Source organism: Talpa occidentalis, unplaced genomic scaffold, assembly GCF_014898055.3.
Source record: "Talpa occidentalis isolate TD23 unplaced genomic scaffold, MPIMG_talOcc4v2.1 talOcc4.15, whole genome shotgun sequence".
Classification (NCBI taxonomy): domain Eukaryota; kingdom Metazoa; phylum Chordata; class Mammalia; order Eulipotyphla; family Talpidae; genus Talpa; species Talpa occidentalis.
In genome coordinates, this window is record NW_023601543.1 from 8102317 (window position 1) to 8319224 (window position 216908).

The following is a 216908-nucleotide window of genomic DNA, read 5'->3' on the forward strand; positions in this document are numbered from 1 at the left end:
ATAATTTTGTCATTACATCATTAACTATAGTTAATTACTATTTCTATTCATCATTTGTATGTCACCTCAATTAGACTGTTGAGAGCCTGTGTCTCAGGGAGTGTCATGTTTTAATGCATATTATAGCTGCTCCATGAATGCTTCTTAAATGAATGGACAATGGAGAGAGAAATGTGGACGTCTGAGGCAAAACAACGAAAGAGTTAGATGAAAAACAGAAAAAGAAGCCCAGAAACACAATGATCAAGACAGGAGATGTGTGTGGGGCCCACGTAGAAAGAGAAACACCTAACAACCACTCAGGAGAGCTAGGAAAGGAAGCTCGCTATGTAGAACCCTGTTTCGGTGAGCTAAAATGCATTATCAAAGGGAAGTGTCTCAGGCAAGAAATGAGATTTTTAAGATATGGTACTTTAAAATTTTCAAATAGAAAAATTGTTCCGAAGTACCTATGAGAGGGGGAGTACTAAAATTGCTTTTCTGGCAAAGCCTGTCCCTTCATCCAACAATTATCCTAAGATACTTGAAATCTCATCTCCATAAATTCAATAGGCAATTGGGGCCACTTTCTCTTTTGAGGCCAGATGCAGAAACAGAAATTACAGTCATTTCCTATATTGCAGAAATTAGCTGGCCAGTTGAAAGCCACCTGCACACATTAATTCACATCATCAGAGGTTGGCATCTAGAAGGCTCAGGCCCTGTCCTCCCTGACACATGCTTCACCCCTGTGGAGGCCAAGTTCAGATAACCAAAGGTGAACTGCAAGTTCATAGCTGATCCGCATTATGAAGCAGTGATCTCCTTGTGGGTCCCGCTCTCTTGAGGGTTAAAGAACAGGATTTTTTTCATAATGATACACACAGACAGTTAAACATAAATACTGAGGCATGGATGATAGCAAATAGCAGCAGTTCCCGTTCTGCCACGCCCCATCATCCTCACAAGCAGCAACAGTTTTCAGTGGTTTGAGCTGTTTCTAATGGTGTTCACACTGTGCCTTTTAAATAATGTGACTAAACAGCTTTTCAGGTCACAATGTTAGATGTTATCTGTTTGCAGTACTTTCTTTCCCATTTAGCTTTCTGATACATCCCCCACGCCACCCCAGAGCCTTCTCTCCCCTCGATCCCTCTGTCACAATGTTTGGTTGAGTCAGTAGCCAAGTTCACATGATCATGACTACAATTATTGTTCACTTCCAAGCAAAGTAGTATATTATCGCTAGCCTTTTAGTCTTAGCACATCATGGTTAGTCTTTCCTTTTTTTTCTAAAGTTAATAACTACTTCGGTATTTCATTTTTTTAAGATTTCCATATTTCTAATGTTATTTTTTTTACCAAATATACTAATAATTACATAAAATACCTAACAAAGATTTGTCCACAAACTCCAACCCATCTAAGAGCTGCTGGTTCCATATTCCCCCTAAATACTGCCCTGTCGCAGCTCTCTACTCTGCTACAAACTAGGCCAGTTACATCAAGGCCTGGGACATGACTAGCCTCTGGGGACTTCTCCTCACCACACCCTAGTGTGAAAGTCTTTGTTTCCAAGGCTTTAGCTTGTATTTATCATACTCCCTCCTTTTCTAGATTACAGCCACAAACAGCTTCCAGAGAAAGAGCTCATCAGAATTTTGAGGCCTTGAATATTTGCCTCTAATATTTAACATGATTAGATTGCTATCATTATTACCTACAGTTTACTGATTTTTTTTTGTTGGGGCACAGAAAAGCTAAGCAACTTATCCAAGACAACACAGCTAGAAGTGGTAAATGTAGGACCTGAAACCTAGGCGGCCTGGCTTCAAAATCACTGCACTTAAATATTAATCATTCTGCCTCCCCAAGAAGTTGCCCAAACAGAGGATTCTGGCAAGATGGCAGAAGAGTAAAGCCGGCAGGCTCACTTCCACATATTTACAACTGAATTATATGTAAACAAAGTCAACAGTCCCTGGAGGATAAGGAGATGAGCACTGGGTGCATGAAGAGGGACCACACAGCAGAAAGAGCAGGAAAAACCTAAGTGGCGCTGTGTTTGGAGCGCTGGAGGGGCAGCTGCAACCCAAGAGAGGGAGGGACAGCTGCGATGGGAGCCTCTCTTTTGTTGACCGAGGGACACAGACCATGTAGGCACGACCGAACCCAGGGACTGCCCTGGAAAGTGGGGGTACGTAGGCAGGGTGCAGGACAGAGGAAAATTATAGGAGCAGGGAGCAGACACTCAAGATGGAACACTAGAGGAGCAGACGGATGCCCGCAAAGGACAGCAACCATGTGACCAGAGCTGGAGAGAGCGCCCTCAACAGAGGAGGTTGAGGACAGTGGTCTTGGCAACTGGCGATGGAGGTCTGTGTGAGGTGCAGTGTGTGGGTTGGAGTTTGGGGCTCCTGGATGTGAATAACAGAAGCCTGAACCCAGCAGGGAAGGCTAGAAAGGTGAGCCTCTATACAAAAGAGGGTCTTGTCTACAGCTTGCAAGTGTGTTATGCAACACACCTGTCACGCACCCCCAGCACCCCACCCCCACCTAAGGCCAAAGCATATTGCCACTAACCAGAGTTTAAAGCACCAGGGCCCTGGCAACAGGAGCCAGTGCTTCAGAAAAAGGCTGTATTCTTAACGGGCTCAGGGAACAAGCCCATTGTGATTCTATCCCAATCATTGTCCCTTCGTGGCGTTACACTACAGAGAGCATACTGAGAGATCTGTACAGAACACAGTCTTGTGGAAGGCGTGTGCAAACCTTGAGAAACACACACCCCTCATTCGCATCTGTTAGAACTGAGACAGTAGCTTGTCCGCTGTGTAAACGTGCAGCTCTCAGATCATTCTGTTCCAGCCCACCCTCGGGGGAAAGAAACCACTGGCCACAGAACCTGTACACCAGAGCTGAACCACAGTTGAGAGGCTGATGCTAGTCTGAGATTATTAGCAACACTTTGAGGAATTTGCTTAAGGGGGAAGGTCTTTGTAGGTCTCTCCCCCAACTCACATATCCAAAGCATCTTAGGGAGATTGAATTCTTGGTACTCACTAGCAGCAACACCTGGTACACTGCTGCCCACCCCAATTCCTGTCTCTTACCTCCTGCTGGAACCAGAGCTTCAGTTATCCACACAGGTGCAGGCGTTTGAGTCTATGAAGCAATAAACAGCGAAGGATCCTGGGTAAATAACACAGGATTGTATCCTGCAACCTGTAAACATAATATAAAGCCAAGTCACAAGACAAAGAAAGAAAGCATTTACCCCAACTTACTTAACACTAAAAACAAGGAGATAGGAACATACCGTAAAAATGATACAACATAAAAACTCCAAGAGAACTCCGAATCTACCAGAACTAACTTGCCTAATGAGGGGTATAAGGTAACAGTTATAACTATGGTTTTCAAAATAGTAAGAAAAAAATGGATAAACGACGGCATAGATACAATGAGGATAGAGAAAATAGGAGAATGTTCCAAACAGAAATAATGGACTTTAAAAATACTATAACTGAACTAAAAAAAAAAATAGAAAAATGGAATGATCATATGTAGAAATACATTTGATAGAATTCAACATCCATTTATGATGTTAGAAAAAAATTCTTAGGAAATTACATATAAAGAGGAACTTTTTCAATCTGATAAGGAACCTCTACAAATATCCTGTAGCTATCATGGTATTTGATAACAGAAGATTGAGTGCTTTCTCCTTAAGATCAGGAGCAAAGCAAGATGTCTTTCTCCAGTCTTATCATAGTAGTGGAAATCCTAACCAGTTCAATAAGGCAAGAAAAGGAAATAAAAGGCATATATATTGGAAAGAAATAAATAAAACTTTCTATTTTTAGATTACGTGATTAGCTGTCTATATAGAAAAGAAATCTAAAGAAAGTTTATAGAATTAATAAATGAGTTCAGCAACGTTGCAATATACAAGATCAACAAATCTAAGTCAATTGTAATCCTATGTACTAGCTAAGAAAGAATATGTGGAAGCAAAAATTAAAAATACAATATCACTCATATGCACTTCACAAAATTAGGGTACTTAGATATAAATCCAATAGAACAATCATAGGATCTGTAAGCCATATACTGAACATCTCAACACATAAATGAAAGAAATCAATGAATTAAATAAATGAAGAAACATAATGTACTCATGATTGGAGCATTCCACATAGTAAATATGTTATTATTAAATTGATCTAGATGTATAATGCAATTCCTATCAAAATATCAACAATTTTTTGTGGATATAATCACACTTATTCTAAAAAAAACATGGAAAGAAAAATGACCTAGAATGGCTAAAAAAACTAAAGTGGGAGTAATCACTATTCCTATCTTTAAGACTGAGTATAGATACAGCAAACAAGGCAGTGTGGGGTGGGTGAGAAATAGACACATAGATCAATGGAACAGAATACAGAATCCCAGAAATAGTCCATCACAAACACCCCCGATAGATTTTTAAATTTCATTTAAAATGTTTAGTGTAAAATTCAGTCCGTTTTAGTATAGTCGCAAAGTTATGCAACCATTACTATGATAAGACTGGAGAAGAGAAGACTCTTGCTTTGCTCCTGATCTTAAGGAGAAAGAACTCAATCTTCTGTTATCAAGTACCATGACAGCTACAGGATATTTGTAGAGGTTCCTTATCAGATTGAAAAAGTTCCTCTTTATATGTAATTTCCTAAGAATTTTTTTCTAACATCATAAGTGGGTATTGAATTCTGTCAAATGTATCTGTACCTATGATCATTCTAAATTTCTCCTTCAGTCTGTTGATGTAGGGAGTTACATTGATTTTATTTTGATCCAGTCTTGTATTTCTAGCATAAACCCACTCAATCATGACATATAATTCTCTTTTATATATTGCTTGATTGCATTTATAGGCATTTTGTTGAGATATTTTGCATCTAATGTCATGAGAGATACTGGTCTATGTTTTTCCCTTTTCTGTTCTGCCTTTATCTGGATTTGTTACTAGAGTGAGATTAGCTTAGTATAAAGAGTTGGCAGGGATACTGTCCTCTTCTATTTTCTGGAAAAGACTGTGGAAAATTGGTGGTAATTTCCCTCAAATGATTGGTCGAATTCTCCAGTGAAATGATTAGGACAGGGAAATTTCTTTATGAAAGTTTTTAAATTATGGCTCTTCAATGTCTTCAAGAATTATTCAAATTGGGCCTCCCTGGTGGTGCAACGGGTTGAGCGCAGCACTATGAAGCTGTCTGCAGCCTCTGCAGCATGGGTTCAATCCCCGGCTGGGCAGGGAGCTACCCACATGGCGCAGCAGACCTCTTCTGTCGCACCCGCTGCTCCCCTCAGCAGGGTACTTTGGTCACCCTGCCTGTTCTGTTCCCCACTCTGTCTCTGGTGAATCCTTTCACCCCCTGCACCTCTAGCCTGTACCCCAGTTCTTGTATAAATAAAGAATTATTTAAATTATCTATTTTGTATTGCATAAATTTGGGTTTTTAAGGAATTAATCCATTTCAGCTATGTTTTTGAATTTGTCAGCAGAGTTGTTCATGTCTTTCTACTCTTTAATGGCTGAAGGATCTGTAGTAATATCCCGTTTCATTCCTGATGCTGGTAATTTGTATCTTCTCCCTTTTTATCTTTTTCAGTCTTGCTAGATGTTTATGAACTTTACTGATAATTTCAAAGGATAACTTTATGTTTCATTGATTTGCTCTATTGCTTTCTTACTTTCAATTTTATTTATTTCTGCTCTTTATTGTTTCCTTTATTTTATTTGCCTTGGGTTTATTTTACTGTTCTTTCTCTAGGTTTTTGGTTTTGTTTATTTTTTTTTTTTTGAGGTGATCACTTAGATTGTCAATTTGAGGTCCTTCCCCTTTCTCATTTTAAGTACTTGGTGCTATAAATTTCCCTCTCAGCAACAACTCTGTATAGATCTGTTAATGTTTTTGTTGTTCATTTTGTTTTATGTGTTTGTGTTTGTTTGTTTGTTTGTTTTTCACTAGATTCTTACTTTAATGGCGCCCTCTTCTGTCAGCATAGCAAAGTCCAGATATTCAGTAAATGTGTATTTCTGGTTTCTGTGATAGGAAGTGTTTGTGGTTCATTTTTGCTCTAAAATTTGCCCCTTTCTTCCTTTCCCCTTCACCACTCAAATGCCAAAGAATTTTCGGTTGCTTATAACATTTTTGTCTTTCCTGAAGCTGTGTGTTTGAAAGACTCCCCCTTTAAATCACACATGCTTTTTAGTCTCTTACCTGTAGTTTATCCTCTGTTTCACTTAGGTACATGTTTTTTCACTTATGGTGAACGTGGTCTCTATGCTGATGGTTCTATAGACTTCTAAGCATTTTAACTATCTTCCTTCTGCTTTCCCTCAGGTTTTCTCAGTTGACCTTGCTCCCCACAAAGCCTTGAAGGAAGGCAGATGGAAGGGACAGGGATTATGAGATATAGCACATTGTAGTTTGATGTTATCCCTCCTTTTACTTAGATTTGCTTTGAAATTTTGATATTCTTTCTCCTCAAATTATGGTGAGGATTTATTGAAACATATCCCAATTGAGTGACAATTACAGTGATTCTACTTTGAAATTTCATTTTATATTTTGCCATTACAAAGAATACTGAAGAAAATACTCTTGTAGGTGTTTGTTTGTGCCCATTTCTAAGAGTTTCACTAGGAGGGTGCTTAGGAATTTCAATTGCTGAGTCTTAGGGCCTATCCATTTTCAAATTTACTAGATTTTGCCAAATTGCTCCCTCAAGTCCTTACTCTGTTTTAAGCACTTTATATGTATTAATTCATCATATCCTCACACCAATCATAGGAAGCAAATACTATTTTATTCCTTTTTACAGATGAGGACGCTGAAGCTAAGCTAAATGACTCACCCAAGGTCACACAGCTAGCAAGCAACAGAGCTTGTATGTGAATATAGGCAGTCTAGTTTCAAGTCCCATGCATTAACCAACCACAATGTTCTGGCTCCTGTTCCAACTCACTACTGTTTAATTTGCTTTTTATCCATTACTAAAAAGCTTGAACATCTTTTATTCCTCTTTTTAGGAACACTAAGAATTATGGAAGCCCCATATGATCCAGCAATTCCACTCCTAGGTATTTACCCAAAGGACACAGAAACATCCATTCCAAAGAGCACCTGCACCCCTATGTTTATAGCAGCACTGTTTACAATAGCTAAGCTTTGGAAACAACCCAAATGCCCAAAAATAGATGACTGGATCAAGAAGATGTGGTACATATACACCATGGAATATTACTCAGCATTCAAAAAAGATAAACACATGCAATTGCAGCAACATGGATGGCGCTGGAAGGGATCATGCTCAGCGAAATAAGCCAAAAAGAAAAAGAAAAATACCGGATGGTCTCACTCATAGCAGGAATCTAGAAAACTTAAATAAGGGACCAGGAAAATGAATATAAGAAAGTGAAAATCAAAATCAACAAAAAACTATGAACCAGAGACACTTTTTGGGGGGTGGGGGGGCGGAGGGGAAGGATTGGGGTCAGAATGGGGCGTTTGCAATTGTATGGGGGAATATAAAAATAAAATTTAATATTTAAAAAAAAAAAAAAGAATTATGGAAGCAGTAAGTGGTTAAAAAAATAAGCCATGGCCCATCCTCAAAGGCAATGAGCTCTCACAGAAGTCAGGCCTGGCCATGGGCTTCATGACAAAATGAGGTTTGGAAAAGTACTGCAATTGACAGACTGATTTGGAGGGGGAATATCTTTTTAAAATTAATTTTACTTTTTTATTAAGAAAAAAATATATATACACACACACACACATTGTTGAGACAACTAGATATATAAGACTTGTTAAGAAAAGCAACAATCCTTTTCCCTTCTCTATTCCACAACTACTTTTGGTTCTTTTAGCTGATCCTTTTGCTATTTACTTCTCTATCTCCAAATAATGTAACATGCTTACCTGAATAGGACTTGGGTTTACAGCTTTAAGCACTTTTAAAATTGACATTATACTATGGAAAATTGGATTTTGTCGTTGTACAACTCTCTCTCTTTCACACACACATACGCACAAACACATGGTATGTCCGATCCAACACATTCTTTCCCAGAATCACGCTACTCCACATCCAGTGTGGAACTGTGCCCCCTCCTCTTCAGGTTGGGGAGTCCGCTGGGAATACCGTGACTAACAGAGCAGGATAGAACGAACACACACACATGCCCAAACACAAACACATCAACACCCTCCTATACAGTTATATTTTTGGAGTAATATTCAATATCTACATTATTATGATTATATAAATACTATATTCAACTGAGTCAGAAAGTATATTAGGAAAACTTTTTGTCTCATGAACATTTTGTTTCCCTGACATTTTGTTTTTACTTGCCACTATGCAATTGCCACTGCATCAACCTCAAACTCCCGGCAATTTCATCTGTTTGAAGAAATCTCCCCAGAGTCTTCAGGGCGGCTCCAACTAGAATGAGCGCACTAGGCCTCCTGAACAGCTGTGATGTTGGGGTCTCTTTTCACCATCAGCCAAGGGATTCCCTTTGTGTCTGTCCTGTGCTAGATTCCCATTTGCTTGGATCTCACATCTCCCATTTTTTGGCTTATGTCCCCCATTTGGGTATAGCCCACCTTCTGAGAGCTTCCTAAGAAAGGACAGTACTATATTGTGTTTCCCAAGAATGACTACAGGATATGGCCGATCCAACACATTCTTTCCCAGAATCGCGCTACTCTACATCCAGTGTGGAACTGTGCCCCCTCCTCTTCAGGTTGGGGAGCCCACTGGGAATACCGTGACTAACAGAGCAGGATGGAAATAGATGCCATGTGATTTCCAAGTCTAGGTCACAAAGCCACATAGCTCCCACTTGGCTCTTTCTTGGGAGGCATATCCTTTGAACCCAGCCACCACCATGCAGTACAGATCCCAGATCACGTGGAAAGGCCTATGGGGAGAGAAAGCAAAGACCCCAGCTCTCAATCCTGTCTAAGATCCCAGCCAACAGGCAACACCAACTGCCAAACATGCGATTGTGTCATCTTGAAAGCAAATCTTCCAAGCTTCAGCTGAACCATCCCAGCTGACACAACTTGTAACAAGATCCAAGCATCTCATCTAAGCCTACTCAAATTTTCAGTCATGAACAAAATAAATGTTTTTTTTTTTAATTTGTTTTAAACCTCCATGCTTTAGAGTGGTTTTCATATAGCAACAGATAACCAGAACAGAGTGAACTGGAGGTAAATATTTTGAAACTTCACATATCTAAAGATGTATTTATTCTACCATACCACTTAAAACATTGTTTGACGCAGCATAAAATTCTAAGATAAAATTCATTTTCCATTAAGAAAATATTAAAGCTCCAGTGTCTCGTAGCCTCCAGCAATGTTATAGAAAAATACAGTGTAATTCTTATTCCCATTCCTTCACATGTGAGCTCTCATTTTTTCCTGAGGAAACATTTAGGATGATCCTATTTACCATAATTCTGAAATTTCAGATGATGTGAATACACACACATTCCTTATATAAATTCCTTATGGTGGACACTCACTGGGTCTTCTTAATCTAAATGGAGTCTCAAATCCATCAATTTTGGGGAAACTTCATATATTACTTATTTAATCATTTTATCCCCTTTATTTTCTTTGTAGTTTCTCTCTGGAGTCCATATTATTTAGATGTTAGATCTTATGGATTGATCCTATAAACTTATAATTTTCCTCCTAATTTTTCTCCCTTTGTTCTACTTTATATGTGATATCTTCACTTCATATTTCAACATTACAACCCAATTTTTAATGGAGTATGCACAAATTTGTATATATGGCTTGATGAACTTTTATGTATGTATATACCCAACCATGTGAACCACTACACACACTAAGACAGAGTAATTCCATCACTCCAGAGTGTTCTGTCATGTCCGTTCTCCAGTCAATACCTAACTCAGAGGTAAACACTACTCTGATATATATTGCTGCACATTATCTTTTTACTCTTCTTAAACTTCATAAAAATGGAATTATACACTATGTTTCCTATACTAAAAACAGTGGTTTGGAATTTAATTTAACCCATGTGGTTGTATGAGTTTCCTATTGATATTTAATTCCAGTCATCATATCTTTAGTTTTCAAGAGCTAGATTTTGTCATTACATTGTCACACTATCTCATTTTTGTTTGTAAGTGTCATTATCTATCCTTCTTTCTCTAGTATAATAAAGAATATTTTATTGAAGTATAGCTGATATAAAATAAAATGCACATATTTAGGGTTCACCAAAGTTTTGACATAAGTAATCACCTATGAAATTATCTCCACAATCAGGATAAATAACACGCTCACCACCCCCAGAAGTTTCTTTATGGTCCTTTGCAATCTCTCCTTCCCACCCATCTTTTCTTTAGCTCACATTTGTCTCCTGGCAACTAATGATCTTCTTTATCACTGTCAATTAGTTTGCAATTTCAAATTTTTTATATAAATGGAATCACACAGTAAACTCTGTTTTATCTGGTTTCTTCCTCAGCATAATTATTCTGAGGCTCATTAATGTTCTTGTGTATATTCAGAGTGTATTGCTTTTTATGGCCAAGTAGTGTTCCAGTGTATAAATGCACATCAATTTGTTTATACTGTTGTGTCAATGGACGTCTGTATTGTTTCCAGTTTTGAGTATTTGCATATTTGGAGCTACTCTTTCATTTCCTATGAGTAAATACCTAATAATATAATGATTAAATCATGTGGTAAGGCTATGTTTAAGTTTTTAAAAAACTTCCAAAGTATTTTCCAAAGTGATTATGTATTTTGTATTACCACCAAGAGTATCTGAAAGGTCCAGTTGGTTCATATCCTCACCAATATTTGGTATGGTTAATGTTGTTCATTTTAGATGCTCTGATAGGTACATAGTTATATCTCATTGTGGTTTTATTTTATTTATGCATACAAGAGCTGGGGTATAGGCCAGAGCTGCGGGGATGGGGGGTGAGAGGATTCACCAGAGCCAGAGCGGGGAACAGAACAGGCAGACTGACTGAAACACACTGCTGAGGGGAGCAGCGGGCGAGACAGGAAAGGTCTGCTTTGCCTTGTGGGTTTCTCTCTGGCCGGCCGGGGATTGAACTCGTGCTGCAGAGGCTATGGATTACTTCATGGTGCGGTGCTTAACCCCTTGCGCCACCAGGGAGGCTCCTCATTGTGGTTTTAATCTGCATTTCCTGACTGATTAATTATGGTAAACATCTTCTCATGTGTTTATTTACATCCTACATCTTCCTTAGTGAAGTATCTGCTCATTTCCTTTGCTCAAATTAATATTGGATTTTTTTGTTTCCTATTAATGAATTTTGAGAATTCTCCATATATCTTGATAGAAATCTTTAATCAGATATGTGATTTGCAAATATTTTCTCACAATCTGTGTACTGCATTTAAATTCCTTGACAGGGATTTTCAACTGGTAAAAGTTCTTAATGTTGATAAAGTCCATTGTATCATGTTCTTTGCTTTGTAGATTGTATGTTTGATGTCATACCTAATAACTTTGCTAATCCAAGGATACAAAGATTTTCCCTGATGTTTTCTCCTAGAAGGTGTGAGACGCCCCTCCTTTCAGGATATTTACATGTATCTCTGCAAGTTTTTTGATGGCATGGATGGAGGAAGGGAGAGGCAGGTACGTGAGAAGGGAGGAAGTAAGGTCCTGCAGATCATCAGGTCCACAGTAGCCAAATACTGAGGATAATGAGTTGATCATGAGTAAACACTGAAGACAAAATTCCCTTGACTTTCCTTCTCACTGTCAAGGGGAGGGAGGGAAGGACAGGAAGGTGGGGGGTGGGTGGGAGATACACATCTGGATCTAGACTGCCAGAACTGGGATGGGAAGAGGGCTAAAGGGTGTGTCCCCACCTCCAGAAAAGGCAAAGTAACTATCTCCAGGCCACCTACTTAAAAGTGGCGTTTGTTGTACTCTATCATATGCTGCAGGCACCTAAAGGCCCTCAGAAGAACCAAAACCTCACGCTATCAGAAGTTACTGACAGCGCCTCCCAGGTCTGATGTAACTGCAGTTGAAAGGCACAAACCCAACACCGATTACATTCTTGCTGAAAGTCCAGGGGCAGAACACTGACCTACCAAGTGCCCAGCAATGGGCGTGGTGTGGCCAATAAAGGGGAGAATTGTCTGCAGAGAATGTTTTAAACAAGAATAAAACCAAGTAAAAGCCAGTCTTTTCTTTAAATCACCACCATAAATAGTGCCAGTGAAAAAGACAATCTTCTCAAGAAATCTTTCACATTTTCTCTTTTCTAAAGTTTTTTTTCTTATAGAGACTATCATTTTTTTTAAAAAAAAAAACAACTTTATGGGGTAAACTGACATAAAATAAAGTGCACATACTTATAAGTACACAGTTTGGTTTGTTCTGACGTATGTATGATGTACATATACATCAACATCATCAAGACAGTGCACCTATCACATACAGAAGCTTCTTTGTACTCTTTGGTCATACCTCCACCATGTTCCTCTCTGTTCCCCGACCCCCAAGCATCTCTGATCTACTTTATTTCACTATGTTGGGTTGCAGAAGGTGAGAGGAGGAGCCACCATCCTGGCAAGGGTGACGGTTCGTGGCGTCCCTGAGGAAGCCAGGCTGCTTTTACAAAATGGCACAGGGAGGGATTAAGTATGGAAGCAGGTGATCCACGCAGCTACCTCCTGGTCCTCCCTGCCCGATTGTAATGTGAATGGAAAAGTTCCAGACACAGATGTTCTCACACCATTCAAAATGAAAGTTTAACTTCTGCCACCAGGTGAGGACCAAGACTTGCTGAGGGGATAGCTGAGAGTGAGATGAATTCTGAATGGATAGTGGAGGAGAGAGAAGGTGAGAGCCAGTTGTGGCCCCAAGACCAAGTGCAGTGACTGGGGTTGTAACCCACCCCATTTAACCACCTGCTGAGCTCAGAAGAAATGTCCACAGAAACTACACAGTTCTCCACAAAAATATGTGGAAAAGGAGAGCTGTATGGCCCAAAGGGTGGCAGCCAGAAGAATGCACATCGGAGACCTCCTACTACAGGCAGCACAGCTGAGCTGAGCGAGCTGCTCTACTCTGAAGTCTGTGGGACTCTACCGTGCTTGACAGTGACCGAGTGGGAAAAGCAGGCCTCTTGTCAATTGAATTTGGCTCAAAGACTCCCTGAAGGCAGGGAACTTATTAGACCAGAGAGCAAGCCAGGACGCTTTCACCCAATCTTTTCTCCCTGTCTGCTTCACCCAGCGTCGGAAGGGCCTTGCTGTCTGACAGCGCTCTCAGACTCCTAGCTCCCTCCTTATTTTCTGCCATCCAGGCATTCACTCTAATAAAATTCTTGCACATGAAATACTTTATGAGCATCTGCTTTTCAGAGGATTTGGGGTAACAGAGGGGACATGTAGACAACTGGTGAAGCTTAGAGAACGGTACATGGAAATTCTTTTACAATTATTGCAACCCTTCTTTAAGTTGGCAATTATGCCAAAAATTTAAATTTTAAAACAAATGACTCCCATGTGTTTAAAGGCACTTATACAAAGTGTCAATCAAATATAGACCCTTTCTTGGTCCACAGAGGAGAAAGTTCAAACATGTCTACAATACTCATAACAGAGCACATTTTGTCCCCCTATCCACCTGAGTTATAGGACTTGACTTCAGAGTAGCAACCTTAATGTTACCATGCTTACATGAAAAAGTTTTTGTCTTCCTCCAGATAATACTCTTTCACGTCATTGACAAAGATGGCAGTTTTTCCATGCAATTTATCTAGTCATCTGCCCAGAACCAAGTTTCTCTTCTTATTTCTTTCTATGAGCTAATGTCTTGCTTTGAGGACTCAGGAAGCAATTGAAGACCTTTGAGATATGTCATTCAGGTGGGAGTGCAATTATTAAAATATATGTGTTTGGAAATATTTAGATAACTATCACTTTAAGAAAAGTCAGAAAAAAAATGGAACTTGGAGAACAGTATCTTGAACAGTTTGAGCTGCACACACATCTTTGTTTCCACCAAACCGGCAAGAACCTGGACAGACCACCTAGTGAAGCCACCTGCCCTTCACAGTGATTGCACCCTCCTGGTCCCCTCACCCAGGCTCCCAAAACTAATCCCCACTAAGACCTCTTTAGCCATATGGCTCTGGTATATAATGAAAGAATTTCAAGCACTTGACATGTGATGGGAAAGAGCTTTTTGGACAAGAAAGGCCCTTACCCCACACCGCTCTAGTCCTTCCCACATTCTTCATTATTGTCCATAATGTATTTCTGGGCCTGATCTTCAGCACTTGCTAAACATTGTCAGAATTTGAAAAGGCATTTTGAAATGTTTGACGTTACAGGCTACCTGAAATCATTTACAGGCCACTCAAAATGATTTCAAAATAACTATCTCAATAAGGCTTATGTAAAGCTTTAAGGTTATCTCAAATCGCATTAGACCCAGCTTAGGAAACCAGGCAGGCAGCAGTCAATTTGGAGTGTTTTGCGATGCCTGACAATCACCGTTGGTTCGTTGTTTATTGATTTGCATGTAGGGTGACTGGCCTTTGTTGAACATTAAATTAAAGACATGTTATAAAGTAATTAGGCCTATTTCACTCACCTGCTCTATATCTGACCTGCCAATCCAATTTTCTAATAATAATATAAAACAGGTTGGACCCCCTCCCCCAAAAGTCTAACTAACCAGGTTGTCAAAAGCTGGTTATTGGATGAATGGAGATATTAGGGTTTAGTTAAGCAATGTGTTTACCAAGTTACTTCTCCCCCTATTCCCTAGCCAATTTCTCAGAAGCATACATCGCAGGAAAAGGGAAGACTATTTCAAAAAAAAAAGATACTCAACTAAAAGCCTGAAATTAGCAGACCCCCAGTGATGGGGTGCCGGGGGAGTCTGCAGTGTCATCCGTGGTTCTACCCTTCCCAATCATTTCCAGTCTTGGGACCTCAGCTTTCTTTTCCCAAACCCTTTCAACTTCAAAAGTCTATGTGCTGACTGATGTTAAAAGGAAAGCTAGTCTTGAAGACTCAAACTTCTAGAATATCACTTGTATTAATATACATGATATGGATAAGTGACCTTTAAAACCAAGAGGGGTATACACCTTAATGTTAATTTGACTATCTCTAGGTGGTGTGTTTCTGAGTCCTATTTTTTGTGTGTTTCCCATTTTTCAAATCGTAAACACACATTCTTTTTTTTCTAAAAAAATAAACAATTTTTAAAAGTTCCAGCCTGATCATGATGAAACAGAAACTCAGCATTACCCTAGAGTACATCAAAGAATGCTTCTTATGAGAGTTTAAGACTTTATTTTAATAATCCTCACAGCATCCCTGTGAGGTGGGTGGATGGTGTCTTATTTCTGTAATCAGCATTTTTTCATCTGGGTCTCTACAAGGAAATTAAGCCCATAAGGCATCCACACTAGGTAATGAATCAACTTTTCTTCTATGCATCTAGAGTGTATTTGGGTGAAAATGAGAAAATAGTCATGCAAATACATTTTGTGTTTACCACTTGAAGTCATAGGTTAGTAAAATGTGGTGAATGAATTTTAATAACTGCTCTAGGTTCCAGGAAACTTACACAGGCTGTTCTAAAGATGATTTTTCCCTGGGTACTGTAAGTGGTTGAAATTGCCAGTTATTTATTTATTTTTTAAAAGATTTATTTATTTATGCATATAAAAGCTGAGGTACAGGCCAGAGATGCGGGGCATGAGAGGACTCACCAGAGACAGAGTGGGGAACAGAAAAGGCAGACTGACTTAAATACACTGCTGAGGGGAGCAGCAGGCGAGTCAGGAGAGGTCTGCTGCGCCATGTGGGTTGCTCCCTGGCCGGCCGGGGATCGAACTCGTGCTGCAGAGGCTGTGGATTGCTTCATAAGTGTTGTACTTAACCCCCTGCACCACCAGGAAGGCCCTTGCCAGTTATTTAAATGAGAAATCTTTTTATCAGCACAATTTATTGACAGTGATTAGGCAGGCTTTTATTGCCCAACACACAAGTACATACTCTCTAGTGGGTACTTCAGAGATCAATAACAAAATATAACCTTGAAATCCTCCATATATTTGGGAACTAAATAACACAGAATTTTTAAAAGAAAAGATTAAGCAAGATCAGAGTCCAGTAAAAGTGGCTTATCTAATGAACCAGCATGTACAGCAGCTGCTCATGGGTCAGAACCTCTTCTCAGCCCCATCCAGTCCTCACTCACCATGCATGTCTGAATTTTGGTAATTCTGCTGAAGACAGTAGCTACGATCTTCATGTGCATCTACTCGTCACAACCCTGTCATTTTGTAGACAAACCAAGGCTGTCACTTTTGTTAACTTTTTGAAGGTTTCAATAGAACAATTGGTGGAGTTTTGGTCATTTGTGTCTAAGTTGTCAAGTTTATGGACACACATTTATTTATAATTTTTCTTCATTAACCTCTTAGTATCTGTGCAATTTGTAATGATATAGCTTTTCTCATTTCTTTTTTTAAAGATTTATTTATTTATGCATACAAGAACTAGGAACAACAGTGAAATACTATTTTTCACTCACCAATTTGGCCAAAATGTAAAGCTCTGACAACTTCGAGTGACAGCGGCGATACAGCAATGGAAACTCTGATCTACCCTGGTGAGAATATAAACTGATACAACTACTTTATGGAAGAAGAGTAGATTATCACGTAAATGTTGAACACTTGCATTCTCCATAATACAGTAATTCTGTCCCAGGCATATTCCCTAGAGAATCTCTTACACATGTGCACCAAGAATCAGGTATGGACATTTATAGTACCAGTGGATGTAATGGTGGAAAAGTAGAAAAAAGCCAAATATCAGTTAATGGGAAAATGGATGAGTACATTCTGGAGTACTAGTCTAACAGAGCCCTACCTAGGTGAATAAAGAACTGAACAACATGGGTGGGAGTCACAAGCAATGTTGAGTGAATAGAAGAAGTCACAGAATACATGTAAAATATCGTTCTATTTTTAATATATTTCAGAGTTAAAACTATGGTCTTCTGGGATAAAACATTTCATGAAAATCAAGGGACTGAAAAAAAGTCAGGATCTAAGAACAGAGAGGGAGAAGTATAGGGGGCACTGAAACTCAGCCATGTTGATGGTGTTCTTTTGGCAGGGGCCAGGGGGAAGGAATGGGTCCATCATATTTTGTTTGTCTTGTATTTCATTATTCTTATTTCTGACATCTTTGATTTTGTTATTCATTAACTTCCAAAAAGGATGTTTTCCCATCGATTTTCAGCTTCCTTTCCACTTTAATAAATGCATCTGAAGACTCAAAATTTTCCTCTATGTATCTTTTAAAATCTCCAGTTCCAATAGTAAGTTTGAATCTTTTTCTTCATGGTTCTGTCATTTTATGCTTTATAAAAATATGATCTGAAGTTATTTGTTTCTGGTAACTTGAAACTTTTGCCATAATGAAATGTCCCACTATATGTCCTATAATGTGTTTTTCTTACATTTCAGTTGATCAAATATGAATACCACAAATTTTAAAGTTATGGAAATAACACGAAGATCCCTTTCTCTATATAGGATTTTCAGGCACTTCTACAAGGGCCATCAAAAAGGCAGGGATGCAGATGGCTTCAGTGACAACAAAGCTTGTGACCCTCCTTGGAAAGCTCTCTCCATATTTCACATTTATGTTTCTCTATATGTTGGTTTTATTCTCCCAAATTCGCTTACTCATGCCAATAAAGGCCACGGCACAGGCAACTTGAAATTCCCTGTCCTTGCCAGGTGTACTGCCCATGGTGATAAAGGAACTTCTTAGCCGGAACTGCTTAGAAAAACTTGATGAAGACTTCTGGTTGGCCTATCCTGAGTCATCATCTGACTATAAACCAATCACTATGACCTGAGATAGGAGACTATCAGGACCAACTGATTGAAGAAGGGACAAGGGGTTTTCCAAAATAATAAATTTCCCGTTTCAAGCAGATAAAGCAAGTTATGTTCATAAGGGGAAAAAAAAATCCTTACATGTCTATATACATGATCAACTGTCTTGATTGCTGTTTTATGTCTTCTATCTTCTTGATAGTTTTGTGTCATTTGATTTGTCTTGCAGTGAGAGTACTATATTAATGTGTCCTTTATTACTGTGCTTCTTTCTGTTTCCCTGTATCATATCTACATTTTTTGTTCCATAAAGGTAGGTCCTATATATGACTGACTTTCTGCTTTCTGCTTTTAACACCACGGGTGTTATCCACTTTTCTATGTTGCTGACACTCCAAAGATGGCCACTGTATTCAACAGCAATTGCTATCAGTTGCTGACCACTTTTTTGTGCTAGCCAGACACTATGCTAGGTGCTGTACATAGATTTTTAAAAATTTAATCCTCACTGTAGTCCCATTCAGAAGCTTCCATTTTTATTCCCCTTTTACAGATAAGGAACCTACAATAGGGAAACATTAACTTGCCCGAAGGTCACCCAAGTGGTAAACAGTGGAGCCAGGATTCTGACCCAGCCTGGCTGCTGATCTATGCTCTATGATGTATAAAACTGCACAGAACAGGAACTCAGAGAACACACACTAGACTGTGTGAAAGCCTTTACCTTGAGGGTGCAGAACGGAATGGATGGGGCTGGTCACTGTATACTGCAAATGTTTACATTTGACTCTTTGACAAGGAAATCAGAGGGCTTATGTAATTTTTTATGACATTGAAATAGACATACAGGGCCTCCCCAGGTGACACAGCGGTTGAGCGCTGGGCTACGAAGCTGCCCACAGCCTTTGCAGTGCCGGGTTGATCCCCGGCCACCGGCAAGGGTCCCACATGGCGTGCAGACCTCTCCTGCCATGCCCGCCGCTCCCCTCAGCAGTGTACTTCGTCACTCTGCCTGTTTTGTTCTCCGCTCTGGCTCTGGTGAATTCTCTCACCCTCCTGAGCTTCTGACTGTACCCAGTGCTTGTATAAATAAATAAAGAAATCTTTAAAAAAAAAAAGAAAGAAATAGACATACAATTTACCATCTTCACCCTTATTGGGTGTATGATTCAATGGTGTTAAGTACATTCACATTGCTATGTAACAATCACCACCATTCATTACACCTTTGGGACTGTTCATTCATTCCAAACTGAAACTGTACCCGTCTAACAATAACTTTGCATTCTCCCTTCTGCCCAAGTAAGCACCATTCTACTTTGTCTCTATGAATTTGACTGTTCTAGCTACATGTCTGTAAGTGGAATGACGCAGCATGTGTCCCTTGTGAATGGCTGATTTCTCAGCAGATGTCCTCAAGCTTCATCCATGTTATAACATGTCTCACAAATTTACAGAAATTTAATTTCTTTTTAGCGTGAATCCTAGTTAATTCCTTTTTAGAGTGAATCCTATTTCAGTGTCTGTATATAACATGTTTTGTTTATTCACCTGTTGATGGCCATTTGGGTTCTTTCCAACTTTTGGCCATTGTGAATAATGCTGCTATAAACATTGCTGTATGCGCAGTTGTATAATTTTTTAAACACTGAAAAATAATTCTTATGGAATGATCCCATTAGTATTTGGTATGTGTGTGCATCATGTCCATGATATATTTGTAAGTGTGTAGAAAACAATCTGAGAGATGCCCCTCAAACTTTTCAGTCATTATCTCTAGAATGGGACTGCAGGGGGATAATGAGGAAAGGGACTATATGATGTTTTCCTTTTTTTCTTTTTTTGCAAGGAGACTAAATCAATATATTCCTTATGCATTCTAAAATGCGATTAAAAATAAAGATGAAGATTTCAGACATCTTGGCAAGACCATGGGTAAGAAATAGATTGATTTTCAAGGACTCAGGAGAGCTAAAGGGATAAAGGAAAGCTGATGTGTCACGGTGTGATTTGAAATTTTTATAAGGAGCATTTTTTTTTATTAAAAAATCTAAGTGAGAAAAACATTACAGGCCCGAGGTAAGACTGCACTGGCATTTGAGGTCCAGAGGAGGGCAGTCGAGGGCCATGAGGCAGAAACCCCAGAACTGTTCCAGCCTCACCAAGAAAAGGGCCGGGGCCTTGGATTCAAAGTCACAGTGTGAGAAAGCACCCTGGGTACTGGGACCCTGCAGATTCTGATGGGATCAGTGCTGGCCAGACCTTGGGAGCAACACTACCAGACAAAGGGGCGGAAATCAGTCGATGGTTCAGCTCTGGGGAGCCAAGAGAAGAGAACGCAGGAGGAGGCATTCTTCACAGAAAACCATGAAATCAGCAAGAAGAGCCCGGGGCAGATGAGCCAAGGAGCCTTCCAGAGATCTTGGCGACAGAGCCCTGTTGAAATCCCCTTTGAATCTTTGGACCTCATCCCTCAAAGATAAGGGTGGCCCTGCAGGGTGAAGTCACAGAGAGCAGGATGAGCATGAGGCAAGATCTTGTCTTATTTAAAATGCTGGATTTTTTGCATTCATTTTGATTTTAAGATTCCTTCAAAGTATTATTTATAGTGACTACTGAGTGTTTGGGCACCCCTTAAATATTATGCCAGAGGCAAAAGTGTCTTCTGGGTCTCAGCCTAGCTCCGACAATACAAACAATAAATGGAAGCTCCGAAATGGAATTTAAAGTAAACCTATTATGAACAATTTTATCGAAATTCTACCTCAGAATTTTTTTGAGTGAAATGAATTTCTAACATGCTAGTGTTGAACCTACAAACAAAACAGTCACCTAAATGTTTGTTAAAGCATAAAAAGTATGTCTATATGTTAAGATGAAGTTAATATTGAAATGAAGTTGGGAGCGATTTCTGAAATATTGGCTTGAAGATAGTCTATTAACCATCCATCATAGGAAAATGAAACTGATTTTAAAAGCAGCTGACAGATACATTCTGTCACATTATAAGCGCCACTCAAATGAGGGTCATTTTATTCAAAAAGCAATACATTTTCCCTTTTTTGAAGGTTTTTTTCCCCCAGCTTTATTGAGATATAATTCCATATAATATGGAATTAGTATGTTCAGATCTTTATACAGTGAAAAGGTATTTGAAGAATGGGAATAAGAGCTTCAGGTTAAAAGTGAGTTGTATTTTCCAAAGCGTATCTCATTTTCTTCTATTCCAATGTTCCCAAAAGCATGATTTCAGAGTCTGCTACCCTCACAGGACATGGTTTCTCATCCCTTTTCTAGTCATCGTAGACATGGGGAAATAGACTGAAAGGAAGGCCCCTAGCACATAACCCTCTTATAAAGGTCACCCGCTTACCTACTCCAGCTTATTTTTACCTATCCCCTCCACACATTGTTCATTTTGGCCGTAAGGAAATGAAGTTGCCTCAACTTTTTTGGGGTGCCAGGGATGCCACCTCATATTAAAATAGCAAAGTAAAAACCTGAGCTCAAGATTCATCTAATGATTGGTTATTTACACATGTGTCTCCCCCATTAGATTTCAAAGTCCTTGAAGGCAAAGACTGTCTATTTGACAGCTCAGTGCCTAAGGCTAAGTTTGTGCTCACATAATAGATGACACATTTCTGTTGAGTGAAGAAATCATCCTTGCGACTTCTCTCCCACACAGATTCAATGGCCTATCCATCATCAAGTCCTGACTGCCATCAGGAAGTTCCTCAAATTCACTGCCTTTTCTCCAGCTTCATCACCACCATCACTCCGCTTCAAGTCACCATCTTCTGTCACATGGACCACTGGAATAGCCTCCTAATTGTCTTACTACTTTCTTCCATTTGTGCCCCTGCAATCTACTCCCCATACAACAGCCACAGTGGATTTCTAAATTGAAAATGTTACCATGTCACTCTCTAGCCTGAAATGCTACAGTCGTACCCCATTACTCTTACAATAAAGTCCAATGGACTTAATATGGCTTATAAGGTCCAAACTTCTCTAGTCTCAACTCACTCCCTTCTTTTGGTGTCTCTAATCTGCTCTCCCTTCCACCACAGGGCCTTTGCACTGTGTCTCCTCCACCTAGGACACTCTCTTACTTCCCCCGTAATTGAGTCCTCATCTTTCAGAGCTCAGCCCAGTGAATAAATCTTTAAAAAAAAAAAAAACTCAATAAATATTTGAGAATTTCAAATAAATATTTGAGATTTACCAGTAGTGCAGAAGAGAATCGAAAGAGTTGGCCCATTTGGAGAAATGCGCTGTGCTTTCGCCATTGTTCCAGCACCCTATAACCACAACGTCTCTTCAGGGACGATTTCTTGCAAGTAGCATACCCTTGTTCATACGTGATATGAAACTAGGGCAGGTGGAGGATGGGCTGAGCAAAGGGAGACCAGAGCGTCTATAAGCAAAGGTCCATAAGACAGTGCCCAGGTAGAGGACAGGCCACTGTGCATGGGTCCTAACCCACGTGCACAATCACAAGGCCACTCAGGTTCAGGGAACAACACTGGGGTTTATGTAACAAACAGGGGCAACAAAAAGTGCCTGAGGCCCCAGGGGCCGGCCAGCTCACCCCAGGCAGCGTCCACGGTGTCCAGAAGGTCCGGAAGAAAGGCTGCTCTCCTTTCCCAGATGGTGCCACCCGCCCGCAGGGCCTGGGGCGCCGAGGCCAGAGCCACGCGCTGGGTCGCGCCGCTGGAGGCGCCCCCCGGGCGGCCGCAGACACGACGCTCCTCTCATGCTGGTGCTGTGGCCGGGGGGGGGGGCCCCCCAAGCTCGTGGCTCCTGTCTTGGGGGGGGCGGCCGAAGCGCAGCCCGAGGGCGTCTGGGCGTCCCGACCGGCTCCTCTCCGCCTGCCTTGGCCTCTTGCCCGCCCCCACGCGCCTTGGCACCTGCCCGACGGGGCCTCTTCCATTCCCAGTGTCCAGGGTGGACCCGTCGGCCCGTCTGGGCCGAATACTTTGCTGATGAGCTGGGGACGCGATGGGTCCACTGAGCTCGCCCCGCGTGGGTCCTGCCCACCCGCCAGGTGCCAAATACAAACAGGCCGGGCCGCGCCTCTGGGCAGCGTCCGGGAGGCGGCCGGACCCGGGCCTGGGTGCTGCCCGGAGGCCACCAGCGGGAAAGCCCCTCGGGCTCTGCTCAGACCCCTGGCGCCCGGGTAGGGGCTGCCCACAGGCACCAAAGTCTGGCCCAGACCGTGCTTTTCCAAGGGCTGCGGCTGCTTAGCCCATGGTGGGAAAATTCCAGTCTTGCTCCGCAGTGCATGCTGTGGGCCCGAGTTTCAGGGACACGTACCCTCTCTTCCTTCTCCACTCTAATGGGCGCCAAGTCACTTCTGCTTTTTGTTTCTGACTTGGGAACGTGAATGACTTTCAGGCAATTTGTGAGTTTAAATGGATAAAAAGACTTATTTTCATCAATCTCTAATGAAAATTTATTAATTTTTTTCTAATGAAAATTTACTATTTTTCACAATTATCACTGGAGGTACAGGCCTGGAGAGCCAAAGTGTCACTGTTGGTGGATTCTCAACCATGCACTTACTACTTCAGCTGCAAGACACGACTCAGGTTCAGGGTTCAACAACAACAGGGCTAAGGGGAGAGAGGAGAGAGAATCAGTAGCCAAGGTTCCAAAGTCAAAGGTTACAAAGGTCTTTAAGGTCACAGAGTTCACCAATATCTTAAACACCTCAGGTCACGTTTATCTCAAAGTTCACAAAGGTCTCAGCAACAGCAATCGAAAGGCCAGGCTGGGCAGCACTGGACACAGGATCAGACCAGACCAGACTGGATGGCACCAAAGGCAAAAGCAACAGGACATGGTGCTGGACGTGTCAGGGCAGGGACCAGTGTTACAGCTCTCAGAGATGCTGGGCACAAAGCCAACAGAAAACAGCTCTGCTACGGACACCTAACACAGGGCAATGGTGTCATTCAGCAGTTGATATTAGAGGCAGACTCCAAGGGCAAGTCTGTGAAGGCATGGTGCCAGAAAACAGGGTTTATGTCACAACTCAGTGAAGATCTTCTACATGAATCTGACTTCAGGTTCAGTGTTACTGTCAATGAAGGTCTTCAAGAAGAATCTGATTACCTCTCCAATTGCCTCATCAAGTCCTTCCAAACTCCCCCACCAAGATCTCCTCTACAAGCTGGTTGGAGCCTGGCTTAAATACTCTCCTCTTCTTTCAAACCTGATTGGTCCTTTTAATTGACTGGCACCAATGGGTGCTCCAATCAGACTGGAAAGTTTACAAGTGTATATTTGCATAACTGCTATGGACAGTCCAATCAGATTGAGAGGTTCACAGCATATATTTGCATAACTGCCATGGCAGTTCCAATCACACTAGAAGGTTTACAAGCCTGTATTTGCATAACTTCCATGAGAGGTCCAATCAGATTGGAAGGTTCACAAGCCTATATTTGCATAACTGCCATGGGCAGTCCAATCAGATTGAGAGGCTCACAAGCCTATATTTGCATAACTGCCATGAGAGGTCCAATCACACTGGAGGGTTTACAAGTCTGTATTGGCATACTGTAATGGGTGCTCCAATCAGACTGGAAGGTTTACAAGCCTATATTTGCATAACTGCCATGGGAGTTCCAATCAGATTGGAGGGATTATGAGCCTATATTTGCATAACTGCCAATGGTGTGGGGTTGGTACTGTACCAGTTGGGAAAACTGGAAGGGTGGGGGAGGGGGGTTCCAATCCCAGCTGTTTGATTGGTGCTGCTCAAGCTCCACTCAAATTGGTCCAGTCTCAAGTATAGCCTACAGCCTACTATAAAAGGATAAAACCTGGACCCTGCCCACACTGGACCTGCACTGAGGTCAGGGCAGGCTCCTGGGCTGGAGGGCTCCAAGGAACTCAGTAGTGCCAGAGGGAAACTGCACCAAATGTCCCTCAACAGGGTTGGGTTTAATAATTCAGGGTGTTGTGCTTCAAAACCACAGTAGTATAACTAGGTGTCTGTGACTTCATTATTAATAGAAATCATATACATTTTCATATATTATAGTTGTTGCAGATATCTCAAAACATTGCTCATGCTTACCAACATTTCACTTTGTAGTAGTTACAAGCAACACCACTAGGTCCCTTTAATGAGTCAATAATTACAAATATTATTACATCACATTTTTATGTTTGCTAACTCTATCTCAGTATAATGTGTTTCCTTTCTAATCCTACATATTTCATTTTGTGTGTTTAAAAATATTATTCTGAGATGGGGTCCACAGACTTCAGACTTCAATGGCGGGAAAAGCATTAAACCCCTTTCTGCAGACTAATGACTCCAGCCTGAATCCATCTTCAGAACTCCAAGGCCATGGCTTCTGGATACGTGTATTTGGATTTATCAAGAGAACCTTAAGCTCAACATCCCTGAAACTGAACTCATCAAGTTCCACTACCCTCTGCTACCCTCAACGCTGCAACTTCTCATGTGTCCTCTGTCTCAATGGATAGCCAGCCACTCAATTGTCAAGCTAGAATTTTGAGCTACCCTTAATACTACCCTTTCTTCCACTCAAACAATCAAGGACCAACTCATGTCAATTTAACCTCCTTAGTAATATATTTCTTAAGCCATTCATTCACCTCTATTCTCAACACCTCAATTTTGGTAACCATCCTCTCCTCCCTAAGGAATTTCCTCACCAACAGACTGAGCTCCCTTCTAATTCATTCTTTCCAGTCATGTTAGGGTGCTCTTTCCCCCAAACACTGTGCTTATTCTTAACATAGCCCAGGTCACACTGTTTTGTAATTACTTGAGTATAAATACTAGGAGTGTTCGGATTTTAATCTTGCTTATTTTGGGATCTATAACATTAATCATGCTATCTGGCATATGTACTGTTCTCTAAATGTTTGATGAGTAGATGAATAATTTGAGCTTCTGATGATTAGCAGCAGCTTGATAAAAACATTGAGGGACTATTCAGAATCTTAATTGTATTAAGAAAAATTCATACAGACTTACACCTTGGAATACTTTCATCCCTGTAACACTAAAGACCACACTACAAGGCTACAAAGTGTCTCCTTACCATTTAATAAGGAAAAATTGTTCTTCAATATCTAGAGCTACCCCATTTTTCCCTACCTCCTCTAAATACTTCCTTCTGAGCTTAATGATGTCCCAGTATTTTTTATTTGAATTTGATAGAGTAGTTAATATAAAATAAATTAAAGATTAAAAGCCACTTAGTAATGCTCGTACATAAAAGCCCATACGTCTCCATGGTGAGATTATGTTGTCAGAAAAATGATGTCATAAACCCCCAGCCTGAACCATATAAAACACAGTGTTTCCTTGGTAGAGGAGACATTTGAATAGAGCCCTGGACATGACTCTTTCTATTTATGTCCTATTTTTGTCCATTTGGACATACAGCTGTTTGACTACAAACCAAACTGATGAGCCTCCAACTATAGGTAGGTGCCTAACCTTAGAACTATAACTTATGATCTATTATAATGTATATTCAAACATTTAGCCAAGTTAACTGAGGTTAAGAAATCTATTGTTTCTTGGATGTTACCATTAGTACATCTTCAAGAATGTCTAGAACAACACCTGAGATATTATAGTATGTATTCAAATATTTAGCCAAGCTAACTGGGTTTAAGAAATCTGCTGTTACTGGGATGATATCATTAGTGGGTCCTCAAGAATTTCTAGAGTATCTGAGAGTTTCAGTTTTGTGTGAAAAATCCAAGCATTGTAGAAGCATAAAGAGTACAGATTTATTGTCCCCCTTCCATCTCCTTTTCTACCCAATCCACCAATATCTGCTCCCTATCATATTAGATAATACTGTGTGAGTGAATGGGACTTACTACTGAGGAGATTTCAACAGGGGTTTCTTCTTGTCCTATCTCCTTTCTCACAATATATGTTCAACCAGACACATTAATATTCACATGCTTTCATAGAGAAACATTCAAAACCTAGGTAATGGGGTAAGCAGACCATGATGTGGAGGTAACCCAGGTATCTGTACTGATGTGTCAGAGATACCTACTAGATTTAGCTGCTAGATGGAGTGTCTGGGGATGTGATCAAAGAAAGAGAATGACAGTGGAATCGTTGTCATGGTTTTTAAAAATTCATTAATGAGGAGATTTGATTTTGATCTATAAAGGCAAACCACTATGAAAATGGAAGAATATTTGGTTGCCTGACAAGTTTTCTGATGATACAATCTCTTTGGCAGCAACAAGGCATACCGAATCCATGGAAATGAAAATGGACAGTTTCAGAAAACGCCTGCTGGTTATCGTAATTGGTATTATGATTATTGCTTTTGTCTTTACCTGTTCCTGTTTCTTCCATTATAACTGTACAAGCGAAGGAGAAACGTACGTTTTAAATCAAGTTTACTTAACTTAAATTAATTTAAGTTTTAAATTAAACCTTTATATTAAGAATATAAGGTGTGTGTGTATGTGTGTGTCATAAATAGTGGAGATTTTACTGTTGTGGTTACTTAATGTTAACTTTAGATTTCTAAAGAGCTACCAACTTCTTTCATTTAACTATTATCAGCTCTTAATATTCTCAAGTGCATTATCAACTTTAGCCAAAGCTGTCTCCTATCCAGGGTTCAGTTATGGTCTAGGCTATTAGTTTTGTTGTAAGTTGAGTCTAGGGAAAGAACCACATGACTATCTGAATAAGAGAATGAAGGAGGGGTGGGGGAGTGGGAGTTGGATTTCTGATTCCAAAGACAAAACATTTTGAATAATCTCCCATTTTAAGATTGTAACAGCGTGAAAAATAACTTGAGGAGTTTTCCTACTAGAACCCCCAAAAGACAAAGTCTATGCTTTCTGATAGTAGCAATAGTATAATCAGTTAGCATTGTGCTATCTAGTATTATTACTGTTTTCAATTATCCTAATCCCAATTCTCTATATTTCCAGGGGCAAGAAGGAAAATGTAACAGCCAATCCAATGAAAATACCACTCACTGAGTCCAAGGCAATCAGTCCAGTCAATGCAGAAAAACCACTTATGCTATTAGGTATGGACAAGTTACCTGTGCCCTCTATTGCAGAAAAGTCATCCATGCACTCCAGTGTAGAAAAGACAAACAGGCCCGCGAGCCCCGAAAAGTCATCCATCCCCTCCAGTGCAGAAAAGCTAATCAGACACTCAAGTTCAGAAAAATCATCTATACCATCTAGTGGACAAAAGCTAATCAAGCCATCAAGTAGAGCTAAGTCCTTTAAGTCACCAAACCACAAAAAATCATACAGAGGACCCCAGCTAGACAAGAAATATAGAAAACACAATGTAGACAAGTTCTATAAGAAATCCCACACATATAAGCCAGTCAGTCCTTGCTATCCAGATAAGATAACCAGACCACTTTCTCCAGCGAAGCCAACAAAGCCACTTGGTCTACCCTCTCCTCAAGATCAAACCTCACCGCTAAAGATATCTAATTTCCAGAAATTGACCAAGCGTCCCAGAAATCGTAATCTAAAACGACCGGGTAGTACACATAGAACAGACACACTGTTTAGGCCTGAATTAGCTGTGTCTTGTCAATGCTACAAGGAAAACTGCCTTATTTGTAGCACTCTTTGTGAGCCCTTGATCAATGATACTTCTGAGGCAGTGAAGAAAGATTCTCAAAACCTGTCTTTTTCAAGTAAAGTGAAGTCTTTTTCCAGACCTTTTCACAAAGTAGAGTTTAGTGATAATGCACACATGAGTGACAGTGATAGTAATGATGACAGTGAGAGAGAGATAACCATCATTTGCAACATACCACATAAAGAAATCATCTTTAAAAGCACTCGAAATAATTAAAAACCATCAATGAAGAAGCAAGCTTATACCAAACTTATGCTTATCATCCTTTAAGAAACTGATAATGAAGAAAATCTACTTGTGATCACTGTTGAAATTAGTCCTATCCATCTTAAAGACAATCTACTTGATAAACAATAATAAAATGCATGACATCACAAATGACTTTATGTAATTATTGCATTTTAGAGGCACAAGGTTCTTTTGATGCATTTTACTTAGATATGTTCACGCCAATGGGAACCATAAGCATAGAGACTTAGAACGGAATTCTAAGGTGGGATCCTGGGCTGCTTCTTCCCTTGGATTGCTCTCAATTGAAGTATCAACCCAATTAATTTTGTTTTTTAATGTTTACATACAATCGCAGTTTAAGAATGTCTTTCTGTGGTGCCCAGTGGTTGGTGGAAATTGCTCTGTGTTTTGGGTTCCTGGACCCAATTTCAATGTGTTTGGGTGGGGGTGAGAAGGAAAGGGGCTTTGCCACACCAGTAAGTAGTTCTCAGATAAGAATCCAACTCAATTCAACTCCACGATCTACCTGGAGATAGCATTAAATCCCACAGGTTAAGGACTCAGTCCTACAAGACTTTTGCATGTCACCCCCCCACCCCCGCCCCAACTTCAGACACCATTTTAAGTCCAACCTGGGCTTCTGACACAAAGGTTATGGGTTGGAGGGACCAATGACCCTGCCCCTTGGGCTCCAGATGCCAGTCCCAAGTCCAGGTTGTTACCTGTATTTCTAACCAACTGGCTATAAATCAGAGATTCCCATGACCTCTTCCCTCTTTTAGTTTGACTAATTTGCTGGAGCAGCTCATGGAACTCAGAGAAACCTTTTGCTTAGTAAATCCACTTTTATTATGAAGGGACATAGCCCAGGGACAAAGAGATGGAAGAGATGCCTAGAGCAAGGTATGGGGAAGTAGGCAGAGCTCCCATAATCTCTCCACTCTCCCTAAATCTCTGCATGTTTACCAAATAGGAAGCTTTTCCAAACCCAATCCTTTCTGGGCTTTTAAGCAGGTTTCATTACATTGGCAGGATCAATTAGCCCATTGGCCATTGGTCACTGAAGTCAAACTCTAGGCCATTTGCCCTGAAGGCATTGCCCTCCCCAGAGGGCAGTGACTGAAAGGATCAATCCCTCTAATTACAGGGTTGCCTCCACTGGCAACTAGTCCCCTTCCTTAGTTGCTTTCCAAAATTCATCTCATTAACATAACAAAAGTTAACTTTCTCTCAACACTTAAGAAGCAAGCTTTTGGGAACTGTGTTCCAGGAACTGTGGATGAAGACCAAGTAAATATGAAAACTGGTTATCTGGATCACCGAATAAGTATTTTTTTTTTATAAATCACAGTATCACAGCCTCTGTCCTTGGTTCTAAGTTGCTGAAATTCCTGAAAGTCATTTATAACACCACTGCCTCCTGTGACTTCTATGGGAAGTCGGGTCTACCCTGTAGTGCGAACACCTGAAACAGCATTAGCCTATGTGTTCTAGTCCTCATTACTTTCAACAGGACTTTTTATTGCCACCCTCAACATGGTCATAAAATTTGCCTATTAAGAGGATAAAGACAAAACTTGCAAGCAAGCCATAGATCTGAGGCATACAGCAAGGTGGGGGGCAGGAGGCAGAGGTCTCAAAACAGGGCAGGGAAGAGCACAAGGACTATGGTGATGGTTTATGGGTACCATGATGGTGGGAGAATTACGGGGACTACACCTGAGGTGAGAAATCAAATACTGTACAAAAATGAACAATGATGTTAAGAAAAATTTTAAAATAATTAATTAAAAAAAAACAGTTTGCCTATTATGCATTCTTAGAAGGTCCCCATTGGGGATCTGCCCATCTTCCTATTTTTCCCAAATGGCACCACCACATGCTGAATCAGCACAGCTGGGAGGACAGGAGGACTTTGGAGTTTTATTCTCTAACTTCCCCACTGATGAGATGTTATCCTTGTTTCTTCCAAGGCATGGCTAAGAAACACAGACAGTCTGGGCCTCCCAGGTGGCGCAGCAGTTGCAAAGCTGCCCACAGCCGGTTCGATCCCCAGCCACCAGGTGAGGGTCCCACATGGAACGCAGACCTCTCCTGCCGCCCGCTGCTCCCCTCAGCAGTGTACTTTGTCACTCTGCCTGTTCTGCTCTCCGCTCTGGCTCTGGTGAATTCTCTCACCCTCCCGCACCTCTGACTGTACCCAGTGCTTGTATAAATAAATAAATAAATAAATAAATAAATAAATAAATAAATAAATAAATAAATAAATAAATCTTAAAAAAAAAAAGAAACACAGACAGTCCTGGATTCCCAACCTATGCTGTAACAGAGTGAGGTTAGTCCATATAGCATCAATCAGTTAAATGCTGGTAGCTAGCATGGACTGAATGATGTGACTCTTTGTCAGGCACCATACCAGTCCCTTAATGTCTTGTGAGTCCAAAGGCTGCCATCAAGTTCGCTGATTTAATGAAAGGACTCCTAAGACTCAAGAACAGGTTATTCTCATAACTAAGGTTTATTACAGCAAAAAATAGACAAGCCAAAGTAACAGAAAGCACCAGGAAAGGAGAACCTTATATTTCCAAAACACCGATCAATAATGTAAATCAACATCACCTCAAAAAAAATAAACAAAACACAGATATTTTCCAGAAAAAAATATTAAAAAGAATTCATGTAAGGAGAGCTTGTTTTAGAAAATATTTGTTAATTGGGAGAAGAAACTACAAGTCAATAGTATTATTTTCTTTAAGTATGCAAGTTCATTAAATACATATCAACTTCTAAAACAAAGATAGATAGATAGATAGATAGATAGATAGATAGATAGATAGATAGATGGATAGATAGACAGGCCAAGAGCAACAAGAAAAATACATGTGTCAGGAGGAATCCTGAGAAATAAGGAATAAGGTTTTGAGTCCTGGCTACCCAGGACCTGCTTTTTCTCTAGCAACAGCTACAGAGACATGTGCAGAATGTCTCTGCTCGGGGAAGCCATTCAAGAGTCTGAGGCTTTTATGGAGGACTGGTCACTGAGGTATATTATGCTACATGACCAGCCATGACAAGAAAAACTCAGGACCCCAGGCATGAAGCCAGCGCCTATCGTCAATGATGATGTTTGTGTAAAGATCTGACAAGCATGGTCCATTGCTTTGGATGTACAAAACACAGTCATCAATCACTAATAAATGAACATTCTGAGGGCTACGTTCCCTGCGCTTGGCCAAAGGTTGTTCGTCTTCCCAAGTTGCCTTGAAGACATAAGAGGACTAAATAACCAGACCTGCCAATTAACACTTCCCATTCTTCACGTATTTTATTCAGTCCCCAAGAGAGCTTTGTTATGTGGGAGATTCATGAGTTAACTGAGACTCTGTAACAAGTAGTAAAATCACTTCTAGTAATTGGTTGAAGTAATATTTGAATCTATGACTGTATCATGCTCAAACTTTCATTATGCTGTACTTTCTTTTTATATCTATATATATTTTACACCATTGTTCATTTTTTTTACAATGCTTACTTTCTTTTCTCAGGTGTAGTCCCCATAGAATTTCCACCACCAATTCACCCTTGCACCATCACCACAGTCCCTTGCGCTCTTCCCGCCCTCGTCTTGATCCTCTTCCTCCCTCTCCCCTGCAGAATATCTCTTTCTCACTCAGCTTCTACAGTGCTTGTTTAAGCACAGATCACTGGACCCTTGTGAGCAAAATCCCTATTTGGCTTCCAAGCAGTCCAAGCCATTCTCCCAGCCTACCAGGGACACCTTTAAATGTATATCTTCCTTCATTCAGGTCTCAATTCCCCATGGCCTTTGCCTTTACTGGTAGATCCCTCACGGGATCTGAACTCACGATGTCCTCATAAAATTCACAGACAATGCTAAATAGTTGCCTATGTATAAAAACTTTAAGGGATAGCATATGCACTTAAAAAGAAAAAAATTAAAAGCATCTTGGGAGCTATAGACTTGGTTACCTACTGCTTTACCCTTTAAAAAAAGACAAACTGCAAAGGGCTACAATTGTTCTGAGTTAGAAAAACCTGGTCTTTTTTAAATTCACAGTAGATGCAAAAAAGATCTGATCAAATTATTAAACTATTTACTGTGAAAAACACTTCAAACATATACAAAAGTAGAACAGGTAATACAATGAATGCCTGTAGAAGCACTGGCCAGATTCAGCAATTATGACTAAATGGCCAAGCTTATTTCATTTATAGTTCTAATTCATTCCCCTTCCCATTCGTATTTCTAAAAGATAATTACTCAATAACATCATCCCACCTAAAAGCCCAATGTAATTCCTTAATATTGATTATCCAGGCAATATTCAAATTTCCACATCCGACTCCTAATGTTTTTAGCTGCTTTATTCAGATGGCATCGTTTAGCGTTTTACAGCATCTATGACAGTTTCCTAAAATCAAAATTACAATTTCATTGGCTAATCTGGCTTCAAAGTACAGGAAGATTTTGGAGCTACTTTGAGCTGTCAGTAGACTAGAAAATAGCACAAGAAAAAAAAAAAAAAAAGAAAATAGCACAAGTCGCAACTCTGGGGCTTTCAGACAAAGCCAACTAACCTAAGCTCTATTCTCTTTCCCATTTTTGAAGCGAGAGACTTGTAATACTTTGAAAGCTGTGAATATTAATATCTAATAAAATGACTAACTGCCAGTGACAACCAATGATAATGACATCTTAAGAACAAGTTATCTGCATGAGTATGTATGTTCCTTTTTAAACCACACTTAATTATAGAGTAGGAGTCTACAGAATATTTGAAGCTCATTCAATATGCAAAATTCTAAGTGCACTAATGGGGCTTCACACGTAAAACCAGTATAGAATATGCAGTAAAAAATATGTACCATGAGTCAGAGAAGAATTTTAACCAAAAAAAAAAAAAGGAATACTAATTTACCAGTGAAAACTCTCTCAGGGTAATAATTAAAACAAGCTCTATCACTCTAATAGTCTTTGGTACTTGGCAATGTCCTGATTTCAGTAAGAGATTCCCATATTTCTACTGCTAGCAGTATTGTCTCATTTCTTTTTTTAAAAAAATATTTATTTATTTATGCATACAAGAGCTGGGGTAAAGGCCAGAAGTGTGATGGGGGGAGGGCGGGATGAGAGGACTCACCAGAGACAGAGTGGGGAACAGAACAGGCAGACTGACTGAAATACACTGCTGAGGGGAGCAGCGGGTGAGACAGGAGAGGTCTGCTGTGCCATGGGGGTCGCTCCCTGGTCGGGAATCAAACTCGTGCTGCAGCGGCTGCGGACAGCTTCATAGTGCTGTGCTTAACCCCTTGAGCCACCAGGGATGCCCCGTATTGTCTCATTTCTCCCAGTACCGTACTCCTGCCTCTTCTATTCAGCAACAGTTGAGGCCATAGGCTCAGTCAACCTACATTTCCATTTTCCAGAAGTTACTGTGAAGCCACATTCAAGCATGGCACTTGCCTATCTGACCATCCCTTCTCTCTGGTAATCCATCTTCCTCACGCCTATCTCCAAAACAGACATTGCTCCTGACTTTGGGACTGAAATGAATTATATTGTGCTCCTTTGACTCAGTACAGCTCGTTCTAAAATCCCATCACTTCAAAAAATGTTAAAAGGTTAGATTTCAAACATTTCTGACATTTTCTAGATGAAATTATATAAGCACAGAGCTAAAAGGATGCTTGGAGATCCTGTTCCGCTCTTCTGTGGGGAGGAGTTGCTGCAGGGAGCGGAAGGCGGCTTATTCCGCGAGAAGACCTCATTTGACAAGGTTGTGGAGGCGAGTTGGCTGGGGCTTAGTGCTGGGGATCACAGAGCTCTAACAGATCACAAAGAAGTGACACAGTAGAGGTGGGAAGTTTGTGGTGGTGTCTAACAGGGATTTATTCAAAGCCTTCAGCTTTATCAGTGCCCAAAGCCAAGAGTCCCTGCCACCTTGTTTGTGATCCCCAGGCATTAGCAGCAGCAAAGGAAAGGGAAACAGAAGCAGGAAATCAATAATAAAGGGGGCAGAAGAGATAAAGAGACACTTCTCCAAAGATGATGTAGAGACGGGCAACAGGCACATGAAAATAGATTCAACAACACTGATAGTCAGGGAAATGCAAAATAAGCCAAAATGAGATACCACCTCACCCCTGTGAGAACAGCCCCTATCAAAAAGACCACAAATGAGTGTTGGGGAGGGTGTGGAGAAAAAGGAACCCTCATACACTATTGGTGGGAATTCAGACTGGTCCAGCCCCTGTGGAAAACAGCATGGAGGTTGCTCAAAATATTAAAAACAGATCTACCATATTAGTCAGCAATTTCACTCCTAGGTATCTCCCTGAAGAATGCGAAGACACTAATTTGAAGGGATATGGGCACTCCTATGTTCACTGCAACCCTATTTACAATTGCCCACTTATGGAAGCAGCTTAAGTCCCCAAAGACAGAGGAGTGGATTAGGAAGATGTGGTCTATATACACAATGGAATATTACTCAGTGATAATAAAAAACAAACAAACAGATGAACTCTTGCCATTTGTGATAACATGGATAGAACTGGAAGTCAGAAGGAGAAAGACAAATACCAGATTGATTTCACTCATATGTAGAGTACACAGATACGAAATAAAAGAACACACAAAACTAAATCTAAACAAACCCTGGAAATCTAACTGCTGAATTGAAGCTACCAGAGGGAAACAGTATGAGGTAGGGAACAAATAGAAGGGGCCCAAAGGACTGTGGTGAAGGACTGTGGGTGCCATGGTAGCAGGTGTGGTGTGCTGGTATACTCCTGAAGGATGTGATGCTATGCCTCTAAGTCATATACATTATGCAAACCAATGTTACCTGAATAAAAAAAAAAATAGTAAGGGAGGGCCTCCCTGGTAGCACAAGGGTTAAGAAGCAACCTATGGAGTAATCTGCAGCCACTGCAGCACGAGTTCAATTTCCGGCCAGCCAGGGAGAAACCCACATGGCGCAGCTGCTCTCCTGAATCGCCTGCTGCTCCCCTCAGCGTGTACTTTGGTCAGTCTGCCTGTTCTGTTCCCCACTCTGTCTCTGGTGAATCCTCTCACCCCCCACACCTCTGGCCTGTACCCCAGCTCTTGTATGCATAAATAAATAAATCTTTTTTTTTAAAAAAAGTAAGGAAAAAAAAAGAGTAGGGGAAAATCTGTGTAGGAGTTTCAGGCAATACCTCCTTAATTGTAACTCATACACAACCCTCAACTATTCCTGTGCTGCTGTGACTTTAGAAAACAAGGCTTAAGCATGATTAGTTTTGGAATTATTTATATAATGCATAAAAAGGCCCATCATTAAAATAAACAAAGGCTAATTACAGCTTACATAAAAGAACCTTTGGATAATTCTATGTTTTTAGAATTATCCCTTTATGTTCCTGAATCAAAATAACACATTGAAAAGATTGTTGAAGGAGATGAGAAATAAGTTGCCATAAATCTGACATATGCAACCATTTTATTCTAAAAAAATAGGAACAATATATCCATTTCCTCTGAATAGCAGAAATTGGCTAATAATGAAAAAATTCGGCAAGTGTTTTTGCCTTCTGTAAGAAGTAAAATTTTATTTTAAAAAATAGATCCTCTATCACCAATCTCTTCCCTTACTCACCAAATATTTACCTAACAAAATGAGCTATTTTTTAATATGGTACTGAAATGACCAAAAAGCAAGGTAACTGCAAAAAAGGAACAAAAGCAACAAAGACCATTGTAATGAAAGAATGAAATAATTACTCCTGGAAATAGTGAGTGGTGACTGTATCTACCATATAGACTTTCACTGCCATTTTGTAAAATAAGAAAATCAGTGTCAAATTGCAAGGATACAAATTGGACCAAGAAAGTGACTGAGCTTCTTACCTTTAATTTTCACAGGCTCACCTAGATAAATAATTATGAAAGTATTCACGATAAAATTAAATAAATGCCTAAAGTACTGCAGGACTAACAGCAGATATTAGAGTTTACTATCTATCAAGGCAGCTAATATCTGAAAGTGATATTTGCACTGAAAGGGGATATATCAATGTGATGTAAGCAAATCTTTTTTACAAACCTTAGTTCTGTTGAGAGAAGAGTTACGACACAGCATGGAATAATTGAAAAGAAACTTGTCTACGCTGATCTCTTGAAGTTACTGTAGGAAACAATAAGAACATATTACATAGCCATTAAAAATTAAATTGATTGGGGGAGGTAAAGCTATTTCAGGACCCATATGTCCATGGCCAGAGTAGTCCTTCCCCTCACCTCCAAATTTATGTGCTGAAGTCCCGACACCCAGTTCTTAACAAAATGACCATGCACCAAACTCTGAAAGTCTGAACTAGAGATTTAGGGTGACCTAGAGATTTTCAACCATTTTTAGGTTGTAGCCAGTCTACTAAAGAACAGCTCCCCCTATTCATCAGCTCACTATTGAATGCTGGACTGGAGGGGAAAATTTTTGTGTGACTGACATCCCTTGAATCATAGATCGATGCCACATTTTGTTGTTTAGTTTCTTTTTCTATAGTTCACATTTTGTCACCTCTGCTATACCCCAGGAACTGATGGATCACGTTTTATTCAAGCTAGAAGGGAAGACCTCAGAAGGCCTGCCATCCAAACATCCACTCCGACAACACTTTTGTGAGTACTCAAATAAGCACACAGAAAGAAGCAGTGGAGAGATGGAAATTATGCTGCCTCAAGCCAAATAACTACCGGAGAGCTAAGAGATAGGCCTGGAACAGATCCTTCCCTAGGGCCACAGTGAGGACCTCAACTTACTGACATTGCGATCTGGAACTTCTAGCCTCCATGGCTGTGAGACAACGAACTTCTGTTGTTTCCAGCACCCAAGTCTGTGATACCTTATTATGGAGATCCCAGGAAATTAACACATTCATTGAAGTTTGCCATTGCCTTAAAAGTAGTGAAGATGAGGTCTTTGCAGCCTCAGTGGCTCTCTGAGGCCAGTGCCTCCTAGCTCACCAAGCTTCAACAGAAGGAAAAAGGGTTACAAGGGGGGGTCTTTGAGTTAGGCTCCTACAAAGACTACTGCCCACAAATGAAATTGGCAGGTAAGGTTAAGCACCAAGAAGAAAGGGTCTACGATAACTGGTGGCAGAGTCCTCCCTCTACTGAAGGGGTGAAGAAACCTCATTGTTATAGGCCTGGCACTGTGGCACTATGTGAAATTACACGTTATCAGAAACCCACCGAGCTTCTGATTTGCAAACTTCCCTTCCCGTGACTGGTGTGAGAAATTGCTCAGGATTTCAAAAACAAGCATGCGCTTTTAGAGCGCAGCTATTGGTGCTGTGTGGGAGGCAAGGGAGGCCTATCCGGTTGGCCTTTTCGAAGTCACTCCCTGTGTGCTCTCCACGCCAAATGTGTAACAATTTCGCCAAAACACATCCAACCCTCAGGTCACATATATCGAGAACATGCTTAAAAATCCTCTCCGGGGCCTCCCTGGTGGGCAGGGGATAAGTCTCAGCACTATGAAGCTATCAACAGCCACTGCAGCAGTTCAACTTTATAGCAAGCATAAATAAACCTGTTAAATTTTTCTGGACAATGGATTTTTTAAGAACAAGTAAATTTCTTACTGACTGCAGCTAAGTAACATTGATAGCATTTTTATCATACATTATCTAACTATACTTTTCTAACTAAGTTGTCCTACATGCAAGTACATGTTTTTATTTTATTTTATTTTTTTGAGAGAAATAAGGGGGATTTACTGAAGTATACTGCATGGAGTATAAAGCTCGTCAGCTGGTGACCGGAGAGGACTTCTGCTTCAAATACATATTTTTAATGTCTGTCTTCTGTGGTGTTCCTTATATGTTTGCTATTAAAATACATTAAACTATTAAAAAATTATTAAGATCAATAAAAGAAAAATAAGTGGGGAGTGCTAAGGAGGAAGTGTCTTTCATACCCTGTGCCTTGCCCAGAATTGTCCCCACAGAAAAATGAGTGATCTGATTGGACAGAGTCTAATGTTCATTACATCATACATCATTAATGGGGAAAATCCTTGATTGAAGGTCAATGCTTTGAGTTCATGCTTGCCTCGTGACTGGGTAGGTGAGGCAGCCTGGGGTCCTCATCCATTTTGCAGGTTGAGCTCCAGCTTCCTTTCTCTATCTTTCTCCCCACACACTTGAATATCTAGGCTGCTCCTGAGACTACAATCTGACTGGAAATTTAGAGGCCCTTTCCTTAAGACAAAAGTGTCAGCTGCATCCACAACGTCCCTCCTGATAGCACTCTGTGTTGCATTCTTGGATCTTGTCTAGCTATCAATCAATCAAGCCAATGTAATCAGCACTTTGTTTTGGATTCAGTTATTGAAAAAGCATGTGTGATCCTAAAAACCTGAATAAATCCTACCCAAGACAGAAAGTGTCAGGAGGCACAAACCAGCGGAGGGGATATGGAAATTAAGGGCCATTATAGAGTATCACAGCCCTCAAAAACCAACCTAGCCACATCCTAGAGGTAATTAATCTAATAATAGATAACGATTCCCCAAAGGAATGAAACAAACCTAACCTTTTGGGATGTAATCAAACATCTTTGTCTCTGTGACAAACTCTCTGTGCTGCTGAAAGGGGAAACTCAGCTGAAACTTTTCTCAGAGGGAACCCAAGAACCCAACATCGTGAACCCAATATCTCATCCAAATGACAACACTCTTGGAGCTCCAAACACTATGGGGCAGCGCACACTAGCACCTCACTTAACATCATGATAGTTTCTTGGAAACTGAGACTTGAAACAAAACACTGTGGGACAAAACCAGTCTGACCAGAGACTAACTGCTATCAACAAGAGTTCAGTTCCCACGGCATATTTCTGACCACAAACACATCACCAGACTTCCTAAAGAAAGACCCCCTCAAACACTTCTGATATTAAACAATCTTTTGGATTCATTGATTCATTCGTTTTCCAACCTACTTCGGGCAGGTAGCTCAGAGTCAGGGGTGGCCAGAGGCTGTTATGGCAGCTCAGGGCACAAGGCGGACACCCATCCTAGACAGGGCACCCTTCCAGTGCAGGGAAAACTCACATCCCCACCCACTCTGACTGAGACAATTCAGACATGCCAGTAAACCTCACGTGCACAGCTCTGGGCTGTGGGAGAAAACTGGAGAACCCATATTGACAGTGGCCTTGGCCAGGCATCACTTTTTTATTCTCATCAACGGTGTAATGAAACATTATTTGAGGACCTGCTGTACATAGAATTGACATTAGTCAGACTCTGCCCCCGAACAGCTTCTATTCTGTAGAAAAGACATTTCACATGAAAGAAAAAAAATCCCTACTGAAATGAGTATGGAAGGAAAAAAATCAAGTCTTCAAAAATAGTAACAGCAAAACATGCAACCATCTAACCTTGAACTATTGCTGGAGCATCACAGAATCTCTGCTAGTCAGAGATATTTTAATTAAGGGTTTTACCCACACTCTAAACTATTGACTTTCTAGAAAAAAATTCATTGTACCACCTCAAAGAGAGAGGACTCAGGGACAGGGTTGCTAGATTTAGCAAATAAAAATTACGGGTTGCCCAGTTAAGTTTCAATTTCACATAAACAATGAATATTATTGGTGTATTTATGCCAAAGGATATTTGTAGTTTAGCTGAAATTCAGATTTAATTGTGTCTCCTGTATTTTATCAGGCTACCTACTCAGGGAGAAGAAGATGAACTTATCAATGACTTATCAATGACCCAACTTCAGGTTTAACCTGGTATGTTCATAGAACTAGAAGGGTTATATCTTTTCCTAGAAGGTGATTCTGTTAGCAGGCAGACTGTGGGGGTACCCTGGGACCCCAAACCTGCACGCTCTAAAAACAAATCATACTATTAGTACATGAGACCTTCAATAGGAAAGAACTTTAGCAGAATTAGTGTGCAATAGATAGAACAGAAGAAAGGATAATCAAACACTTCTACTGAAACACCCAAAGTTACCCACCCCTTCATGGGTAAATGTCCAGCCAAACAGGGTTGATTCCAATTGGAGCCACTGAGGCCAGAAATCTTGCCACAAGTCTAAGGCACTTTCTGGGAGGGGGGAACCATAGCAAAGGGCTAGAAGGGGCCAGGCAAGTCTGGAAGGAAAGGAGCAAAGTAAAAATCCAAGTCAACATAAAGGGTGCCATTGCCAGCCTCCCCACGGGTCTCCCGCCCAAGTCTCTTTCCAAATGTCTGCTTCCAAGACCCTGGTAAAAGTCCAAGGCTGAGGAGGCTTCTTTTTCACATGACTCTGCTCCCGGTGCCTCCTCCAAGCCTTCTCCCGTCTGTCTTCCCTTCCTATCCTTTCTAGCTTCCCCTGGCTGCTCAGCTCCACCCTTCTTTAGGTGGGGCAGGGAACATGGAACCTCCCTTTTTAGATTACACTGTGACAATTCTACTCCCCACGGCTGTTGAACCACAAGAAGACAACTGCCTCCTACTGGACCACACATCAGTTAGCCATCAGATTTGCTTTCTTGAGAATTTTTGATAAAAGACACATACTCTCAAGAGAGAACTATGTGGATGCTTGACCGAAATAAAAGGTAAAAGATGAAAATCAGAAGAGAGAGGAGACAGAAGCACAGAAGAGAGATATTATGTGGCTTTTGAAAGAAAGAACAAGCAACCTCAGTTTCTTCTTGAGAGTTCTAGTTTCAGTCACTGTGTCACCTGGCTGTACTTCATAGCCCAGACATCTATATTAGCTGCTGTTTTCATTTAATAAAGTTCTGTTTCTTTTTTTTAAGATTCATTTTTATTTATGCAAGAGCTGGGGTACAGGCCAGAGGTGCGGGAGGGTGAGAGGATTCACCAGACAGAACCGGGGAGCAAAACAGGCAGATGGACCGAAAGCACTGCTGAAGGGAGCAGCGGGCGAGGAAGAGGCTGCGGACAGCTTCACAGCTCTATGCTAAACCAGCTACGCCACCGGGGAGGCCCTAAAGTTCTCTTTCTTAAACTAGTCTGAATGAGCTTTTAACTCCTTGCCACTACTGATCCTTGATTAAGACATAGTGTCACCTCTTAAGGTTAGAAAGGGAATGACAAATCACCTTCACTTCAGGTGATCAGAGATGAATTTACACAGTCATGTAGAGGGTTAGAGGGCAGAAGGTTTTGGTATTCCCTCTCAATTTAGGGACTGAGTGCTGCCATAGACTAGCACTGTCTGCGATGAATGTGGGAGTGGGGAGTGGCAATATATGTGTCATATATTTGCCATCTCTGCACTTGAGGAAGACATTGAAATAAGCATAAGTCTGCTGCTAAAGATGCCAGAGGTCACTGTGTAACCACATTATGGAAACATGAGATACACAGGAAAATCCCCCAATATACACAATTTCATTACTTACGATCATAGCAGTTTGCTGAATTTTTGCCTTTTCTGGTCTGTTCTTTATACTTATGCAACCTTAGTTTCTTTCTATGGAAGGTCACCAGTAAAAATGACTATGAATCAATTATTTTCCTGGCAGGCTTTGCTTGGGCTATGTTGACATTTAAACAGTTCATGGTAAAATATGTCAAGGCTATAAATAAATTCTCTTTATATTTGAAATCCAGAATATTGTTTATGATCTGGGCCAAGAACAAAAGCCGATTAGGAAAATTACCATATATTCCTGAGGCAACTGTGGCTTAAATTTAAAAAGATATTGATTTCCCCTTAAATAATAATAATTAATAATAACAACTAATATTAATATGGCACTGTACAGTCAGGAAGTGAAGCAGTCTCACATTCCTCCACTAAACACAAAGTTGCTGATATCAGGAATACAGATTACAAATATGTGCACCATTCAAGAAGCAGCATCCCTCAAGTGGAGTGAATCAGGGCAATTAGCAAGAGTCCTGTGCCTTACAGAACACCAAGTTGCTCATAGATTGCAAACGAACTCACCAAGGCAACCTGGAGGACGTAAGGAGAACAGTGGCTCCACTTGCGCTTAGAAAGAAAAAGAACAGATGCCTGGCAGACATACCCAGGATTGGCCCATAAACTCTATTCCATCCTTTTGGGACTTCTCTATTCCTTTAACCTAACTCCATCTGGATAGCCATGTTGGGATGGAGGGAAGAGGGTCTCCTGGAGACTCACAGTGATTAGACCTGGCTGCAACTTCCTGTGGGAGATTGAGGACCAATGGAAAAAGACATTTGCCCCCCCCCCACCACCAGGTAACACTCAAGAATGATGGGAGGTTGCCAGGTAGTCATGAGATGACAGTTCCCAGAGAAAGTATGACTTAGCGCAGAGCAGGAGTTGAGACATTACCCATCATAGCAGCGTTCTGCGGGAGAGGAGCTAATTAGCTTTTGATGAACAACAAGACCATGGAGTCGTTAGAGTCCATGTTCTATTTGGTTGCCTGGGTGATGTTGGACAACCTATATGTATCCATGTGAGAAGGAAACAGCTTTACTCTGTTAATGAAATGTGTATGTAAGCATCTCATTTACTTGATGGCTTTATTTATTTATTTTTCATTGTCGGGTGTCCTCTGTTCAACTCAGGATTGGTTAGGAAGATTCTCATACCCTCGGGGATGGTGGTATGGTATAGGAGGGTGCAGTAAGGAGGAGGTGCTGAAGAGGGAGAATTAGGCCGGTTGAGGCCAGCAAGGAAGCAAGGTTGTCCCAAGGTTGTCTGCTTCTGTAAAAAGCAGAAGGTACTGAGAGAGTCGCTGGTCATCACAGGGGTGGGTGAAGAAGAAGGGGGTGAGTGAAATCTCCTTGCACACCCAGCTAGTTTCCTTGTTGATGCTGACATCCATCATAGACTCACTACTTTGGCTCAGCATTGCCCATTCCCTGTGGTTCTTTATTGACATATAAACATTTTGAGAAGCCCCCAAATTCATAGGTTGAAGAAGTTTATCAGAACTTACTCCTTTGCGTATAAGAGAGGATTGCGGAAGAGCCCTGAGCCCTGGAGGCAGGGTTGAGAAAAGGCAGTGGGGAATGAGGGGATAGGAGTTGACAAGCTCTAGTAGACAGGTATAAGGAAAGCGGCTGTGCTCACCTCAGTGGCTTTTGTGTTTTGCTGGGAGCTCTAGTTTTGAGAAGAATCTTCTGGATAGATGGGATCAGGCGGAGACTGAATGCCCAGTCAAGTGAGGATAAAAGCACAGACTGCCAGTCACAAGCAAGGTTATCTAATCTGCCTAGCCATCGAGTTTGGTGTGCACAGAAGTATTCCATTATCCTCTGAACGTGCAGATGTGTGATGCAACCTGAAGGCATAATCAGTGAGTTTAGGGAGCAGTGGCCCAGACTCCCAAGGTACCTCCTCCTGTCATGCTGCTGCCCCTCCTTCCATGCATACCTGTAGCTTCAGGGTGATTTACCTTTGACCAAATGGCTTCAAATGAAAAGGAAATTCACCAGCCTGGTTTATACCCAACTTGGCATAAATCAGTTTTCACCATCTGAAAGCACATGACTACAGCACTAGGAGCCCATGGTGGAGTACCCCAAAAAGACATGGGGGAAAGGAAATCTTCCCAGCAGACTGAACATTGAGGAGCACATCAGGTTGTATAGGGTGACCAGGAGAGGTGACCTGAAGTTCAGATCTATTCCAATTCATGGGTTGGCCAGGGATTTAGAACAAGTTTTTCAGCTTTGCTACTTGGACAGGAAAAATAATTCTTAGACTGGAAAACATACTGGTTACCAGAGGGAAGAGGGGGCAGGGAGGAGGGCATGGGGAAAGGCAGGGGGTGGGTCCCTGGCACGGGACTATTGGTGAGAGCAAGTGAAGCATGTACACCTGTGGAAGGGTGAGAATGTGCTCAAAATTGTGCAGACATGCAAATGGTGGACTAATTAATAGCAAAAATGTAAATAAATAAATGTTACTGTTAGGAACCGGAGATTTCCTCTTAAAAATGGCATATAAAATTCAAGAGTCTATTTATTGAATCATCTACACCCCTCATCTTCCCATGAGAAAAATAAGGGGCAGAAGTGTAAGTTATTAGTCCCAGGGGAACTCGAGTTAAGAGTCAGAATCGACATCTCCCAGATCTCAGTTTAGGACTCTCCCCTTACAGCACACAGAAAACCGTTCATTCATTTGCAAACATTTATTGAGCTTCAGCCATGTAATCATGCTCTTCTCTGGAAACAGGACTAAAGCTAGGTAAGGTGTGGTCCCTACCCTGAAGAAGTTCTTGTCTTGCTTCTGTGTTTTGTGCATGTTGGTCTATTATAGTCATATCCTCTAACAAGAAATAAGTGAAATCAAAAGGGTAAATACTTTTTAAAGTAATACATACTAAATACTTGCTGAAGAGCACCAAATGGAATTTCAAATGTTAGAAAGAGAGCCAGTAAGAACGATATGACTTAAAATAAAACAGACACCAACTGAGATATTAATTAATTCAAGGTTGGATTTGATGGTTAAGGGGAGTTTGCATCACTCTCAGTGCTGGGAAAAGAGCCATTTTTAATGGATTTTGATGGCATCATGCCTGAATCTTAGTACCTAAATGTTGGCCTGGGTGAAATAAAATTTGAATTAATTGATCAGGAAGACTGGAAGACAGGAAGACGACAATCTGCTATTATTTTAAACAGTAGAAAATGGTGGAAATAGGGCTGCTGAGTATCCAAAAGGTTTGTTCATTTTCAGATTTGAACTTCAGATTCTATTCTTTGAGGGCTGATTAAGTCCCATCCTCTCCTCCAACTGCCCATTCTCAGGAAAACTAAGCTCCACTCAAAAGATGGACTACCCTTTCCTGTGCCCCCTCTTCAGCTAAGACTCTTGGCTCACTCTCTCCCCTTGCAGCACTCTCTGTTTTAGAGAAGGGAGGATCTCACCTCCCCTCTCAAACTTGAGCCTCATATTCTCCAGTCCATCCCCTTCTACCTGTTTCATATCCCAGCTTCCTCAATTACCTTCTCTTTCTACAATATTTAGCTTCTCCCTTCTACAGAATCCTTCCCTCTCTGCCTTTAAATGTGTATGGGTCTCTTTTAGTTGGGGGGAAAGAGGTTTCCCTATCCTGATTGTCCTCCTTGCTATTGTGCATTTCCCCCCTCCTTCCACAGTCAGGTGTTGAAAATGAATGGTTTACACTTATACACTCCTGCACTCTGGCTTCCAGCCCAACTGCCACAGAAGCTGCACTCTTAACAGCTTGTGCAAGATTTCTGAAGCATTAAATGAAATAGCATTTCTCAATTCTGATTTCCATTGACCAGGAATATATTTTTGAAGTTTAGAGCATCTTATACCAAACTCTAATACCACATTTTCCATGCATATTGGGCATTTTTATTTGAACATTCTGTTGTTACTCCAAAACAGTTAAAATTGAACTCACATTTTTTTTCACTCCTCTTCCCCCTGAATGATTTTTCTGTGAATATGGAATATAAGCTGTATAAGAGTAGGAATCATAAGTCTCACATTCATTATTATAGCTTGGTCAAACTACTTGGATGTAGTTAATATTCAATAGAATTGTCGAAATAACTAGATGAAAACTCATCAATCCCCCACTCACTGAGGCTAATTTCTTAAAGTCATTTCACATACAACTCTCTCCTTTGTCCCATAAATTAAATCCGTGATCAAACCTTGTGAATTATGTCTTCAAAATGTGGTGGTTAAGGGTATGGATTTGGAGTGTCACATGGACCTGTTTGACTCTCTGCTCAGCTATTTTTCTAGCTGTGGCTTTGGGCAAGTTTCCATAAGCTCTCAGTCTCTTCATCAATAAAATGAGGATAATAGTATTATCTTATGGGGTTAGTGAGCATAAATGAGAAAATATGTGTAAAGAGCTTAGCACAGTGCTTAACACCTAGCAAGTACTCAATAAATGATAGCTTTGAAAATTATCTTTCACACTACTCCCAGTGTGAACTCGGATCTACTTAATACTTTGCTGTTTCTCTTGGCTGGAGTGCCCTCCTGTCTTTCTACCCTTTCAAAATGCTATTTATTCTTTTTATTAATTTTTTAATTTTTGAAAGCATTTATTTTTATTTTTGAAAGTAATTCATAGTTTAAAAAGTTAAACAGATTGATGAGACTTACTAAAAAAAAAAAAAAAAAAAAGGCCATCCCCTACTCTGTCTCTCCCAACTTGTGACCTGTACTAATAAAGCAACCACGTTTAATAATTTTAGATGTTTCTTTTAGTATTCACTTCTGTATGTCGATATAATGTTTCTTGATCTTTCAATTTGTACTTAGAGGTGTCTTAGTATGGAAGATTAAGATATAGATCTTTTTTTTTTTAAAGATTTATTTATTTATACAAGTACTGGGTACAGTCAGAAGCGCGGGAGGGTGAGAGAATTCACCAGAGCCAGAGCGGGGAGCAGAGCAGGCAGAAGGACCGAAGCACACTGCTGAGGGGAGCAGCGGGCACGGCAGGAGAGGTCTGCATGCTATGTGGGACACTTGCTGGTGGCCGGGGATAGAACCGGCGCTGCAGAGGCTGCGGGCAGCTTCGCAGCCCGCTGTGCCATCGGGGAGGCCAAAGATATAGATCTTTTATAACACTGTCTTTCCCAGCTGTTCTTTCATCCTACATAAGAGTAAGGTAGTGTTTCATTTTTATGGCTTTCATTTGGAACCAAGTCATATTATTTCATGACTCATTTACTTTTTTGAGCAACTTTCTGTTTTTCCTGAAGTTAAAAACTGCCTTGGTTTTTGTTAATTTGCTTTGCATGTATTAATTGCTAATTTTATTTTTTATATTGAGATAACATTGGTTTACATCTTTATTTGTGTTTTAGAGGTATAGAATCTCCCCTTTCAGTTGTTGTTCACACCACCACACCCACTATCAAAGCACCCTCTCTAATCACTAATTCTTCACCAATTTATCCAAACAACTTTTCTGAATGCCAATCTCCATATGGAAAACACATCAGGTAATGTATCAGTTAAATAAACAAAAATCTTTTTCTCTAGAAGCCTCCCTTTTATGCCCCTTCATCTTCCTACTCTTCTGGCCTGGTGTGCATACAGCTATTTACCTTAAATTTTGCCACTATCATCCAGGGAATTCCCTTCACCTCTCTTTTATGTTCACCCCTTGTTTTCTGGGATATCTTCCTCTTTCTTGGTTTACTCTCTCATATGATGGAATGGATATTCCAGTGGCTTTCTGAGAAATGAGGTTTAAATTTTATATTACTTACTACTTCTCAACATGTGCCAATTACTCTGTAGGCATATTTGTTTATCAATCACTGGAATAGTTTCACCTCCACATCTTCGCCATCTCTTGGTTAGAATGTTATTCTACTTCCTGTCTGTGTGTCCAAATAGTATTTATATTTTCAAACCAAATTTTATTTTTATGAAAATAATGCATGTACATAGTTTAAGATAGTTGTAAGACTTACAAAGGGAAAAAGAAGTCCTTATCCCATCCTTTCCTATTGTCAATATATGCTCCAGGAGGCAAGAACTTTTTATTATTTTAGCTGTTTCTTCTGGTATTTACCTCTCTATTTCTAAACAATAAAATGATATTCATTGATATAGTTTGACTTAATGACTTCTTATTATGGATAATATTTAGTCTTCTACTATATCTTCTCCAGCCTCTCCTGTGTCTAGCCTCCTGATATAATTTGGGAGGAAGTAGAATTCAGATCTAGAAATCATTTTCTCAGAATGTGAAAGACAAACTATATCTCAGTGAACTCAATGTGGTTCCTAGTGATTGTCTCTTCCTTTCCACTGTGAGAAAAAAACCCTATCCTTTTAATAATGGGTTCTAGAACCTTGCACACCTTGATATCAGGAATACCAGGTTATTAGAATATACCTTCATGCCCTTTTCTCTCTCTTTTTTTTTAATTTATACAATAGCTGGGGTACAGGCCAGAGGCGCCGGAGGGTGAGAGGATTCACCAGAGACAGAGCGGGAAACAGAACAGGCAGACTGATGAAATACACTGCTGAGGGGAGCAGCGGGCACGACAGGAGAGGTCTGCTTCGCCATGTGGGACCCTCACTAGCCGGCGGGGATCGAACTCGCACTGCAGATGCTGCGGACAGCTTCCCAGCGCTGCGCTCAACTGCCTGCGCCACTAGGGGAGGCCCTACATGGCCTTTTTGAAAAGCATAACAGTATGAGATCATCCACAGTCCCTTTTGAGTTCTGCTGTTCTTCATGATTACTAACCTCAATTATTAGCATGTGGATACGACTAACATGGCTCTTTGGAGCACTGTAACAGGGACCCATGAAGTCATTTGAGAAAGTGACGTTTCGGCTGAGACCTGAAGTCCAGAAAAACATTCCATCAGGGATGGTTGCCTGTGATGTCAGGGGAGGATCTTTGGGAACTCAAGGGTTGAAGAGTGGAGACTAGGCTGAAGCTTGGTGAGTGAGAGGGAGAGTTGTTCCACCCATGACTGGAGAAGAAGGCAGGGCCTTGTAGATGATGTTAAGTCAAGATATAGGACATTCCCTACGAGCAATAAGAAGCTACTGAAAAGTCATAAGGAGGGGAGTGATAGGATCTGACTTGTCTTCCAAAGATTTCTGTGGCTTCAGTGTGGAGAGTGAAATGGAGTGAGCCAACAGTTCGGAAGATATGGGTAAAGTGGGTCTTAAATATACATGAAGGCCAGTCTTGGAAGGAAGAAATTTCAACTGGGCAAAAAACAGTCTTCAGAGGTGTGTTTGAAAGCTCAGCAGAGACAGCTGAATTTCTTCAACTTGCTGATGGCAGTGATTTAGATGCTGATATAACAGCTTCAATTGTTCTTCTTTTTCTTTTTCTTTTTTTAGTAATTAAATGGAGGAAGTGACTCCTTTTCACCATTCCCTTCCTGTTGGATCCTGAATAGCTGACCAGTTGACAGATTCCAGAACACTTTGCTCTTCTTCCCAAGTGGGTACTGCATCCAGGGTCCTTGCAGCCCTGTCTATCTGCCATGGTGAGATGTCTGAGGGGCTGAGGGGGAAAGTTGGAAAGAGCGAGGGGACAATGGAGAAGGGCTTCTAGTTGCTGGCACAGAAATAGGGGCAGTGGAACTGACACACTTAAGAAAAGAACACTTTCCCTTCCCTCTCTGTGATATTAAGCATTACATCTAGTCCAGATAGGAATCTGGACATCTGAATTCCTGCCTGCAGGAGAAGGGGCCTCCGAAGCAGTCAGCTGATACACCACAAGAGTTGGTGTTATATACCACGGGTTCTGACAATTAGACAGGAGGAAGTTCGTTGTTTGCAGTTCTGTTTATGGAGTTGGCCAAATGAAAATTCCGGCTGATCGTCTGCTTTTCATAGTCATTGGCAACAGCTTTTCTACAACACCTGAGTTTTCTTTGGAAACTGTGAAGAGGCACTGAAAAGAACAAAAATAATTTCTTTTTGACTTAAAAAAAAACTCACAAAGGAAAGTAACTCTAGGGGATATGTGTGAGTGGCTGTAATTTCAGGTTGCATTTGGAGATGGGGAAAAAAAATCACCTTGCATATATTGCATTGTTTTGCTTGAGCATAGTTTGATTTATGTGGAATTGCATTGCTATAGCCAAGCAAATGAGTCTGGGCCCATGAAGATAGGGGTTGTGATGAAATAAATTAAGAGGACATGGGGATAGTGGGATTATAATAACAAACATTAACAGGACCAACAATACTGCTCTACCTCGGAGGATCCTAAACTCCCTGCTTTTAAGCTGGGCAACATGGGGATCACATGGGAGTTAATACACAACAACATGTAAGAGAACACTGCAAAATAATTTCCAGGTCTCTCATTTTCTGAAGTTGATCTATTTGAATCCATAAGCAAAGTACTTCCCCCTCCATTTGTTTCATAAAGATATTATTTCCTAGCAAACACTTGTATCCCCAAAGGTGTAAATTCATTTTCTGTTACCAGTATCTAGGATAGTGCTGCTACTTAGTGCATGTTGAATAAATGATTAGTGAATGATAGTAAAATCGTTGCTGTGGTCAATGAAAGTAAAGCCAGAAAAGAAACTCTGAAAATAAATCTTTGAAATCGTAGAGAGCAAATCGTTAGATCCATTTTGCCAATGAAATCATATACCATATCTGATTAACATACATTTAACATAAATCTTAAGAATCCTTAGATGTATGGGGGGAGGGAAATTAAAAAAAAAAAAAAACAAAACAAAAACCGAATCCTTGGAACAGAAAGAACCACAATAAGGCAAGTGTTGGAACGGATGCCTGGTTGGTTTCACTTCTTGGCAATTAGTACAGCTTGGGCTGCTCTTTGCTCACAGAATCCAGTTCACATTTCATTGGGTGTTTCTGAAGAGCCTTTTGGGTTTTAGGGTTCATTCGGACCGCCCCCACCTGGGGCAGCTGCCAAAAATAGGGTGGTGTGTTCTTTTTCTTAGCTTGTCTTGCCCTTTCTCACCGACCTTTCCCTCCACCCTGGACTTTGCTGGCTGGTCTTCTTCGGTGCCTAGTGTAACTTCCCATATTTTAGGGTCCAATTTAATCTCCAGTGCTTCCAGGAAAGCATCCCAGACTCCCCTTTCAGGGGCACCGTAACTCTCTCCCATGTCCATCAACACCACATCTCTTCTCTGTCAATGTCTTTCGACGTGTTGTTTTAGCTGGTGTGTGCCCCCCAATTCGATGGCGACTACCCTGTTGGGGAGGGATTTAAAGAAGTCGCCTTGTGCAGCTCCCAGCACAATGTTGGCCCAATGAAAACGCCCAGTGAACGGGTGTTGGTATCAATGTAGATCCTGGAGGAGAAAAGAACCTTCTCTACCTTCACCGCCCAGCGGAGGCCCGTGGTGCAGCTGCACCCGGTGCTCAGCTCTGGACTGGCAGGAGAATGTGGCTCAAGGCTCCTGCAAGTGCTCCTGTCTGCCTTTTACTTAGGTCGTCTTGATTTGTATAGAAGGTTCGGAAAGTTCTTCTCCAACAGCCTGGGGATCCAGCGGGAAAGGGCAGTGTGAACGGGCTGAGGTGGGATTGGGATGCCCGGTGTCGTGACCACTCGAGACTCGGACTGCATTTTTAATTTGCCAAGTTCCGCAAACCCCTGTTCTGAACTAGGCGCCGAGGGTGTCCAGGGTTTCTCCGGGCACAGCGCAGGTCTCACGCCCTGGGGCAGGTTGCTGGCTTTCGGGGCTTTGCCTCAGGTCTGTTTCTCCCGTTTCCCACGGCGGGGAAGCTACCCAGCGCTGCGGGCCTCCCCTGCCCGCAGCGGCTGAGAACCGCGCTTGGGCCCAGCGATCTGAGCCGCTTCCTCCTTCTACCCGCCGGGCAAACTCCGTCTGGGCGAGTGGGGGAGCTCCCAGCCCGCGGTAGCAAGCGGCGCAGGGGCCCGGCCGGACTACAATTCCCAGGCTGCCCCGGAGGGGCGGGGCGGGGCGGGGCTCCGGGAGGGGGTGCAGGGAAATCCCGCCCCGCTGCGCAGCAGCCACACAAAGCCCGACTTTACAACCTCCTAGAGAAAGTGGAAGTGAGACGGCTGAGGTGGGGAGGCAGGACGCGAGGCAGCGGCAGCAGGGGCCGCGTAGGTGGGAGCGCGGCGAGAGCAGGGTGGCGGGAGACCCGCGCCTCTGCGGGGGAGCAGGGGGCGGCTTTCAGAGCGAGCCCCCCGGCCCGCGCTGGGGTCTCCGCTGCCCCCGCTCGTCCTCGCTCCGAGCCCGCCCGGCGCTTCCCGCCGGGAAGCGGGGAGCCGGGCTACCTGGCGGGCTCGGGGCGGGCCAGCGGGCGGCACCGTGGCTCCCCAGCCCGGGTGCGGGACGAAGGCGCGGGGCGGCGGCGCTTAGAGTTGGGGCCGGGGCCGCGGGGGTTCCCGACCGAGCCCGGGCAGTGGAGTCGGGCGGAGGAGAGGGCAGGCGCGGGGTGCCCCGAGCGGGGCGGAAGCACGCGGGGCGCCCGAGGCGGCGGCACCACGCCGGGGCAGATCGCAGATAGCGGGCTTCCCAGCCCGGCGCGGGCGGGGAGCGTGGGGCGCCCCCCCGCGGGCGGGGCCTCACGTTCCCTCGCGCGCCCGCTTGCCCCTGCGGGCGGCGGGCTGGGGTCAGATAAGGGAGAGCGGCGGGTCGCCGCCCCCGGGGCCGGCGGGGCGGGGCGGGGCGGGGCGGGGCGAGGCGGGGGCGGGGCGAGGCGGGGGGGGGGCGGGGCCGCGGCGGAGCGCCGGCGAGGGCAGGCCGGCAGGCGGCGGGCGGCGGCGGGCTGGGGCAGGCAGCCTGCCGCGCCGTCCGCTTCGCGCCGCCGGCCCACGCCGCAGTGTGCTTTGTGGACGGCTCCTTCGCAGACGGCCCGGTCGAGCCCGCTCGGCGCCTCGGACGCGATGTTCCGCCGGAGCTTGAACCGTTTTGTAAGTACCCTCTGCGGCTCCACGCGCGCCGCGGGGCTGCCTCGCCGGCCGCTTCGCCCGCTCCCTCACAATTTTCTGAGGGGATAATGGCACCTCGGTGAGACCCCCGCCACCCCGTTTGAATTTTCCCTGAAACCCGTGGCCGAGGCGGACGGGGGTGAGGGGCAGGTCGGGCTCCGGGGCGACCGAAGCAGCCCGCCGCCCCCCGGACAATTGAAGCGGAGCTGCCGGGGGCCGTTGGCCACTCCGCCTCGGACGAGGGCGCCCCTCGGGCTGACGGCGGGGGTCCGACCCGGGGGTCCCAGGCTTGGCCAATTAAGTCGAAGATGGCGTGTTATCTGCCGGGAGGCGGCTTTCTTTTGTTTCCTCCGCCACGAGCACATGGAGGTGAACCCAGACCTGTCCCTGGGGCCCAGAACACCTCCCGGGGGCGCGGGGCGGGGGACCCGAGGCTCGGGGGACTCCGCCTGCGCGGGCGCCGGCAGCTGCGGAGTGACGCCGGCCAAAGTTGGGAGCCCCCGCCGGACAAGCTCACCTTCGGGGGCTGAGGCCGGCCCGGCGATCGTCAGGGTGGGCTGGGTGGCGGGGCAGACGCGAGGTGGCGGCGCGGCCGCGGCGCGCCGGCTCCGAAGCCTGGGCGAGAACGCTGCGCCCCAGACCTTGAAGCCCGGAGGAAGGCGGGCTGCGGCGGCCCCTTTGGCCGGTTTACCCCCATGCCACCCCGCAGAAAGGGCATTTTGATCTCCGTGGGAGGAAAAGGCGATCTGTGGCCACCGACTCTTGTCCAGTAACCTGTTTACTCCTAAGACCCTCCGTTGAGAAGGGCGCCTAGATGGGACCCGGCACTTCATGCGGGTATTTGTGGCAACTTCCTTAATTGCAAGATGGGCTGGCGGGAATAGGATTTTATTTCTGCCCGCGATGTGAAGGAAGGGGTTCGTCTGTAAATTTTGATTGTTCCAGCGTTAGGAAGAATGAGGTTGAGTGCTGTGCGCCTCCCCCTCCCCCCTTAGAATCCGAGCAAGAACTTGGCGATTCGATTCTTTTCGTGCAGTTGTTGCTAATCAAGCATTGCTAACATGTCTGGTACGTCCGATGAATTGGCTCTCATTCCCCCCGCCCCCCGCGCTGGAAACTTTCGCCGGTGTTCTCGGGCTAAAAGAAATAATTGGACATCCCTTTTCAAGATACCATCACAACAACGCTATGTCAGTGTTTCTCAAAATGAAACATGTCTTAAGAAATCGGAGCAGATTACCTGTGGCACAGAGCAGTGGAGGTTGTACATATCAAGTATCTTGAAATCTGTAGGAATTGGCTTGTACTGGAGGCTTTAATGAAGCGAGTGACTTCAGATTGCTTTCTCACATTTAACCCGGGAAGGTAAAAGACTATTGTACTTAATAGTTCTGTGTCACATAGATTCCTGTGATCTTTGAGTGTTGTCTGGGAGTGACAAAAAGGGAAAGATGACAAAGAGCCAATTTGTGCTACTTCGAGAAAAGGTAATCTTTTCACATGTCACTCTTACGGTGGAAAACAACTGGGCTCTGCTTCATAATAAATTCAACCCCATTTTTTAAAGGGTTTTAACGTTTCAAATCAAACTATTCAAGTATTGGTCCAAAACCTCCCTTCACTTTTCCTTTGCTAAGAGTGATCTGCATTGTACCAGAGGCCAGTCATGAAGCAGCCCTGGCCCAGGCAGCCTGGGCATGCAGTAGAATTTGCAGCAGTTGTTGAGGTGCCAGCCTGCAGGTTTGAAGCTAGTCTTCTTAGCTTCCCCAACCAAGCTCTCTGCAGAGAATCACTTTAGCTCACATTGAAATGAGCTTCGACCTCATTGTTTCGGCTGGAATGCCCAACTGCTTACATTTTCCTGCGCCATCATGACTATGGTAAGTCTGGGGAATTTGGACCAGTGCAGTAAGCTGGAAGGTTCTCTGGAGTTGTATCTGAGCCTTAGGCCTAAGGCTATCGAATACATTGCTAAAGAATGACTTCAGAATCTTTGGGGGGTGGGGACAGCCAAATTTTATCTGCTGTAGAGGAGTGAGTCTCCACGCTCTCCTCATCTTTTACTTGGCAGAGATTGAGGGGTACTCCTATTTAAATCACTAGATGGCTATACACAGATTTGGTTGGACTTGAGACTGGCCCAACAATATAGATGTATGTAGTCCAACTTTTGTAGTCCAAGCTCTCTTTTGATTACTTTCATATTAGAAATGGGGTTATGAATTTTTTTCAATTAACTGTGCTTTGAAATTGGTTTTGTTTTTTTTCATAGGTTTTTTTTTTCAAAGATTTATTTTTATTTATACAAGAGCTGGGGTACAGTCCAGAGTTGTGGGAGCGTGAGAGGATTCACCAGAGACAGAGCAGGGAGCAGAACAGGCAGACGGACCGAAGCAGCGGGCGAGACAGGAGAGGTCTGCCTCGCCATGTGGGATTCTCCCTGGCTGGCCGGGAATCGAACCTGTGCTGTGGAGGCTGCAGACAGCTTCACAGCGCTGTGCTCAACCCGCTGTGCCACCGGGGAGGCCCTTGAAATTGGTTTTGAATGTGAAATAAATTACAGTGGTATTTATTATAGTTGTTGGTCACCAAAAAATGGAGCCTACATGTTAGGAGGGTTTTACATTTAAAACCTGGACGGGGGAGTATCTTTTAGGAGTAGCAGCTTCTTCTGTGGCTCAGTTGGTGTTTGCTGAATCTCTTTTAGAAAAGAACACCATTTCCCCCCACCCCCCGCAGGTTCTCCAATTTCAAGCTAAAAGAAATAGTGACTCATTGTATTTTTTAAAGACATGGCCTTGACGTCTTTGCCATTAATAATTGTCGTCTTTACGTTTTGATGAATTATGACTTTACTTTTGACAGTTTCAAGGTAGAAAGAAATTGGTGGATTTGGTGCAGGATTTTAGGATCTAGGTATGAAGGAGGTGTCTTAAAAGATTCGAGTTGGATGTCTTTGGGTGGAATAACAGCACTGCCTGTTCTCAGCGAGTATCTCCATTTTCTATAAATACAATAAATAAATAATAGTGGCTTCATCTATACAATTCATTTCCTTCAGAAGTACATGTAATTGGAAATCGGGGTGATTGGAGCGTAAGGGTCAGGGACTTTTATGTTAACCGGTATTTTATTTTTTACTCTTAAAATTTGTAGTCATTACAGCTGTAGTTTCACATGGGTTTAGAGTTTTAATGAGTCTCTAAATGAGAAACCCCCCCCTTTTTTTTTTTTTTTACTTATTTCATGCTTAATGATTCAAAGTGAGAAACTCCTTGATCAGGTAGATCAGGGATTTGGCCATGTGAATGTTGTAAATTTAGCTTGTCAGATAGCGATATTAAATGGTATGAATTTCTAGGTGTATACCTGAAAGCTTAGATTGTGAGTGTGAAATACTGAGGGAAAGTTAGATCTCTGATTCCAAGAGTTCTTAAACTGCTTTGGTCCCATAAAGCATGCAACATACAGTAATAATAGCACATAGAAAAAAAACAAAGATATTATACTGCATAAAGTAGAATGAAAATTCAAAATATTCAAGACAATATTTTGTCTTGAAGACAAAAGTGAACAAAATAGTAGCTAATTTATTACTTTAAGGCCAAGTCAAGGCCAGTCTAGTGAAGCAATATATTGAAGCAATTAATAAAGTAACTTAGGTAAATTTTTTTTTCCCAGGAGCAAGAAGGTTTTTGGTTTCTTCCTTGAATTACCAGGGTAAACTGTTTTTTCTTTTTCACTGTACTAAAAACCTTGGGCTGACATTGCTGAGCATGGAAACTATTTATGAATTTATTTCATTATGTGTAGAAATTTATCTAAATACGTGCATTGTAATTACTATTTTTTCATTTAGACAAACCTTAGAAATAAATGGTCTGTGCATCTTGGTTTAACAGATGAACTTCACCCTACTAAAAAGCAATTTTTTTAAAAAAAATCATATTATAATTTACTTTTAACTTGTGTGTCACACTAGGTCAGTCTATCTCAATTGGGAGAGATTTAAGCCCTAATGCCCCAGCGCATCCATTGTATGTAATAAATTAATCTCTTTTCAAGGAAGACTGGAGCTCCCAGCGAGAAAGGCTGCCCTTGACTGGAAAGCTGTTGGGGGTAGGAAGTAGGAAGAGTTGGCTTAGTGCCTGGTACTTAGTAGGTGACTGATAAGTATTTTTCAATGAAGAGCTTTTATGTTTCACATAAATAGTAACTTTTACTTATAGACAATGATATTTATAGTAAATTCTTCTTTATGAAGAATGTTTAAAGAATGAGGAGTTCTAGGTAATTGGGTATGATACTGTGATTTTTAAAGCAAGACATACTTATATTTGATCTTCTGGCACAGAGCTCCTAAAACCCTTGAAATTCCTTATTAATGAGTGTCTTGTTAATGAGATGATATTTGGAAACCAGGGTGATGAGAGAGTTGGAACTTTTAGTCGACCTCCCGATTTCCAGGGAGGGGAGAGAGCCCAGAGGTTGAGTTCATTGACCAATGGCCAGTGGCCAATCAGTCATGCTAGTGTAATGAGACCTCCTTAAAAACCCCAAAAAGATTGGGTTTGAAAAAGCTTCTTGGTTGGTAAACATGTGGAGATTTGGGGAGAGTGGAAAGGGAGTGGGAGCTCTGCCTCCTTCCCCATACCTTGCTCTGTGCCTCTCTTCACCTCTTTGGACCTGAGTTGTATGCTTTTATAAGAAACCAGACGTCTACTAAGCAAAATGATTCTCTGAGTTCTATGAGCTGCTCTAGTATATTAATGGAAGTGAAAGGGGGAAGGTTGTCTTGAGAACTTCTGTTACTTACCAGGAGGACAGGTAACAACCTGGAACCCTCCCCCCAACACACATACATTGGAATTGGGTAGTCAGAAACTAAACGTTGGGATTTACCATGTACTGATTACCAGTTTTCTAAGTATTAGAATAAATGCATTTAATGCCAAAGCTGTACAGGCCATACTATCATCTTAAAAGGATTACCTCATTTTATGGTCTTGCAGAGGATTATTTCATTCAGCAAATATTCACTGAGCATCTATCCTATGTGCTGGCCACTGTGCTAGACCCAGGGGTGAGCAAGACTGACAAAGTCCCTGTCTTCAGAATCTTTGCCAATTGCATACATGACTGTAGATATAGAGGACATGGCACTGTGCTGTATTTAACATATTTGTGACCTACTTCAATATTTGCTTTTTATGAATGATATTGTTGTATACTTACCTGTTATTTGTAATTCTGCCAGATACAGAGTATATAATTTCAGTTATATTCAGGTTGTTTGGGTTTCAGATAAAAAGGAATTTGTTGCATTTGACACCTTCAATACGATTTGTACATGGGAAACTTCTTTTACAAATAGATGGTAGGGGCTCCCTGGTGGTGCAAGGGGTTAAGACGCAACCTATGAAGAAGCTATCCGCAGCCACAGCAGCATGAGTTCAATCCCCAGCCAGGGAGTACCCACATGGCGCAGCAGACCTCTCCTGACTTGCCCGCTGCTCTCCTCAGCAGCGTATTTCAGTCAATCTGCCTGTTCTGCTCCCCACTCTGACTCTGGTGAATCCTCTCACCCCTCACGCCTCTGGCCTGTACCCCAGTTCTTGTATGCACAAGTAAATAAATCTTATTTAAAAAAAAACAAATAGATGGTAGTCTGATCCTGTATAGGGTGGAAAATCTATTTATGAATGAAATAAATATTTATTACCAAATTATTTATTCGATGACCTGAAAACAAGTTTTGTCTTTTCCCTGATCTGCCTTTCAGTGATTAAGCAATAACTCTGAATATCTTCTAAATATCTTCTATAAGGGTTTCCTTTTTGCTCATTCTGTTTACTGTTGCTCATAATTCAAACCTTTTGTTGGTATTATCAAGTGCTTACAAGTCAGGTAATTTTCAGTGTTCTGACTGAACTTTTAACAGATGAGATTTGGGGAAGTAAATCTGGCCATTAGCATATTGATAGCAATTGTCCACGTGAAAGCTTTTTCTCTCCTAGGCTCTCAGTTGGCCACCCACTGGGTAATGGGTTTTGGGAGGTAAAGGATGCCCAGTGGCCCCTGATAGAACCTTAATTACTCTCCTCGTGTCTGGATGGTATGCACAGAACTAGCCCATGAATGGATGCAAATACTGGTTTGTTGAGTGATGGTAAAAAAATCAAGCTTGACTGCTTGTCTAATATGACTGATCAGTTCTCCCAAAGAGAGTGAACACATGGGAAATAGAATATAAGTACAATTTTTTTCCATCAAGGTGATGAAGTTTCCTGTACATCTGTAGTGTTTCATAGAAATTAAATCTTTTGTTTCTGGAACCTTTGAGATTGGGGGAGGATTTTCTGATTAGGTGGAAGAGGAGGTTCTAGGCCTTCATAAATGAATCAGGTACTGTTTTCAAGTTTATTTCTTTTCACTTTATGCTTACCTTCTTTGCCTAGCATAAGAGTAGATCAGTGGTGATTGTAAAACAAACATACTAGCACAACTGCAGCATATGTTAACACTACTGCAGCTTAGTGATGAATGAGCTCTCAGCACTGCAGATATGGGCGCAAGATGCCCTATGCCAGCACATTGGCAGACAGCCCCTCAATTACTGCAGCATGTGGACGGGTTGCTAGTTTGGCTGACTTCTTAACTGTGGTTTATAGATAATGTTGGACCATGGATATCCAGATTTGGATGGTTAATCTGTATGTCATCAATTTTTTTCCTTTTACTCCTTTTTTATTTGAATTTGGGGAGGATTGGGGACACCTACCCTATTCAAGCAGATCAAGCAAATCATTTTTTTTTAAGGTTCCGCCATTACACGTTGTCTTTAAGTATTAAGGTGTCTGTACCTTCCTACTCTTGCTCTTTACCTTGGTATTCTTGGAAAAATACTACAGTTTTATTGATAATAATTTTGGAGCTAGCATAGCATCAAGTAAATAGTCATTGCTCAAATACTTGCTTAGTTGATGTGAATTGAGTTGATAACACTGTTTAAGTTAGTTAATAATAGTGAAAAATGATCACTTGAGTAAGCAGCTACCAAGAAGCTTAATGCATTTCAAACTGGGCTAATAACAAGTACGTAGCACTGAAAATAATGTACTATCAGTGGGCAAAGTACTATACTAATTCTAAATGAGAAAAAATAGTCATGTGCACCTAAAAAGTAATCAGAAAAAGTTTGGCATTTACTTGAGGCTGTTTTTTCACTTAACCAGAAAGATTATCTTTAGCGCTCTCCCCTTTCTTGGGCATTCATAGAAAACTATAGCTAACATACTGCCCTCAACTTATAAAATTGTAAGCAAATTCATATTTTGTTTGTTAAATACCATTCCTGGGTTCATATTTTCTGTTGCCACCAGCACATCAAATTTCTTTTGAAAACCAAAACTGCAGTATTGACTCTCTAAGAGCTGTGTATCTTTTGACTTAGTGTGGTAATTGTATCGTATTTGGATTCAGGATACCACTTAGTATTTGGTGCTGGAAATGCCAGGTACTTTCCATCTGTTTGCATCCAGCTGCCTGGATACCTATAGCAGGAAGGTAGAGCACACCAGAGGAACTGTAGTCTGAGGGATTTGCAAAGTTTGTTGTAAACAGAGGCTCAACCTTGTTAAAAGGGTTAGCACAAGTAAGTCCTCATTCTGCCATTTACTACCCAGATTGGGAAACCGGGCACTGTAGTTCATCTACATCAAAGTGTTTCTCAGAATTGGGTCCTGGAACTGCTTGCATAAGAATTATTTGGGGTACTTATTATGAATATAGATTCCTGGGCTTCAAACCTACTCAACCCAGTCTCAGGTGATAGGTCCCAGGAAACTCTTTTTAGCAGGTACTCCAGATGGTTCTTAGCTTCACTATCATTTGAGAACACTCATATATAATAAACTCTGAAATATTTATTTTCTGTGACAACTCTGCTCACCTTTTTGAACTTCATCTCTGAAAGGAACATAATACATATTTGGGGAAATGTTAGACTCTTAAACCTATACTAATTGTGTCAGCAGTTCCCCAAACCACTCCCAGATTTGGTGATTTACTGGCAAAACTAACAGGACTCAGCATACAGTTGTACTCGTAGCTGTGATTTGTTATAGCAAAAGGATACAAAGCAAAGTCAGCAAAGGGAAAAGGCACATGGGGCCAAGTCTGGAGGAGACTGGGCGCAGCATCCAGCCATCCTCCCCCACCGGAGTCTACACAGTCGTGCTTAATTTCTCCAGCCAGGAGTTGTGACAACTTGTGTGAAATGCTGTCTCCCAAGGAAGCTCAAGGATTTTATTGGGGTCTGGTCACACAGACACCCTCTGTCTGGTTCATGCCAAAATTCCAGACTCCCAGAAGGAAAGCAGGTATTTAGCATAAATTGTATTGTTTATAACTACACTTTAGGCACAGTGAACTACTCTTATCAGTTAGGGAGGTGGAAACCTTCCCAAAATCCAAGTCCCCAGATACCAGCTGGGGAGCGAGCAGGCCTTTTCAAGAAAAGCAGTATCAGGCCTGCTATGTTAACCTCTTTCCTACACACTAATGTAGACACTGGCATGTTTCAATGAAGGGAAGTAACTAATCAGCTGAGAGCTAAGACTCCTAGCAGTCACCACCTTCTTTTCTTTGCTGCACACGGCCATGCTTCTGGATTATGAGCCCTTCCTTTTCATATTGTTGAACACATTCACTATTTGTCACTTGCAGCAGAGGAGCAGCCTGCCGGTGGTAAATTGATGCACCCAGTGGGGGAGCCAGGAAGTATTGATGTTTCTGCCAGTTTAGCGTCAACACTTGCTGGTTTCCTCTCTGGAGCATCACCAAATCCGTGGATTTTCATTTTTCTTGACATTTGGACTTTTGTTACTGCCCCTACCTCCCCAGGTTCCCTCCATTTACCCATATTCCCAACACTCATTTGCATCATTACCTCATCCCATTTGTTAGCTCATAGGCAGCTGATAAAAAAAATCCTTTTGGGTAAGAATTCCAAAGAGCAGGCACACTGAAGAGTATTTTGTCAAAGAAGACTGTACAAGGAAGACTGCCAGGAAAAAAAAAAATCATTAGGCTAATAAATGAATATTACAGCAATAGTTATAAATATTGTTTTAACTCAGGATTGTTTTTTTAGTTTTAAGTCACAGAAAACCCCAGGAATATCTGTCTGTTTTTTCTTGAGTTTCTGCCTTTTTTACTATTAAAAAGGGAATTCTTTTATGATTTGGGCAAGGAATAAATAAGGAAATCATACTAGAAGATGTGGTAGTCTTAGAGATTGACAGGGAGAAGAAGCTAGGAGGAACTGTCTCAAATAAGTAATAGCTGGGTAGAGCAGATTATGTAAGCTACACCTGTTGTGTAAGCAGTGGGGATGTTCTTTAAGCTTCACAATTAATGTAGTTTGCAGTAATGTGGATTAAGGGGTCTATAGTATCTTTTCCAAAAGCATTCAAATGAAATATGGGCTTGCTTTGAACTCGCGTGCCCTGCTTGGTGCTGGGAGGTATGTGAGGCACAGCCCTGCTCTTTAAGAGCTTGCAGTCTATTGGAGACAGAAGACAGCACATAGGACCAGTCTCACAAGGCAGTAGGTGTTACCCTTTTGAGCGACACACACAGTAAGTGCAGCAGACATTCAGAAGAGGACTCTGAGTTTCACTCTGGACACAGTGGAGAGGGATTTACAGAGGAGGTTGCAAAAATACTGGGTGGTAGGAGACCCAAAGTATTGAAGTTCATGGCATTTTGGGACAGGCAACCTCATTGCAGGAGGAGGCAATTACTTGAACAGTTGTGCAGTCATTGCTTATGACACTTAGAGCGGTGGAACCAGTCAATTAAGAAGGCATAGGTTTCAACTCTAAATGTTGCAGAAAGACTAAAAACCTGATCTTCAATACCTGATGTTTGCTGTGGTGAAATGACTTTTAAAAAGGGTGCACTTAAAATGAACATGAGGCAGCTTTTGGTCTCTACAACAGTAGCTGTTGGAATCTTCCCATACACATGGTCCTGAAATCTCTGACCGTGGGAATAGTCCTCAATCTTTTTTTTTTTTTAAATTTTGGGGTTACATTTTTGCTCCTCCATATGTGCACATATTCACATGTTCTACTCCCCAGTCTTCTGTTTTGGTGCAGGAACAATAAAGCAGCAACTAGAATGGAATAAGCACTTGAGGTAATATTTCATGACAAGCTTCGCATCTTATATGGCTGGTTATTTAGTTGTCCTGCTTATAATGAGTGCATTCTTTCAGAAACTTTTACTACATGGAGACAGTGTGTTAGTTTATTATCCTGAGTATTGGTGGACATTTATTTGAAAATAAATGATCCTTGATCAGGCCTTTCTTTGTTCAGGAGCACATTCCCTACAGTAAGACTTCTATTTCACTGCCATTAGACAACATGCTCTTAACAGACATTCAGACCTGACCATATCATTGTGATTTACCAGAATGTGAGTTGCATCTTATTCTTACACAACCAGTTCATCATCACATGTTGGCGTTGGTGTCACTTTTCTTCATCATCTCATCTGTCACTCTAGTTCAAAGTCATCATCTTTTCTCTTTCAAATTTGTCACCGTCCCCTACCCAGTACCTCAAGCTGGAAACCTAGCAGTCCTCCTTAATACCTCATTTTCCTTTATCACCAACACCTAATTGCTCAGCAAATTCAATAGGTTCTGTTTCTTAAAAAGCCCTCAGATCTATCCACTTCTTTGTATGCCTACTTATACCACCATCCAAGTACAAGCCACCACTGTCATTTACCTGGATTATTGCAATAAATGATCTCATCCACCCCTGATCGCTTCAGTCCTCCACACAGCATCAAAGGGAACTTTTGCCTTTGTATTGCCTAAAAGCCTTCAGTGACTGATCTCTGGATAAAGACCTGACCACTATCAGCTCTCACTATTCCTCATTATTTTGTTTTTTAAAATGATAGATAATTCGAATTACATATCAAAAATTCATCATTTTAAAGTGTACACTTAAGTGATTTTTAATATATTCACTATGTTGTGCAACCATCAACACTATCTAATTACAGAATATTTCCATTGCTCAAAAAAAAAAAACCCACAAACCCTCTACCCATTAACCGTTAGTCCCTCCTGCGCCCTAACCCCTGGCGACCACATCTTTTTTCTCATCTCTATGGATTTGCCTATTCTGGGCATTTCATGTCATGTGTCCTCTTTTGTGATTGACTTTTCACTTAGCATACTGTTTTCAAGGTTCATCTGTGTTGTCACATGTATCACTAGTTCATTCCTTTATTATGTCCAAATAATATTCCATTGAATTGATATACCACCTTATGTTTATTCATTCATACACTGATGTTTAAGTTCTTTACACTTTTTTCGCTGTTATGAAGACTGCTGTTGCCTTGAACATCGTGTCCTTATTTTTATGTGGACTTGTATTCAGTTCTCTTGAGTGTATACGTAGGTGTGTAATTACTAGTTTTTTTTGTAATTCTGTGTTTAATTTTTTGCGGAATTGCCAAACTGCTTTCCATAGCTCTTCCTGGTTTCTTAACATTTTAAAATTATGGTTAAAAAACCCCCACATAACAAAGTTACTATTTGTGGCCTAGGGGTTAAGTCTCAGCGCTACCACCCCAACGGCCCACTGTGATGGCCTAAGTTTGATCCCCGACCAGGTTGCTGACCCACATGGCACAGCAGACCTCTCCTGTTTTGTCCACTGCTCCCCTTTGCAGTGTAGTTCAGTAGATTTGCCTGTTCTGCTTCCCACTTTGCCTGTGGTGAATCCTCTCGCCTCACACACACCTCTGGCCTGCACCCCAGTTCTTCTATGCAAAAATAAATGAATACAATGTTTTAAAAAGTTTACTATTTTAAACTTTTAAAAATGCATAGCTCAGTAGTACTTATTTAAGTCCTTTGTTTTTATTGGGTTGTTTTTGTTATTCACTTGTAGGTGTCTATTAATCTCTAATCAGATACATGATTTACAAATATTTTCTTTCCTTTTCCTATGGGTTGCTTTTTCACCCTATTGAGTGTTTCCTTGATGTATAGAAGTTTTTAATTTGATATAGTTTCATTTGTCTGTTTTTGTTTTTGTTCCCTGTACTTTGGTGTCATATCCATGAAATCATTGCCAAATCCAGCATCATTAAAACTTTCCCCTGTTACCTTCTAGGGTTTGAGATTGGATGTGGAATTTAAAATAGGTTTTTCTATTTCTGCAAAGTCTTACTCACTTTTTGTGTTCAGTTTGCCTAAGGACCTTTGTATATGCCATTTCCCCTGTTTGGTACACTTCTCTACTGTAGTCATTTGCCTCAACTCTTACTCATCTCTCAGAGATCAACTTAATCACCACTTCCCTGTTCTTCAAGAAAACACCGGAGTCCTACAAAGTTTCTCAAAACTTTGTGAACCCTTCCTGTATACTCTAACACATTGTATTTATGTTTGCAAATTGTAGTGTTTGCTAATATACAATAGGAAGCTTCCCTCTGTATTAAATTCTGTGAAGGTAGAAACTGTGACCATTTTTGCTTATTGCAATATCTCTTATGCCTCAGTGCCTATAATACAGTGTATGATCAGTAAATGTTTGCTGAATGAAATAGGATTCCTATCTATACATCTAATCTTATTTTCCATTTATAATCATAGACCTAGCGCTTCACTGAGAAATCACATTGTCCAGCCTTTAGACAGCCCTGTTCTTCTATTCACCTAAAAACAGTTCTTTATTTATACTTTAGAAATGAAGCCATTTTCTCTAGGCTTGCATGCTATGCTTTATAATCTATGGATCACCATATGTCTTTTTCATTATGTTTTTAGGTGTTTAATATTCTCTGATGTAGTTAATGAGTAACTTTTTATATTTATGAACATCACCTTGGTTGTACACATTAACAACATTGATTTTCTTGAGAAGTTTGCTATTATACTTTAAAAGTACTCCATTATAAGTAACATGATTGAAATTTTCATTTTTAAAGTTCTTTTGATAACTCTTGTCTAGATGTTTTGCAAATACTTGTTTTCTAATTTTTAAGAAGCAGCTGTATTGAGGTATAAGAACTTTTAATATTATTTTGTGAATTGATTGCAGTGTTACTGAGTACCAGATATTCAGAAATGATAGTGTGTCTCATTTAAGTCCTTGAAATATGGGCCTGGAAATAATCTTATTTCATATATGGATCAATTTTTGAAATGGGTTCACTTTTTGGCTTTTTTTCCCCCCCAAAGTTGAAAAACCAATCTTTTATTTTTTCTAAATGTTAGACAAATTAATTTTGAGCCTCATTTTTCAGATCTTTAGAATGCAGGGGTTGAGCCTTGGTGTTCTCTCACACCTTTAACTCTGACATTACCTGAGGTAGATTGAAAAGTAATTAGTTGAATTCTGCAGCACCCTAGAGTTTCTATGTTGGAGCAGCATTTTTAATTGAAATTTGTATTGAGATAAAGTGTAGTTGTGCATCAGTTGTAAGAAATAATAGAGGGGGCCTCCCCGGTGGCACAGCGGTTGAGCGCTGGGCTGCGAAGCTGCCCGCAGCCTCCACAGCGCCAGTTCGATCCCCGGCCGCCGGGCGAGGGTCCCACATGGTGTGCAGACCTCTCCTGCCGCCCGCTGCTCCCCTCAGCAGGTCCCTCTGCCTGCTCTGCTCCCCTCTCTGGCTCTGGTGAATTCTATCACGCTCCCGTGCTTCTGACTGTACCCAGTGCTTGTATAAATAAATAAATAAATCTTTAAAAAAAAAAAAATAGAGAAATCCCCTGTTCCCTTTACCCAATTTCTCCCAATGGTAACATCTTGCAAAACTGTAGTTTAATGTCACAGCCAGGATATTAACATTGATAACATCCTCCTCTCTTATTCAGATTTCTCCAGTTATATTGTACTCATTTGTGTGTAGTTCAGTGCAATTTATCCCATGTGTAGATTTGTGTCTCTACCAACACAGACAAGACACAGAAGGAAACAGCATTTAAAAAAAAAAACAAAACTGGTGTTTTTTTTTTTTTTTTTAAGTCCTTTTCATTGAGTAAACCTCTAGACTATTTCAGTGTCGAGTTTGGCTGGTGCCCACACACTTCTAGAGGGCTATCTCAGGTTTCATGCTTAAGAAGCACATTGATTAACTGAAACCTTGACCTGAGAGGCAAGAGGAACTTAGTTACTTGGGTCTTAGGCCCTTGGAGGATAGTTGACTTACCCCCCCAACATTCTAATCACTTACTTTGAAAGGTATATGCCCCAAATTGTGGTAAAAACTGCTCTCGGTACGTTATGCCAGTAGGAGTGATTGAGTCCTCCAGTTTCATAGCCACTAAAAACTAGCAGCGGAAAGGAGGTCTGATAATCTTCTGAGAAAAACAGTTAAAAGCATGCTAGAAAATAAATATGTATTGGTTTGTATACCCATAAATAGAAACTTACATTATTGTCAGGCTGGTAGTGAAGGACACTTGAAGACTGCTTTTATGTTGAACGACATAATGCTTTAATTCATATTTGCCCCACAGTCCTTTAAAAACAGACACTCAGCATTTTAATGCAGTTCATTCATATACCACTTTATTAACTTCTTGTGACTGACTAGGCATTGTGCTAGGCATTGAGGACTGAGTGGTAAATAAAGAGAAGTGGTTGGTGTCCTCATGAAGCTTATAATCTAATTTACATTAAGAAACCAATAAATATAATAATCACTCATATTCATAAATTATGAATAAAAATCACAATCAGGGTCTGTTTTTGGTAGGGTGACCAGCAGGTCCCATTTAAGGAGATGGCATCTGCAGACCCTGAAGGAAGGGGGACTGCTTCTGTAAAGGGGATTGGGAGTAGATACTAGAATTAGTTGAAAGGCTGTGAGCTGGGCAGGAGCCAGGCATGTTGAGAAATTGAAAGGACACTAATAGGGTTGAAGGGGTTGAGGAGGGGTAAGATGGCAGTGAGTGGATTGTAGGAACTTCTGGCACACTTATGAACAATTTGGATCTTGGAATCAGAGCTTCTTGAAGCTATGATAGTCATTTGGAGATGTGGAAGGGCGATGATAATAAAGCTGTCTGTTTAAACAATTAGCAAATATTTATTTAGTACCCTACCATGTGCTAGGGTGAACAAAAACCTCTGCCTCCATTAGACCTTACGTGTTAATGTGTTGTGAGTGTCAAGGATAAGCTAATGTAACTAAGAACTCCAAAATAACAGTGGCCAGAGAAGGGTAGATGTTTGTTTATCTGGCATTAATGGCCAGGGCAAGGAGGCAGCCTGTATTCCATGAGGTCATCTGGGATACTAGGGTAGTGGGGGCAGTTCTGCGATTTTTTTTTAAGATTTATTTATTTATGCACAAGAGCTGGGGCATAGGCCAGAGATGGGGGGGGGATGAGAGGATCCACCAGAGACAGAGTGGGGAACAGAACAGGCAGACTGACTGAAATACACTGCTGAGGGGAGCAGCAGGCAAGGCAGGAGAGGTCTGCTGCGCCATGTGGGTAGCTCCCTGGCTGGGGATTGAACTTGTGCTGCAGTGGCTGTGGGATAGCTTCATAGGTTGCGTCTTAACCCCTTGCACCACCAGGGAGGCCCGAGTTCTGCGTTCTTTAGCATTTGGTTCTTTAGGAAAAGGACCGGGAAGTTTCACACATCATTGTTGCACATGTGCCATTGGATATGTCTTACTTAGTCACATGGTCCTCCCCGGACACAAGGAAGACAGAGAAATATAGTCTCTGGCTGAAAAGCCAGGTGCTCAGGAAGAAAGGTAGAATAGAGTTGGGAGGACAGCTAGTAGGGAGACAGTAATCAAGATAAGTAGTTGTAATGTCTTGTATATTGGTGAGGAGTGATGGAAGGAAAAGAGAGCAGGGAAAGAAGGTAGGAAGTGCCAGGTGGTGGAGGTTGCAGTTTTTCCTAGGGTGACAAAGGACAGCTAGCTTTACTGAGAAGATGCCATTTGAATAAAGCCCTGAGTGAAGTATAGAAGCAAGAATTTCCATTCTGAGTTGTTATAATTACCCAACCCTGCCATAGGTTGAAATTCGACCAAGGCATTTGAGAGATTTGTCTTGACTATTTGATAAATGGTGCACTTAGCGCCTTAGGAAAGGAAGAACTAAGATCCCTCTGCAGTTTTATATACTTTTTTTTTTTGGGCGGGGGGAAGGGTGGGAATTTTTTCTCCCTAAAGGGTAGGAATTATTTATGGACACTGATTAATTTGAGTCAGCCATTGTCAATACAGTTTTAAAGATGTTGTGACATAAAAAGAATGAAAATATTTTCATGTTTACTGAGATCATTCAAATCTTGCTTAGTAATCTTTCAAGTTACAGAAAGTCGGTTCTTTCTAACTCTTCATGGTTTTCATTATATCTGAGTACTACTTTAAGTACATTTCAGCATCAAGCACAAAAGCACATTTTTCTACTCCTACATCACTTTTTTTTTAAGGACAACCCAGTTGTTTAATATTTAATTAATGTTTAATAGAATTTTCTGCCATTTTTTCCTAATGCCCTTCCTACGTCCAACACCCCTAGATATGTCTTACTAGGGGTGTCATTGTCTTGCTAGGGGTGTCATATGTCTTACTAGGGGTGTCTTACTAGGAATGTCATTGTCTCTGGGAATTCTTATTGCTGTAGTTATCTTTCACTAGAGGACTCACAGTTTAGAAAGTGAGGTAAGATACACAAGTAATCTATGAAAATACAAGGAAGAGAGTGATAGATGCTATGAGATAGATATAAATAAAATTCTGTGGTTCAAAGAGTCTGAAGGCAGTCATACTTGCCTTCCCTGAGGGTTCCAGGCTCCTACTGCAATCTGCTTCCTCTGTAGGACTCCTTCCTACTGTCCCTGTTTCTACTTCACAACTGAGTTCAAACATCACTGAAGGAAGCCTCCCTGACCCCTGCTGAGGTCAGACCACCCAGTCTCACAGGATCTCATAGCACCTTGTATTTCTGTTAGGCCAGTCTTTCTGCAGTTGTAATTGATAATGAATCTTGGAACTAGTTATTACCTGTCTCTCTCTTTACAAGATCTAATAGTGTTGTTTTACTTAATCGCTGTTCTATACTGAGAGCCACTGTGTAGTGTAGTGGTAGGCACTGGAATAAGTGCTCAAAAATATGTGTTGCTAAAGTAAAAGAGCAGAAAATTTTGAAATTTTGAAATTTTATTTAGGTGCTCACAGTTGATCATAGATTTTCTAATAATTATACATAGGATATAAAAAAAAAGAATCAACATCCCCTGGGAGCTGCTAGAAATGCAGTTTTCTGGCCTCTGATTCAGGCCCTCTACATCAGAAACTCTGGCGGTGGGGCTGGCCCTCTCTTAACAAACCCTTGATACTAAGACATAAAAGTGTTTGCGAGCCAGTTTTCTATAAGAATATCAATTAAGGATCTACTCTGGCTAAATGAAATATAAGGAACAATTTAGACCTCTGTGTGACAAGTGCTGCTGAGGATGTGGAGAAAGGAGAACCCTACTACACTGTTGATGGGAATGCATACTGGGCCACCCCTTATGGAAAGCAGTATGGAGGTGTCTCAAAAGATATTAAAAATGGATCTTCTGGGACTTTCCTGGTGGCACAGTGGGTTGAGTGCATTGCTGTGAAGCTGTCCACAGCCTCTGCAGCGCAGGTTCGATCCCCTGCCGGCCAGCGAGATACCCACATGGCATGTCAGACCTCTCCTGTCTCTCCCACTGATCCCCTCAGCAGTGTCTTCGGTCCGCCTGCCTGTTCTGTTCCCCGCTCTGTCTCTGGTAAATCCTCTCACCCTCCCGCACATCTGGTCCGTACCCTGGTTCTTGTATGCATGAATCAATAAATCTTTTAAAAAATGGATCTTCCATATACTCCAGTAGCTGCACTCCTAAGCATCTACCCCCAAAATTTAAAGACCACTATTTCACTAGGGAGCTTGCACTACAGTGTTTACTGCAGCTCTGTTTACAGTAGGCGGACTGAAACTGGAGCCCGCAGCACAGGCAGTGGGGTAAGACCGGCCCTTTCCGTCACCACTTAGGCAGTGGGTGCCACATTGGCAGCTGTTGGAAGCCTTTGGAGAAGCTGTGTTGAGTTCCTGCCAGCCGCCCAGAGCATGCTGCCTGCAGGCAGCCCCTCCCCTGGTGTCAGCCAGAGCTTGAGTCCCAGAGTCCCCGAGGCTCTGGTGGTAGTGGTGGTGGTGGTGGCTGACAGAGCCAGCAGAGGCTGCAGGACAGCTACTCTGAGGCCTGGTCTCTGTGAAGGTCTTCGTCTTACTTCTTTGAAGGTCGGCTGCTGGATGCTGCTTCTTTGTTCTTCAGAGGCCAGGAACAGTGTCTTAGGCTGGCTCCTGCCCTGCCTTATATCCTCTTTCAGAGTCCCCCCCACACACACCATTTTAGGACCAATCACCCCATTCTTGATTTTGAAGCTGAATAATTAGCTAATGAGCTGATTGATTGGTTCATTTAGCACTCACCCGACCCATTTTTCTATCCAGGCACCAGGTATAAAGGGAAAACTTAGTGTCTGCACATACCTGACATGCCCTGACCTCATGGCAGGCTCATGGGCTGGTGGGCTCTAAGGCATCACAGCCAGAGATGGGTTCAGTGGGGCCGGAGGCTCTCTAAACTGGCTAGCCCTTCGATGGGGTTGGGGTGGTGGTGGCTGCAGCAGCACTGCAGGGTGGGCTCTGCTGGAGCCTGCCTTGTTGGCCTGGGATTTCACGGGCCTCAGGGAGCCACAGTGCTGGAACTGGCCCAGTGGGTCTCTGTGCTTCTCCCTGCAGCGCTAGCTGTTGCCCCGTATGCTGAGCAAAGCCCAAGGAGGGGTGGTAATCTGGTGTTCAAGTCAGGCTAGCGCTGGGCCTCAGCCATCCTGCAGCCTTGGGCTGCCCAGAGACAGCGCTCTGGGCAGTCACCATCACCACCAGAGCCTCAGGGACTCGCTGACACCGGTGGAGGGGTTGCCCGCAGGCAACATGCTCTGGGCAGCTGGCAGGAACTTGCCACCTCTTCTCCAGAGGCTTTCAATGGCTCCTGCCACCTAAGTGGTGGTGGAAAAGAGCTTATGCTGTGGGGCTCAAGTTTCAAAACTGTGGAAACAACCAGTGTCCAAAACAGGTAAGTGGATCAAAGAAGATGAGGTATAATATGCACAATGTAATATTATGGACCATCAGTAAAGAAAAACTCCTGCCATCTGTGGCAGCATGGATGGAAGAGATAATACTAAGAGAAATAAGTCAGGAGAAAGATAAATTCCCGGATTGGGGGGGCCTCCCTGGCGGTGCAGGGGTTAAAGTCTCAGCACTATGACGCTGTCACCGGCCTCTGCAGCATGAGTTAGACCCCCAGCCAAGGAGCAGCCCACATGGCGCAACAGACCTCTTCTGTCTCCCCACTGCTCCCCTCAGCAGTGTATTTCAGTAGATCTGCCTGTTCGGCTCCCCGCTCTGTCTCTGGTGAATACTCTCACCCCCCACACCTCTGGCCTGTACCCTGGTTCTTGTATGCATAAATAAATAAGTCTTTTTAAAAAATTAAAATAAATTACTGGATAGTGTCACTAATATGTAGAATGTAGAGAAACCAAGCTAAGGGTCAGCTAAAGAGAAGCTTAAAAATGAACTCTTGTGAACTGATGATAGAAATGAAGTATCCAGACGGGGGAGGCTTGGGGCAGGGGTGAGAACAAACAGGGAAGGGATCACAGTGGAGTATGGCGGTTGACTGTGGGTGATTCGGTGGCAGGTGCTCTGTGATGGGGAGGGAAGCGAGGAACCCTGCACTTCCAAAATACCAACAGTGATGTAGATCAGCGTTGCCTCAATTAAAAAAAAAATTAAAAGCCTTATGCCTATCAATAAATAAATGGACCTCTGTTTGAAATTAAGTAGTTTTCCCTTGAATCACTCAGGGGTTAGGGATGTAGATACCCACTCAGTTGAAAATCTGGGTGTACTTTTGATTCACCTAAAACTTAACTACTTATAGTCTGTTTTTGACTGGAAGCTTTACTGATAACATAAGCAATTCTATTAACACATCTTTTTTATGTTTATATGTATTAATATTATACTTTAATCTTAGAACAAATAAGTTATAGAAAAGGAATTTTTTTTTAAAGATTTATTTATATAAGAACTGGGGTACAGGCCAGAGGCATGGGAGGGTGAGAGGTTTCACCAGAGACAGAGCCGGGAGCAGAACAGGCAGATGGACCGAAGCACTGCTGAGGGGAGCAGCGGGCGAGGCAGGAGAGGTCTGCTGTGCCAAGTGGGTATCTCCCTGGCCAGCTGGGAATCGAACCCACACTGCAGAAACTGTGGACAGCTACACAGTGCTGCGCTCAACTCGCTGCGCCACCAGGGAGGACCAGAAAAGGAAATGTTTTTAAGAAAATCATAATGAAGAGAAAATAGGTTTACAGTACTGGACTGCATTTATAGATGACTCAAGTTTAGGTTTTCCATTTAGAAGAAAATCTTGAGTATGAAGTGGACCCAGGCATTTCAGACTTGTGTTGCTAAAGGTCAACTGTATATTGTTTCTGACCAACAGTGTGTAATAATATACTTTTCAGCCCAGGTCTACTTGATCAGTGAACCCAAACCTGGACTTTAAAAATTGCACAGTGTTTTCTAACCTTCACCCCTTTAAATCTAAACTTTTCTCTAATACCATCCAAATCCAGGAAATGATTATAAAACTGATAATGCCCATGGTTCTAGCATTGGAGCACTTTGTTTTTAAATTTTATAAGTGCTTATTATACAGGGGCATCACGATTTTTGCTAACGCTCAGGTTGTCCTACTTTCAAGATTTCTATCTACAGCATTTTGAAGCATTAGCAAGGTTTGGATGTGCATATTCTTGGCTATGTTTAGACTCCAGGATTGCGCTACACCATCACACTGTTATTGCTGAGGGAATGACTGCATTGTTAAAGGTCACTTGTCCCTGATTTTCCCATTGACTTTTTTTTTTTTCCAAAAGATTTATTTATTTATTTATACAAGCAGTGGGTACAGTCAGAAGCGTGGGAGGTTGAGAGAATTCACCAGAGCCAGAGCAGGGAGCAGAACAGGCAGAAGGACCGAAGTACACTGCTGAGGGGAGCAGCGGGCGCGGCAGGAGAGGTCTGCGTGCCATGTGGGACCCTTGCCGGTGGCCGGGGAGCAGCCGGGGATTGAACCTGCGCTGCAGAGGCTGCGGGCAGCTTTGCAGCCCAGTGCTCAACCTCTGAGCCACCCGGGAGGCCCAATTTTCCCATTGACTTTACATTTGCTCCATGTTTGACTCAAGGGCACTATTTTGACAAAACCATTCCTATCTGGTGATTATTAGGTGAGCCGTAGGAAATTTATTGCAAGTGTCTTTCTCATACAACAGGTGCCCAAAACTCATTGATTCTATCTGTGATGCTTGGTTAGAAGGACAGGATTTGAATGGTTGAGGAAAATATCAAGAAAATATTTTCAAAATGTTTTTGAAAACCTTTTATTTTAAAATAATTTTAGATTACACAAAAGTTGCATAGATACTACAGAGTTTTCATATACCCCATGTGCAGTTAATCATATTATTAAAAGCTTGTACTAATAATGCACATTTGTCAAAATCAGTGAATTGTTATTAAAGTATTGTTATTAAAGTCCACACGATATTTAGATTTCCTCAGTTTTCCATTAATGTCATTTTCCTGTTCCAGGATCCTACCCAGGATACCATGTCACATTTAGTTATCATATCTTAGACTTCTTTTGGCTGTGACAGTTTCTCAGACTTTTTTTGGTTTAGATGATGTTAACAGCTTGAGGAAAACTGGCCAGGTATTTTGTAGAATGTGCCTCTGTTGGGATTGTTCTGTTTTTCTCATGATTACACTAGAGCTATTGTGTTTTGGGAGGAAAACCAGAGAGGTGAAGTGCCATTTTCATCACATAAGAAAGAGTAAATGTTATCAACATGACTCATCATTATTAGTGTTGACCTTAATCATCTGGCTATAGCAGTATTTGCCAGATTCCTGCACTGTAAACGTGCTCTTTTCATTCCTTTCCAGACTCTACTCTTTGGAAACAAGTCACTAAGTGTAGCCCCAGAGATTGATTGTTTAATGCAAGATTACAAATAACATCTTTCTTGATAAATGGGACCGTCTCCATTCATTTTTGGTATTTTTTTTTTTGAAGTTTTACTTCAATTAGGAGACAGGTATATGCAGTTGACATGTTTTAAATGTTTAAAATATTGCATGGTTTCACTTACAGGAGGAATATAGGGGAACCAAATAAGGGATCTGGAAAAAAATAGTAGTAACAATAATAATAAATTTTAAAAACCAAAATTAGTAGGGAACTATAAATTAGAGACATTCTGCAAGGGCAGCAGAGGGATCAAAACAAAGCAGGAAGAAAACATGGGACTATGGTGATGGTACACAGGTGAGCTGGTGGTGGTAATTTTTTTAAAGATTTATTTATTTATGCATACAAGAACTGGGGTACAGGCCGGAGGTGCAGGGGGGTGAGAGGATTCACCAGAGGCAGAGTAGGGAACAGAACAGGTGGATCTACTGACATACACTGCTGACATCCCTCCCTGGCCAGCCAGCTAGGGATGGAACACGTGCTGCAGAGGCTATGGGTCGCTTCACAGTGCTGTGCTTAACCCCTGCGCCACCAGGGAGGGAATTTTACCAAGGGAACTACACCAGGGAGGAGAAAGTATACATTGTACAAAAATGAACAGTGGGGCCTCCCTGGTGTCGCAGGTGGTTGAGTGCATTGCTGTGAGGCTGTCCCCCGCCTCTGCAGTGCCGGTTTTGATTCCAGCTGGTTTTGATTCTAGCCAGCCAGTGAGAATCCCACATGGCGCGGCAGACCTCTCCTGTCTCACCCGCTGCTCCCCTCAGCAGTGTGTTTCATCAGTCTGCCTGTTCTGTTCCCCACTCTGTCTCTGGTGAATCCTCTCACCCTCCCGCGCATCTGGCCTGTACCCCAGCACTTGCATAAGTAAAAAATCAAAAATCTTTTAAAAAAATTTAACAAAACGAACAGTGATGTAATATATATATATATATATATATAAATTTAAAATGAAGAAATTGTGACATGTATTCAGCTGATGAGATTGGAAATCAGAATAAATATTTTTGTGAATATTTGTTCTGGGGCAGTTAGGGGAACTTAATATATTTTTGCAACTCTTCCTGTGTTTAGTTGTTGCCCACATCCACTCTCATTCCTCAGCCTCCAAGCCTCTGTTTGCCTGTAGCTGGTCTTAGAATTTAATTGCCTGCTAGTTAAAAACTGAAAACTTTTGGGTAGATCGAGTGGCCCAGGAATGTTTTGCTTAAGAACTCACTTGCTAAAATAGTTTTTAAGATGTTTGTACTTCTCTGTGGGGCTTTTTTTTTTTTTCTGGAATAGATGCAGCCCTAAAGATTTGCCTGTCTTCCAAACTCCTTACTTACTATCTCATAGCAGTGAGAGAGCTATAGATCTGAAGGGATAACAACCCTGTGTGTGTTTTTTGCAGGTTCTGTTTTTTTAAGAACTAATTGAGAGCTTTGAAAAGGAACATTGTTTCACTTCACTTGAGACTCCCTTAAACCAAATAATATACAGCATGTGTCACAAAGAAGTTTCATTCCTAAAAATCACCAGATTTAATGGAAGCAAAAGATGAGGGCAAAGAAATTAAAGAAAGTGATGGTACTTGTCAAAGGCAGATGACCAGGGTCAGTGCCACAGGAACGTTGTGTCCAGCAGCCTCATTCATTCTTGACCCGCCCCGTCCCTAATTCATGCCCCTGGTTCCTAAACATTCAACACACTTCTCCGAAAGTCTTCCAGAAGGAAAGGCAAACAGAAAGCCAACAACACATTTTTTGCTGAAGTTAATGTTTAATAACATTACTAATAATTTTGGATTCTAGTTTGACTCCTCAGAGATAATATCAAAAAACGTGCCTTATGATTTAGGTGTATTTCAAATAACTAAATACATTTTGCTATCAGGCAAACAGGAAAAAATTATTGTTTTGTTTTTTTTTTTTTTTGTGGGACCCTCGCCGGTGGCCGGGGAACGAACCGGTGCTGCAGAGGCTGCGGGCAGCTTTGCAGCCCAGCGCTCAACCTCTGTGCCACCAGGGGAGGCCCTGGTGCAGATATTTATTAATCTAGGTTCTGGCTAATAATATCTCTGAGGACTCCCTGAATTTGAGTGATATGCCAAAAAAGGACAGCTAAAGAATATTTAGATTTATACTTTTAACTTTTCAATGTCACTGTTTATTATCTTGTATAATATCTGTTCATTACATGAAATAATCCAGTCTTCTTTTTAAATTTGTTTTTAAAATCTCTTCTTAGTAAACTTTTTGTTTTAGAATAGTGTTAGATTTACAGGAAATTGGCAAAGATGATACAGAGTTCTTACATACATGCTTTGGCCCTAGTTCCCTTATTAACATCTTATTAGTGTGATACATATGTCACAATGCACCAATATTGATATGTCACTATTACCTAAAGTTCATGCATTATTGACATTTTGTAAATTTGTTCCTAATAACTTTGTCTGTTACAGGGTTCCATCTAAGGTACTTCATCATATTTAGTCATGTCTACTTAGGCTCCTCTTGACTGTGACAGTTTCTCAGACTTTCCTTGGTTGTGATGATGTTGACAGCTTTAGGAGTACTCGTTAGGGATTTTGTTTCTCTCAAGGTTAGATGTGGATTACGACTTTTTAGGAGGAAGATTACAGAATTGAAGGGCTATTGTCATCACATCATATGTGCTGTGCATTGTAGCAATATGTTATAACTGATGATGTTAACTTGCTTACCTGGTTAAGGTAATGTTTGTGAGGTTCCTTCGCTGTAAAGTTACTCTTAAAATAGAGATTTTATTGGTTTTCCTGCCTGTTTCTGGAGAAGAGGATGGCTCATTAATTTATTCAACAAAATTTATTGTGAATTAGAGGAAATGTGGTTTTAGGTAAAATTTAGGGTTTTGTCTTCATAGTTCACACTTACTAATTGGAGAAATAAACCATATTTAAGGAACAGCTTATACTTTATAGATAGCAAAATGTTGATCAAGGTCAAGTTGCTAGTGTACACTGTGTATTTGTTTAGCTTTCCTGAATATACTGAATTTATCCACAAAATTTTATTACATATGAATGTTATTAGTTTCAGTCAGTCTTCATTTACAAACTCAATTATTACCAATTTACTAGTTATTAGACTTTATCTTTTCACTTATTTTATACTCAGAAGTAACAGTGAAATGTATTTCCCTAAATGAGACCCTGTCACAAAGGATTATATAGGTATTGGGGATCAAGCAGCCTCTTGCTTATTTACCTTCTTTCAAATGCGAGTCATCGTAACAGATGAAGATCAGAAAGTACTAGGAAAAGAAGTCACCAGCACATCTTGTGTTGAAATTTGCTAGGGAGTGTGGATATCAAGGAATGAGTGTGTCACGCAGCAGATGAGCCTCTAGGATGAATTTGATAATTCTTTGCAGCAGCAAAATCTTATAATCAGATGGTGTTGCTTGTGGTGTTCTCTTGCTTTGGAGCTGGTTAATAGAAATTGTGTAACCTCTAGTGGATCCACTCTGTTGTGTTTCAAGGAACATCAGTGTGGACAGAAATTCTGTGTTGGTTTGCATGTGAGCTCAGTGGGAAGGGTTAAAAATTAGTAATGAATGCATTTAAACTGCATTTTGCTTCCTAATGACAGGCATCTCTACCAGACTTGGTAACACTGCAAACATCAAAGGAACAGAATTAACTGGATTTCATTGCTGGTCCTGCCACTAGTTCGTTGCATCATATTTTGGGTAGTTTTTAATGTAACTTACCTCAGTGGTCCTCAGATTTTCATATGTCCAATGAAAGTGGATAGGCCAGAATGTAGATTAAACCCCTCAGAACAGAAAGTTGTGGTTCAGAATGTGAAATAGGCCAGCCTTCCAGTTAGAGGTTGTGATCATGATACAGCGCATTAGGAAAAAATGTCACAGAAATCTGATGTCCTCACAAAATACTTTTTTTAATAGTGCTTTATTATTTTTCACCTAAAAAATAACCTAGAATTAAGATACACACACACATCTCAGATTTACCCATAATAAGATTTTGAATATACAGTTTCTACAGAAATAGGTAGTGTATGAAAATCTGCATAAATGAAATTTATAAAACGTGTAGAAAGGCATAGTGATATTATCAACTTACAAAGCTGCCTACAGTGGAAAATAGTCATAAAAATAGAGAATCATTTTCATAGAGTAGCTTAACTAACTGCATGAGATGCCATTTAAGATTCACATGCATGGGCCACCTTTCTTAGTGCTATGCCTGGTTGTGTTATGAAGATGTCATGATCTGTTCAGTAAGGAAATCAGAGCATATTGCAGACACACACGTAAATAATAAAGGTACCAATTCTCTTAGTTTCTTTTTCTACCCACAAGATCTCTTGTATGTAGTTGGGGGTGTGGGTCTTAACCAAGAATGGTGCTAATTTATTGATTTTTTAAAAGATTTATTTATTTATACAAGCACTGGGTACAGTCAAGTGTGGGAGGGTGAGAGAACTCACCAGAGCCAGAGCGGGAATCAGATCAGGCAGACCAACGAAATACACTGCTGAGGGGAGCAGTGGGCACAGCAGGAGAGGTCTGTGCACCATGTGGGACCCTCGCTGGTGGCCAGGGAACGAACTGGCGCTGCAGAGGCTGTGGGCAGTTTCACAGCCCAGAGCTCAACTGCTGTGCCACCAGAGGAGGCCCTAATTTATTAATTTTTATTGAAATGGCCACAGATGCAAAGAATGAATAGATTTCCAGGTAATAGACATAGGCCGTAGAACTTTTAAAGATATCTGTTCCTATTCTGGATTAGGGGAGTGGCGGTGAATGGAGAAAGTGGGCAGAGATCACTCTCCACTGAATTCCGTATTCCTCTTGCCTGGTCCTTCCCGTGTGACACTCTTTCCTTGGTATTTGTTGAGCAGCTCTTGTGTGCTTACGGTGTTGACTCATGCTCTCTGATATTGGGGGGTTGTGAGGGCCTACTGGCTTCCATGTCTTTACAGCTCTTATTTAAGTGACTGAGTTGGGATAGGTTGGCTGTGAAATAGACTTTGGACCCCAGCTTGTCCTGAGTTGGGTAGCCTCAGGCTATCAGTGTATTCTGACTTTGTGTGCTAGGGTTTTTATATGGCTGCTCTTGCTTGTTTGTTCCTTGTGATTAAGGCTTTGTACTTCATGTCAGAAACCGGGCCCTGGTCTGTTTCTCCACTGGGGCAGTGATTGATACTCCAGTTCCTCCAAGGGCAAGAATATGATTTCTCTTTTTAGTCAGGCCTCTCGGAACTTGAACTCTGCCTGGACCCATGCCTGTGTTTGGGACTTTGCTGTCTTTTGTTGATGCTGATTGATTGTTTTTTTTTGTTTGTTTGTTTTGTTTTGTTTTGTTTTTACCAGATTTCCCTGTTAGCATGCTCTGTTTGCTTTCTTTTTTGCCTAGTACCCTAATGCTTACTGCTTACCTGACTGGACCTCTGCTTGTTGCTTCTCACTCTCCTTTTCCAATTATGAACTCTTTCCTGCTTGGATTTCTTCCTAGACCTTGCTTCTGACTCTGCTTTCAAGCATCTGACATTCCATCCCTCCAATTTGGAGGGGTCTGTGTATACTACAGGGCCTGATCTTACCGCATTGCCTGATGTCAGCAGCTTAGTTTTGACAGAGTTCTCCTTTCTCTGGGCCTTTATAAAAAATCTGCTGTCAACTTTTAGCTGCCTTAGTTACTGACATTTTTTATTGGACAAATATTTTCTCTTTGTTTAAAACAAGTTTCACTTGTATTTTTTTCAGCTACCTCATTTTGCAACAACTCTCAATTGATTTCCTGAGCCCAAACTATCAATTCATTCATATATTTATTTGTTCATTTATTCAGTGAACACATTTACCAAATGTCTAGTATTAATCAAGGTGTGTGTCTGTGTGTCCATTCCTGTCCTTAGAGAGCTGCTGATACTGTAGAGGGGAGAAAAACAATCACAACTGCTAGCTAGAGACATGCAATGGGCAGGAGAATGGTCATTTCTTCTGTAATGACTGAATTAGTTCATGGAGAAGCTCTTTCTGCTGCTCTAGTTAATACCAGTCCACCACCAGTCTTTTCACTACCCCCAAAAGAGAGAGAGCAATTTCCTCATCTGCTTTCTGCCTCACTCTGATGTTTAGAATTATCTTTTCCCAATGCAAATCTTGATTTGTTCCTCACCTGTTACTAGGCCTCCCATTGTCTACCCCCAAAACTCACATCTAACTCTTTGGCACAACTTAACAAAGCCCTCAACGTTTTGGTTTCAGGCCTACCTCTCCAGTCTCACTACATACCATTTCCATCAGGCTGTCTGCGTCCAGAACCTCATGCATTTTCCTGGTTACATCATGCTTACTCACACTGGTACCTGGAATGACTGGTGAACTGCTGGGAATTGAGAGCTGGATGGAAAATGGAATAACAGGAGGAGTAAATCACAACTCTTACTTTCATTTCTGCACTCTGGCCTGTTGGCTGCTCACCAGAACATTATAAAGTATTCTAGACCAGAAGTTAATCTCTGTGTGTCCTTGGCCTTAAAACAGAACCTGACCCAGAAGGTACAGTTAAGAAATATTTGAATGAATGGATTAATGAATGAATGAAGACAGGTCTTCTATAGTTTTTTTCAACTTAGATCTCTTTTGGGACTCTGGGAATGCTACTTCAAAGACTCCTGCCACCTCTTTTGACCATACCTGCCTTCTTAGCTAGGACCATGTACACTGGCTTATCCATAATAGATACACTTGCCTGTAACTATCACTGAATATCCTTCATACAGGGAGAAAGATCCTTGGGGGATAGTGGGCAGCTCTTCACCTTCTCCCATCCTGTAGCCTCTGATGTCAAGATAAGCTTCTACTCTGTCTCTTCAGAACTCTAATCAAGAAAAAGAAAATGCGTAGAATGAAAATGCTTTTTTCCCTGCTCTTATAAATCAGAACACTTGTAAAATGTGGAGAATTAGTACTTGAACAGACTCTTGTCTCATTAGGCAACTCTTTGAATGAGTCACCGACAAACCCAAGCAATTGGTAAGGACAGTTAGTGGCCATTTATCATTTTAATTTGATCTGCTTCAAATAAGTAGATGTTTTATTTTGGTCCTATATTATACATTTGTCATCTTCTTCGCAGAACCAATTTTTATACAATTAATACAACGAGAAGTGAAAGACAAACAAAAATTTCATGAACTTTGTCTTCCCTGTATTCCTGTCCTGTAATTGGATCTTAACCTTAAATCAAAACTCAGCAATTTAAGTTTTCATTTATTATAAATCTCTACTTGAAATAGTTTGCCATCTCTAAAGTATGCATTTTTTTCAGGTTTACTGAGGTATAATTTATCTAAACTGTGATTCATCCTTTTTAGATGTATACAAGTCTATGAATTTTGACAAAATTATATAATGTGTAGCCCCCATTGAAATAAAGATAGTAGAATTTTCTGTTACCAAAAATGTTCCTTTGTAATCAATTCCTAGCAACCAGTGGTCTCTGATTTGTCTCTGTAGTTTTTGCTATTTCCAGAATTTCATATAAAGATGATGAAAATATGCAACTTTTTGAATCTGGCTTGTTTCACTTAGCACAATGCATCTGAATAGATCTATGTCATTGCAGTTATTCATAGTTTGCTGCCTTGAATTCCACTCTATGAATGTACTACAGTTGATGGGCATTTGCATAGTTTCAAGTTCTTGGTGCTTATGAATAAAGTTGCTCTAAACCATTGCAGTCAGGTTTTTGTGTGGACATATGTCTTTATTTATCTCAGGTAGATACCAAGGAATAAAATGGCTGGTTTTTATGGTAAGTGTGTGTTTAACTTTTTAAGAACTTGTCATACTGTTTATAAAAGTGACTTATACTACTTTTGATTCCTACCAAGCAATATATAAGGCTTCGGTTGCCCCATGTCCCTGCCAACATTGTCTGTCTTTGTAAATCTTAGCCATTTTAGTAAGTTGTTAATGATATCTCATCATCATTTTGTTCGGTATTTTTTTGATGACTAATAATTTTGAGCAAGTGTCAATGATTTTTGATTGGGCAGTTAAAAAAAACAGTTTTGGGTTCTCTTCATATGTTGTAATTAACAGCCCTTTATCACATATGTGCTTTGCAAATGTGTTTTCCAGTTTGTGGTTTGCCTTTTTCTTTCCTATTTTCATTTCTTTCTTTCAAAGAATAAAAGTTTAAAGTTTTCATGAAATACATTTCCTCAATTTTAATTTTTGTATTTCATGCTGCTTCCATCCTATATAAGAAATAATTACTAGACCTAAGACCATGCAGATTTACTTCTTATTTTTATCTAGTTTAGCTATAAAGCTTTTAGGTTTACATTTCCATTAATGATATATTTTAAGTTATATGTATGTAAAGAGTGAGGTTTGGGTTGACGTTCATTTTTTTTGTTTTCTTAAATGTAAGTAGGTCCCATTGTTCTAGTATTACATGTTGAAAGACTAAAAGACTAGCCTTTGTCTATCAAATTAACCTGGCATCTTTGTCAGAAATCAGTTTACACACACATACACACACACACACATCTATTTCTGAACTGTCTATTCGGTTCCATTGATCCTTTTGCTAACATCACACTATATTGAATAGTGTAACTATATATGAGTTTTGAAATCACTGGTTTGAGTCCTCCAGATTTTTGATTTTCAAAATTATTTTGGTTATCCTAGATTATTTTTCCATTTACCTTTTATAGTTACCTTGTGAATTTCTCATTTGCAACAACATGGATGAAACTGGAGGGGGATGATGCTAAAAGAAATGTCAGAAGGAGAAAGACAACTACCAGATGGTGTTGCTTATATGTGGAATTTAGAGAAAACAAAGGGTCAGCTAAAGCCAAACTAACAACAAACCCTAGAAATCTGACTGTACAACCGAGTCTAACAGTGGGAGAGGGGAGAGAAGAGGGGAAGAACAAAGTGGGGAGGGAGTGTGGTAGACTATGGGATGGCCTGTGGCTGCTTTGGTGGTGGGTGTGGTGTAGTAACAACACCTGAAAGGGGGGGAGAGCCTATACCTCTTTAAAAACACAAACAATAATGTAAAGAAATAGTATTTCAATAAAAAAATTAAAAAAGAAACTTGATTGCATTGAATTGAATCTGTAGATTAATTTGGGTGAGAACTGCAGTACTGATGATATTGAGTCCTCTGATTCATGAATACAGTATATCTCTCTAGTTAAAGTTTTCTTTGATTTTCTGTCATCAGAGTTTCTCATAATTTTCAACATATAAATCACAATTTTTTGGATTGGTGCCTGAGTATTGCATATTTACTGGTGCTGTTGCAAATAGCACATTTAAAAATTTCCGGTTGTTCATTGCTGTATATAAAGACAATTGATTTTTATATCATGAGCTTATATTTTCCAACCTGCTGATATCATTTATTAGATGTAATATATTTTTTGGTATGTCTTCTTGGGTCTTCTATTTAGATGTTTATATTCTCTTGTGAATAAACAAAATTTTATTTCTCCTCTCCAGTTTTATCTCTATTTTAATTCTTTTTTGTACCTTATTGTATTAGTAGGACTTCCATTAGCTTAGGAGAAATCATTCAGTCTTTCACCATGAAGTATGAGTTAGGTGTAAGTTTTTTTTTTTTCTGCCATAGATTCTTTTTATCAGAGTGAGGAAGTTTCCTTCTATTTTCAGTTAACAGGGCATTTTAAAAATTGTGAATGACTGTTGAATGAACATCACACTTACTTGGCATCTATATAAATTATATGGATCTTCTTCCTCATGCTGTTGGTATTGTGAGTGATATTGTTTGACTTATGAATGAATGTTAAATCAATCTTGCCTTCCTAGGCTAAATCCCATGTGATCATTATATACTATTCTCTTACATTTTATGGATAAAAATCACAAAGTTAGTGACATTTCCTTAGCCGATGTTCATGACTTTTGTAAGTCACTAGAACCAATTCCATCCTTATTAAGGGAAGTGCTAACTTTGCCTATCATTCAGTACAGGTAGATTGCTTTTCTTCATCTTTAGTTGGTCTTTAGATTATCAAAAGAGAGTGCGGGAAAGGACACTATAGTGTCTGTGTGTTAAGCAGTGTGTCCATTGATTTAATCTTATTTAATGGGAAACTGAGGTCCATTGAGTAATTTGTTTACTGAAGCCTGGCAGCTAGTAAATGGCAGGGTCAGAACTTAGGTGCACTGTATTTCGTTTCTCTGCAAATGGGGTGGGGGCGAAGGGGGTGGGTGTAGAGGCGCAGGCACGTAGGGGAGGGAGAGGTTTTAAAATATCTTGGTTTGACTCGCAGCTCTGCCATTAAAGTTATTTGAAGGCACATTTGTCTCTGAGATCATTTCTTTTAAATTGAGATGTAGGATTTAAACACGGTTGTTAGGTGAAATACAGATAATATATTTGAAGTGCCTCGCATATAAAATATGTTCAAACTCATGGTATCCATTACTATCATCATTGATTTCCTGCCATTGAATGCACTTCATAACTGGAAATAATTAGTTTGGATTTGGAAACTGCCAAGTGAGACAATGATATCTATAGTTGGTTTAATTTTTTTTTCCAAAATAATCCTAAAGCAACACCAATAACTATTTTTTATAAAAAATAGTTACTTATACTTTTTTTTTTTAAAAAAAAAGATTTATTTATACAAGAACCAGGGTACAGGCCAGATGTGTGGGAGGGTGAGAGGATTTACCAGAGACAGAGCAGGGAACAGAACAGGCAGACTGACGAAATACACTGCTGAGGGGAGCAGCGGGCAAGACAGGAGAGGTCTGCCACGCCATGTGGGTTTCTCCCCTGCTGGCCGGGATCGAACCCGCACTGCGGAGGCTGCGGACAGCTTCACAGTGTGGCGCTTAACTGCCTGCAGCACCAGGGAGGCCCGTTTCTTATACTTTTTACCCCTTTCCTTTCGAAGGCAAAGCAGCCAATTTACTAAATCAGTGTGCAATTTGGGAAGATTTAAAAGAGTACTGCTGAATGCTTTGGGCTCTGGAATGAGTATGCATACCTGTGAATGGCACCTATGGAAGTAGTTGTCTCAGCCTGGAGAACTAGGGCCAGTTGACATTGACCCTAGGCTTTATTCCCTCAACTCTTGCACATCTGGCAGTTTCCAAGTCATTGAGACTCTCCCTAATGGACACAGACCACTTCTGGCTGTTGGGAGGCAATGATTGCTTATTTCTGTAAAGTTATTTTGGTTGTCACGAGTAGGGCCCAAGTGCTTCTGTGTTTCTTCAGTCAAGTCAGGGAGATAGCAATGAGAAAGAAATTTTGGTCTGAGAAAGGACATCAGACCATCATCAAAGAACCTCAGAATGGCTGTTGGCTTGAGCTCGAGCAATCCGTGGCCTTCTGGGAATTGATTCTCATTATTATTTCACAATAGTACCCTTCCAACTAAAAGTACCATTTGACAGATGAAAGTAAAGGGAAATCAATTGTATTTTGAGAATTTTTGGATATTACACCATTCATTGGTGGTGTTGCTCATTGGAAATGTTAGTCACTAGTCTTTGTAAAATTAAACTATTTTTTATTGATATAACTTTGGGTTCAAACCAGTAGCATAGTCTTTTTTAAAAACATTTTTATTTAGGTCTGATTGTTATACCAAATATTGCACATATTTATTGTATACAATCTGATGGGTTTGAATGTATGCGTACCTCCTTGAAAGTCATCACCACAGCAGGGTAACACACATGCGTCACTTCCTAAAGTTCCCTCCCACCTTCATGTTTGTGTGTGTGTGTGTATGTGTGTGTGTGTTTGAGATCTACCCTCTTAACAGATTTTTTATGATAGTATTAGTGTTTTGCATCTTAATGTTTTCAGAGCACATTGACCATATCTCATTTAACTTTTACCTTATCAATTGGGTAGATCTTATTTCCACTCTCTGATGAAAAAAAAAAAAATAGGCCTTAGGAATATGTTTTACCAAAGATCATCATTGGATATTGTACCAGCATCCAGAACCCAATTTTGATTTTTGTTAACTCTGCATAATAAGGCGTCTGGACCTTGAGCCTGTTCTGGCTCTCTAAAAGTCTACTGACCTTGTAAACATTAAAAAACTAAATGACTAATGACTACCTTTGTCCCCACAGTTAGGAAAAACAAATGTGATGAGATGTCCAAGCCTCAAAGAGAGCTGTAATAACTAGTTTGTGGGAGTAACTTCTACTTAACTAGTTTTTGGGAGTAACATCTACCTTTCGTACATGTAACTTGCCCTTTCTAGATTGGCTACACAGAGAGTTTTTTAATGTCATTAAACTTTTGGGGGGCTTTAATTAAAATGTTGGGCAGTGAGGTGAGGCCCAGCTTGGTAGAGTTGATGTCATCTTTTGAGTAGATATTTTGTGTTAAACACTGTTCTAAGCATTATAGGGCCATACAGATTAAAATGAAACAAAAACTGATTCCATTCTGTAGGACCTCAGAACCTAGCAGAGAAGACGGAAGCAGACAGAGTTGCTGCCACTTACTGCTTCCTCCAGTCTGTCCTCCATTCTGCCAGCAGAACAGTCTTTTGAAAACACATGCCCTTTCCCTGCTTAACACTTTCTGGTGCTTTCTTGTTTCTCAGAGGATCGGGTCCAAGTATTTTTTTTTTTTATCAGATTATATAAGACCTCTGATTTGGCCCAGTTTCTCTCTCTCTATCCACACCTCCACAGTGATCTCCAGGCACATACCACTCCATGGGATGCTGAGAGCAACTCATGATTTTTCATGACTCATGCTGGGTCCTCTGTCTAGAATGCTGTATTTGTCCGTGTCCTCTGAGAAACAGAAATGATTATACTGGTAAGAATTTTATTAATGGGAAGCACCTATGTGAGACAGTAGGGTTGGAGATGGGGAAGGTGAGCATGCCATTAGTCCATGCTACAAGTGTGACCCCCTGCTGAAAAGAGTGAATAGCTTGGGCAAAAGCTTTTTCTAGACTGCTCTGCAATCTAAGGAAGGTTCAGAAAAACCTTTGGGTTGTCCATAGTCAGCCATCAATAGAGACCTGTCCTTGCTGTCCTGAGTTACTGGTTAGCTGCAGCCTTTGGAAGCATAACTTCAACACGGATACTAGGATGAGTTTCTGAGACAGCGGCTCAGTTGTGCCCCCTCAAATTGAGACATTCCTCTTAGCCTCATAACTTAAAGAATATAAAAACACAAATAAGCCTGTGTTCGGTGCAGCACTGTTTACAATAGCTAAGTTATGGAAACATCCTATTATGTTCAATTCCTCCTACTCATCCTTAAAGGGTCACCTTTAAATGTTTCCTCTTCTGGAGGTGTGAACCTGTACTCCTAAAACTATATAGTGTTGTAAACCAATGTTACCTCAATAAATAAACAAGTTAAATTAAAATTTTTTAAATAGGTAAATATTTTCTCTCCTGGGAAACTTCCTTGAAGGAAATTCTCAGCATGCCACTTAATGGTCCACCTGCCTACAATTATAATCCCCTAATCTCTGCTTGGTTAATACCTAATACACTTATTTCAACTCTTACTACCTATTACAGGACCAGAAATCTAGTAGGTGCGTAGGAAATACTTGTTGAATGAAGGGATAAGTTGATAGGACTTGAATAAACAGCTCTAAGGGGAGAAGATAGTCGAGGCAGAGTGAATTGCTTGAGGAAAGCCATTGATGGGGGAGAACGAAGGATTTACTCTTTCTGTTTTTCAAATAAGTATGTCTTGCCCAAAAACTGTCATTTTAGGGAAAGTATATTATGATACAAAACAGTGGGGGAAGGAGTGTCTTCCTGGCAGTTGAAAATGATTCATATTGGAGAACTTTGTGGAGAACAATGTTTTGAGTATTTCCTGAGAGACTTCTTTCCTGAGAGGAAACAGTTGATGGAAATGGAATTTTACTGCTGCCAGGAAGTGTGATAAAGATCAAATCTCATGCAACTACCACCAGAATAGAAATTTCCACAGATTAAAGATATTTCAAAGTCCAGCTAATGGCTAATATATATTTAGTATTCAGTGTAGCTGAACTGTAATTCTGTAATGGAATCTGACCAATTTTGACAATCCAGTTTGTAACATAAATTGGTGGAGACCCGTTCATCTTGACGTTTGCTGATTCTGCCAGATGTTGGCCATATTTTTGATGGAAAGAAACAAGAGTGCTGGCCAGGATCCCAACCTCAATATCACTATTGACCATCTACCACTGCCACATGTTGCCAGAGGAGACAGACACACCGAGGATAAAGCTGGACAAAATCATCCTTTATCATCATTTAGAGATTTCGCACCTGACCCCTAGGTAATGTTCAACCCTGGCGACTCGGCTGGGTCCTGTACAAGGCAGATGCTCCTTTTTGCCCAAACGCAGGTCTGTCCTGTGCACTCTCCCTCCTGTCCTGTATATCCAGAGTTGCTACTTGAAGTGATCTCAGTTTCTTCATTTGTAATATGGAGATGAATAATGGCACCTACTGCATGGGCTTGCTGTGAGGATCCCATCCAGTGATGCATTCTGAGGCTTGGATTATGCCTGACAAAGAGTGGTTAGTAAATGGAAGCTAGGTTTTATTATTGCTGAGCAGAAGAGGGGTTTGAGGGTAAAATCTTAATATTTCTACTTGAGTGTTATCAACATTGGTTGTTCATGGATTGGTTGAATAACTGTTGTGTGATAAAGCAGCATAGGACTCTGGGAACTTGAGCTGTATGGCCTATATTTTGGTAATTAATCTAACATACTTAGTTGCTGATACCATCTCTTCTCTCAAGTAAGGAGAATTTGTTTTGGCTTGTATTGTAAGCAAAATCACTTGCTCCTCCACATTGTGTTCTGACCTGGTGGAATACCTTTCTTTTCTCCTCTGTTTCAGTGACCCATCTCTCTTACCTTCAATTTTCCACTATAATCTATCTTTAGGTTGCATATACGTATCTTAAGAAAGTCCCAGACATGTGAAAATAAGATGAGTGCATGATGTATTCCCTTTCCCTTGATTTTTGTTGACCAGTCTGGGAAACTCTTTGACCCAATAGCTTTTGCTTTCCATATCTTTACTTCCATTTTAGTGGAATAGTTTGACGGGGATAGTATCCATTTACTTCTGTCTTCCGCTACTAACAGGGTCATCACTTTCACTGAAGGGCTTCTCCTTTACGTATGTTTACACATCTCTTTTCCAGTCTTGCCATTTCATCAAGAACTACGCCTTTCTCACTTCTTAATCCTTTTTGAAAGTCAAAAACATGAAATAAATGAAGACCGATAGAGAATATAGTATTAGTATTGAGAGATGTGTACCGAGCCAAAGGACAAGGGAAGGTAGCAATTTGAAGTCCCAGAGTCATCTCATACTCACTGTGTCCAAATCTGAGCTCTCCCTTTGTCTCCTCTTAGCCTCTGTCAGTCAACTCTCAAGATGTTTCTCCATTGGCTTTATTTCCTCCTCACTCTCACTGTCTTGGCTCTGGACCTAGTCCTCATCATCTTGTATCTAGAGCCTGACTTTTTTCCTTACCTTCTTCATTCTAGTTCTCTCTCTGTCCCAGTCTGGCTACACAGTGTCACAAAAGGGTGCTTTTAGAAGTATTTTTACCTTTTTTTTTAAATTGTAAGATGAGTCAGGGATTCAAAGTACCAGTCAAATGTGTAGTGTAATACAGTATTACAAGGCAAACATACTTGAAATTCCATCCAGATCAAGAAATAGAATTTTGTCAGCGACCCCAGAAGTTCCTCAAAGTGTCCTATCTCAAAATTACTTCCCAAATAACAATTACTAGTTAAAACACACCTATCTTGCCATACCCATCTTATCATACTGATTACCTCTGTGCTACCACCCTGGGGTGCTGAAATCCCCTTACAGGTTTTCTCAGGACACCTCTTTTCTATGACTTCTCTCGCCACCATATTTTCTGGCCATTCTGAGTTATTCACAGATTCCCAGATACTTCTAGATATTTACAAGATACTCCAGACATTTATCCCTGTTGTTCCCTCTTTCTGAAGTTGCCTCTTCCCATTCTCTGATGAAGTACTAGATCCAATTCAAATGTCATTTCTTTTATGAAACTGTCCTGGATTTCTCCTCCCTGACATACCTGGGACAGAATAAATTTTTCCCATCCCTAAACTCTGCGTTCATTATAGCGTTTTGTACATGCTTCTATAATTAGCATTTACCATTTTCTCTGACACATAACAGGTTGCTTAATGCTCATGGATGCTCAGTTGATGATGTAGGTGCATAGTATATGTTTGTTGAATGAATGAATCCACTCATTCGATTTTTAAAGTTCTTTCAGGGTGACAAATTTTCTTCAGAAATCACATCCTTGAACATATGATCAATCTTGCTTTTCCTTAAGTAATCCTGTTTAACACAAAATAAACAAGAAAAAGTTAATTTTATTTTCTAACAAAAACAGTTTCTAGTATTTGGTGTCACTTTTTTTTTTTTTTTTTTTGCCTTTGTAAACATTTGCCAATTTGACCACATTGTTGGTAAAGGAGACCTTTTGTGCACTTTTCTGGCTATATACAACATTTTTATTGTTTCCATTATAACAACTAGCAATTATTTAATGCCATCTATGTGCCAGGCACTGTGCTAAGCTCTGCCTGTGCATTATTTACAGACTCCTCACCATATTTTCATTTTACAGGTCAGGAAACTGACAGAGAAGTTAAGCAAGTTAAGGCCCTAAAGCCTAAAAGCATTTCAACCCAGGCAGTGTATCAATGTGAAATCCACGCTCTTTTTACCATTCTGTGTTACTCTGAGCAAGAAGATAATATGCTGTCAGTTCCAAACAGTGGGTTTTTGCAGGGCATCTGGAACCACCGCCCATTTGTGTGTCTTGTTACCTGGTGCCTTACTGGACTCTGATAGCTCTTTAACTTCTTCATTCCTCCTTCCTCAGATTGCTGCTATTCAGAGCTCCATCCAGCTCTACTGATATTAGGTGTGTGAATCTTGTGGCTAATGGATGGCAGCTTGGTAAATGACTCTCTGTGAGCCACAAATAAGGAGATTGCGCCTGTTTGGTGCATCTCTTCTCAGCCACATGTATTATTTAGCTTATGCCTCTTGTCTTAAGGGTTGCTGTCACCGTAATTGATGTGCCTTGTGCCTGACAATGTGATAAATTGTGTCTTTTAAAATGGCATTGGTCATTAATGTTAATTGCTGTTTCTTAATTTTCTGTTAAGGTACTGAAAGGAAATCCAAGTATAAAACAATTAAAGTAATTAAGTGGAATAGCACCAGTATAGGAATGGTCCGGTAGTTGGTACCACACACACAGACCTTGGTGCTTACAGAAACCCGTATCAGGGATCCTGGAGGAATTAGGTCTGAGACAGCAGCATTTGAACTTCAGCCATTTGAGGAACCTCTGCTGGTTGCTGGTAGGTCAGCAGAGAGGAACACAGATGCGTGGCGTGTGGTCACAAGTGGTGTATGTGGCGATGTCACTTAATCTTGTTTCCCATTATTAGTGTGTCAACTTCTCCAGAACAGATATTGTACTTTTTCTGTGACTGAACCTCTTTCTCCTTAATGGTGCCCCGTTCTGCATATAGCATTGATAGGGCATTGCTCATCTGCTAGCATTTCTTGTCTATTTTAAAGAACTCTTCATTGTATTTTGGTTTTTAAAGTCACCTTTCCATTTTAGTACATTACTAAGGTTCATCTAGAATGAATGGTTGTGTAAAACTTAATTTCTTTAAACCAGCAATACCAAAAGCTAACAGTTTTAGTTTGCCTGGTATACCCTAGGTGCTATTGAAAATGCTTTATACAGTTACCTCCTGGAGTCCTGACCAATCCTCTGAGGTAGGTACTGTTATTATCCTTGCTTTAAAGCTCACAATGGAAATGAGCTATCATTTGCAACTTTGAATATTTTTTGTTATAAAGAATTCATTGTATTAGGAATTTAGGCTGCACCTTCTGTCTCAGGTACGGCTTTGTTTGGAAAGAACATCTGAAAAAACATCCGTGTGTCTGGGAGGGTGCTGCTGCAGATACTGGTTTTCTCCAGGATCACTTACATGTAATCATTTGGGGTGGGAGGATGCGACCTTTTTTGTTGCTGTTCTTTTTGTTAGAAAAGTGGCTGTGGCATTTTCTTCCAGTCAATACTTCACATAACTTCTAGTAAGTGGGTGGTTTTTTCCTTTTTTTTTTCTTTCAGGGAGGGGTGTGTGATTCAAGACTGTGTGTTGTTGCTGTTGTTTCTCTGCCCAGACTACCCTACTTCCTCTTATGCAGTCTAAGCACTATAGAAGGATTTAGTGGCTGATGGTTGGCAGTTTGGCTCTTTTGTTAGTTCCTGATACTGCAGATGAAGTACTGTGTTTTCTTGTCAGGTAAAATGCATATGCCTGCTGCTCAAATTGACAGGAAGAATGAGCTAGACTTTTTTTGCTTTTCAAAGAAAAGCATTTCAGAGACAATTTGTGACTTTCCCTTTCTCATTTCCCAACCTTGTCCTCCTGTGTCCTGAGAAAATGCCACATCTCCCCAATGGCTACGGAGCTCTCCAGCTTAATAATGTTCCGGGATTATTGTTAACTGTTGTCAAAAGAATTCCCAGTTTGTTATCCTGCTTGCCCGAGGAAGGTTCTTCCAAGATGTTTTCTTGGCTATAGAGCATGAGAACACCAATACCAAGACTTTAGTGGCCAGATGAGAAACTAGGTAGATCCTAAAAATAGGTATTAAAATAACCATTCTGCAATTTTATTCTGAGAATGTAGCACTTGGTTTCATCTTCTTTATCCGCAATGGAAGAAAATGAACATGTAATAAAAGTGGTATGATGACAAGAGGATTGAGTCTTAAATTATTCTGGTAAGCTTTTCCATTAAAAAACTAGATTTGGAAGTAGGTGGTAGGAAAGGGAAGGAAAGTTAAGGAAAGGGAAGGAAAGTTAAATTAGAGAAGGTATTGGGCTGGTTATGGAAATAGATGTCAAGATCCATGTTTCATCTGCTGCTAAAGTTAATCAAAGGGAGAGAAATCAGAAAGCCTTACTGTAGAGCCAGATCTCCTTCCATTTCCGTATTCCCACCTCCTACCCTCTCTTATTTGATTGCAGCCAGGTGTGTGTGTGGTTCCCAAACCTCACCTCTAGAGATTTAGTTTCATTAGGTTTGGCTTGGGACAGAGAGCTCTGGGTATGGAATAAGTTCCCCAGGGATTATCCTGCACTTTTCTCAGAGCATCCTTTAAGAAAGCCTGATTCAAACCACATGTCCCCATAATTTGTCAGTCATTGGGGAGAACACCTGGTGTGAGCACTGAATATTGGGACACAACCACATGTATCTGCTTGTCCTCTTAGGAAAATCAACTTGGTATATTCATATGGTTGCCAGTTATAGCTAAGGTTTACTGTTTTTTCTGTTCCTGTCCCTGCAATATGCATTGTATACAGGTATTCTCAGTGAATCTCAAAGAGACCTGGTGAAATAGCTATTGATATTTTCATATTTTACAAATAAGGAAACGGAGGCTTAGAGACTTTAAATGACTTGTCCAAATCACATAGCTAGTTAGGACCAGAGCAGGAGCTTTATTCAGACAAGTTGTTCCTGTCTGCACTCTATTGCTGTTCTTAATGGACCTCTAGGTGCAAGGAATTGGAATCATAGGAGGCTTTGGTTCAAGACATATTGGCTGCATTCTGTTATTGCTCTCTCTTTGGAGCCCATCAACTTAAAAAAATTGTTTTGAGGTAACCTTGGTTTATAAAATCCTATGAGTCTTAGGTGTGTAACATCCTAGTTGGTCATCTACGTATGCCACATCATGATCACTATGGAAAGTCTAGTTTTCGCCCCCTCCTATTCAGTTGACTCACCCAACATTTTTTAATGTTTCAGAAATAAGCCAATTATTCTTAATTGTTGTAAAATGCACATAGCATAAATTTTGTCTTCTTGACTACTTTAGGGAAGGATTCTGTGGCATTAAGTACATTTATATATCACCATCCATCTCCAGAGCTCTTTTCATCTTATAAAACTGTAACTGTACCCATTGAGAAATATTAATTTCCATTCTCCCTTTGCCCTAATTTCTGTCAGTCACCACTCTTTTTGTCTTTGTGATGGAGCCAGTCAACTTTTGTGTAAAGAGTATACCATTAATCCCCACAACCACCAGTTTTGCTGTTGATTTTTTCAGATGAAAAATTGCAAGTAAAATCAGGATTTACAAATACACAATCAGTGTTGAAACAAGAAGCTATAGACATTTTAAATAGAATTTAGCAAGCCTTAATAAGTGTGACATATCTCTGAAAGCACTTGAGGTCTGCCCAACTAAAGAAAACAACTAAATCTTTATTTGGCAACTTGGAGATAAAAATACTTGTAGATAAAGCTGCACACAAAGGAAAACAAGCCCTATACCTGGGTGGTTCCTTTACCCTTGGGAGGGCATGTCTGAAAAATAAACACACTTCGGATAACATGAATTCATATAAATTTTACCATAGGTAGGACTAAAAATCCACTCTGCTTAGTAATTTTAAATGATGAGATTGTATAGTTTGGGGGAAGTTAGGGCATTATATACTAAAAATGATGATTATGGAAGTTGAAGCCCCACTTCACTTTTTCCTCCCATCAAGTGTGATTGGCCACAGGTTACTGTTGCTTAGGAAACATGAATTGTGGCTCTACAGGTGGAATACTTTCATTTCAAACTTTTGAAAATGTAGTTTCCCTTCCTCACCTTTTTTCTTGTCTTTCTGGGAAAGTTCTGAAAGTAGATATTTCTTTTATATTCATTGTTCTAGAGCAAATTAGGTGACAATATGATAGAACCATAGGAGTCCCTCAGAAGGGGAAATATTTGGTAGGTTATAGGAACTTATATAAGATTGGATTTTCATCTGATAACTTGGTGAGTCTGATCAAAGGTAAGCTTAATGTAGACTTTCTGATGCTGTCATCCTGAAAGATACTGGGGTCAAAACCTTCAGGTTTTAGGTATTTAAAGATAGCACTCCTCTGTAAAATAGAGTTGTCTTAAAATATTCAAGTTGTGTAAACCAAACAGGGACTAAAGTGGTACTTTATAATAACTTAAAATTTAAATCAATTTTTATCAAATTCTATAATCAATAGAAGTGATTTATTTTAATTCAGGGTCTGTCTCATTTGCATTTTATGTAACTAGGATAGATATGATTGAGGAAAAAGTTCACTGATAATCAGCAATCAGGATTTATTATATTTCATTTTATTTTTTTAAAGATTTATTTATGCATACAAGAGCTGGGGTACAGGCCAGAAGTGTGGGGAGTGAGAGGATTCACCAGAGACAGAGTGGGGAACAGAATAGGCAGACTGACTGAAATACACTGCTGAGGGGAGCAGCGGGCAAGTCAGGAGAGGTCTGCTGTGCCATGTGGGTAGCTCCAAGGCTGGCCAGGGATTTCTCGTGCTGCAGAGGCTGCGGGATAGCTTCACAGTGCTGTGCTTAACCCTTGAGCCACCAGGGAGGCCCAGGATTTATTTTAGATTGATAAGTATTATATGTGGTTAAAATTTGTTAAGACTACAGAAGGTATAAAAATGTTTTTGTCCCCTCTTCATTCACAACCCTATTCTGCTGGGGTAATGTTCATTTCTCATGTAGGTATTCAGATTGTTTTTATGTCTGTGGAAGCATATACATATGTGAAATGCATATATTTATATATATTTGTACTCAGGTAATGCATAACGTCCTAATATTCTTCCTTTTGCCTTTTCCTTAATAAATTTTAAAAGTGATTTCATACTGATATATATTGAGCTACTCATTTAAGAGTTGCACAGTAGTCCATTGTTCAGATATTCCTAAGTTAATTTATAAACTGTCCCTTTCTGATGATAATTTAATTTTTTTACTATCATAAGCAGTGCTATTAACAGACATCCTTCTGCATTTTTTACTCTTATTTGTAGAATCTAGTTTAAAATAAAAATTGTAATAATGATATTATTGAAAGTATTCTGTTTTGATAGTCCAGTTGATTGTTCATAATTTTTTAAAGATTTGTTTGTGTAGAAGAACTGGGGTATAGGCCAGAGGTGCAGGAGGTGAGGGGATTCACCAGATACAGAGTGGGAGCAGAACTGGCAGATTTACTGAAATACACTAAGGGGAGCAGTGGGCGAAGCAGAAGAGATCTGCTGTGCCATATGTGAGCTCCCTGGCCAGGGATCGAACTCAGGCCCTAATAGTGATAGCCCTGAGACCAACTCCTATGCCACCAGGGAGGTCTGATTGTTTATAATTTTAAAATAACCTGTGTAAAAGGTACTTTTGGAACAAAAAGATTGAAAATCACATAGATTTTATGTATACATATCTAAAAATGTGTGAATATTATTTCAAACAATAATAGTTACCATTAATGATCACCATTATTTTATTTATCATTATTTTATTTAATCCTCTCAACACTATAGAATAGTTATTATTGTTGCAACTTATAGATAAGGCAACTAACTAGAGAAAAGTTAAATGACTTGTCCAAGTTTCCACAGATAGTAAGCATCACAGTGAGAACTCCAAAACAGTATTTATTCAATAATAAAAATACAACCTAATCGAGAAAAAGACAAAGGATTTTATTTATTTTACATTTTATTTTAATTTATTTTTGTTTTACATTTTAGGGGTTTATTAGGAAAGAGAGAAAGAAAAAAGAGAGGCATCTGCATAGTCACTGGCAGGCAGGAGAGCTACCTCTCCAGTGCCAGGCAAAGGATTTTCATAAACATTTCTCCAGTGAATATAAATAACCGATCAATAGTCACCGGAATAGCTGATCGCTATCATTAGTTGTTTAGGAAATGTAAGCCAAAACTATAACGAAATATCAATTCATATCCAGTAGGATGATCCTTTTTTTTATTTTTTTAAGATTTATTTACTTATGCATACAAGAGCTGGGGTACATGCCAGAATGTGGGGGTGTGTGTGAGAGGATTCACCAGACACAGAGTGGGGAACAGGACATGACTGAAGTACACTGCTGAGGGGAGCAGCAAGCGAGTGAGGAGAGGTCTGCCGCACCATGTGGGTAGCTCCCTGGCTGGCCAGGGATCAAACTCGTGCTGCAGAGGTTGCGGATTGCTTCACAGTGCAGTGCTTAACCCCTTGCACCACCGGGGAGGCCCGATCATTTTTTTTTTTTAAAGGAAAATAGTGTTTGTGAAGATGTGGAGAAACTGAAACCCTTATACATTGTAATGGGAATCTAAAATTTTGTAACTGTTATGGAGAACAGTTTGCAGGTTCCACTAAAACTTAATCATGAAAATTACCACATGAGCCAGCAGTTCCACTCCTAGGTATATAAAGAGAAATGAAAATATATGTCCACACAAAATCTTGTGCCAAATGTTCATAGATTATTCATAATAGCCAAGGGTTAAAACAACCCAAATGCCCACCAATTGATGAGTGTATAAACAAAATTTGGTATATCCAGGCAACAGAATATTACATAGTTATGCCCTGCAACACAGATGAACCTTGAAAACGTGCTAAATAAAAGAAACCAGACTCAAAAGACCACATAGTGTATGATTTCATTTATAGAAAAGGCTCAAAATAGGCCAAAAGTAAATTAGTGATTACTAGGGCCTGGAGGGAGGGAAGGAAATGGGGAGATGGAGACTGATACTAGTTGCACTATATTTTGTTTATCTTGTCCATTGTCTGCTTTCTCCCTGAAAAATATAAGCTCCGGGTAGGAGGGGATTTTTGTTTCCTTGGCTAACTATTGTTTTCATACTGCCTAAACCCGTTCTAGGCACACAGTAAACATTAAGTGAATATATGTTGAAATATTGAAAGACTATTTGCCATAACTGCCGAAGAGAGTATGTGTTAAGAGTGTGGAGCCACACTGCCTGACTTCAGATCCTACATCTGGCTTTCTGTGTGACCATGGATGGATCACATAATTTCTCTGTGTCTCATTCCCCTGTTCTGTAAATGGGGCTAATATTCATATTTATTACAGAGCTGTCATGAGTATTAAATGAGATTGGTCTATATAACATATCACAAGAGTACCTGATATAAATGTTTAATAAGTAGTAACTATTACTATTCCCCTCTTAGGCAATTGGCTTTAGAGACACCTTGTATAGCATGTTTAATCTCTGTATTTCCAAGGTCTAGTCTGGTATTGCACACTTGAAAGTATTAAATAATTTTTTATGAAATAAATGTTTAAACAGAATTTAAACAGATTTTCAAAACCATTATTTTTTATTTTTATATTAGTGTTTTGGGTTTTTTAATAATTAGTACAGCAGTTTGTGCTTGAATTAGATCTGTGAATACCTAAAGGAAAACTGTAAATATTTTAGGCAAAAATGGGAATTTTTGAACTTTGACCTTTATTAGAGTAATAAGTGCACTCCAAGTCTGAGCTCAGCAGCCCCTGCAGTTTTGTTACAGAATTCCAGGTTGTGTTTGGGCTAGTGGCTCTTGTCTCACTGTGAGACTTGCTTTGTTTGTACCAGCTTCAGAGGTTGCTGTTTTTTGTAGCCAGAGAAAAGTTGTTGGTCCAGGCTTATAAAGCCTAGTAAGGATAGGCAAAAATTCCTTTCCCCAAAATCTGATACAGAAAACTACTCATCCTCGTATTTTGGAAAGTGAAACTGTATGTGCACTAAACTCCATCTGGCCAAAGTAGTATGTAATGTTTGTTCCTTATGGTCTTTTCAAAAAATGGGAGGTATTAAGTGGTGGTGATTGAAATTGACATTGTCAATTATGGTTCAGACACTATATGTACATTATTTTGTTTAATTCTTATAGGAATATAGTATGACTCCTATTTACATATAGGAAAACAGGCACAAAGTGGTTAAGTAATTTGCCGAAGATGGCATAGGTTACTATTGATAGTAAGTGGCAAGTCCAGGGCTTTGATTCAAAAGACTGTAAGGAATAAACATTAAACACTACTTTGACACCCATTCCCTGTATCTACTACACATTTGGATAGAAAAACATACTATTTTTCTTCATCTTGAACATTGGTAATTTGTCTTATTGGCAAATTTTCTCTACTTTTCAAAAATTTGCACAAAGATAAAACAACCTTGGATTACGTAAAGTCAAGCAGTTTGTAGTTCCACTTGTAAGAAGTTAAATTCTAAAAATATTTTGTAAAGCATATTCAGTGAGCAAATTAAAAATTAATAATGGGCCTCCCCGGTGGCACAGTGGGTTGAGCACAGCACTGTGAAGCTGTCCGCAGGCTCTGCAGTACGGGTTTGATTCCAGGCCGGCCACGTAGATCCCCACATGGCATGGCAGACCTCTCCTGTCTTACCCACTGCTCCCCTCAGTGGTGTATTTCAGTCCGCTGCCTGTTCTGCTCCCCGCTTTGTCTCTGGTGAATCCTCTCACCCTCCTACGTCTCTGGCCTGTGCCTCAGCACTTGTATAAAAATAAATAAATCTTAAAAAAATAATAGCTGTAAAGCTGTACTTTAATACTTATAGCATGCATACACTTTCATTATGTATGTAAAGCCCAAATTTATTTTAGAGATATAAATAATTCTTAACATGATTACATGTTTCAGTTACACTAAAATACTTATTTTACTAATACTTTTTCTTAAAAAATACATTAAGATAAAATTTTTTATGGCTTCAACATTCTTGAAAAGTTGCATTTTCCATTAATAAAGTTTTTCAAATTTTTCCTCTAACTCTGAATTATTATTTGTATGTGTCATTAGTTGTTTACATTTGAATAAAGCATCTTGTAATTGCATACTGCTTGGGCTGCTGTGTCACCCTGATGAGTGTTCTTTTATATGCTTCTCAGGAATGATGAAAATGAATGTTTTCCTAAGTGCTAGAATTAATATATAAAATCATTTTGAAATTGAAGTCCACAAGTGACATAGATTTCTTTTCCCTGAACAAATTGCTCTGCAGCACAGTATAATCACAGCAGATCCATCTATACTACCAGCAAACTGAAATGTCAATCCTATGTCCTGTTTGTCTTTTCCCAGGGTGGGGGTGGGGCATTCTGTTACTATCAAAACCAATCAAAATGTAGTGGGTATTACTGGTCCTCAAGAATTACTAGTTTCTGTAGTAACTGTTCAGTGTAGATACACATGCTGCAGCACTTACTCTCCAAGGTACCACATGTGCCTAAGGCATTAAAAAAAAAACAAACTAGTATGTGTTCAGTATGATACTGCTATTCTGGAAGAACTGTATACATAGTGGTTTACTTTTCCAGTGTGGATAGAGCTGACAGTTCTAATATATAAAGAGAACTGTGATCAATATGGATTTATACTCTGGCTCTGCTACTTAGCTGGAAGACTGAGTGATTTATTTATCCTTTCTATGCCTCTCATTTTTCTCCTCTCTAATGGGGTGGGGCAGGGATGGCACAACTTTCTTCATAGCTTTGCTATGAGAATGATTATCCAGGATTACATAAACTTGACTTATACATTTATTTAAGACAATGTAATATTGCAGTTAAGGATAGAGGCATGAGGGTCAATCTGTCCACATTCAAATCTTGTCGCTGCTTTTTTCTGGTCACCTGATCTGGGATGTCACATAACCTTTTGGTGCCTCAGTTTCCCCATCTGAAAAATTGGGAAACTAATAACAACCTACTTCATAGAGTTTATTATGAAGATAAAATGAGTTTTAGTATACATGAAGTGCTTTGAATGATACTTGGCATATTGTAAATCTTCAATATATGTTAACCATTATTATCATTATTGTTATCTCCACTTGACAACATCCAGTATCACTGTTTGTTTACTATGCTCACAAAACTGAGAACTCCTTGGGAGTGTAGACAGAATCTTACTCTAATTTATAACTTCTGAGCCTGGCCTATAGTAGGAATTTAATTTAAAATGTAGACTGCATGCAATACCTTCATTCTTCTCAAACTACCCCTTCCCTCCTTACCATTTTCTTTTCAACTATTATCTTTCTGCCATGACTAACCTGGTTTTTGCAACTGAACTAACCATATTTTCTAGCACAAGAATGTGAAATACTTGGCCTAAAACAGAACAATCTTGTTAAATCCTGGCCAGTATAGCTTGCCATAGTCTCTAATTCTTCCTCATTAGATGTGTGTTTGCTCCCCTACGGAACTGTGAGGAAAGGAATCATTTCGTCATCTTCTCTGGTCCCCAGCACCCAACATAGTCTGGGGTGTAGCAGGTGCTTGATAAATGATTATTGAATTGAACAGTCTGCTGGGTTCCAGGAGTTGGGTTCGTTCTTCAATGACCTTCATTCCAAATGGAGAAAGAACTGCCCCTTTTACACTAGTAATGGTTTCAAGGTTAATGAGAGCTGTGAGATCTGAATCTGACTTATTTTGAAATAACACATTTAGAACCTCAAATTAGGTGCAGTATATATGAGAGGGGAGAGCCAGAAACAAGACGGTAAAGGCATTCTGTTTCATAAAATTGGCTACTGACGCTTTTCTTCAGTGGTTCTTTTCTCCTATCACTTGTAACCCATTTGGTTATTTTATTTCTTTTTCTTTCCGGGTCTATCCCAGTCCTCCAACTGCAAATTAGATTGGAAATAACTCATTAGTGCTTCGCAGTCACTGGGCAAAGAAAGCTGGCGTCAGTGGTGCAGTTTTATTCTTGCTGTATCTCTCCACCTGGAGCAGCTTGGAAATACCTTCTCTAATTATAGTCATTAAAAGTCTAATGAATTCTTCTGTTTTAAAAAAGCCTTTTACATTTGCTTTTGTTAGGCCTTTCTTTTTCATTTGTGCCATATATGTTGCTGATAATTGCCATTTACATACTCTTCTCGCTTTGTCCATTTGGTTTCATTTTAATGTAACTACACATGTATTGTGTTTAGTTGTGTGTGTAAGAGAGGTCATTTATTCAGTTTCCTAAAGAAAAATTCTCTGTTTTACTGTTCATGAAAGGATTGAGTGTGTCTGCCTTCTGCTGTCACATTAAGGCTGCAGTGTTTGTCTAGTTGTAGAAATATTCAGCTCTTGCTTATATGGATTTGTTGTAACATGAGTAATTGTAACCCCGGTAGAGAACTCCCTTTTTATACAAAAAATAATCTTTTATAATGTAAAAATGAATATGTGTACACTTAAAAATGATTTTGTCTAACTCTTTAACCTACTATATCAGTTTCATTTTTTTTAATGTACAGTTGACCCTCGAATAACCTGTTGGTATTAAAGGCACTGACCCCTGCCGAGTTGAAAGTCCATGTGTTAATTTTGACTCCCCAAGAATTTAACTAGAGTCATCCTTTGTTATCCTCAGGGGATTGGCTTCATTCAGGACACCCTCTTACCCTACCCCCCATTCCCAGCTGATAGCAAAATCTGTGGATGCGTAATCCCTTATAGTCAGCCTTCCATGAACCTGTGGTTTCCCAGCCATGAATCCAGCCAGCCAGCATCTTGGGTTAGTTAAATCCATGAATGCAAAACCTACGGATGGGGAAAAAAATGCATATAAGTGGACTCTTGCATTCCAAACCTGTATTGTTCAAGGGTCGACTGTAATTATCTTGAAGTTTAAGTTTCTAAAATCAAAGTTAAAAGGTACTCCTATTAGTGACTGACTGCTAATAGGTTTATTTTATGGGGTGATGAAAATATAATTCTAAAATTAGATTGTGGTGGTGATGGTTAGGCAACAGCTAACATACTTAAAACTATCACACTATTAAGTGAGTGAATTCTATAATATTTGAATTATGCATCAATAAAACAATAAAAAAGAAGGTACTCATATCACTGTTCACCAGCTTTATCATGTACTAACTGACTGTGTAGGCTTGGGCAAGTTACTTTCCTTTCTGTGCTTTGATTCCTCCTCTGTTCACAGTGATAATACTAAAGCTTCTCTAACAGGCTGGTTGTGAGGACTAAGTAAGTAAATCTGTATGAAGAGCCTAGAATTGTGCTTTGGAGTAAAAGCTCTCAAAATGTCTGCGGTTGTCATTGTTTTCCCTTGGTGTGTGGAGCTCCGAAGCGATGTCTAAGACATATTTTTAGTGCCATCTGCATATAAATGGTAATTTAAGCCACGCATTTGGATTAGGTTACCCAGGGCAGAGCTGAATCTAGGAAAATACCAGCAGTTAGTAATTTAGTATGGGAGCAGGACAAACAGATTTTGCAAAGAGGCTCAAAAGGGAATATCCAGAGAGGTAACAGTAGTTGTGGTTTCATGAAAGCAAAGGAGAAAGCTGTTTCCTAAGGAGATGGTTTGGCAAGTTAGAGCTATGTGAGTGGGATTATGACCCAGTTTAAGTAGGGATGGCTTCAAGAGGAAAGAGGTAAAAGGATGTAGATATAGTACATGTATTCTTTTGAGGAAGTTACTCACTTTTTATGGAGCTCTCACCGTGTACCAGAGCCTGTTGTAGGTTAGCAGTATACTAGTGAGCAAGACAAAAAACAAAGCAAAAAATCCCTGCCCTAAAGGAAGCTGAACTTATGGTGGGCCTGTGGAAGGAAAGAGAGTGATAAGGAAGAGGCTATTTTGTCAAGGAAGAAGTGTGCACATGTGCATGTGTGAGAGTGCACACATGTGTGTTTAGTAAGGACTTAAATATATTTAAGCTAAGGAACCATGGTAGATAAGACAGTAGAGATGAAGTGGTTGACAGTATAGGGAAGATGGGATAATTATTGGTGCAAAAAGATGGAAAGGTTTGTAAGTCTTGAATACAAGAAGACATCCCCACTTCTGAAACTCTGGGAAAGAGCTGATGTACACGCACAGGGAAGTGTGAAGAAATGACACCTCTTTACTAAGGGACGTAGGAACAAGGTCATCCATTTAGGAAGGAATGTGCTGAGGGACTTTAGAGTCATAAAGTGTTGAAAATGGGTGCTTGAGGTAAATAGAGAGTGAGATGAACATGTATAAGTAGGAGACTTGTAGAGTGGCACTGAGGAATTTTAGTGGCATTAATATTAATGTTAACATGAATGTGGGTTCCACAACTTCTTTCACGCACTCAACTTCTTTCACGCAGTAGTAGAGGAAGCAGTTTCTGAGACTGGGCCTGAATGTAGGACTTTGTAGGACAATTAAGATAGAGCCATATAGGGAGGAAATTGAGATGGCTGATGAGAGAATAGATTCCAAGAATAAACATGGTGTTCAGACTTTCTAGGGAATATGAAGGCAATGACTTTGAGAAGCTGAAGGTGGGAGCAAAGACACTAGAGGTTTTAAAGATGTTTTGTAGTGGGAGTGAAAGAGCTAAAAAGCTAAGAGAGGGAGAGCTATTGTTGTTTAAGGTGTCAGAGATGAAGTAGTGGGTGATAACAAACCCTAGTCTGTCACCATAGAGTAGTTAGCTAAAATAGAGCAGAGGTGAAAATCCTTGGAGCAAAAGAGTTCTGGGACTTGACAATCTAGATTTCTGATGGGTTGTCCACATGGATGATGGAATTTCCAAATGCTGTGGCAAGAGTTGGCATGGAGAACAAAACAGAAAGCTGTATTTCAAAGTCTTAAGTTCACTGTCAATAGGCGACCAGAGACCTGTTTGATAGAGATAATAAAGGGTAATAAAGGTCACTCACTGGAGGAGATAAGGAAGTCCAAGAACTATGAAATGAGTGTGGAGTGGGTTGTCCAGGACATTAAAATTTCGTAAGATAATGGTACGAGATGGGGTGGAAAGGCAGCCAGTGATCCAAATGAATGAAGGGAAATCCCCAACAAACATGATGTGCTTAATGAAGGGGGGTAAAAGCTTGTATCTCCACATCTGTGTCAACAAAAGGGAGAAGGAACTGTTCTGTGAAAGGTTGGATTAATGGACTGCACAAGCAATGGGGAGCTAAGAAGAGGTTGACTACTACCTTTCCAGAGGATACTTCAGAAGAGAGCCAAGTTTCAGGGAAGGCAAGTATTAATAGGAGGGTTTTCTGATGTGAACGATGTAGAGAGTTTGATTAACAAGGATGACAGATTTTGCAGGGCACAGTTTCAATAGTGGGTTAGAAGAGGGAGCGAAGGGGGAACAATACTAAAAGGAAAGTGGGTGAAGGAAGGAAGCACAAAGTAGGATGAGGATGGGCAGTTGGATGAGTCATTAGTTGAAGTAATTGGTTTCTGGGTTACCCAGCTTTTTTTTTTTGGTAAAGTCATGAGCAGTAAGTGGCATGTGAATAGTCCAAAGTGCCGCAAGAGTACCTGGCAATTGCTCCCTCCAGTCTTAGGGTGAGAGAATTCACCAGAGCCAGAGCGGGAAGCAGAACAGGCAGGAGGACCAAAGTACACTGCTGAGGGGAGCAGTGGGCGCAGCAGGAGAGGTGTGGGCGCCATGTGGGACCCTCGCCCGGCGGCCAGCCGGGGGATCGAACCGGTGCTGCAGAGGCTGCGGGCAGCTCCGCAGCCCAGTGCTCAACCGCTGCGCCACTGGGGAGGCCCGCTCCTTCCAGTCTTTACCCTCTGCAGATGCTGTTTGGGTCTGACCCTGACAAGAGTTCTAGGTTATATGCTTCCTACCTCAAACCCTGTTGATTTTAACTGTGAGTCTACTTAGTACAAAATACAATCCATAACATTGATCATGCTCTTATAGAAGTGCAGCCCAAATCCTTCGTTATGGTATAGTTATTTATGTTACTTTTAAATTTGAAGTTTTGTGGGTTTTTTTGTTTTGTTTTGTTTTTAGCTATGGAGATAAAACTAACATGACCTTGTACAGCTCTAAGGTGTACAATGTAATGATTTGAACTAAGTGTATATTGAAAAATGATTACTACAGTAAGGTCAGTTAACACATAGATCACCTGACACTGTTACCATTTTTTAATACAAACTTTAAACATTTATTTTCAGGAGTGAATGAAGGCATTTCTTTATAGTATTTTATGACCATGATCAGATTCCAAATCTTGCTTTTGCCATGGCAACTAGGTGGTTGGGTGTTTATTTATATAAATAAATTTATATACTTATTTCTTTATAAAGAGAAGAAAAAAGAATTGTGGCCAAAGTAAACTGTAGGAGTTACATGCTGGATCGCATTCTGCCACGGACAGTTGCTCAACCCAACTTTTCTTAAACATGTATACAAAGTCAGTTTTGATTAGATCTTGGATCCTGGTTATCAGATAGATTGCAAACTACTAAACCAAATCCAGAGGTCATTGTTACTAAGATTTATAACTACTAACACCATAGAATCTAACGATTTAGCTATTTGGGAGTTCTTTTGGGGAGAAAATTATTTAAGAAGGAAATCCACTTGGTTGGACACAATGATATTAGTAAAACTGAAACCTCTTAGCAAATTTTATTCTAGTTTACACATACACACACATGTATGTATATGTGTATATCTCTACACCCTTTCATGCACCAGTTATCTGGGTTCATGCAAGAGGTACTATTTCTTAAGCTCAAGCAATGTGTGCTCCTTAACTGTAAATCTTTAAATTTAAATGTATAGGGCAAACATGCCTTTTGAAGATCACATTAAACTCAGGAGATTTATAATAAAAATTTTATAATAGAGATTATCACACAACAGTCTGAGCAATCTCTATAGTGTTCTATAACTTTTTTCTTGCTGTGGAGGTTTCTTTCATAAACTTAATTATTCCCTAAGCAAATCCATTCAGACTTACCAAAATGAATGGGATAGACTATTTGGCAAGCGTAAGCATGTCTTAAAAGTGATTCCAAAGATTTTAGATATTATAGCAATGAAAACTTAGAAAAACAGAATTAGTCATTATTCTCTTGCCAGGTATAGTTATATGGAAAGGCTTACTCTCTTGGCCTTCAATAAAGGCAATTATGGATGAAAATAGTAGTTCCTGAAAGGTGACTACAACACAGTGATAAAAATGTCATGTTTAGTGTATTTTATATAAATATGATTGAGTACTTCAGTGGTTACAACCTCTAATTAATGCAGTTTGTATTTAATGTTAGGTCCATCATGGTCTCATTTTCTCTACTCACCGGAATATGTGAGCTACAACCAGATCCCAGATCCCCCACTGCTCTACCCTGCTCCATTCATACTCACACTTTTCTCTCAGAAATCCCTGATCCCGCCTGTTATTAAAAATAAACTACTTTAAACATTTACTATTAAGAAACACATTAGTAAAAAGGCAGAAACATTTATGGTGATTTCTGTAAATATCTTAAAAGCAGGTCTGGAGGGCTCTCTGATTTCATTCTGTCCCACATGTCTCCTCTTCCCCCCATCGCTGAAATGAAATGGGGCCACTGTGGCTTAGCAGACAGCAAGACTTGATGCTGGGGTTCCAGCCATGGGCCACATTTTAAAAAGGGAATACTAAGAAAGGGGGCACTGGACTCAGAATTGGCTTTCTGCTGGAATAAGCCTCCAAATGCAGCATAGGAATGGTGTTTTTTACTGTGCCTCACTGATCTGATGCTCTTTAATTATTTGCTTCAAGTGGGAAAAAAAAGGAATGGTGGGCCTTTGGTTTAGGGGATTTTGCAAAAATACAAGCCCTTATGTACATAATCGGTTTGATTTGAAAAGAATGGTAGGAGAAGGTGAACATCTGAGTCCAGCTATCTTCAGATCCAAACCTGTGGCCTTCTTTGTCAGGAACCACTTGCTTCTCTGAACACCTTGTCCCCTGACAGGGTGCTGACAGGGCAGGAGGGGAGGGTCCCTCAATTATTTCTGCCTATATACGTGGTTTCTTCTCACTTTGAGTGCCCAACCTGTCCCTCATGGCAGGTGTTGCAGAGCCACGTTTTGCAGCATAACTGTTCACATTGATTACCCATGCTGCTTGTTTCCGCTTCCTACCTAGGGTCTAAACATTCACTGAGACACCCCAAATTCAACCCTACACCGAGTCATTTATCATAACCTGTGAGGAACCTTTTGAAGTTGGCCTAGTTCCACTTGACAAGTATTTTGAATGAGTATGTCTTCTAGTCCCACTGAAGTCCTGAGTAAAGTCACAGTGCTCCAGCCTGTCTTATGTTCACATGCTTATGAAGAAGCATTATTTGATCAATGTGGGAATAAGCTGAGCTACTTGGAGAGAAATGAGGGAGACTAGTTTGGTGAGACCAGAGCCTTTTTGCTGTCTACTGCAAGTAGAAAATGCCGTGAAATTGGCTAGGGAAGTCAAGTTGGATTATAGAAGCCCTGAGACCCAGCACAGTATATGACTATAAAACTCTTTTGTCATTGTATCCAGAGCTTTGGAGTATGGCACATATAAAGTAAAATATATGAACTAATAATAAATAATAAAATAAATGACTAAATTACCTAAGTAATAAAATAATAAAACTATATAATGAATAATAAAAATAAGTAAATGAACTTGATCATGCTCTGGATTAGTCACCAGAATTACCTACAACCTGGATATTAAGAAATTTCCCTAGACTAACTCTCCCTGTCTCAAGTCATCTTCTGCATCTCATCAACCCTTAGTTTTCATTCCTACTTCGGTGTTTTCCTTGCAGTGTGCTATTGGGTTTTCAGAAAAGTCGTGATGTAGGCAGAAAAAAATGCGTCATGACTTTTCCGACAACCCAATATAAATATACATACATGCTTATTTCACTTATCTCCTTCTTGTGTTCTCTCTGTCAACCTCATACAATCATAAACTCATCCTTTGCAGCAACTGGTGCAGTCGTAGCTCAGAAGTTAGTGAGAAGTATAGGAAAAAGGGACTTTACTCCAGTCTGCCCCTGCTTGCTGACTAATAACCTACCATCATGGCAAACGGTGAAAGAAAGGGGAAGTTGGGCTAGCTACATGTGTGCAAGGGGAAGTTTGGTAACCTTGGGAGGGGCGTTGGAGGGTCTGGAATTTAAAAGCTTCTCATCGCCCTGGGCAAGGTAAGATATGTGGGGACTAGGGAGCCATGGACTTACCTTCTTTGAGTTATATCCTGAGATTTCCTAGTTCCAGACATAGCTAGAATTAGCTAAGAGAGAGAAAATTCACTTTAGCTTTGGCAATGTAGTCAATTCTATTATTTTCTTTAGGAGGTAGTTTCTTTCTTTTTTTTTTTTTTTGTTTTGTTACTAGAGAGTTTTTATTTACAAAGTTTCAAAGTAATCTATCCTGTGGGTGTAAGCTCTAGTCAGCCAATCAATTCTTTTTTTTTTTTTTAAATAATAAATTTTATTTTTATATTGCCCCATACAACTGCACATGCCCCATTCTGACCCCAATCCCTCCCCTCCCAGCCCCCCCCCCCCCAAAAGTGTCTCTGGTTCATAGTTTTTTTGTTGATTTTTCACTTCTTATAGTTATTCATTTCCTGATCCCTTATTTAAGTTTTCTAGATTCCTGCTATGAGTGAGACCATCCGGTATTTTTCTTTTTCTTTTTGGCTTATTTCGCTGAGCATGATCCCTTCCAGCGCCATCCATGTTGATGCAAATTGCATGTGTATCTTTTGAATGCTGAGTATATCCATGGTATATATGTACCACATTTCTTGACCAGTCATCTATTTTGGGCATTTGCTGTTCCAAAGCTTAGCTATTGTAAATAGTGCTGCTATAAACATAGGGGTGCAGGTGTTCTTTGGAATTGATGTTTCTGTGTCCTTGGGTAAATACCTAGGAGTGGAATGCTGGATCATATGGAAGCTCTATGTTTAGTAGGTCCAGAAATCTCCACACAGCTCTCCATAGTGGTTGGACCAGTTTGCACTCCCACCAACAGTGCAGAAGAGTTCCTTTTTCTCCACAACCTCGCCAACATTTGTTGTTGCTAGTTTTTTTAATATGTGCCATTCTAGGAGGTAGTTTCTTAGGAGGAGGTATTTGCTGTGACCAAGTGGATACAAATATTTGATCTTGGTAGGTTTCAGATATGTCATGAACCAGCATTTTGTACTTATTAATAAACATTCAGGGATGCAAATGAAAAGTACTGAAGCAGGGAAACACACACACACACTCACACACACACATCTTGTGTTGATTTCCCAGTAGTGTTCTTTAAGATAAGAAACTGTGACCCCAGAAATAGTGGTACTGATTTTATGCTTTTGTTTACCCATTTATTAGTAAATCCTTTCTTCATGTTTCATTGCTAATTGTTGTGTCAAATATGTGCACAAATAACTGTTAATCATTTAGATGTTGTTTTTAAAAAATGTAATGTGTTTTCACTAAGAAGCACGTGGATAAGGTCATATTGTGTAAATGTCCTTTCACTCTTTTGCAGATTCTTGTTTGCGTGTGGGACTTCCCATAGGTCAGTGACATTTCTATCTGCTCTGCTTGCAGATAAAACAATACTGCAAAAAACACCATGCCCCAGTTTATGGTTATTGAATGAAGCAGACTTGAAAAGAGAGTGGCACGTGGCTCACTGATTTGAATCGTGTTTGCCTTGTTCGTTGCTGTTCTGTAATTAACACTAGGCGAGTTGATGAACTGTCCTGAATGAAAACATTTTACATCTTGTCCCTGTGCCTTATGACTTTATGGTAGGTTATGTTCATGGACTTCAAACTAATACAAGAATAATCTGATTTTATAAACAAACAATATTACATTAAGGATTATATTTCTATATATCCTCAATATATACATTAAGGATTATATTACATTGAAGATACATGTTTCCTGATGCCTGACTTTTTAAAGAAATAATTGTTTTTCATCAACAGTTTAATCAACTGGAAATGATGACTCTGAATATTGCCCAGAATAACATTTCTGGAGTATATGTAAATCAGTTAGCAAGGCATCACAATAACCATCTCATTCAATTATGTTTCATGAACTAAAGTGTCAGTGAACTGTACAAAATTCTTATTGTCACATTTGTTGCCTTGTTTATACTGCAACTACTCTAAAGGTTTTTGAAAAAGCAGTTTCTACAAAGAAAATCACAAAGGATTTCTTTGCTAACTGTTGAGAATGAGGAGAATTTCAGGGGAGACTTGAAGTTACAGCTCTTTGAGATGCTGAATTGAAATTGTCTTCTTGCTTTTTGTTCATAAATTCCCTGTAGCAAACATCCCTCTTGGGGGAGCTAGTCCTTGGTCTCTCTTCATTTGAATTCTCATAGGGAAGACTTTAGTAAAAAAAAAAAAAAAAGACAGTTGAGATGTGAAGTGCGATTGCACATTCTATAGTGGAAGAGGAGAGCGTGCCCTGCGGAGGGAGACAGGGGAGACGCCCCGGGATAGGAAGGGACCTGGAGCGCAGCTGGATGGAAAGAACCCGGATGGACGTGGGCAAGATGAGGTCTGAAAAGTAGCGGGGAAGAGACCTGAGTTTGCAAGACCTTGCAAGTCAGAGTAAAGATTTCAGTTCATACTTCTAAAATCAGTGGGAGCCATTAAAACAGGGATTGGAAGAGCAACGTAATCGGGCTTCTGTTTATATGGTTATATAGGTATTTCATTGACGTTTGGTCTCCCCCACTATATGCTAAGCTCCTTGAAGGCAGCAGCAGTTTACTCAGTGCCCTTTTTTTTAGTATATATAACTTTGGGGTTACATTTTCACTTCTCCAGAGTACACATGCTTCATCCACTGTCATTATTCTGTCTCCATTGACTTAACACACAGTGGGGATCCAGTAAATATTGGTTGAAGGAATTCATCAGCCCTGTTAACAACTTTGCCTTGTGGCCTGCTGTTAGGCAAAGGTGTTACTTTTTTGGGGAGGGAGGGTAAAAATTCACATAACAAAATTAACCATCTTACAGGAATGATTCAGTGGCGTTTAATTTTAATATATTCACAAGGTGTGAAACCACTACTCTGTCACTTTCCATAGCATTCTCGTCACCCCAGAAGGAAACTCCACACCCATTAAGTACTCACTCCCCGTCTTCCCCTCCCCCTAACTCCTGGCTGCTTTCTGCTTTTATATATTTGCTTTTTCTGAATATTTCCTATAGATGGAATAATACAATACATGACCTTTCAGCTGGCTTCTTGCAGCATAATGTTCTCGAGATTCATTTGTGCCAATACTTCATTCCTTTCTATGTGTGAATAATATTCCATTGTATGGATATACTATATTTTGTTTATTCACCAGTCAATGGCAATTCGGGTTGCTCTACCTTTTGACTATTGTATATAGTGCTACTGTCAACATAAATGCACAAGTTTTTGTTTGAACATCTGTTTTCAGTTCTTTGGGATCTATACCTGGGAGTGAAATTGCTGGCTTCTATGGTAATTAAGTTTAGCTTTTTGATGAACCAGCAAACTCTTTTCCACAGAGGCTGCATTGTGCAAGGGTTCCAGTTTCTTCACATTCTCCTGAGACTTTTTACTTTCCTTTTTTTTTTTAATTCTAGCTGTGATAGAAGGTGTTATCTTTAAAATGCATGCTCGAACTTCCCCTTATTTGTGGTGAATATTTTATTCTTTGATACCTCCGGGCATTGTTGCTCAACAGTCTGAAAAATTGTGACGATCAAAGGCACATTGCACTGAATTGGATTCTGAAGCCATAGGATGTAGGTCTAACAGCATTTTAAGAAAGGCTTGTAATTATTAGGCCAACCCCACCATTCTCTCTTTTCCATTACTTTAAGATTGAAGATGAGATCTAAAGGACTTTCATACCTAAAGAAGTTTTTTTCCTTGGCTTATATCATAAAGACAAGAAACAAGAGTTGGTGAGCATGGAACAAGAGGGAAACCTGTGCACTGTAGATGGAATTGCCCATAGGAAACAGTACGGAGAGCCTGAAAAATAAATTTAGAGTGGAAATATCATATAATCTAGTTATACCACTTTTGGGTATTTATCCCAAGAATACAAAAACAGTATTGTTTTTTTGGAGAAACATCTTAACTCCATTTTGGAGAGCTATCTTAACCTTCATTTTCATTGCAGCATTATTCACAATAGCCAAGATACAGAAACAACCTAAGTGCTAACTAACTGACAGTGTATGGATAAAAGGAAATATGGTATCTGTACACGAGAATGTTCCTCCAAAAAATGAAATTTTGCTATTTGCAACAACATGAATGAACCTAGAAGGTACTGTGCAAAGTGAAGTCAGAGAAAGACAAACACTGTGTGATCTCACTCATGTGGATGATAAAACAAACGCAAACTTGTAGCTATGCATAAGAACAGATGGTGGTTACCAGCGGAGAAGGGATGGAAGGATGGGTAAGTCGTGTGGCGAAGGGGGTCAACACTATGGCGGTGGGTGAAAACTTAGACGTTTGGTGGCAATTATACCGTATATACTGATGTTGAATTATAATGCCGTACATCTGAAACCCATACATTTTAAACCAATATTACTTCAAGAAAAAGTTAAAAATAAAAACGGAAGTTTCTTCTGATTATGTGTTTTGCTTATAAACTTCTTGTGGTGTGGTGTCTTTGAGAGTTGCACTGAGAATGAGGAAGCCCCATGCAGTCTCATAGCAGAATGTTCCTATTTTTCCTTCACATTGGCACATTTGTATTTCCACTCTTTTCATTCTGTGTCTCTGTATTTCCTCATCTTTTTTTTTTTTTTTTTAAAGCTTAAGCTTAGCTATGCTGTATTGTAGGTCCCAAAACCCAGGGAGTTATACCTGCTTGCCTTTCGGGTAGGGCAGAGACTGTAGCAAATACCTGGGAAACAAACAGGAATTTAAGCAGGACCTGTATTCAAGTACACTAAGATTATTCCTGCCCATCCACAGTCTTCAGTCCATCATAATTGGCCCTCATTAATAATGCTAAAAATGCAAATGCACTTTAATTTCCAGCCTTTGAAGACAGTTTGTATTCTGTTGGGTTCTGCCATTTTGCTATCCTTAACTAATAATGCTGTAAATATTTTGTTTATGAACGTTTAGAAGATTTTTATGTCATGTCTGAGTTTACAAAGTAGAGAAAAATGGACTTGGAAATGTATTAACACATTGGCATAAACACATGCCTTTTATAATAATGTAAAGTGAAATGCATTGCAATCAGGAGAATTGAGTTTTCGAACATTTAATTATCGAGCACTGGTCATGACTAATCTGCTTGTGTTCCACAGAGCAACATTTGCTTAATGCTACAACCACTGTGCTGTTTCATGATTTAGCTGAAAGCATTTTTTCCTGTTCAAACATTGCCAGGTATTTTTAATGTTGGCTGTAAATTCTTATAATTGTTCTAGATGCCCCCTCTATGTGCTTTGGAAATAGCCACCATTACTATTTTACAATCATGTACTTGAATAGACCCTCAAACTACTGTTTGTCCTATTTGGTAAAAAGCAGAAAATTGTTTTGGGGGTGGTAGGACCTTTCGTGTACATAGTGTTTATTTTTGAAAAGTTACACATTTTGAATGTGTGTAATGAAAATTCTTTCAAGTGGTTCTATATCTGTGAGTATGTGTTTCATATTACAGCAGAAACCTTTGTACAAGTAAAATTTGTAATTCTAAGTGACCCATTACTTTTTTTAAATTGCCCACATGGCAATTAATTGTAGCCTGTTTTGACTTGAAGTTGTTTGTTCCATAGGTGCACGGGACATGAATTTCATTCTATTTTATCAGAGGAATAAACTGTTTCCCTTGGGTAACATGCACATTTGAGAAGGCATTCATTTTTTCTTTGACACTATAGTGCTTTAAATGAGCATCCTTAGTGCCTGAAAGAGCCACTGTACCTTGTAGTATACCAGAATAAGTACCCTAAAGGCACATGAGCCTTTCCCTGGTTCCTGTGACTGTTCATGATCTTTCCTTTATTTCTTCTTCCTTTTCTACTTTAAAGCCTACAAGTAAATTTCCTCCTGGATACGTTATCTTCTCATGTATTGATTTATAAATTATGCTTTGTCCTCAAATAGGTAATCTCCTCCCCATTGTTGAACTGTATTTTGTTTGTTTTGGTCCAGGCTGAAAAAGGTGACAAAGATACAATATCCAACACTACATTTCACGTTTCATTGCTAAAAGATCTGGCTCCAGTTCCTATGCATCCTTTTATATCAGATTATTTATTCAAACTCTCCTCACGTTACCTATGGTGAAGCCAATGCCAAGTGGCCTCCCCAGAACGTACAACAGACCAATTGGTAGAAGGTGATTAGAAACAAAATCTTCTTTCTTACCTCTCATAATTAAGCCTAGCAGCTAACACACCCATCTGGGATCATGGCCAAAAACTTAATTTTTCTTATCTATTTTTGGCTCACAGGGAGAGAAATTGTCACAAATTTAACAGTTATCTCACCTCATATTCAGTACTTTGCCTGTATAGCTGATGGTGATGAGCTAAGAAGTGTATTTGAGTAGCATTGCCCAAATTGTGTTTCGCAGGGCATGATGCCACTGGATCTTCCTGGGGTGGGGGGGTAGAATTCTAGGAGAAGTGCCAACGTTATACATAGATAAAGGTTTCTTTACTTTGGGAGTAAAGGATTTCCAGGAGGAGGGGTTACAGGAGCAGCCTTCACCTTCTCTAAGAAACTTCTCTGTTAGCATGTTCCATGTAATACAGTTTGGGAAACCGAGTGATGTATTCTGATATTCTTGCCAATTCATCCTAGTGTGGCATTCTTTCTTGGCAGTACTGAAAGTCATATTAAACTTTCGCAAATCAGGGCCTCCCCGGTGGCACAGCGGTTGAGCACTGGGTTGCGAAGCTGCCCGCAGCCTCTGCAGCACCCGTTCGATCCCCCGCCGCCGGGCGAGGGTCCCACATGGCGCGCAGACCTCTCCTGCCACCCACTGCTCCCCTCAGCAGTGTACTTCATCAGTCTGCCTGCTCTGTTCCCCCCTCTGGCTCTGGTGAATTCTCTCACCCTCCCACACTTCTGACTGTACCCAGTGCTTGTGTAAATAAATAAATCTTAAAAAAAAAAAATTCACAAACCAAAAAAAAGTTTTTGAGGTAACATTAGTTTATACAATATTGTATAGGTTTCAGGTGTCCACAAACAATTTTTATTTCACACAAATCACTATTTAATATTGATTTGATTTATTCTTTCTATGCCTCAACATACTAAAACTTACGCATTACACCTCAAACATATTGCTAATTTTAGTGTCTCTTTTAAGCATGTTTTAGGAAGAATTAAAAAACAGATCACCTGTTCAATTTAAAGCAATGCCCAATGGTTATAGTACATAGCAGCTTTGAATTGAGAACTTTGGGGGGAGAGAAGAGGAATGTCAATTCCAGTACAGTTCCCAAATGCTCCCAGTATAGTTCTCCAAGGGAGAAGAGAATTCCTGGTTTTACTGTAGATGTCAGGTCAACAGTTCCAAAGGACTAGTGGTGTGTGCATGGGCAGCAACCTAGGGCGCACTTTGAGTGGCCTTTACTTGTGGTCAAATGTGCCACTTTTCAGCTTTCCTGTCCAACACTAGTCCTTCACTCACACTAAGGAATGGTGTTTTCAACACCAAGCTCTCTGTCACGGTGCCCTTTTTGGGCAGAGTGGCATCAGGATTGCGTATGCCCCTTCTGTGGCGCCAGAAACTCTGTTGCTTTAAATATGTACACCTGAGTTGGGTTGAGACCATTGCCTACTTCTGTGCTGGCCCAGTTCCTGAAATTTTATTATTCACATCATTGGTTAATGTCTACAAGCCTTGTTTTTTTCCATGTGTGAATAGCCTTTAGAGTTCTTAAAAGTAATCTCTGGGTATTTTGTTAATCCTTCTGTAAGTAGACTTCTAAATTCTGTGACCTTATTTTACTGTTAAGGAAATTGAGGCTCAACTCAGCCCAGATCTCACATTGAAGAAAATGGTTAGGTATATCCCTGTTTCCCAAGGTCAGGTCTTTGTTGCTTCCTCTGTTCCCGCCAAACCTTGCCCAGCCCGCCTTTACCTACAGGAAGGATGCTTTTTTCCAAGAACAGAGTTTTCTTTAAGACACTGTATGTTGAGCTAAGGGATTGATCCAGTATATCATGGTTGAGTGAAGAGCTGAATGCTCTTTCCCAAAGTGGTTCCCTTTTGGGAGGTTCGAGTCACAACTCGTCTTTGTGACTAGGGATGGTCTTAGCCCCTTCGTTTCCTTTGCTTTTCAACTAAGCCATGTTCTATGATGGGACTTGTTAGCTGCCTCTTTTGTTGGGGATGTTAAAGAATAGATAGAGCCTGGATGTGCTATTTAAACTAATTTACAACTCAGGCATTTTTTCTAACTAGTTTGCTTTCCATATATATTTTTTAAATATTTATTTACTTATGCATACAATAACTGGGGTGTAAGCCAGAGGTGCGGGGTGGTGAGAGGATTCATCAGAGAGAGTGGGGAACAGAACAGGCAGATCTACTGAAATACACTGCTGAGGGGAGCAGTGGGCGAGGCAGGAGAGGTCTGCTGCACCATGTGGGTTTCTCCCTGGCTGGCCGAGGATCGAACTTGTGCTGCAGTGGCTGGTGATAGCTCGATGGCCCTGTCTTTAACCCCTGCACCACCAGGGAGGCCCTGCTTTCCATATATTTAACAAAAGCAGGGAAAAAAAATTCATTGGTTTTACCAAACTTGCTCCAGCATTTATTTAAACTGCTGTATCTTTCTAGGAAATTTTTTATCACTTCTATAATAATGATATTATCACTGAAATGGGAGATAAAGCCCTATTCAGTCCACAGATACCTTTCTTACAGTATATTTTTTGCTCGAGTCAGAGTTTATCTCTTCTTCCACTGGAATAAAAATTATCCTCTGGTGACATAGAAAGTGATTTTGGAATGAGAATTTTTCTCTTCTAGGCCAGGATATTTGTAAAGGTATTTTTTACCCTTAATATCCAGTGGTTCTTTTACTTGCCTTTGTTAAGCATTATTGTTTGCTGTGAGGATAAAAGTTTCTTACCTATAATATCTCTAAAAGGTGAGGAAAGTCTTCCAGCCCTCTGGGACTTATACATGAAAACCATCTGCTTAGACTGTACACACACACACACACACAAACACACACACACACACACTGGGACTCTGGGACTTATACATGAAAACCATCTGCTTAGACTGTACACACACACACACACACACACACACACACACAGAGAGAGAGAGAGAGAAAGAGAGAGAGAGAGAGAGAGAGAGAGAGAAAGAGAGACAGACAGACATATTTTAATCTCTAATATACAGTATTATAATCACTTCCTTGGGGTGGAGTGTAGTATAGCCAATGCCTAGATCAGATCTCTTCCTCTTACACTATTTTATCTGTCTACAACCAAAAGTTCAACTTCCCTCAGCAGTTCAATTTTTAACCCCTTCTCATATTATGATTCACTTATAGGCATGAGTTAGAAAAGAACTTTATAAGATAAGGGGGGGGAGGTGGTGCAATGAAAGGCTAGTATTTTTAAATATACTTAAAAATCAAAAGCTAGGGCCTCCCCAGTGGTGCAGCGGGTTGAGTGCAGTGCTGTGAATCTGTCCACAGCCTCTGCAACGCTGGTTCAATTCCCAGCTGGCCAGGGAGCAACCCACATGGCACAGCAGACCTCTCCTGTCTCACTCCCTGCTCTGTCTCTGGTGAATTCTCTCACCTTCCTGTGCCTGTGGCCTGTACCCCAGTTCTTGTATAAATAAATAAATCTTAAAATTTTTTTTTTTAAAAAATCGAAAGTTAGAATGGCAGATAAGGTCTCAGTAGAAGAGTAATGAAAGAGACGTCAAATACTGTAAATAATGGAGGCCAGGCCACCAGCGAGCTGCTTCCAAGTCTTAAGGAACAGCCTGAGTACCAGTGCAACAGTGTGAAGAGCTCACAAGATAAACCCAAGTGTATGAGGTCAATTAATATTTGATGAGGCAACCAAGGATACTCACTGGAGAAGACAGTCTTTTCAAAAGTGCTGCTGGGATGATTGGGTATTCACATGTAAAAGAATGGAACTGGACCCATGTACATATTACACCACTCACTCAAATTAACTTAAATGGACTAAAGCCTCATTAAATGTTAGGACCTGAGCACCTTGAAACTCCCAGAAGAAAATAGAATAAAGTTCCTTGACATGAGTCTTGGTAATGATTTTTTGGATATCACAAAGCACAAGTGACAGCAAAAATAAAGAAGTGGTAGTCATCAAACTAAAAAGTTCTGCACAAGCAAACCACAATAAAGTGAAAAGAAAATCTATAGAATGGGGAAATTATTTGCAAACAATATAAAGAACTAATACACCTCAATAGCAAAGAATCAACCCAATTTAAAAGAGAAAAGTACCCAAACAGGCATTTTCCAAAAGGAACAGACCAAGTCTATTGCGTCCTTGCTGCCTTCCTGGCAAAGACATAAATTAAAAAGGCACAATTAATTGGTTGTCTTCCCAAACTGCAACCTTACAGGGATCATCATGGGGTGGTGCAAGTTGCTTTATAATCTGCAGCAGAATTCTCTGTGATTTAACTGCCATTATGTTAGCAAAGTTTGTGCATATCCGTATGCAGGTAGTCCCATCTTTGCCTCCTGCCTCTCAAGTTTTTGTAGGTAATAAAAATGGAAAATTGCTTCTGAGTTTTTGTAGACATGTGTGATCAGTTCTCTCTAGTTAGTTTGAGTGTATTGTCAGGCTCTTGGTTAGAGATAATGTTAACAAGGAAAGTTCAGTTGCTAAGCCTCAGCCTGAACTATAAAAGTCTCAAGTTACTTTCTGAAAGTGGAAGAATCTCTGAACCATTAAAAACATTATTCCTGTTAGACTCTACTTACTAAATACAGCATTTTTTTCTTAAAGTATTTTTAAATTAAAATTTTGTATTGAAGTATTATTGCTTTATAACAGTATATAAGTGTAAGGTGTGCATCATCAAAACTCACCATATGTATATACTACATTAAGTTTACCAGTAAAAATTCAAATGCTTACTTCATTTTTGATCTATAAATTCTCTAGCAGCCATCTTGTAAGAAAGCTGCTCTTCATCTTTAGAGTCATGTTTCTGTAACCTTGAGATTGTTGGGGTGAGGGAATGGTAGGGAGGGAGATCAGATTGGGAACACTATGACTATCCCTGGTGAAATCCCTGGTGTCCCTCATGTCCCTGGTGGATCACATTTAGATAATGAAGTCTGACTCTGAACTTGCCAACAAGTCCTCACAGCCACTGCTTCTCCCCTAAACATTATGCTTGCTGATTTGGGTGTTGTGGTTCTTTTTTTCTTTTTTAATTTTATTTTTATATTCCCCATACAATTGCAACCCCCTTATTTTGAACCCAATCCCTCCTTTCCCCGCCCCCACCCCCCCATAGAGTGTCTCTGGTTCATAGTTGTTTGTTGATTTTGATATTTTCTTTCTTACAGTCATTCTTTTTCCTGGTCCCTTATTTAAGTTTTCTAGATTCCTGCTATGAGTGAGACCTGTTGTGGTTCTTAATATCCATTTCTTGTAGCAGTTTCTATTCAGTTAAATGTGCTGCCATTGGGTAATGCCTACTTAGAGACAATCTTTGTATCTGGGGGATAGTCTTTGTATATTCAATTGTCTTTTGATCAGGTATTTGAGGGTTTTGGTTAATATAGCCACAATTAAGCTTTAAAGGTAAGAAGACACAAAATATCCTTTCTCTGTATTGTTTCACTACCTCTGGCAGAGGCCGGAGAGAGAGCTTTAATCACTTCAGAAGATGCAGTAAAAGCAAAATCTGAAAAGTGTGATTTTAAGGTTTGTTTTAGAGTTAAGACTGTAAATTACACATCAAGATGATTCTTCTTGGCTTGTTAAAATGAAGTGAGCTTGGAAACCTCAGCAATTTGACCACTGAATACATTGTAGCAATTTAACCACTAAGCCTAATACACTGGCAATGTTCCCTGGCACTCCAATGCTCTTCTTGCACCTACCCCTCCAGCCCTAATATAGAAACCCTGGCTTCTGGGAGCATTTTAATGAAAGTCTGAAATTTTGATGAAATACTCTATCTTTATTTCAATTTTGAGTTCACTTGACCTTTTAAAGACTGATTATGCTGTTAAAAATAATTGTGCTTCAGAGAAGAAAATAGCTTTGTGGCTGGGGTGCCGAGGACAGTTTTAACCATTGCCAAGCTTTCAGATTTTTAATAAGAACTTTTTGTTTATTTTTGAATACATTAATTTGCTTTAGTAACTCACAAAGAGCAGTCTGATGACCAATAAAAATACTGCTTTGGTTGCCAGGGATGACGACATTGGTTACTTGTTGGTAACTCTAGTAGTTTTGCCTATGTCAGGGTCTGTAATTTTCATTATCAATGATCTGAATAATTGATGGGAGACTAACCACTTGCAAAAATAATAAGAATTGAAGGAAACTAATTTTCTGAGCAAATTAAAATGGTTGGAGGGAGATAATATTTGAGGTTTATTTGTATTTTTATCTTCTCAAAAGCAAATTGTTTAAATTATTTAATTAGAGAAATATAAGATTAATTATGGCTGGTATACTAAAAACTTGTGGGATGCTAGTTAAGGACAATTACAAATTCAGAGCGATTCTGTAGCTGTAATCCTTAGCCCTCACTGCAAATTAGAATTGTCACCTGGGGAGCTTCTAGAAAAATTAAATTAAACATCAGATATTAAATAAAAGACCCTGGCATTGGTATTATGTTTAAAACCAATGTGTGAACAGAATTAAAAATCACTGGTCTATGACTAAGTGATAAATTTAAGTCTACCTGGAAAGGATGGAGAGGTGAGCGCTGTTTCGGATCCTGCGCCAACTTTTGTAGTGACGGTCTTGTACTGAAGTCTCTATTTTCCCTCACTTTTATTGAATCAGCGGTGTGGAGACAATCAAGAATATGTTATACTTCCCATTGCTCTCTGTGTTTTATGACCAGCGAAGGCATAGTATTTTAAGATGATATTATGTGTCTAACAGTGCCATTTTACTCTGGTTTTTATTGAGAAACTATCTTGGTATAAATTATTTTCTTTTTAAAAAACAATATTTGGTTTATATGATAGAGGTATAAATCAAGAATACAACAGGGTGATATTTATCTTGAAGAAAAAAATGAAATTGCTTTCTCTCTTAATGCATATATTATAAATATACCTTAAATATTTTCCCACACTTTTTATTGTAGTGTTTGATGTGTCATTAAAATAGAATTGGTGCCAGCATATTAGAATTCTTTTAATGCTGTTCCTAAGGCTGTTTAGATGGGAAACAATTCAATACAGAATGGAGTCTTAATGAATTAAAAGTCATTATGAGGTGGCAGAAATCATACCCTCCCACTCCATACTACTTTGCGTGCCATCCAAATGGGAAATATTTTTATGATTCCCACTTGGAGTTTCTTTGCTTTGGCAAAGGCACCTACATTATTTGCAATCACAGGAGCTAAAACCACTATTTTATCACTCTACATTGGCAGCAAGTGGAAAATTACAGTGAATTTACACATGAGTTCAGCACTGCCATTTTTACATGAACCAAACAATATTATACAGTGGCAGCAAATTCCACTAGAAATTGCAGGTTCATCAGATTCGAGGATGAGACAGGCATATGAAAGTCATCTATTTCACCCAGCCCCACCCCCAGTCCTCTGGGACCTCCAAACCCATACCCACCAGTTCTCAGGAGACTTTGCTCTTTTTAAAAAAATGCTCAGGAGCAGACAGTCTGTCTATGCCTTCTCTCTCTCTCTGGCCCCTGTTTCTTCCTCTAACAGTGATCACTGCTAGGATGTGCCCTCTTCACCCCAACCTGCACTGCAATTTCAATCCATTTTCTCCAATTTGATGGAGATAGAGGTCTTAGGCCTTATTCAAAAGAGATCAGAGATGATGTATGGGGAAAGCTCTTAATAAATCTTTAAGGGCCTCCCTGGTGGTGCAAGGGGTTAAGATGCAACCTATGAAGCAATCCGCAGCTGCTGCAGCATGAGTTCAATCCCCCGGCCGGTCAGGGAGCAACCCACATGGTGCAGCAGACCTCTCCTGTCTTGGCCCGCTGCTCCCCTCAGCAGTATACTTAAGTCAATCTGCCTGTTCTCTTCTCCACACTCTCTGGTGAATCCTTTCACTCCCCCACACCTCTGGCCTGTGCCCCAGCCCTTGTATGCATTAATAAATAAATGTTATTTAAAAATAAACCTTTAAATGCTACCCAAATGTGGGGGATTCATAAAAACATCAGATGACTGAAGAATTGCCTTATGCTTATTCCTTCCCTTTGTTTTCTGAAACATTGTTACTGCCAGAGAAGTTACAGACAATTCAGGATTGGGGAAGCACTAATTCATTTTCATTTTAAGTTATTAATCAGTGTCCACTGTAATTGAGGGGAAGAATCTACCCTGGAGAGCAGGAAACATCCTGCCTCACTGACCCTCTGCCTCCCTATCTTGTCTCTTCCCCTTCCATATGTAAAAATGACCTGAGACCTGGCATACAAGATAGAGCTCTTCCTTATTTACTCTGTAGTCATTTCTTGCTTGTGTGAAAAACTAAACCACCACATTAATATTAAAGATTGTAAAATTATAATGCATATATGGACTTGAAATTTTTATAATCCAAATTGGTATGTTATAAGGTTCCGGTCTGTTGTAGGGACTACAATGACACCATTAACTTGGCAACAGAAGATGAGGCTAGGGGTGAAACAGAATAAACTATACTTTTGGCAGGTATATTCATTTTTAGTTTATGTCTCACAAAATGACTATAATGGCAAATTTGGTGTTTTTATCAGCAAGCTGTATGTTTTGGTTTCAAACAGAGAAATCAGACCCTTAATCATAGTACATGCAGCTACCACACTTGTAAAGGTATTGTTTACTAACTTCCAGAACTGTTGGAAAATTTACATGCTGATCAGATGACAAAGGAACTTGTACAATCAGTTGTTCTAATGCCCTGGTTTTGTGTAGGGAGGTAAATATCTGCGCTTTCCAGGAGTGATACTTAATGACTTTTTACAGTTTGCAATGGATAGAGGATTTACAGCCTCCCTTAGCCATAGTACATTTTCAAGAGTTTCTTTATATATAACTTAAATCTCTCCTACTTCAACTTATTACAATTACTTTTCAAGCGATTTCCCAACAGATTTTGAAGACAATACCCCTACTAAATACTTAATAAGCTTAAATGAAATTTGTAAGGCAAGAGGCCTTATCTATACTTTGGGGTGATTATTTTTCTAACAAAATCATTTTCCCTGTATTAATCTATATAAGGAAGCAAAAATTCAGATTGAAATGCATCCAAACATAGCAGACATTTGGAGAACTTTGCTTAAAGTAATTATTTGCTTAAAGCAACTATTTGGGAGATAGATTCATATCTTTGACCTCTAAATAGATCATAAAAAGGGAGGGAAGTCTTTGTGACTGTATACTTTAGATGTTTTAGGTTGGTGTATTCTTTTAAAAAAAATAATAATGAAACTATAAAGTGGGTATTTGTTGCTCTCATGCTTCCTTTGACTTAAATATATGGTCGCCTAAAACATGATAACATTATCATCAAAGGAGATATTCCTGAATTTATGTAAATGCATTAGCCCTCATTTAAGATTAAAGAACAGTGAACCCTCAGTGAAATAAATAAAAGGGTGAGGCAAAATGGAGCTCAACCGTGGGACTTCTAGAATCAGCAAATTTACCTTTTAAAACTGTAAAGGTAAATACTCCTAGGTATTTACCCAAAGGACACAGAAACATCAATTCCAAAGAGCACCTGCACTCCTATGTTTATAGCAGCACTGTTTACAATAGCTAAGCTTTGGAAACAACCCAAATGCCCAAAAATAGATGACTGGATCAAGAAGATGTGGTACATATATACCATGGAATATTACTCAGCATTCAAAAAAGATAAACACATGCAATTTGCAGCAACATGGATGGCACTGGAAGGGATCATGCTCAGCGAAATAAGCCAAAAAGAAAAAGAAAAATACCGGATGGTCTCACTCATAGCAGGAATCTAGAAAACTTAAATAAGGTACCAGGAAAATGAATATAAGAAAGTGAAAATCAAAATCAACAAAAAACTATGAACCAGAGACACTTTTTGGGGGGTGGGGGGCGGGAGGGGAAGGATTGGGGTCAGAATGGGGCATTTGCAATTGTATGGGGGAATATAAAAATAAAATTTAATATTAAAAAAAAAACTGTAAAGGAGTGTTAAAGATTATATTGGCTAGAGTAGACCTTTTTGACAATAGGCCTAGGGGATTGCAAAAGAGTGTTTTTCTTGTAAGGCCAAAGAATTAACATTCTTTGCAGAAATAGTTGGTCCTTCCGTCAGTAGAAATAGGAAAGTCATTCTATTTGTGATCTGAATAATACTTATTTTGTATTTAGAAATAATTTGCAGTCTTTCTGTGGATTAGTAAGGTAATCGACAAGTTTGCCTTCAATAGTCGTTATGTAGTAAATTAAGTATTCTCAGCTGACCTTTCCTAAGTTAGTGTGTTGCTGTGATGGCTGAGATTTAGTGGGTGAAAGAAAAATGACTGGCATGAAAAAGTTGTTTCTCTAGGATACTTTCTTTTCTTTTTCTTGCTCCATTAAAAGTTTTTTTTATTTCTGGATATAGTATATGCACACTGTTGAATAATCATGATTTATAAAGGATAAATAAAAAGCCAAAATCCCCCACCAGTCTGTCACGTTCCTTTCTCCTTACAAGGATAGAATTCTAAAGTCATTATGCTCTCTGATATTCCCTTAATGTTGTATCTTCTCTGTAATTCAGCAACAATATTAAATAGATGACAGCTGTAGAAAATGGAAAGCAGGTGGGTTGTTGACCATCAGAGTAGATAGCCCTGGCAGGACAACTGGTTGGTTGACAACAGCTCCTGTCACATAACTTCCAGGTGATGCTGTATCCCTTCCTTGCACCTGGATGGTGCAAGGAAGGGGCAAATAGAAGGAAGCCTCTTGTTTCTAGGATATTTTAGAATTGCCACCTTGGCCTCACTCAGAACAGTTGGCTCAAGCATCACTTTTACTAGTCTTCAGTAAGTCAGCAGCTAAACGGTTTTAGTGGAGTTTGAAAGTCCTAACAAGGTTTTCTCTTCTACCTACTTATCTGTTTCTAGGCTATAGCCAAATGTGCTCAGACAGGAATTCTGAGCTCAAGAGAAGCATGGAGAAATGTGATGAAAAAATTGACTTTTTCCTTCTTTCTCTTGGTCAGTGTGCTGGAGAAGAGAAACGAGTTGGCACACGCACAGTGTTTGTTGGCAATCACCCAGTATCAGAAACAGAAGCCTACATTGCACAAAGATTTTGTGATAATAGAATAGTCTCATCTAAGGTAAGTTGTTTATTTTAACTCAATAGATGTTCATATATAGTAAGTCAGAGAATGCACTTATTTTTACTTAGGCTTCTGGGGAAGCTGGTGCATTTATATATGTGTACATGGATATGAACTTGTATCAGTCATATACCCACTGTAGTAATTATTCCATTGAGAGGCAGCCGTTTGTTTTGTTCTGTTTTATGCTGAAAGGCAGGTGTTTTGTTTTGGGGTTTTTTGTGTGTTTGTTTTTTGAGTAAACTTTGTTTTGTTATAGCTGAAAGAGCGTTCATTCCATTGCCTTCCGTTATGATTTCACAGTACCTGTTGATTATACATATTACTTTCAGGGAATAACTTACTTGCTCAAAGCTTCCTGAACTGCCCTAAGTAAATGGACAAGGTTGTGAATAATTTGCATTCTTCTAGATGGTGCTACCCTAGAATGACATTCGTTGCTGTTTCTATTCAACGTGGCGCTTCTCATGTACACTCCTGGGTCTGAAAGGGTGCATTCTGCTCAGTACACTGCTGGAGTTACTAAGAGTTCAGTCACTGCAACAGTGTCCCATTTAAATAATCATTTTACTTCCGCATAAGGTAGTGAGTGCTGAGAGCCATGGCCTGAAAGTCTGAAGGACTATGTTTAAATCCTGTCCCCACTCCCCACTTACCGTGTGACCTTGCCCAAATTAATGTCTGAGTCTGAATGATCTCATCAGGGAAATTGAGTTAATATCCCATATGTGAAAGCACTCTGTTTAGTTCCTAGTACTCAGTAATCATCATTCTACAAGCATTAGTTTGCTGATCTATATGTCTGCCCGATAAAGTTAGGTGCTAGGTGCTAGGTGCTAGATGACTGGCCCACTGCCATATCTTGTAGCTTGGCAGAGATCTTGATCATTTTCCTCCTTTCCTTACATACACCCTGGCAAGGAAGATCAAAAATGTGGGTAATGATTGTTTCACTTCATGTTTGCAAACACTTAGGATGTGAAATGCAAAATTACATCCTTCCTTAAAAAATTTAGCATTCTGGTTTTCAAACATACATATGATTTCTCCTTTGGATAGTAATGTATAGTGGAAATTATACTTAGCTAGATTTACATGTAAAATATGGACAGATTGAGTGAGTGCCTGATGAGCAGATCTGTAGAGCAATCTATAGAATACTTGAGCAAATTTACAAAAAATACCTGTTTCCTATCAGTCTTTAACCTTACAGCAGAAATTTTATCCTCAGCCAAAAGTTTCTATACTTGTGCCCAAGATATAAATCGTCCTTTCACTGAAAATTGTGATTCACCCTGTGATATCAAAGAAAGCAATCAATTACTTGCCCTTTGATTCAGAACATAGACTTGTGGAGTTGAAAGATCCTAAGAGAGGGCCTCCCTGGTGGTGCAAGGGGTTAAGCACCACACTATGAGGCAGTCCACAGCCTCTGTAGCATGAGTTTGATCCCCGGCTGGCCAGGGAGCAACCCACATGGCGAAGCGGACCTCTCCTGTCTTTCCCGCTGCTCCCCTCAGCAGTGTATTTCGGTCAGTTTGCCTGTTCTGTTTCCCACTCTGTCTCTGGTGAATTCTCTCATCCCCCGCACCTCTGGCCTGTACCTAGCTCTTGTATGCATAAATAAATCTTTTTATTTTTTAAAGATTTTTATTTATTTATTTATTTATACAAGAACCGGGGTACAGGCCAGATTCGTGGGAGGGTGAGAGGATTCACCAGAGACAGAGCGGGGAACAGAACAGGCAGACTGACGAAATACACTGCTGAGGGGAGCAGCGGGCGTGACAGGAGAAGTCTGCTGCGCCATGTGGGACCCTCGCCGGTTGGCCCGGATCGAACAGGCACTGCAGAGGCTGCGGACAGCTTCACAGTGCTGCGCTCAACTGCCTGCACCACCAGGGGAGGCCCTGCATAAATCAGTATTATCCACTCCTAGGTATTTACCCTAAGGACACAGAAACATCAATTCCAAAGAGCACCTGCACCCCTATGTTTATAGCAGCGCTGTTTACAATAGCTAAGCTTTGGAAACAACCCAAATGCCCAAAAATAGATGACTGGATCAAGAAGATGTGGTACATATACACCATGGAATACATGGTGTATATGTAATACAGCAATCGAAAAAGATAAACACATGCAATTTGCAGCAACATGGATGGCGCTGGAAGGGATCATGTTCAGCGAAATAAGCCAGAAAGAAAAAGAAAAATACCGGATGGTCTCACTCATGGCAGGAATCTAGAAAACTTAAATAAGGGACCAGGAAAAAGAATAACTATAAGAAAGAAAATATCAAAATCAACCAACAACTATGAACCAGAGACACTCTATGGGGGGTGGGGGGCGGGGAGGGGAGGGATTGGGGTCAAAATAAGGGGGTTGCAATTGTATGGGGAATATAAAAATAAAAAAAAATTGTATACAAAGAAATGTATATAAAAAGAAAAGAAAAGAAAAGGTAAACACAGAAAACTCCAAAAAAAAAAAAATCCTAAGAGGTCATCTTGTTCAACTCACTAACTTGACTACAAGTAAAGAGCCCCTTTTATATCATTGTGCTGTTTGGATACCTTTCTCAGTTTTCTCTCTCCTTTTACATCAAATAAAGTATAAAATATTTTGTAAGGAATTGTTTTCCATAGTGTTTTATATGGAAAATGGTGAAGTCACACACTTGATTATAAAGTGACTTTTTATTGAACTAGTCATCATTTTGTTGTGATATACTTTGTGTTTTCACATTTTAAAAGAATGTGGAAGACTCAGTTTAATTCACAATTCTTTTTGCATTTAATAAAATATCTTTCGTCAATAAAATAGAATGCTTTCAAAAATAATCAGAAGCCCATGGGGCAAATAAAAATTGCTTTTCAATGGAGTTGCCTATCTCTGTCTGTCTATCTATCTATCTATCTATCTATCTATCTATCTATCTATCTATCTATCTATCTATCTATCTATCTATCTACATGTGCATTGGAAACCAGAATAAAGAAGTGAAGACTCCTACATTGGTACACTAAAACATCTTTTCTCTCTGTAACTATGTTTTTCTAGTTACACTAACTGATCTGCTTTTTTTGGTAAAAGCTCTAGAGTAGAAAAAGGAATTAACAATATACTTTAGAAAAAACCGAAATCTTCATACAATGGATAATTATAAGGGGTTAGTATACAGTATAATGGTAAAGACCTTCATCCGTGTAGGTCTAAGACCTGAGTTTGAATTTAAAGATACCATTTAACCTCTGTTTCTAAAGTTTTTTGCCTGTAAAAAGTGGAGTTAAGATTGTAGTGAGGATGAAAGAAGCCACAAAAAGCATTTAAGCACTGTGCTTCACATGCAGTGACACTCAATAAATGGTAGCTGCTGTTGTTACTTATGTTTCTGTGATAATGCTGATAATTATTATTACAGCCCTGAGCAGTACTACTGATTTTCCTCAGTCTTGGGTGTTTTGAACGTGTGGTGTGATCTCTCTTAAAAAGAGCCTCTAGGTCCATTCTGGAGAGAACATCAATTTCATAATTTGACATTTCCCCCCTCCTTTTGTCTTTTGACTATATTTGTACCCATATCTTTTAATTAAAGAAATGTGCAGTTTATAGAATATGTTAACTGCCTTCCTTTCATGTTCATGGCACATGTTGATTTTCTTTCTCAAACGTTCAATAATAAAAAGTCACCTTCTCTTAACTTGGTGCTTTTTGTTATACTGTTTACAAATATCAGTAATGTCTGTAACAATGAGAGTAGGTTTTGTTAATGCAGATACTGCTATGAATGAACATTTTGACATACTTTAAATTTTACTTATAAATTTAGTTTTCTTTTTCCCTTTTAAAACATATGCTTCCTGGGGCCTCCCTGGTGGCACAAGGGGTTAATAAGCACCACACTATGAAGCAATCCAAATCCTCTGCAGCACAAGATCCATCCCCAGTAGGCCAGAGAGCAGCCCTCATGGCGCAGCAGACCTCTCCTGTCTAGCCCGCAGCTCCCCTCAGCAGTGTATTTCAGAGGATCAGCCTGTTCTGTTCCCCACTCTGTCTCTGGTGAATCCTTTCACCCCGGCATCTCTGGCCTGTACCCCAGCTCTTATATGCATGAATAAATAAATCTTTAAAAAAAAAAAGAATAAAACATATGCTTCCTTTAGGAAATGTTTTCTGCAACCTTACTGCTTTCATGCACCCTGCAGGGACCTTTGGGAATGAGCAAAATTTTGTAGCTGTAGGAAATTCTGAAAATCCCTTTGGTAGCAGAAGGAGCATTTTATTGCATCCTGTACTGCATCCTGCTAGGATCTTTCGATTCCATTCTATTTCTCTGTTCTACTTTTTTTTTTTTTTTCATTTAAAAAAAAAAACCCTGAACCTCATCTTGAAGGCCCTTCAGCATGATAAGAATCAGTGATCTCCACCCAACTTTGTGAAGGTATGCCCAAGGTCACACAGTAATCCTGTATGAAAGAATGTCTTGGATTAAAGTTTCAAACATAAAATTACTCTAACGTTTTCCTCATTTTAGCAATCAGAATGAGAATTTACTAGACATCTCTTTGCCTGAGTCTTATAGAGCTCACTTAAGATACCTTTTTAACTTGTTTCTAAAGCTTAATTCAGTGATGTCCTGGTAATTCCTTTGGTTCTTCTGAATTTGTGGTGGAAAGAGTGATACTTAAAAAAAAGAAACTTCTGCTTGACATTGGTAATGAAAATGAGAGCATACTGCTATGATGTTTAAAACTGGATTTAATACCTACACCAACGAGACTTAATAAATTGGATACAGCAAAGTGAACAGTTACTGAAGTTAGGGCTCTGCTTATTTACAACAATCTTAAAGTATAGTTATTTTGTTCCATGGCCTCCAAATTCTCCTCGTAGAAAAGTCAGTAGAAAAGTCAGCATTCCTTAAAGGCCAGTCACAATTGACTGTTAACTTTATTCGCTACTTTAGTTCATTTTTTATTTACTTCCCTTTTTCTTGTTGATACAAAGACATAGTAGAACAAGTTGTTTGTCACTTTCACTTCTCTTTCAGAATTTTTAATGCTAAATTGGAAAAAATTTTCGACATTGAATAAAAACAATTTAAAGTCCACTTTTGCTTAAAATGAAAACAGACTCTCAACACTGAGGTTCATTTCAGTCTCCCGCCTTTGAATTAGGAAAGTTATTTAGCAAAATTAGAACATTGTTGGTTTTAAATCATAGGTGATAGATACTTGAAAGGGTAAACCACAATTTTTTCACATAATTATATCTTTAGAGGCCACATTTGTGTACGAGTTATTTAATTCACCACAGAGCAGATGTAAAATGCATTGTTTATGCTTGGGGAGCTGACATTTTTCTGTAGAAACCTTTTTAAACATGTTGTAAATGTGTAAGTTTAAAGTGTTTTTAAGTTTATAGTTGCATATTAAGATTATATAAAAGATCAATTTACTGACTTCTAAGCAGAAACTTAACTTATGAAAGAAAAAAATCTTGTCATCATTGTCTCCGAAACAACTGCTATAAACATTTTCTTCCTGTATATTAACATTGTTTTGGGCTTGTAGCAACTGACTAAGCCTGAGTCCACATTTTACATGAACAAGTCAGGTTTGTTTGTTTGTTTTTGTTTTTTGTTTTTTGTTTTTAAGAATTATTTATTTATTTATTTATGCATACAAGAACTGGGATATAGTCCAGAGGTGGGGGGTGGTGAGAGGATTCACCAGAGAGAGAGTGGGGAACAGAATAGGCAGATCTACTGAAAAACACTGCCGAGGGGAGCAGCGGGTGAGACAGGAGAGGCCTAATATGCTTTATGGGTTAGCTCCCAGGCTGGGGATCGAACTCATGCCACAGTGGCTGGTGATAATTTGACAGTGCTGAGACTTTAACCCCTGCGCCACCAGGGAGCCGCCCCACACAAGTGTTTTGTTTTGTTTTTTTTTGTTTTTGGATTTTTTTCCTCATATCTGTAGAACACACAAGTTTTAATCGAAATTTCTTCTATGCCTCTATGTGGCAAATACCATGCTGTGGAGAAGGGGCTTATGATATGCCCCCTGACATCTTAATAGTTCATGACCTGATACAGGAGAGAAGAGGGGACACAGAGCAATAGTTTTCTATAAAGGGAATTAACCAGACTTCTTTAGTAAGTTAAAACAGTGGTAAAGGAACAGTGGGCTCCTAGAAACAAAAACAAAAGGGTTTCCTTTTGATGTGTTAACTCCCCATGGAGGCTCCTAATGTTTGTTTATTTAATTTAAAATCCTTTAGTTAGAGAACAGAAGGTCAGCAAGCCAGAAGCTCAGCAGTTCCTCTGTTGAAGTTTAGCTTATTGTTTTAGAAGAGTGATCTTAAGTAATTGGGACAGTTAAGTGTGTCAGCTTCAAAGTGACCTGCTCAGTGGTTTTGAGCCCTCTTATTTTTGATCACAACCTGCCTTGGACCTGATGAAAAGTGTGGACAGTGTTCTTCCAAATAATGAATATTCACAAACAATTCTTTTCATTTTGAATGGACTTCCTTGAGGCATTTCCACAAATCCTGGGGGAAGAACCTTCTAGGTTGGCTGTTGTTGGTAACTTAGCTCCTCCACTCATTCTTTTGAGATTCCCTGAACCTTGAGCAGCTCATAAGCCTTAAGAGAGAAGTTAGCAGTAAATTCCCACATACTGTGTTATGCTCTACAACTTTGGCTTTTCAGTCACCTTACCTAATTTAATGGATATGCCCTCAAAATTATGCAGATACTTGGGATGGAGACCCTTCAAGTGTACATTTAGACCTTTAGGTTAAGAAGCATTCCTTTCTGGTTTCTGGTCTTCTTTATTAAGATATTTAGAAAATCCAGCATCTCCTCGTGATATTTAAATCATAAGTCCTTGAACTTAAGATATCATTGAGAAAATCTGTGCAGTATGTTAGTTGGCCCAAGAGTTATCTCCTGTCCGCTTATAACTTAGCGTTGAGGGTTTTATCCATTAGCAATTACCAAGCCCAGGGTGATATATTGTGGATTAAAGTGAACACTCTATAACAGAGGTCTGTGTGTGTACCTCAGCTGTCACAGAGGTGGAGTTACTGGTAGGAATAGAGTTATATCTGTAATAATGACCAAGAGCCTAGAGTTTAGCTGGAAATCAGAGGAATTACTCATTCATTCATCCAATTTATTGACTGTGTTATGTCAGACACTGTACTCATTGGAGAAAAAGTAATAGGAAAGAAAATGAACAACCAACCCTTACAGAATCATTGCCAATTAATGGAGAATTTTTAATAAAAAATATACACTCGTGTAATTATTACTGCAGCGAGTGCTGTCTGGAACAATCTGAGGTGCACATTACAAGGACTTAATTTAGATCTGGTCAAGGAAAGCAAAGGTATTTGACTAAATGGCCCAGTTGTAATGCTCAAAGTGAAAATTTCATTCCTGTCAAAAGTGTTTATACACTATACTTCTAAGTATATGCTTATTTGTGTGTGTGAAGTTTGGGTTTTAACATATTTTCAAAGTATTGTGATAATCTGGACCCATATAAGTCATTATTAGGATTTTTCAAGTTTCCTTTCTAATAATATTGTGTTTTCTTTCTTCTTCCCTTACAGTATACACTTTGGAATTTCCTCCCAAAGAATCTGTTTGAACAGTTTAGAAGAATTGCAAATTTTTATTTTCTCATCATTTTCCTTGTACAGGTAAGAGTTCCATAAACAGCCACTCAACTTTTAGAAACTTAATTACCGCAAACACATTTTCAGTCCATTTCTAACCTTAAAAATGCCTGATGATAAAAAGATGTTTCAGGGCTTACTGTAATACCTTTTAAAGTATTAATATTATATTTTAATATTTATGTGGTTTTTGTATTTCTAAAGTAGCTTTTTCACTTGAAAACTTTGTTACTTTTTAAGAGACTTTCATGGATTTTGTATTTTTGTCCTAGAAGAACATATATTGTATACCATTAAATCTAATAGTAAATATCAAAATTGGAAATACAGTTGACCCTTGAACAACCTGGGGGTTAGGAGCCAGTATATTTACTGAAAAAAATCTGCATATAAATGGATCCACGCAATTCATACTGACTAGTTCAAGGGCCAACTACAGTCCAAATTAGTAGTTTTACTTTGTTAAATTATACTTTTAGCTTAATTGAAAATTCATCACAGCTTCCTAATTGCACATTTTGTTCTTCCTCATTTGCTCTGTAGGTCCACTTCTTGTGTTCCTGCTACTGTTTTGTGTTTTAAAATTTTAGGCATATTGAAGAAGGGAAAAAATAAATATCAGCTGGTTTCACTTATGTGTGGAATATAGAAAAAGCAAAGGGTCAAAGACAAACCTTGAAAGCTGACCATAGTATCTATGAGGCATCCCGGAGGGGAGGAAGCGGGAGGCAGAGAGAAAAACACAAGAGAATATGATTATGGACTTTGGGTGCTTTGGTGATTGGAGAACTACGGCGACCACAACTGAGGGGAGAAATCCTATATTGTCCAAAAATTAGCAATGATATAAGAAAAAAGTACTATATTCAAACATTATTTTAATTATTGAATATAAAATTTTAGACATTAAATTGTATCTTCAATGTTTAAGTCTATAAGCTATTAAAAATCTTTCCTTCACCAAACTTACCCCCTGAAAATTTTACTACATTAAGGGTAGAAACATCCTAGTGAAATTGCTCAAATGCTTTGTTGATGTTAAGTGCTTCTATTTATCCACTTTAAGACTTTGAGTAAATGGTCCTCTAATTGAATTTAGGCCTGCTACTTAACGCCAATCTGGTTTGTTATATGAGAAAGAGCCAGTTTCTATCATGAATGATGGAACATATGAAAAGGAACTCTCCATCCACGGTCAGATGCATTGCAAACCAGCATAAAATAAACTACAAGGTTTATGCTTACAAGAGTTGTTCTTCTTGGTGTTCAGTGCATTTCAGTTTAGTTCAGCAAACATATACCCAGTGCCTACTGTGTGCCATGCTGTAGTTCAGAGAACAAGGATGGTAGCAGTTGCAGTGAAGATCAAGATATTTTTTTCTACCCTTAAGAAGAAATCTATAACCAAAAGGACAGCCACATATTCACGTAATTTAATATAGTAAACGTCATAAAAAATGTGTGAACAAAGTACTAATGGGGTATAGCACCCAAGAGGAACTTGAGAAGACTTCAGAGAGTAGGTGATATCTGAACTTTGAAGGATTAGAGGGAATGCCAGACTAGTATCTTAATATGTGCACAAAGACACTGCCATATAAAAACTTGTGTCTGTAATACAGGATGTGGAGCAAGGACAGGTCTGGGGTGGTTTCAAGATAGGAGTCAATAAGTTGTGAGGAGAGGTTGAACTCATGATCCTATGTCCATCAAATCTAGTTCTCCTTTCACTATATCCTATTTTAAGTGAGTGACAACATCCACCCAGCCATGTTAACCGGATGCTTGGAAGACATCTTTAACCATCCCATACAAGAAAAAAAAATTTTTTACCAGTTCTGGCATTTTTGCCTCCTAAATGTCTATGAAACTTCTTTACATGTCTGCTCTTCCACCCTCATCCAAACCTTCATCTCACCCAGATTACAGCAGTAGCCTCCTCAAGGATTCCCTGTCTCCTCTTATTCAGCAACAGTCCATCTTCCACAAAGCAATGAGGATGATCTTTTGAAAATATAGTTCTCTTGATATGACTTCCTCCCGCCTAAAAGCTTCAGTGACTATAGTCCTAAAGGACCCTGCTTGCTCTAACTCCTGTCTGCCTCTCCAGGCCTACCACACTGTCTTGCCACTGACTTCATTCCCTCACTATGCTGCACCCCATCCTATCATTGAGACTTTGTATGAATTCTTGGCTGTGCCTGGAAAACCTCCCTTCGTGTAGTTAACTTCTACTTATCCTTCAGATCCTCAGCATCTCACTTGTTTTAATGTCTGTTTTTTCCTGTCAGCAGCCAGCTATATGAGGGCAAGGACTTGTTTCCATCTTTTTTAAAGCAGTATCTCTAGAGCCTGGCTGATAGTAAATAGCACAGGTGTTAACAGAATAGTGTTAAACGAATAGATGGTAATGAGTGGATATATTGCAGTAAAGGGGTTAATCCAAGCTGTGATTAAAACTAAACCTGAATTTATGACTATTTTCCTAAATTAACTACTGTGTGGATTACTCTTGATTTAAAGAAAGTTAACACTAACCATGCTACCAGGACATGATTTATACGTATTTCTGTCTAAAATATTTGTAGCATGTAAGTGCTGCATATGAGTCTATGGCTTATTTTCATTCTACTTTCCGTTTAATTTCTTTACACTAGGTCACAGTAGACACACCAACGAGTCCAGTTACCAGTGGACTTCCACTTTTCTTTGTTATAACTGTCACAGCCATCAAGCAGGTAAATGTCTTCCTTACTGTTATGCCTGCATTTCAGTCCTGTCTGGTTTGAATTTCATTGTTATAGGATCTTTTTCATATTTATAGAGTCAGCAGAATCCTTGATGAATTAATTTATATTTAATTCTGTTGCAAACCTATTTAAATAATTGTTAGATACAGCTTTAATTTCTCTGATCCTTTCCTCATTAATATTTTTATGTGGAAATGTAAGCATGAAAGAAAAATTTGGGTAGAAGGTACAGCTCAGTTGAGAAATGGGAGGTGAGTTTTTAAGTGTGCATTCATTTCTTCAGTGTAGCATAACTGAAAAATTCCAGTGCTAGTTTTTGTTGTTGACTATAGCAGAGAAGTCAAGAGCATAAATACTTTAATTTGGTTGTCTTTCCTTATGCTGTTAAAGAGGGTTGTGGGTAGAGGAAACTTGTCTCTTGGGAAAACCGGCAAACTGCCAGTTTGTAATGTTGATGTCTTCAAAGTATTTTGAGTACTTTCATGTGATAGTACCTTTGAAGAATTCCAGGTAAAATTGAAAATAGGAAACTAGAGGTAAAAGGGTGGTTTAGCAATGTGTGTCATGTACTGGGACAGTCAACAGGTGCTGGCTAATTTCAGACATACTCAGAGTTATCAAAGCACTTTAAAAAGCTTCCCAAAGTTAAAAAGATCTTCCCAAAATGAAGATCTGCTTAACAGCACTGTGCGCAAGGATGCCTTTCCTCTTGGGGTTATCTGGTCTTCTATCTTTCCTACCAGGAACTGCAAGAATATTTTATCAAATGTTTCATTGCTAAATAAAGACTTTTGGAATGTTCTTCCCCTTAGGGTGTTAGGATTGTTTTCTTTAGTATCATAGAATTACTGCTCTAAGAATAGCCTCTGTGGTTTCCAAAAGCTTTACTAATTCATTTTACTCCCAATACTAGCTCCTGTTAGGTCCATTCTTTCCTCACTGACATCACAGAAAGTGCCTTATGAAATGATAGCCTAGCTTTGTCACAAAGAGGGACAGAATAGGAATGAATATAGTACCTAAGGAAAAAAGGGGAAGCGATCAAGAGTTTTCAGCAGTTATATTTGAAAAGGCACATACAATGTTTAAAAAAAAAAAGGTCATGTTCAAACAAATGAACATCCTTCTTCCTTAGTTCTTTTGGCTTAAAATCTACTCCAGACAAAAAGCCCAAAGAAAAAATGAACCATAAGGTGATTATTGTGATTATTTTAAATTGTGAAAATTGAATACTGATTTATGTTTTATCATCCATTCAGCAAAGAAGTGTAACTGTTGATTTCTAAAATTTACCATAGATTCTCTACTAAAATAATTGTTACTTGCCTCTACTAGTTTCTGTTCCTGGGTGGAATTATATTATATTTCTTAAGAGATGTTTATGCCAGCGCTCTACAACAATATATTTAAGTGAGTAGGTCTGTAGGAAAATAAAGCCTAGAAAACTTTTTTTAAAAATATAGAAAATTTTAAAAAAAATAGAAAATTTAATAGTAGAAAAAATCAACATTAATTTGAATAAGAGTAGAATTAGAATAATAAATCATAATCCTGCACAGATGGAGAACATTGAAGCTCTAATTCTTCTGTTTTCATTAACAGTGAAATGGTGAAACCCTTTAACATGACATATTTACCTAAGAGGTATTTTAAAAGCATGTTTTGGTTTTTGCTATGAAAGCATACAGCATTATCTCTAGCATTCTGAATTGAAATTCCTACCATAAGTATAAATATCAACTGGTGACTCATGAAGAGGGCTATAAAAATTTATTACCAACTTTATTACTTTGTTAGCTTATTTTTATAGTTATTTTTATCCTTCTAGGGATATGAGGATTGGCTGAGACACAGAGCTGACAATGAAGTTAACAAGAGCACTGTTTACATTATTGAAAATGCAGAGCGAGTGAAAAAAGATAGTGAAAAAATCAAGGTATCAATATTTGGAGTTCATTCTTTTTTTCATTGTGGTAAAAACATATCATCTTAAAATATATAATTCAGTAGCCTTTAGTATATGCACAGTATTGTACAACTATCAACATTGTGTGGTTCCAGACAATTTTCATAAATCCAAAAGGAAATCTCAATAGCCATTAAGCAGTTGGGCCGAATTCCTACCCACACAGCTCGCTGCCCCAGGCCCTGGAAACCACTAAGCTTTTTGGTTCTATAAATTTACCTATTTTACATAGTTCATATAAATGGGATCATTGTACTATGTTATCTTTTGTCTCTGGCTGCTCTGAACATAATGTTCTCAAGGTTCATTCATAATGTAGCATATGTCAATATTTCATTTCTTTTTCTGTGAATAATATTCTGTTGTATGCATACACAGTTTTTTAAAAGATTTATTTATTTATGCATACAAGAGCTGAGATACAGGTCAGAGGTGCGGGGGTTGAGTGGATTCACCAGAGACAGAGTGGGGAACAGAACAGGTAGATTGACCGAAGTACACTGCTGAGGGGAGCAGCGGGCGAAATAGGAGAGGTCTGCTGCGCCATGTGGGCATCTCCCTGGCCGGGGATCGAACTCGTGCTGCAGAGGCTGTGGACAGCTTCACAGGTTGTGTCTTAACCCCTTGTGCCACCAGGGAGGCCCTGCATACACATTTTTAATCCATTTATTAGTTGATGGACATTTAGGTTTTTCTACCTTCTGGTTGTTACAAGTATGCTGCTATCAACATTCATGTAAAATTTTTGTTTGAATATCTGTTGTCATTTCTTTTGGATGTACAGTAAATACTTAACATTGTTGATAGGCTCTTATAAACTGTGACTTTAAGTGAAATAACATACTGTATGATGAAACCAGGTCCTTGAATAACGTCCTGTTTAATGTCATTTTATTACAACGGTGAGATAAAAAGAATTCTTGCTGACCTTGAACTAAATGACTGAACTTTATTCAAGGACCTGCTATATACCTAGTATATACTATACTATATTACTAGGTAATGTAGTAATTCTGTGTTAAATTTTTTCATGAGCCACCAAACTGTTTTCCCCTATAGCTGCACCATTTTACGTTCCACCAGCAATATATGACAATTCCAAGGTATTGTTTTTAATTTTTATTCACATTGATCTTTGCTTATTCCCCAATAAGACTCCTCTCAATAAAGTTTTAGAATTCTCCACATCAAATTTTTTGTTTCCAACAGATTTTATTTTAGTTATTATTAAACTTTATATTCTAGAGTGGTTTTAGGTTCACAGCAAAATTGAGCACAAGTACACAGAGATCCCAAATACCCCTGTCTACATAATTTTTAACTTTGGAGATAAAACTTCTGTGTGTGTGTGTGCGCGCGTGCGTGCGTGTGCGTGTAAGGTGCCAGTATTGTTATCCCTCATGAGAGTGGTTTCTTTAATACAGTGGATGATTATATTGACACAGCATTATTACCCAAAGGTAATCATGTACATTAAAGTTCAGTCTTACTATAAATTCTATGGGCTTTAGAAAATGTATGGCATGTATCCATCATTATAGTATCATGAAGAATCCTTTCACTCCTTTCACTGCCCTAAACATATTCTGTGCTCTGCCTCCAATCTCAGGCAACCACTAATCTTTTTAGTGTCTCCATAGTTTTGCCTTTTCTAGAAAGTTAAAATCAGACCATATTTAACTTTTCAGATTGGCTTCTGTCATTAAATAATAAGCATTTAAGTTTCCCCCATGTCTTTTCGTGGCTTGATAGCTCATTTCTTTTTAATGCTGAATAATATTCCATTGTCTGGACATACCAGTTTATTTTTCTATTTATCTGCTGAAGAACATTTTGGTTGCTTCCAAGTTTTGACAATTATGAATAAAATGCTCTAAGGACTCATGTGTAGGTTTTTGTGTGATCAGTTCATTTGGGTAAAATGCCAAGATGTGTGATTACTGAATCTTATGGTCAGGGTTTATTTAGTTTTTATGAGAAACTCAATCTGTCTTCCAAAGTGCATTTTCCGTCTTGCATTCCCATCAGCAATAAATAAGAGTTCCTATTACCCAATATACTCTCCAGCATTTGGTGCTGTCAGTGTTTTGGATTTTGTCCATTGTAATAGGTGTGCGGTGATATCTCCTTGTTTTAATTTGCAGTTCCCTAATAACAGATTTTGTTTCATATGTATACTTTCCAAGTGAGTATGTTCTTTAGTGAGGTGTCTCTAATGTCCACTTTCATAATTAACTTTTAAGAGTTTTTCATATGTTTTGCCTAACAGTTCTTTATTACATGTACCTTTCACAAATATCCCAATCTAAAGTTTTTTTTCACTTTTTATTGTGATAAAAGCACTTAACAGTGAATTTACCATCTTAATTATTTTTCAGTAGTGTTAAGTATGTTCATATTGTTCAACAGACCTCTAAAACTTTTTCATCTTGTGGTAGTCACTCTTACCCACTAAACACCAATTCTTACTCCCCCTAGCTCTTGATAAACACCCTTCTTCTTTCTATGTCTGTGACTTTAACTACTTTAGATAAATACTTAATATGAATGGGATCATACAGTGTTTATTCTTTTTTGACTGACTTATTTCACTTAACATAATGTCTTCAATGTAGCATGTGGCAGGATTTCCATCTTTTTAGGGCTAGATAATCCAATGTGTGTATATGCCACTTTATTTATCAGTTGGTAGACATCTGGGTTGTTTCCTCCTCTTGGCTATTGTAAATAATACTGCAATGAGGACAAGTATCTTTTTAAGATTCTGTTTTTGATTTATTTTAGAGATAACCCAGAGTTGAAATTTCTGGGTTGAATTATTTTTGTTGTAACCCAGAAATAGGATTTCTGGATAGGTAATTCTATTTTTAATTTTTTGAAGAACCTTCATATTGTTTTCCATAGTGGTTACATCATTTTACCTTTGCACTAACAATGTACAAGGCTTCTAATTTCCCTGCCTCCTCTCCAGCACTTGGTATTTTCTGTTATTTTGATAGTGGCCATCCTGATGGCTGTGAAGTGATATTTCATTGTGATTTTGATTTACATTTCCTTAATGGTTAGTGATGTTGAGCAACTTTTAATGTACATATTGGCCATTTGTAAATTCTTTTTGGAGAAATATCTTCCCAGGCTCTTTGCACATTTTCAAATTGTTTTTTTGTTTTTGATGGTGTTGAGGAATTTCCTTATATATCCTGGATTTTAACCCTTTATGAGATACATGATTTGAAAATATTTTCTCCCATTCTGTAGGTTGTTTTTTCACTCTATTGATTGATGTACAGTTTTTAAGTTAGACATATTCTCATTTGTCTAATTTTGATTTTACTGTCTGTGTTTTTGATGTCATATCTAAAAAATCATTGCTAAATCCAATGTCCTGAGGCTTCCCCCCCCCATGTTTTCTTCAAGGAGTCTGATAGATTTAGGTTTTTAATCCAATTTGAGTTATTTTTTATATTATAAGGTCCAACTTCAATTTGTTTGTTTGTTTGTTTGTTTTTGGTGTGTTTCCCCAGTATCATTTGTGAAGAGACTGTCCTTTCCCCATTGTGTAATATTGGCAACCTTATCCAAAATTATTTGGCAGTGTATGTTAAACTCCATGAGAAGTGTGAACCATCTCAGTACATTTAGGTTGATGCGTCGATGGAAGAACCAGAGCACAACCTTTGTATATTTCCATTTGGCACTAAAGCCTGATAATCCCTATGAGTATCTTACTCTGTCTAGCTCCTCGTCTTTCTAATGCCAAAACTCCTACTCCTTCCTTTACAAGTAACTTTTTATCACTGGAACTCCTTAAGTCCTATTTCTCAGCTCTCTTCTCCATAGACCTGTGATTCTGTCCTGTCTCATGGCTTCATTCGCCATCCAAATGCTAATGAATCCAAATTGCTCTTTTCATCCAGAACATCTCCTTGAGACTCCGGCCTGACAGTTCTCTCTGGACATGAGTAAGCGTCTCCCAGTTGACACGGCCCAACCGGATTCCTGATTTCTCCTTCTTCCCGCCTGCCTCTAAGCCTGTTCTTCTCATCTCCTCTGTCTTATTTAATAGCGTTTTCTTCAGTAGCGCTGTTACTCACCCAGCTGCTCAGGCCCAACCAAGGATGATACAGTCTAAGCAAAGGATGATATAGTCTTTATCTTTTTTTTTTTTGCTTATCTTAACACCTATATCTATAGTACAGAAACTCTACTGACTCTCTTAATAACAAGTCACCTGTTTCAGTCATGGCAAGAAGCATTGGTTTCATACCCAGACTTACTTTGATTCAAAGTCCAACTTTTCCTCTTTCTGCTAGTCGTAGACAGTTTTCCTAACTTCCCTTTGCCTCAGTTACATCACTTGTAAAGAAGAGGAAATAAAAGTCTGTATTTCGTAGGATTATTGTGAAGTGAGAATTGAATGAGTTAATATGTAAAATTGAGTGCTTCATGTAGTTATGTAATATTTACACATTAACTATTATTTTCATCTCTTCTACTTTCACCTGAGTGCTTATAATTTTTTGCTTAGACTATATCAGTAACCACTTGTCTTAGCCATTATTCCATTTTCCCCATGCCTCTACTTTCCCTGTTCTGCAGAGTTTCTTTATTTTTTTAAATAAAATAAAGTCGTTCCTTTGCTTCAAAACATTTAATGGAATTACCATTGCAGTGAACATGCAGTCCCCACCCCACAGCCGAGCAATCAAATGCTTAGCCATTTTTGTTTTGTAAATATCTCTTCCCACACACAAATAATCCAGAAAGAACTCAATTAATTGACACTCCACATAAGAACATGGACTGATTTGATTAGGATTATACCTGGTTGAGATCAACCTCAAGGCAAAGAAGCCTGGTGAAGGAAATTTGGAAGATGGAGGTCTTTTTATATGGGGCTTAGGGAGTTTTGAAGGGTGACTACAATGTCAGAAAGAGGACATGAAAGGAAAGGGAAAAGGTGTGGGAGACTTTTACTTTCCTTGTTTCATGTAGTGCCCCCAGAGCAACAGATTTAATGTTATGCACTTTATAGGCTGCCTTTGGTTCTCATGCTGAATAATGCTGAATAATGCTGAATTGCTACAATGTGACTGGCTGAGGTACTTCAGATCCTATCTACCCTAGTTCAGCATATGGGATGCAGAGAATGGAGTAAAGGAAAAAGAATAAAAGAAAGATATTCTGAGAAAACGGCTTTTAACCTATTTCAGAAAATAAGTATTTTTAAAGTTTAGAGAAGTGCAATGAAAGCAGCTTTCTCACCTGAGGTGGGCCTGAAATACATTGTAAGATTCAGAGAGCAGACTTTGAAAGTGCTTCTATATACTTAAGTATACCTTGTGGTTTTATATAAGCAACGTGTTTATGCAAGTGAGGAAGGAAATAGCCAACAAAATTAAACATTATTTACAAATTACTTCAATTATTGATGCTGTTGCTCTTGGCTACTGGTGAAGATTCGTAAAGAAAATAATATTGTTCCTAAATAGGTCTTGAAGTCCTCACCTTTATCTGCCAAATCATGTTGCAAGTAGAAGGCAGAAATGTCATTTGTTCATTTAATGTTTCACAACCAATGTGTCCAGATTGGAGTGCCAGATATTGACTCCCTCCTACTGTGGCTTATGTACTGCCGCTAGCAGGCTCCTGCCTCCATCTAAGGTTGCTATACAAAAGTGTCACTTATCCTTTTCTGTATGTGCCACAATGTGGAAACTGTTAGGAAGCACTAGACTGGCTGATTTCTTAAACTGTTCCCAGAAAAGATGTCATGAGTATTCATAAGTTGGGAGTAAAGTAGTTGCAGGATATTAGCAATAATTATAATTAATACTTGTCCAATGGTGAATATATGTGCCAGGTACTTTACCAAACACTTCACCAGTATATCAGTCCTGTAGTACTTGCAATCATCTAGGCATATACTCAAGGTGATAAAGTTAAGTGACATAGTTGGGACATAAACTCAGGTTTCAAACTTCTACCTTTCAACCAGTGTTGAATATGGTTCATGAGTTCTTTGCTAATGTTTTTCCTCTACTTGACCTTAAGGTTATTGCTGATTGTTTCTCATTGCTGTATTAATTGGTTCTTCTGATAGCAGATGAATTGTTGCAACGTGATCTATCTGAAAAAATTTTTTTCAATGTTACAGGAAAGAATAGATACCTTGAATTAACTTAGGTTTTCTGAGCACTGAAGAAGGAACTGGCGCTCAGCAATAATAGCTATTACCACATGGAAGGCAAACCATGTTGAAATATGTGGAATACAGAGTAGGAGTCTGGCTGCCCAGTGTTTGTGAAGTGCTCAGGTTGAGACATGTAGATTTTCTTGATTCATTCATGAAGATGACAATGGTCATTGTCTTATCAAACAATGCCAGAAATGTCAGAGAACAAACAGGTTCTGGAATGCTGAAATTGTTTAAGTGCAGTACTAAGGTAATCTGAAGCATCATAACTCTCTGTGACCTTAAAGAAGATTTCAACTGTTGAGTAATACTTCTTTCATCAGCTTTCACGTGGTGTAAGATGCTGAGACACTCTCTAAGCCCCAGAGTAGGAGACTTCTTTGTTACTATTTTTTTTTTTTTTAAAGATTTATTTATTGATTGATTGATTGATTTTTATTGATTTATACATACATACATACAAGCACTGGGTACAGTCAGAAGCGCGGGAGGGTAGGAGAATTCACCAGAGCGGGAAGCAGAGCAGGCAGAAGGACCGAAGCACACCGCTGAGGGGAGCAGCGGGCGGCAGGAGAGGTCTGCGCGCCATGTGGGACCCTCCTCTGGTGGCCGGGGAGCAGCCGGGGATCGAACCGGTGCTGCAGAGGCTGCGGGCAGCTTTGCAACCCAGCGCTCAACCACTGTGCCACCGGGGAGGCCCTTTGTTACTATTTTGACTTCAGTTTGAGGTATACTTTGTTTGGAATGAAGAGTATTTCCAATTATCTCTCTCACCATTCTAGGTTGGTGATGTAGTGGAGGTACATGCAGATGAAACCTTTCCCTGTGATCTTATTCTTCTATCATCCTGTACTGAGGATGGAACCTGCTATGTCACTACAGCCAGTCTTGATGGAGAATCTAATTGCAAGGTAATGGAAACTAAACCTTGTGCAAACATTTTGAGTATTCATACAATACTTGTTCCCACTACTCCCTAATATTTTTTTTTCTTATTTTTCCCTATTTGTGTAAATTTTGTATTTGAAAACAACTTTTATATAATTGTCTTTGAACTTCTGAGCAAATACTCAACTTTGGGGGAAAGGGTGGGGTTGGGTAAGGGAAAACCACACCCCAAATAAGAGCAACCACATTTGTTATAGCACTGCTTGCATTTAATGTTGACATAACCATTCAATATTTTATTTAGGCTTTTATAAATGAGAGCAGTCGTAGGCTGAAGCTGTAACACTAAAAATAGCTTCATGTACTCTAACCTTGCAGTTTGATCTATTTTTATTTTTTAATTTTTTTTAAATGTTTGTTTCTGGCATATTAGAAAATATAACCTGGGATAAAATTATTACTTTTTAAATAAAACCTTAGGCTGTAGTTTGGCAAATGTTTGCTTTACTACAACTAGGAGGAAATTATAAATATGTTAAAGTAAGTTTGTTCAAACTGAAGGATAACTTACTTCCCCAGTTCCTCCTGGCACAGTCAGTTCTTGGCCATTGTCCAGAGCTCCACAGGGCATGAAGATGTATCCTCTCTTGGCCACCTTTGAGGAAGAGTACTAATGTGCTCACCTCTGTGGATCCTTGGAGGACTTTGCTTGTTTATTCCATCTGGGGTTGAGGACACAGGACTCAGTATGTAAAGAAGGAAGCTAAATGTCTGCTTGGTAACTAATTCTGTACTTCAAGGGCATGATGATAAACTAGTCCAGTTGAAACAGTTCAAAAACAAAGTCTTATTTGAGGAAATGTCAAGATAAAAATTGAGAAATTTACCTAATGATTCCCTAATAGGGGAAAAAGTTGTTTAGAGGATGAAAACTTGAAAGTGTTTCTTTTTTCAGTTAAGTTGATCTGTTCAAGTCAGCTGAAAGCACAGAAGTTTTGAAAGTCAGGGGACAGTTTTAAAGATAACTCAGGCATTTCCACAATGTTCCCTGCAGACCGCCAGCTTTCCCTCCTGCGTTAGTGGTGCGTTTTTGAGTACACATGAGCCCTTTTTTGATGATTTATAAATGGGTTCATTGGAGTCTGCCTTGAGTTCTGGGTGAATGAAGTACATAATGTACACTGGTAGAATATTCTACTGTCTGACTAAGCCAAGACATATCATTTCTCTTCTCCCTCTATGAAATGTAGCCACTTTGAACATTTTCAAGATCATTAATTATGTTATTTGTGTAATGAAACTATTGATATTTTTTTTCATGCTCTTGGCAAAATGTTAGTGTTCTTATGACCAAAAGGTTATATTCAATTTATATGTGCATATTTACATCCCCATATACTGGTGAGCAAATTAAAAGGTCGCAGTTCTATAAATAGGAGGAAAAAATAAATGCATTTAATTCTTCATGGGGTTTTCAGTTAATTATATGCATGCTACAAATGGAATTCTCTGTGCTGTCATTATCAAGAAAAGCTTTCAGTTTTTTCATTATCTTTGAAATCCTCTTGCAACAGAGGATTATCTTTCTAATTATTTGTAATATATTATATAAGAATAATACCATAGAACTTATGCACTGGGAAGTAGGCATCAATATTTGTATGATTTTGGCAAAGTCTCTTTCTCAAACTATGTTCCTTGAATCAGGTGGGTGTTTGAGTATGAAAAGAAACTTGTTTTGTTTTGTTTCTGCTGCTGCTTTCATGTAGACACACTACGCAGTACGTGATACCATTACACTGTGTTCAGCCGAATCCATTGATAGCCTCCGAGCTGCAATCGAATGTGAACAGCCTCAACCTGACCTCTACAAGTAAGTATCACCTGGTTTCATTTTATTGCTGTCTGTTGGCTCTGCTTCTGTTTGCTTCCAGTATTGCAAAGAAACATCTACCACTTACCAGCCTCATTTCATTTGTGTTTTTATGAGCTGTTCCTTCCTTCTGGCAGGGAAATGAATCAAATCGGCCTTGTTCACTACCGGCCTAAGATAAATCATTATGGGCCCAATCATCTTACTTGTGATTTTTCTTTTATTTTTGTTATTTGTAAACATGTCCATCCATCACATTTTAAGATTATGTTATCCTATATAAGGCTCATCTATCAAGCTGATGCATTAACTAAAGTTAATTAAAACAAAAATAAACCCTTTCATATTGTCATCTAATATTAAAGAGAGAAAGGTATAGGGGCTATGCAGTTAGTAGGCTTGCTCTCCTGTGTGTGATGCTCATAATGAACTGAGGATTGCAAATAGACTGTTTCTTATCCACAACAAATAGTTAAGTTGAGGGAGCAGTACAATGGTATAATAATTATATATCACTAAGGCTTTCTGCAGTAGTTCTGCTTGTCAAAAATTTGGCATCTGATTTTTAAGACTGGTTAGTTTGGTTGATTAGAGCTTGGTATTAATGAGGTTAGAGTGACAGGTTTCTATCCCCAAGTGGAACAATTAATTTCATTCTGTTCCACCACTACAGATGGCATCTACTACCTCTACCAGCCATCTTATTAGCGAATGCTGTGGTGATAATGGTGAACCAAATGGTTAAAATGTAGCTTATACCAGTGCCCTTTAGTAGATAAAATGTTTATTCTACTTCAAGAACAATGTTCTCCCTGCTTCCTGTTGTTCCTTCTTTCCACTTTCCCTCCTTTATCCACTTTGCCAGTAGGAACTAAGTAGGACCACAACCACAACAGCCATGCTTCATTTTCACCATGAGCAAAGGCGGTAGAAAGTAAAGCTAGACTTACAATCTAGTGAGATAATACAGGTGAGTGAGTGCAAGATCCATAGAAGCACATAACAGGGAGTGACTGACTCTGCCTGAGTTAGAGAATACTTGTGTATCTTTAGGACAACTCCTAAATTTTTCAGTTACCTTAAATATGAAGGAGAATGGACAAGGAAGGTTGTGCCCAATTTGTCTAGTTTAGATTGAGTTCTCTTGCTATGTGACTTCAGAATATCTTGTACTTTCACCCCCTCAGTGGTAATGAAACTTGTGTTGTAATTGCCTCTTTACTCTCTGTCTTAGGGTAAGGAGCACCTAGCACAGCACTGGTGCACTGCTAAATGATGACTGAGTGCACAGACCTTCATGTTTTGTGTATATAGTCATATAAAATAGTTCCACTTTTCTGGAAAAATGCATAATGCTAATTATAAAACAATCATAACACTCTTGTTAAGAAGGGAGTGGGCCTTTACCCCAGTGCTCCGAAATGTAGATTACCGTGTGCCTAACCATGTGATCAGATCAAGCTCAGTATGGAGATCAGCTGCAAAACACAGGCTAGAAATTTCCAAGATGGTGATCAGGTATTCACTGTCTAAGCTAACACTGTGGTTCTCAAAGGGTGATCCCAGGCCAGCTGCATGAGCATCACCTGGGAACTGGGTGGAAGTGCAAATTCTCACCTGAATCATAAGCTGGATATGGGCCCCAGAAATCTCTGATGACCCTGATGCATGTTCAAGTGAAAGAACTACTGAACTGACATTTTTGAAAGTTGTGTTTTAGCACCAGATAACCTTCCTTCACATGAATCTAAAATAGAAGCCAATTGTTTATATTCGGTATAAAAGAGAGTGGTGGTGTGTGCATGCACAGTGCCAACTAGAACTTGAAGATCAATTTAGAATCTTTGTTTACATTCTTAATAATCCACAGTATTTTTAAAATTACGTGAAAATGTTACACATCTTACCGTCTACCACATATGTAACCAACTGTAATATAATCAATGCAACTTTTTTTTCCAGAAATATAATAGGCTTCTATTGTTCATTCAGTTTTATCTATGTTGTATTATTTGTATTTTGATTCATTCTCTTATCTGTGGTATATAGATTTTCACCTGGACCTGTCAAACATATTTGCTATTATGTTCTTCTTGCAGGTTTGTTGGGCGAATCAATATCTACAGTAATGGTCTTGAGCCTGTTGCCAGGTTAGTTATTTCTTTAATCTGTCCTTGGGGACAGGAGCCAACTAAAATAGCCAAATAATTTTCTTTATAGAAAGAGATATAAAGGTCACTAAACCTGGAATGACTAACCAGCATCCCACTAATGGGTCTTAAGTAACTAACTTTGTGATTGGTAGGGTTGTGGTGCAGGGTCTTTGACTATGTTTCCTGGGAGCAGGCAAGACAGGGTGTTGGAAGTGATGTTGAGGCTTTCCAAAATAGCGGCACTCCAGACACCCTGACTGGTATTCCCAAATCTGTTTTAGACACTATACTTGTCGTCATGTATACCTGCAGGAGAACATTTAGGGGAGAATAATTGAGGGACTAGGCAGTGGATAAAATGCTGGGAGAATCACCTGGACTAAAGTAAAATGATAGGCTAATGATTTCTAATGAAGTAAGTCATTCAAAAATAGATGTTTTCTTCCTGCTTCTATCATCCAATTAATTACCTCAACTTTTCCACTTGGCCTTCAGAGTTGTACTCAAAGGCAATTAAAGAAACCTTGGGTGCCTATGAACTCCCCCAGCAGGCGGGTTTGCTCTCTAGAATATTATGTCAGTTTGACTTTTCCACCTTGACAGTTTGCTTTCCCAGTTTTTTCTCCTTCTCTTTCTGGTTTTTTTTTTTTTTTTTTTTTTTCTGTCTGCTGCTCTGTCCTGTTCTTGTCTTGCTGTCTATGACTCATAATCCTTTTATGTCTTTGTGCATCTCTTTACCTCTGTGTGTTGCTGGCTACTCCTGTACTGTGCTTCCATCTGTGCTGTACCTTAAGGTAACTTCAGAGGGAAAGATCTTTCAACTCATCCTGGGGAGTAAGCATATGATATAAGTAGACAGATACATCCTGAACCCCTTGGAGATAGATGTGTGGTGGGGCAAAATAATGTCCCCAAAGTTGATGATGCCATTGCTTATATAAGCTCTGTTCATTTTTTTATTTAGGTCTTTGGGACCTGAAAATCTCTTGCTGAAAGGAGCTACTCTAAAAAATACCAAGAGGATATATGGTGAAGAGTTTTTAAGATATGTTTATCAGAAATATGCTTTGTAAAGCCTGTGCATAACCAGTGCATGTGAAAAATTAGACATGGCAGATAATTGCCATTTAAGCCTCTTTTTAGGTGTTTGGAATTTATAGGATGGTAAACTAATGAAAGGATGTAGAATTAAAGTATACTATGAATGATATAGCAACTAATGAATAGAAAAATGGTTAGAATTTCTACTTTCATAGTCTAAAAAAATTAGAAGAAGCAACTGGGTGGGGAGTTAGTTGACCATATCTGTTGCAACCTGTTTTCATTTTAATCTGTTACTCTTTAGGAGTTGCTGTTTACACTGGGATGGAAACCAAAATGGCTTTGAACTACCAAGGGAAATCTCAGAAACGTTCTGCTGTTGAAAAGTTAGTATGCACTACAATTTCTTTTGTTGTTATTGACCTGAAATAGTGACTTCTCAATAATTCCAAATAGTGACAACCATAACCAAAAAACCATCCATTATGATAGTGGCTACCATTTTGAGCACTTTTTATGTTCCAGAAACTGTGCTCAATGATTTGAATATCTGATTTGGTTTACTCCTTTGAGCAACTCTGTGGAGTAAATCTTTAGCCTCTGTACTTTACAGATGAGAAGATGATCTCAGAGATGATAAATAACATACCTAAACTCATGTATCTACTAAAACAGAGTTCAGTTGGACTGTGGTAGTGTTCCATTTTGCCGCTAGATAATGGTTTGGGTGCTCTGGTCACTATATGCAAGGAGTTTCTACAACATACATAATAGTCTGAAATACTATAACTATAAATAACATAATAGTCTGAAATACTGTAGTTCCTGGTAGACCCTCAAGCCAGTTGCTTCTGGCACAGACCTTTCTGTCATTGGCATGGATATTCAGAATATCAGTGCAGCCTCTCCACAGTTCCATTTTTAGACTAAAAGAATCCACCATAAGCTTGAGAATTTCTTCACATTTGCTATCCTACTTTCTATCCTAATCCTTTAAGATTCAGGGAAATGAAAAAAAAAAAAGATGCAGAGAAATGGAGGCAAGCTATTCTTTCTGTAAGGGTTAAGTTGATATTGGCAGTGGGGGAGAGTTCTGTCACTTTATGGGAACCATACTAAAAGGTATGTTAAGCTAGTCAGTTTTGGTGAGCATTGGTAACCCACAAACAGGTCAGGGCTGCCTTTCCATTTTACCACTTACAAGGAGCGCTTCAGCAGGGTAACAGAGGGTCATATATACAGGCTTGTGTGGTGGTTCCATATTGTACTCATGAGAAGCATTAGAAAACTGAACAATTTAATTTATATTTGATTGATGTCTTAAGTAATTAGATGGTTTTCAAACCCATAATATGTTATTTTTCAGATCCATTAATGCCTTCCTGATTGTGTATTTATTTATCTTACTGACCAAAGCTGCAGTGTGCACAACTCTAAAATATGTTTGGCAAAGCACTCCATATAATGATGAACCTTGGTATAACCAAAAGACCAAGAAAGAGCGGGAGACTTTGAAGGTAATGGTTTTTTGCTAAAAATGTTCATTTTATCTGAAAATTCTAACACTAGCATTTTGTGGCCAAGCTATCCTTTTAAAAAATGCTCCTCAAATAATGTCAACTTTTGTTAGCTTCTGCATTTTCTTTCGGTTGTATGTTAGCCATTAAACATTTAAGAAGTTTTAGGGTGTTTTTTCTTTTACTTTATGCATCTATGCTTGTTTTTAGCTCTTTAGTTGAAAGTTTTAATCTACTAGACAAGTTGTGGCATATTAATATAAGCTTCTGATAAATAGCATGATAGCAGCATGATGGATGTCTACATATATGCTCTGTTCACACATTTGTATCTGGGGTTGGTGGAGAGCAGACAAGTTAAGAAAGTGAAAAAGTGTTAAATCAAAGGTTTGTACACTGAAGAATAATGATGAAATTGAAAATGTTTTAAATATTGTCTTAACATTGTGATAATTTGACTAGTGATAGTGTTGATGGAAAGTTTCTTCTTTGTAGGAAAAGCAGTGCTTTCAGCATTTAAATAAAAAGAAAATGAACAATTCATATTACACCTCTCTGATAGAACTGTGCATCTAATTAGCATGAACTATTTCTTTTGTTTTAGGTTTTGAAAATGTTCACCGATTTCCTGTCATTTATGGTTCTATTCAACTTTATCATTCCTGTCTCCATGTATGTCACAGTAGAGATGCAGAAATTCTTGGGCTCCTTCTTCATTTCATGGGATAAAGACTTTTATGATGAAGAAATTAATGAAGGAGCCCTGGTTAACACATCAGACCTTAATGAAGAACTTGGTCAGGTTAGAATACATTTTTTAGAATATATTTTTAATTAAAATAAGTTAACATAGTAAAAATATATTTTTATATACTCTGATTACCAATATATGTGACAATTTCACAGTTTGAAATGTATTCAAATAAAATCTCTTTATGTGGGCATGTGATGAAGGCAAGCATTTTCAATTATTTTGCTGGTATTTTAAAAATAACCTCCTAATTTATGTATTAAATTTAAATGTTACAGAAATTCTATTTAAAACTAATTTGATGTTAGATTATGGGTTACTGCTTTGGAATAGGAATTATGTAGTCTTCATCACCATCTATAACCATATACAGGTTAGTAAATATAGCTATTTTATAAGTTCATTTTTTTCCCTATAAACAAAATCGACCAGAGCTGTCCTGTTGACATTTTCTTGGTACATTTCTGAACCAGTGGCATACAGGCCTAGCAAACAGAGTTATTTATTCCAGTGTAAGAATTTAAATGAAGGGGAAATGTGAGGGCACACATTCCTCAAAATGCTTTTTGCTTCATTATACCAGGCTGTGACCTCATTTCTAACCCAGGTGCATTTATTTTCCAGTGCAGTCTAGCTGCAATTCTTCACATTATGGCTGCTTAGGTGTTTTTCTTGTCAGGACTGAGAAATTTTTTCCCTTTGTCTGAATTTACTTTGTGTCATGTAATGATATTCAAAAGCCAAGGGAATTTTTTTGGCATACATTTAATTCTCATGGTATTTAGAATGTCAAGGCAGTGGAAATGTCATTTCTGTGACTGGAAGATGCAAATTCATTTATTGAAACTGTGTGGTTCTAATGGGCCTTCTCACTTTACTTATACATGTCAATGGTGCCACTTTGATTATACATCTCAAAACTCTCTTCTTGAATTTCCATCCCCATTCCATTTCTGCTCTTCATATAACCTTTGCCTAAACCAAAGTACCGTCTTGACAACTACAGTCATAGGGGTGAAAGGACTCTCCAGATACCGTGTGTAGACCTGACTTCAAGACTCCAGTGTCCTAGAGACACTAAGTCACTAAGCATAGAAGAAGTAAATGAGCAAAAGCTTTTCATTTATTGTACCCAGAAGATTCTTTTGTGAGTCACTTCAGCCACCGCAGCTGACATTAGCCTTTTTAAACCAGAACTTCTCATCTATGGACAGAGCTGGCTTCGTAGATCTACTCTAGTAGTCTTGATAAAAGGCTGCAGACTTTTCCCTGACAGATGATACAGTTGAAGAAAGTTGCCTGTTCTAGATCCAGTGCCTGGCTATATGGAGTAAACTACCTAAGGATGAATGTGGCTAATTCCAATTGATGCAAATAGAACAGCCATCATTCCTGTGATACCTAATGCCACCAGAGATAGATGGGATTTCCAGGCCAGATTCCACTTTATGTCAGATCTCCACCTCAGCAGAACCCATATTACATTGAGAATGTAATTTTGTTCCTATTATCTAGACTATATTCACACTGCAGAAAATAAAGTAGAGCTTTGGGTAATGATCTAGTAAATTTGATCAGTGAAAGGAAGCTACAGTTTTCACATCAGCCATTTCCCCCTTCCCCTACCAAACCCTCCTTTTCTGGGTATGCTTGTCATTTAATCAAATCACTTAGTTAATAGTCAAACCACTGCTTCAGTTAATACATTATAAAACCAACTTGCATCATTATCTGCTTATGTGGAGAAACTACCTGAATGAAAATGCAAAGAAGTCTTGAAATGGTATCTTAGGCCATTTGGCATCCAGTGGACTGGTATACACAAAATTAAATGTGACCAGATTTCTCTTTGATGTGTCACAATTTAAGATCAATAGACTTTTCATGTTTCTAAATTCTGTCAATTAGTCCCCATCAGTGCCACTGCAAATACTTCCAAACCTCTTTAAATGGCCTATACTGGTCATTTTGAGGACAGTGTTTGACTTGAGAAAAGAAATACGCTGCTCAGTTCAGTTGGAAAACAATGGGATGTTTTATGATCGAAAATTAGTCTTTTATACAGCCAACTTGTTTTGTCCCATCTTGAAAAATTTGTGGGGACAAGACTAAAGTCTCCTGCTTCATATCCCCTCCCAGTCTTACAGCCATCACTGATGCTGTGGTTTTTATAATCTGAGTATAGTCCCTGATTCCAATCATTCAGTCCAGTGGCTATTTATTGAACTTCTGTTGTGTATGTAGAGTGGTGCTAAGGTTACTATTATGAAGCAAGAAAGAAACCCTCAAGTTGTTCACCATCCACTAGGAGAAACATACACATCCAACCTAACTATAGCAGTCTGATAATAATTGAGTAGAAAAACAGGAAATGTGGAAATAGAAAGTCTAGTCATGTGTAATTTTGGTTAGGTCAAAGGAAATGATGATCAGTATCTACTTAAGTAATATTTCATAGAACATATTTTATCATTGAGCTTTATTTTATAATTTCTATAGCCATGTGCAGCAGATATTGTATTTGAAGGTTAAATATTTAAAGTTCAGAGAGATGAAGAGATTTCTTCAAGGTCACAAAGTTAGTGGGTGGTGAAGCCAAGACTCCAGTCCAAGTAATCCATTAGTTAGAATTATAGGAAAGTTTTTGCTTACAAAATAGACAATTTTATGTTTTCAGCCTTTAACTCAGAGCTCTTTTTACTCTAGAACAGCTTTCTCATTTTAGATTTTTTATCTTTGAAATGATAGATTTGGGCTTCCTGATAGAGAGGGGCTTTTCTGGCAGACTCAAACCCACCAGTGAAGAGGAAGTGGCTGTTGAGAGTCAGAGTGAAGCAGCAGCCTGACACTCTTTAGGCCTGTCTTCCCACTTTCCTGAGTTGAGTATATGGCATATATTAGAGCAGCGGTTCTCCAAGTGTGACCCCAGGACCAGCAGTAATATCATCACCTGGGGACTTAGTAGAAATGCAAATCATACAGCCCCACCCCAGAACTACTGAATCAGAAACTTGGGACAGAGCCCAGCAATCTTGATCTTGAACAAACCCTCCAAGTAAGTGCATTGTATCCTCCAGTTTGACAAGTACTGTATTAGGCTTTAATTTGTTGACCTCTACCTGTGAGATTAATTGTATGCAGATCACATGCTATGTAACTAGAATATAGACAGACAATTGCACTTCATATTTTTAAAACTACCACCTTTGGCACTCATAACAGATTTCTGAATGGGCTAATGCTCATAGCGGGGAGATGAGGGGTAATAATTTTGATAAGAAAAAAATCCCTGAAGAATTTCATTTTAGCTGGAAAAATCTAGACAATACATGAATAATATTGCTTGGATTTAAAGAGAGAATTCAAACTTGGCTGGATAACAGGAAAAAAAGGGAAGATTGGAATGCTATATTTGTGCCAGCGCTGCTACCGTGAAAAGCTTTGAAAAATAATTAGAAAGCAACTACTGCTGGAATTCATCTCATCTTCCTTACATAATAAAAACCTTAATCTTGTGCTTATGCTTATTCCTGTCAGCCCATAATTTTAACTATTTAAGCATAAATTGCCCAAAAGGAAGATAAAATTGTGGGTTTCCAAAAGCCAGATGTTATAAATAGAAGAGATAAAAGCTGAGATAAAACGGAAATGCTCAAAATGGTTTATTTTACATGGGAAGTTTATTTTATAACTTATTTTTCCATTATTTAGGGAAGTATGCTTATACCTTAACATTCTGCTTTCTTAAATTTGAAAATTTGTTTTGAGGCATTATGTGAACAGCACATACACTGTGGAAAGGAATTATGATTTATTGTGTCTCCTAATTAAGGCCGTTAACTTTATTTCCCCTGTGAATATGCTGTAATTTTACATGCGTTATATGATGTATATTTTTCTTCAATCCAGTGTATTTATAGAATATTTCACTTTTCAGGGAAAAGTTTTGTTACATCTCACAGTAAATTTAAGTTCCTATCAATTATTGTGTGTGTGTGTGTGTGTGTGTGTGAGAGAGAGAGAGAGAGAGAGAGAGAGAGAATACATGGTCAATATATTTTTGTTTCCCACCTGGACAATTACGTTTCCTTATTGTAAATCCTTTACATCAAAACAAGTAGGTGTTAAGTTAAAGGGTTCTTAAGTTGCTAGAATAGCCACATTTTTCTTTCTTAATAATCTTTTATGTTTGAGTTAATCTACCTTAGACATGTGATCTGTTTCCACGTCTTTAAAAATACTTGTTCGTTTCTCATTAATTTGATAATACAGCTTCTGTAGTTACTTGACATTTGACAAGAAGTCTTAGAAAAGATTATTTCCTATAGGTATAAAAATAGTCTAGCCTTACAGCTAACTAAAATTTAATCACAACAAAGAAAGTGAAAATGCATGTTTGTGTCCTTGTTTTTAGGTGGATTATGTATTTACAGATAAGACTGGAACACTCACTGAAAACAGCATGGAATTCATTGAATGCTGCATTGATGGGCATAAATACAAAGGTGTAGCTCAGGAGGCTGATGGACTCTCTCAAACTGATGGACCCTTAACATATTTTGACAAAGCAGATAAGGTGGTATTTTCTGCGTTATCATTTTACCTCCAGATAACAACCTTTGTCTGCATGTGTTAACTCTGCATAGTAGAAATAAAGAATTTTCTAGTAGCATATGACAAAGTCTTTTGAATAACAATTTGTTCCTTTGACTTTCTTAAAGCTCTAAAACTTGTAAACAAGTAGAATTTACAAGTAGAGAGAATTGTGGAAAATGGCATTTGGGTAAAACTTTCACTTGTCTGTGTGATAATTTTTTTGTGCTTGTCTGAAAATATGAACTGCTCCAAGCATCTCTGTTCTAATCTTTCTAGTCCCAGGAGTGTCTGGGTATTAAATGAACCAAAGTCTCTCTGCACCTAGGCTATTGCTATTACTAGATTGTGAATTTGTTACTGAACAAATCCTTTTAGGCAATGAAAAAGGCACTGCTTTGGTACTAGGTGGCTACTGCAGTAACTTGAATGAGTAGAGCAGCTCCTAGGATATGTCAGCTGAGAGCCAGGTACTCTGTTAGGTACTAGGAGGATATATAACTCATTTGAATATTAGGAATTTATAACTTTCTGCTACTCACTTTGCTGGAGTTTGTAACATTATTTCACTTTAATATCTTATCTGTTCACTAACTAGTTACCATGTGATCCAAGTGAAACTAACATAGTCATTGTTACTGTCCAACAGAACAGAGAAGAGCTCTTTCTGCGGGCCTTGTGTTTATGTCATACTGTGGAAACAAAAACAAATGATGCTGTTGATGGATCTACAGAGTCAACTGAATTAACCTATGTCTCCTCCTCACCAGATGAAATAGCTTTAGTAAAAGGAGCTAAAAAGTAAGTGATTACATTATGCTGGGTGATTAAGTTCTAGAGATCTGTACAACTTACACCAATAGTCAATAATACAGTACTTAGCACTTGAAAATTTTTTAAGAGAATGGATCTCACATTAAGTGTTCTTACCACAAACAGAAAAAAAAGCAAGTGACACAAGGAAACTTTTTGAGAGGTATTAATTAGGTCTTTTACCTTGTTTGTAGTGATATGATCATGGTTATACCTCAGTAAAGCTTTTTTTTTTTTTAACCCTGAGATAAGTTGTGGGGAAATGCATTAATATTTTTAAAGAGTGAGGGGGGGAAAGTTATTACTTCCTGTACTTTTCTTGAAAAAAAATGAAATCAAAGGAGTGTTTTTGGTTTTTCTTTATTTTCTTCAATAACCTAATCTTGTAAATATACTTATTATTTAATAAAAAGCTACACTGCTTTACTGAAAGTTTGTGAAAAATTCTAACTTAAGACTAAAAGGAGATGGCAGTGTATTGATGTAACTTGCATTATGATTAATGCATTCCAGCCAGAACTCCGAATGTTCCTAGTATATTTTGCAAATCCTACAATAGCCACTTTTTCTATGCCACGTGTTATTTCTCAAGCGCTCCCAGCAATTTTGACACCATTTGGTAACTGACAGTCCTGTTTTACCCATGAGACCCAAGATGGTTAAGTGACTGAAAGGTCACCCAGTGTGTTTGCTACAGAATTGGAATTATGAATTGTCCCTTCCTTGGCTACAAGAATAGGGCGTTGACTTTCTCTGGTTGTCATCTGAGCCAGTAAAGGGAAATACAGTTATAGATTGAGATGAGATGAAAGAGAAAAAAAAATACAAGTAACCCCAGCATAAGAGAAAATTTATTGTTCTTTAGGGAAACATATAAAGGTCTTTTTTAATTGTTTTTGATAGGTATGGGTTCACATTTGTAGGAATTCAGAATGGCCATATGAAAGTGGAGAACCAAAAAAAACAAATAGAAGAGTAAGTATGTGTGTTTCATGTCTGTCACTTCTTAACCCCACAGTCAAACCTTAGATGGATTTAGGAAGGACAGCAAAGGAAAGTGGCTAAGTCTGCAGATATAGAACTTTGCTTTCCCAGTTCAGAGTTTTATGTAAATGTAGTTGGAGTAGAAGAAGACATTTTTCGCAGAATGGCAAAAACTAGGATTTTTTTTTCTTTTTTTATTTCTTTAACATTTATCATTTTAAAAAAATTTTTAGACAATATTTGCTTCCCCCCACTCCCTCAGATTGAGTCCCCATAGAATCTCTTTCCCCAAGGCACCCGTGCACCATCACCACAGTCCCCTGTGCCCTCCCTCCCTCCCTCCGACCGCTCTTCCTCCTATTCCCCTGCAGGATGTCTCTGATTTATTATTGTCTGTTTTTGCTTTGTTGTGTTTTGTACTGTTAATTATTTTTTTTTACACTGATGTCTCTTTTGGTTCCCCTATATTCCTGTTATAAGTGAAACCATCCGATATTTTTCTTTTTCCTTCTGGCTTATTTCACTGAGCATAATTCCTTCTAGCTCCATCCATGTTGCTGCAAATGGCATGAGTTTATCTTTTTTGACTGCTGAATAATATTCTATTGTGTATCTATACCACATCTTCTTGATCCATTCATCTATTTTTGGGCATTTGGGTTGAGAAACTAGGATTTAATGTGGAAATAATTTTGATTTGGTTCATATGTGAGTCCAGTAGCCTGAGTGATAGTATCTATCAACTTTCTAAAATTCAGATGCCATTTTAGGTCTCCAACACTTACTACAAGAACAGTCAGTGAACATGCATGAAACTGATTGTCCAAATCCCAAATGGTCACTCAGGGATCACCATTCCAAGCAGCTTTGGTGTCAGAAACTTTGTCTTATTATGGATACTCAGGTGTAAGCCTCAGGACAAGTGCTCTGGTGCAGCAGTGTCTCCAACGTTTCCTTTCTTTTGCTACAGAGACCCCAATGAATAAAGCCACCTTGATTTACTAGCAGATTTTAATTAGACTTCTGGTTAATTTGAATTCCTCCATCTGAACTCGAAATGTAATTATCTAACTTCCATTCTGGCCCCTAGTTCCTCATGAGACCCATTTCAGAAATCTGTAACACTTGTAAAGGTGACACTTGGGGGATGTGCTCTCTTGAGGAGCAATGCTCAGAAGCCAGAGCAGGGCTCTTTGGCCTGACTCCCAGGAGCCAAGTCAGGCCAGTTCACAACAGTCCCCATATGGGCAACACCAAATGAGATGCTACATGTAGATGTTTCATGTGTACATAAACACGTACATGTACACCAAAACCAATGGCCTGCTCATTCCCATCAAAAACTATGTAGTCAATATGTTTTATGTCAAATACATGTGCCCAAGTTGTTTTTCAAGGACATATTCCCTCACAGTTTTTCTAATAACTTCTGTTATGCTTTCATCTGATTAATAGCTCAACCATCCACACATAAATCTGTTGTGTATTTCTACTATTTAAACCCTTCAGTGGATTCCTATTGCTCTTAAGATAAAAACCACGTGTCTGAAGTGGCCCACACTGTTCTCAGTTCTTAGCCCCTGCTGTCTCTCTTGCTGTTCTCCTGCTGACTAGATGTCAAGCCTTAGTAAACTACTAGAAGACCTCCCATAGGCCATGTGCTCTCATGGTACTGTGCCTTTGCATGTGCTTTTCCCTCGGTTTGGAATGCTTTGGTCCCCTTTCTTTATCATATCACTCTTGTAGCACTTAGTTCAGGCTTGACCTCTTCCAGGAAGCCTGCTTCCAGGCGTCTTTCTTTCGTGCCCTGACATCTGTCTCCCCTGTAAGTTTCTTTACTACAGCACTTGGCAGACTTGAGGGTTGTAGTTGCATTATCCTCTGCCTGCCTTACAGTGAACTCCCTGAAGGAATGGACTTGGGCAGGTTTGTGTCTGTTGATCAGCATCTGGTATTCTGCCTGAAACATAGTAGGCACTCAGTAGATGATTAAACTGACAGTGGGACTTTCCTGGACACTCCCGAGATACTGCTTGGTTGGACAGTTCTTCGTTCCCCATTTCTTATGCAGTCACTCTTTCAATCATCTTGAGTAACATAATGAGAGGATATAGATACCCTTTAACCAACACTTTTGTCCTCTGACAGCTTGTTTTATTGTGCAGAGAAATTCCAACAACCAGCAAGACCCTTAACCAAAGAGGAGTGTTCTGTTCATTTAAGATGTTTCAATATATTAAGATGTTTCTGTTGAGTTTTATTTTCCCAGGGTAACTTAGGTATTTTACTTTTCTCATTTTTCTTCTCATAAAGATACGAACTTCTTCACACATTAAACTTCGATTCTGTCCGTCGCCGTATGAGTGTAATTGTGAAGAATCAAGAAGGTACGCACTTTTCTGTTCGTAGATTTGTATGTTGGCCAACTATTTCAAGAAAGAAAAACATTTCATGAAGTAGTGGATGATTACCTAAAGTCATGCACAGCAGTAGCTTTTTGTCTGTGCCTTCCTGTATAAAGTGCATATGTTCAGTTTGCAAATGGTGAGTGACAGCACCCCTGGTAGGCCAGTAGACACATGTTCTTGGAAACCGGAATCTACTCCTCACTCCTGGATTTCCAAATAGGAATTGAAGGGGGACATTTTTATAGTTCCGGATACTGACCAGTCCCCCAGTTATCAACAATGTCTACATGCAGCAGCCCATTACATTTGAGTGGTTTAAGATTACTAGCAGTAGAATCCTTGAGTGTAGAAAGTGAGTAATCTCTCTCTGACCTTCCTGATGCCTCTGCTGCTTCGCACTTCTGGGGCCCAGGGGAGAAGAAGATGACTAAGGTCAGACTGCTGGGAAATAGCATTGCAGTTTTACTCTGGCTTTCCGAACTCTTTGTTTGACAATCCAAGAAAGCACGCCCTTTTTGGGGGTGTTTTGTTTTCAGGGTCACATGGATCTCACATGACCTTGGGAACAGCCATGGTGGAGGGCATGCCTTTTGCCCAGATTCAGCAAAACCCATGAGAAACACTCCTGCTTCATTTGTGGACTCAGTGGCAGGGTGAGGGGGTGTCCAGGTGGTTTTACAGGATATCTTTGATTTCCCATATTTTTAGTATTAAATATTTTTCAGTTTCCTTAATGTGAGAATGGGATGGTTAGCAGAGACCCTTGAAAGAACAGGTCCCACTTAATTCTTACTCTGTGGTATGATAACGGAGTTATGAAGTTGATTTCATCATATGATTGAAAGTTGTTTTATGGCTTTTAAGCATACTTTTGATGTGTGAGAGAAAATGACAAAAACACTTAGCATTTGAAATACTTGCTGTTCTTATGTAGGTACAAGTGTATCTGCATTCTGCAAATGGTGTGATGTCTCAGGGAGGAGGTCTACCTAGGACCCTGTCCTCAGAACTATACTTTTTTTAAACTTGTTGAGCTCACTTTTTTGCCTTATAAGAATGAAATGTCTTTCTTACTGTTCATGTTGACTGATAGAAAGCTGCTAGTATTTTACAAAAGCTATCCTCATGTTTTCAGTAGAGACTGACTTGTGTAGTTTATGCAAAGTGATTTTATCTTGTTTGAGCTAGAGCTTGGTCTTTAACATCTGTGGATGCCACGTGAGCACTTTAGGCCATAGTTGGTAACATTTGCAAAGAAAATTCAGATGCAGCTCTGGAACACAGGCACAGTCTTCCATGGAAGTATATTTGAACAGAGGTGCATGTTGTCAACTCTGGGTTATTAGTTGTGTCCATAGTACTTTTAGGAGGTGATGAATGTCCTCACAGAGTACAGGTCAGGATGTCTCCTGGCACGGCAGGTTCAGATACATATCAGCTAGGAGAGGGAGAGGTCACCTTAATAGTTAGTCCATTGTTAGAATCCCACTACTGGTCTGAAAATTCTAAGACGAGGACTTTTGCTTTTTATTTTAGGAGACATACTTCTCTTTTGTAAAGGAGCAGACTCAGCAGTTTTCCCCAGGGTGCAAAATCATGAAATTGAGTTAACTAAAGCCCATGTGGAACGCAATGCAATGGTGAGTCTACACCCCTCCCCCCAATAAGCAGAAAGAGGAATGCTGGGGATGACCATTTTATGAGATTGTTGTTTCGATGAATTTTAGCTTATTTTTATAGTCTAATTTTGTGTTTGGTAATATTTTCTTTGCTTTAATATAAAACTGAAGCAAGTTTTTATTCATAATTTACAGCTTTAAAGACTTTTCTTCAAAACTCTTTGTTTTATGTTCTGCTTTTTTTTTTTTTACTCCAAGAACTATTATTTTATTACTCAGAACTTAATTGAATGTTATCTTGAGGTGCTGGTTTTTTTGTTTTTTGTTTTTTTTTTAAGTATAGCTGTGTCAGGAATTCTCTTTTGTACTTAGGAGTAAAGCAAGAACATTTAAGAAACTATGGTTTTCTTCAAATTGTGATGTGGATAATTAGGTATCCCTTGCTTTGCTTCTAGGATGGATACCGGACACTTTGTGTAGCCTTCAAAGAAATTGCTCCAGATGATTATGAAAGAATTAACAGACAGCTCATAGAGGCAAAAATGGCCTTACAAGACAGAGAAGAAAAAATGGAAAAGGTTTTTGATGATATTGAGACAAACATGAATTTAATTGGCGCCACTGCAGTGGAAGACAAGTAACTAGAAAATGACACTCTTGTTATTTTAATGACCAATCATTAGAGTGGTATCTGTCTAGATTTGTAATTTATTCTCAAGATATAAAATCTTCGATCTAGCTTTACTGTCTGTAACCCCAGATTGTGAACTGTTTGTGGGAATGATTTTTAAGTAAATATTTGTGACTTTGAAGAATGAATCTGTCATCTCTAATGCCTTTTGAATATTTACTAAGTCATCCATTTATTTATGCACAATTTATGAAATAGTGTATGTATAGGGAGCTTTATGCTATCGAGGCATCATTTGAGTTGGTATCTGGAAGAATAGATAACATTTTGACAGAAGAACAGAAAGAAAATTCAAGATAGAGCAAACAACATGAGAGCTTAGTCTAACCTGGTATAACAGAATAGAACATGTTTTTACATACTTTGAAATAATTATTTTAACTGGATGGGCACAATCTGCCTGAAACAGCAAGTTTTAGACTTAATATTTTAGAAATTTTTTAGAAATTATAGATGCAAATTATGTCTTCACCAAACAAAAAGTTACACATTCAGCCACATTGGAAGGTATTTTGAAATTCTAATGGAATTAATTTAGTCTTAATTTCATGTTATTCTCTGACCAAAAGGAACTCAAAGATAACCTTTCCTTTCAGAGTGTGCTTAAATTCTCTTTCAGGATATTTAGCTTTCTTGTTCTTAAAGCACCTATGTGATGGGGATTTGCTAACTTCCCTCAATATTTGACCATTTCAGTTTCAACCATGTTAAGTAGCTATATGGTGAGATAGAAAATGTAATGAAATATGCTAAAGTGATGGTGAATTGGTGAATAAAAGAATGTTTGGTGAGCCTCTGAACATTTTAACTAAGAGTAATGATTTTCAGTCCTGCCACTGAGTGCCAATTATTTCAAGAAATGTCATGAACTTTTCCAAACCTCGTTGTTTAAAATTTAATAAGTAAAATTGTGCCAGAGGTAACACTCTCAGAAAGACTGGAGGCTATATAAGAAAACCAACTGTGATAACCTGTCAGGACTCCAGAATTGTGAATTATAAAAACACTCTAACAGTCCTTCTTGCAGAATCTCTGTCAGGAATTTTCAAGAATAGCAGTTTCCTTTGTGTTCCCAGGCTACAAGATCAAGCAGCTGAGACCATCGAAGCTCTGCATGCTGCAGGTCTGAAAGTCTGGGTGCTTACTGGTGACAAGATGGAGACAGCCAAATCCACCTGCTATGCCTGCCGCCTTTTCCAAACCAGCACCGAACTCTTGGAACTGACCACAAAAACCATTGAAGAAAGTGAAAGGAAAGAAGATCGATTACATGAATTATTGATAGAATATCGTAAGAAGTTGCTGCATGAATTTCCTAAAAGTACTAGAAACCTTAAAAAGTAAGAAAGTGCATCAGTTTCTTATATTTAGACATTGGTGTAGATGTAAATCACAACTGCTTACTCAGAAAGCTCCATTTTCCAGAATTTATCACTCTTTGCAGGTGTTTTATCCTTGTAAGTTAAAATCTTCCCCGAGGACTTGGTTAATGGCCCATTTGAGATTATTTGGCACTTTCTACCTCTCATTCAATTTAAAAGAAACCCTGCACTTCTCAAGATTTTAGAAAAGTAGTTCAGTTTCAAAATGTTCAGGATGTGGGTATTTAGCATTGATATTCTGGCCTGGTCAAATGTTAAAAAAATATTTCTTTTCATAGTCTCTTAAGTGTTTAAAAAGAAAAAGAAAAACCAGTTCCTATAACAGTTTCCTTGCATTTTGAGGTCCTGGATCCATTTTCTATGGGGATTTTCATGCCCTTGAATCCCAAAGGGAACCAAGTACTTGTTACCATGGCTACGTCAACTTTTGCTTTCAAAATCTAGCTGCTTAGGAAGAACTTGTGGAGCCTAAGAATCTCAAGGAAAGGCAATGATCCACAATAGTTCACTACCTAAAGATGTTTGTCTATATACCATTGGCCAAATCATCGCCATATCTAAGCCAATTACTGGAATTTTTCTTGGCCAAAACAAATCAATTTCCTTTTCTGGAATGCCACCAAATATGCCCACACTAAATTCAAAGACCCTAGATAATACTCTTTTTCATTTTTTTTTTTTTTGCATTTATCATCCAACGACATTGTTAAGTACTCTATATAACTATTCTCATTTAATCTTCAATGACAACCCAGTAAGACAATCCTATTGTCTTCACTTTACAGATAGGAAAATTAAGACTCAGAGAGATGAAATGACTTGTTTGAGATCACACAACTAATGGGTGGTGCAACTCTATCCAATTCCAGAACCCATGCTTTTAACAACTTTGCTAAATCTCTCTCCTCATCTCTAGTGTTTAAACAAGTTTAAAAATGAATAGCCCACATTCATAAGGCTCTGGCCAACTCCAAAACAGCTGTTGTTCTTCTGGTACTTGGGCTTCAGTTAAAGTAAACAGATTTTTATTAATTGCTTATGATAAATGTTTCCTTTCTTTTCACCAAATGGTACTTATAAAGGCACTCCCAAATTACATGCCTTTCACTTGCTCATTTGTCTTAATCTGCTCAGGCCACCATAACAAAATGCCACAGACTGGTGACTTAAACCATAGAAATGTTTTTCTCACTTTTCTGAGGCCAGAAGTCTAGGATTCAAATGCCAGCATGCGTTCTGTTGAAGGACCTCTCCCTGGCTTGTAGATGGCTGCCTTCTCACTGAGTTCTCAGAGTAAGCTCTGGTATCTTTTCTGTCCTTAATAAGGACAATAATCCCATCAATAAGGGGCTCCACCCTCCTGTCCTCATCTAAACTTAATTCTCTGCTACAGGCTCCTACTCCAAATACATCACATTGAGAGCCGGGACTTCACTATACAACTTTTGAGGGAACACGGTTCATTCCATAGCAGCATTTAGCAGCTCTTGAGCATTTAGGTAAAAGCCACAGATTATAGAAAACTCAGATCATCCTCTTCTTAGCTTATCTGTTTGGAGCTGAGTATGGTCTTTCCCTGAGTTATACAGACCTCAGGCCCAGAATCACCTTTGCCAACTTCTGCTCCTTTGTCCCTTCCACTTCAAACTAGCCTCCGAGCTTTTGTCCACATTTCCGTGCCCCACATCAGATTTGTAGCAACCCACGCCTCAAATACCTTAAGACCCTCTGCCAAACCGACTGCTCCTGAAGTATAAAGTACTGCCCATATCCGAGCCCTGCTCAGAAACTTTCTGTGGTTCTTCATTCCCAGCAGAATCAGGTTGCACCATGTAACATTTTGATCTTGCTTTCCCTGGTGCACCACAACATACATTCTTTCCCTCACCTCTCTCTGACCTGTCTTTCAAGTTCCATTTCAGATACCATCTCACAAATAATCCTCTGGTAAAGTTTTCCTATGTGCATGTATTGTCCCAATCACTTGGCATTAGCCATCTTATTTGGTTTGGTATATTCTCTCATATATGCTATCACTCCAAGGAGATGTTCTAGTCTCCAAGGAAAGATTAGTTAATAATTCTTTCCATTCTTCTATCCGGTCTACTTGTAGTTGATTTTTACAAATACTACCTGGTTGATTATTGAGCCACTCTTTTCTACACATTAAATCAACTCTGAGTAGGGGAGCAAAAAAGGTACACACATGATTGATAGATCTCTAATTACTGACTAAACCATGCTGAAAATTATGATACAAAATATGGGTAAGTACAAAATACTATAATGGTGTTAGCAGTATACACTAAAGAAATATAGAATAATAAAGGACTGAGGTGCATTGGATTCTTGGTATTTGAAATTTGCTCCATAGACAGCTGGTCTGTTATCACTAGAAACTTATTAGAAATGCAAAACTTCAGGTCCAACCCCAAACCTACTGAACCGGAATCTGTTCTTTAGTAAGATCCCCAGGAATGTTAACAAGATTTCTTTAAGCATTGAATTTTGAGAAGCATAAAATTAGACAAATGAATTATGAGATCCAGCTGTGTCTAGTACTTCCACTACTGGTGGTTCTCAAATGGCACCCAAGGTTCCAAAAATCAAATAATCACTGTTTTTTCCCTTAATTGCAAAGAAAAAGAAATGTTAATGGGTAGAATTTTCTCAGGTATAAGTTTTTCTCTGTATGTTCTCCTTAAATACTTAGCTCCTGTTACACTTGTCTTCTCAAGCACCTAATACCTCTTAGTCTTGACTATGCCTAAAAACCACCTCCCAGCCTTTAACTCTATCCCTTCCCTGTCTATATCTATAACCAAGCCTGCCCCAAAAATACTCTGTCAGGCTTTAGGCACAGGCACTTCTTATAAGTTGCTCAGATGATTCTAATGGTAAGTCTAGGCTTGAGAAGCACTAACCTCTTATAAAAATGACACTTATATAATGAACATATATCAGTATTACAAGGTTTCCTTTAATGAACACCATGTTTTTTGGGTACTGCATCTTATTTGAGAAGTCAGGTATATTGATGGGTTTTGTCACTTGGGCAGAGAGATTAGGGAAAGGCCTTCTCTGATTTGTGTGCCCTAAAACCATTTTGTCTTTTCCCTGTGTTGTTAAGAAGTTTGCAGACAGATGATTTGTCTTCGTATGAGAGTTTGACCTGTTACTTCCAAAATTCATGCTGAGTTTCTTATACAGAAACCGGTTGTGATGGTTAGAACTTACTGCCATCTGTACAGGCAGCTGGAGTTGCAAAGATGTGTGTCTCTTTTGTGTCACTGAGAAAGTTACTTCTTTCGTATTTATAGGTTTAAGAACCAGTTGGATGATGACTCTTACCTGGAACTGTCCTCTCTATGGTTAAAAAAAATCAGGTTCCTAAACAGAAATGTATAATAGATTTAAATACAGCGTTGTTTTTCTTTTTCAGAGCATGGACAGAACACCAAGAATATGGATTAATCATTGATGGCTCCACATTGTCACTCATATTAAATTCTAGTCAAGACTCCAGTTCTAACAATTACAAAAACATTTTTCTACAAATTTGTATGAAGTGTACTGCAGTACTCTGCTGTCGGATGGCACCATTGCAGAAAGCCCAGGTAACTTGACATTAGTTAATATTCCATTCCAGGTACTTCTATACACGTGCAAATAGTCGTTTTAGTTTTCATTTGTGTATTCTTCAGAGAGCCATTATTCCCTTGTTACATATTCCCTGGCTGCTGCTTCTTTATGGTAAAACACAATTTGAATTAAATCTTTACCAAGGGAGATGCCATGATCATAAATTAAGCCTTGTTCTTCCCTCAAGCTTGCTGTCCAGTCACTCGCCTTCTAAACTTCTGTAATGAGTGCTTGTTGCCTGCTGCCTCCACCCCACTGCTCCTGGCTCTCCTATTACAGGAGTCCCACACATTTTTCTTCTCGTTACCCCTGGTTGTATTGCCTCGGGGAGAGCAGTGACCTCCCTGCTGAATCCCTCAGGCTATCTTCCATTCTCCTCATTTCTCTACTACAATTGACACTATCAATTATATCCTCTTTAAAATTCTCCTTCCTTGGTTTCTGTGATGGTGCATGGTCCTTGGAAACCTAAGTACCTTTTTGTTTTGTTTCATTCTCTATCTCTTCCCTAACTATCAGCTTGCTCTGGAGCTAAGTCTTCCCTCTGATTTTCACTTATAGACTATCTTTGGATAACTGCATCCTTTTCTGTGACTCCAGATGATACAGATCTGGTCCTGACTTTTCCTTGATGTTAAGTGTCATATTTTTAGCTGCGTGCTTGATAGCGCCATATGAATTCCCCACTGTCACAATAAATTCCAGTGTCCAAGACAGATCTTACAGTTTTCTCCCTCAGGTCAGTTTGTTTTATCCCGTCTCTTTATTATTTCTGTTACCAATACTGTTTTTCTTTTGTTCCCTAAGTCTGCAAACTACCTTTGACCCCTTTTTTCGCTCTCATTCCACATATAGTCACCATAGTCACCATGTCCTGTTGATTCTACCTTTTGTCATAGCTCCCATTTTATGCCATACTTTTAAACCTTTTACCTCCAGCTTAATCCAAGCCCTGTGGCTTTATACACAGACGTTGATTTAGTCTCCTTACTAGGCTCCTTGCTTTCACGCTTTTTCCTTCACTCTCTTTCCCCATACTCCCAAATTAATCTCATTAGAACACTAGTTTTCCCATCGTATATTCTTGTTTAGACTCTTCTCGTAGTTTCTACATCCTTAAGATGAAGCGCAGATGACTCAGCATGCTGCTTGGGGCTCACCCCGTTGGCCCGTATTGTATCTTCTGGATATTTTGTGCCCACCATCACTCCCATATGCAGCTTTCCACTCCAGTTGGTTGTTCCCTCTTTTTGTCCCTTCCACATGCCATACTCAGGTCAACTTCCCAAACGTTCCTCATATAGTTTCCCATCTGGAATTCTCTGAATTCCCCCTCACCTAACAAAAGTTTTATTCATAATAAAACCCAGCTCAAGGGCCACTTCCCATATCCTGTCTTCCTGCTCCTTCAGCCTACAGCCATCAGCTTCACCTTGACTCCTTGTTCTCATTAGGTACAGTGAATCTTATAGAGTCTCAGTTACACATTACTTTTTTACTTCTCTGTGTTCTGTATTCTTTCATATGTGTTTGTCTTGTTCCTCATATTTTTCAGCTGCTTGCTTGAGACCAAGGAAATGGTTGTGTCTTTGACTACTCTTACACCCACACGCTGCCATACACATGCATGCACACAGAACTACATTGCCCATCCTAATTTAGGGCAATGCCTCCTTGCTGTCAGTCCCCACTACAAGCAGGTTCACTACTTTTTATCAACCTTCAAATGCTTGGTTAACCCCAAATAGAGAAGCAGATCCATAAAAATCTGTCACCTTAGTCAGAGGCAGTATCTCCGTTCCCTTGCCCCTACCCCTCACATTCATTGTCCGTTGCTCAAGTTGGTATCTGAATTCCAAACCCCATTGTGCTAATCCCACTAGAATATGAAATGCCCACCCTCCCACACCAAGGTTCAGTCCTCAGTTTTATTTCTCACTATAATCACACTTCTTCCAGAATAACCTTCTTGGTTATCATGTCCCTATACAGGTGATGTTCAAGTCACATCTCCAATTCAAATCATTTGGGTTCTGCTTTACTTCTTTGTATGTGTCATTATCATCCCAACTCAGCCTTCTGAGAAGCCCGGCCATCATCTTCCTTCTCTTTTTCTATGTTTATTACTGAACTCATTATACTTACAGGTTTCTAGATTCAAACCATTGAAGTCTGTTGACTTTCCCCATGATTTACCCTTCCATGTGGACTCAGTCACCAAATTGTCTGTTTTCTAGTACCTTATTTTTTCTACTTAACTGCTTTCCTTTCATTCCTTTTCAGGCCTAGACTTTAACAACTCACTGAAATCTACTTACAACTAACCACCTAACTCCACTCCTTGTCTATAGTCTTGTTTTTTCTTTCGTTTCCTCCTGCACCCTACTGCCACTTCCATTAGTTTCTGTTGATCTGGCCTATCCATGTTCTCTACGTGAAAATTCCTTTATTTGGTCGAGCAACACCTATTTTCTGAGCGTGTACTTAACTGCTGTTTGCCTTGGAATTTGTCGTTCCCTTTCTCTAGAATACTCCTCCAACCTCCTTTTCCCTAACCATGCAGATCTTGCCAGTCTTTCATGATTTAGATCAAATCACTCTTTCTTCTATAAAATCATTCCTGATTGCTCTGGCATATAAATCCTCTCCATGGACTTTCTTAGGTGGACAAGTTAGATGACAATGGTACATATTCCCTTGCACAGATATTGCATATTTTTATCCTCTTAGTCTAATTACCTAATACTCTTGTATTCACATGTGATCTCTACTACCATGTTATCTGCTCCTTAAGGTGTGTCACCAACTCATATATGTGTGTGTGTGTGTGTGTGTGTGTATGTATACATACATATTTCTTTTTTATCTTTGCACATTGTATTGCATGCAGTTATATTGCCCAATCAATGGTTCCTGGTGAATTGATTTCTTTTCAGGATGTTATTCTGGCAGTTGAAGAGATGTTCTTAATCCAGGTGACCTGGGGCTCAGTATAAAGCTCCATGTTTATCTATCTAAATTTTTCGTGGTTTTTCCATTCTATGACCATATATCCTTTTATCTTTCCACAAGGACAAGTTTTAGTTTTTTTAAGTTATATTTTCATGCAGAAGCTGTTACCCCTGTTCATTTTATTGCCTCCCCCAGACTCCCTGACTGCAGTTTTACTTCCTTGAGGTGTGAATCATGACTGCACATGGTGTAATGGGGCAATTAGATGAACAATAGTGTGGTCCATACAAAAATTTACTGTGGATTCTTTAGTTTTATCATTGACTCTTCCACTTAGATTATTTCTGATGGTTTTATAAAGTTTTCAAACAGAACCAAGTTGAGGAGAGGGATTGGGATAAAGCTGGCATTCATGATGACGTTATTTTTCTGTTAAATGGAATTGCATGTGGGGTTTCATATGCTATTTAATACAACTAAAATCTGACCGAATTTTGTTCAAAGGAAAGACTGCAATGTGGCTTCACTTCATAAATTTATTTTAATGACTTCAGTTATGTTGAAAATAGACTATTTGTTAACTGATAAGAGCAGTTGTAAGGACAGAATTTTTACAAGGCATTATTTGGCTATAGCCTTATTTAATTTTTTTAAAAGCTGCTAGATTCCAAGGGGTTGAGAGTTGATACATGAAGCAGTCATGATCTAAAACATATGGTGGGAGGGCAACTGTTTACCCAGCATACTTCCTGCCAATAACCCCACCAGAAGGTGACTTCTTTACTCAGTACCTAGCAGAATCACAGCGCTGGCATGGACTGTTCCATTGATACATCTTGAAGAGACACCCAGGGAACAGTAACAAGCACATACCTTGAGTCTCTTCTGCAAATCTTACTACCTTTAAGATGCCCCCTTTTAAAATAGAGCTACCTGTAGGATAGGTAAATCATATTGGGCAGTAGGAGACCGAGTAAAGTTGAATTGGCAGCTAGATGGGTGGAAACATCTGACATTTTAAATAAGTCCTTGGGAATAAGGGTTGGTGAGGGGCGGTTCATCCTGAGGGGATGTGGGAATGTCAGCAGAGAGGGAGGATCATGGGAGAGGTGACTAAAATAATTTTTCTCTCACTTTTCATTTTTGTTCCGGTAACCCTACGCATGTTACCTCAAATCAGCTTTCTTGTCTTTACTGTCACACATTCAACACCTGGTCTGAAAGGACATGAACCAGCACCAGTAGAAGGAAATGTGTCTACCTCTAATAAGGTCTAGTGTTGAATAACTGTATGCTGCTCCAGAAAACTCAAGACTCTTGGCCATATGTGCACAAGCTACCTTTGTGTTTGCAAAGCCCCCACTTAAAATATGAATGAGGCATGAACCCCAAAAAAGTATAATCTCACATTCTGCTTTGACCTTTTCTGTACCTCTTTTGTATTTAATGTTTAGATTGTCAGAATGGTGAAGAATTTAAAAGGCAGCCCAATAACACTGTCGATAGGTGATGGTGCCAATGATGTTAGTATGATCTTGGAATCCCATGTTGGAATAGGTAAGAAACATCTAATGAGATGGCAGCTGTAAACTCTCAGTATTGCTTTTAGGTGGAATGCTGTCATATTCTAGAGACGTTATTTTGGTGGTTCATCTTGAATTCGAATTTGGGAGTAATTGTTAATCAAATGATGGACCTCATCGAATCGTGGAACATGTCCATCCCAGAATCCTATCTCTGGTGGGAATATAGCAATACAAAGAGAATATTTTTATTATTAGCCAAGCAAAGAGAACATCCCAAACCTACTAGCAGCACAATTGATCATTTAGCTCTCGCTTTGACAGCATGCATGAAACTTTATTGATTTTTCCTACCCTGGTCTAATTGCCTGCTTATGTTGCTGCAGTATATCTTCTCAGATTCTTAGCTGTTTGGGACTAAGAAATGATAACTGGCTGGCTGCTTTTCCATATGACATTGTCTATAGTTTGGGCTGTAGTGTTGAATTTATATGTTGATGTGCAACATCAGCTTTTCAATGATCTGTACCATTTTTCTCTGTCAGACTGCTGTTAGGCAGCAAACCTAACACCTTGCCAACTTTTTTTTTTTTTGAAAGGTGAGAATTTTTTTTCTCTAGATAATTTTGTTTTATAATGATTAAAGTAATGATTCTGTTTAATTATCTTAGTGTGTCATAATTCTATTTAATTATGTTCTAAATAGGTAATTAAAAATTACCTATTCAAAAAAAGCATTTTTTGGTTAAAAATAAAAAACAAAGCTGAACTATACAATTGAAATAAACATTGAAGCAAGTTAAAAATCTGAAAATAAGAAATCTGGCATTGCTTATTCATTAAAATATTCACCCTGTAGAAATTTTCTTCTTTTAGGTATTAAAGGCAAAGAAGGTCGCCAAGCAGCTAGGAATAGTGATTATTCTGTTCCAAAGTTTAAGCATTTGAAGAAACTGCTATTGGCTCATGGACATCTCTATTATGTGAGAATAGCACACCTTGTACAGTATTTCTTCTATAAGGTATGTGATAAAACATTTGTAATTTCACAAATAACTGTTTAATTCAGTGTTGGCTCAGCTAAGTTGTAGGGTTTTTCCCCTTATTTTTGTTGTTTTAGCACTGATATTTGTATAATGAATCAAAAATCAGAAATTTCTTAATATGAGATTTGAGATTTTTTTAAGTTTAAAAGGCTATTTTAGAGTGGGCAGATAAGATTGGTATTGTTTTGTTTTATTTTCATTTTTTTAATTAGAATAGCACTGCATTGTAAGTTTCAGTTATGCATCATTAAAATCAGTATATATTGTGGGCCTCCCTGGTGGTGCAAGGGGTTAAGTCTCAGCACAGTGAAGCTATTGGCAACCACTACAGCACATCGAACCACTGAGTTTGAGCCCAGGCCAGGGAACTGACCCACATGGTACAGCAGACCTCTCACCCGCTGCTCCCCTCAGCAGTGTATTTCAGTAGATCCGCCTGTTCTTCTCCCTACTCTGTCTATAGTGAGTCCTCTCGCAGTTCTTGTCTGCATAAATAAATAAATAAATATAAAAATCAGTGTATTAAACTCACCAGTGAAAGTCCAATGCTTATGTCTTTTCAAATTAATATTTTCATGTTCTTTGGGTAAATATCCAGAAGTGAGATTACTGGATCATATAGTTTTTTCCATTTTTACTTTTTTGAGGAACCACCACAGTTTTCCAGAGTGACTGCACCAATTTATAGTCCCACCAATAGTGCACAGAGTTCTTTATTCTCCACATCCTCTCCAGTATTTATTATTTCTTCATTATTTCATAACATCGTGTGACCATTTTATATGATTCAAGCAGTTATGATACTTGAATTTTATACCCTGTGTTTCACTGGAGGAAAAGCTCATCAGTTGCTTTTGTGTGTCCATTTTCTGTCATCAACCTCAGCTCATATTAACTTCATATTTGCTAAAAAATGTATAAGCATGAAACCAGGTTTATAGATTTGCTAAGGCCCTGCCAGCCAATTATCAACTGGTATCCAGACAAAATGTATATGAGGATGGTGATGATAATTAATCCAATATGTATAAGATATTCAGAAAAGCACTTTGTTTTCTTATTTAATTTTCACAGATCTCTTATGAAGTGATTAGTATTTTTTTCCACTTAAAATATGTGAAAAGTAGAACTCAGAGAGATTATGTAACCTGACATTAGCTCCCCAACTGCGAGTTGACAGAGCTAGATTCCACAACAGCTTTATTTATTCCTAAGTCCTGGATTCTTTGTACATCATAGGGTTTTTCAGTCCTTTATTTTTGAGAAGAACTGGGGTGTGGGTCAGAGGTTCAGGTGGGGATGAGAGGATTTACCAGAGACAGAGTGGGGAACAGAACAGGCAGATTTACTGAAATATGCTGCTAAGGGAGGCAGTCGGCAAGACAGAAGAGGTTTGCTGTGCCATGTGGGCTAGTTCCTTGCATTGATAGCTCTGAGACTTAACCCCTAGGCCACAGGGAGGCCCCCTGTTTTTTGGTCCTTATACTCGGTAACTTAAGTCTCCCATAAGGATGAGGATGTATGGTTATTCTCTTAACCTCCCCCCATTAGCAGAGCCCATGAAGATCTGCCATACAGATCTGCCTTGCCATCTGATCCTATTCTGGGGAGTTGGTTTTGCCTCTTTCGATTTTGGCCTGCAATTCAAGCAACTGCCACCAGATGGAAGGAATGCTCTGTTAAGGGGGATAAAACAAACACTAAAATGGCTTCTGTTTACCAGGGGTCAGTAATTGACATATACCTGTTCCCAATTTAGGGATTTATGTAAATGATGCCCTCTGTCTTCATTGGGATCACTGTGCCCATTATCATCTTAGTGATTTAGCAGTGTTCCTTATTCTTTGCTGCCCTTTGTCCCACAGTGATTTCTAATATGTTGACCCGCTTCGGCAGAATTAACAAGCCTTTGTTCTTCTTAGCTTGCCATTGCATCTTCAAGTTGTTATTGCCCCACCCCTGGAGTACATCTGTGACCGTCTTCCTGCTCCTGTTTCTCCATTCAGTCTTCCTTGTGTAATGGCACTTTTCAGCTTGTTCCCCAGTAACTCTCCAAGGTCAGAGATTAATCTGACTTTCTGGCACCCCATAGTCTTACCTTATATGTTTAAAATGCATACTTACTGCCTTGCCTTGGTTCCTGCTATCACATTGTATTCATCTTTAATGCCTAGTTCAAATTCTGACTTCTGTATTCATTCAATCAACAAATATGTTTGGATGGGTTACCGCATGCCAAACACAGCTTTAGGCCCTAAGGATTCATCATGGACTAAAAGGGGCAAAAAAAAAAAAAATACCTGTTCTCATGGAACTTTAATTCTAGGGGGAGCATCATACCTGTCCTTCCCACAGAATGTGCCCATAGTCCCCATGGAGTGTTGCCTCCTCCAGTCCCTGAGTTTTTGTTTTTTTTAATAAAACGTGACCCTAAAAATGCTACTGATAGTGTTCTGCATTGTACCAGAACCAGTACATACAAATGATTGTCACCCTTCCAGGTGATGACCTTGGGAGCTGTGACCTTACTTTGATGCTAGTGGGGTTATTCAAAACATGTATAGCACTTCTTTTTAGGCCTGTACCCCAGATCCTGTAAGATAATGCACTGAAATATCCTCAGCTACATGTGACATTCATCCTTTGAGGATGCATTGCACCAAGTTTCACAACCTGGTAAAGTACAAAAACAGCACCAAGTTTCACAGCCTGGTAAATTACAATGTGTGACAGATGGGAGACTAGTTTCTGACCTGGCTCAAAAATGCACTCTTGGAGGTGCTTCCCAAAGCGAAATCCAGAGTCATCGATTTTTCAAATGAAAACATTAACTCTTTTCTCCATTTTTTTTCCCCCAGAATCTTTGTTTCATTTTACCACAGTTTTTGTACCAGTTCTTCTGTGGATTCTCTCAACAGGTTTGTCTCCCTAGTTATTTGTTATAATGTAGTTTACATTTACTATTAATAATTGATTTGTTTATTTCTTGACTTATAGAGACTAGAGAGGTATGTCCAAAGTAGAAGGAATTTTTTGTTTGGGTAAGGGTGGAGGTTTCCAACAGTTGATTTTCTTGGCCTGGGTTTTGACAATAGTAGATGTTTCTGTCTCTGCTTTAGTAATATTGTTACTTTCTTTTTGAAAGATATTTGGTACATCCTGTTGGACTTGAGATAACCTTAAAACGAATATTTTGATTTCTGTTTTTTATCAGTGTATACAGTATTTTCCAATAATGCTCAAATAATATAGTTTAATATTTCATCAGATAAATTTAATACCTTTTCCATTTCTCAGATTGATTTTATAGGAAAATGTTGGCCAAGTAACTGCAATTGCTAGATAAAGCCTTTGACTGCATGTACAACTCTCAGTTCTTTGCCTTGTGTTATTTTGTGAATATTGATTACATTAAAAGGTGTTAACATGTTAACTCGATACATAAATGGTGGGATGGGCAGCACATCTGTAGGTTTGTTTTAACAACTGAAATGGATTTTGGCATTGCTTCTAGCGGGAGTATAGCTAAGTGTAGGAGATATAATGTTCAATGACTCTGCAATTTGCTAATCTATGAGCCTATCAGTGAATTTGCCAAGCTGGGCTACTGGTAACATCACCACAGGTATTCGAGACTGAGTTTCCAAATTTCAAGGCACGCTCATTCCTCATGGTAGAAAGGTTTCTTTTTGTTTGTTTTCAAATTTCTTGGCAGAATTTGTTTAGGACAATGTATTCTCAATGGGAATTGACTGCTCTCTTTCTCTTTAACTTGCCTCTTTGCCATTTGTTATGCCATCTCTTACATCAGTGCTATGTCATCAGCCCCATGGAGCCAGTTAAACAGATTGCTATATGAATTAATCATCTACCAACTGTAGGAATTGCCATCAGCCTTCCTGTATTCAGCACTAACAAGATTAGTTACAGAGTTTTACAAATTCTGATGAATCTGCTTTTCTCAAACATTCAGATTACTATTAATCAAAGTGTTTCTAATTCCTCACTTCCTTTAATAAATGCAAGCATTAAAAAGACATTTTATGTTTTCTTGAATCATTGTAGCAGATTGCTAAAGGGGAGTTGGCTAAAACATTGTTTTCCTTTTGAAAGGAGCTTGTTGCACTGCTATCCTTTTAAAACATGTTTACCAAATTGTCTGAAGAAAGAAAGAAAGGGCTTACTCCTTATGAAGCCAACTGAGCTTTAGACTCCAGGCTGTCTGGAGTATGCTTAGGTAACCTTAACTACTCAGGTGTCCATAGGAGTTGATGTTTGCTTTTCTCAGTTGCTCAACTGGTAGGTTCACTTATTTAACAATTATTTCTTAATTGCCTACTATGTGCCAGATAAAGTGCTGGGATATCAGTGGTCCAAACAAACTCTAACCCCCTTGGAACTTGCAGTACAGTGATAAAGAGGAGAGACAGACAATAATTACACAATATATTATATCAGATATTGACTCGTTCTAGAGAAAAACAATAAAGCATAATAAATGGATAGATTGTGCCTGAAGAAGAGGGCTACTGTTTTAGAGAAGATGGCCTAGGAAATTCTCTCTGATGAGGTAACATTTGGGCAGAGATCTGAGGATGAGGTAAGTTGCTGTAAAGGCACCTTAGAGAAAAGTAGTAGGTAAGAGGAAGGTCTTTCTGAGGTGGTGATGTGATGTGCAATATGTTTATTTTTTACTCTTGCTTTGTGCTAATACTGAATATAGCACTAAAAGGGAAGTCAGCCCTTTTCAGCTCAGATCCACATCAGGTATTTTCTGCAACTCTGGAACTTGAAGAGCAAGCTATGGAGAATGTAAATAAGAAACCAAAAACTACTCTGTAGCAAAACTAGCATACTACTGACCCTTTTTTTATGAAAATATTTGTAACAGGTTTAACAAGAAACTGTATTATCTGCTAAACCTGTTGTTTGTTTGGAGGGCATTCTTTCTCCTGTAATTATGCATCTAAGAATTACAATTATCTCTCATGTAACCTCAAAGTACCATAGTGGAATAAAAGTAGATTGATGCTGCTTTTGTTAAATGAAATTCAAGACTAAATTGCACACTAGTCAACTGAGTTATTTTTTAATTTACTCATTTGTGAAAATGGATAGTTTCCATTGAAAATGTAGTGTTGTGTGCCAACAGACTTGTCCTTTCCCTTGAGAATTAAAAGGAATATAATATATTTTGGGGGATACTTTTTAATTCAGTAGAGTATTTTTGCTGAGTCTAAATATTTGTGGAAAGCACCTCCATGTTCTATGTGGAGATGTATTTAAAAAAAAATTTAAGATTTATTTATTTATGCACACAAGAACTAGGGTGTGGGCCAGAGATGCAGGGTAGGGGGTGAGAGGATTCACCAGAGTGGGGAGCAGAACAGGCAGATCCACTGAAACACACTGCTGCGGGGAGCAGCAGGCAAGGCAGTAGAGGACTGCTGTGCCATGTGGGCCAGCTCCCCGGCCGGCTGGGGATCGAACTTGTGCCCAACAGCACTGTCTTCAGCCCCTGCACCACCAGGGAGGCCCTAGAGATGTATTTTCACTGGGAACATCACATTATTTCTTGCTTTGTCTCTACCACAGCCCGGGACTGTGGTCCCTTCCTCTGTGCTCCCCCATGCCTACTTATGTAATCACCACTCCCTCTTCTAGAATTTGAGTTCCTTGACAGATGGATGAATCTTCTTTGACCCCAATATTTGTCACTTAATAAGCACAAAGTAAATGTTTTTTGAATTACCCTATGAATGACCTACTGCTTTATTCAAGTTGTTCCCAACCTTTTTGAGTCAACCCATTATAATAGTAATTGTACCTTTGTTAGGCATTGTTTGAAATGCCTGATATTAACCAAGAAATAATGTATGTGATAAATACATGTGAATATGGGATATTATTTATTCAGGTCACAGGTAATGGTTGTATAATGACATCTAACACTGTATAGAAAAATACTGAACTCAATAAGTACTTTAATCAAAATGAGGTTCATAGATACCTTAATTTTTTTAGTAAATAAAAATTTATAGTATCAGATTAGTGCTTTACAAATGTGTCATGTCTTCAAATATCTACTCATTCCTTCACCTAGTAGTTATTGAATGTTTTCTGTATGTCAAGTTCTGTGGTAGGAGCTCAAGGTTGTCAAAGCCCTCCAGGCCAAAGACCACCAGGAACATACTTGTAGTTGATTAAATTAGCAAGACACAATGTACATGTGAGGAACCATAGGGTCTCTCAGAAAGAGGGTATTAAAAAAATCTTATTATAGAGTTTGTGCTTGAGTTAGGTGATTTGGGGAAAAGTTTAAAAGGTGGGAACTTGCTGTACATTGGATGCTATCAGTCAAAGGGGTGTAACTGTATGAATAGGCATTTCCATAAATCTTATACAGGAGGAGTGAAGACTAGAAGGAAGCTATCACTGTATCACTGACAAAGAAGCAGTGGTCATCTGTAATTTTTGTGATACGGATATTATTCACGTGTTTAGGCATGCTTATGGAGTGGTCTTGTTTCCGTCTTGATCCATCATGGTCACAGAGTGGCTTTGTTTAATGTTACTATTCTGTGAAACAGTTCATATTTGACAAGCAAACACCAGTGCCTAGCTGAGATTGCCAGGCGCACTACTGCTGCATGACATGGACTGCTGTGCTCTTTCTCAAGCTATAAATGTCAATAGAATATATAAAAAAAAACCCTACCCTCATAGAGTTTAAATTCTAGTGTGAAGAGACAGATGGTAAATACAATAAATTCATAATTTAAGTTAGAAGGCAGTTAGAGGAAAAGAAAAAAGGAACAGGATAAAGGGAAGGTAGGTCCATAAGAGAGGGAGTGGCACATTAAATCAAGGTTCACAGTGAGAAGGTAACATTTAAGCTGAGATTTGAAAGAAACAAGGAAGTAAAGAAGCAATGAGGAGCAATGTTCTAATTAGGGGTAACAGCCAGGCAGGGGCAAAGGAGGTCTTAAGTTAGGAGCGAGCCTGGGGTGTTGGATGGACTGTGAGGAAGCCATTGCTGTTCCAGTGAAATAGCAAGGGGTGGTAGAGATTAGCAATAAGGACCAGTAGAAGCCAGATTGGTTTTATAGCCACCCCTTTGTAAGAACTTTGTTTTGTTTGCTTTCAGAGACATAAGAATCCATTTGAAAGTTTGAATAAAACCGTGCCTTGATTTATTTTCTAATTGAACTGCTTGGCCATTGCATTGTATAGACTGTAGGTCAAGCAGAGAAGTAGGGAGACCATTAAGGGGGCTTGCCGGGTGGTAACAATGAATTGATCCGTTTCTTAATATGAAGGTAGAGCCAGTAGACACTTCCTAATCAGCTGGATGTGAAGTGTGAAAGAGTCAGGATAAATCCAGGACATTGGTTCTGATTGGTAAGAAAGATTTGGTTGTCCTTTCCAAAGATGCTCTGCTCACGAGTAGAGCAGGTGTGAGATGAGGGCAGATCGGAAGTTTGGTTTTGGACATGTGAAGTCTGAGATAAGCTAGACTCCTAAAAGGAGATGTCACATGGGCATTTGGATATGTGAGTCCTGAGTTCGGGGGGGAAAGTCTGAGCCAGAGATAGATATTTGGGGATTTTCCGTGAATGGGTGGTATTAAACCCACAGGACTGAATGAAACTGAGTATAGATACACTTCCAAAGACCAAACAGTAGGAGACTGGAAGAATGCCTAGTAAGGCAGGAGGAGAATCCCTCTTTTCAAAATATTTCTTGAGCACTTAATTGGTACCAGGCTCCAAGGGAGATACTAGTGTTGTAAACATTGTGGGGCCTGTCACCGAGACAAGCTACACAGGAGACAGTGGGTAGAAGGGAAACTTGATAAGGTTAGGTTGATATTTTGAGTTGCAGGTGCTTACGGAATAGCCAACAGAAAGTTGAAAGTCTTTTGAGCCTCCCGGTGGCATAGCAGGTTGAGCGCTGCGCTGTGAAACTGTCTGCAGCCTCTGCAGCACGGGTCCAATTCCCAGCCGTCCAGGGAGATTCCCACATGGCATGGCAGACCTCTCCTGTCTCGCCTGCCACTTCCCTCAGCAGTCCTTTCGGTCCATCTACCTGCTCTGCTCCCAGCTCTGTCTCTGGTGAATCCTCTCACCCTCCCGTGCCTCTGGCCTGTACCCTAGCTCTTGTATAAATAAAATAAATCTTAAAAAAAAAAGTGGAAAGTTTTGATTCTGGAGCCTGTGGGATTCAGGACCAGAAAGAGTTGGAAGTCATACCCATGTACATATATTTAGCTTTATTTTTGTGAATACATTCATTTAATAACGTAAGTATACCATGGAGATGGTGATAGTAATATTTTTAACTATGAGAATATTAACCAAAAAAACTGTTGACACAGGCTGACTCCTTCCTATTTTGAATTTCTCCAAGAGCTTCCTTAGTTGGACTTTTTGTTCACTGTGAAAAATCTTTTGAAATATCAGTTAATATCTGTTAGAAATAGTGCTTATAGCTCGTAGCCTTTTGGATGAGAGCCTTCTAAAGGAAGGGTATCCGAATATGGTGCATCACATTATGTTAGTTTCTTTTTTATAATTACCAGTAAGAATGATTTTATTTATAAAAATTATTTTGCTGTCACCCCCCCCCAAAAAAAAAAAGGGAAGTGAACCTGTCTTGTTTTAGCTTGTGAATTTGCCAAACACATAAATGTCCTCTTGCCAGATGATTGTTAGAGTATGTTTCTTTATCTTCTGTTGGTTGTCATTTCAGCCATTGTATGATGCCGCTTACCTTACAATGTACAATATCTGCTTCACATCCTTGCCCATCCTGGCCTACAGTCTGCTGGAACAGCACATCAACATTGACACTCTGACCTCAGATCCCAGATTGTATATGTAAGTTGAACATACAGTTACAACTTCCTCAGTCTTTCAAAGCTGCGTATTTCATCTGGAGATGGGTAGGGAGCAGAAATATCTGCCTGGTTTGATTATGTGTTTATGCTCTGAATTTTTAGCTACTGAAACTAGACTTTTCAAGAAGAAAACAACGTATTTCCTAAGGGTGGGTTCTGTTCTTGCATGTGTGTGAGCCATTTAGTTCAAACTCACTAGATCCCAAAAACTCGAAGCTGCATTATCATAGAGTTCTGGAGTCTTAGAAAAAGACACAATATTTTATCTACCAAAAAAATAACAAGTCACAAACAAAAAGATCTGGTAGTTTAGATTATTGATTCCTACCTACCTTAGTGGGATTAACTGCTGTTTTCTCATACTGAAAACTGCCCCTGAAGTATAGCCTACCTTTGTTAATAAATTAGTAAAATTAGAGTAAGTATAAAACCACTAAAGTTTTAGCAGTTGAAGGAAATAATTAACTCATTGACCTGTTTATATTCATTTTTTGTCTGTTGGAAATGGATGCTTTTCCTATGGATCAGGGACTTGACACTAGACCTGTGATATAATTGATTTTCATAAATAAAGCCTACAGCTAAGGATAAAGAGTGTTAATTTACAGTAGATTATAAGCATTGCAAAACAGTTGATGACAACTGCAGGAGATTCAGATGATTTATTATAAAAGTGAAGATGCACAGATTTAAGGAGTTTCTTTACGCAATCTGACTCAAAACTCACTTTGCAATTGTTCAACTTAACTAGATTTACAAAATTTATCATCATTTTAAAAATATTTATTATGGAAACTTTTTAACACATAGAGAAAATACTACTGTAGTGAACTTCCCTGTCTCACCACTCAGCTTCCACAACAGACAATTCAGGACCTGTCCTGTTTCATTAATAAAACCATCTGCCCTGTCATGGACTAATTTTGAAACAAATACCAGACATCTAAAATCGTTATTTCAGTACATGTATATCTCTTAAAAGGCCTTTTTAAAACAGAAACACAGTGTTTGATCATACCTGAAAATGTAAGCTTCATAATATCATCAGCTATCCAGTCAGTGTTCATATTTCTCCCTTTGACTCATTTCCCTTTGTAGCATGAATATTGTAAGGTCAATATACTTTTTGAGTTTCTTTCAATCTGTAGGTTAACCTGTCAGTTTATTCGTTGATGAGACCAGATCATTGCTTTGTTTCACCCAGACTAGAGTTCACTGATTGCATCCTCGTGGCTTTGTTTAACATGTTGCCTCTGATCCCTATGTCTGTTGTAAAGGGATAATTAGATCTGCAGGAGAATCATAGAAACATTGGTAGAAATGTTTCAGAGCAACAGCTCCCACAGCCTTTTCTTTCTTTTTTTTTTTTCCTTTTTTTAAATAGAGGCATGTTTTATTTATTTATTTTATTTGTTTGTTTGTTTTGTTTATACATGCACTGGGTACAGTCAGAAGTGCGGGAGGGTGAGAGAATTCACCAGAGCCAGAGCGGGGAGCAGAGCAGGCAGAAGGGCCGAAGTACACTGCTGAGGGGAGCAGCGGGCGGCAGGGGAGGTCTGCGCGCCATGTGGGATCCTCCTCCGGTGGCCGGGGAGCAGCCGGGAATCGAACCAGTGCTGCAGAGGCTGCAGGCAGCTTCGCAACCCAGCACTCAACCGCTGCGCCACCGGGGAGGCCCTCCCACAGCCTTTTCTTTAAAATGAAAGCCAGTGCCCAAAAGTGACTTGCCTAAGGACGCAGGGTTTAACTACAGCCAGACCAAGGTCAAAATTCAGTATGGTAGTGTGCCAGCAGTTTGAATAGCCATGTTCTGTATTAAGACAAACTAAAGGGAAGCCTAATAGTGCAGCTGCTCTGGTTGAATTGGGATTTGGCCAGTGGTGAGCATATTTCCACCCACCCAGCCCCACCAAGAGCTCAAGCTAATCTCTTAGTTTAATTAGCTCAACTTAATCTCCAATCCCAGCTCTGCCACTTACTGTGACCTTGGACAGATCATTTGCCTGATATGTGCCTTAGTTTATTCTTTGGTACAACAGGTGTACAATAGCACCTAGTCTCAAGGGTTTTGTGAGCACTGAATGAGTGATACATACAAAAGAACTTAAAACAGTGCCTGGGACATAGTAAGTTTTCAGTAAATGGTCACTTTTAATCTTAATTCTAACACCTTCCACATAACCTTAGGGCTGTGCTAAGCAATTTCATACATTAAGAATGTTGAAAACCTGAAGAAAGCAGTTGAGTGCAGTTATTGTGAGGGTTTCCATGGGGTTGTAGTGTAGGTCTTTAGAGGTATAGGTTATGAGTTATTCCACCATTTGTATGGGAGTGTACATGCCATATCAGAAATGAAGACCACGCATACCTACTGGGCTATCCAAGAGGCAGTTTTCCCTTCTTGCCTGTTCCCAGTCAGTCACATATTGATTGCTCCATTACTTCAAACTCTTTCATAAACATGAAGCCCTACTCTTTGTATGTGGCTCTCTGTAGCTGTCTCACTTAACATTATGGATGGTGTTGTGTAGTGTATTGTAGATTTCACCTTCAGGGACTTAAGTGACTCAGGTACTTCCCAAACATTTTAACAATGAACCAAGACATAATTGAATATTTTTGTACTTTTTAAGAGAAATTTGAAAAATAAGCTGTCATCTAGAGAAGGGAGAAACCGTTTCCTCTAAGCTTTACAGACAACAAAAAGGCCCTAGTATACCTGCAGCCTCCCATCATGAGATGGGCAAGCCCTTGCTGCTGGTCAACCTCTCCCCAGACCCTCGTCTTCTCTCCTGGTCTCCTTCATGTTGGCTGTCACTGAGTTTCCAACAGCTTCATCATTCATCTGAGTGCAGCTGGAAAGCCTGACCTATAATCCAACAGACTGTGATACCCCTGCCCTTCTTTCCACCGAGTGTAATTAACTCCCAGAGATGGTCTAGATAAACAGGAACACTTCCTGCTTTTGTCCTTTCTCCCTCAGCCCAAGTCAGTGACTGAAAAGCCTCATCGGCTGGCAGTTGCTGGGTACTCTGCACAAACACCTTCAGGGAGGTACTTTCCCTATAACTCCCAGTTGCCTTGGGAGTGTGATTTATTGGCTATTGGTAGAGCTTATTTCTGGGAAGCAGCTGCCTCCTTCCTGCAGTTTTTCTAGGGCAAACAGGAGCACTTTATGCATCCCCTGAATTTCAGATTCCTACATACACCTAGAAATCCAGGGTAGTTGTATGTTTACCATATTTTCAGGAAGCCCCATAGTACTCAGTACCAACTGAACAAGGACCAGTTGTATTTACACTACAAAGGTTTTCTTATTTGAAACAGCCTAGGAACTGATCTTGGTATAGTATTGGCAACATTTGTGCTACTTGAATGATTCGTTTGCTACCTTGTCATAAATGTTAAGAGCAATTTGAAATAGAAGCCAAACGAATTCCATGCACAATTCTTTTGCAGCTCTGCTCCATTGTAACTGGGAGCATTATTTAACATTCTACCTTGTACTAAGATTAGGATATCTTTGACAAATTTTAAACTTTTAATCTGTCTACCTGCCATTTATCAAAGCATGGCTACACAGCTTCAAATATGTTATTTGACTCAATTGAAAAAATACAAAAGGTAAGACCTTAAAAAAATTCCAGGAAGAAATCTTGGTTAAAAGAAAAACCTTAGGGCCTCCCCGGTGGCGCAGCGGTTGAGCGCTGGGTTGTGAAGCTGCCCGCAGCCTCTACAGCGCCGGTTCGATCCCCGGCCGCCGGGTGAGGGTCCCGCATGACATGACAGACCTCTCCTGCCACACCCACTGCTCCCCTCAGCAGTGTACTTCAGTCCTTCTGCCTGTTCTACTCCCCGCTCTGGCTCTGGTAAATTCTCTCACCCTCCCGCGCTTCTGACTGTACCCAGTGCTTGTATGAATAAATAAATAAATCTTTAAAAAAAAAGAAAAGAAAAGAAAAAGAAAAAAAAACTTTAACAGTTATAGTTGGAACACTGGTAGTTTGGTTGAGAAAATAGGATTTGAAGTCAAATCAAGCTAGGATTGTATGCTAGCTCTGTTCGTAAGTCAACTCTGGATGCTGCTACATTAGTGTTTCCCAGACTCTACTGCACATTAGAATCACCTAGGGAGTTTAATTACACCTGATGACAGTTAAATCAAAATGAGGGTGGGAGCCAAGTGGCCATGTTGTTCAAGATTTCCCTGGGGCCTCCCAGGTGGCCTAGGATTTAATAAGTCGTAGCGTTATCACCATGATGACAACCCACCACGATGACCTGATGTAGCGGCAGGAATAGACACAGTGCAGGTTTTCTATGATTCCAGCAGACAGGGTAAAGGAGGAGAGTCCCAGAGCCCTCGGTGGCTTTTTCAGGCTTTAATGGGATTAACCAGGCACACGGCAGACAGGGGTCCTGGGGGGCCGAGAGGCTGGCAGGCCTCCCACCCCCCCAGCAAGTCTTCACTCTGTCTGGGCTCTTCAGGATTCTCTGGTGGCCTCTGCTTGCTCTTTTGCTCTCTCTTTCGCTCTCATTCTGTCTGCTTCTCTCATGGTTCTTCTGGCGTCCCTGTGACACCACCCTTATAAGCCCAGCCTTAGCCCAGCTGTACCCACTTACACATGCCCACACCCTACTCCAGGTGTCCACCATCAGGCATTCATTCAGGACTGCAAGGATCCATTATCAATCCTGATGGCAGGAGGGCAGAAAAGCCTGATGCTTTTTTCACTTACCCTACACCTGAGTTCAAGCCCCGGCCAGGGAGCTGACCCACATGGTGCAGCAGACCTCTCCTGTCTTGCCCGCTGCTCCCCTCAGCAGTGTATTTCAGCAGATCTGCCTGTTCTGCTCCCCACTCTGTCTCTGGTGAATCCTCTCACCCCCCTCCCCGCCCCCCACACCTCTGACCTATACCCCAGTTCTTCTATGCAAAAATAGATAAAATCTTTAGGGGGGGAAAAAAAGATCCCCAGGTGATTCCAATGTGCATCAGAGTCTGGGAGCCATTATGGTGCACCTTTTCGAGGGGCTTATTATTTATAAATAGGAATGATAAAAATACCTTCCTCATCTGGTTTTTATGTGGATGAAAGTGGATTAGATGTACAAAACTTTTAACCCAGTTTTCTGGCATATATTAAGTTCTCAATAAATAGTTGCTAATTAGGACTGGTGGTATTTTTTTTTTTTGTGGGACCCTCGCCGGTGGCCTGGGATCGAACTGGCGCTGCAGAGGCTGCGGGCAGCCTCGCAACCCAGTGCTCAACCGCTGAGCCACCAGGGGAGGCCCAGGTGGTATTTTTGATGTCAATAGCCAGAATCTGAGGAGCGCTTTGACAGCTATTTGCTACAGTGCCACAGTCTGGCCTACCAGAAGCCTTCCCATTCCCTCAAGGGTAGCTCCTTCGTGATAACAGGGTCAAACCACTGGCATTTCTTTGACATTAATCTGTGATTTTCTCCATTTCTCAATAGGAAAATTTCTGGCAATGCCATGCTGCAGTTGGGCCCCTTCTTATACTGGACATTTCTGGCTGCATTTGAAGGGACAGTGTTCTTCTTTGGGACTTATTTTCTCTTTCAGACTTCATCCCTAGAAGAGAATGCAAAGGTAAGAAAATACATATGTCATTGCATATTATTTATAAGAATGGTTTATCTTTTTCCATGGCTATCTTTTTCCACTGGATCTATTATATACACAGTCGAGCCTTTTTGCAAGTGATTTTTGTTAAAGTAGAGTATGTTCTCACAACTTCTTTAGAGCAATAGAAGTGCTGAAGTAAGAAATCACTTCCTGTGTGCATGGGTAACTAGAGAGCTTATGTGCAAACCTTCTGGAAGCTTAACTTGCGTGTAATTTTTACTAGATGAAGCAGAGTTCTTGGGCCCTCAGACTTTGGACCCTTGCATTGTATGATGCGAGCAAGGCTTTTCCTGTTTTAAAGTGAGGTCTGGCCTCACTAGTTTTTATTCATAGTGCCCTTCGTGCTTGGAGTTCAAGAGGGGTAAATGCCACATCTTTGCAGTATTTGCCCACTAGTTAAAGAGAGGGAATTTCCTTCTCTTCCTCCTTCCTTTCTGCATGAGAGCATAATGTTTTCCAGAAAGACCACACTGGTCCTGCCAGTGCCTTCCCAGCAAGTGACTACAATGGTCAGCACCTGTGTTGGGATGAATTTGCCTGGGCTATGCTCCAGGAGAAAAATGCTGAAGGGGTGAGGCCTTCATCCCTCAGCCACACAGTAGGAAATGGAACCCACCACCTTGCATGCTGCTTTCATGATGGTTTCCTTTGCTGTTCCTGCACTTCCTCTTTTGTGCTCCTTCATTCTCTACCATTCATAATATGCAGCAAAGCTAAGTTTCAAAAAGAATTTACTGAGTACAACGACTGTATCACAACCCAGAAAGCAACATGTTACAGAAGTGATAGGCTCAGTGAATTTGAATGATACTTTGAAGTTGTCGGTACTACAGTAAAAACCTCTCTTAATTTGGACTAACAGAAACCAGCTATATGAATTCATTTAAATTATTGACCACCAATAAACTATTGAAAAAATTGAGATTTAGTGTTTTACAGTAGGGCACATGTAGCACTTGCCAGGGAGAATGGCCCGATAAATTATCTCTGCAGCCTCACACAAGTCACCTCAGATTTTCCAAGTCAGCTTTCCCATTAGTAAGAAGGGTCTAGATTTTGTGGTTTCTCATTTTATGGTTCCTTCAGCTTTATGACTGATTCTGTGACTTTCACTTTTTAACTTATTTTTATTAAACACATAAATTGTTTAGAGCTGACTATTGCTTGAAAGCTTGTTCAGAGTAGCAGATAAGCTCCTGCAATCCTGTGGACTTTGTTCATATACTTAGCAAAATCGTCAGGTGGTGAATGGGGAGCCTCAACCCAGCTTCTGTCCACTTCATCTCCCATTTTGAGTTCATGAAGTCCAAATTAATTAGATTTTACTGTGTGTATCACCATCCTCAATGTTTGCTAAAATTAAAATTATAAGAACTGCTCTCAGCAATTAAACAAACACCCATGTATGATTTGATCAAATTCCTCTTTTGCTTCTATTAACCTTAATTTTATGTTTTTATTTTTCAAAAACCTTTTACATTTCATTTTCTGTTTTAATGTTATGCATTCAGATCTTGACAGCATTTGGTAAGCATATGTGCCACTCACTGCCATTGTGTGGACTTATATATGGTAATTGCTTTTCTTTACTGTGCACATGCTGACAGCTCTAATATTTGCAGCCAGAAAATTAGACTATATTTTAAAATGTGAGCCCATTTGTTTGAAAATTAGTAGTTGAGAGTTTGGATTCTGTATTATAGCAAAAACCCTTAACAAACTCTTTAGCGACATGAGTAATGATGAACATTACTGTTAATGGACTGGATTTTTCCCCTGCCTTTATCACACCAGTGTGTTCTGTGTTTGATGCTGCATGGAATAATGGAAATAAACCCTACCAACCACAAGTGTACTGTACCTGTCCAAGAAAATTTAGGGTCACAGTAAAATATTCAATTTTGGCCTAATCTTTTGACCATATATTTCCCTAACAATTCATTTAAAAATCTTTGGCAGTTACACACAAGGATTAAACTTGACATTTTATTTTTGTAAACAGGCTTGCATCATCATGGTACATGTAATTGTCAAATGTTTTTCAGGTCTATGGAAACTGGACTTTTGGAACCATTGTTTTTACAGTCTTAGTATTCACTGTAACTCTGAAGGTTAGATTTTTATTTATTCAAATATATTTAATACCTTTTTTTTGTAATGCTTTCTGGTCTTACAGTAATATGTCTTTTTGTCTTACAGTATCATTGTAGTGGGTTATTACTCAAATCTGAATGCTTACTAAAATGTGTATGATAATAGAAATTTGTGCATTTGACTACTATTTGTGATCATTTTTTCCTATATATCACCCATCTTTGTCTTAAAAATTCATGTGCCATACTTATGTTGAAAATCTGTTCCTTCTATCCTTCCCTGCCATTTGCTATTTTCAAGATGTTATAAGTGATATATAAACAGACTGAGAAAGAGAGAGTTTTCATCTTGAATATTTTTTAAAGCTACATATCTGTTTAAGAATGACAGAGCTTGAAATAATTTGGGTATCCATGTGTGAGATATCTGAGGTAAGAGCTTGGTAGTGATGGAATTTTATACAATGTATTCATCATATGCTACCTACATTTGTGATGAAACTCCTGAAACTAGATGACAGGTAATGCACAAGTAGGCCCATAATGGCAAAATCATTGACATTAATGTGTAACCATATAATACTGGATAGTCCCTTTGAGGCACATGTGTTAGGACTCTTACAGTTGAATGCATATCAGATTATTGTGACCAATCCAGTAGTAAACACTTCACATGGGGTCCAAGAAAGAGAAGACTTAAGAGAATTCCAATGTCCTGAGTGGTGAGAACTAGGATTCAGAAGTATAATTGGCAAAGTTCCTCTAATCCTTTCCCCTCCCTAAATTTTCATTTCTGGTTCATTCATCATACCAAAAAGAACTAACATCTATTTGTATTGTTCAGCTACTATTTTGGGAATAATTTTATGACTGCAAAGAAAAGCTACAATTCATCTCAGTTTAGCCATTTACTAGCTGAATGTCCTGGGGAAAGTGACTTCATGTCTCTGTACCTCCATTTCCTTCTCTAATAAGATGGGATAAAAGTAGCACCTGCCTCTCAGGATTTTTGTGAGAAGACAATTAGTGAATACATGTAAAGCACTTAAAATGGTAGATGGCACAAATAATACGTTCAGTACAATTAATATAGTTGTTATTTATCATGTTTCACAGGCTCATGATTTGAATTGGGAGCCTCCCCAGCGCCCCCAGTACCCCAACCTTGCATATGGCCCCTGGGCCTTCAGGTGCCCTTCATGGTTGAAATTGGCCTTACTGCAGCATTTTTCACGTGTCGCTCAAAGGACATCCACTCTCTCATCTTTGGATGAGTGTTATTGTGTGTGACATTTTCCCTAGCATACAGTAGGGTGAGAATACAATATAGAGCTACATTAGCAGTGGTATCTACATTAGCAGTGGTATCTACATTAGCAGTGGTATCTACCTGTTTATGAATGAGAAAATTTAATGGAGAGTTGAGACACAAACCTACTCTTTGAATAATAAATGTCCTGGATGTTAGTCCATGTGGCTCAGAAATTTTAAGGAAGCAGAGGAGACCATAATTGATATTTTTAGATTACATTAAAAACCCCAGGTACCGGGGCTCCCTAGTGGCCTAAGGTGTTAAGCACCGCACTATGAATCCACAGCCTCTGCAGCACAACTTTGATCCCAGGCCGGCCAACGAGCAACCCACATGGCGCAGCAGACCTCTCCTGTCTCGCTTGCTGCTCCCCTCAGCAGTGTATTTCAATCAATCCACCTCTTCTGTTCCCTGCTCTGTCTCTGGTGAATCCTCTCACTGCCACCCCCTGCCCCCACATCTCTGGCCTGTACCCCAGCTCTTGTATGCATAAATAAATAAATCTTTAAAAAAATATTTTAAAAACCCCAGGTACCATAATCTGAACAGTCAGCCCTGGCAGTAACATTAAGGAATTAAAATCCAAGGCAAATGGGAGTGTTACTAATTTAATGGAACAGATACAGATTTTGCACTTGAAAGGGACATTACATAGTTAGACCCACAATCCAAGTTACCAGATACCGTAGTGTATTGCCTGTTGCAGTTCGCGCACATCATAAAGTCTCCTGTGTTGTATCTTTTCAGCTTGCCTTGGATACTCGTTTCTGGACATGGATAAATCACTTTGTGATTTGGGGTTCTTTAGCCTTTTATGTATTTTTCTCATTCTTCTGGGGAGGAATTATTTGGTAAGCAGATACACATGTGTGAGTAATGTATAAATGACAAAATATACATATATATTTACATTGTATATGCAAAGATAAGTTATAATTTTAAACTGTTGATTATATAAGATGGCAGGTCTTTGATATTAATGAACTGGAAGTTACTTCTAGCCAGTAACACAATTTCAGGTAAGATTTCAAATGCAAGTATATAGACTGTGCAAGTTACTCAAAAGACACCCCTTCCCCCCACTTTCTTGTGGTTCCTATTCAAGTCATTCAACTTGAAAGTGTATAAACATGTCTCTGTGAAGTGCCACTATAATTTCTAGCATGACCTCCCTTGTAATTTCCAGGGGAAATCAGTAGATTGTAAACTTTCTACACAATTAATGGTCAATAACCACATTATTATCCATGCGAATCCTATTCCCCCTTTATTAAGGTATATAACTGATTCACATCACTATGATATACTCAGCATATATCAATAAAATATATTCCATTTATTACTTGAAGGGTTATATCTTGAAATGACCAACGTTTTGGGGAAGGGTAGGTAAAGACAGACTCTACAGCTAGGCCTAACAGGTCATTCTCTTCATATTGGTTCAATAGGGTTTATTCAGAAGCCATTTAGTGCTGTGGGATGACTTAAACTGCACCCCTGCTTCCAGGAGATTGAAATGCAGTAAGGGAACACATAAGCCATCCTTAGAGGAGTTAAAGGGAATGTAAACAAGTTTGGTTTTTATCTCCTTTCCTTACTCGCAGAGGCCTGTATTTTGAGTTTAAATATCACAATTGTTTTCACTAATGAGTGGCTTCCCCGGCAAGGATGCCAGCAGCATAGAGCATGACTATAGTAAGCCGTGGGGTGAGATTCGGGAGTACATATTTTCACTGGTTTGAATAAAAGAATACATTTCATCTTATCACAGAAGCGAGAGCACCATGTTTATGTCCCTTGCGACTTAATTAGAAGAAATTCTCACTGTTTTGAAAAGCTTTTTTTAATAGGAACCTTAAGAACTAAAAATATGAAAAACCTAGTCATTTAAGGAAGTAGCAGTTCTAAAAAATATAATTACAGCATATATTTGACACCTATATTGGTAATTATTGATGCAATGAGGCTGAAGGAAGTCTCTATTTTCTTTAATAATATACAAATGAATCAGTTGATTAACCAAGTGTAACATACAATTGTAAGTCTGCCCAGAGTTCATAATTCTGTCTATAAATTGTGTAATCAGTACTGAACTAATTATGCAAAATATCCACAAGAATAAAATATTTCTAGCAAACTGGTTTCTATTTGAACAGACTATTTCATAGTGATTAAAATAAATCCCTTAAATGATTAAGAAATTGTCGCACCTGTTTCTACTCATCAGAGATACTAAAAGTGAAACATTAATAATTTTTTAGATAGTTGCCTGTGGAGTTTTCTGAGTGGAGCTACTATGTGAACATAAACTTTATATTACAAAGCATCCAGCAAAATATAACTGGAAACGATAGGAAATATCAGTTGGATGCTAATCACAGCTAATATCTCTGGATATGTTCCACCCTGAAGTATTGCCTCCCGCCCCTCTTATGGGTAGACAGTGACAGTGATGTTTTCAATCCAGAAATATTATCTCTCATTCTTTACTCTTCACCTTCAAAGCTCCATAGATGACCATCAAGGTAAACAAAAAAGAAATCTAGGGTTATTAATCAGCAGGTATTATGGGGTATTGTGGGAAGGAATACCTGTGATTAGCCATCACTTGTCTACTCGACCCTTATTATGACTCACTTTATAGCCTGGAAAATTAGTGGGCTTCATAATCAAGAGTGAGGGTAGAGCACTTCCAGAAAAGTCTTTTCTAGATGGTTGGGAGCCTGGAAAGCCTGTTTAGCCCAGACCTCCTAAATTTCTCCACCTCACTGTTCTGCTCACTCAGTGTTTAAGTCTAGTTGTTAATTTTATCATGTTACATAAGTGTACAAACATCATTTTTTATATTTATTGCTGTTTAAGCAACATTTCTTTAAAAACAGTGTATGATTTAGAGGTACTACCTGATGAGGTACAACTCAGGAGTAGAGCGTTTGACTGCAGATCAATTTTGAAATAAGAAACTAGTTTCATTTCATTGAGCACTATGCTCAATCTAATAAATGGGACTGACCAGCTACCTGCCTAAGGACTCCTTATCCGAGGATAATGTGATGTGCACCCCAGCCTTGCACAGCTGCTTTGCTTCGTCCCCTTCAGCTTTCAACATTAAATTAGCCTAGTGAGAATCTCTGTGGTTCAGTTCAGACAGGGGAAGGGAAACTGACTGTGTTTCTCAATGGCTGCCTGACAATTCAGTTGTATGACTTGGAATGAAATCCAGCATCAGAATGAGGGGTCCTCCTGGATTTCTGAACACTAAGGCATAATGTCCTGTTGGCTGTTGTCTGCTTGTAGATGTTAATGGTAGATTCCTCCCATTTGAGAGAGAGAAGCTCTACGGGCCTTTTTATATTTGCATAAAGGATTTTTTGTGGGGGCTTATAAAAGTGTCTATTGAATTTCTGAATATAGAGCACAAATTCATCTTCATATTAATAAAGCGGCATAGGAGTAAAATGCTTGTTAGCATAAAAAATAATCATTTCTCTTGAATATCTGAAGCTCCAGCATTTTCTAATGCAAATAAATATTCTCCAGTTGGCAGTTTTAAAGCTGACTACTTGGGTTTTTTTCCAAATCAAATGCATTTTATTATCTTTTTCCCCCTTTGATTATCATTCTTTTTCTCTCCAAACATTTGGTGAATGAAATCTGTGTATTACTTTTGGGATATTCTAAAGAAAATTATTTTTATTAATGCACATAGCAAAGATTCCTTTTAAATATAAAACAGTTTCAATTACACTTCTGTTACTTATGACAAGAACTGACTTTTTTTGTTATGTTTTTTCTTTCCACTCTAGGCCTTTTCTTAAACAACAGAGAATGTATTTCGTATTTGCTCAAATGCTGTCTTCTGTATCCACATGGTTGGCAATAGTTCTTCTAATATTTATCAGCCTTTTCCCTGAGATTCTCCTGATTGTATTAAAGAATGTAAGAAGAAGAAGTGCCAGGGTAAGAACTAAGTTTGTATTATAACCTGTTTTTTGGAAGGGGCTTCAATATCTGCCATGAACTAAAAACCTCATTTAGAGAATTGCATTAGTTACAGCATGTTAAACCCCTCCTTACAGGTTCATCACTTAATTTCCTCTTCTGCATAAAAAGTATAGTAAAAACTTCGTTATCCAATGCAGGTGGTAAGTAGATTCCTTAACGGTGTTCTATGTGGCCTAGCAGTCCATATGGAGTATCTCATATGCTCCATATGGAATTTTAGAAGAAAAAAATGATTTTTTTTAATTTAGCCTAGAATTTTCACACCAGGATTTCCACACCAACATTCCAGCTTGAACCTTAGAAATTTCCCTGTGGGTTTTTTGCAGATTTTTTTTTCATTTGATAATCCTAATTTGCCTTTTTAAAACTTTTCCCCTTCCTTTAATTATAGTGCTGCTTAATCTCTGTGTTGCTTCTAGCCCTGTCTGTCCAGCAGTATATTTGAACCAAAGAGAATTCCCTGGATGTGGTTTCTACATCCATGCCTTCCTGAAACACACTTGTAAAAATTCAAGATTGTTTTATGAGTGTGTTTTTATTTTTGTTGCTTAAATTGTAAATTTCTTGTGGGAATAAGAAGTTATTATCCTCTGTCAGCCTAATCGCTTGGCCCTGCATCATGTGGTATCTTTTGAACATTGAAGTGATAAAAGGGGTAGATTAGTCTGGAAAATAAAACTTCTGCCAAATTTTGACCAACAGGTTAATTAAATATGTCACATTCCTGCCAGTGCTAGCTCATTTTGCCAAACAAAGCCCTATTTCTAGCATATTGATACCAACTAGATTTTGCAGCCCCTCCAAGGCAATATTTTCAGGAAATAGTCTAAGATTATATATATATATATATATATCTGAACTTTTTGATCAAATTTGCCAACCAGGTTAGTCATAGAACTGGTTTGTCTGATTTTTTGGCTTATTGAATTGATAGACTGCAGTGGTTGGCATTATGCAGAAGTATGGATCAATAATGATTGATTACAATGGGAAAATCTTCAGTGATTAGACATGTAAAAGAGGAACTTTTTGATACAAACCAGTATTATAAGCCCCAAAGAGAAGCGACAGAACTGTCAGTTGCACAAACAGCATTGACCCTGAGTATACAGAGTCAGTCAGCGTGCAGTCTGATGGTCACAACTGCCCTTATCTCCCTGCTTCTGCATGCCGTCTGGACTGCAACGGTACACAGTAGTGTTAGCCTGGCTAAGATTGCCTTAGTCTGTTCGTTAATCCTTCTGATAGACCTGCAACTAACTCCCTCCAGCCTGGTGTGTAGTGTTAGGATGGAAAGAGGCATTTATTTATCGGACTACATACACCTTATTATCATTTGAGCATGGGTAAAACAAATTGATATGACAGGTTCCTCCCAGAAAGGCTCCAGTGGGCAACTTGCATAAAGCCAAATATAAAATATCACAGTAAAAAATGCTCTGGTACCTTTTTGTAACAGAGAATTGTCTGTAAAGAATCTCTTAAGTCCTCTCCCATTATTTTTATTTGGGGTGCTCCTGAATGTTTTTCTTATTTGTGATAATGGAGTTAATGCTATATAATGACTCACCCAACTTCACACTCTAAAGACAAAACAATCTCAGAAATCAAAACCTTCAGACATATCTTATTTTCTTTATAAACCATTAGACACTGGCTGGAGGTGATTTTTACATAAATTAAATGGTCATTAAATGCTTCACATGTTTTAAATGTTTTAATATACAAGTTAAATGGCCATTAAATGGAGGGATGCTACAGAATGGTCACAAATAAAGACTTAGAGCATTTTCTTTCCATGCAGACAACAGATTCCAGCATCTGTTGAAAGCATGGAGTTCTGGGACTACAGCCCTTTTTCTTAGCAGCATAGAATGTTGCCAGGGGTTCAGCATGAAACTTGTTTGCCATGGGTTGTGTCCATGACAGCAGGAATTCTAGCATCTGTGCTCTAGCTTGGCATGCTGATGTTGCTAGTACAACCAGGAGAATTTCCATAATCACCTTCATTCATTCATTCATTTATTCCTGCCTTCATTGAACCAATAAGTGTGTGTTGAACCACCTACTGATGAACATCTCTCTTTACATCCAATGTCTGAAAAGCTAAATGATTTTTCAGACTGAATGGGATTTAGAGTTGCAGAAGAGACAAAAACATTGTGGGCACTCAGCAGCGCTGCCTACTCCCCCCCCCCCCCCCGTGAGAAAATGCAAGAGCAAAGTAATACATACAAATGCATAAAGGCCAGCTGAAACAATGCAGCCACAGCCATTCTGATGAGTCACATCTGTTTAAGCCCTATTTGGCCATATCAAAGAGGTAGAGGCCACTTCTAAGATAAAAAGAGGAAAAAGTATCTTAATGACCAGCAGTCTGACATTCTGGTTGACTTCCTACTTTATTCAGTATCCCTTGCTAAGGCATGGGCCTCATTTTAAAGAGTGGCAAAGGTTCTTTTATACTGCTCTGCCTCATACCTGACAGGCTCCTTAATATGGGGTAAAGGGTATGTCCTTGTCTAGAGGTAGAAGATAGCCCTGACTTCAACCAGTAAGCATCTTGCATCCTTTGTACATACAGCCAGAAATGCCTGTGGTAAGCAGGCTGCCAGTGTTATCCTCATGTGGTTCTTGGCAGCTGTTTTGAGAAGGGAACTCAGCAGTGGGTAGTGAAAATGTCTCTATGGCATTTGAGAAAGAAGCTAAGCCATTTACATTTCACAATTATAGAAGCCGCCTTCTCTTGAATTCTATTCAATTCAGCACACATTGCTGAGGATCCATTATAAGTTAGCTACTGTACTAGGTGTTGGCAATTGAGGGGTGAATCAGACATGGCCCCAGCTCATAAGGAGCTCTCACTCTAGTTTAGTTGTAAAGAGGGTTCATATGCAACACTCGTGTAAGCAGGCATAAAGCAGGATAGTAGTACTCAGGGGTATGATTTGTTCTGACATACCTGAACTACTACTTCAAGGTTAGAGTCAATACCTCCCGAACTGTCCAGTAAAAAGGCTGGTTAGGGGGCCCCCACCACTCCTGACTTCTGTTATGATGCTAGCAATATAAAGAATTCTATTTTTGAAAATAGGTTTCCTTTGTCATTTAACTCCAGGGAATAGGTAAGCCAAGTTTTTTTAATCCATATCTTGAACAGTGAGGTTAATTAGTGAGCTAAAATCCCTTGTCAAGGATCGCAGGATTTTTCTTTAGCTTACAGTGATCAGGCTGCATCACCAAGCTGCTGGTGGTGTATGATGAACTTGCCCTTGAGCACTGCACAGTGCAGCAGCAGTTCACCTCAAAGGAAGTTACATGGTTAGGAATTTGGTATTTTGGAAAACTATTTCCCCTCTAAGCACGACTGTTGGGCTCTTGCTTATATGCACCTGGACCTTTCAATACAGGAATTTTCCATTTATCTTTATGTAAGCTTTCCCACTTAAATCACCAAATCATAATGGAGGTTTGACTTTGCCTACTAGACATGGGAACACAGTAATGGAAATTGACCGGCAACATGGCCATGCCCTAGCCTGGGATATCTGCACAAACAATATATTCCATTATGTAGAGAGCTCTTTTAGAGTGAAGACAGGAAAAGCAAAGATGTCTGCCTGAGCAATATTCCAAGAAAAAGCACTTGGAAAATTTTGGAGAGTGTAGTTTATCCTTGTGATAGCAGTGATGATGATGACGATGATGGTGGTGGCTATTATTGTGATTCTGACGGTGTCATATACAGCTGTGGGTTCTGAGGATAATGGTCCAGGAAGTGGATTAGACAAAAATAAAGTTGAACTCCTAATGTCATGGCTGTTGAGGTGGACCTTTATGCATTGGCCTCTTTGACATGCTGCTGGTTGAACCGCTGTCAAAGCTCTCTAGATGACTGCAAAGGAATGTGGAAATGTCATTATCTCCCATGCTTCTTACCTCCCCCACCCCGCCTTCCAGTTGCTAACTGTATCAACTTTTGATTGCTTTAGATACTTCCATACTCTATACTGCCTTCTGTACTTTCATATTTCTCCTCCCCCCACCCCTTTATAAAGTAACCTAATCTGCTAACCCCTAAACTTTCTGTTCAGGGGTTAATAGAACTGTTTCATAGAAATACTTTAATCTCATCATTTGGATACAAGTTTTTGAGCACACCAAAGAGTACTTCCAGTTACAGTAAATAGATAGGTTTATACAATAACCAAAGGGGTGGGGGGATTTATTATAATATTAACCTTGTTGCAAGGTTTTTGCCCACAAAATACAAAATAACAATTAAAGTTTTCGTCTCAGAAACTAAACATGTATTTCTCTAGCTTTATTGGTAATTTTCATGTTACCAGCATGTCACCTAGTTTATTTAATGTAAAATATGAACAGGAAAAATTGTAGTTATATTAAAGCATATATGTATAAATCAAAGTATTTGCCTTTAAAAGTTAAGTTGTTTATTAGACTGATAGATACATATGTTTCTTTGGCTGATTCCTTTTTTTAAGCCTATATTCATTAGTCACCTATGTACATAACATGGGTAATCTTGATTAGCAGCCCCAGAGTAGACCACTTATCTTCTGTAAGGTAGCTTGTAAAGTTAGGCACAGAATGAGAAGGAAAAAATAACCCCTTACGGTTTTCTGATTATACTTCGAGTTATCAGTTTTTACCTTTTCTAGGTGTTTGGAAGGAAAAATTCATAGCTCTTTAACCTAACCTTTTTAAGAGGTTTTATAGGAAAAGGGAGGGGAACCAATCAAATTCTGTTAGTGTAAGGGAAGTTAAGCATGGTGCAGAGGTAAACAGTACAAGGGTATGTAAACAGGAATGATTTTGCATCATGTCAGTGTTAATTTCATTTTAAACCTACAGTTGCCCATGGGCAGCCATCCCCGTGTCTGTGCAATGGGTAGGGGAGATAGTTACTTTCAGGTACATCAGTGATGCGCCGTGGACATAACTCTCTGGCCAGTGCGTTTTCAGCAAATGTAGTTTAGTGAATTAATGTTTCGAGATAAGCCTTATTTCAATGAGAAGCATATGTTTTAATCATTTTACTCAAAATAGTCAATTTTCCTATAACAAAATAATTGCAAATTGACTTCTAGAGAAATAGTAGTAGCCTACACATGCGACTCTTCCTGACTCTACTTTTACTTCAGAAAGTAACGTCTTCAAAACTAACATGTCATTTCGACTTCGAATTCTTGAGTTTTCTTTTTAAATGTCTTACGTTTGAGAGAATATTTACTTTTTTTTTTTTTTTTTTTTGGTTTCTGCATTTCTCTTTTTCCTACTGCAATTTTCCACCTTTTGTGCAATTGTGAACAAGGTAACGAAACGCCTCCCTTCCTCAGGAACATCTACTATCTTCATGCTTTCTCAAACTTCCAGCAATCACAGTTTCTCTTGGAGTGAATAAGGTGATTTCCTTTCTTAATGTAACAACTTGCTTGCATTCTCATTTGCTTGACACCATTTTCAGATTCTTTATGAAAAATTATTTCTCATGACTCATTTTTATATCTTCTATTGATACTTAAGAGTATTTTGTCATTTTCCTTTCATCATTTGTTCACCTTCTCAAACTGTCACCCTGGAGAGGAAGTGATGTTCAAAGCTTGGACTGTAAGTCTCTGGTTTCATTGACTCCTGGTACGCAGTAGCAGCCATGGCGTGTGACAGCTAGTTTGTTCACCGAGACAGGAATGTTTTGCACAATTTCTCTTTGTTCCATACACTCACAGCATCGGCACAACTCTCAGAGGTGTTCACCAAAAGGATGGTAAGGTTTACTAATCAAACCATATCGGCTCATCTACCACATAACCTACCAGTGCCATTTCAAAAGCCCAGGTTTGCCACATACTACTAATGTCTGTGTACTTTTACCATGAAAACAATTCAAGTTGGAGACTTTCTTAGGTCTTAAAATGTACTCATTTAATGTTATGCATTAACTCTAGTATAATCCATTTGTGCTTTTGGCCAGAAGAGTAGTGTATAGGAAATGATATTTTTCTTCTACATTTTTATCACCAGGTAGGTTGACCAATGTTCAAATGCTTTAAGTATTTTTACCTCACTATTACAGAGAAATCTGAGCTGTAAAAGGGCATCTGACTCATTATCCGCCAGACCTTCAGTCAGACCTCTTCTTTTACGAACATTCTCAGACGAATCTAATATATTGTAACAGGTACCTAGTGTTAAACAAGCGGGCTGGCTTTAAAGAAACAGATTAACAGCATTATAAAGAAAAAAATGAAAATATCACTCTCTAAATTTTCTCTTCTGTTGGTGTGGTGAACTTTATACTATTCTTTGCAAAAATATAAAGATGCATTACTTGGAATATGATGAAATCCATATTTAAATTTGCTAAGCCCACAAATAAAATTTTGGGCATATACCAGAGCTGAAGAATAATACAACTTATTTAATTTATAAGGACAGGTTGTCATGATGGCAGTGCCACCATGTGAAAATGCTTTATACTGATCATTTAGATTTATAAAGCTCATTTGCAAAAACTGAAAATAAATATTCCAAAATTGCATCTATATAATATCAAGTCAGTTTTAGCATTGCATGTTTTTGGGGGAATTATGTTAAAATAATTCAGTGTGTTTGTACTTTCATGTGCTGTGTCTGTGTGTTTGCAGGTATATACTTAATGTCTTTGTAAATGTCTGATCCCCAAATGTGTATTAATGAACCAGTCTAATCTAATCACTTTAAAATGTCAAGTTTTATTCAAACTAAATGTTTTTTGACTTTCAGAAGTGAAATCTTTCCTAGCCGTTCAGGGGGATATAAATGTAATTATAGAGAATGCTTCACAGTTAATTTTTTCCAAAAATGAGTAAATATATTTTACAACATATTGTTTCATTGATCCCCAAAAAAATGTTGGGGAGGAATTGATACTCCATGGCAGGAATTCTTGAACTCAAAATGAATCCTTGTGTGTGTTCCACCCCTCACCGCAGGGGCCTCTGTCATCGCAGACCTTTAGTGGTCTTTTGTTCCTCCATGGCAATTTAGAGTCATTAATGAGTGAGGTTTACAAGCTTGTCAGCTCGGAAACCACTCTGCAAAGTTTAGGGCAAGGCCGTTTTTCACCCACATGTAAAAATGAATGGACATTATGAATGAAGTTTCAGGTCAGTTCACGTTGAACCTAATGAGTCTGCCTCATAGACCTGTTTATCAGTCATCAGCTTCCCCACCCTCGGCAAACAATAAGAATGCACCAAGGGGGTGAATCCATTCTGTTTCCTGTAGTTCATCACTGCCTGCATCTGCTGAATATTTCGGAAGCCAACTCATTCTGCCTTAGTCAGCATCTTTTTACCCATTTTGAGCTACTCACCTGCTTCTATTTTCCCTCAATAATGAATCTGCATCATAGTAGCCTTCAGAGTCATTGACCCTTTTGTCCCAGATAGCCTTGTCCTATGCTGTGTGGTTTATTTTAAGCTATACTATTTCCAGTTCATTTTGTATCCCCCTGGACGGCTCTCTTTAGCTTGGTCTGTGGCTGGGAAGACTAGGCTGGGTAGCAGACACTGCTACTGCTTTTGGGCTCTCCAGGGCCTGAACTCGTAAAATCAGTGCCTAAGGTAGGGCTGAAGAAAGTTTCTGTTTTAAACAACTGTTTTATTTTTGATACAGTTATTTCTTCCAGGAGCATATTCTCATGTGGCAATACTTCTCCAACGAAGATATTTTACGATTAGTTTAGCCACTGAGTTTGCCCCTTGATCAATAAAGGAACTGCCCAGCTCCTTTTCTAAGGTCTCAATGTGAATGGCAGCCTTATTTTGGTTGCCATGGCCGACCTGAAGAGTTACCTGAAGAACTAATATGAGAATATGGAATCTAAAATGAAATGGAAGGTATTCCAGAGGACTACTGGCAAGAAAGGTGCACTAAGATAGGAAGAGGGGCCTCCCTGGTGGCACAAGGGGTTAAGCACAGCACTGTGACACTGTCCACAGCTTCTGCAGCATGGGTTCAATCCCCAACCAGCCGGGGAGATACCCACATGGTGCGGCAGACCTCTCCTGTCTCTCCCGCTGCTCCCCTCAGCAGTGTATTTCAGTAGATCTGCCTGTTCTGTTCCTCACTCTGTCTCTAGTGAATCCTCTCACAGACGCACACACACCCCCTTGCACCTCTGGCCTATACCCCAGTTCTTGTATGCATAAATAAACAAATCTTTAAAAAAATAAAATAGGAAGACATAGCACACCCCTCAGGGCCTTAGAGGTCAACTTCCTCCCTTGACAACAGAACTCCACTTCTTAGTATGTCTGATTTACACTCTGTTTACCATCATCGAGCCCCACCCCAGTCATGGCACTGGATAATGTTTAGAGGACAGAGAAGAAGCTGCACATTTCTTTAGGAAGTAGCTGTGTTTCCTTTTCTCAAAAGACAATGAATAAGAAAAAGAGAAGTCAGTTGATTTATAGATATGTGACCTACCGAAAAGAAAATAAACTTCAATATTATAAGGAGGAAATGTGTTTCTTTTAGTAATGGAAAAATACTTTCACAACAATCTTTCAAAATTGATGTATTTTCAGATTTTCCCTGTCAAAATTAACACATTCAGAAAATAAGTAATTGAATCGTTCATTCAACATGTCCTGAGCATCTGTTGTGTGCCGGACACTGTGCTAGGTGCTTGAGATAAAAAGCTAAATAAAATGTTTCTGTTTTCAAGCGGCTCCTTGCCTAGGGGAAGGAATCTTAGTGAGCTTAAATTCTGCCTTGGTAGATAATCATAGTGGTAACAATTATTAGTAGAACCCTGGAGCAACCCAAAAGCAAAAAGCAAGTCTGAATCTATTCAGCTGACAAATAAAGAAGGGATTAAAAATTGGTTATTGTGTTATTCTTCTTTTCCTCCCTGCATGTGAATAAAACTTGGCACTTGGTTAAGACAGTTGCTTTACTCTCATAACAAAATTTACTACTTGATTTATTTTTGAAACTGCTAAACAGATGGTTTCACATTATTATCAAATAAACCTTTTAACTGTGTATATTTTAAATTTTTCAGAATCCGAATCTTGAACTGCCTATGTTATTGTCCTACAAGCATATTGACAGTGGTTACAGCTAAAACAGAAAGCATGAAGAAGCAACAAGAAGTTTTCATCTCAGGATACTCGATATGCAACAAACTAAACCACTCATATATCTAGGATTCAGAATAAATGTCCATTAAAATACCAAATGACTCTCTTAAGCATTTACAGTTATTGTAAGTAGCCATTATGGCCAAAGCTCTAAATTACAAATTATATGAAAGTTTGAAAGCAAGAATATTTAGAATTTCTGGCTTTAGATAGAATAATAACTACCCAATGGGTGCTCTTTTAACCCATGAACTCTGAATGGATTTAAATACAATATAAAGTAGAAGTCATGCCATGGGAATGAATAGATTTTGCTAATATTACTTTTTTTGCCTGGCAGAAGAAATAGGCTGTTTGGATCACATTTCTTGTTCCTGCTGAATGATAAATTATTTTTTTCCCCAAACATCTGAAAGAAATACTTGAAAATACAAGATGACTAAATCATATCAATACATCAGATAGGATAGTTAATCCTTTCTGTTCACCCACATGCTAATTTTGTCTTGCCAAAAATAATCCTGAAAACTTAGGTGGGATGAATGTTAACCCTGGGTATTTTTCTAAGAATCAAAAAAAAATACATTCCTTTTATTTTGGTTCTCCTGAATTAAACCCCACTTAATGGATGTATGGCTACAAGATTTGAAAATAAAACATTTCCACTCACTTGATAGGCCCTCAGAATAGTGTAACCAGTTTGTCCAATGTAATTTTTACTGGCATCTGAGATAAAATGGGCAAAACCATAGTTACACAAAAATAAAGGCCATCCTGAACATCAGTCTTTTATAACTGTCGGTGGAGAGGGAGGAAGAATGGCTTGTTTCCACCAGCTAGTGGTTTTATTTGAAAGAGATGGTGTTCGTGCACATACGCATCACCTTTTTTGGAGGTGAAGGGGAGGGATCCATCATAAGACAGTAGTAGTTGAGCCTACAGATCCATGACTCTGAACATGAACGTTGACTCACTCAGCAGACTCCGCTAGGGCCATGGTCTAAACTTGAAACCATGACAGTCACCTTGGTTAAGTCCTCAGCTTACCAGACTAGCAGGAGATTTTAACCTCCTAACAAGTTCACTTAAAACATAAAAATAAATGTGAAATGTCTTTATTAAATGTTAAAATCAAATACTTCTTTGGATATAAATGACTACATTTGACTATTAGATTGAAATGGTCTTTTTAAAAAGTGTTTTCATGTCAGTTTTCATTTTTGATGGTCTTTCTGGCATGCCTGTATTATTATTAGTGTTTATATTGTACCTTCATTTGGAAAAAGTATTGATTCAGTCTATACCAATGTATTTACATTGTCCATATGGCACATTTTATTTTTCCTTATATTTTTGTGTTAATGTCTAGGTGTAGTTTTTCTTGAATTCTAGAAAAGATAATTTCAGTTATCAGAAACCTTATTCCATCATTACTGATCCTTTTTTATTATTTCATTTGTTGTCATCTATCAGTGTTATTTTTGAGTATTTTGTTAGATGTCATCCACAGCTTGCTTAAGTGTGCTGTGTTCTGGTAGTATGTATTTGAGGTAGTCCGCTGAAAAAGTCTTTATATTCTTTGCCTATTCCAAAGAGCTAACAAATCAGACCCAGGAAAGCTTTTGATGTTTTGCTGTTCTTGTTCTTATGTCTTTATAGTTGTTGCTGTATTGTTACTGTTTTATGTAAGAACTATAGGAACTGTGAACACAAACTAGAGAGCCAGGATAGATAGGCCTGTTTAATGCAGAACCACTGGAGATGTGACATAATCAGAATATCCAGGAGTAGAAATATAATAACTGCTGGCAGATCAAATTCCTTGTGGCCAGGAAGTAAGTAAAGGGGATTAGAGCCTTGTCTCAGCCACACGTTGAGCTGCAGCTCAAACTCCCAATGGCGATGATGTGTGGTATCGTGGCCTAGATCCTTGAGAAAGATCCAACTTTCCTTTTTGAAAGATCTTATTAATGAGCTAAACATTGCTAAGCATGGGGTTAGCAGATGGAATAACTTGAAGTAAGCTGTCCAGTATTTTATCACTACAATCTAACCACCTTACTTGGTAAAGGAAAAGGGGGAAACTGTAATAGTAGGATCATATACCCATCATTTAAATAATTTTGAACTACCAAAACATGTTGGTAATTTTCACAACTAATGTCCATTGTTCGAGGATGTTGCCTACTAAACTGAAAGCATAAATTCCTTCCCTACCACATAGACACCAGCAGCAGTATAATTGTAAGCCTAAATTTGCAAAGGTCATAATACTTTAGTGATGGAATTTTTTAATAACATGCAGTATATAATATGCAGATTTTATGCAAGTGTTGACAAGATCATTTTTCAGCTTGCAAAACGGGACTGCAATATTACATTTTTCACTTAAGCCATTTTTTACATCTATGTTGTTGCTTTCTATGATGAATGTGAATGCCATCTTTTATGAATGCAACTTGCCTTTTTCATTACAGAAATTTTTGTTTCATGTAATCAATAAACTTTGGTATGATATAATTGATATTTTAGCCTCCTTTTTGGGAAAAGGTCTCAGTTTGACATCATAATGTGGAAGCAATTTGGTGATGGGAAATGAATTTCTAATTTCCTCTTTCCCTGTACAACTCAGAAAAGACTGGCCATTTCTACCTGAGTTCAACTGCCAATGTATGGCGATAACTACTTTGGGGAGGTTGTGGTATTGATGGGAGTTTTGAATAAGACTGTCTTGTTACTGCATAGCTAAGAGTCCAGCCAAGTCATCCAATGTGTGTGGAACATCTGTGGTAGTGTGCTTGTTGCTCCCCACAGGTTGGAGTCATTGTCTCCAAGTCAGCCATCATTTGGTGGGAAATAACCAAAGACGCAGGGATTCTCACAGTAGGTTGAAACCTCTCTTCTCCCCTCCCCCTTTCGTCTCCCCTCCCCCTCTCTCTTCCCTCCTGTCCTCCCCCGCCACCCCTCTCCTCTGATGTTCAGCCTGCACCCAAGGCCTTATGGAAGTCCTTGACCATGCTGAGAAACTAAAGTTGCTCCACCATAGCTGGTTGCATTACATTTTTTCCACTTTGGTCTCAAATTTTTGTAGCCTTTTAATCCTGTTAGTCTTTGACCTACATTTAGTGTGTTTGCTCTTGTTAAGTGGGAGGTGTGCTATATTTGGAGGTGAGACCTGAGTTAAAGCTTAGAGCCATTTTCCTCTCAATCTTTTCTGTCAAATGGTGTCGTGGGGGTGAGAGATGGTGAAACAAGGTAAAGAATCGAAATTACTTTGCAAAATGCCATTTGCTATTGAGTAAAAAAATGTCTATTTTTTAGTAAGCGTTTTAATGACTTTTTCATGAATAATTGTCATTTACCCAGTTTTCTCAGTGTCTTAGATTCTTTCTACCTTCCTGGAATTAGTTCAGTCTTCCTTCCCTTCCCCCATCCAGCCTCGTGAGAGGCCCCCCTCAGCCTGACTGCTGAGTCTGCCCAGGATTGGCCAATCAGTAAATATTGGGAGAGTCTGAGGGCTTGGGCCCCTTCAAGAATCTTGTGCAAAGGTTAGGGGCTGAGGTTATCACTGGTTACTGTGATTGGGATAAAGTGCTGTATGCATGCTAAGGAAATTAAAAGGTCTGAGTTCTGGGAATAGGCAGGAAAAGGGGGGGTGGTTAATTTCATAATTTTTTAATACTTGACACCTTTTTCCTGCAATGGATGGGCAAGGAAATTTGGGTCCAATTCCTTGCAGGTGGACTTACTGTGCTGAAGAAATGTCAGCATGTGGAAGGAGCAGGTCGTCATCTCAGGGGCCTTGATGCAAGTGCTGGGTACAGACCTCTAGCCCACTGAAAGGGTGCACCTCTTGGGCCAGAATTCCCACTGGTAGCAGGTCTTTGGCCCTGGCTCTTTGGATAGAAAGGGACGAGGATATTTGGACTAAAATACCTGCTGCTGCTTTGGTCTCTTCAATATTGACAAGGACATACTCCCTGCCATTAAAGCCACTAAAAATGCTAACTTCTCACCATAGCTAACGCCTATACAGCACTTATAATGTGCCAGGCACTGTTCTAATGACTACATACATTCACTCCTTTGGTAATCCCAATGATCCTAGGAAATAGGTACTCACAAATCTCCATGTGACAGATAAGGAAACTGAGTCCCCAGCCTTGGTCACATAGTCTTATAGAGCCAAATTTTGAACCCAGGTATTCTGAATAGAGTCCGTGCACTTAACCACGACACTTTTTATTATCCTACTGCTCCTGACAGAACGAATGAAATTAATCATCACAATAATTAATGTTAGATAGTAACATGAGAAACGCGAGGCCCAAATTGAGGGATGTTCCATAAAATAAGTGACTTGTTATCTCCAAAATTGTCACGATTATGAAAGACCAAGACTAAGGAATACAGATAAAGAAAACAAAGATACCAGGTAAGTATAGCCTGTGACCTTCAGTTGGATTCTGGGCCAGAAATTGAACATTAGTGGGATGGCTGGTGAAGTTTGTTATGGAAGCTTACACCATCATGTAAGTTATGTCAGTGTTAATGTCCTGATTTTTTAAATTGCTGTGATTTTAAATGATGTGATATTTGGGGGAATCAGTAAAGTATATGGAAATTATTCGCAAAATGAAAAAAGAAGGTATTAATGGGAGATGTCATAAAATTGAGCTGACTATAGAAGACTAAGATAATTTATTAGCTAATATCTGCATAGCACTTTACAGAATGCTTTTATGTACCTCATTGAATCTCAACAGCTCCTATGTAAAAATCATTAAAATCCAGGTTCTTACAGATAAGGAACTGAGGCCCAGATAAGGTAATCAGTTTGCTCCTGGTCCCTCAGTATTAAACACAGGTTTGCGCCACATCCCAGCTATACCACACAATCACTTAAAGTGAGAACACAGGAATGTTGTCAGCATTCTACACCTCAAATGATTCTACCCCACTTCTATCAAAAATCTGGCTGAGACCATTGTTATTCAGCATTTCCCAAAAAAAATGTTACTAGGTATTCCTTTAAAAGGCGGGGTCCCTGATTTGGGAAATTCTGTATTTGAATGCCAGCTGTTGAAAAGTTGCAATGCATACTAGAACATTTTAAGTATGAGAGTTACTTTTAAAGAAACCCATTTGACTTCGTATGTTCCAAACCCTGGGCCAAGGAGCCCTTTTGGCATAGATCACTTAACAAACCATCGGCCAATACTTTACTGTAGAACACGATTTGAGAAATAAGGCAAAAGCCAGGCTCTCTAAACTGGTAATTTTCTGAATCCCACTCTTTCCTCCCCCTTCTCTCCCCCACCCCATCACTTGGGTTCATTTTCATGATCTGAGAAAGTTGTAAATGGAGCTAATTACTCAGATCAAAAGTGGCAGTCAAGGTTCAAACTGGAAAACATCATTCTGTATCTTAAAAATGAAAGAAACAATAAAGTGAGTTGATTGATTACACACGTGATGGCAGAGCTGAAAAGCTAACTGGGGTCTCTGCAAAGTGGTGCAGAGATCAGAAAGTAGGAGGCCAGAACCGCTCAGCTTGGGGGAGTGAGGAGTTGCAGTCCTAGAACCTCCAGCTTGGTCACTGGGTGGAAAAAGGAATCACTGTGGGCCTGTCTGGAGCCGCTGAGCCGTAGCAGAGTCTCAGCCAGAGTCAGAGGCAGAACCCCTTTCTTCTCCTGCCCGCCCCCAGCCTTCCAGCCAACGCATTCCATTGGCTGAAGCCAGCTGGAAGCCAGCTAACCTGGGAGCCTGGAAAACAGTTCGAAGCGGCCACTCCCCACGCCTGCAGTAGGAGCCGGGCAGGGCAGGGTGAGAAATGCTTCTGAAAGAAATCACCCAGAGCTGGCTCGACAAGACCTGAAGGAGGTTCAAGTCGAATCTTATCATGGAGGACATATCAACTTGAAGACACAGGAAGAAAATAAAGGTGACAAACCTTACCTGAACTCACTCCTCTCATGTATTCATTCGGTGTGCCACAGGTGACAAATCTTTGAGGATGCATGGATTCATGCAAGTAGAAGGTGCTTATATAACACAAGCTTCTCACTAATAAAAAAGACACTAGCATTTTTAAAAACAGCTACATGTAGAAATTCATTAAAAATAAGAACAATTCATAAGGGTCTGGATAAAAAGCTACAGTATTCATTGCAGAGGGAATCATTTTTGTCTGCTTATGTTCCTGTGCCACCCATGCAATAGGAACACCCCCCTCTGCTCAGCAGAGGGAACAGGTTTCTGCTCCTCGCTGCACCCACTCAAGTAGCCAAAGGGTGATCCTGCAGAAGAGGCGATTCCACAGGACTCGGCCCACCTGCCAGCTTGGAGGCGACTGGCTTGCTCCTCGGTCCCTGGGCCGCCTGTGCACCGGGCTCGCAGGGGCCAGGGAAGGAGGCGGGCAGCGCTCAGGAGGCGGTTTTGGTCTTTCGGCCAGTAAGCGAGAGACTAAATGCATCAATTTAGTTCAGGGAAGGTCATTTCGGCCTCATTCCTTCCAGGCCAGGCTGTAAAATACAGCTTTGCAAACACAGGTATCCCCTGCTTTTGAGAAGCCTGAGTGACGCCATGTCACTGTCGCGGAAGCCCCACATTAGCGCCAGAGAGCACGTCCGCCTTCACGACAGGAGGCGAGGAGCAGAAAGCGCGCGTCAGGGTGGGCTTGGCGGCAGCCGCTCTCCAGGCGGCACAGCCCGGGCAGCGAGCGCCCCGCGGGCCTCCGGCCCTGCAGCAGCGCCCCTCCGCAGGCCCGCGTGAGTCCCCGCCTTCCCGCTTGCGCGCCGTGTTGGGGCGTGTGGCTTTAGGCCTTCCGTGGGCTCTGGGGTGCTCCGGTGGGTTCTCCTGGGGGTCTGGGCACGCTCCCATTTTTTTCATGGAATGATGGTAGCTGACGCTTCCCTTTACACCTTTCAGCTAACAGGAACCGCCTGCTTTACAGGCTGTGCTCCTAGAGCCTTGAACCACGCCTGGCCGTAGATTGCATTTGACAAATCCGTGTTAAGTGCATGAATAGACTTCTTTGTCGGGTTGATGCCTGAGCCCACTTCTCAACTGCCTTTGAACTCAGAGGGGACAGAGATACATTCTGGGCGGGGGAGGGGGAGCGGGAGACGGGGGGAGTGTCCTCCTTTTTCCCTTCCCGCCTCCATGTTCAAATGGTCTGCCCAAGCATGCAATTGCCTGCACAGTCCTTTGGCTTTTGTGTTCCAAAGGTGAATCCCTGAGAAGAACTGCAGAAGTTTCGTGCGAATGGGGGAAATGTGGCTCATGGGGCAGTGTCTTGGGATTGCCTACAGAACCCCAACGCAGGCCCAAAGAGAGGATTGCCCCCCCAGCAATGGGGAGCACACCTGCACAGGGGGTCTCAGGTGCAGAGAGCTCACAGAACCTCTGACTACAGCTGAGTAGAATCCTGGGGAGAAACAACAGGAAGAGACACAACAAGAAGGGCTTGTGGGCAGACGGGGTCCTAGCCAGTCTTGGCAGAGACACCCCAAAAGGAGGCCCCCTGTAGGTGGGGAAAATGGGCCTCTCAGGTGGCAATGTGTGTGCATGTCATGGGGGAACAGACAGGCACCCCCACAGGCTCCAACAACTTGACCTTTCATTAGCTCCAAGAGCCACAGAACAACCATGACAAGAGAGTGTCCTCAGGAAGGGCCATTGCACTCACTCATTCTCTCCTGCCTTCATTTCTTCAGTCAGCCCAGCACAACAGGGGCTAGGCAGGGTCTGAGCTGAACTTATTTTTAAAAATATGTGTATTGTGGGCCTCCCTGGTGGCGCAGGCTGTTGAGCGCAGCGCCATGAAGCTGTCCACAGCCTCTGCAGCACTGGTTCGATCCTGGCTGGCTGGCGAGGGTCCCACATGGTGCAGCAGACCTCTCCTGTCGCCCGCTGCTCCCCTCAGCAGTGTATTTCGTCAGTCTGCCTGTTCTGTTCCCCACTGTGTCTCTGGTGAATCCTCTCACCCTCCCGCACATCTGGCCTGTACCCTGGTTCTTGTATAAATAAATAAATCTTTTTAAAAAAAAATGTGTATTGAGCACCTACCCCTCATACACCCCATGTCCTAAGCAGCTGTTTTTGTATTATTTTTTTAATTATTTTAATTTTATTTTTAAGATTTATTTATTTATTCATACAAGCACTGGGTACAGTCAGAAACGCGGGAGGGTGAGAGAATTCACCAGAGCCAGAGCGGGGAGCAGAGCAAGCAGAAGGACCGAAGTACACTGCTGAGGGGAGCAGCGGGCGGCAGGAGAGATCTGCGCGCCATGTGGGACCCTCCTCCGGTGGCCGGAGAGCAGCAGGGGAGCAGCCGGGGAGCAGCCGGGGAGCAGCCAGGGATCGAACCAGCCAGGGATTGAACCAGCGCTGCAGAGGCTGCAGGCAGCTTCGCAACAGCTTCGCAACCCAGCGCTCAACTGCTGTGCCACTGGGGAGGCCCCTGCTTTTGTATTATTTTTAAGGCCTTATCTCCTCCATCCTGTGCTGGCAATTTCTGCATAATTGGATTTTTTTAGATAGCTGCAATTGACTCCTCTAGGTATCAAAGCTTTCTCTTTAGATGGTTTTGGGTGGAAATCTATTTATATCCTGCTCATTCAAATGTAGAAGGCACGGAATCCCACCTGGCCTTCTCTTCATGACTCTGGGTCATCCTCATGGACATCCCTGCCAGTACAGGCAAGCAGTCAGTGGTGCCCACTGCTTCTCTTTAAGAGGAGATGGGGGCCTCCCTGGTGGTGCAAAGGGTTAAGCACAGCACTATGAAGCAATCCACAGCCTCTGCAGCATGAGTTCGAGCCCCAGCTGGCCAGGGAGCTAACCCACATGGTGCAGCAGACCTCTCCTGGGGTACAGGCCAGAGGTGCGGGGTGGGGGATGGGAGGTGAGAGGATTCACCAGAGACAGAGTGGGGAACAGAACAGGCAGACTGACTGAAACACACTGCTGAGGGGAGCAGCGGGTGAGTCAGGAGAGGTCTGCTGTGCCATGTGGGTTGCTCCCTGGCCGGGGATCGAACTTTTGATGCAGTGGCTGCAGACAGCTTCATAGGTTGCGTCTTAATACCTTATGTCACCAGGGAGGCCCAGAATAAACATTTTTAAAATGGTCATATGACCTAAAGAAATTTATATATTGGGCCTCTCCTGGTGGCACAGTGGTTGAGTGCTGGGCTGCGAAGCTGCCCGCAGCCTCTGCAGCGCCAGTTCAATCCCTGGCCGCTGGCGAGGGTCCCACATGGCACGCAGAACTCTCCTGCCACGCCCGCTGCTCCCCTCAGCAGTGTACTTCATCAGTCTGCCTGTTTTTGTTTTTAAAGATTTATTTATTTGTTTATTTATTTATTTATACAAGCACTGGGTACAGTCAGAAGCGCGGGAGGGTGAGAGAATTCACCAGAGCCAGAGCGGGGAGCAGACCAGGCAGAAGGACCGAAGTACACTGCTGAGGGGAGCAGCGGGCGGCAGGAGAGGTCTGCGCGCCATGT

General features: G+C 39.6%; 2 protein-coding genes and 1 non-coding gene across 7 annotated transcripts; 2 read left to right on the forward strand and 1 right to left on the reverse strand.

The window, feature by feature from the left end:
• Positions 1 to 26302: 26302 nt before the first annotated feature.
• CUNHXorf66 (chromosome unknown CXorf66 homolog) lies at positions 26303 to 28982 on the forward strand. Its single transcript, XM_037511865.2, has 3 exons — positions 26303 to 26443; positions 27226 to 27370; positions 27935 to 28982. The coding sequence occupies exons 1-3, from the start codon at positions 26356 to 26358 to the stop codon at positions 28827 to 28829; spliced, it is 1128 nt and encodes a 375-aa protein (XP_037367762.1). The 5' UTR covers positions 26303 to 26355; the 3' UTR covers positions 28830 to 28982.
• Positions 28983 to 52336: 23354 nt separating this feature from the next.
• On the forward strand, positions 52337 to 209904 carry ATP11C (ATPase phospholipid transporting 11C). Of its 5 annotated transcripts, none has more exons than XM_054695530.1 (31): positions 52337 to 52404; positions 53195 to 53257; positions 127675 to 127794; positions 135424 to 135513; positions 138147 to 138227; positions 140068 to 140175; positions 147184 to 147312; positions 149059 to 149162; positions 151262 to 151312; positions 152280 to 152344; positions 152661 to 152742; positions 153723 to 153873; positions 154478 to 154675; positions 159039 to 159200; positions 159867 to 160018; positions 160934 to 161005; positions 163328 to 163401; positions 164959 to 165062; positions 165497 to 165678; positions 166809 to 167072; positions 170557 to 170731; positions 175163 to 175265; positions 176108 to 176253; positions 179136 to 179195; positions 185029 to 185156; positions 190658 to 190793; positions 192875 to 192940; positions 194982 to 195085; positions 198041 to 198194; positions 204337 to 204441; positions 207316 to 207354. In XM_054695530.1, exons 2-30 carry the CDS (start codon positions 53231 to 53233, stop codon positions 204436 to 204438), a joined length of 3390 nt encoding a protein of 1129 aa, XP_054551505.1. In that variant the 5' UTR covers positions 52337 to 52404; positions 53195 to 53230; the 3' UTR covers positions 204439 to 204441; positions 207316 to 207354. The 5 variants fall into 5 exon arrangements, with proteins under 5 accessions (XP_054551505.1, XP_054551506.1, XP_054551503.1 ...); XM_054695531.1 differs by lacking the exon at positions 52337 to 52404 and adding an exon at positions 52413 to 52444; XM_054695528.1 differs by lacking the exon at positions 52337 to 52404 and having other exon boundaries at positions 53142 to 53257.
• On the reverse strand, positions 85368 to 85495 carry LOC119246845 (U6atac minor spliceosomal RNA). The gene has a single exon (XR_005125596.1). It is a non-coding gene; the product is annotated as a U6atac minor spliceosomal RNA (small nuclear RNA).
• Positions 209905 to 216908: the final 7004 nt, after the last annotated feature.

What these genes read in the sequence shown, in the direction of transcription:
- CUNHXorf66 (XM_037511865.2), top strand. Translation starts at nt 26,356, where the DNA reads ATGACTCTTTCTATTTATGTCCTATTTTTGTCCATTTGGACATACAGC. An exon ending in TGATGAGCCTCCAACTATAG is followed by an intron (nt 26,444 to 27,225) that starts GTAGGTGCCTAA and finishes TCTCTTTGGCAG; the next exon opens with CAACAAGGCATACCGAATCC. An exon ending in TGTACAAGCGAAGGAGAAAC is followed by an intron (nt 27,371 to 27,934) that starts GTACGTTTTAAA and finishes CTATATTTCCAG; the next exon opens with GGGCAAGAAGGAAAATGTAA.
- ATP11C (XM_054695530.1), top strand. Translation starts at nt 53,231, where the DNA reads ATGTTCCGCCGGAGCTTGAACCGTTTT. An exon ending in CCCTAGAAGAGAATGCAAAG is followed by an intron (nt 190,794 to 192,874) that starts GTAAGAAAATAC and finishes AATGTTTTTCAG; the next exon opens with GTCTATGGAAACTGGACTTT. An exon ending in TAAGAAGAAGAAGTGCCAGG is followed by an intron (nt 198,195 to 204,336) that starts GTAAGAACTAAG and finishes TCACTATTACAG; the next exon opens with AGAAATCTGAGCTGTAAAAG.